This window comes from Colossoma macropomum, unplaced genomic scaffold, assembly GCF_904425465.1.
Source record: "Colossoma macropomum unplaced genomic scaffold, Colossoma_macropomum, whole genome shotgun sequence".
Lineage (NCBI taxonomy): Eukaryota > Metazoa > Chordata > Actinopteri > Characiformes > Serrasalmidae > Colossoma > Colossoma macropomum.
In genome coordinates this window covers 5,163,803-5,452,160 of record NW_023494794.1, presented here as the reverse complement: position 1 = coordinate 5,452,160, position 288,358 = coordinate 5,163,803, and the positions used below count along the sequence as shown (strand labels likewise).

Here is a 288,358-nt window from a genome sequence, read left to right as displayed (position 1 = left end):
TGGCACAGTGCAGCTTACTTGCTGTATAATGTCTTTCTATAATTGCACCATGTTGCCTCTAGGCAACATTTGCCCAAAAGGTCCCACATCTACATTATTTTTTTAGGTTTTTGGTTTTAATAATTAGTTTGTACAAGAAAAGTGAATAACGTTTTTAAACTTTGCTTTCAACATGTGTGTGATAGTGTTAAGACTGCAGTAGTTCTTGTAATGAATTTTTCAACAAGGAAGGTGGACTTTGTATTATTTCCTTAATAAAAAACAATCTTTTTAGGTGTTGTTTAAGGTAAATTGGATCGGTCAGCATCTCTAAAGTGAACTAGAAGACAAGGTTTGAATTTCCAAAAAATTAGTAGTGTAGTGTAGTAGTACTAAGAAGCTACATTTAAGCAAGCATTTAAGCAAGCGTTTACTTAAGCTGGACAGGACCACAGCAAGATCAGAATCAGTTTATTCAGCATACATTTTCACATAGAAACTGGGCAAAATAGCTATAACTGGTATTCTCCCCACATAAATCTAGCTTGTGCTTTAGTTACAAATCTGCTTTATTTTGTTAAAAATTAATTGGAGTATTCCAGAATGACTGACAAAGCCATATAGCACTGAGAACGGAGTTATAACAAAATGAATATCCAGAATTCATTATATTTCAGGCGTGGATATCAAATCACAAGGCAGATAACCTGTACATAGATTCTAATATAATATTATAATATAATTTTTGATTCACAGAGTTATTAAGCTATTGAATAAAACATCTAAAAATACTTTTTGGTGAATAGCTTGAAATATTTTAACTTAATTTATTCATGTATATATGTATATAGTCTGAAGCCTGGTAGCTCAGCAGACTATGCTGGTCAGTGCTTGCAACGGACCTCTAGATAAATCACTGAGACACAAACTAACAAGAGCCATAGCAACGTGGAGCACGAGGAGCACAGTTTCGGCACATTTGATACATACAGTACTATTCTTCAGGAGATATTTCTGAGGAGATCAGGTATAAAATAATCTACTTACATAATGAAGGGAAAACTCAAAGCAAGATAAGTGAAAAAAAGTTTCCAAAACTGCAGTTCAAAAATTATTAAAAGATATAGAGAAGCCACTGTGAGAAGGCAGTTCAATGCTATGGCTCTGAAAGGACGTATAGCTGTCAATTTGCATGTCAAACAAAGAAGCTGTTGGTTTTCTCAGAACAGTAGACTGGCCACTCCAGAGTGCAGACCTCAAAGTCACTCAGTGTATATCATTAGAATCAGAAAGTTTAACAAACTTCTGAGACTGAACTTTGGAAGGTGTGACGTACTAAATACTGAAAATATTCAATATTGTCTTTAGTAGTTGAGGTTTCTATGTTTTTTTTTTTTATAAAACAGAAAAAATAATAACTTATTCTTAATGGTTGTTTTGTCCTCTGACTGTTGCACAATACTATATATTCTCATTGGTAGAACCATTGCTCTCACTGGAGGTTGGTGATAAAAACTACAAACTGCATTCACTTTCTGGAAATCACAATATTGATGTTCATGTTTTTGTGTGAATGCTGTTCAGAAATGTATTCAATAATACATTCTGTTACAATAAATGTAAGTAATAGTAAAGTAAAAAGTAAAAGTAATGTATTCAGAATACATTTAGAAAACATCTTGGTTAGGCACATTGCAATCTCTCTCTCTCTCTTTTTTTACCTAATTTATACTGTTTCTCGCTGTTACTCATTGGCAGTTTTCCTCATGTAATTATACATTTCATGAAAAATTTGCATATCATTTAAATGAAGTTAAAAGAAAATTTTCTTTTAACATCCCAAATTCCCAACATCAGTGTTGTACTTATCACTAACAAACGTCCACTACTGAGACGAATATTGGTTTGATCACCGCTCAAAAGGGCTCAGTAATGCTGAGATGAGTAACTGATCATCACAGTGATTTATCAGTCTATTCAGGCTTTAGCAGAGCTCAGTAACACTGAGATTAATAACTGATCATCACATTGATTTATCAGTCTACTCAGGCTTTAGCAGAGCTCAGTAACACTGAGATTAATAACTGATCATCACACTGATTTATCAGTCTATTCAGGCTTTAGCAGAGCTCAGTAACACTGAGATTAATAACTGATCATCACATTGATTTATCAGTCTATTCAGGCTTTAGCAGAGCTCAGTAACACTGAGATTAATAAGTGATCATCACAGTGATTTATCAGTCTACTCAGGCTTTAGTAGGAACTACAGTATTTGTAAAGAAGCCGTTAGTTGAAATACTCTTTTGAATTCACCTAATGAGCATATGTGCCATAATTAATAGTTAGTAGTTAAACAAGCATGGATGGTATTTCTTTTGAATGTCATGTTCTTTGTTTTTATTTAGTGGGTAAGTATTCTAAAAGTATTCTCTGAAAAATATAAAAGGTAACTGTATTCTAAATACTGCCTTTTCTAAATGAAACTTGGACTGATACAAATTCCCAATACTTGTGTTCCCAACCCTGGTGATTAGCTACACAAAATATTGCAATTAATTGTGATTAATTATTTCAATTGTTTCACCACCTGAACCAAATCAGTATGAATCTTGCCATGACTATGTGCAGACATAAGTGTGTTGAAGAACTTAGACTTCTCTGATTAGGGTTTTTGAGGACTGCATCAGTCGCCTGGGCTTATTTCAGAAATTACACCTCATTACTCAGTGTGTGTGTGTGTGTGTGTGTGTGTGTGTGTGTGTTGATGCATTTCGAGGCTGAAGTTGTGTGAGGAATGATATATAGGCTTAATCAAATAGGAAAATATGAGTAAGCCATTCTGAGTAACCCAGGCCTAGTCTCAGTAGTGGTGTGTTTTATTATTGTAGCTTAAGGTGCAGCTCGGCCGAGCTTCCTTTGATCCTAAGTGTGTGTGCGCGCACGCTGGAGTGTCTCTGCGTGTGTGTCCGAGCGAAGTTTATTGTTTTAGGTGAGGGTGGTACTCAATACTATAGACTTTGATTACAAAAAGGTTAAACCTTCGGAGGATCAGAGGAAAGATATTTGGAATGTTTTTCTTGGGAAAATTAACCCCTTGCTTTTCCTCTCTCTCTCTCTCTCTCTCTCTCTCTCTCTCTCTCTCTCTCTCTCTCTCTCTCTCTCTCTCTCTAAATATGGAGATACTGACTTCATGTCCTGGATAGACAAGACATTGTGCTTTTCAGACAAATTGGATCAATATGTGGCAGATGTGATTCCGCTTTTGATTTATATAGCCTGAACAGTAGCATAACACTGATCGATTTACATGCAGTGTAGTTCTAGAAAGGAGCTGATTATAGTTTTTAAAAGTTCACTCAGCGAGTGTGGCATTGTTTATAAAATTGTACCAAATTCCTTTTCCATAATATATAATTAATTCAGTTTAGAAGACCACCTTCTAGAACATCTGCGTTCTTTGGCTATTAGACTGCAACAACAAAACAGATCATCTATAAAGCTTTCAGATGGAATCTCTCCGTCTGTCTTAGTCTCCTCACTCATGTGATCTGTTTTTGATTTCCCAGCACTCCATCATAACCTGACATTTTAAAGATCCAGAGATTTGTGTTGTGACACTACATCTACATGGAACATGTAATGAGAATCAAGTCTAGATTCAAATCCGAGATGCTGTGTTGAAAGGACCAATATAAGATGATGCAACCGGTCGAATTCATATTCCACACTCCGAAGAAATAGGGGGCAACATATCACCACAAGTTGTGGTGTCCACCCCTTTCATAACCCCAAGGAAATGCACAGTCCCTCCTCCTCCTTCTTCACTCCTCCACCTTCTTACCAGTCTAGAAGAAACGTTGCGAGTTCAGCATTAAACTTCATCCCTTTACACGCCAGAAATCTCAAGCAGTGAAAGCAACACAATGTTAACTCTTGTTTTGCTTCTGTTTATGTTACTTCTTTTCTTTGCTGCCAAACATAGTTTCTTGCTGGGAGCAGGTGGTGGTGGTGATAATGGTCCCTTGCCAAGAGCTTCAGCCATCCTTACGTTTACTGTTCCTTTCATTGACTACCTGTCCTTAAATTGTGTAACCGAGGGCAGTACAGTCAACATAACTGATAGGTTAGAATACACCTTTCGGCCTCTGATGTTGGACTGACGGCAGACTTGACGCTACATTGACTCACTAGGCCAGGGCTGGGGCTGGCTGGTTAGCATGCTAACTTCTGTAGATCTCTGCAACATGATATATAGATGTCTTTGACATATCATTAAAACGGTTATCTCTTCACATTCTGTTTTTAATTTTAGTTTATTTAAGTTATTTTTAGTTTTAGTTGTTCTTGGAATGTTTTAAACTAATAGGCTCCAGCACCCCATCGCGGCCCAGAAGGATAAGCGGTTTAGATGATGATGATGATGTGTGTGTGTGTGTGTGTGTGTGTGTGTGTGTGTGTGTGTGTGTGTGTTTTAAACTAAACATCTTACAAATTGCACCTTTAGAGGGAGGAAGTAAACAACTTGGTTAGTCTGTAGTTTGTATATGCTAGCTAACTAGCTTCATAGCTTAAAATTTTGTAAGTTTTAAAGAAAAGTGACCTGTAACTCACTAAAACTTTAGCCAGATTAGCTGACAACTTTAGCTAACATAGCTATTTTTCTAGCTAGCAAACCTGCTGTTCAAACTACATGCTAATCAATTGTTTCCAGTTTCTCTCTCTCCTTTAAATGCCACATTTATTGTGTGTAACTCTTTCCGTGCTGTGATGAAAATGTTATTTGAAGTCATATCGAATCTGATGCCGCTGCGACCTGCTGAAGAACGGTGTTGCAGTGATGACCGCACATGCTCTAAGCAAAATTGATGCACACTTAACATGAGAAAAAAAATCTTATTCAAGTGTTAATTTTACTCTTAATTTTCCTCCCACAGAAAAATTTAGAGTCTACTACGAGTCTTAGTTCTTGAGGTGCAAGTCAGTGAACAAGTGAATTAAGCATGACTACAGTTCAGTTATGACCATTTCATCAAAGAAAATGTTTTATTTCCAATTGCAGTAAGTTACATTTGGCAGTATGATGCTGTTCTGAGACCTCCCTGCCCTTCCATGTACAAGCCAAAGGCAGTGAGAGCAGCAGAAAGACTCCCCCTGTAGGGTACAGTACAGAGCATCAATGACAACAACATGACATTGAATAAGTCCAGTGTGCGAAATACCCCTTAGTATTTGGAGGAACCATGTTGGCTGGCTACTGTAACTTTTGCTGGCTGCTAACTCACTTGCCTTCAATGCCAACAAAATGTTTGGTTTAACAGTCCTCTTTTGGAAATGCTGTTCTCTAGTTTGTTAATGTGCTCTTCCAAACATTAACTGAGATCTTACACATCTCTTCTGTCTTTGGTTTGAGAAATAAGTAATAATTCCCCCCAAACTCTTTTTTAGATTTACAGATATGCTATGGCATAGTTTTTAGATTTACAGATATGCTGTGGCATATTGTAAAGTTTTTCAGAGGGATCCCAGACATAGTTACAGTTGCTAGGCTATGAAGGACCAACTGGGTGAGCCAGTTAGTTAGTTGAGAATACCAAAGACAGAAGCTCACTGATTGTGGGTGAAGCAGCTTAACAATGAGCTTTCCTTGAATTTGTATCTGGGTGTCAGTTTTTCCTTTACGGACAGCATAACATTGTAAAGTTTCAAGTTTCTTTTCAGGGACCCTGCAGAATTTTGATTTTGAAACGTTCAGGGGACCAAGAGGTTAATTAAATAATAACTGTATTTTGCACCTTGAGTAAGTCAGACATAATACCAAGGAGGAGTTGGGGTGGAGGTGGGTTTTAAAGTGGCTTACAGAGGAAGCACAAGAATGGGCAGGCTAAAGAAGCTTAAATAAGTGCCCTGATGAATTTAGCCAATCATAGCAGGTGATCAGCTGAGCCATCATGTGAGTAGATTATATATACAAGTTGGTTGAATGCTTTGGAAAGTATGTACGTGTGAATTCACGTGTGTGTGTGTGTGTGTGTGTGTGTATATATATATATATATATATATATATATATATATATATATATATATATATATATATATATAATATATTTTTGAGATTATTATTATGGATAGTATAAAGTATGCTTGCTTTCTCATGTAGGATCATGTGAAAGAAATCTCTTTGACCCCAGTGTTGTTTAATTTTCAAAGGGGAACATCCAGCAATCCTTAATGATTAATGTGTTGTTAAAGCTAAACTGTGTGTGTGGTTTGTAATGCTGCCTTCACCAGTTTTGCCTAAGCCCCCCCACTTTTTCCCCCCATTTGCTGCACATTCAACCCTCTGCAATAACATGATTACCGTGGCAGCGTGAAGCTGACCGCCATCATTCACACGGTCCAGGCTTTCTCAAGTTAGCAAATCACTGAGAAAATTGGCGAGGTCTGCAAAGTGTTCAGGACTTAAGACCCATTGCTACTCTCTTGAATGTGTGTGTGTGTTTGTGTGTGTGTGCGGTTGAGGAAATCGCCCACCAGAATGCGGTGTCAGTTCTCCGACCGTAACATAAACCAATTTTCAAGGGCAGCTTTACCCTTCATGGTATAACTAGGAACAATAATACACGTTTGAGAAACAAGACATTTATCAATCCCCCCATCAAATTAGCTGGATAAAAGGAGCTGAGAGATGGTTCTTAAAAAGAAAAACACAGCGCAGAAGGAGAGTGGCCGTGAAGATGAAGGCCTTGGGTGTGTGTGTGACTGTTTTCAAGCATTTGGAGAACATTTTGAAAGAGTTAAAAGCGTGTTTTTAGGATAATTTGATAAATACACTCAGAGCCTCTCCTGGGAACGCAGAGGCTTTTGAAGAGAGTAAAGGATAAACTATAAAAAAATTCCATGCCTGGTCCACTGCATTTTTGTGGTGTGTGTGCGTGTGTGTGTGTGTGTGTGTGTGTGCGCATGTATATGCAAGTGTGTGTGTGCACCTTTTTTCCTTCATTTTCATGACTGATTTGTAGGAAAAACAGGGTTAACTTACAAGACCTCTACAGTTGACCTCTGGAATTGTGTGTCATTGTGTTTTCAGCATCATGCTCATATTAGGAACTCCAGGCCTGAGCTGGTTTTCTACATGATTAAAAAAGTGGCATTTTTGGAAATTGCCGCCTTTGTGCCCTGTATTAAACAAAAATTTTCCAAAGCCGATACTTTTTGACATATGGACATTTTTCATCTAAACATCATGGGATCCTCTGAATTATTAGGTTGTTAAGGATTTGAAATACAAATATTGCTACATGTAAGCTAAAACTGCCAACCTCACCATAAATACTCAACACCTACCAATACGCTTTGTAAAGATGGTAGTTTGGTGTTGCTGAGTAAAAGTATTTAGTTCAGCAAAACATTTACATGATTTTCCACTTACCCCAAATACAGTCGACCAGCCAAGACATGTTTGGTGTCCAAACCATTTCCATTAATATAAAACCCATTTCTGCACAAGTTGGAACATTTTGTAAAATACAATAAAGACAAGAATCTGTGATTTGTTAAGTCTTGTGAATCTTTTTAACTGACAAAAGTTCAGAGAAATACTTTCAAAGTTTTGGCTGACCAACTTGATTGTATTTTATTATTGATTGTATTTAATTTGATGCCTGCAACACCCGCAAAAAAAAATTTGGCCTATTGAAAATGAATGGCGCATCATGAAAAGGAGAACCAGATAACTACAACCATGGACTGTTCAGCAGCTGAGGTCTTGTATCATGCAAGAATGGGCAAAAATTCCACTTGCAAAACTGCAGCAATTAGTATCCTCTGTCCTCAGTTCCCAAACGATTAAAAAGTATGATTAAAAGGAAACGTCATGTGACACAGTGGTGAAAATGCCTCTGAGTGTTTTACAGGCATCAAATTTGTATTTGATTTAAATTTTGTATTTATATATTTACAAAATACAGTGAAAACTTTGGAAATCTTTTCTTTGTACTTTTCCCAGTTAAAGGTATCAGCAAATCCCAGATTAGTGTTTTAATTGCATTTTGCAAAATGTCCCAACTTTTCAGAAATGGGTTTGTACATACCCAAAATATTCTCTCAACCTGCTTAAACCACATCTAGGTCTTAATTCAGGTTGTACAGAAAGGTTGATCTGGTTTAAAACACAGTATGAATTACTATGAACTAAAAAAATGACAGTAACTTCTCTGAGTAGCTCAATGAAGAGCAGCCATTTAGGATAAGCAGAACCATGTCTTTCCTGACCACAGTTTGGTATCATTCTATGCAAAATGTTCAGTGACAAGGGTAATGGAATTCAACACAGACATACTATAGGGTAAGATTGGTAGAGAATGTAAGCAAATGTACTCAACTACAATTTTTTTTTATGTTTGAACCTGAATATACACATGAAGAAATGAGTCAGTTTGATGCTGGACCCACCAGTGACTCTTCAGACCACCTCTTAGCTACATCTGGCATGACAGTAAATAAACACAACAAAGACGGAGAACAGCACTTACCTCGGATTCGCTTCCATAAAAGTGTACTTGGTACAGCAGTAGATTTTAAAATATCCCATTTGTAATCATCAGGTGAAACTGATCAACACATACAGAGATTTTGCACAGTAACTTTGCTAAATGCCTCTCTTGCTAGTTTGTCATTCATTGCCAGAAGGCATAGTATGCATGTAGTAGGAAATTGGTGGTAATGTACAGGACCACCTGTAGATTTCCTTGTTGTGTTTTTGCAAGATGAAACACCTCATTTTTGTAGGTTTATTGTTGTATATGCAACTTCTAACTCTCTTACAAGAAACAAGCCTCAGATATTGCTGTGCTTACATTACATACCAGTGATGTTTTAGTGATGTTTTATAACATGCCTCAATGCACTCCAGCCTCCCAGAGTTTGAAGGTGGAATAGTACCAGAAAGTGGGATGTTATGCGGGTGATAATGTAGTTCCAGTTTTAGCTTGAATGTCAAAATGAGGTCTACCCATCTTATTTTTCAGTCATTTTTTACACAAGTTAATGTAGTCAGTATCAGAAGCAAACTTTTGGAATGTAATTGTGAAAATGGTTTGGGTGACTATTGATTATTGTTATTGTAAGCACCATTAGCCTAGCAGGACCAGTTCTAAACTAAATAAGCAAAAATTCGACATCAAACATGTCTTGAGTGATTGTATTTAGGATAAGGAGAAAATAATGTAAATAAATTTCTTGCCAAACTATTCCTTTATTATTAATAGAATACTTTCATGTGATGTCATATCAGCGTGCAGGAGTGTTAGCTTGCTTGTGGCATGTCTATAGCATTGTTTATATTTTGACTGCTCAATAATCTCAGGGTGAAATCTAGACATGAAAAAAATGTAGCAGTTCTGGTACACTTTTGTATACCACAGGGTGCAACCGTGGATTTCTGAAAACAGCATTTATTTTTCCCATAGAGAAAACCGTTGAAGTTCAGAATATGGGTAAGACACCAACTACAGAATGATGCAGGGGCCTATGCTCCTACCACATGCTTCTGTTTCCTTTTTTGTTTTTGGAAGAAACGGAAAACGGTCCTTTCTTGTATAAATAGTTGTATTCTTGTGTGTGTATGTATATTCGTATTCTTGTATATAGAGGCTGTATATATAGTACTATGCAAAAATCTGTATCTCATCAGTAAGCATTGTTTGTTTGTTTGTTTATTTATTTATTTTAAACTCACCATATTATTACAAAACTATGTTTTAGCTTCATGTTAGCTGAACCATTTCCAAACCTGTCCTCGAGGAAGCCCAGAATTTAGTGATACCATCCAATACCTGCTTCAGCTAATCAGCCCTTCATTAAAATGAATCAGGTGTGCTGCTAATGCAATTTAAAGGTTGAGTTTGGCTAAAATGAAAAATGTAACCATCACTACCGCTGTTGTAAACATGCCTTTTCACCTCTTCCTCTGGGGACACAGGAGACTCTAAAGCCAGGTTTCCTGGTTGAATGACTAGGAAAACACATTTCTGAAGATGGATGAAAGTACATTTTGAAAGACTACACGCACTTTAGGGTGGATATTTAGGGACTGCTGTTTGATTTGTATTATTATTTTTTTTGGCTGTATTATTTCTTTAACAAAGGAAACTAGATAAGTGACTAGTTTTCAGAATTTGTTGAGCACATTGAGTTTTCCAATGTTGGTATGATGTGTTTATGTAGTGCATGCTGGGCTTTGTAGTGAGAGTATACTGATGAACTAAAATGAAAAAATCATCTAAATTGATAGTTTTAGGAATGCCATTTTAACAAATCCATGCAATGGCCGGAGTGCACTGAGAAATCGGGAAGCAAACCTGTGTTCTCCCGACTGTTCTAACCAACATATTAACAACTTTTCTGAAACAAGAAATTCTTGTTATTTTTTACTGTATGTATGTTTATTTGTATTTCTTATAATGTTATATTGTGTTTTTACTGGTGGTCAAAAACACAATAACTGCTAAGATACAATTTTTTTTTTATTTGGCACACACACACACACACACACACACACACACGCACACACACACACACTCACCAAGCATTCCATTAGGAACACCTCCTTGTTTCTACACTCATTGTCCATTTTATCAGTTCCACTAGCCATATAGGTACACTCTGTAGTTCTACAATTACAGACTGTAGTCCATCTGTTTCTCTGCATACTTTGTTTGCCCCCTTTTACCCTGTTCTTCAGTGGTCAGGACCCCACAGAGCAGGTATCATTTTGGGTGGTGGATCATTCTCAACACTGCAGTGTGAGGTACTCCTGTGCAGTGTGTCACCTGAGGAAACAAGAAAACAGGAAATGATGTCATAGAGAAGTAGGAAGTATAAATCTGTTTGTCTAAGAGGTCATCATAAACAGCTGTCTGCTGACAAACTGTTACATAAAAAAAATAAAATAAAACTGAGAGAGAGAGGGAGAGAGAGAGGGAGAGAGAGGGAGAGAGAGAAGGAGAGAGAGAGAGAGAGAGAAAGAGAGAGAGTGAGAGAGACATCTCAAACAGCCATAATGAGGTACAGACCTGTGTGAAGTCCAGACCTTCCTCCAGATGGAAGAATTATGTGTTTATGCCTGTCTATGTGTGTGTGTGTGTTTATAAGCACGTTCTCCTCCACTAACCTTCCTCAAAACTCTCCATGCAGCACTGAACCGAAATCAAAATGGAACTTTGTCTACAATGTGCCGGTGCACTGGATCACTTCCTATCAAAAAATGTCCAAAAGAGGTAAAAATATGTAGAGACAGAAGGACGTTATTGGTTGGGATGGAAGATTTTCATGGTCTAATACTCACAATTTTTTACTTTTCCAAAGTGGCAACTGGCAAAGGATTGATACTGACAGCACTGGGATGTAATGGAATACATGTATCAGAAATACATATTCAGAATAAAGAAAATTTACTATTTATTTCCATGTTTCACTGTGAAAAAAAAGAAGTATTCAGAATGCTGGCGTTGTAGCCAAGACCAACTCCTGGACACATTAAGTCAAGTCAAGACCTAACGTCAAAGTAATGCTTCTCTAAAACATATTCAGAATCACCCCCTAAAGTTAACTGGATATAAACCAAACATCATATAGCCATTTTTATTTTATTATCCATTTTTATTATTAAATGAAATCATAGTAATAATGACATTTTGATCTTCTCTCAGGGGATGTTTACATTTTGGAACCATTGAACATCAACAAACAAATAATACCCAGTTAAACCATCATGGAAAGTATCAATTATATTCTCAACTGGCAGTGAACAGATTGTTCTATTGTACTATTGATATTTAATAAAGTTTTGCTTTACAGTCACATCAGCTGGAGACAATGCAATTGGCTGGTCTCGAGAACAATTTCCAGGTCCACCCACCTACAAAACCAAGACAAGACCGAGTCAAAATAATATTGAGACTCAGACAAGACAGAGATCATTAAATTACAGTCTTGAGTACCTCAACACTAGAAAACAGTTGCTTTTTACAAGAATACTTTACGACTACTAAATAAAAACATACAGTCTATATAAGAAACCTTGTCAATTCTTGTTTATTATCTGTTTTAACAACAGTGCATGGCGTGTAGCAAACAGGCTCGCCAGATGGACTCTAAAGAGTCACTCAATGAACGGCGTCTTTACAAATACTGATGTTCCTGCTAGAGCCTGAGTAGACTGATAAAACAATATGAGGAGTTTTCCCCCAAGAGCCTCATTAAGATGCATCTTAAATTAATTCTAAATGTCTTCTGAATATATTTCTTTTTATGTACTGTAACTAAATATATTACTGAGTCTATTTAGGACAGCTTATTCAGTATTCAGCCATCACTTCTTTTTTTCAATATTCTGCCCAAGGTCTGTCATAATGAAGAAAATAACACATGTAGTTTACCTGACTCAAGTGTGTACATCATTTCCACATGAAAAAATATTGACAATGAATTTTATTACATCAACAGAAGTTGCTAAAGTAAGTAAACTGAAAATAAGCAGTGTCCAGTGTGCACTGTGCCTGTTCTTTTACAAACATGCAGAGGAACAAGCCTGTTCATTGATCATAGAATGAGTCAGTGAAGACAGTTTGCAGGAGAAACCTAATTTCTTTGTAATATGATTGACCTTCAGTGCAAAATAGCAAAAAATGCCTCTCTTCAGCTTCAACTACAGGTGTCGCTATTCTATATAAAGTGACTGAACATGTAGGAAATATCCAAAACCCCATCTGACTGAAAGTCTTGAAGCAATACAAAAATGTTTACCTCTTCATGACATTTTATACACACACAGACACAAACACACGCACAAACACACATACACACAGAATTTGTCATAACAGTTTTCTCATCGTCCCACAGTTGACTTATTCATGGCCAAACTATAATAAATTTGAACGCGGTGAGCCTCTTTGAACTGTATAGATCTGCAAAGGACTCATACAGTGCAGTGCCAACGTTAGTGACAGAATATTTGCTGTTTTGGCTCTCTACTGAGCTGAATTCAAAATGGAGCAATAGCCATGAGGTTACAATGTGAGATCTCGGCTTATTTATAGGATATGCACTGCGCTGTGCAAAAGTCAGAGATGCCCCTTTCATTTATTTCATTTCTAGTCAAAATAGCCATTGGGTATAAGTTATTTATTTTTCAGGAGATATTTCTGAGGAGTTTAGATATGACATGACATGCACCAGGAAGTCAATGGACAATAGGTGAAAAAAACCTGTTGGTGGAACCAAAATGGTTCTTTGAAGAACCATCCACTGAAAAGAAATCATGTCTACCCTAGGTTTTTTGTGAACTGGGCTAACTACTCTAGTTGATGTTAAGTACAGGTCTTCGAGTACAAGTTATTCAGGAGACATTTCAGGGGAGATTAGATATAATATTGAAAAATAAATTTAAAAGAAAGGAAAATGTAGTGAAAAAAAATTAACTGTACATTTTCTGTAAAGTTCACAGACAATTCCTTTATTACTTTAACAGAGAATTCTGTTCAATTCCAGTACATCAGTCATCACCAACCCTCCTCCCGGAGATCTACTTTCCTGCAGACTTAAGTTCCAACCTGAGTCTAACATGCCACTCCCTCCTAGCCCCACACAAAAGCTTCTGATCCAGCCAATCAAGGACTTCTGAAAGAGTTGATGAGCTGGAGCACGTGTCACAAACTGAGGTCCTAACTAACCTTTGCAAAAAGGTAGATCTCCAGGATCAGGGTTGGTGATCACTGCAGTACATGTTCTTTGTGTACAGGACTTTAGCTAATATTCAGTACTGTCTCAGTTGATACTATCATGAACATTATCATATAGTTGCAATATTACTAACAACACATTTGAATTTCTCTCATGATGAAGGTGCAATTTCTCTTCCAATCTGGTTTGACTGGCATCTGCTGCAGCTGTTAGCAGTGGGGTTACAGGTGAACTACCAAGCATGCAGTGCATGCTTGGAATTACGGAAAAGTTACAGTGAAATGCAGAAACAGAAAAATTCTGTTTAAATGATACGTAACCTGGAAGAAGATGAACCTATTTTACAGTCCATTTACACAACAGAGTTTAAGGAAAATAAGTGCAAAAAAGGCATTTGTGGATCCAAAATTAATCTTTAAAGAACCATCCACTGAAAAGAACCAAAAGTGGGTCTTGTTCTGCTGGTTAGTTAGTTTGTAGTTGTTTATGATGCAAGTGGTTCAATTCATGTAACATTATTGATTACCATGGGGGTCATTTCAGGACACAGGCTTGCTCACATTAATGACAAATTTGAGTGGCCTACTTAGACGAATATGAATCATCATGTTAGAAAGATCAAATCTGAGCACAAAATCAGAATTGAGCAATGAGGCTTGAAATGTGAACATAGTCTCTGATATTTTCAAAAGAACCCCTTTTGATGCCACATGTTTAGGAGTGTAGTAGTATGTCCTGCGGCAAGATGAAGCACTATGTGCTTCACATATTTATCCACAGTTTTCAGGCATTTTATTGGATTTGAAGATGCACATTTCAGAACTTGTACTGTAGATAACAGTAGATAACATAACGAGTTTCACTGGCTGTTGAATAAAGTAAAAGCTGGACTCAAACGGCTCGAGCTGAGGTGCTGCCTTCAAAACTGCATGAATTACAATAAAGCATAAAAGGGAACAACACTTGCTCATTATAAAAACTTACCAAGCTAAAATCAACTCAACATTTTGACTAGCACGACTATCATCAGAAGCGAAAAACCTGAAATTTTTGGTTGTTTTTTTGCATGGCAATTCACAAAAGAGATTATAACATTCAAGTCATGGCACCGTGTGTCATAGAGGATGTGGTGTGCTTTTTTATATTATTTTGAGGTAAGCATGACATGGCCTTTCTGTTCTTGAGGCTCACCAGTGGTCTGCCTCTTGTGGTAATCCCTCTGAGGCCTTGCTGGTGTGTGTTCTTGTCTTTAGTGAGGTATTTGACACATCTATGCCTTCATCCTGGATTGTGTTCTGGATCTGTGTATCTGTCGTCTTCTGTGGTCTGCCAAGTTGTTTGCTTTTTGTAAGCTCAATTTTGGTGGGTCTTTGTTTGTTTGCTTACATGTTTACTTATTTTTTAAGAAATATATGCTTTTAAACTAAGATGCACTGGAAAAAGTGTCTTTCTTAGGTGGTGCTGGGTATTGAAATTCAATGCTTTTGAGGTACTGAAGGAACATACTCACACAGAGAAGAAGAACTTGGCTGAGTTGACATCTGCCAAAATAAATGATTTCAGAATGAACGGGAGGAAAAAAATCTGTAAATAAAAGTATTACATAAAAAGTGGCATCCAGTCAGCTACTTGTTACTACGCAGTTTGTGCAGTTAGTAAACATTGTTGTTAACAGGCTCTCTGTAGTTTGTTTAAATTTTTTTCTTATTCATGCAGTTGTTCTGGAACTATTGGTGATGCCCATGATATCCTCAGAAAACCATACCATAATATCAATATCAGTATCACAATAACAAGTCATTGTATTGTCTACACCTTTTGTGGTATCAGTTAGAAGTTTAAAGTTTACTCAGATTTCTTTCTTTTTTTGTCAGTTCTCTTCAGATAAGATTGGTATAAGATCATGATGGGTTCATTCACACTATGATCATTCACACTACAAACAGAATGAGGTGAATTATTGGCAAATAATTGTGTGGCCAAAGCACTGTGTTCATAAAGAGTTCTGATTTGTGTAAGTGCTCATGTGCAAAATTAATTTCTCTCTTAGCTTATCAGAAGTCTGAGAGAAATCTTGCATGGCTCACCTGCACAGGGATAATTGGATGTGGTTCCATAAACTTCCCAATAGCATGTTATCAAACTAGTTGCACTGACAGGGATTTTTAAGATCTTTGCTGTGCCTTTGTAGCTCCTTAAAGTTCTCAAAAGTTCTCTTTAAGAAGCTCCTTCACCTTCACCATGGTTGGTGCATTGTTCCATGAAATCTTCCCAATCAGTGGCAATGTCTTTTATACACCAGGTACAATTTGTATGTGAACATTTTTTGTTTATATCCAGCATTAATATGTAGAATTTTATTTATTTTAATACAGTGTCTGAATACCTTTTCTCAATTTCCTTTTTTAACCATATCATATATTGTTTATGCTTATAAATACACTTTTGGTTCATATTTATAGGTACAAAGCCAGAACACCACATAAAAAGTGGATATATGCACTGGAATTAAATCCATAAATCTGAACACTGTAAATGCATAAGCTTATTGCGCATAGTTTATTAAGTTCTTCCTTTTGAGTCTTTAAAGTGGCCCACACACTCACTGCCTTCCATTTCTTTGTGTTTGTGTCCAGGGGTATGGGACGAGGGTGGGGGTCTGGAGAGGCAGAAAGAGAGAGAAAGAGCCATGCAGAAGAAAGCAGAGTTTGGTAAAGCGATTCAAAGGCTTTGCGTTTGATGTGTGTGTTGGGATTCCTCTATCAGTGTTTGTCTCAGTGGTTAAATGATGAATTTCCTCTTGCCCTGTGAAATATCTGCACTCCTTTAGTCCTGTGTAGAAAATACAGGCTCTCTGGCGCATCAACAATATCTCTCCTTCATTACTGGGCAGATTGATTACAGATTGCTGGAGCTTGTATCACGCTAGGTTTTGCGTGAGAAGAGAAGAGCCCTGGTGTTGTTGTTTATCTGGCTCTGTGCAGTGTGTGTGTGAGTGAGTGTGCAGCGATGTAAACACACACATGCACACGCGCACACACGCTTGCTATTTGACCACTACACCCAGGATGCTTTCCAGCCTCTCTATGGTAATTGCACTATAGTGGTCTTAAACTGACATTGGCCATGAACTAGATTTACTGTGACTGGTGGAGGTCTTTTATGCGCGATTAGGGCATTCTAGGACTTCACACACAGACACGAGACTCCGAGTGATTAATGATTTTCTTTTGATCATCCTAGAATAGAATAAGCTAGTCCTTAGGCTATATTGTTCAAGATTTCTTGCCATCTCCTTTGTGGCTGTCTTGTTGTGTGTTGAGTGGATTTTATGTGCGAGGGTGGGCAGAATGGGGTTTCACAGCTTGAAAACAGAAAAACATTTTTGCCCTGGAATAAAAATGCAACCAATTAAACTACAAAATTCTAAGCCAAGCAGCCTTTAATATCTCTGTATTTTTAATATGACTGACAATTACAAGTAGCACATGATTACATGTAGTGCTAAGGGTAAACGTACAAATTATTTAAAAAAAAAGATCCAGTAGGCCCCAGCCATTATGAATATTTAGTTACTGATACTGATTTTAAAGAACTTAAAATTGTGATTACTGGTAATGTCAGTATGAGTTTAAAGGGTCAAAGGATTTTATCCCCCCCAAAAAAGTTCATTCAAACACTGACTGAGATACCCTGTAAATTGATGCCAATTCACAGTATTTAATCTATTTTATTGTGATTTTTTTTTATTGTATATTGGTTTATTGGGAATTTTGGTCATGTTTGTGCAAATTTTAATGTGTATGTGCATGTACAAATGCCAGTGTAAGATATTCTGTGGAATACAGTGCAAAACATGGTAACATTTTCATTTTAATCTTTAATCATTTACTTTATTTTTTTATTAAATGTTATTGATCAAAATTGTAAGTAAAAATAAAGTCATATATTCTGTATGTAGATATTCAGTAAGTTACTGGCTTATTTACAGGCTGCATTATCTTTTACAGTTGTTATGTAAAAATACAGGAGTTTACTGTATTTTGATTACAGCTTATTACTGTCATACAGCAACATCACAGTAACAGTAATAGTTCACTGTGTTGCAGTATATGGTTGCCTTTCTAATGTTGTTTACTGCTAATATGATTCAGTAAATTGCAGTGCAAGTAATGGCACTAGTAGCCAGTCATTTACTGTAATTTTACAGTTACTTTTTAATGTCAGCTGTTCTTCTCAAAATGTGACTCTGTTCTTGATCATAACATTTCTCTGAAAGTCTTCATTATTTTTAATATTGCAGTGCTGGGGGCAGACCTTCCCCTTTTTTCAATGGTTTCTGTTAATTAGCCTTGATTATTATTCCTAAGTTTTTATGTTTATGCTTATGTCATTTTCCTTCTTTAGAAGTTTGGCTCACTGTAATGTAAGTGAGGGAACTGCAAAGCAATATTGGATGATTTTTGCCGGTACCAAAAAATACATGGAGCCTTAATATCTGCTGAGTATATTGGCTAATCAGTCAACCTTTATCGATGTTCATGGGGTGAGTTTCTTATAGCTATCAGCAGAAAATCCTTGATCAGATATCACAGGGGAAAAAAACGAATTCCATCCAGTCCTATAACAAATCCAACCTGAAATACTAAACACTGTGTTTAAAAGCTATTTTTTATGCCGTTTACAGTGTTAAGTGTTTTCTCAGCAGGTATTCTTGCCCTTTTCACCTCTCATTGCTCAATAACAGCTCAACACAACATTTCACACAGAGAGCCAACAGTGGCCTATTCATCTGATAACAAACTTATGGGGGAAAATATTTTCTTTGTTTTTTTTTCATTTTAAAAACTTGCCAACCACCTGTGGAATGGCCAATATGGGACTTGCAGAAAGAAGGTCTATGAAGTGCTTCACGTAACAGTAGTTAATTTAAAGCTTAATAGTATTTAAATGAAAAGATATTGGCTCAATATTGACCAATACAGAAGGTTTCGATATCAATGCTGTTATGGAAAAAGATAGCATGGCATTTCGCCATCTCTAGTGATGAGCACTTTTTAAGCTAACGTTCTAATAAAGAGGTGACCCAAGCAAAAACACTTTTGCGAATGCTATAGAAATCCAAAGTTCCGGTATGTATGCAGTTGTTTAAGGAACAGGTGTGGTCTAGTAGTCTATAGGGAAATCAAGACAGTAATGTAATACAGATGGAGTCATGACTGTTTACATATGACATCCACATCTCTCTCTCTCAGAGCCAGACACACCTGTCCTAGCAAACTATGTCAGCAGCTCACACAGTAACATGCAATGTATCTGACTATGGGTATAAAACAGTTATTGAAATGTGACCAACTTTTTTATGACCTAGTCTCATTTACTGCTACAATAATATTACAATAAAAAATCACGGCATGCAGCTACAATCTTGTCAGATTTGCTTACCACAGGTTCTTGTGAGACTATAGCGGAGAACTCTAAGCCCCAGAGCTGTGTGTAAGCCTTCTCTGGCAGCCTCAAGCATCCTCACCAAGTCTTGCCTGAAGTGTTTTGGATGAAGTCGCCTCAATGGAGCCAACAAAGCTCTGGGAGAGCGCCTGCTTGAGAATGGCCTCTCGAATCTGGGCCGTTTGAAAAAAGTTTTTTGCTGGAGTGGAAGGTTCCCCAGCCTTATTAAGGGTGGCCTAGGTGTTAATTGGCGATACGTTGCTCTGAAAGAGCGAGCATGTGAATATGAGCACTCATCTGAGAGGGCGAAGGCAGAGCCTGCGGTGGTGATCTGATGATAGTTGGCTAATCAAAGGCCCGAGGCAGGCTTTGGAGAGCGCAGGAGGTTAATTACGCGTGGAGAGAGAGAGGCTGACATCACCTCTTCCAAAGCCCATTCGCCAACAAGAAGTTCAAGTGGTCGCGTTTCCTTGCTCCGTGTGTTTCAGTTAGCCTCTCCAGAGGCAATAAATAATTTTAATGGATGAATTGTGCGTTGGAAGGGGCGTCTCAGAGAACATGAGTAAGGGCAAGTTGGTAGGTAGCAGTGTGCTTCAAGAGGGGACGAGACCAAGCAAATTGTAGATGGAGGTTACTTTAAATATGGAAGCTTGAGTTATCTGGGACTGAAATTGAAAGAACCAACCAAATTCAGTAGCTTCTTGGAATGATATTGACGTACCAGTGGGCCTCACACGGAAGAATTGGGCCTATAGCATTTTAAAAAGTTTCATAGTGATGGGTGGAACATTCTCAACAAGAGAAGTTCCTAAATGTTTAATGGCTTGGATGTACAGTTCTAGGAAAGATGTTTGATTGGTACAGATCCTTTACATTATGTGTAGTAAACTTGCATGCTTCAGTTACTGAAATGGATCCTTAAAGAACAATCCTTTGTAAGGTACATTAGGGAACCCCATGTGGTTCTTCTGGCATTGCTTTATTTGGTATTTGAAGAAAAAAAGGAAGGCAGGAATGCAGTGGCATAATTACCATTTTATGGGCCACATGGCAGGAAAAACAAAAAGCGAAAATAAATAAATAAATAAAAATAAAATAATAATGTGCCCCTCATATTACATTATATTTACCATGGATAAGATACATGATTAATAAGAGGGAGATAAATGGATTCCAGGGATGAATATGTAGTGTTGATGGAAGTGAAACTAGATCTTTCTGTGAGATATGGGTATACAGTTGTTTTAGTATCTGAGGGGTCCAGTTAAATTTGGGCCCCCCTGTGCCTAGGGGCCCAACCCCCGCTATAGTTAAACCTCTGAAAATAGTTTAGATGGCTCCCTTTCCACTGAAGGCAATTTTAATTTTCAACACCAACATCTGGATGTGCTGAGATTGGTAAAAACCATGATAAGATTGGGGGAGCAATCACACACCATGAATACCAATTAACAGATAGGTCTAATATTGAGGAGTTACAGAATTTTAAAAAGCTGGTCATGGGGGGCTGGGGTTTGTCAGTGGTAGCAGCAAACTAATCTAACTGCGTTTTGCGACCATTTATTTGGCACTCAGAGACGTTTGAAATGCGGAGGGGGATGTTTGGATTGGACCGTTTCCGTCGGAGTGATTTTTAAGGGGTGGGTTTGTTGAACAGCAACATCTCCATGTGCATGGTAATCGCGTTGAAAAATAAACCGGTCATCATTCAGAGCAGCACTGTGGGAATTGGCGCGCACATACTCGGGGTCTGAGCGCCTGCAAATCTGCAAGAAAAATATTATCATAACTCCATTGTGAGAAATATCGTTAAGGGGGACCTGGCCTTGAAGAATTTTCCGCTGGCAGGGTCGCCTGGCCTTTCGGGTCACACTCCTGAGCCTCGTCCTCCGTCTTCATCCGCGCTGCAGCGAGATGCGAGAACTGTGTTTGCTCACAAAACACGCTCTCGTAAAGCCGTGAAGGGGGGCTGCATGACATTTCTAAGAGTAACGATGCGGGGCTGCAGAGCCATCCAAATTCCTCTTCGGATCCGAGCAGAGGGTCGCGAACTGCGTTTATTTAAGAAACTGGAAACAAAGAGGCTTTTAGTCAAGACACCTCAGCCTCCATGTAAACTGTGTCAGAGGACTATGGTGGACGTGCTGAGGGTTTAATTAGGAGATAAAGTACTGCTGCAGGAGGGAATGATGGCCTGTACAGAGATGGAGGCAGAAGCTGCAGTTGCATTTTGGGTATTGTAGTCGATGTGTAATGAAATCGTGTTTTTTCAGAAGTGAAAGGGAGCGCTATACACTTATAATAATAATAATAATAATAATAATAATAATAATAATAATAATACACCTTTAAAAAGGAAGGCAGGGGTCTATAGGCCCTTTAATAAAGGCAACGCTTATATGCAGAACCATGCCAACTTAAAGAACCATTTGAATGTTTAAATGGTTCTTTACATGGTTAGTAGTAAATAAGTAAATAAACAAACAAACAAACAAATAAATAAATAAATACTACTGTATATGGTTGCTTAAAGAACCTTTTAACAGGTGGTTCTATATAGCACCAAATATGGTTCCACCGTTGCAAAGCACTGTCTTAGCAAAAGGGTTCTATTAACTACCAAAAAGATTCTTTGACTTTTAAAAGATTGTGTAAATAACCATGTACAGGCAGTTGTCTTTCATAGAGTAGAACCATGTAATTTTAAGCATCCAAATGGTTCTTTAAGTGATATCATAGTTCTATATGTAACCCTTACATTTACTAAAGAACAATTTAAGAACCATTTGTAAGGGGCTTTTTGCTATGAGCTTAGTTGTTGATTATTATTATTATTATTATTATTATTATTAGTAGTAGTAGTAGTAGTAGTAGTAGTAGTAATATTAGTAGTAGTAGGAGAAGGAGGAGGAGGAGGAGAAGTTGGAAGTACGTGAACAATAACGACAATAATAATCAATAAATGAGCACCTGAATAAATAATTATCAGAATAAAAATGCCATTAAATGAATTGCATTTGGTCATTAAAAATCACCAGGTCCGTTGCTCTGGTGCTGTGTTTTCAGGAACAGTAGGATGTGGGCTTTTGATTTATTTATTTATTTTGGACCACACATTCGGTTTAAAAGGATTTGTGCTCTTTTCATTTTCCCTCTAAAGCTCTGGGTCGCGCGGCTCTCTGTCATTTGGAGCCGCGCTGCCTTTTCCGCGCCAAACCTTTCAACGAGTGCGCGCTGCGAAATGCACTTCATACCCGATATGTTGCCATCTGCTATTAACATTATCTAGTTAGAGTTTACAACTGTAATTAGACGACCTGCGAGTTTATGGGGGTTATTTATGTCGTCGGATATAATTGGTTTCAGATACTTTATTTGCTGAACCATGTGCGGATCACATTCGCCCCGACACAGCTGCGCAACTGAAAGAGGGACGGGTTTTTGAGGGTTAATCAAACCTCTGAGAGCGGAGGAGCGCAGTCTGAGTCTCGGCGCACTGACACACACGGGCTCATTAATAGAGAGAGAGAGAGAGAGAGAGAAATTGGGAAAGTAATGAACCAGAGGGTTCTGTAGGGCCGAATTTGCGCCACTTTTAACACGCACGAGCTCCTCTGCTCTGATGAACTTTTTCTTTCTCTCTGTTCTCCAGTTACAGCTACAGGTGTCACATCAGCCCTAGAACAAAATACAGTTTGGAACACAATGAACTATTTAATCTCTCTTTAATCAGCTCCAGGTTCTCTGTGTGGGTTCAGTCACTCTTCAGTCGATGCTGTTAATCTCGCTCTGTGGCTCTTAGTAATATGATGGTTATTTTACCGCTATTGGCTTCAGAATCTATTAACGCAAATCCTACAAAGTGAAGAGGAAGATGAAGCCGAAGACTTTAGGCTTCCGATCAGGTTCTTTCTTAGATCCTGATGAATTAAGAAAATTATTATTATTATTATTATTATTAGTAGTAGTAGTAGTAGTAGTAGTATTGGTGGTGGTGGTAGTAGTAGTAGTGATCGTTTTTGTTGTCATTGTTTTTGTAAGTTACGTAAACTCTCGTTGTTGTTACAACATTATTGTTGCTTTTGTTTTTTGTCTTCATTATTAGTTATGTGATCATTATATTCATTATTATTATTGTTGTTGGTGTTCGTATGTAATTATCATTTTGTTGATAGTTTTTTTAGGTCACGTGGACTACTGTGAATTAGCTTTTTGAACAACAACAACAGTAATATTATTATTATTATTATTATTATTATTATTATGTTGCTTCTGTGTTTTTCATTGTTAGTTATTTCATCATAATCATCATTATTATCAGTAGTAGTAATAGTAGTACTGCTGTTGTTATTTTTGTTTGTTAGTTCGTATTTAATGATCATTTTTTTGTCAGGCTATGTAGATAATGAATCATGTTATTGTTGTTTTCCTCATTAGTGTGTATTGCCGTTATGGTTCCAGTCTTTTGTAATTAATACAGTCCTCTTCACAGACTTCTCATAAATATATCTCTGTCTGAGCCAATCAGAGCTCTTCCACAGTGAGGGCTTTTCACCTTCTGCTGTACCACATGTGCTTTATTCTGCTTTATTTTCTTTCTAAATGAAGCCAATAATAGCACCTTCCGTGTGGCGTCACCAATCACGTGATCTAATTGCGAGGACTAAAGGCGGAAGTGATGACCTAAGCGTCATTAGCGCGCGTGTGAGCTTAGCTTAATTCCACCTGTTTTTCAGGAACAGAAGGCTGTGAGTTTTATTCATTTATTTATTCACACTCAGTGAAGCCTTTGATTCTACTTATAACACCAGTCCTTTAGTGGCATTAGTAGGTATTCTCACAGTTTTCGCAGACGAATGAAGCGTTTTCAGTCCTGCCTCTTCTGTTTTTATGAAGCTTTTTAAAGCTCTCTGGACCTGTGAAGCCTGGTCGTTTAACTAAATGCTAATTTGTTGTTCTTGTCTGTTGTTTCTCTTACAAATCTCTTGTCACAAACAAGAAAACATCTTATTTTTATTGCCACTCCTTGAAATCTGTAATAATCTAACCGAATAATAGCCAAGTTACCATCATTCTTATTCAACAACTACACTTAGTATAAGAAAAATGCCCCAGACCTCGTTCTGATTGGTTTATAGTAGTGAAATTTTGTGTAGTTGTAGCTTAGACCAACACCTGAAAGTATTAATTTACGTTTTCTATTTTAAATAATATTCCATACTTTTATGAACAATTCAATTATGTATATATATATATATATATATATATATATATATATATATATATATATATATATATATATATACACATATACTTTATTGCCAAAATCGTTAGATTTGTTCTAGAGATTTGTGCTGATATTGACCAAAAATAAATAAATAAATAAAATATCATATATGGACATTAATGTGTAAAGAAATGTGTAGATGTGTAATTATGTAATTAATAGCATTGTTATGGCTTTGATTCGATTATTACATTTATTCACTAACTTGTACAATAAAAGCTTTTTCCGTGCTTTTAGTGAACTAAATTAAAGACCATCCGCTCCTCTGAATATACAGTGCAGTCTGCTCAGCATGACTCAGGCTGCTGCGCCTCAGCACAGACGTCTTATTGAGCAGAGTGAAGATCACGTTCAGCAGTATAAGCTGTGCGCGTTCATGTAGCATGTAGGTGAGTCATAAATCGACAGCGCTTATTTTGCTAGGAAATGTTTTTTTTTTCCTAGGACCGCCTGAAATCTTCAAACTTTTTCTCCAAAGAGGAGCTGAACTTTTCCCCCAGACGGCGCTGCTCGGAGCCAGATGTTACTCAGCACAGCTCCGCTGATAAGAGCCCGAAGTTGTGACGCTGACTTTTTTTCCTCTCGTCTTTAATCCTGTATAAGAAAGCGTTACAGTGATCTCACTCAGTGACGTCTGACAGGTATGGAGAACCATGTGTGCGCGCGCGCGCGTGGCCGTTTGAGTTCGTTGTTAGGATCAAATGTCTCCAAGATGATGGAAAGTATGAATATTATTATGTTGAGAAGACGTTTGGTTGGTTCCAAAACCTTTTAATCAATATTATTGTTATTATTTTTTTTTATTTCATTTTAACAAAAAATTTAAAGCTTTTTATGTTGCCAAAAATAATTTTGGTCACAAAGATTAAGGTCAGCTTTTGAATTTTCCTGATTCCTTGGATGGTCAGAAGTAGAAAATGCAACCAACTTCTAAGACTGAACATTGGAGGAGTAGAAAAATATTGCTGCAGATTTCTATGAAAAAAATTAAGGCATATGCGCGAGACAGAGAGAGAGACAGAGAGACAGAGAGAGAGAGAGAGAGAGAGGGGGGGCAGAGAGAGGTTTGCCTTCGTTTTCCAGGGTCAGAGGTCCATCTTGGAAGCCTATTCAGCAGCTGCTCGGTTTATGGCGGTCATCAGTGGCTAATCCTAAGTCTCGTCACAAGGCCTGTCGCCTCATCTCCTCTGTGGAGGAACATTGAGGAAGCTTAACAGTAATAATTAATGAGTTTGTTTTTAAAACTCAATTACAGCACCATTCAGACTCTTTCATTGCGCTGAACTGAGTCTCGGGACCAAGCAGCAGCCTGAGACACGTGAATTCCTGAACCTTTTAAACCCTAAAGACTCGTATGTCAACTTTACGCTACAACTCTCACAACTGTGTTAGTTTAATGGCAGTTAACTATATAACTACTGTATTCATAGTAGTTACTATGTAATAAGCGTTAAGATTACTAAGTGAAAAATAAGCCTAGGGTTTAACAGAAGTACATATTAGTTTCATGGTGGATTATAATACACCTATTATATAATCTATGACGTAGTTACTACGTAATAAGTGTTACGATTACTAAGTGAAAAATAAGCCTAGAGTTTAGGGTTTAACAGAAGTACATATTAGTTTCATGGTGGATTATAATACACCTATTATATAATTTATGACGTAGTTACTACGTAATAAGCGTTAAGATTACTAAGTGAAAAATAAACCTAGGGTTTAACAGAAGTACATATTAGTTTCATGGTGGATTATAATACACCTATTATATAATTTATGACCTAGTTACCACGTAATAAGCGTTACGATTACTAAGTGAAAAATAAGCCTAGAGTTTAGGGTTCAACAAAACCTACATATTTAGTTTCTTGGCTAATAACAATACATATTTTATATAATTTATAATTACTACCTTATTATTAATTATGCTATAGAATTTATAAGTATCACATAATAAGATCACCAAGTGAACAGTATAAGAGTTTAATCGTTTAACATAACTTACGTGCAAGTTTCAAAGTTGTTAATTACATATAACGTATGATGTAGTTACTACGTAATAAGCATTAGAAGATCTAAGTGAATAGTAAGTGTAGGGTTTAGGGTTTAACATGTGAATTTCGTATTGGTTCATTATACAACACCTACTATATAGTTTCTTAGGTAGTTACAATTTAATAAGCATTAAAATTTTTAACTGAATAATAACCGACATAGAGGAGAGAGTGTGTTCTAATGTGTTAGAAGTGTGTGTGTGTGTGTGTGTGTGTGTGTGGGTGTGTGTGAGGGAGATCATGTGCGGAACACAGAAAGTTTGTTAAAAAGAAACTGTTAAAGTCTTCAGGCCTATTATTTAGTTTGAGCGCTTATTAAGTAATAAGTACACAGTGATGTTATAAGTAACTACTATGACGTAATTATATTCAGTGCCCTTAAACCCTATTTCAGTAAACTATCTCCGGGCTTATTATTCAGTTAGCAATCTTAACGCTTATTACACAGTAACTACGTAATAATTTAGCTATATAAATTATCATAACCGTCTGAATTATTCAGTTGTTATACTAACAGAATAATAAGCCCAGAGTTTATGGCTTATTGATTAGTTTTACAGTAAACAGCTATGTTGCTAATATATTCAGAGTTTTATTCCATTTAATGCCACTTTTATGATTTTTTTTCCATCATATACATTAAGAGGGGATTTTACGCATACAAGGAATAGTCATTTTATATTAGGATTAAAATGATCTTTATTAGAGAAATAAAAACGTGTTTGTCAAAGTGAGTTATTCGTTTCAAACTTCTTCTTGTCATAGAATTTTGGTATGAAATTGTTCCTGTGATTCATATTCGTTTCATGGTACTTACTAAACCTTTCTAGTAGTTTGTAGATAAGTAAGTGGACAATACGCCTAAAGGTCAGGGGGTTCATTTACTGGTCCGTTTTTTTGAACCTTTACCTTAATTTACCTTTAAACGTCCACACAGGGCTGAACAAGCGAAGAGATGCAGCTGGCGCAAAACTGCCATGCGCAATCTACGCTTTGATCCTGAGCAAACGTGTGGAGACGCACATCCTGAAATGGCGTAAACGGCACTAGAGGCAAGTCTTTGAGACTTAAACGAAGAGTGGAGGGGTGTGTGTGTGTCTGTGTGTGTGTCTGTGCGTGTGTGTGTGTGTGTGTGTTTGTGTTGGGGTGGTTTTGGAAAACAGGAAGAATTTCCTCTGGCTGCAGGCGAAACAGCCGCGTCCGCTTTGCGTCCGCCTGCCACAACAAAGGCTGCGCTCTGCGCTCTCCAAACGCAGCTCTGCCCTATATATGGAGAAATAACGTTATTCTTGCTGCATTTACTCACTCATTCTCACAGCGGAGCAGTCCACTCCCGTCCTCACTGCACTGGTGGGCTTTTTATTGAACATGAAGATGAAACTTTTTATTGAACATGAAGATGAAACAGAGAATGAAATTTAAATCTGCATTGCTGTTGTGCCCCTCCTCTTTTAAGGAAACCACTGTCCAATGATCAAAACGAGGAATATGGGGACATCCTATCAGAGCAAAGTGGGAGGGAGGGGGGAGGGGCTTATGCTATGCCCACATCCACGGTCAAGTGACTGGGATTTCCTTCTGGAGTCACTTATCAAGTCTAGTGATTGTGATTTTTAAAACAAAACCAAATGAAATGAAACAAAACATCGACAGTTGAATCTTGACCTCAGAAAGGAAAATCGTATCGAACCTGAGAGTGTGTGTATCGTTACAGCTCTATCCGGCGCTCAGGCCAGCCTGCGTGTGTGTTAATGGTGAGCAGATGTGAGCAGGCAGTAAGTGATTTAGCGTCATTCAGCGGCTCTAATGCGCGCGCACGCTTAATTGTGTATTTACCCGTTTCTGCAGGCTGACACAACACTTATTTATTCAGTTTTGGGGCTGTATGACAACACAGTCGCGCTGCCCCCCTCCTCCCATCTCTCCATCTCTCTTCTCTCTCTCTCTCTCTCTCTCTCTCTCCCTCTCTCTCCCTCCCTCTCTCTCTATCTCTCTCTCTCAGTCTTAATATGTCGCTCTCTCTTTCTCAGTCCAACCTGTCGCCAACATCTGAGCGCCACATGCCCCTCTCTCTCTCTCTCTCTCTCTCTATCTCTCTCTCTCTCTCTCTCTCTCTCTCTCTCTCTCTCAGCAGATGCTTCATTCTGGTGATCCCACGTGCTTCCCTGTCTTTTCTTACGCCCCCCACTCCCGATTCAACCTCACCTCTAAGCGGACTCCCTCGTGTCCGATCTTCAGAGGAAATTCCAGTCGTGTCCGCAGGGACAGCGGCCTGCCGCGCGCTCGCAGCCATTCGCCCTTCGTTTACAGGAGGGAAAATTCCCAAGATTTTTATCGGCCAAATTGGGCGCTCAGTGCAGCTTTAGCTCACCCAGACGGCCATGAAGGCGTATCTTTACGCTCCGCCGGCAGATAAGGCTCAGCCGGGCGAAATGTTTGCTTCGATCTGAATGGCAGCATAAACTTATCGTGACACCCGTAATGAATGGCCATTATGGGCCACAGAGATTCGCACCGAAGCGCACAAGTTCAAGGGAATCGCAGCTCATGCCCGCACAAACCAGTTTTCTCAGTGTATCCCAAACATTTTCCCAAACTGCTACAGACTTCCACACCAATTACGGCCATTTGGCTTTGACTGGTGGAGGAAATGACCACAAAAACGCTGCGAAATGTCACCGAATCGCCTCCGGGACAGAGGTTGGAGGAGTTTGTGAGCAGGGTAGGCTAGATATCCCTTACAATGTCCAGCTCCATCAGATCCTCATATGTGTGTGTGTATATATATATATATATATATATATATATATATATATATATATATATATGTGTGTGTGTGGTGTGTGTGTGTGTGTGTGTGTGTGTAAGAAAAACGCGTTATAGATCACCAGATGTTGTTGAGAGTGAGTTTTACACATACAAGAAATTCCAATGCCATATTATGATTAATACCACTTTCATTAGAGAAATAAACATGTATCCATTTATATTGGATTATATTTTGTATTAATCTCTGTTTTGTTGTTTGTTTTTAATAATCGTTGTTTGTATAAATGTAAATATTTATTTGTTTTATCACACATCGTTCTCTGAATGTTAACCCACAGTCACTACTGTATAAATAAATTATTTAAAAATATATTATTTATTAATTAATTGTCTATTTAATTTTGTCTATTTAATTGCCATCTTGAGCATTTCTTTGTTTGCTATGTTTTTTGTGTTTGTTTTTTTATTCATTCCTTCACTTTATCTTGAACATATTTGACCTCTGTTTTCTTGGGCCAGCCATTACGTTATACATCCACTTTAGGAGCGCACGAGAGAGAGAGAGAGAGAGAGAGAGAGAGAGAGAGAGAGAGATTGAACATCTGGAGACATTCCTGGCAATTTAATGCAACTTCATGGTTTATTTACTTTGACGTTAATTTCTATTTGAGTTTGTTTATTTGCATGGATGTGTCTGCTTACGCGGCCCCTCATCCAGACCACTTAAAGGGGAGCTGTGGGCGAATCCGTGAGAAAAGGCAGGATGAAGGCGAGCGGCGGGTCCGCTACGTAATTTCATCGCTAATGTCCTCAAATCTCCACCGGTGCGTCAGCGCGGCGATCTAACGGAGCCCTTTAGAGCGAGGAAGAAAGAGTAACTCAGCTGAGCCGCGAACGGAGCTCTACAGCGCACGCGCACATATGAAGAGTGGCGTTTCCACTTCTTTAGTCAATCCTTCACGGAAAACAGTCAGAAAGAGTTTTCTTAGTCCCAGTTAAACAGAGGTGACTGAACTGGTCTCAAACCGCTGTCAAGTAAAAGTTCTGTTAATTCATTTAAACAACGTCTCAACTACTAAAGAGAGTAGCTACTAAAAAGTCAAAAGTATATAAACACAAATAAAAAGTTTCAGGCAAAAATAACTTAAGTACTCAACAACTTATAGAACTACAGTGGACCTTCTTAGTACATCCAGCTTAGCATAAGAACTGAAACCTCTTAGGCTTCAGTTCCTTTTTGGGATTTGGGATCCTGTTGGTTTCAAATAAGACAAAAACAGAGCAGAATAAACATTGAACACAAATAGAATTTTTGTACATATATTGTATAAATTTTGTATAATGTGTGTGTATATATATATATATATATATATATATATATATATATATATATATATATATATATATATATGACACATTTAGCTGAGTAAAAGGTTGAACTAGAGTTAAAGCACACACTTAAAAAAGATACTTCTTTAGTAAAGGCAACGGTTTTATTTAGGACCATGAGTTCTTTATAGAATCATTTCATGCTTAAATGGTTCAATAGATCTTTTTTTGGTGCTGTGTAGAACCACTTTCAAAAACGTTCTACATAGAATCATATACAACACATTCTCCCTCAATCTGAAGAACGATTTCACCAGTGTGTACATGTAAAACATTATCATTTGGGTAGTACAAATAATAATAGTACAAATCAATAAAAATAGTAGTAGTGTAACCAGTTTGTGTTCATGATGTGCAGCTAGATATTATCGCCTCCAGTTGAACATGAGGGTCATAGAGCTTTCTCCATGAATGGAGCAGTCTTCCAAATCACAGTCTTAATCCCTGAGCCTCTTCTTATGTTTTCTAGGAATTCTCCGTGAACAATCTAATCCCATGTAAATTAGTAATCTTACTGATGTTATTGTTCCCCTATCTATGTCATTGGAGTAATCTCTGCAGTGGTATCTGGATTATGTATCTACATTCTTACAAACTGCTGCTTCTTTCTGCTGTCCAGATGTCCTACAGTAGACTATGAAACAGTCCAAAGTTCTACATAAGGAGTAGATTTATTTTCCATGATATCACCCACAACATGAGGGGTTTTTGTTAGTTTTTAGTGAGCAAAATTTGAAAATTTCAACATCTGAATAAATAGTCATTAATGATATAAAGATCTAAAGCTTTATGCAATTCTAATTCTATTACGATCGCCGTATCAAAAGGAATTGTGGTAGATAAGTATAATCATTAAAAAAATGCTTTTACTTTGTTTACTTTATAATTTGTTATTTGTATTTACAAAAAAAGTTAACAGTAAGGGTCTGACTTTTAAGTATGTGATAACCAATGTTTTCTATGTGTTTATATAAATAAATAAATTATATATATATATATATATATATATATATATATATATATATATATATATAACGTATATGTTTGGCTGCCATACAATGGATTGGCAACCTGTCCAAGGTGTTTCCTGCCTTCCACCCAATGACTGCTGGTCAATAGTTAAATTAGCATTTGAGTTTAATTTTACTTTTTTGTCATACAAATTTAAATTTATTTACTTTATTCAGAAAACACTGTTTCACATTTTTATGTCCATAGGCAGAGGCTTACTTTAGCCACACCCCTGCATTTTAGAGCAGGAATGTGAGACTGCATCCCTGTCCCTCATGAACACACAGTGAAGTAAGTGTTAAGAATTGTCACTAATGAAACATATTTTGTGCAAGTAAAATCCAGTTCCCTCAGTTAAAAGTCAGAAAAAGTGTACATATATATAAATATATATATATATATATATATATATATATATATATATATATATATATATATATATATATATATACACAAACTCTTACTTTCCTGCTTTTCTGTAGATGTGACTGGATATCTTGCAGTGGTTGACCTCTTTTACCATCAATCCTCCATCAAGAGCCTGGACTAAGATTTAATTGAGACCCAAAGGTCCAGCTGTTAAGGTTTAAGTGAACTATTTGTGCTGCGCTTCCTTTGTGTTCTTGAAACAATTTCCCTCAGCTTTCCCTCGAACTCTGTCAGGGGCTTCTTGCCATTCTGTGCACTGTCATTTAGTTAATGAATGCTGCACTGGGTTTCTTGTTTGGTATCTTTTACGGGCACTTGCACACACATTCTGCTGGAATGTGTTGGAAATCCTTCAGGAGTTTCTGGCCAGGATGCCGGATGAGTGATGCCATCTCGTACGTGAAGACGCAGATCTTTTGCCAGAGATGGCACTTTCAAATGCAATCATGGCACAAAATGTTATCTCACTTCAGATGCTTTCGCCTAAACTATGAGTTAACAGATGGCTGTGTGCAGGCATGTGTGTGTATGTGTGTGTGTGTGTGTGGTTGTATGTATACTAAATGCAGTGCTTGTGAAGTAAAACAGTATAGATGGAATCAAATAGTGTGGCGTAGGCTAAACTCCTAAAAAATAAAGGTGCATTTGGGCAATGCAAAAGAAAAACCACTTCCTTTAAAGGACCATTTTTGCAAGTGAGATTCAGGAGGAGTGAGAATCTTTATCAAATTTTAAGGTCCTGCACATAATGCAGAGGTTCTATGCCAATTAAAGATTTTTCCTAGAACTGTATGTCAAAGTCAAGAAATATTGAGGAGCCTGAGGTAAATGAGATGAATGTGAAGAGTGTGGGACAGTATGTGTAATGCAAATAAAAACAGAAAACAGTGATTTGTAAGTCCATTTTGACCTGTATTTAAACTAAATCTTTACAAAGACAAGATATTTAAAGTCACCTGTTAATGATTTTATTACCTTTTTCTGCGCTTTGTAAATCCAAAAAAGTTGGGACTGTGGCAATTTAGGACTAGGAACATTGCGCCAGGCTTATTACATACTAAGATTTATTATTCAGTAACTACTGGGACTTCAGTGCACATTGGCTGAGCTATTCTTAGGTTATAGAAGTGTATAATAAAACTCTGGGCCTGCTGGTGGGCCCTGGCCATTTAAGGGGTTAAACAGGTGGTGCAGTCATGTTTGGCGATGAAAGGAATATCCAGGAAATGCCTAGGCCTTTTTGGGTCAAAGCTTCCCAGTTTGCCAAAAAATGAATCAGCAAATAATTCATGTTACTCAGTAAGCAATTGCAATTGCAATTTTATCTATTTAAAATACAGTGCATAATATCATTAAAAATATTCAGGGAATTCTGAGAAATGGCAGTGCATTAAAAAACATGCTTCCTTTATGGATAACACCATATAGACTTGGGAATACTTTAATGAGCCATTCTGAATAAACACTGTTTGTCAAGGTAATGCTGTACTATGCTCAGCGGAAACCGCATTTAAGTCGACAACATCCAGAAACAGCACTGATGTCTTTGGGCTCGAGCTCATCTAAAATGGACTGATGCAGAGTGAAAATGTGTGTTGTGGTCTGACAAGTCAACCTTTCACTTTGTTTTTTGGAAATAATAGACGTTGTTCTCCAGGCCAAAGAAGAAAAGAGTGTAAAGTTCAATGTAAAGATCCATACCGAATGTTACCAGTGCAAAGTTCAAAAGAAGAAAAGCACCATCCAGAATGTTACCAGTGTAAAGTTCAAAAGAAGACAAGACCCATCTACGTTGTCACCAAAGTAGAGTTCAAAAGCCAGGGTCTGTCATGGCATTGGGCTGTATTACTGCTCAATTAACATTGAAAGACACGTTTTGGAGCAACACATGCTGCCTTCTAGATGACATCTTTTTTTGGGGACATTCAGGCTTATTTCAACATGGCAACGCAAGCCACATTCTGCATGTGTCACAACAGAGTGCGGGAGCTAGACTGGCCTGTCTGAAGTCCATCTCCCATTGAAAACGAGTGGTGCATTACAAAGCGAAAAATATGGTGAAGATGTGTATAACGGAAGAAGGTAAAAATGCTGCCTCAGTTGGTGACTCTTTAGTCCCCAAGTATTATTATTAAGTATTATTAAAAGGACAGGTGATGTAACACAGTAATAAATATACTCCCTTTTTGGAACATGTTGCAAGTATCAGATTCAGAATGAGCATATATTGGCAAAAAAAGTTATTAAGATAAAATATTAAATATTATGTTTTCAGTTTAATACAAGAGGAACAGAATTTACTAATCACTGCTTGGAATTAAAGTTCATGGTGTGTGTGCAACAGTGCCTCCACCAGCCCTCTCTGCCACATTTGGCCACATACAGCTGTGTTGTGTGTGTATGTGTGTCCTTTAGCCCCCCACTGCTCAAAGCTTCAGTGCTCCTTAGAAAAGTCCATCAATATTTTGAGCGACCTCTGACCTGACCCCGGAGATTCAACAGTGGAATTCTGGGCACACTAAATAGGCATGTGGCTGGCCGGGCGGCGGGACTAATGAGCGACTGTCGTCTCGGGTTTACAGTTCAGGCCGCGAGCGCTGGAGCGTACCGACGGGCTTGGGCTGCCGTTAGGCCGCCTCACGCAAACTTTTCAAAGCACAGCACCAGCCCCACAGGCACTTTAGTCCTTCAGCCATTCACCTCTGAGCAGTCTGCTCAATGGAGTTTTCCTAGGCTCTCTTTCTCACGCCGCTTCTCTTTCAGCTTCTCTCTTTTGCTCCTTTTCTTATTCTCCCGCTGTCTGTCCGTGGTGTTCGTTTTCTGGTTTTGTGTCTCTGAATTTCTTTCACTCTCTGTCTTGCTTACTTTTCTCCCTCTTTGCTTATTTCTGTGTTCTGTTTCTTTCTATTCTGTTTCACTCTCTCTCTGTCTCTCTCAGCACGCATCTAATTCAATCAATGTACATGACTAATAATCAAACAATTTAACTATACCTACATTCCTTTTTTTACTTAAGTGTTTTTTACCTAAGTGTATGGTTCTAGAAAAAAATTATATAGAACCTTTATGTTATGTGGAAATCATAGGCTAAGAGAAAAAAAACATGCTAAAATATGTAGTTCATGCGCTGCTGCAGCTAAAGCCTGAAAAAAGTTAGAGTATCAGGTTGGATTTCAAGAGAGTTTTTTCAGACCATATCATACATCTTTATCTTAATTAATGTCACATGCATAGACTAAAAGAAGGTCTGGCATGACAATTAGGTCTCAAATGCAAAATCAACATAGTGATGAATAAATGATGACCGTAGTAGATCATTCACTTACATCCTAGGCAGACACGTCCTTGCAAATATACATTCCCACCAGAGAGTTCTCCAAATCCCCAAAATTTACATAGTGAAGCTTTAAAAAGATTCTCAATTTCTCAACATCTCAATTATTGAAATGTTTTGTTTTTTTTTTTGGATCCAAAGCATCTCATGGACCTGGCGTGTTACTCACTCAGTCGCTCACTCACTCACTCACTCACTCACTTTTGTTTACCAGGCTGAAGATTTTCCACTAGGGGTGCCATTAGCGCACAAGTTGCCAGGTTGATATGTTTAAAACCTATATAATGCGCTTAACAGCAGCCTGTTTCTTTTCCAACTGGATACTTCAACTTTCGGGATTTTAGAGGGTGGGTTTTATGCATACACTTTTTTGCTGGACCTGGCAGCCCTGGCACTCAAGTAGCTTGTGCTGCTTCATAAGAGTGGTGTTTGCATCAATGACACTTTGCGTCATTGTTTTACTAAAAGTGGCATCCATTGAAAAGTTTTTTAGGGAACCAAAAGTGGTTCTTATGTGGCACTGCTTCAAAGAATACATTTCAGAACCTTTATTTTTCAGAGTGAATAATTCTGGAGGGCACTGCCACTCAGCAGGATTCTCTTGCTTCTCCCACACTTTTTTAAAAAAAGGATTTCTTAATGGTTCTTGCATAGAACCTGTACATTATGTGGAAATTCTTCACATGTTAAATGTTATTCACATTTACACATGTGATTCTTCAGTGAACTATTTACTGTAAGGTTCTTTGGGATCCAGAAGTGGGTATAACTATTCTTACTAATCAGCAGTCTTTGTGCTTCATTGGACAACATATAACCCCTTAAACTCTACACTTAACAAAGATAGTTCTTTAAGGGTTCTTTAGTAAAGACAATAATTCTATATAGAACCATGAACACTCAGTGCTTTAGTTGAAGATAATAGTACACCTAAAAGTAAGCCTACACTCTTAGAAAATATGGCTCTTTAGAGGTTCTTTAGAGTTCTATATGGTTCCATGAGTCAGAACCATTTCATGCTTAAAAGGTTATTTGCCTGGTGTAATCGTTCTTCAGATTGATGGAGAATTTGTTGTATGTGTTGTATGAACCTTTTTGAAAATGGTTCTATATAGTAAAATGGGTTCTGCTATTGTTGCGATTTCAAGCTTGTAACAGAACCATTTTCAAAATAGTTCAGTGTAGAACCTCAATCTGAAGAACCATTTCACCATGCATATACCCTTTTGAGCATGAAATGGTTCTGTATATAACTCATGGAACCATATAGAACTCTAAAGAACCCTTAAAGAACCATCTTTATTAAGAGTGTAGGCTTAGTTTTGAGTAATTAATCAGAAGATAATAGTCAATAACTACTGAAATGTTCTGAGAGTAAGGGAGGGGTTTCTGGGAGCACCCATAGTTCCTCAGAGCTTACTTATGTGTTTTAATACTTTGATCTTGGAGATCATAGCCTGTATAATTTATTCAGTTAATGCTCATCTCTGCACCGCTGTTAGACCAAGACTCAAGTGCAAGCCTGTCAGACCCAGACATTTATCTGAACTGTACTGCAAGCTCTATTTGACTCATGCATACAAGCAACTTCTTTACACATTTGCACTAATAGCAGTCATGTTGGAAAGCAGTGGGAGATATTAGTTTGCTCAGGGATCTTAAGGGGTAAAGGGCCTTTATCTTTGCTTTGAAAGAAGTTGAAAGATGCAGAATTTCAAGTAGCCAGTTTATTACACTGAAGTATACATGATTAACAATGTGGAGAGATGTCATGTCACTTTTCTTTTCCAAAATCAATATCAAAACCATGCGCATCAGCTGAGACTGACACCAGTCTGAATTTTTTTTGTTAAAACTACTAAGTTTTGAAACGGCATTCCAGCCAAAAAATCATCCCTCAGCCTCATAAACCTAAGAGAATTTACAATTTTGTATCTTTTTTGTGTGTTTATCCATCAGTTTTTTCTCACTACAGTACCCAGCATGCATTGCGCAAAAACATAATCCCACCCCCATGGCGATATTAAAATTAAGATGGGCGGAAGATTGACGAACATTTAATTGCTCTTGAAACTAAAGCATTTCGACACACAGTGGTACTGATGCTCACACAGATATGGGTTATTCTACACAATTGGCTCAAAACACATTTCAGACCGTTAACTGACATGGAATAAAATTCTCTGTGTTTGACTGACCTAATGCCTTAATTATGTTTATTTTATTAAAATGAACCATTGATCATTCAATTTTGCTACTACCAAAACAGTCCAAACAACATTGCTGTCGTAAAACTCAAAAATGCAGTACACGACTATTAAACACAGCTTTGAGCAGTTGCACACGCATAAAATCATAATATTTTCATTAGAATGCAAAAACGGTTCACTTAAACACAGAATTTTGTGTTTCGGTGATAACTGCTCATCATGTGGCCACAAGGGACAGGGATGCAGTCTCACTTCCTGCTCTAAAATGCAGGGGTGTGGCCAAAATAAGGCTCCGCCTGTGGACTAAAGCTCTTTGCATTTCTGAAGTGATATAAAAACATGGGGCAGCATTTTTCTAATAAATAAAAAACTAAACTTATGGCAAATCAAAATATTTCAGCTTCACATGAAAAGAAATCAAAAAGTGAAAAAAGTGTTCTTCACAAGTTAAAATTTAGGGGTTATGGTTTGAGACAGACAACTTCTTTTTTTCCAATTTTAATTTATTTATTTATTCATGTATGTATTTATTTAAGCTAGGATTTGCAGTAGTGTGTTCTCTGTCGGGGGATGTCTTAACTTATCTTCACTTAGAAAGTCAACAAAACTTGTCATTTGACCAGGGGCGCCCCAAACTTTTGCATACAACTGTACAACTCTAATAAATGCTTTGTGCTGAAGACTGTAGGCTGGGGGTTGGAAATGATGAGGGAGGCCAATAAAATGAGGACAAATGATAATTCCACTAAGCAGTTTAACATGATGTTAGGAGAGATAAATTTGACCTGCAGTGCTGAGATCAAAAGCAGATGCTGTTTAAAATATGACGTAACACACAGAGTCTAATAGGAGCTGCTGAGAGGGGGATGAAGAAAAATGTTCTCAATTTGAGAGAGAGAGAGAGAGAGAGAGAGAGAGAGAGAGCAAGAGAGAGGTGCTCTAAAAACAGTGGCTGGTGTTTCCCTGTCGAGGAAAGCCTTCGGGGAAGAGACGGGATTCCTCTCGCTCCAATAAACCCTCACAATCACACGAGAGTTCAACTAGCCATAGAGCCGTGGAGTGTTGTGAGCCAATTACAAAGGAAAAACCATCTAAACTGTCCAGTAACCTACATGGCCGTCTTGTGTAATTTCTGTTTATGAGCATCTTTTTTTTTTTTTACTGATGGTCCTCAGCACTGTGGCTGTTCATGACTGGTGAACCTAAATAATATCACAGCAATGGTCTCAAACACAGCGGGCTTGTCACGCGAGGTTGTGGCTCATTGTGGCTCATTGTGGCTCATTGTGGCTCATTGTGTGTGTGTGTGTGTGTGTGTGTGTGTGTGTGTGTGTGTGTGTGTGTGTGTGTGTGTGTGTGTGAGTCATGAAAGTTTCTCAAAGTCTCTCTCACACCCCCAGTCTTAGTGTATGTTCAGTGTTTATTTTCATGCATTTTCAGGGCAAAAATGTAAAATTCTGATTTTGTAGAAAAACCTTCAGAAACCAAAAACGGTCATCTTTTTTTTAAGGACATTATTTCCAAAAGCTGCATATTTAATTTGACATATACATACTTACTTACTTATGTATTTACTTACTTACTTACTTACTTACTTACTTATTTATATATTTATTTATTTATTTGGGAAGGGGGCTGAGATTAAAGGGGATTTTCAGTGATTTCAAGCATTTCTGCATAACTCAGTACATGTAAACAAAGTCATTCAGAGTGGTTTGATGTGATACATTCTGTTCTAGAAAAACTTCTCAAGTCAGAATTATTCACAGTGGTGGAGATAGGGAACCAGATGTATGTGCAGTTTAACGCCTCTAAAAGCTCCCTCTCGGAAAGTTATTCTATGAAATGGTTTCAAATATGAGACATTGTTTGACAAAAGTTTTGAGGTACATTTTAGGCCTAAAATGTATTTTTTTAAATCCATTCATGGGGGTTAGGTATAGTCACATGCAAAATTCAGCATAGCGCTGGTGATAATTGTCAAATTACATGTTTACATTTTGTTGATTTTACAAGTGAAAATAAGTTAACATATCATCAGTAGGAAACAGACTGAAATATGGTATTTATTTGCACATTTCAAAGTGTGGTTTCTACTTATTTGTTGAAGTTGTATACATATTAGTGGAAAAAATAAAACAAAATATAAAATATTCTATAACTTTTACATCTGTACAACTGTACATACTGCACTTTGTTTTATTATTTTTTTCAATGTGTTCAATTTAGCAAATAAACAGTATATTAAAATGTGCAGAAGTGTGTTCTCTGTAGAAGATGTGTTAGAAAATCAGCAAAATGTTTCATTTGTCCAAGGTGCTCAAACTTTTGCATTTGATGTACTTGATAGGGTGCTTTAAGGCAAAATAGTCCCAAAGGAAAATGTAATGGTTTTGGGTGTACCACTGTTTTACCATCATTACATAATAAAATATATATAGATTCACTGGTCATTTTGAAAAGAAAAGAAAACGACATACATACACTCAAAGGTTCAAAGAGTTTTGGAATCAATATTTTCAATAATGTAAAATTGATTTGCTGATAAATGTATAAATGATAAATGTAATGTAAATTAAGTAAATAAGAAGTAAGAAAATGTTAGATGTACAGAATGATGAACTGAGCTGTCAAAATGTCTGAGCAGCTGTGTGATATTATGAATTACGTTGTACTACACTTAGTCTCCAGAATTCATCAGGTTTTAGTCATGGAGATCAAATCACAAAGCAGATGACTAACAAAAATGTATGTAAATAGATAATTCCACAAATTGAATAAAACATTTTTAAAAATGTCCTCACATGAATAGTTTGTAATGTTTAAAGTTAATATATATAAAATAACAAATTTGTATTTAGCATTTGGTGCTATATAGAACCATTTAACACACACATACATTCTCCATCAATCAGACAAACCATTTTACCGTGCAGATCCCTTTAAGTTTGCAAATGGTTCTTTGAGAGTTCATGTTTCTATATAGAAGCCTTGACTTTACTAAAGAACCCTTGAAGAACCATTTTTTAAAGAATGAGAGAATATGTTTGCAGGACTGTTCAAAAGTCAGAGATCACCCTTCAGTTCATTTCCAGTCAAAATGACCACCAAGTAGAACTTATTCATTTTTCAGCATCAGGAAAAAAACAGAAACACACGATGCAAATAAACACAAATACAGTTAAGCATACAAACTTTAAATAAGTAACTCTTGTTATCTTTTCAGTTTTGAAGAACAAAATGTTGTCCCCCAGTTATGATATAGATTTATTAAATTATATCACCATTTCATAAATGAAGTATTAATTAGCCAAACCAACTGTTGGATGGGCTGTCTTACGAAGAATTTTGGAAAGGGTTAAATAGAAACATTGACATATGCAAAATCTTTTTGTACTTATTGCATTAATGTTAGTTGCATTTAAGGTAATATTAGTGTTTTTCAGAGCAAATAAATACTCGCTGCCCAGATAAACAGCATTTTAGTATTTCACAGGTGCTTAAACCTTTTGACTGGGACTGTAATATTTAAGAGAAAATGGCTCAGAAGCCTTAACAGCTAATCACATTTTTCAGTATTTAGTGTGGCCACGTTTTGCATTGATTACAGCTTCCATTCTTTTCCGGAGACTTGCTTACAGTTTTTCAGAAATCTGCAGGGATGTTTTTCCACACATTCAAAGTTCAGTCTTAGAAGTTGGTTATGTTTTCTGCTCCTTATGATCCAAGTGGTCCCAGACTCATTCAGTGATGTCTGGACTCTGGGGTGGACAGTCCATTGTTCTGAGAACACCAGCAGATTCTATGCTTGATTTACAAATGTTGTTCTACTTTTTTGTCTATTTTCTTTTCTCAGTAACAGCTTATTGACAGCTACACATGCTTTCAGACTCATAGTGTTGAGTTGTTTTCTTACAGTGAAAATATGGATTTGCTAATTTATTTGAATTTGATTTGCAAATTTATTTGAACTCCAGTTTTGGAAAGCTCTGATAACTTTTCCCTTTCTTATGCAAGTGGATTATCTTATATCTACTATCTTATATAATTTGTACTTAATGGCCGTTTTGACTGGAAATAAGGGTGATCTCTGACTTTTGCATGTAACATTACATTGCTGTTGAAAAAAAAAACAGCTGTTTTTCTGAGTTTTATTTCTGTACATCATTTATACCCAGCAGATGTCCTTTACAATGTGTGAAAATTTCATGATGAATGGACCAACAAAACTGCTCCAAAATGACTTGAATTAAGATCTCTTCATATTAACTTCCATTCTAAGTTAACAATGCTTTTGCCTTCTCCCGTAAATTGACTCCTCCTTTTGGAGATTTTTTTTTTCTCCCTTTTGGAGACTTTTTTCCCCCTTTGGCCAGCAACAATACACATGACCCCCTGTCCTTACATTGTATGAAAACAAGTTTTTTGTGTGAGTGTGTTCTACACTCCACTAGGTCTCTGGGCTCTTCCCCAGATTCCGACTGAATTGGGGTGTGATCTCATTGCTAGCTGGCAATGACTCTAAAAGTCTAAAAGAGCCTCACTCGAACCCTCTGCTTTTCAAATACTGTATAAATAGCACATGAAAGTGTAGCAAGCCATACAATTTACCAGTGGCAGTATCCCATGGAATGGAGGAATGGAGAATATGTTCTTTTCATCAAGTTTTTTTGGCCAAACTCTTGGAAAATTTAACGAGGGGATTCATTCTTGATCCGTATGTAAATTATAATCCCAAACTGGATCTGTGAAAATCGCCTTTCATGATGGGGGGAAAATTTGGACTTTGTGGAATTCACCAGATCTATCTGCAAGCATACATTCTTCCACTGTTTCTTTTCCAAGGACAGAAAAATAATAAACGGCGAGTGAGATTTCCCACCATTTACTCGAAAAGTCTCAACCATGTTCTTATCTGTGCGTTCGCTCGAGTTAACTCTGACATCAAAGATGTCACGCGCACACATTAACTGACAGAGGACAGAAGATAAGGAGAGAGATTGTGCTGCTTGTCCTCCCGCCTGGTTAAATAGATGTGGAAAAGGATACAGGTCCAACAGACACATGCACACATATGTACACAGTCATCTGTCATTGGCTACAGTTCAGCCCCTAACCCTGCAGTGTGGTCTGCGAAAAAAAGGCGAATGTCTTGATTGATACCCACAACGTGCCAGCAAGGTATGTGAGTGAAATATATGAAAGCTGTACATGGGAGAAATTTTGTTTTCCCTGTCTTTCTAATCTTGGACAGCTCTGCAAGATAACTGGAAGCTACGTTGCTGTGGAAAAGTCAGAGACCACCCTGCTGTTTGTTTGATTTCCAGGGGAAATGGGAGTTTCCAAAACTGGAGTTCAATAAAATATTAAAAGATATAGAGAAAGTGAGACTCCTAACAACCATGCAAGACTTGGTAGACCACCAAAACTGTCACAATCAGATGAACAGTATTTAAAGCTTTCATCTTTGAGAGAGAGGAGAAAATCAAGCTCCACTCTTGATTCAGATCTGAAAAAATCCACCTGTATTTCTGTCTATCCTTCTACTGTGAGAAGACAACTCACCTCTATGAGTCTGAAAGGATGTGTAGCTGTCAAGAAGCTGATACTGAAAAAAAGAAAATAGACAAAAAAGTAGAATAACGTGTAAATCAAACAAAGAAGCTGCTAGTGTTCTCAGAACAGTGGATTGACCACCCCAGACAGCCAGAGTCCAGACATGAACATCACCCAATGTATCTGGGGTTACTCAGATCATGAGAAGCAGGAAATGCAACCAACTTCTAAGACTGAACTTTGGAGGAGTGAAAAAATACTTCTGCAGATTTCTTTAAAAAAAACTGAAAGCTGGTCTCCCAAAAAGAATGGAAGCTGTAATAAAGAGTGGATACACTAAATATAGAAAAAGTTTAAATTAAAATTAGTTTTTGAGGTTCTAATTTTCTGTTAAATATAGGTTTCAGTATTTTTTCCCTAATGCTGGAAAATGTATGACTTAATGGCGGTTTTGACTGAAAATTAAACATATGAAATGTAGACTAATCAAGGACTATTGAAGAACTTTTGTTTCAGTAGCCGACAAAGAAAACTCTCGTTTGTATTAAAACTTTTTCTAAAGCTAGGTGCTGCCATACTTTTAACAGTTTCTTCTTATGGGCTTACAGGCCATCTGGACTAAACAGAACAAATCTGATTTTCTTCTTCCCTCCATTTGAGTGCGAGAGGTGAGACTTCTCTAATTCTTCTCGCTCCTTCTTTTTCTCAATCTGTGTGTGTGTTTTGGGGGAGGTTGTTGCCTCAGGGGAGCACTGAGGTGTAACTCATTCAGATGTTTGTGGACGTTGGAGCGAGTTTAAGGAAGTCGTCCACCCTCTGAGCTCAACAGGTTAAATGTCAACGGACGCGCGGTGCTACCCCTGGAAAAACTGACCGTGCTCGCCCATCTGTGTTTGTGTGCACGGCGGTGATCAAATTCAATTCCTTCTGTTCCACTTTGTAAGCTTTATTGCACATTGGTTGACTCCGGAGCTTTCGTTGGATGAAGCTATGGTTGCACACAGTTTGCCCCACCGAAGTGGACTTGAACTCACTGTGTACACGCTAAGGTTTTACGCGACTTCGCACAAAGGAAACTCTGGATTCGTGGCCCTGTGCGGCGCTTGGGCCTCCACTGGAAAAGATGGAAGGTTTTGAGGGTCAGAGAAAGCTAGTGATCTGCTCCTGACTGTGGAGAATGTGCATGTAATCTGCCACTGTGGAAATCTCTCTCTCTCTTTCTCTCATTCCCTCCTTCTCTCTCTCTCGCTCTCTCTCAGCAGGTCCATAAAGCTGTGGTAGGTTGTAATTCGTCCCAGTGGAGAATGCCTTGGAAAAACAAAGCATGAATGGCCCACATTGATTTAGGTCAAGTGTGTCAATGTGTGTGTGTGTTGGTGTGTGTATTGGTGTGTGTCTTCTACTGAGTCTTTTTGCTCATGCTGAAAAACACATTATAAAGTCATTATAGAGTAAGAATGGACTCCACCATTGAATTGATTTGTTAATGCACTTAATACACTTCAGTGTCAGATTCAAATCTCAACACGTTAAAAATATATGCAATCCAATATAAATCGCTCAAGCTGTGATAAACAAAACTGCAATGTTCACATTTCATTAACATGACTGAGTTTGACAGGTATGATATGTTGCATAAAGCAATAAGCCACAGGAAGCGTTACAGTGATTTTACAATGGTTAAGGGATGTTGTTAGTTATTGCTTTTGGAAAATGAGGGCGAAATGACTTTACTGTTAGTTGCAAAAAATATTTTTTTGTCAAACAATATAGTTTGGTTGCCATACCACATACTAAACATGTTGTTTTTTGTTTTTGTCTTTTGGTTACCTATTTTTTTTCCCCCAGTTTAGCCAGTTCCACCCACTAGCTAGGTCTCCTCATCACATGATGTTACCAAGCTGGGAGGGTGAAGGTTACCATGTTTTTTCTCCAAGACATATGAAGCATCACTGCATCTTTTCAAACTGTCACTAACGCAACGTCATTGGACAGACCGACACACTTGGAGGAGAATGCTAACTGTCAGCTAGCAGATGCCCACAGTGGCTAATATAGTACTGAGTGATGGGAGAGGGAGGGAGAGGGAGGACAGTTTTGCTGTTGGACTCCCAGCCATGCATGGATGTAGCATTGCCCAGGATTGAATTTGATATTTAGCTTATAGGGCCAAAGCTTAGACAGTTGACCTATGCTCTGCCCACAAATGAATTCTGTTGACCTGTCCATGCTCCACTCAGAAATAAGTTCTGTAGCAACTGTTGTGTGGTTGGACAAGCTTGACATTTGAACGCTGGAAAAATCCCATTCAACCTAATGAGAACTTGAGTCACATGACTGATAACATATAGAAATTTAGATTGATAAGATGTTATTATTTAGCTCTATATTAGTGTCTTTGTGAAAGGTCACACTTAGGATAGATCAGGTGTAGGTTTTTTATGTGAGCATGGTGGCTAATTATTCTGCCTTGTTTTGATTAGCTATAGCATCACAGTCTAGATTTCTTTTTTCTAATGTAGGCATGTCCAGTTCTACTTTCTAGCTTGGTCTCACTTGGTGTTACCAAGCTGGGATGATGAAGGCTAGCACACGTACCCTTCAGGATGTGTGAACCAGTCACTGCATCTTTTCAAACTGCTACTAACCCAACATCACTGGACAGCTCAGAGCACTTAGAGGAGAATGCCAATTCTATGTTAGCTAGCAGCTGGCCATGTTAGCTAGCATCGAGTGATTAGGGGAGAGGGAGGGCCATCCCAGTTCTGCTGTCTTGGGCTCCCGGCCATGGGTGGCTGTGATTGAACTCACAATCTCCTGATGAAAGGGCCAACGCTTGTGCTACTTGGGATCAAAGTGGCATTTTAAACTGGAAACTCAATGATATATAATGAATCTAAGTTTATTAGTTTATGAATGTATTGGTTTGAATTAGTTTTGCCAACGTTTGTAAAACAACAGATCACTGCCTCTTGTACAAAACCTCGTATCTCCAGTTTTGATGTTTTTCAGTTTTTGACATGATTTGAAAATGTCTGTTGCCCTTTACATTGTGTGTAAATTTCATAATGAAGCGACCAAAAAGACGAAAATTGCTGGGAAAAACGTCTGTTTCCACTGAAATACATTGAAAGTAAAATATGTTTTTTTCCCTCTCCTGTTATCATTTTGGAGTTTGGTTCCGCCAAAAGCGCGATGCTGCCATTATATTCATTCGCAGGCAGAGCATGTATGGTGTGTTTTGTATTTTACAATAACATGAACATCAGATTTTAGACACGGAAATATCCATTTTATAAATAACACTAACAAAAAAAAGTAAGAATGAATGAAAGCAGGAATGTCATACAGGCAAATAGCAGTTTCTCTGTGATCTGTGTCAAGGTTAGTCACATGTTTGCATTGTGTGGATTTACAGCTGTATGACATTTCAATGCTCTGTGACATCTCAATGCTTGATTTCACCCCAGTTCCTCCATGTGTGTGTGGGTGTGAGAGAGCGAGAGAGAGCGGGAGAGAGCAAGAGAGAGCGAGAGACAGATTCTTCACTACACTTGGGAAACATGATCCCAAGACTTTATGGAGAGAACTGAAAGGAAAGAGGTTAATGTCTGTGGTAACATCTGTGCACCCTGCAGAGTCTGTGTATGCATATGTGTGTGTCTTAATAATAAGACTTTCAAAATGATGTTTAAAAAACTTTATAAAAATCAAGTAATATGCAATTTTGTATCTGCACAAATGTATTCAATGATTGTTCTTTATTCATTATTATGATTTTTTTCATAGCTTTTATTATAGTAAATTGCTGGATGATTAATTTTACTACGCAGAAATGTCTAGAGGTGCAGTCACAAATCCCTGTTGTCGGAACAAAACCTTGTATCTCCAAAATGGTAACTTTACAGGAGAAGGAAAAAACCTACTTTACTCTCAATGTAAGTCAATGGAAGCAAACTTTTTTATGTAGTTATTTTGGGCTGTTTCTGTCCATTCGTCATGAAATTAACATACAATGTAAACAGCAACAGGTATTTTCAAATTATGTCAAAAACTGAAAAACACCACATATGGAGATACAAGGTTTTATTTCGACAGCAGCAACATAATAAAAATATAAAAATATTTTAAGGTTAAAAAATAATTTTGATTATTTACAATTACTGAAAGCATGTCTAAACTAGTCTTTGTACTTGGACACTTGCATTAAACATTGCATTCAATTTCATAGATACACTTTAAAAATTAAACATTATCATAATAATAACAACCCATTTGCATGGTTTTGCCTCTGACTTGGTAAACTGATCCAGCCTAACCATGACTCAAAAACCTTGGCATTACACCATGAATCTGAGGTCTTCTTTAAGTTGCCCACTCTTTCTTATAAACATGAATAAAAGTCGGTTGTGCCGCTTGACATTTGAGAAAATCAGACGAGGTTTTTCAGTAAGTTGAATATTTTAATAGCTGCCCTATTTTGCAACATGATATGATTTTAAAGGTTTTAAACATAGAATAACGTCAAACTACTTCATTGAGAATTTTATATGATACTAAATCCAAATAATTTGTCCTCACATTTTGATAGGACAGTTGCACCACCTGGCCTTTTTAGACTAAAATGACTAAAATCAATTTTATTTAGAGGTACTCAAAATGTATTCATGCAAAGGATGAATTGTAGACTATTACGATGTAATTTATTAAGTTATTTAATAGGAATAAAATGGACTTGGACACCGTTGACCCAAGTAAGAGAGGGAAGGCGAGAATGAATCTTAGGACCACTTTCATAGGAATGTAGAAGACGCAGACTTTTTCTGAATTAAGCTGTCTCAGAGGCTCAGGAGGAAAATAATTCTCTGGCCTAAATAAATTTAAAGCCTTGCATCTGTGCATCACTCACACACACACTCAGTTAACACTTGTCATGTTCCATTGCGCCACTAAACGGAGGACTTTATGGACTCTGTATTTCCTGAAAATGGATGCTCCACCCTACACATACTGACAACTGTATTCATGAGCGAGTGTGGGTGAGAGAGAGAGAGAGAGAGAGAGAGAGTGAGAGAGACAGAGAGAGAGAGAGAGAGAGAGAGAGAGAGAGAGAGAGAGAGACGTGCTGAAGTTTTCATTACGTGCCTGTGTGCATGTTTGTGGTTGAATGAGAGTGTCATTTGATTTCAGCTCTCCAAGATAAATACGTTAAAAATAGATAAGTTAATTCATATATCAATAAAGCAGAAACTCGACTAAATGGAATTCCCCTGGAGTGCCATTTAATGGGCCCAAAATTGTTAGTCTACCGTGTTTGCTTTGGCTAAAGAGTGGAATATTTGTGTGTATGTGTGTGTTCGTGTTCTGCGTCGTGTCCAGTAAAGGATTTTGTTGCGTTTTCCCAGCCTAGCTGATTTCCCGGATAAAACAACAAACACTCGACTGAAACAAAGCTCCGAATGTTGTCTTGGGCTCGAGAATACAGCGTCATTAGAAGAGAACAAGCGTATATTTTGTCAAACCTGTCAGAAACACTGGACAAATATTATTTCGATTTGAAGATGAATAGAGGCATGTGTACAGGCTTCCAACGTGAATCCGCTAATGAGGAATTATACGTGAATTATTACAAAATATACTCTCAAAAATAAAGGGTCCAGCTTTAAACAGGGGTCTCTGCTCAACAACATAGAAGAACCACTTGTGGTTAGCTAAGAAAACTTTCAGTGGTGAATGTGAAGAGCGTTTTATAGTTTCAGGAGCCTCACATTAGGAACTCTTAAATTTAGAAGTTTTACATTAAGTGAAGGTTCTGTAAACCCCTAAAAGGTTCTTTACACTCAAATCTCTTCGTTCTTTAGAAATCCAATTGTGGTTCCTCGATGGAAGCGCTCAAAGAACTCTTTGGGGCACCACATTTTTAAGAAGAAAGATACAATGTACTGTGAAAAAGTTAGAGATCAACTTTCATGTATTTCATTTCCAGTCAAAATGGCCTTTAAGTGCAAGTTATTTATTTTTCTGGGGATATTTCTGAGTAGGTTATAGAATAGAAGATAATACACATGCATAAGGAAGGGCAAAGTCAAAGGAAAAAAGTGAAAAAGTATAGTATATAAAACTGGGAATAAAATCAACTTTATAGAGAAAATGGGATCATGCAAAAAAACCTAAAAGACCACCAAAACTGTCACCATCATAAATAGTAATTAAAGCTTTTATCTTTGAAGGGAGAAAATCAAGCTCCACTCTTGCTTGAGATCTGAAGAAAACACAGACGTTTCTGCGAGAAGACCACTCACCACTACGACTTTGAAAGGGTGTGTAGCTGTCAAGAAGAAGCTGATACTGAGAAAAGAAAATAGAGAAAAATAGACACATATTGCAAATCAAACAAAGAAGCTGCTGGTGTTTTCAGAACAATGGACTGACTACTCCAGAGTCCGGTACCTCAACAACACAATGTATTTGCGGTTATGTGAAAAGTAGGAAATACAACCAACTTCTAAGACTGAACTTTGGAGATATGAAAAATATCACTGCAGATTTCCTTGAAGAAATGAAATCAAATCTGCTGAAAAAGATGTAAATGAAAGACTTTATATTATATTTATATTTATTGGTAACATTTTATTTGAATAGTCCAGTTTTTTGTAGATTTTTGTAGATGCTTAATTTACTTTCAAGTTACATTCAACTAAATATCTACTAAATTGACCATAATTTTCTTTAACTCTAAACCTGGCTCTAATCCTAACCCTAACCATAACCTTAACCTCAACCATCACCCTGATCCTGGCCCTAACCCTAGTCCAAATCATAACCCTAACCCCACCACTGTTTAGAGTCAACTGAATTTCAACAGATAGTTTAACAATTTGAACATCTATAGATGATCTTTAGGGGACTATAGTGGACTATCCAAATAAAGTGAGACTTGTTTATTTGTTTCTTCTGTGTAATTTCCTGTTAAATATACATTTCTATCATTTTTCTGATGCTGAAAAATGAACAACTTGGCCATTTTGACTGGAAATCAAATTAATGGAGGGTGCACAGTGCTGTATACTCACAAACACACCCAAGAAATGATACAGTACAGCTGAAAGTAGTTGTTAAAAAGAGCATGGCCAAACTAGAGACACTTACATCAGTGTTTGTCATGTCTTTTTCATTTTGTTGTTTTAATTCACATGAAGCAATCTGACCATCATGCAGCTGGTGTATATCCAGCTGTTTTCCTGTGGACAAAGTGTTAGTTTAGCCTGTAAGTATGTATGCAGGAGTGGCACTTTACTCATCCAGAAGTTACTTATCATTACACTTGTAATGCATTACAGCCAGTTAAGCTAATGACTCTTTAAACTGGTTTGCATGTGAACCATCTCAGTTTCTTGTCCTCTAATGAAGTATGGCCAAATGTGGTGAATTTCCTTGTTACTTTGGTCCTTTTGCAGAGAAAATGTTTTCATTTTTTTGGTCAGCCAGTCCTGTGGTGTGCTTTGTATTTAGACAAGCTTGTTTTCATTTGGACCCGGCAACACTCTCGATGATGGTTTGATGTCAAGGAACCGGCTATGTTTCAAAATTGGTGATTTATGGATGAAGACGTGGCTGGCTAAATATTTGTGATTAGAATAGCTGGCCTAAATTCCTGTCCATTTTACTGGGATGCTTTTTTTTTCTTTTATGGACTGGAATGGAAATGTGAGCATGTGGGGGCTTTTCAAAGAGAACCGTTGGGTTAAAGAGCAGCACATTACACCGAACAGCTCCAGTAATTAGTGCTTAGTGCCCACCCTCACAGCCCCCAGCCGAAAACACTACAGAGCCTGGGCTAAATCGCAACCGTGTGTGTGAGAGAGCAGACTGAATTGCACTGAACGTGCAAGAGGGAGCTAGCCAGCCTGTGTGCTGCAGATAACATTCTGTTTACCCCAGTGCAAAATAAATAGATAAAAAATAAATAAATGAGCCCCACATTCGACAGTTACTTTCAACAAATAAAAAATAGCAATGTAATTTACTTATTATCTTGCTATTGTGTCTCAAACAAGCTTGATGCCCTAAAGTCATGACACTCCACCCACTAGCATCTAACATTAACCAAAATGTTTGTTACCTATTTGAAGCGGAATTCCTCTGATTACCAATTTCCTTATAATCCAAATGTTGAGATGTAAATAAAGTAATTCTGAATGGTTTGATGTGAAATGGTGCATTGTAGAGAAACTTACCAGTTTGTCCTACCCACTGAGGGGACTACTGCACATTACATATCATTAGGGGTTTACTCACAGGCCTACTTACTCAACTGGGGAAAGAATATTTATTACAGCAAATATTTTTAAGATAATTAGTGTGTCACTGTATTATGGCTAAGCCAAATCTCCATCAAGCGCCGCTTCCTTTTCTCAACCCTCTAGTCACTGCTTAGCAACTGTTGCTATCCACCATTGTCTCAAGCCTTCAGTTTGCTGTGTTTCAGCTTTTGAATTTAAAGCTCTGGTAGCAGTTATAAGATGTAACTAGAAGTGATTTAAAGTGAGATTATGTCCCATAGAGTCATTTTCTACTAATCCAAAGCCAAAACAAATCACCTTTTTGTAAATTTGGTGCGTACAATGCTCTTTTACTACGAAGGCTGACATGGGCTTTGTGAAAGTGTCAAAGCAAGCATCTAACATTCCTTCATCGCATAGAGTCATCAAAGGTATGAGACAGGTCATGAGACATCGATTCGTCCCTGGACATGATGAATATCATGTTGCAGGTTGTTGTGAAAACAGTTAACATGGATAAGATGAATAAGAGGGAGATAAATGGATGTCAAGGCTGAATATGTCGTATTGATGGAAGCTAACTGGTGAGGTATGCTATGTGAGGGCACCCGATAAAGATTTTAGCCATGCCATAGGCCCCAGTGCAATTGTACTAAAGGTGAATGGTTACACCACTGCGGGGAAAAGATTCTCACTTTTACTTTAAAGGCACGATTACTGGTCATTCTTTTTGAATATAAATTAACAACCTTGTATTTTTATGCACAGGCCCTGCCTTGCTGCATGAGACCTCCTTACACTCCAATAGCAAATCACTGCTGTCGGAACAAAATCTTGTTTTTCCAAAGTGATAACTTTACAGGAGAAGCAAAAATATATACTTCACTTTTAATGTGAGTCAATGTACCCAGACCTTTTTTCAAAGTAATTTTGGGCCACTTATTTTGGTCCATTCAACAAGAAATTTACATACAATGTAAAAAGCAACAGATACTTTCAAATTATGTTAAAAACTGAAAAACGTACAAAAACCAGATGTTTTCAGAATATAAAAAATTAAAAAATGAAATAGAATTAGTTGTAGTTTATAGTGCATTAATAATTTTATATTCTGTAATAGATTTTGTAAAACCTTAAACATTAAATAATACTGTAAACAGCCTAAAGTATTATTATTATTATATTTTAGCCTTAGTCAAACTTAAGATTGTAACTTTTTGAGAGCAAATGATGGTGAAGTTATTCTCAATTCTTCTCTAAAACTTCATCACCACCTAAAGTCTACTGAATATAACATCATACAGCCACTTTTAATATTAAATGAAAACATAGTAATATTAATATTCCAGTCTGCTCTCGGGAGATGTTTGAATTTTGGTACCAGTGAAAATCCACAAACAAATAATACCCTCTTAAACCATCATGGAAAAGATTGATAAGGCTCTCAACCGGCAGGAAACAGATTTTGTTAAACATGTGAATAAAGGACTGTTTTATTCTGTTTGAAGCCAAGAACCATTCAGGAACCTTCGTCTCTAAGACTGTAGGATAGCTGTTGAGAATAAATTCTTCTTTTACCAAAAACACAATGGTGGTCATGGACTAATCAACTGTATTGGTGTGCATTACTCTGTTCATATACGTGGTTCCATTTCATTAAATGGAACCACATGAAGCATCTCATGGGTTTGTTTTGTGTGCATTTTGAAAAACCTATTACTGTATTTGTCTATATTCCCTCTCTCTCTCTTGCTCTGACATACACGCCCTCTCTCTGTATGTGTTTGCAATATCTAAAAGCCTGCTTGGCAATCTGCCTAAAGACTACAATAAAAAGGGGTAGAGAGGCACTAAAAGCTCGCTTGAGTACGGCTCCTGCAGAGGAGGTACCCAAATGACAATGCCGGCTAGAGCAAAGGTGCTACTAAAGAGGTGGATTAATGACTGACAACATGTGTGAGAGCATACGCGTGTGTATGTATATACAGTGGGCTCCAAAAGGCTGAGACCACTTGTGGAAATGCTTCTATTTTGCATTCTTTTCCAATGTAATACATTTTTTTGCTACAAAATGTATTGTCAGCATAAGAAATTAAGTAAAAAAAGTGAAATGTTACATAAATTTCAGAATTTCTTGTTAGTTGGAATATCCACCATTTGCTTTAATAACAGCGTGTGCTCCAGCTGGACTCTACCGGTTTGTGCAAAAGGTTCTGATGAGTAGATCATATCCACCTGAGAATCAGGGGCTTAGCTAGAACGTTTACAAATGGGATGGCCAGGTTAAACCCAGTGTTTTTTTAGTGGGGTGGCAAACTAGTCAAAAAAATGAAAGTAAACAGCAGGTATAACAGCAGTTATATTATACCTACATTATTAAAATGACTTATTTTAAATTAACTGATTATTCACATTTGTAAAAAAACAGCCTGTTCCTGTTTTTAACAAGACTCTATGAAAAATATTGTTTGTTTATGTTACTTTTATCATTTCTACTGCTAAATACAGTGTCATTAGTTAAAATCATGAAGTCTACAGCAAGATATATGACAAAACAAAAATATTGTACTATACTGATATAGAACTTTTAGGTGCCTTTAGTTTCCCTAATATAGAAGTCTAATATTAGCTGCTTATTTAAGCAAAATGAACAAGGCTGACCATAAAGCTGCACTATGTAAGTTTGGGGGTTTGGAGACCTCTCTGGTGGAAATGTGTAATTGCGTGCAATGTGTGGAAGAACATTTTGCAGCATGGCTTGTGCTCTGAACTCCCACGAGTGGATGGATCTCCTAAAATCTCCTAAAAGAACGTAGCCTATTTTGAATTTAAGATTGGAAGATTGATTAGATAAACCTTTATAACGGTAACTATAAATACTGGAGTTCTCTCAAGGAGAGCTTTGGAAATGCTTAAACTAACACACTGACCCACATCCAATCTCAATATGTTGTTAATTTGCATTTATTTTAACAGTCTCTTTTTTGAACAAATAAATGCTTACAGCCCAGACAATTCTCCTTTTCTGTCTAAGAATATTTATTTTGAATAATTGATTGCAGTGATTCCAAACCTTTGAATGGTATCATGCATGTGTGAATAGCTTATTGTGCGGGTTTGATTCATTTCAGCACAGATAGCACAGCTAACTGTGGGGTTGTGTAAAAGGAACAGATTTACACAGCACCAACAGAGCAGCAGTAGAGAAACCCTACAGACCAATAACCACCCAGTTCCTCTCATATATATCTAGTTACTCTCCAGCCAAGTCCAGCCCAGCCTCCTGCTGCGATCTGTTCAAAATCTACACCCTTCACACACACACAGAGACACACACACTCGAACCGACCACCCCGAAGCACACCGACCTCCAGTCTCCTCGGAGACCCCGAACTGCCGGCCAAGTTCCAGCCATGTTGTGACAGGACACAGGAAGCGCTTGCTGTCTCGGGAGGAAGTATCAAATCAAACGCCATCTTTTTCTACTTTGGGGTGAGATTCCGCTCTGGTCAGAGGCGCTTTTTTTTTTTCTTTGCTCTTGACGTTTAAAACGATCCTGTCGGAAGGAGGGATAAGCAAGGGCCTCGGAAAACAAAAGGCCGCATTCATCTGGCCTACACGGGGAAACATAATGTTATTGCACTGGCTCACTTCTTCCCCCAGAGAGAGAGAGAGAGAGAAAGACGTAGAGAGACACAGGAGGGAAAGAGTGGTCTTAAAGAAGAGCAATGTCATCGTGTGAAGAACATTAACTAGACAACAAAATTCTTGGGCAACAGCAAGACCCGTTGCCTCTGGATCATCCTGCAGCTGTTTGCAGAGTTGGTTGTAAGATTTTAGAAGACCCATCCACTGAAGTTGTAAGTTCTTCTCTTCATGATGGTGATTCAGAGCACCTCTAAGCAGAAAAAGCTGTTAGAAGAATTATTTTGAACCAGTCACCTCAATAAGGCTTTATAACGATAATGTTACAATTTTACAGTGTAACTGTACTGTAATTGGGGAACCCTCAGCACTTTCTGGAACTTCAGAGAAGGCCTAATTTATTTAATATAATCAGCATGCTTATTGTATATTAAAACTCTGCAAGTATTGTATTAATACTCCAATTTAATTATTAAATTATTATTAACACCCACACATACACACACACACACACACACACACATACACATCTAAGCCGCTTATCCTTCCGGGTTGCAGGGGGAGCTGGAGCCTATCCCAGCTGTTATTGGGCGGAAGGCAGGACACACTTTGGACAGGTCACCAGTCCATCACAGGGCAGACAAACTCTTTAAACAGCCAATGGAAAATATCCTGTCAGACAATGTAGTATCTAGGTAGATACAGCCAAGCTAGCTCTCCCATTGGTTTGGCCATTAGGAGTGGAATTGCAGACGTAAGGTGTCAGATTAACCACTAACATACTTAGGAACTGACAGTGGAATCAATCAGGTTTTGATTTACACTGGGTGGAACCAATTTGTGAGAAAAAAAGAAGTCACTCTAGGCCTTCTGGAAGTCCTAAATGTGTCACTGACTGTGAGTTTGAGCAGGGCTGACCATTGCATTTGAGTCAGATGTTAGAAATGGAAAATAGCAGCAGCTCTATGCCAGGACTCTTTACTGAGTCGCTGTAATATCACAGTTTAATTTAGAAGAGTCAAACTACTACTAGAATCCCATAGATTTGACATTCATGGCCCAAACTGAAGGCCTAGCTCTAATAGTCATGGTTCAGCATTGTGTTATTGTAATGTTTACAATGTTAAATTGTTGTAATGTGTTTGAATTCATATGAAGTATTCTTGTAGTTTGCATTGGATGCTGCAGTATTGTGTTGTCCTTGCAGCTGTGTCTGTTGTTTCTGTTGAGTGCTTTAGTTGTTTGGGGGCCAATAGGAAAACTTCCATCTTTTTGATGGACAATAAAGTGGATCGGTATCAGGTATCATTAAGAAGAGTAGGGAGATTTCATTCCTGTTTGATTTCATTTTCATTCAGTGAAAAATCAGTGGGTCAAAAAGAGGATAAGAAGAAGCAAGAGGGAAGATTCTGGTTTCAGAAACTCTGGGAAAATAACAGGGCTACAGTAACGATTGGTTATTGCAGAAAGACGAGGAGGAGCGGTTTGCGACCGGATTGGATCAGCCGGTCACAAGGAGACACAGCCACACACGATGCACAGTGGAGCTGTCCCAACACACACACACAGGAAAACACAAAATTACAATGCTCTAGGCCAGTGAGTCAGCCCCTGACAATTCCACCTCGCTCGTTTTTTTTATTACTGTGAATGAATCAGACTTGGCTGAATGAATGTGCTCACAGATTGCAGCTGGATTCATCCCTCTTTTATTTTCACTCCTGACACAGTGGCCAAATTGGGTGGAACAATAAGAAATAAAGTCTAGTCCTAGACTAAACACAACTTGACAGGACAAGCGAGTCCAAAACAAACCTTGATTTGTGTTCCGAAAACCAGTCACAGGTCTTTTAAATCAGATATTATATCAATCCATGCTTTTTGGTTTTGCTTCTTCCTCCTTGCAAGCTGGCTGAAAAGCATTGATCAAAATGTTAGAAATCCCAGTGTGCCAATGTGGTTGATGACTGCAGATCTGGAATGTATTTTGCATGATGTTGGCCTCACCCAAAATTAGGTTCTGTTATACTCTTCCAGCATTAAATATTTGCCAGTAGAAATCTCCCACAAATTGATGTTACATATGAGCCTCCTAAGTGTGTGTAGGTTTAGGTATCATCCTGTACATGCTAAACTTAATGTACAGATATGGTTTAGCTTCACAGTAAATGAGTATTGTTCTTAAGGGGGACATTTGTCCTCATTTTCCCTTTATTATATATTCTCATTTTATAGTCATGGAGCTTATGGGCTAATGTAAATGAAAAATTGTATGGTAAAAAAGTAGCACATTAGTGGATTCTTTAATATAGTCAATGTTTTAATAGATCATGTGTGGTAATTCTGAAATACTTTTGAATTTTGAGTAATTTTAAACCAGCAGAGACTTTAATGACAGTGTCATTTTTTAATCTTTATAATAGCTATCAGTACTTAAATTAGCTTGGAATAAACCTGTAGTTAATATACAACCTTTACATAATGTGAAAGTTCTATATACTTTGAAAATGTTCTTCACATCTCATTTACCTAAAAAGGTTCTTTGATAAAAGTAGCATCCATTGAAAGGTTCTTTAGGGAACCAAAAGTTGTTTTTTTGAGAATGCAAAATTCTGGTGGACACTATAAACTCATTAGCACCTCCTTGTGGAAAACCAAGCAGCCTGCTAAACATGAGCGAGTGAGTGATTTACAAGCCAGGTTCATAAGGTGCTTTGCATCAAAAACAAACATTCCTTGATGGTTCTTGGCTTGATTTTAATTGGTGTAATACCTTTGGATTATGTGGAGATTTTTCCACTTTCCTACTACTATGCATCTCATTTACAGATGTTTTACAGGACCATCCAATGAAAGAGTCCTGAAGGAACCAAAAGTGGTTCTTTTATGGCATCACGTCAAAGAATATTTTATGGCACCTTAATTTTTAGAGTGTATCATATATAGACCATTTCAGCACGGCGCTCTGAATGCTCCCCCTCACCTCGAACCACGCAACACCCTAAGAGTTCCTCCTTCCCTCAGCCTTGGAGTCTCATGCGTACCCTGTGGCTTTTTATCACTTATCTTGCAGACTATCAAAGCCCTCAACTTCCAATGTGTTCCAGAGCCTGGTGGAGGTTTCCTTAGATGTGGCTGTCTTTCTGATGGGAGGGGGGGATGAGAAGAGCTGAATGGAGCAAAGTGTGGAGCAGATGGGGCTCATGAGAATGGCCGCTGGTCTGGGATGGCGTGAATAAGGGATGAGGTTTCCGGGACTATGAAAAGAAGGGGTGCGAGAGGAGGACTTGAGCTTCTGGTTACGCATCACCTTTCATGCCAAATGACTGTCAGGCTGAAATGAGTACGTCATGGCCATTCGGAGAGGCAAGGGGAGAAGGGGATTGGGGGAGAGAGAGAGTGCAGCAGAGACTGCCTCTGTTCTGTTTGGGTTGTGCTGAATGACTGACAGGGGCGTCATGCAAATGCAAAGTTCTGAGAGTATAGACAGGAACTCTAAATGGCTGCTTTCTGTGGCCACCCACACACATGCAGACCACCACCCCAATCCTCCTGCCAAAAATACACTTAGTCTTCTAGATCACTTTTAAATGGCCTGTATTTTATATTTTTTCCAAGATCTTTTTGTTGATGTTTATATTGTTTATATACCAAAAGCAGTTGTAGTTCAATTTTACATGAGGATTTTTCAACCTCTCTGTATCCATTAGATTAGATCAACAGACTGGCCCTTTAATTCTCATATATGTTCTAATTGGGTACCCTGTATTTTGCCTCATTCAACAAGCAGTCCAGACCGAAATACTCCTTATAACTTCAGTGTAAATGGGCAGAGCTAAACTGCTGTAGACTGAATAGGGGGTATGTATGTATGCATTGGTTTTTTGAGACATCATGAGGTTTGGTGTGTGAAGTTTGTTTAGTTTTGTAAGAGCTTCCAGGCTAACATAGCTAACAAGATAAGCCTAAATCATCAAAACCATGTTTCAAACTAAACTTCTTTCAAACTATGTTGAGTTGTTAAGTGAACTCAAATAGACTTGCTTATGTAGTTTCTAAAACTGCTTGATACATTGTTATCTACAAAAATGGACCAAAATATGTTGCCTAGCTAAAAACAGTAGTAACAGCCACCTTAAAGCCTGTATTTTGCTTTTTGTTTTTTGTTTTTTCAAAAAAATTAAAAGGCTTGCTAATTAATGAGTATAAGCCTCCAAAGTTCTGCAAACTTCAGATACTAAATATATTTTTGCAGATCAGCTGCATTTGCAGTAAGGAGAAAACTGTAAATTAGATTTTTTCACCAAACTATTCCTCTGAAACAGTTCAACACTGATGTGGTAATAAAAACACAGAGGGTTGCTTCTGCATGTATTTGGTTTTCATACAACTTTCACACATCATAAAGAGTGGACATCAGTGGCTGCACACTGGGTGTGCAGGTAAAGCTGCAGGGTATTGTGGGTCCACAGCTTTAGTGTCTGTTTAACGTCCTGCGCGGCCTGTGGTGTGGATTACCAGCAGTGTCAGCATGATGAACGGGCCGGCTGGCTGTGCTGAAATGTTTATGCGCCGGTGGCGTTATTGCGTGTAACTGGCGTCCACAATCAAAGCTGTTTGGAGAAACCAGACTAGGTCAGCTGAGTAGTGCACGACAACAAAAGGCAGGGCCTGGGCCCACTGCTCATTATCCACTCAAATGAGGAATTTCTTTTAAAGTGATAGGTCAACAAATTTACTTCTTACCCCAACTGTAGTCGATCAGCCAAGACGTTTGGTGTTTCTTTAGCTTTGCGCTGGAGCTACGAGGCTAATGTAGATAACAAAAAAGTGAGAAATGCAAGCTTATACCCACCTGTCGGAAGCAAACTTCAGACACTGAACATGACTTGACTGATCTAATATATTTAGGCTAAGTGGAACATTGTGAAAGTTTGTTTTTTCGCCGAACGATCACTTTAAGATCAGGTAGGATCAAGTTATCATTGTCTCACATGTCTTGTTTATCACTCACTTTGGTTTGGAACACAGCGATGGATACATTAACTGAACAAACGTGTTGTTGCCTTTGCGTGTGGTAGGACAAGATGACCTTCATCAGGCTAAGTAATATAGGGAAAGTATTATATGATAAAAGATTGAATCAGTTCATAAGTCATAAATGAGTTTTGCAAAGTGAATGCAGTGTATATAGTGCCTAATGTAAATGAGTGACGTAGGGCAACATGTTTGTAGAGCACCTTTTTTTGTTCTCATATTAAACAGTGTATGTATATTATAACAGCCAGAATGTGTAATGTTATTTTACCAATTTGTCTTTTATGATACCAATATAAAAAGCTTGATTATATTGACCAGTGCTGATGAAAACATACAAAGAAATATATAAATATATTTTTTTAATTTTAATTCAAGCATTTCACTTATGATGAATCATCAGAAAGTAGTGTGTCATGCCAAACTACCCAAACACCATGCTACCCCACAGGTTGAAATACTTAGCTAACCTGACATGACACAATGTAAGTGTGTGCTACAGGACTGGGTCTGATTCATTCTTTTTCCCTTCGATTTATGATCCAGCATTTTTTGCTGTTATCAGCACTAAACTAATATCCAATTTCCCTTCATTTATTTGATATCCAGTCAAAACAACCATTAAGTGCAAGTTCTTTTTTCAGGAGATATTTCTGAAAGGATTACAGGAGATAATGAAGTGGGCAGTGAAAGAAAAAGAAATGAAAAACAATCATTTTTCACTTTTGTCTTTGAGAGAGATTCAAAAAAATCCACAGGTGTTTCTGTCCATCCTTCCACTGTGAGAAGACAACTCAACACTATGAGTCTGAAGGGATGTGTAGCTGTCAAGAAGCTGCTAATGAAAAAAGGCAAAGAAGGAGAAAAGCCCACCCCAGAGCCCAGATTTTAACATCAGTGAATGTGGTTACTTGGATCATGAGAAGTGAAAATGCAACCAACTTTGAAAATACCCGTGTAGATTTCTTTGAAAACCTGAAAGCAAGTCTTGCTAAAAGAACAGAAACTGTAATGAAGGCAAAGGGTGGACACACAAAACACCTCATATCTCAGAATCTCATATCTCTATTTTTGTTGTTTTTTATTTTTTGACATAATTTGAACGGATCAACAGAAATGGTCCAAAATAACTTGGAAATAATTATTTCTCCATTTACTTCCATTAAAACTTAAGAACGTTTTTCCATGTCCTGTAAAGTTACCTTTTGGGAGATATAAGGTTTTGTTACAACAGCAGATGTGTGTGTGTGTGTATGTATATATATGAGGTCATACATTGACACCAATGATAATAACTACCCTAAGCCACTTAGTGGAAAATTACATTTCAGTTCTTTTGAGAAAAGAACAATTTCTATAATGTAAACAAGCTTTACTTATTTGTGAGGACCAAATGAATGGCTTTTAGTGTCTTTTTGGCCAGCCTTTATTAAGTTGTTCATTTTATAGGTATTGTTCTTTTCCCGAAAGTGCTAAAATCACTAAAGTCTGTCACACGGTTGTTGGTTTCCTCTTGCTGATAATACTTAACACATGTACATCAGTGACACTGAGTTAGTTGTGATGGTTCAAAGAAATGAAGTGAGTTGCCAGATTTACTTCATTACTGTTTGTTTGGTCAGTGTAATCTTGTTAAAACTCAGCTTCTTTCCCATTGGGTCCTGGCATCATCTATTTGCATATTATATTATTTGTCGCTCAGCTCACTCTCTTCATGTTGTCTTTCCCCTGGCCTACCTTCCGTTGTGTGTGCATCCCTCTTATACTCCATGGTTAACTGTCTAGCCACATTATTGTTGGCTGTAAGTGCAACTTACCATGTAACCTCTGCAGAAAGTAATTCTATAGCTCAGTAGTACAGTAATAACTTTGTAATAACTGAAATTTAACTTAAACCTACTAACTTTATGTTGTTTTTTCACCTGAATTAGTGGAATGAAATTGAATATTTTTATTAAAAAGTAATACATGAAAAAAGATCATCCTAGAAGGTACTTGTTACAGTTGCATGGAACAACGTGACTTATCATTTGTAAGTAACCTTTTCATAAGTGGCTTAGAGTCGATGTATAGCTTCACACAGTAATACACAATAGGTGTGTATGGGTGTATGTGTGTGATCAGGCTTTAACTAAGGACAGAAAAGCTCACACCACTGTATTGGCTGGGATTAAGTGTGTAAATATGTGCTTACACCCCATTACCGATGCTCTTTGGACATTTTCTGTGTAGTATCGACAGGCTTTGAAAATGAGCATCAAAAGGCCCAGTTTGTCATATTTTCATAACCTCTCCAGAGGAATCCCCTTGGTACGCCCACCCTCAGCCAAAGCACAGTCCTTTAGAGGGGACGCCATGATAAAAAGGCACAGCGTTTCAGCATGGGAGCGAAATGAAGAAAGCTGAAAAGAGACAGAAAAGGAGGCAAAGACACCACTGTCCGAGGAAAATAGAAAAGAGACAAGAAAAAAGAGAGACAGAGAGAGGATAAAAGAGTGAAAGAAAGCGAAAGAGAAAAGGAGCATGAAAGGAGAGAGAAGTAATTGACTGAAGTTGGGTGGTAGAGAGTGGTGTGCTAGTGGGCTCTCTAACTCTCTCTAATTGGTGCTGTATTCAGACCTGGCTTTAGTTCTGAAACTCGCTAATGGAGCGTAAAACACACACACACACACACACACACACACACACACACACACACACACACACACTAAATTCATCAGTATACAGCGAGCTGCAGAGGATAAGTGTTGCTGGGCTACAATGTGAATAGATCAGAAAAGGATTCAACACCCCCCACAGAGAGCATTCACTGCCTTTTTACTCTTCTTTTTCTTGTCGTTCCTCTGTCTTCCTCACAAACACCGTAACAGCTATCAAAGAATTCTGTGAACGTACACCAAATGCAGAATCTAATCAAAGTATTAGTGCATGTGTGTGTGTGTGTGTGTGTGTGTGTGTGTGTGTGTGTTCTACTGAATGTAATTAGCTACCTTTTTGTTTATATGTTGACAGTATCAGTATCAGCATAGTAATTATTGTCAGTGGCGCGTTCAATAACACCTGTTAGCTGAATGGTGTTTGGGATGGTTGAGTGGCAGGTTGTATACTGGTTAGCCTTCTTGTAATCCAATAAGTTCATTCTTTAAAATAATACTGCACATTTGAAGCTTAACAAATCTGTCCTTGCCACAATATGACAGGTTAAATTTTAATATATTTGAGACATTTCTTTTGTGTAATGACTTAAAATTGACAAAATATGTATTTACCACACAAATGTACTGCGACATGGTACAAATCATCACATCTTTTTTTTTTTTAACAGATTTATGATGCTAAAAAAACTACTGTGCAGGTTCTTTTTTATTCATCCAGGTGCAAACAGTGTTAATATGCTGTCAAAGGCACAACAGTGGTTTTAAGTTCTAACTGTGCACCTTAAATAAGTTTCTCAGTTAGGGTTCTCAGGATAGGGTATATATTTGTACATTTTCATGACCTAATGTTTCGAAACAGAACAATAAAATAAAAAGCCTGATGACAAGACAGGGTACATGGAATCAGTGCAACTTAAAATATACAATTGCAATGGATTATGGTACATTTATATTGCCTAACTAAAAGTACTGAGGATGTATGCTTGAGTGTACCACACCAGTGATGTTAAAGGTTCTGCCTCAGTGACAGTTTAGTATCATTTTTGTCTGAGTGTGCATAAAATTCCTGACTAGGTGCTGTTTTGCTGCCTTTGTGAGCAGTGTTTTAATTTGCTCTGTGTTTCGTACACCTGTGCAAAAGGGGAAAGTCGATAAATAGTAAGAAATATGCCAAAAACGTTAATAGCCAACACCCATAGGATCAGGTGTATAACATGCAGTGCAGTTAGCTTTGATGAATTAGCATTTTAGCATAAATTTAATATATCACCACTAGAGCTGGAGTCCACTGCAAAGAACCTGTTCTTCTATTTCAGATATTAGTACATTTTTAAATTTTTAAAAACATTAAAGATTAAAAAATGTTGTTAAATTGTACTATATTTATGCTTATTTGTTTTTTCTGTTTTATTGTTTTATTGTTTTTTTTAACTTACTACTACTGAGAAATACATATATATATTTATAGGTACATATGTTTATGTATCTATATCTTCATCTATCTCCATTTTTGTCACACACACACACACACATATATATATATATGAGAGGGGTGGCACGGTGGCGCAGTGGGTAGTGCTGTCGCCTCACAGCAAGAATGGCCTGGGTTCGATTCCCGGCCGGCTGACCAGGGTCATTTCTGTGTGGAGTTTGTCTGTTCTCCCCGTGTCTGCGTGGGTTTCCTCCCACAGTCCAAAAACATGCAGTCAGGCCAATTGGACATGCAAAAATTGCCCCTAGGTGTGAGTGAGTATGTGTGTGATTGTGTATGTCTGTCTGTCTGCCTTGCGATGGACTGGCGACCTGTCCAGGGTGTATCCTGCCTTCCGCCCAATGACAGCTAGGATAGGCTCCAGCACCCCACCGCGACCCAGAAGGATAAGTGGTTTAGATGATGTATGTATGTATGTATGTATGTATATATATATGAGAGAGAGTGGGAGAGATAGAGAGAATAATTTGTCACCATATGTCACTGTATATACATTATGTCATGACAACTGCATATTGTGTCCAAACAAATATGATATTCACCATTAACCATTACCATAGCTCATCCTTTTGCCCCTTTATTGGTAGGATCTGGGGTAGGTGGGCTGGGGTAGGATAAGTAAACTTCAGTACAAAGCTGGTCAGCTTTGTTTATTTCACATTTGAAGCTGTAAAATTTACTTTTAAAATTCTTTGCTTTGCTCATAATTTGTAGGAGAAACAAGTGTAACAAAATACTAGAAGTGGCTTTATTAGTTGATGTAGCCTTTATCAGAATTTGTATGTCATGAAGTTATTTTTTACCTTTACTGACGTACAATTTCAACTGAATTTTAATTGATTTATCAAAGTGTATCACCTACTAGTTGGAGCTCACCATACCTGCCTTAACTTCACGTCCCAGCTGGTGCACTTTGCAGTCAGTCTCCCAGAAGTTCTTTCAGATTTAGCTTGTGTTTGCTGATCAGTAAGTGAACTCCGGTCATGTTCATAAGCCAATCACTCCAGTGTAACACAAAAGTAGGCAAACTCTTATATGGAGATATATGCTGTCATTTTAGAAGAAATGGTGATGACTTGATTTGCTATGAAACTGAAGGTGTGTCGAGTCCTTCAAATCCATAAAGAGAGCTTTGTGTGCACATAGTCTAATAGGCAGTCAGTCAACCTGAAGAAAGTGTTTTTTTTTAAATGGCAACTGCTTGCTGTTAACAAGTAATTGATTTAGAAAAATTAAAAAAGCAAAATTTTGAATTTACAAATTCACTAAATGTACAAACTTCCATGAATTTTTAAATTAAATGTGCCAGTAATTATATATATATATATATATATATATATATATATATATATATATATATATATATAATATCAATATGTGGAATAGAATAGAATGAATTGTGCACTAAAATTCCCAGAAAAAAAGATACTTAAGTTTGTTCCCTTTGGAGGATTATTTTCACTTCTAAATCACAAAAAACATAACTTGACCAGGGGTGTGCAAACCTTTGTGTGTGTATGTGTGTGTGTGTGTGTGTTTGTGTGTGTGTGTTTGTGTGTGTGTGTGTTTGTTTGTATCTTTAAACAAATACACTGAAAAAAAATAGTTATATGGAAAAGAAATCATCTTTTACTTGAGCAGTTAACCAGAGTAGCATTGCCTTCGGAGTTTGCAGGCAGCCGCAGCTCATCTGCCTGAGTGTAGTTTTTCACTCCTCTCTCCACAACTTTTGTGATCTGTATTGCATAAAATCGTCTGGGAACTCTCCACCAATAGCTTCTGATTGCATTAGCTTATTTTGTCTAACATGGCCTTTAAAGACTGTGAGTGTTCTTGTGTTCTTATCTCACATGCCATAATTACCCCCTTTGACTTTTAGCATTTAGCCTTTAGCCACAATATTATGGATTTAGCCCTTATCCCGGTGAACTCTGACCCACAGCCTACTGGATAAACTAACTGGGGATCGTGGGTCACGCTGAGCCAGAAGGAGGTGAGGAACTTAAAGCAAAGGGAAAAAAAATATGTTTGACCACTTTTGGCCAACCCCCACCAGCCTGCCACTGAACTCTGTATTTAGACTGCTGCAGCATCATGAAAGTACCAACATGAGTTATGAGCCCCACTGTTTGGATGTTATTCTTTGGTGTGGAGTGTGGAGGCAGCTCGGTCCACTACTTCCTGAGCTGCACTGGGTGCATGGTGGGGACTGTGTGTGTATTTTCACTTGGGGTTTGCTGTGTGATATGTGGCCGCTCAGATGTGCAGTTAAACGCAGGGATGGAGTGTGTGGACTGCAGGATTATGCACACTCTAACCGTTACAGCTGAAAAACAGGTTTTTAAATAAACATTGACCTTCATTGCAAATTAAAAGTAGCTTGGGGTGCTGTACAGTGGTGCAACAACAACAACGGTAATAATAAATAATAATAATAATAATAATAATAAGTGATGTTATTATTAGCAGTAGTAAACGATCACCTTTCAGTGTAAATATGGTGAGACAAACATATTTAGCTTAGTACCAAAGCTATTCTGTCACAATGTGTAAAAATATGACTTCTAGCATAGATCATGCGTGAATGTTTCAGCCTGATTTTTTACATAAATATTAGCATTTTTTAGTATTTTATACTCTCCACTCATTCAGCCAGTGTGTTTATCGTTTGTTTTAATTCTCAGCCTTCTTTAAACACCTGAACGTTTTTCGATTTTCCCTCTGAGGGAAAACTGCATTATTTGATTCTTAAATTATTTATTATTTTGTCACAGAAATAGTGATAATTTTGCCTTTTTTGGCGGATTTATGTTTAATATATTTAAAAATATATTTAATCTATTTAGAATACATTTAATATATTTTTTTACATATTTAATATATTTATTTATTTTTATTTTATTTTTTAATTTATTTTCAATGTACATAAACTGTATTCCCGAGAATTTACAGTCTCTGCTGGAAAAATGAAAAAAAAAAAACAAAAACAAAACAAAACAAACAAACAAAAAAAACACACCTGACGTTCGTGCCATCCTTCAACAAAAAACCAGAGCTGTGAAAATAATTGAGATTATTTTATTAGTAAGTACGCAAGTAGGTAATATTTCTTTCCATAGCACCTTATTATTAAAGCTTCTAGTTCCTTTTCACTTTTTTTACTTATGACCTCGCAAACGCACCAGAAAAGCGTTCAGGGCTGTTTCTGAACAGCCTAGTTTTATGGCTAGAAAAGAATAAACTACATTTGCTCTAGTTTTAATTGAATGTAGACCCGCTTCATGTAGAAAAAAGTCTGTTTAATAAACGAGGCCAGTTTTGTGTCATATCTTTGCTCAGCTGTGGCTTATTAGACGCTGACGACCTCTTTAAATGACCGTGGAGCGATTCAGGCTGTGTGAGCGGAGCCCGGTCGCTCTGAGTGGATCGTCTTTCTATTAAAGTACTGGATCTAAAGCTGAGTTATTACAGTGAAGCGCGCTGTCAGACTTTAAGGGCCCAGATCAGAAACTGTACACGTGTCTGTAGATTTGTATCTGCTGACGGTCGGAGGGGAAAAAGGAACATGTAGAGTTGGGAGATTACATCTTGCGCCACGTCAACTCTGTGTGTGTGACCATTTTAATAAATCAGCCAGACTAATACCATTCAACAGGCTAAAACGCTAAATAAAATGTAAATAAACATTTGTGCATAGGCATTGACTCAAAAATGACCACAAGTCTCATCAATATATTCAACCCAACTGACCACGCTGTAAAAATTAATTAAATAAATAAATAAGTAGTTGATATTAGATGAGTTGTTTTCACCTCAAGGACCCACAGAAACCGCAAGTTTCAAAACACACTGTCCACTCCCCAGTCCGTTCAGTCCATAAACTGCAAAAGGCCTCTTTTTTTATTAATTGCTTTTGTGATGTTATGAAAACCTACACTTTTACATATATTCAGCCTAAAGCAGCTTGGCCCCGCCCACTCACACTGAAGTTATAAGGAGTGTTTCAGCCTGGACTGATATTTAAATGACACAACGTTACAATACAGAACAGCCATTCGAATGGCTTTGAATTCACAATATCCCAAATTCTAAGAGATAAAGAAAGGCTAGAACCACATAAATGTGAATTATGTTTATGATACATAAAAGGACGCTGGGAAACTGCATAACTTATAACACATTAGCTTCGTAGCAGTTACTGAATTATTGTGTAGTTACTAAATTAAATATAAATATAAGCTATATTAGTTACTAAGTAATGCTAGTGTCCGAATAAAATGGGTTAAGACAAAAAGCCAGATATAAACGGGTTAACTAATAGAAAGCTAACATAATAATAATAATAATAATAATAATAATAATAATAATGGCCTATTGCATTGTATTATGTTAGTTTTTTATTTGCAGTTCAGTCAGTTGGCTAGGTTACCTTCCTCCAAGTTAAAACGCTGAATAATGATCTCATGTCGTCTGGCTGGACGGTGCAGGGTTATATCTGGCTATAGCATCCATCTTTGCGCCATGTTGGCTCTGACTGGCTGGACGGAGGAAGGGTCAAAATGGAGAGTTATGTTAAATTAATGAGGGAGTGTAGAGGATTGGTGCTGGGTGACTACAGTATGACCCTATTCTCGTCCTCTCTATAGCAGCGCAGCGGTTACATCATCACTATTACAGTCGCCGTGTGTGCGTGCGCGTGTGTGCGCGCGCACTGGCCTACTGAACTGTCTCCACTACTCTCTGCATTCTCTCCGCATCCACAGAGGCACGCGAGGTGCGCATCACTGCGCCTGCGCGCACTTACACACACACACTTACACGCACGCACACACACATACACACACACACACACACAGAGAGAGAGAGAGAGAGAGAGAGAAAGATGCACACGCACAAAACTCGCAATTATCTTTTCGTCCTTCATAGTGCACGAGCCTTTTAGGCCGGTTTATTTTTTGCATCTACGCGCTAAAAATGGTGCGTTTATTAACGACACGCTTTTTGTGCTGACACTATATTCTACAGTTTTCTTCTATTTATGTTTTCTCCTAAAGATTTTTACCAAAACACTCTTAATTCCTTTTTACGTGACCATTTTCCAACCTCTGTTTTAGTCCCTAAGAAGAAGCCCGTCAGTGCAACACTCCTTATAACTTCAGTGTGAGCGGACGGGGCTAAACTGAATAGGCAGCTGTATGAAAGTGTGCTGGTTTTCGTGACGCCGTAAAAAGACTTAATTCAGAACTAACTGTTTGTGCAGCTGAGCTGGCGTTTGCAGATTATTTATTTATTTATTTATTTACTTATTTATTTGCTTGCTTTAATTTAATTTAAAGTGTGGAAAATTAGGGTTATCTGGAAACGGACAGATCTGTGTCCAGGCCAATCTCTGACAGGAGGCTGTGTGATTATATTTAGTGCTAAGAATCTGCCTGGGTTGAGTAAGACGGCGTTCTGGGTGTGTTCAACCGCGCTGTTTTCTTAACATTGATCTGTTTAAAAATGGCACAGCTACACAATGAACGTTCCCTAAATGGCTATTGTCTTGGATACACGCCTCTGTGAACAACCTGTTTTGGTATAGAACTTTTACGTGGAGGTTCTCTAAATTTTAAAAAGGTTCTTCACACAAGAACACGTCTTTAGGAACTGAAGGTGGTTTCGCTCCAAAGAGCCCTTTTGGGCGTCTTTTATTTTTAAGGACGCAGATGTTGTTTTTTTTTGCACATCTGTTTTGAGTGCGCGCGTTTTGTATGGATATTTTCTATATTTCTATGTCTATGGCTTTTAGAAGAATGCGTTTGTGGGTCGAGTAGTGTGTCTGCATTTTCCACCACGAGTCCCAAAGAAGTCGTTCACCCACAGACACCTGGAGACATGGCACGATGGTTATCCCTCCGCCCAGCAGAGCAGCTGTTGGCTCTTTCCATCTACACAAAAGCAAAGATGCCAAAAAGGGCTCTTTGGAGCGATGCCGTAACCACTTTTGGTTCCTTGAAGAACCTCTCAGTGCGAAGTGCAGTGAGACATGCGCGTGTGAGGAACACTTTTAGAGTTTGAGGAACCCCCACATAATGAAGAGATTCTATAGAAATCAAATCTTTCGTAGAAGCCGAGATCAATGGCGGAAGGTTTCATTTTGCAGAGTTTCCATTGCAATTAACGATAGTGGAGTCTGAGTTGAGACCTTGAGGAAGCTCAGTTGGATCTCTATCAGCAGTTTGTTGGGGGTGTAAGAGGGGGGTCTCTCACCCCATCCTGTCTCAGGGCTATGGGGATGGATGTGGGAAAGGCCACAGCAGTGTGCAGGACACGACGAGATGGTGACCGAGCTGATCTCTTTATCTGGCGGGCTATAGGGTCAGCATAGATCTTCTCGGAAAGCGAAAGTGCTTTAGCTCAGGTCAGCTCAGTGTTGATAAAAGCATTTTCTGTGCCTTATTCTGTTGGAAAAAAGTAATGCATGGATTTACTTGATTCAAAGCTAAACTTTAGCACATTTGTTTCTCCCAGTTACCTTCCCTTTACAGCAATGATTGTTTTGAAGTGATGCGTTTTAGTTACATGCAAAATAAGTACATATTCCATTCATGCAAATTCAACGTGTCGCTTTTTTCAGTGTAATCGTCGCTGATCTTACTGGGCTGGTTTTGCTAGTTTAGGCCTTTTGCTGAAAAGCTTTTGCTGTCTTTTTTTTAACGTAGTGAAATAGCAGTTGTAGTTTTAGAAAAGCCAGCAGAACTTTAACACGAGGTTTGTAGAGTCAATACGAATCAATTACGAAGTATATTAAGGTAATAAGGTGTAGCTTATCGCCTGGTTTTAGCTAACAGTCTGATGAGGTGGTAGAATTTGTAATTATGTTACGTTTTCTGTTAGATCTCGACGTCATTTGTATTACCAGCATGTTGTAATAATTGCTTTGTAGTTGTGCGCCCATTATGACGTCTACAACGTTCGATCATTTGTAAACATTTGTTTATCTTAAGTTTTCAGCCCTTTACGTGTCAACAGCGTGCATCGCGTAAGCGTCCTTTCGGAAAAAAAGATTTTAAAAAAACTTGGTCATCCTGATGGGTTTAAGACCCCGGATGTCTCTTCTAGGCCTTTGACAAAATGACTAATACAGAACTATAAAGCCATCCTGTTAAGTTCTAACGTACTTAAGCTTCGTTCTGTTCTATCACACGCACGAGGCTCAGAAAGGCCCGAAAAGCACAAATACACACTCGGACTCGTATAATGTCCTTGGAAAAACAAGCCAGATGTCGTGAAATACTACTTGACCTCCTTCAGTCAGAAAAAAAAGAAACTGATACTGCCACGGCAAAGTAGGCCTACATCATAGAGCATTATCTCACAACAGCATTAGAGTTCAACTGATGGTCCAGCAGAGCTTCTCCTCCTCACATACACACATACTAACACTCTCATACACATCCACGCACTCTCTCTCTCTTCCCTCAAGCGATGCGTGACGCTGTGTGCCCTCACCAAATGCTACTGAAGCAAAAAGCGCAAACATCCACAGGCACAAACAGTAAAGCATTATCCAGCCTATTTATGAGTGCATGACAAACCACACTATTATTATTATTATTATTAATATTATTATTATTATTATTATTATTATTATTATTATTATCATTATTATTATTAACAGACACGGTGCGTGCATAGGCTTATGTAAAGAAAGCATACACACACGGCTCAGTCTGTTGTTGTTGTTGTTGCGGTTCTTTAAGAATTCTTTAGTGAAAGCGACGGTTACATATAGAGCCGTGGCAACTCAAATAACCACCCGAATGGTTTAAATAGTTCTTCTCTGTAATGGAAAACCTGAAAAGAATATTTTAACGGTCCTGTGATGCACCAAAAGGGTTCTGCTGTTGTTACAGGCCCTAGAACATTTTTGGTACTCTATAGAACTCTTACGTAGTATGATTTGAGAAAGATTAGGATGGTTATTTATTTATTGCTAAAAGTAAACCAGTGCTCTGTTTGCTATGTAGCTAGTAGAGAACTACAATTGTAAAACTGCAAGAATTGACGTTTTGCAATTGAATCCAAGCAATTTAGCGCCGCTATTAATGAGTCGATTTCCACGCCACTTCTTTTTTTCTGTAAAACAATATTTATTCTTATTGTAAAACAAACCGTGTAAAAATATCACACTCCGAGTATACAACGTACCAAATAATGTACATTTTTATTACTGATATAAGCACACATTGCATCAAAATTCTCGATGAAATGTTCTTTGTGAATTATCATTACAAAGCACAAATTAAAACAGAGAGAAAGAGAGAGGAGGGGGGAGACTTTAACTTCACCAAGAGCAAAAAACAGCCGAGCCTCCTGCACACAAATCAGAGACTTCTTAAGAGAATTTGGACAGTTTTATCTTCTATTTTGTTCGAGAAACAGAGAGAGAGAGAGAGAGAGAGAGAGAGAGAGAGAGAGAGAACCCTCGCAGTTATCCTGAGATGCCCTGCACTTTATTAGAATCAAACTGGGGATGAAAAGTAGCTCGAACTAAAATGTTAAAAACATAAATATATATCTTATATTTTCACAGCTTGAATATAGGCACGAGGCTTGTTAATGTCCATGATTCAGCTGCGTTTAACAAAACAAAACAATAAAAAAAACAATAAAGAAAAGAAAACAATCAAAAACGATACAAAAATAATCCTACCTTAAACACAGGGAGCGTTTGTGTGTGTCTCTGTCTCTGTTTGTCTCGTCTTTTTTGTTTTTTTTTAAAAAAGAGTTTGCAATTTTAACAGCCGCTCGTGCCGCTGATCATCCGGCCCGCGAAGGCGTCCAGCACGGCCGCAGCACGGCTCGCGCCTCCGGGAGAATGCTGCGGAATAAGCGGCACGGGCGGTGCCGTGACCCCGGGGGAAGTCCGTTGTTGTTGCGGCTGCAAGCTGCTCCCTATCAGGCTCTCGATGGAGAACGGGGAAGACTTGGGGGCGGTGTGCACCGGCGGAGGGGGCGACGAGAGACCCGGGCTCAAAGGCGGGTAGAAGCGGGAGCGCGCGAGCTCGGCCGTGGCGGGCATGAGGGAAGGCGCGGGGATGAGGGTGCCTCCGTGGCGGGTGGGCGCGGGATGCGGCGGGGGAGGAGGCGGCGGCGGCTGTTGTTGCTGTTGTTGCTGCTGCTGCTGTTGGAAGGCGAAGAGCGCGGAGTGCGCGTGGTAGGGCGGCAGTGCGAGGCCGTAGCCGCCGCAAGCGCCGTAAGGTCCGTAGGCATAGGGCCCGTGCGCGTGGCCCGGGAGGAAGGCGGCGGCAGCGGCGGCAGCTGCGGCGGCGGCGGCGGCGGCGTGCTCGCGCAGCAGCTCGGGCGGGTGCTGCCGTTTGAAGCGCTTGCGTCGCCGCAGGAAGCTGCCGTTGTCGAACATGTCGGCCGATTCAGGGTCCAGCGTCCAGTAGTTGCCCTTGCCCGGGTTGCCCGGCTCGCGCGGGATCTTCACGAAGCAGTCGTTAAGCGACAGGTTGTGGCGGATGGAGTTCTGCCACGCGGGGAACTTCTCGCGGTAGTACGGGAAGCGGCCGCTGATGAAGTCGCAGATCTCGCTGAGCGTGAGCCTCTTCTTGGGGCTCTGCAGGATGGCCATGGTGATGAGCGCGATGTATGAGTAGGGCGGCTTGACCAGCGCGCTCTTGCCCGCCGGCCGGCACGCCGACGAGGCCGACGCCACGGACGCCACCGAGATGTCCGCGCACGGCGGCGAGCCGGTGAGCAGCGCGTGCTCGTCGTCGTCGTCCCCGCCGCTGCCGGCGCGCATGCGCGCCACCTCGCTGGCGTAGGCGCGCGCGCGCCCCTCGCATTCGTCGCCCTCGCCCACCACGTCGATGTCCGTGTCCTCCGAGAGCGCGGACGCCTCCGACATGCCGGAGCTCAGAGTCATGGCCCCGGGACTGCGGGGCTGCGGGCGGGCGCGCGCTCCCGGCCCGCGACGATCACGGCTCACCTGCGGGGGGAGGAGCGCTCATACGACGAGGATGATGAAGAGAAGGAGGAGGAGGAAGAGGAGGAGGAGGAGGAGGAAGAGGAAGAGGCGACGGGGCGCTCCCACGGGTCACCGCAGCCATAGACTTCAAATGGAGCGCCGAACGGCAGAACGGACGGCGCCGCGTCCACGCGCCGATCTCAGAGCACAGAGAGCCTCCGACAGGTCCGAGCGGGAGTCCAAAGAGGGCGGACCTCACCGGGGGCTTTATACGAGGCCGCTCGTCACGTGACGCCCAAGCGTCACCATCGCGCTGAAGAGGGGGAGAAAAATAACACCGGGGAGAAAAACCGCTCTGTAGGAAATAACTAAGAACCGGCGATTGACTGAAGTGACTCTGTCCATATGGTGGTCATTCATTCGGCCGCGGAAAACGGTCCACGTCCATTTGAGTCGATTAGAAAGCACTGCTCGCTGCCTGACCCTCCTGAGTGGAAGAGTGAAGAAGCCCGAGCACATGGTGACCGGTAGGACCCTCCCTCCCGCGCTCTCACTCTGTTTACACCACAACGCAGCCTACAGCCTCTATAGCGCGACTCAGGAGCCGCGTTAGATCTGCGATAAAGCGGGCGTTAGAGAGGGTGATGGTCTTTTTGGACCGGAGCGCCTCACTGAAGGGGTCGCGCTTTTACACGCGAGCTATGCGTGACACGGAGGAGGAGATCGAGCTGCTCCGCGAGCCAAGCGGGCCGGAAACAGCTCAACTGTTCAGTAGCATCAGTCACGCGGAGGAGCGCGCGCGAGAAAGAGAGGACCAGGATAACAAGCCTATTTATCTTCAGCAGTATTTATAGGACATAACTGTGCACCATCAGGTTATATTCATAGTTATATATCAAAATAGATGAATATGTAATGTATAATACATTTATAATGTATATATTAATGATATAAATATTGTTTATGTAATTAAATGTAGACTTATGTTGAAGGTAATGAAACAAATTTTATTATAAATATAAATCTTTTAAAAAAAAACTTCTAACGTTATATGAACTTTTAATACACACACACACACACACAGACAGACACACACACACACAGACAGACACACACACACACACAAACACACACACACACAGACAGACACACACATATATATATATATATATATATATATATATATATATATATATATATGTATGTGTGTGTGTGTAATTATTTATTAATTAAATTGTAAAAATATTGAATGAGATTATCATCTTACTATTATTATTATTATTATTATTATTATTATGCAATAGTTACTTGCAAATATATAATATATAAATATATATTATATTATAACATCCAAGACACTGAATGTGACAAAGTCAAAACTTTTTTTACTAATTTTTTACTAATAATTTAATAATTACTTTCTTTAATATTTAAATCAGAATGTTCGTAGTGGTTTTTGTTCGTTTATAAAAAAAACACTTTTGCTACCATCATCCTTGAAAACGGGTATAAAGATCCTCCTTATTTAATAGCTCGAAAAACCCGGATAAGATTATTATCCTAATAGACTAGTTTAATGTATAGACTGTTAGCATCTGGACTCGCAACTGCGGCACGATCTATATTCTTTCTTTCTTTCTTTCTTTCTTTCTTTTGTCCTGGCTATATTTACAATATGTATATATACACACACATATATATATATATATATATATATATATGTATGTGTGTGTGTGTGTGTGTGTGTGTGTGTGTGTGTGTGTGGAGAGAGAGAGAGAGACTACAGTACACTATACATGCTACATATATTTACATATATTCATAAATTGACTGACATAAATTGAATCAACATAATGTTTATTCAGGCCTTAAATATAGAGGGCTCTCTCTCTGTCTTTCTCTCTCTGTCTCTCTTTCTCTCTCTGTCTCTCTCTCTCTCTCTCTCTCTCTAATATATATTCCCGTTTGTCGGAGAGCGCAGAATTAAACTGTGTTTGCGCGTTTATTTGAGCTGTTAAAGCTCCTCACCGTCACACTCAGATCATGTGCGGCTCCTGCTGCTGGTGTAAGAAGCGCTCAGGAGGCAGTGAAGAGATGAAGAGCCGCTCCAGTAAAGCAGGTTATTAAGGACAGTTTGCGGCCGAAGTGATGAGCGGACAGTGAGCCGGCAGACACACAGCGCAGCTCCGCACAGCCGAACTGAGGGCGGACGGAGGGCAGAGACGGAGAGAGCCGCTCAGAGATGAGTATAATTAGGCCTTTTTACTGCGGCGCTGTGTTAGTTCTGGAGGGAGCAGCAGGGATGAGAGGGCATTTCTGCAGGATGGAAAAAACATCTGGACGGTTTTATGGCACCTCGTGCGGTCAGACTTGTGTGTTTAGGCTCGGCTCGTTTTATTCCGTGTTTGTTTCTCTGCTGCGTCTCTGAGGCTCACATCGCCATCTAGCGGCCGGACTCCTGCACCTGCACCCTCACTGCGCTCCTCTTCATCACCAGAGAGAGAGAGCGCTGAGCTCAGCTCATTCACTTAGCTATGTTTGTTTATTTGTTTTATTATGTATGTGTTTATTATGTTTTAACATTTAACGTTTGTTTTTTTGCATATTTCATATTTCTTTATTTTTTCATTAGTCTTTAATGTATTTTAGCCATAATAATAATAATAGTAATTAACTTTAATTTGCTTGCTAATATATTATTTTCTTTGTTTATATATTTAACATTTCCTTACGTTTATATTTATATGTTCTTATTTATTTCTTATTTATTTGCTTATTTTGTTGTTTATTTATTCATATTTACTTGTATATTTATCTATTTCCGTTTTTCTTTAATGCTTATTTATTTATTTGTCTATTTTTAATTTGCTTATTATATTACTGCTTATTTATATATTTGTTTTTCTGCCTCCTTATTTGTTCATAGCCTATTTTTTCTATTTATTTGCTTATTTGTCTGCTTATTTATGTGCTTCTCTTTTTGCTTGTTCATTTGCTTATTTAATTGGAATATTTTATTTTTATTTATTTATTGAATATATCTTCCCTTTTATACTTTAGTAAGGCTGTGTGTGAGTTTATGTACGAAATGAAGGATACACACACACACACACACACACACACACACACACACGCACACACACACACACACACACACACACACCGTAAAAACGGGTTAAACTTTAGGTTAGAACGATTTAGATCGTTGATCAGTTCATTTGCGTTCAACGTTTTAACTCAACTCAACATTTTAAGCTCAGCAGTTTCGCTGCTTCCTATTTCAGTTAAAATCAGGCGGTTCTGTTTGATCTGCTCCTCAGCTCACAGCACTGTCTAATTACAGTGTTGCTCCACTATTGATTCACATACTTTGAGCTTTTCATGCACTCAAAAAAACTTGTATGAACTTAAATCAGTTATACAACACATTTCCATTTGATCAGATAGAGCAGAGTCAGCATACAACGACTTTATTACCTCAACATAATATTCAACTGTTGATGAGACAAAATTTAAACATTTCATTCACTTTATTTCAGTTACACTGGAGTGGAATTCTCTTTGGCTCAACATGAACAATATTCATTTACTGAAATGAACTTTCATTCGTTTTTATGTAAAAAAAAGAAGACTTAATTAATACATTACATGATGACATATTTTCAGTGTGTAAGTCCAGCAACACTGCTGGCTTTTTAATTAAAGAAACTTAATCATGAATGGCAAATCTTTTGAATATCCACAGAAAAAAAATGATCCAATTACAGAAAAATAAGTGAACATTTTTAATCAGAAGGTTTCACAGCTGTGGTGTGTACTTAAAACTAAGACGAAAAGAAAGAAAACAGCTGTTTTTCTGTGCGCCACAAAACGGATCTACGTACGCGCGTTAGAATAAATAACAGTCTAAGAAAATAACTTCAGCAATTAAATGATCTTCGAAATGATCTCCTAAATAACCTCTTTAATCTTCAAATCCATTAGATCATTGAAAGGGAAGCAGACGGCGCTGTGTGTCAGGTTCCCTCTGAATCGGTCTGTGGAGGAAGTGTTAGAAGTTTGGAGAAAGCGAGACTTTCAGCTGAAGTTAATGATTAAACCGAGCCAAACCAGCTCGAGGAGCTCATTACACTTCATCTGCTTTTTGCTTTGTTTTGTAGCATTTAAGTTTTGTGTTTCGTTCTCAGTGACTGGTGAGCTCGCTGTGGCCTCGCTGCTGTGTGTGAGGAGTGTGCGAGGAGTGTGTGTGTCCGGCAGAGCTGAGTAACTCAGACCCATGAAAGGAGAGAGCTGAATATTCCTGGCGGGCAGTGTGTGATAGTGTAGTCTGGTATCTGTGTCTGAATGATTCTCTATGCGTGTAGAAACCATTGCTTTGTAAAATACGTAGTGTATAAGGAGAGCTTGAGAATTTCAGAGCTGCAGCTTGAAGGAGAAGTCCACCAACATTTTTTTAAAATCTGCATAGTTCAGCCTTTGAGATGTAAACAAAGTCGTTCAGAGTGGTTTGATGCGAAATGCTTCGTTCTACATAGACTTACTAAGTCAGAATTGTGGTGGTGGTAGGAACCGAATATAGCCATTTTATTTACCATCCAAGACAATCAGTGAATCTGCACTCTTAAAAAGTTGGTTCTTCAACGGTTCTTAAGTGAGATAAAAACGTTGTTATCTTGAGATCACAAGATAATCAATTCGTTATCTCAAGATAACAATGCAGAAAATTATAGCAACAGCTCCTGGCCTCTCCAGACTTCCGTACCTGTGTGTGTAGATTCTGTTCTTACCTAAGAACATATCCCAAATAAGAACACATTGGTGAATGTTAACTGCATAAGTAGGTTTTAAGTAGAAATTTCCACTTAAGAATGGTTGGTGAATGAGGCTCAGTGCTTCTATATAGAACCATGAACACTCAAAGAAGCTTTTGCATGCTTACATGGTTTTTTGCATGGTGAAATGGTTCTTCAGATAGATGGAGAACGTGTTATACTGTGTATGGTTTTATATAGCACCAAAAAGGGCTCTGCTGTTGTTACAGTATCAAGCTTGTAACAGTGGGAGAACTCTTTTTGGTGCTACATAGAACCATCTTTCAATTCTCCATGAATTTAAAGAACTATTTCTCCATGCAACGAACCACTTAAGCATGAAATGGTTCTATATAGAACCAAATAGAACCATTCATTTTACTAAAGAACCCATGAAGAACCATCCTTTTTAAGAAGGATAACATCATAAAAACACATTGGTGCTATATACAGCCATTTTCAAAAATGTTCTTTAAAGAAGCGCATACTTTCTTTTTCAGTCTGAAAAAACATTTCACCATGCAAAGAAACATGCAGATGGTTCTTTGAGTTTTTATGGTTCTATATCGAACCATTGTCTGTACTATACCCCGTGACCCAGGAGGATAAGTGGCTTAGAAGGTGTGTGCGTGTGGTGTGTGTGTGTGTGTGTGCGTGTGTGTGTATGTGTCTGTATGTGTCTTCTATAGAACCCTTGGAGGGGCATCTTGTTTAAGAGTGTACATGTCTTGTGTATTTTTATTTGTAATGTTCATGATGGAAACATTGTGGCAAATCTTTTTCTTTGAGGACTGTTTCGCCTCTGCATCATAAATGGACCAATCACACAGAAATTTAGAAAAGTCGGTGGAATTCCCCTTTAATCTGGGTCTCCGCAGCCTGTGTGGGAGGAAACCACATCCAGGAGGTGAGCTGGAGCTTTCTGTGCCACATGGTACCAAGAAAGCATTTATTACTGCTCAGCACACTGGCACTGACTGAGAAAGAGGCCACAAGTCAAAGAGTCTCAACGGCAGAAGGCTTACAGGCGGGCCAAGTAACGCGTTATGGGCGTGGCCAATGGTGCGTTGTGCACGGACGTGAAGAGTTGAGCAGAATTTAAATGGAAATTCCACCAATTATTCAACATTTCTACATCATTCAAACATTTAGATGTAAACTAAGTCATTCAGAGTGGTTTGATGTGAAATGGTTCACTGTAAAGAAACTAACTAACTCTTTACAGTGGCAGTGAGGAACCAGAGGTGCAAACATAGCCAATTATTTACTATCCAAATAGACCAGTTAACCTACATGTGTCATCTGAGTTTTATAGACAATGCTAATGATGGTAAAACCGTCGTCTTTGGGTGCTATTTTGCTGTAAGTACCACTTCAGCATTAATGACTTTATAACACATTTTAAGCCAAATTCTCTTAGAACTATAAAAAAAAGATGTTTCAGATAGCAGGCAGGATATTCATAACCATTTTGTGCAATGTCATCCTGTGAGGTAGCTCTCAGAGTTTTTAGAGGCACGTCTGGTTCTAATCACCACTGCTGTGAACAATTCTGACTCATAAGTGTTCTGGATTGGATGGTGGATTGGAGCGTTTCACATCAAACCGCACTGAATGAATAGATAAACTATTAAATTATGAAGAATAGATATACTAATAATTATGAAAAATCACAAGTACTAAAAATTCCTTAATGCTCTGCAAATCGTAAGCAATATGACTACAAGTTGGGATGAACATTGTGTTCCACATTCATAAGACAAAACTAGCTATTAATGCATATTTATGAGGGCTTTGAGCCTCCCTACAGAAAAGGTCCACCAATATGGCCATAACGTCCAAAATCATTCAGTTAGTTTTGGACAAAGTGCAACCTTCAAGTCTTCTTTAATACTACTTTTTATTATTATTATTATTATGATTATTATTACAGTTTTTTATTCTGCACACAATTTTCATTAACATTGCATATGAGCCAAAACATTCTGAACATCTGCCTAATATGTTGTTGGTCCTTTGTATGCCACTAAAACAGTAAACCACCGAGGCCTGGACTCTACAAGACCTATGAGGGCACCTGTGGTATCTGACACCAGCAGATCCCCGCAAGTTGTGAGGTAGGGCCACTGCGGATCGGACTTGTTGTTCCAGCACATCCTACAGATGCTGAATCAGATTGCGATTTGGAGGCCAGAGCAACATCTTGAACTCTTCGTCATGTTCTTCAAACCATTCCTGAACAATGTGTGCAGTGTGGCAGGGCACATTATCCTGCTGAAAGAGCCCACTGCCATCAGGGAATACAATTGCCATGAATCGCCCTCCCACAGTGCATCTGGGTGCCATCACCTTCCCAGGCAAACAGAGCACATGTACACAACCATCAACATGATGTAAATATTTCTATGACTTGAGCCACAGTAGCCTTTCTTTTGCCAATCAGCTTTCATTGCCCTTGCACATTGATGAGCCTTGGGCGCCCTGTTGCCGGTTCGTGCTTTGTCCCTCCTCGAACCACTGTTGGTAGGTATTCACTGTTCCTGAGTGGGAGCGTCCCACAAGCCTTGCTGTACCGGAGATGCTCTGACCCAGTCGTCTGGCCATAACAAATTGGCATTTATCAAAGTAGCTCAGGTCTTCATGGCTGCCCATCTCTCCCACATCCAACCTATCGACTGCAAGAACTGACTGTTCACTCACCGTCTAATACAGTTCTCTCCACTCCTGGTCCTGCAGAGTTTAGTTCCAACCTCTATCCATTAAGCTGCCCTGCCCCTTATTTAATTCTAATACATCTGATCCAGCCAATCAGGGACTTGGCTACTGAAATGACTTCATTAACCCTGCTAGCTTGCTAGTTAGCATGCTAAAGGCTACACAGCTAACAATAATAAAGGCACTTCACAGTTCTACACCAAGTCTACAGCCAGACAAAGTCATAATTTTATATACATTATGTAAAAACTTTTTTTTTACAAACAGTTTTGTTTTGCAATGTTTGCGTGGTAGCTGATTAGCACACTATGGCTAACTTGCTGAGGCTGTGCATGTTCTACCTCAACAATCTGCTCCTCTCCTCTTCTGCCGCAAATGGCTACTTGTGTGACCTGGATATGACAAACACCCGAGGGGTGAGTCAAATTGGCTGATGGCTTAAAAGTTAAAAATATTGAAACAGGGCTCTTTACTTAGGTTGGAGAAAAGAGGCCTACAGCAAACAGCCCATAGCAGGTTAACCCTGCCCATTCATGCTGAAGTTGTAAAGAGTGTTTCACTCTAGGCTGCTTTTGGGGTAAGGAACAATACAGGTTAGCCAATAAGAACAGAAGTCATTTACATATGTCAGTTTCAAAGGCAGAGTAACAAAAACAGCCTGTTTAATCCTAAGGTATAAAGACAGGCTGGAAAATGATCATGTAGAAGTGAATTATGACTTCTTTTGATGCAAAAAAACACACAAATATCATGAGTGGATCTCAAGAGAAAAAAAAATAAATCTGAGAAAAATGTAGGATATGAGACCTTTTAAGCATGGAATGTGTTGTCTGTTAATCCAGGGTGTGTTGTACTGACATGTTAGTTTAGGCTAAGCATTCAGTATCACTGGTAGGCTAGCTGGCTTTAACCCCCACCGGTTTCCCCTACTTACCCAGTTCTCTGGCTAACCACCAAGCACTCAGTTTTATACTTTTTTGCCAATAAAGGATAAATCACATGGTTTAATGATGCTAACCTCTTCTTCATTGATGCCACAGTATGACATTCTTTGCCAAAGCCTTTATTTTTGACTGACTGAAAAAGGCAGGTGTGCTGGGTCTGTACATCATCACGTGAATGCCAGTGTGCTTGTTAATGTCAATTGTACCAAACATGTAATGCTTTAACAGCTAATGCTTGTTTGTTGTTTCTCATTTTTTCATTTTCTCTGCAATTTTACTCATTTTCAATTCTACTAGCATGGTCTCCCTCAGTAACACAATGCTACCAACGCTAGGAGGATGAAAGCTAGCACAAGCTTTTTCTAAGTTACATAAAGCATAACTGCATTTTTTCAAACTGCCACTAACACAGTTTCACTGGACAGGTCAGTGCGATTGGAGGAAAACACTAACTTCCAATTTTGTTAAATCAGCTAATAGACACCTGAGTTTGCTAGCATTATGCTGAATGATGGAGACAAAGGAGGGCCAATTACGTTCTCTTCCAGCAACAAATGGCAGTGATTTTAGTGATGATAGTGCCAACACAAAGATATAACAATATAACATAAATTTTATGTATGTGCATTTAGCTTGCACTTTTTTCGTGCAGCACTGCTGACATGCTGTTGTGTGATGTAGCGTGTTTGGCATAGCAGCCTCACTGATCACATCATGCCACATTAAATTAGATTGTTATCCTCTTATTTTTCTCACACATGGACCAACCCATATGCTGATACTCCAGGCTCACTCATCACATTATCTTTTACAAGCTTATATTTAACTCATTTGTGGCTAGCAGTGGCGAAACATTAGGGTCTTCTAGGCCTTCTCTGAATGATTAAACTAAACTAAAAATACATGCCATGTCATTTTTAGTTTGTTGTTATTTAATAGAATCATTTAGCTTGTTGCAAAAGAAATTTCATTGTAGTGATACTCTCATTTCATTTTTAGGTTTTGATTGCAAATAAAAGGGATCAAATCTTGAAACGCCCAAAGGAAAACAGTCCAGTCAGAATTGTTTTTTTGTCTGAGGTATCTAGGCAGATACAGCCAATCAATTTCTTCCATTGGTTAGGAGCTGAACTGAAGGCCTTGTGCTTTAAATCAACTGCCAACGAAGTTAGGAAGTGACAGGAATCAACTAATAACATTTTAGATTCTGATGGGTGGGACCACTTTTTTGAGAAAACATTTCAAAGATTTTGGGTAAGAGGTCGCTGCTAAGTCCATGTCAATGCAGTCCTTGCTCAAGTCTGCAATATTGTCATATAAAGGGCACTTTGTGAGCTTGTTTATGAGCTTCAAATGTCTGTGTTTAATCTAGAACAGCCAAAAAAAATTCTTGTGTGTCAGCATTAGCTTAGCGATAACATACTGTTAGAATGCTAGTAGAAATTAGCATTATGGTGAAGGTATTTTTTTTTGTTTGTTTGTTTTAACAGAGTTTTGACATTTACCACCCAAACTGAAGCCCTATCTCTAAGTGTAACTTATAGTTTATGTTCAACTTGCAGGCCACATGGTAAAACACCTGCTGTTTAATTAAAAGAGAATTGACTGAATTGACTGAAATTCACTGAATTTTTCTAGGATTCTACATAATTAAGTTAAAGTCATTCAGAGTGGTGAAATGATGTGAATTCCCCTTTAACTCTCATCCCGGTTGGACTTTTATGAAGACTGTTGGTGTTGTAGGTTTTAATTTAACAGTATTGATCGTCTGTTTTTCACCACATTCTTTTCTCTTTCCCCAAAGGTCATTTGTTCACACAGGTACTCAGACAGAATTGGACACAGTCGGAGTTCTAAACATTTGTTGTCTCTTTCTGATGATTCAGTGGAGTGAATTCATGTGGAGTGATTACTTTTAGTCCTGGACACAATCAAGCCATTAACGGTGATCCTCCTTTGGAAAGTTATGCTGCATACAACTGGAACAAAGTCCCAGACCTTCAAGGTGCCCCGAATGTAGTGAATTTTAAATCCAGGTTAAATACATTTCTCTTTTCATGTGCCTTTTATGTTTTATTAATTTGCTTTTATGCACTTTGCACTTCATTTTAATTATTTTGTTTTATTTCCTTAAACTATTGTACTTTGTATCTTCTTAGCATTTCATTATTCCATTTCTTTTACTTTGCATTTATATTGTATTCACTCTTAAGCACTTTGTCTTTATTTTTCTTTTTATTGTTCTTTTTGCTTTATTTATATAAGGCAGATTGAAATGCCTTTGTATATGAAATGTGCTACATAAATAAACTCACAATGCCTTGCCTTAGTAATTGCTCCCTTAGTTACTCAATCAACCAGTTAACCAAACTGGTTGATTGGTGCCAGCCCTGTTGAATCTAAACATAACAAAACCTTTCCAGCCATGTGAAGTAAACTAGCAGGTCTCAATAAACAGCACACTATAATGCAATCACAAGAAAATCCAGAAGAGATGAGATAGAGAGTTAAATTAAAATATATCAATCTGGAAAGGATTACAAAGTAACCACAGTTAGAGACATCATCCCCAAAATGGAGATAACTTGGAACAGAGGTGAATCTTCCCAGAAGTTGCTGGCCTACCAAAATTCCTCTAAGAGCACAGCAATGACTCATTAGGGAAGTCAGCGATTTTATACTTAAAGGAATCAATATTTTCTTGATGTAAAAACAGAACATCATACACCAGCACTCTAAACACTACATAAAAGCAACTATTCTGTCTGTTCTTGGGTTTATACTTGTATTTATTTCTTATTGTGGCTCAGTGCAGACATCTTTCACTGGCAGGTGAAATCCTGAAGTTCATAATTGAAGGTCTTAATCAGAGATAAGCAACAATGTCAATGTTTCAATCAAAGATAATCAATAGGTATTTTTTATAGAAAGTAAAGTAAAAGAAACTCATCTCAAGAAGTACTTCAAAAAATTTACCCAATGCTTATATTCAGAAATTTCATGTTAACAACACAATGCACCCTTTGAAACTCAGATCTTTATAAAACATTGATTGACAAGACCCTTAGTCAGTCATGGCCAACTCTGAGCACAATCTAATGAACTGAATTTTAATGGAGCCAAGCAGGTTCAAATAGAACATGAGTTGGTCACTTTCTTATAATCTTCTAGCACTGTGGTCTGAAAATGTTGACCGTTTAGGATGATACAGATAATGTTTGACGGATATAGCAGGCAGGACTTTGCTTGTGTTTATTTAGCAGACTTTTGGAATGAGATGTCATTACTGATGTTTTCATTTTTCATAAGCTCCAAACTGATGAGACAACCGTGATGTTTCTTGTGGTTAATTCATGTTTTTCTTTTGTTGATGATGATATGAGGCCTGTAGCCCTGCTGGGCAAATTGCACTTGTGTATAATTCTCTATAACAAAAACAGCTGTCAAGGCATTCTTTCTTCTTGATAAATATATATTTTTAAAGGGATCAAATCATGGAAAACTGAACTTCTCTTGCTTTTTTTAAATAATTGAGTTTAAGTAATATGTAAACATTTTTCTCATCAGCCCATAAGGCCATATATCTGCAAAAACAGCCTGTTTTGAATTTATTGTTTCTGTGAAGTCATGAGAATATTTTGCATATGTCCACCTATTAAGGCCACAGCAGTTTAGCCCCGCCCATTCATACTGAAGTTATAAGGAGTGTTTCAGCTTGGGCTGCTTTTTGAAGCGGCACCTTACAGGACAACCAATCAGAACAGAGATTTCTCTTACCAGTCTTAAAGGCACAGAAATAAACAAAATATCTATGTGATTTTAAGGGATAGAGTAAAAATAAATTATGATCGATTTGGTTCACAAATGTGTAAGTGGACCTCAGAAAAATAATAATAAAACACAAGAGTAATGTAGGGAACCAGCCCTTTAAATGTATGTCTGTGTGTCCTTTTTTAAAGTTTTTCATACACTGCCTTCTCTCCATACTGTTTTTATATTTACTGTGTCAATTGTGCTTTTTTTTATTAATTTCGAAAACTAATAATAAAAAAGTTTATTTTTTTATTGCAACCGGCTGCGTCGCATTTCAACCCTCGCGTCACTTCCGTCCCCCTCTCTCGCGTCCATCTTGCTCTCCGCGTGTGTTCGCTGCTAGCGTGCAGGTCAGTGAGGAACCTCTAAAACACTCTTTTTCCTGCACAGACACTCCCAGCTTTGCGGCTCAAGGTAAATTAAGTGACCGGTGTGCTGGACCGGTGGTTATTTCTTACGGATCGTCCGCGGAAAGCTCGCTGAGTTGAGTAGAGAGCCCGGGTCGCGGGCCTGGCGGAGCGAGCGGCCCGAACCAGCTAACCGAGCGCAGCAGGCTAACGGTTAGCGTGCCGCCGCTGGATGAGGCTGGAGCCAGGCTCGTCACTGTTGGTTAATTCACCTTCTTTTACGGACATTAAAGTCGCATAAGTAACATTAACCGCTGTCGTTACGGCTAATGTGCGAGTGTTTTACTCATAACTGTGGTGTCTTCGTTTGTGTTCTCTGTGAGTCTGTTCGCCTAGACGAGCCTCAGGTAACGTTAGCATTAGCGCAGCGCTGCCTCTCAGGCCAAGTTCACGCCGTGTCTGTCTCTTGTGGACGGAACAGTTACAGGTTCCGTCCCGCTAATTGTAGCCTTACCTACTTTACTAACCAGATATGATATTCTGACAGCGGTCTCGATGTTGTCCTGCAGAAATGCTAACTAGATAACTTGTAATTCTCGGCAGAGGTAGCGTTAGCCGGCGCCTCGGCCTGTAACATGAGTGCAATCTCTCTGTTCAGTTAGATAAACATCAGTTACAGCTAGATTTGGTGCTCAGAACGTTTTATATCTACCGTTGTTGGTTAAGAAGTCTCTCTATTTCAAACATAAGACATATATTAAGAGACACTAGCTGGTGAAGTCACTTCAGACCGCACCCCTGCGAGCTATCAAACCTGCAGCTAAGTGTTAGTTAGCTGTCCTGCTGACTGACTTGCTCTGCGCTCACTCACATGTGCTGTTTCCTACAGATGAAAGAAACAGTAATGAACCAGGAGAAATTAGCCAAGCTGCAGGCGCAAGTCCGCATCGGTGGAAAGGTAAGAACGGAAAGAATATTTTTAGACCACATATGTAACCTGCTAACTTTATTTCTGATTTCTGATCATTTTGTATGTCTGTCGAACAGGGAACCGCACGCAGAAAGAAGAAGGTTGTACACAGAACCGCCACCGCCGATGACAAGAAACTTCAGTTCTCCCTGAAAAAGTTAGGCGTCAATAACATCTCCGGGATCGAGGAGGTGATGTCTCATTTCGCTTGACTGTTTTGTTAGATGTGTTTAGGAGGGATTACGTCCATTTTGCGTGGAACGTGTTTAGACAGTTATTCAGTGTGTCTGGGCTGATACATGTAGGGTCAACCATGTGGAAGGTGTGACGGTGTACATTCAGTTCTGTCCTGTGTTTGGTTTTGGATAATCAGTCACTTGTCTCTGTGTTTGGATAACATAATACTCATTTAACTGGGTTTTTTTCAAGTGTGTAACAAAGATTGTGACCAAAAACAGCCTGCGAATTCTGGCAGTGTCAGAAATTGAGGTCTAAAATATCAGTTTATCTGCTGCTGTATCAAAAAAGCAATTAACACGTGTCAAATCTTTTTTTTAATGGGGAATGGAATGACTTTTTGTGTGGAAGAGACAAGAAATTAAAGTTAACTTTATTATGCATTTTATGTTTTAGCTCAAATGTTAGTTCGGCCCTTCCTTTAGTTTACCAGTGCCAGCATCGCTAACTGCCACATAATGGACAGAAAAAGGCCCAAGGACCAAGTTCACATGTTCAACGGTTCATGGCAGTTTAATGTTTTGTTTACAGACAGAATTGAGTGTCATATGGTGAGGCCTTTTTATTGGTCTGCCGACCTAATTTTTGGCACAATGTTACTTTCTTGCATTATTAGCTTGTTACCCCAAAATCTTTAACATATAATCTGACTTGGCACACATGGGCTTAAATGATGCAGCACAGCCTGCCACAGAAGATTGGCCAAGATCGCATTTGTATATAAGATGTGTAACACCACTGTCACACAGTTTACAAGGCACTTTATGAAGGGGCCATCACATTTTCACAGACAAACATATGTAATGCCCATGAGTCGAAACAATGTATTGCACACAAACAAGCTGTTACTGTGCGAATATATAAAGATTCTTAAAAGTTAGCCTGAGCGTCAAATCAGGTTGGAGTGATTGATTTATTTTGCCAAAGTGGTTTGAACAAATTGGTGTTAGCATTACTAGTAAACAGCCTAAAATTACTTTTACCCTTTTAAATGGGGGGGGTGGGTGGGGGATCATCTGATTCAGACCAGTCTAACCAGAAGCTGTGTCACTGCAGTCTGTTAACCCCTTAAGTCTTTTGTGTCACTCTGCAGGTGAACATGTTCACAAACCAGGGAACAGTGATCCACTTCAACAACCCCAAAGTGCAGGCTTCGCTGGCAGCCAACACCTTCACCATCACAGGCCATGCCGAGACCAAGCAGCTTACAGAGATGCTGCCCTCCATTCTCAACCAGCTCGGCGCGGACAGCTTGACCAGTCTGCGAAAACTCGCTGAGGCCCTGCCCAAACAAGGTATGATTGAGTTATTAGCTGTTGTGTTTTGCCCTCCATTTCATTCAGTTTGTTACACTGAAACAAGGAAAAGAACTGATCAAATGTAAAAAATACCCAGTGGTTGAACAGTAGTCATTTAGTTTTCTAATCTATTTTGAATGACAATTCCATATGCGGAGATGCTTGGGGAGTGGGGGGTGAAATGTTTTTTGGCTGAGTGTATTTTCCCTTGACAATTAAAAGTAGATATAGCTGCATTTGTAATTTCAGGTGATGCACTTGTTTAAAAAGCATTGCAGGGATTCTCATTTTCTGCATGGTATTTGACATACTGATTTGAGTGAGTGTGCTGTCTGTAGAGGGAATTGTGAACAGGTGTGTGTAAGGGGGTGGGGGTAGGGTATGACATTTGGCAGGGTGCAGCTGATTCTTCAATAGAAGGTCCTGTAACTTCTCTTCCAAATACTATTGTAGACTGAAGAAGGGGGTTTAGATTCCCTGTTTTTTCCTTCTTCTTTTCTCTGCATATTCTACATGTAAACATTTTTTACTTCAGGAGTATGCTTAATGTACTCTTTTAATCTAGGGGTCTAAAGTGCATTGTGAAGCATTGTTTTGAGGGTGGTGATTCGTATATCCATTACAATGTAAGCATGCATTAAAATAACATTTTACAAAATATGCAACAATTTTCAGCCAAAATAAAGTTTAATTAGGCCTGAGCAACAAGATGATGTGATTGGATATCGGCGATGATTGATGAGTAAGCAGATGACTATGCTATGGGAACAAGAATTGACAGAGTTAGAGAGGACAGTTTAAAGGCTGCTAAATAATATTGAACATGTCGTCCAAATGTAAAAATGCAAATAAGCTTGGTGTTGTTTAAGTAGACCCGAAGATGTGTGTCATTCTGTAATCGTTTTCATTCCCATGTTAGCAACTCCATGTTTTAAGCATATTTCTCTGAGGGGAAAAAAAATTATCGCAGTTTTTCAAAAAAACGCTTCTAACACGTCCTGTGGTCGAAATATGAATATTGCTACATACTTGCTACAAGCAAGCTCGCTCTTCCGCTTGTAGAAATGACATCCCATGTGAGTAATACTGTTAAACTTCAAGGGTGTTATAGCACAGTCTGTAGGCTACTACTGCTAAGGAAATTTTACTACCACACTGGACAAAGCTTGATTATTTTTGTGGGATTTTTGGGTAATGTTGCCAATCTTATGTCAACTCAGTGCACAGCAGTGTTAACTTTCATGTTATAATATTCATATTTTGACTTAACAACTCGAAATTTAAGGGATCCAGCAACATTTGGAGGACTAATGTACATACAGCGACACATACTGACTTTGCAGCATTTTACTTTGCCACAATGCATGAAAACGGCATTCATTTGTCTCGGAGAAAACCAGCACAGAAGCAGGCTTTCTAATATGGGCATAATGCTGATTTGGCCAGCTACAGAATAGATACAGCTTTAGAGGTATATAGCTTCTCTACTTACAGTTCATAACAGTTGTATATTTAAAAGTAATTGTACCAGTACATCTGGTTACAATACATACGTTTTCATGATACATATCACTGTTTTGACACATACAATGCTCTTGTCATTTAAACACTATCAAAAAGAATGAATATAATAATTCAGCGTTGCATGCAGTGCTACACTAAATCCAATTAAACAGGACTATTTATGCTCTATGCAATAAAACATGACCATATCTGCAGTATGCCCAGAAATGCAAATTGTTTTATCACAAAATCTGTCATTATTACGATAAAATGTAGTCATATTGCCCACCTCTGGTCTTTGAATAGTCTCTTTAAAAAAAATAATAAATAAATAAAAACACTGCTTGGCTGAGAATGGAAGTGATGTCAGGAAGCTGAGCTTTCTCTGTAGTTAAAAGTAGACAGTACTGTCAGATGGTAATTGTACATCAGAACAAAAACAAGTGTGGTGCGTCATCCTTTGTTTGGAATCTGAAGACTAGGCTTATGCTGTTTTCGTTTGTGAGTGGATGACTTGTTTTCCAATTGGTACTAAGCAGATATGTCAAGTATCATAACTGCTGCTAACTCTGTTCTGTTATTTATTGCAGCAGGAGATGGAAAGGCACCAGTGGCAGCAGGAGAGGAAGATGATGATGAAGTTCCAGGTTAGTAGGCCCTTTTCACTTTTTTTCTTTTGAGCTTTATTACCCATCTAAAATCATTTGTAATTGCTCTCAAAGTCTGTACTCATGAGCTTCTCCCCCACACAACTATCCATCCACCTGTCTGTTTACCCACCCACTAACTCATAGTATATACTGTGTACATTTTATATTATTCCCTGTAGGTTGCATAGCTACAGAATGATTGCCATATGTGGTTTTCATGTAGTAACATAAGCGCAGCACAGCTTGCTTTCTTCAGCACAGTCAGTTGGGTCATGACATCAAAACAGTTTCAGGAGGCCGGTTTAAGGTTTAAGATTCATCTGTCAGAATGGAGTTTAAAACTGTATGGTTTATGAGCCCTGAAAGCAGGCTTTGCTTTTCTTTTTGAAGAAAATGAAGCCAACGCACAAGGTTGCCATTATGATTACCCTCTTGCTCTCACCTAGCCAGCTCCTTCCAGCAACCCAAATTCAGTCAACGTAACAAACGATTACATCTCCTGCTCTACCAAATGAACTTGCCGCACATGATGACAAGGGGTTAACGGCTCTTGCCGTCTCGCCGTTACTAAGCTTCGTCCTTTTATTTTTTTTTCCAGTCCCTTCTGAAAACAATCAGATCAGGGGGCCCCTTCTGTAAGTGATTTGAGTCTGACACCCTGGAGCAGAACAGTGGAAGTCTCATTTATCAGATTTCATCTCATAAAAGGCAACCTGCTTTTGATCCACCGCACTTCCATTTTTACAGCTGCGGACTTTCCAGTCCCCCAGCGCTCGTTTTTTGGTCGCCCGGGAACACACACATTTGTGTGTGCGTGCAAGCTTGAGACAGTTGACGTCCTCAAGCAGACGGGGCAAAATAACCCGAATCATGTTTCATATAAACACTAGCAGTTCCAGCATAGATTAGATGTAATTCCTGGCACTCTTGATTGGATGGTCATGTAATGCTTCAAAGCGTGTCCGTAGCCCCACAGTTCGCACCTTCTTTCGTCTTTCATTCAGATCTGTTAACCCAGCCAAGCTGAGTGTAACAAATGTTATTTGTAGTTCGTAAATTAGGGCTGTAGCTATACAGAAATTATATGTATGCCAAGATGTTTACGCAAGATGTTTCATACAGAAGTTTTAGAGAGCAAGTGTTCTTTTTGTATTTATATATTTGGACCAAAGTCCAATTTACAAACCGTGACTGCTCGGTAAAAGCATAAAAGCAAGTAATTTTAAATTTAGAAACAAAGTGTCACATTTAATGAATGAACCAGCGTAAGTGACCATTGCTTCCACAGCTTGTCAATGGAACTGTTCCTATGTGTTTTTATTAAAGGGTCAGTGAAATGATGTGCATTTTTTCTTTATGGTGTCCAAGTCCATTAGTTTCCCTATAGAATAATTTGGCAACATAAATCAGGGTATTGCATCATGAGGATCCCAAGTGACCCTTTGTGGTACATTGCCAAGGTCAGCAGACCTTTCAAGAATGTTAACAAGAATGGGTCATTTTTAAGTCATGGTTAGGCTGGTTCGGTTTACCAGATCGGGTTGTATGATTCCATGTTTTATTGTTTGATTATTTTGGTTGGGGTGGGGGGTATAAATGGGAGTTCTAGGACAAAGGTTTATATAGGTGTCCGAGTACAAAGACTTTCAGATAAAACCGATTATCTTGTTTAGAAATAAGTTTACACCATTGTACAGGCTATAAAACAAGCATGGAATAGATTCTTGCCGATATAAAAATGGAGATCCTTTAGTAGTTTAATTTGTTTTGTAATTTGGTTTCCAAAATAGTTTTGCAGTCCGCCCTGACGATAAAACAAATTAAAAAGAAACCATTCCCCAGTGTCTGTCATTTTAGTAGTGTAAAAACAGTTTGGCTCACAGCGTATTGTCTCTAAATCTCCCATTAACTACATTATAACATCCCTGTTGTAAATTCTATCCTTTGCAGATCTTGTGGAGAATTTCGATGAGGCTTCAAAGGATGAGGCTAACTAACTTGAAGGGAGGGTCAGACGTTTGGAAGCTCCTGTCTCAGCTGGGTCATGTGGGACTCTCCCCCCCCACCACTCCCCCAAACCCCTTTTTGGGCAATTGTTTTTTTTTTTTTCTTTTATAAATATATTTCAACCCCACTCGTCCTGTTTGTCCTCTTGTGCACTGCTGTGTCCCCCTTGTGTCCAGGCTGAGGGTGTGAGATTGTGTTTACCGTGCAAAGCTTCACACAGTGAGGTGTGAGTGTGTGCGGTCTGTGGGGCGTCCTGCCCGTCTATCTCCCTGTTACTGAGGCTCACTCCTTTGTGGCCTAGCTCAAGCCAACATCTGGAAATAAACATTTGCTATTAAATGCTTATTAAATACATCACTGCCTTCTCTGCACATTTTTCATTTGACTTATTTTTACTTCTTACAACCAGCTGGTATGTAGCGCTTTCATCTCACTGGAAAAAGAGGTTTAGTCACTTATGTTTCTGTTTTAATGCTTCAAAAAGATTGTTGTGTGTAGACTATGGAAACTGATGGTAATGTTCTCTAAATGTCTACGAAACTTGGTCTTTTGGAGGAGAAAAAGGTTAAATGTGTAGCCTTATTTTTGGTAGTTTGTCAAAACAGTTTGCATAAGACATTGCTTAGTTTAGGAAAAAACATTTTATTGCAATAATACTGATCTGTTGACTCGGTTTAACAGGCACCTTGTTTTGTATCATTTATTCTAAATTGAGCATACACTGCATCTCAAACAACTGAAGACTTCATGCTTTTAAAGTGAAGTTTAAAACCAGCTAGAATGTATGCATTTGTTACTTTCTAGTGAATTAGGGTTGGGTTAATACATTTTATAGCATCTCTTAAATCAAATCAAGCATTGCTTAAATCAAAAACCTTATTAGTTGGTCTGTTTAGGATCAGTGAGCGAGTAAGCATGCTTGTTCCAAACTTAAGCCTCCTGATTGGTTGTCTAGATAGCATTCCATAAGTGTGTTAAAGTCAATGCTTCTTGATTAGTTTCTTTTTTTTGTTTGAACTATATCAAATTGTTTTTAATGTATGACTGAGAATGAACACCAGTGAATCAGGCTTTTGTCATTTGGACTAAATGTTTAACTATTTTAAATTGGGTACCCAATGCTTGATCATTTTCTCATGGTTGCTTAATTGGTTTGTAATGTGGTGTAGATTAATGTATACAGATTTATTCTAATTTATTGCCCAACAGCAAATCATTTTATGCACTAGTTCAGTTACATTCCAGTCATTTGAATATTCCACCAATAGAACAGTGGACTGGCCAAGTAGGAAAAGAAGCTGAGCTGAGTTCATCAGGGCATTCATTTTGATCTTTCATTTTTCACAAACTGTTACTGTCAGTATTACATAAATGAAACCTACCAATTTACCCTATTTGTCTTATAAAAATATTTGCAGGATAATAAAAAAAAGACATAATTGAAATGAAAAAAAGTACTTTCTGCTTTTGCCTGTCATTTTATTGTAAAATTTAGTTGGCAGGTTCAAGTACATAATGCAAACAGTTGGTTTTTGTATTATTTCATTAAAAAAAACCTACACTGAGTTCACACAGAACAGCTTCACACATAGTCCACGCATCTAAATAAATATACACAATACATAAAAGTTAAGGGATGCCTACACATTTTTTTGCACACTGTCATAATAAAAATGACCAAAAAAATTAAAACAACATAACGGACGAAGAAACCACAGCGAAAGTGGTTTCTACACGAGTAATGTAAACATGCAAAGTGATGAATTGTCCAGTTCATCTGTTTTGTCTAACAGACCTCCTCAGTGATGTTCAGTTATATTCAGTTCCTTTCTCTCCTTCCTCAGTAACAGTTACTCTTTGATTCCTTGTAGCAGCTTCAGTAGATGTGCTTCCATGACCTGTTGAACTGGAAGGGAACATGTTGAGATAGGACGCTCTGCAATTGTGTTTTTGAGGGTTACAAAATAAACAAGCGTTTGCTGCACTGGTGGGATATTTAATGCATTTGTCCAAACTGGTAAAATAAGTGAAAGTGTAGTTACCATGTCTATGGCCCATTGCCACAGCCATGTCCATAGCATTGAAGCCTGAGTCAGACTCCATGGTTGGGTCAGCTCCATTCTCTGTTCAAAGAGTTCAATGTTACTTACTGTACAGAAAATTTTAGTATACTGCACAAGTCATTGTACAACTTTGTCAAGCTTCAATTTAGCACTCTTACCCAAGAGGATTTCCACACAACGGACATGATTACCATGGACAGCATAAAGTATAGGGGCTCCTCCGTTCTGTAAGCGCAAAAACATGCCTGTAGGTACGACTCTTCACAAAACAGAGCTATCTCTAAATTTACGATATCTCAGCTGTCTGCTGGATACTTTACTGAAATAAGTTACAGAGCATTGAAAATTGGACTAAAATTATACTTTTACTAACAATAACTTACAATAATAACACAAGCATATCGGTATCGGCAGGTGACTGCTTTAAAAATGATCATCGGACAGATGTTTAGATTTGGCCAATATTTTAAACTGATATTTGATCATATATTTACTGCATGCTGGAAGAACATAACATTTAATTATTTTACTGAATTTGTTACCCTACAGAAATCATAGGGCTGTAAGGCTTAGTCTGGTAAATTTAGTCCCCATTTCTACATTTATTTAAATGTTTGTGCATCAGCATCAGCAAATATATACATGAAAAATATTGTCATCGGCCTACAATTCCCATATTAGCCCGTATACGTGCTTATTTTGTTTATAATTAGTTTCATTCCATCAGTTTAATGTAAAACATTTAAAATCCTTTTGACAAGACTTGAAAACAGTTATTATTTTTTTTTTTTTAATATCTTGAACTGACGTCTATATATATTCTTGGTTCTCTGAGGTATTTCAGTTTAGTTCCCCCTTCTATTTATCAGGAATTAACTAGGCTACATTCCAAACATGTTCACGAAACATAGCCAAGACGACTAGCAGTTGCATACTTCTTTAATTTTAATTGTTAAAACAAAGTGTAAATGCTACCACAGCATCTGAGAAAAGCCACTGCAAAATTAGGCATTTTAGTCAGAAAAATGGCCAAGCGATCCTGCTGGGACTGAAAAAGCACATTCCTACATTGTTGTACATGTGATTCTCAAAAAGTGTTTCTTACCCAGTCATACTCGTTGACGTCCACACCACAATCAATGAGCATTCTGACTATGTCTGTATAGCCTTTACTGCAGGCTAACGACAATGCACTTTCTCTTCCTTTTGCCAAGATGTGGGGGTCCGCACCCTACAAAAAAAAAGTGAGTGCATGTTGGGTGTTGTATGTACACTAATTTGTACTATATGGTCTATTTTGTATTTCAATGCCTGTTATGACTTGGCAACTGCACTTGACGGAAATCAGTGTACTTACTAAATACTTCTATAGTATCAACCTAAGAAAACTCACATTATAGTTTTCTTGTTCAGATTAAGGTTTTTGATGACTGTAGATTATGTGTGTTGTACTCACGCTCTGTAACAGGAATTCAACCACAGCGATCTGACCATGAGCTGCCGCCCACATGAGTGGAGTGAAGCCCTCTTCGTCCTGCAGGTTTATGACTGACTCTGATTGGTGGGAAACAAACAGGTGTCATTACAGGATTATGAAGAGGTAACTGTCAATGAAAACACATCTTAGTATATATAATTACATAAGCTTTACCTTGTTCTATTCGACTGGCTAGGAACACCATTTCACCTTGTGCTGCAAGTTGGTGAATAGACAGAGCTGCAAAAAATCACAAGTTGAAAGAATTATGAGAAATGTGTAGTATGTACGGTATGTACAGAAAAGACTACAGTGGTGAGAAAAAACAACTTCACCAGCTATATTTTGTGTTTGAATTACAGAACTAGAGTCTCCTGCTTATCATAGCATTTGTAGTATATGGATGGTAACATAGCAGACAAAATGAAAGGTGTTTGGCTTACAGTGAACAAGCAGTGGAGTTGAGGAGACCTCGTTGCCGCGGTGTTTGTTGGTTAGCGTTGTCGACTGTTTTATTGGAGAGAAGTGCTTGGTGGTGGACGGTGTGTAAACATGCCTAACTTGAATTCCGGGAGAAGGAGAAGTCTGGATATTGCATTCCGCTGGAGATTGGAAAAAAAGGAAAGAAAGATTCAACCTGTAAACAAAACAAATTATTATTTCCCAAACTGCTGCAATTAGCAGTTTTTTTTTTTGCCTTACCTTTAGACAAGACTGAGGCCACCTCCAAGTCAGAGTTCACTTGGTCTTGGATGTTCTTGCTGTCTTCTTCATTCAGTGACTTCACGAAGCGGGAGCACACGTTCATGTCAAAGCGGTTAGGCAAGATGAATTTTATGCCCATGGCCACATTCTGCGAGCCGGCATCCTCTGTCGTGCCAATGCTTACAGAGGGCTCCACCTTGATGTTGGTCATCTCGGGCAGAGGACACATGCCTTCCATTTCTTCTGATGCCATTGGATTTCGAAAACTCGGAACGGCCACAGATAAGGGGGCTTATAGCTGAGGTGGATCAGTCCTTCACAAAAGCACTTATAATGTTTAACCCCCCATGAATACTACAGATGTGCACCCTGAAAAATAGAAGAGAGATGACTGGGACTACATAGGAGACATCATGTATTAGTGCAGCTGACTGGTGTAATTGTGTCAGATCGACAAATCAGTTCACTTATGAGAAGTAAGCCAAGTGCTACAGGTGTAAACAGAAGACAGATAGCTGCTCTTACACGATGAGATGTGCAGTCATTCAATATATCGGCCATATAAAGATTTTCATGTTCTGGGAAATGGAGACGTATGTAATATGATCTTGAGGAGCAGCAGAATGAACCCCGTAAGAACATTTTAGCATATAGGCTAAACTTGTAGCTAGCTTTAAGAAGCTAAGAAGGATTTGGTGTTTCAAACATCCTAGTTAACTACTCTGAAACCAAACAGTTCAACATAAAAACGTGAAAATATCGAGCATATAGCGAGCTAGCTAGCTCTGTAGTAAATGTTTTCCCTACATAGCTGTGAAGAGGCTGAATTTGGCCTCTGAAGCGCTCTTTTTTCCCGTGCCACCTTAAATGATGCAGCAATTTCATTCTGGTGCACCATTTAAGGTGGTAACTTTACAGGAAAATTCAAATAAGCAGCTGAATTCAGCTTCGTATATCTGTGAATGTCTGGTTAGCTTGTTAACTAAGTTAGCAAAGCAGCTAGCTAGCTTAGATGCACATCAAAGTCTGTGTCAGTTAAAGTGGGTGTCTAAAATAATGAAAACCGTTCGCCAAGACAATCGACTGGTTCATATCTAAACCACTACCACTCAAATTTCCAGGCATACTGTACTTTTGTTTGCAACGTTAAGCTTACTACACCAAGAAAGCAGGCTAGCTAGCTAGCTGGCTAGCTAACTTGACAGGTATCTGTGGTGGATCATTCTTGGCCGAAAAACACCATATTAAAGTTGCTTGCGCATTGTATACTATGCTATAGGTACGTCAATTAATATGTACTAAGAATACCCGAATTTTAGTCCTATAATAGCAGATAATAATATGACAATAAAATAATACTGTACCCGGTTAACGGGCAGCGGTCAGTGAGCAGAGTCGGTGGTGTTGTTTTGAAAGGACGGGTTGTTCCCTGAATTCAGACGGAATAAAGTTTTTCAAATGGTCTTTAGCACAGGCCCGTTTTGACCGTAGTACAGTCAAAGAATTTGTCTGTTTATCCGTCTATTTGATATTTTACTTAAATAAAAAGAAATTAAATAAGTACATTAAGAGATTTGCACTCAGTGGCATGTATTCAGAATAGGATACATTTAACTGGAAGCGAAAAAATGCTTTTAGTACTAGTATAAAATACTATTTGTACTAATATCACTACTTCTGCAAAGGATACAATGTTTACTCAAATCAAAGTTTAACAATTAAGCGATAATAAAAACAAGTAAATAAGTATATAGCCTATTATTATTATTATTATTATTATTATTAATAATAATAATAATAATAATAATAGTGCACATTTTACGCTATTTCCTCTTTGTCTCTCTATCATTCACTCTTCTGCTCATATATTCTGGAATGCTAGAAGTTTGATTGCCTTTTTTTGCTGCTGCAGACCAGAATAAATCATTATGGAAGCTGAATGACATCTCTGAGAAATCTGAAAACGAAGGTATAAAGGTACAGGTTACTGTCAAGTAATATCATTGGAACTTGCACCTATTAAAAAAATAAAATAAAATAAATACATAAATGATAATAATAATAATAATAATACATTAAAATAAATCTTGATGTTATTACAGGTTTGAATTGATTTCTTTCACTAAGGTGAAAGTGTAGACTCTTTCGCCTCAAAAAGAGGTACAAAAGTATCCAGACACCCTTTTCCAGTCAGTAAACTGAACCACTTTAAGGTCCACCCTTTGCTGACACAGGCATTCACAGTAGAACCAATAGTATGGGACGCTGCAGCGTCCATACATACAACGCCCAGCATCAGCTATAGGGGTATAAATCCCCCCACCATTGGGATGATACATTTGGGATTAGTTGGAGTGCGGGTTATGATCCAAAACTAGTCATCCAACATCACGACCTGACCTCTCTAGTGCTTTTGTAGCTAAATGCAATCAAACCCCAACATCAATGTTCCAACATCTAGTCTAAAGCCTTCCAGGCAGAGCAGAGAAAGAAATATGCGAAGAAATATTGGTCAGGCAGGTGTCCACAAAGCTTTTAGACATAATTCTGTATAATTACGCAAATGAATTTTATCCATTCCTTCATATCAAGAATAGATTCTTCTTTTTAAGCCCTGCTTTATTCTTGAGTAAAGGATGAAATGGGCAACACTTAGTTCTGTAATTATACAGATTTCATTGTCTTATTACCAACAATGTCACCCTCACAAAACAAAGGATTATCGGTTCGAAGGGTCGCTAAAATATCCTGCAAACTGAAGTCGTAGGGACGCTTGCCAGTCTTTAACTCAGAGAAAGGGCTTATGGTATTTTTCCAGCTGCATGACCATTCCATGGCTGCTTCTTCTGCTTGACTGAATGTGTAATCATGAATCCATCCAGTTTGCAGTTTTACCCCTTCATGGTCAAAGTTGCACCATGCTAATCTGATTAGCAGGGATATGCCAAATATTTCTACATAAGTCTTGCTTTGTGGTCTAAGTGCCTCCATTCACTTTTGTGTTCTCCGCCTGCTTCCTTGTGAACTGTTTTCACAGACCCCTGTCTAGATTAGGAATTTGTGGCAGTGGTTGGAACAGCCACTCTGCCCTGCTGAATCCTGTTACTGTCACGGCTTCCAACCCCCCAGTCCCACCCCTTCCAGTGAAAAGAACTTTTTCGGTCACGAAACAGTGTCAGTGGATGTCAAAATCTCCAATATGACAAAGTAATTTAATACAGATATAGTGCGTATATGTTAGTTTGTTTGGGGTTGTGTAATAGGTGTTATGTTTTATTTGTTATATCAGTACTTTGCTAATAAACCCCTTCAACTCTAGACTTATTATTCAATTACTCTTAAGTGTTCATTAAGAACTGTGAGTTCTTCAGTAACCTTAATGACACTGATATGTATGTAGTTGTCTGTGCGAGGAATCAAATAGTGAGTCTGTTTGTGGATCCATGCTGTTTAAACTGTACGATTATAAATCAGTTATTAATCTAGTTTCCCTTTTTTTACTGTGTCCACTCTTTGCCTTTATTACAGCTATTTGGGAGGCTTGCTTGAAATTTTTCAAAGAAATCCACAGAAATATTTTTCCACACCTCCAAAGTTCAGTCTTAGAAGTTGCTTGCATCTTCTGCTTGTCAAAGTCAAAGTGATCACAATTGCAAATTTAATTTAAATTGAACTCATCTGTCCATATAACCTCCACATCTGATATGTCGGTTTCTGTGTTTTACTGCAAACTCTCTTCTATTTTTTCTATTTTCTCAGTAATAGCTTCTTGACAGCTACACCTCCTTTCTGAACTGAGTTTCTTTCTTATCAGAGGTGAAAAATAATGAATTACATTTAATCTTGTTACAGTAATTGAATGCATTTATCCCTGTAATTGTACTTTTTTGAGTAGAATTAAATCCTAGGAGTTTCACTTTTACTTGAGTTATTTTGTAATAATGTACTTTTACTTCAGTACTATAATTTTTAATAAGCCTTACACAGTAAAAATAAGTGTGTGTTGTGGCTCATAAGCCAATTAGAAGAAAACCCAGGTAATTTTGAAGGATTCAGTTCTGAAAGCCAGTCAAAACAGAACGTCTCCCAAAAACACGTCAGCTGATAAATTGAGAGATGGCAAGTTTGGAGGAAAAAAAAATCAAGAACCAAGACATTAGAGGGTCGCTCGCCAGAATTGAGAGAAAAAAAAATAATAATCAGATCATCGTTTGGTCTGATTATAGTCCAGAAAAAAGGCAACTTCACTTAAAAATGCATTAACAAAGATTTAATCCGCAGTCTCACCTTACAGAAAGTACTACATCATCAGACTTTTTGTTTTGTCAGTTCATCATAAAGCACAGCCTGATTCTTCTTCTCACTCACTCACTCACTCACTCACTCACTCTCTCTCTCCCTCTCAGTCTTTATGGTTTTATATGTCTTTAACTGTATATCTATCTATCTATCTATCTATCTATCTCTCTCTCTCTCTCTCTCTCTCTATATATATATATATATATATATATATATATATATATATATATATATCCATAAGGGAGGAGAAAGTCAAATGAAATGAAGTGGGGGGAAATTGTCTGTTAAATATATACCCTGTTTTTTCTGACTTTGTTGAATTACTTGTGGTAGTTTTGGCTAAAAATTAATAAATGTATGTTCTATGGTTGATTACCTCAAACAGTAATTCTCTGTATTTTAAGAACATAAAACTTATTGACTCAAAACCCACTTATTATGAAAAAAAACAAAACAATGAGCAATATTCTTTCTCAATTAATGATTTTTGGGTTTTCTGTTCTTTTACAAAGTACAGAAAAAAGAACTATCTTTTCCCCACAGAACCATCCATTGACAGGTTCCTTAAATAAGCAATGGTGACATTTTTTAAAGAAAAGTGGGGTCCAAAAGGATTTTTTTTTCATCTAAACCTGGAAATAAACAACAGAAAGTTTAGAATTTTTGAAAAAAAGATCAAAATAAAGAGAAGTTATGATAAGTAGAAAAGAAGAAGAAATATTCAAGATTTTGCACTTACAGGCTACTTTTCAATGTTAAGCAAATTCATGCCATTGACATTGTTGTTCGGATGACTCTCAGGTTGATTTGATCTTCTCAATATAGGATTTTGCGTAAACTTGTGGAGTCAAACTCGAGCGCACGCTGTCCTTAAAGCACAAGAGTTCATCAAGATTCTCATTTTCAGTCAAGCTGTTATGCTCACAGTATATTTCATAATGAAAAAGAATATAAAATGGAAGCACCAGTCATCTCAGACCTTTGGTCCCCACTATAATATGTAATAACTAGATGTAGTTAAGTTTGAAAAAGGTTTGAAGTAGTTAGAACTCTTGAGTGAGCAGCGACTCTCTATGGTCAGAAATAGCATTACACTGCTTAGCAGCACTCTTTCCTCTTTCTCTCTAGAGAATTACCACTGTTGAGGTCTGCACATCTAAATCACTCTATTCAAACAAATATTCTATCAGATTAGAGTAATGGGAAGAGTTTTTTAAACAGACATTTGAAAACTGGACAATTGATTTCTAGAGCAAGGATCTGTGTGAGCAACTGTTTTGGTCAGCTGCCTCTGGCCACTTGTGTTCCTTGGCTTTACGTGTTTGTTTGTTTAGAGGTGACTGTGCGAGGCTAATCAACACACATGCTTCCAAAAGCTGCAAAGTGGAGATTTCCTAACCCTCCGCTTATGGACTTTGCAGGATGAGAAAGTGTTTCAAGCCTTTGTTTGGTATTTAGCCAGCTCATAAATCCTATAATCTCTGTCTTTGGCAGCAAGAGGACTGCCTTGGCTAAAAGGACCTTTCCCTCCCCTCCATGCTTGAACCAACACATGAACATCAAAATGAATCACATCATCTTTCAAATTAAAGTGCAACTTTGTAACACTGCTGTAGGAGCCAAACCATAAAGACCATCGTTTGCATTGTGTGTAAATATAAATAGTTAATTAACTTTTTATGAAGAAGTGCATATTTGTATATACTGCTGCTTAATGTAGTATTAAGATGCTAGAAGTGATATTTGTACTGATTATGTAGATACAAATGTCTTCAGGCACCATTTGTTTATGTGCAGAAAATAGGTGCACTGTCACTTTAAGAGCTAACAGCCTAAAACATGTCTTAAAGACATGTTTTAGGCTGTGGGGCGTGAGCTGCAGAGGATACTGGTAGCAGCACAGTTTTCTTACCGTGTTTAGCGTTACGGTTTGTGTTGCATCTTATATTTGGAACAACCTAACCATGGTTTGAAAGTTTTGTTTTAATTTTATTTCATCACGTGTACAGTCTGGAATAAACAACCGTTTTGTTCATTCGTACACGGAGCCCTGTGGAAGTTTCCTTTTCTTCTCTGAAGAACGCAGACACGAGTAAAGAAGTTGCTTCAGCCAACCCAGAACTATGTTCAGCTCATACAACTGCATTAAGTTGACATGGTAAATACACTCGGCGATCTCTAACTTGAAGTTGCCTCTTTCCATTTGAGTTTATAATAACTAAACTCAGTCAGTCAGTCATTTAATCTACCAACCCCAATACAAACCCAAAGGTTATGAATTTGCAGATATGCAGGGAGTGAGCTTGCACTGCTTGAGAATAGTCAGGGCCAGGAGGAATTAGTGGAGATTCGAGGAACTGGATTTACCCAAGTAAAAATAACAGCTAATAATCTGCTCCAGTCAGACTTGAATTCAGTGTTTTATTCTAGATATTTTATGGGTTTTTTTTTCCAATAATTTGTCTTTAAAGAAAAAATAAAAACAGCAAACCTCAATACCAAAAAGTTATGATAGTATGTCAAATACTAAATAAAAAAATCAATCAATCAATAAATAAATAAATCAGTGATTTGTTACTCCAGTACAGAATCCAAGCCAAATTTGCAACTTTTGTTTATCACTACATAAAGTAATCTACATGTAATTTTAATATTTGCAGAATTTTGTCAAGTATTTTTCCAGCTGATATTGCCCATTTTTTCTATATCTATATATGAATTTAGGGTTCTTTACTATATATTTGAGTGTTTTATCTGTTGTGTGTATGCTAAGCCAATGGAAATGATTGTTAAGTAGCTATTATGGTTAGTTCATTGTGGACTGTCTCTCTGTTTCTTGTTCTGTAGTACTTCTAAACAGCTGTTGGCATTAGCTGGCTTGTTAGCACAGCTGGTTACAGAAACATTACCTTTGAGAAACTCACATTTGTTGTCATGACTCAGGAAGCTGATGAAATGGGGGCAGGGGGGTTGTTGGGCATGGGCCAGGCTATGTATTATTATGTTATTATTATTAACCCCAAAATATTAACCGTGGCAAGTGCAAACTGAGGACTCCTTACTAAGTCTATTTAGTAACACACTTTTTTGCAGATACCACAGCTTGCAAACAAATATTCTAGCCAGCTAAGAGTCTTCGTATTCTTTTTTTAAAGAATTTTCACATGGTGGATTTTGAGGTGTGTTTTGGATCAGAAGCCAGCCTCTTTTCAGCTTGTTTCCAACTTGTTGAGCTTGGTTGCTTTTGGTATTTGCTGATATATAGTGGAATCAATTTTTCCACCTACTTTGTATTGTTTCTTGTACCACTGGCTGCCACACAAAAGCATACTCAAAGCATAATAGATCTACCCCCATTAACAGTTGGCAAGGTGTTCTGTTCATCAAATGCTGCTCCTTTTATGCTTCACACATGCTTTTGGAGATTGTGGCAAAGAGTTCTATCTTTACTCCATCAGTCCACTGCACATAAAAAAAGCCTCTGGTTTAACTAAATGCTATGCATCAGACACTGACTTTTGTGTTGAGGTCACAGGTAGGGTTTCCTGCTAATGACTCTTCCATGAAGATCATGTTTTGCAAGCAACTCTGCAGTGAAACGTTGCACTACTATTCCTGTGTCAGCTATACCTTTGCTGTCGTACGCTGGTTTTGCTTTGCGTTTCTGGCCAGCATACAAGCAGTTCTATCTAAGAGTTTTATCTGAGAGTTGACTTCCACAGCTCCCCTTAACTGACATTTCTTAATACAATTTTCTATTATTAATAATAATATATTTATAATATATATAAATACAAAGTTCTTTTGGTTGATAACAAATATTGTAAAACTGGCTTGTTGGTATCTTTCTTCTGGAGAAGCTCATCCATTTTACTTTGTACTGGAGAGTGGATCTCATATACTTTCATTTCATATCTCATATTCTTTGTTTAATTTGCATGTAACCCATCATCCTTTACCAGACTGCCAGACGAAAAAGCAACATTATATACTTTCTGTATATAGTTTGTATGTTTGTATAGTCTATAATTAAGTGTGATCTTTTCTATTGTATACATTTTATATATATATATATATATATATTCTCCCATCTATATATATATATATATATATATATATATATTCTCCCATCCTATATATATATTATATATATATATATATATATATAGGATGGGAGAAGAAAATAAGAATATATAAATAGGAGAAGAATCATTGCACATTCTGTCTGACTGACGTATTGGCTGAAATGGTCATAAGACTGTCATGCAAACTTACTTTTTTCAGTCACATGTTTTTCATTGTGAACGGTAATGGCTACTATTTAGTCATCATTCCACATTAACAATGTTGTCTTGACAAGCAGTACCATGGCAACTCTCCTATTTGAAAACTGGGAGCATACACGTTGTGGCTGTCCTGCCAATGCAGCTCTGTAGGAAGTTGCACCCTTGGGAGGCAGAGACATACTGACTCACCTCTTTTCAATAATGAAATTGCACCAGATTCAGATGTCAGTTCATGTAGATCTCACTACTGCCAGGACTTGTTGAATAGCTGCTGCATTAGCATCATATATTGCATCAGAGCAGACATTGTGTGGTTTGATGTCTGTGTCAACAGCCTGTACTGTTGTTTGTTCTTGAAGAAACCAGTGTTACAGATTCAGTACATAAGGAGTGATACTCCACATTTGGAGAATATTGTAAGTTTATAAACAGTTAGCAGTTTATGGATACTTTACAGATGATAGCAAAAGAAGCTAGATAGATAGCATAGCAGGTCATAGCAGCTAAGTGGCGTCTGATGTAAGTAGGAGGCTTATCATATGTGTGGTGCCACAATACCATAGTGCAAAGTGACCAAGAACCATGGAACGGAAATCCCAGTAACTTACACTGTGCAGGAAGAAATCAACAAAATGAAATTTCAGCTGGAAATATGCTCACGTTTGGTTTTCCCAGAATGTTCGTGAAAAGGTTTGAGACTATATTAGTGTCATAAAATGAGCACTAAAATAAATATGAACTCACATCTTTTGCACAAATTGTACATTGTTACTGTACTGTTGGGAAGATTCATACTTTCCTCCAGTATTACTGAAACTTAATACGTGTACGCTTACTCAATTATATTTCAAAAAGGAAAAATATATACTTTTCACTCCTCATTTTCATTTAGACCCTTCAGATCATTTGTTACAAATTGTTCGATCATCATTGTTGGCTTCCTAAAAGCTTTAAAATTGTTGCTGCCATAAAAACACTTGAAAAAGACTTTAGAGATGAAGGAAAGCTGTTCTTACCTTTAATGTAAGTTAATGTAACAAGATTTTATTCCAAGTAATTTTATCATTTCTATTGGTCAGTTTGTCAATATTCCCACAATGTAAAGGACAGCTGGTGATTTCAAATGATCTCAAAAAATAATCATTGTTTAGATATGACAGTGTAACTGTTTTAAACACAGCAGGCTGTTGTGGAATAATGGAATAATGCACTGTGTATTACTGATTACTTTTGTAATTGCTGATTCTGCACCGCTGAGCCAAAACATTATGATATTCATCTTCCTAGTGCTGCCAAAAAGCTCCGACCCACCGAGATATGGACTCTACAAGATCTACAAGTTAAGTCCAGTAAAGTCTGGTAAACTGCAAGGTGAAGCCGCTAAGATCAACCTTGCTGTTCCAGGACATCCCACAGATGCTCGATCGGATTGAGATATGGACAATTTGGAGGCCAGAGCAACACTTTTCACTCTTCATCATGTTCCTCAAACCATTCCCTAACAATGCATGCAGTTTAGCAGAATGCATTATCCTGCTAAAAGAGGCCATTACATGAAGGGGTGTACTTCGTCTGCGAAAATGTTTAGGTGACGTGTCAAATTGACACCAGCCTGAATGCCCAGAACCAAGGTTTCTCTGCAGAACATTGCCCAGAGCATCACATCTCCCCCACCGGCTTGGCGCGAGTGAAGCACTGAAGACATCGGATAAATGCGTGATAGAAAAAAAAGATGGGACTCCTCAGACCAGGTAACCTTCTTCCATAGCTCCAAGGACCAGTTCTGATGCTTGTGTGCCTATTGTAGGCACTTTCAATGTTGGACCGGGGTTAGCATGGGCACTATGACCAGTCTGCAGCTACGTAGCCCGAAGCAGCAGGTGCTCTGACACAAAGGATAGTCTTTGTCGCGCATTGATGAGCCTTGGGGACCTGACATCCATGTGGTTCATGGTTTGTCCCTCCTCAGACCAGTTTCAGTTGGTACTGAGCATGCTAATGGGAGCTTGACATTTCAGGGATGCTCCAACCCAGTTGTCTGGCCGTGACATTTTAGCCCTTGACAGTGTTGCTCAGGTCTTAATGCCTGCCTATTTCCCCCACATCCAACACATCAACTATGAGAATCAACTGTTCACTTACAGTCTAATATTTCCCAGACTTTGACGTGTGTTGTTACAAGATAATCAATGTTATTCACTTTATCTGTGAGTGGTCGTAATGTTTTGGCTCTTTGGTGTAAGATATCCATCACAAAATTCCTTAAATTATTAATTAAATTTGTCATACAAATAAGCAATAGGCTAATATAAGTTTCAGGAACTGTTAATCAGGTCAGTGAAAGAGGGGGACTGACTAGCCCAGGCTGCACAGGCCAATGTTTGGCGGTCAGGGCTGAAGGTTGGTGGGCATAACGTGAGACTCCACTGGATGCAGCTACCAGTTCTTCCGGTCGATGAGATCTCCTCAAGAGCAGACCGACCGTTCGTGTCGGAGCTTTTGTGCTGAGTACGTGTCTGCTTGGCCTCCCCGCTGTTCCACCCCACAGAGACCCTGAACCATGACGTGATTTCATCTCACAAGCATAAACTCTCACTGAGAGACAGAAAGACATTGTAGTAGTAGGAGAGAGGAAAGAAAAAAGATAAAGGAAATGGGAAGATGGGAATTTGATGCATGGGAATATGTGAATGGATGAAGTTGGCAGGGAAGAAAATAGGTGAGAGCAAGCAGGGAGGTGGAATTAGTATTTGCACTGAAAGGGAGGGGCAGGCTTTCACTCAGTGCCTGCTTTGTTATTCTCTTGTTTTTGTTTGTTTGTTAATTTTGCTTGTTTGATTGTTGGGCTTAATGAGAGCGGTCAGAGGGTCACAGACAACTCCCACTTCATTACAAGAGCTCAAGTTAACTCAGGGAGCGAGTCCCTTCCACCCACCGCACGCAAAACATCACCCGTATTAGTGATAATAAATGAGTTTCTGTATAGATTTCTGTATATTAGATACGTCCACCATCATTTGCCTTTCTCCAAAGATTTACACTCTTTATTTTCGTTTTTCCTGTCTGTCCTTGTCTGAAAAAAAAATCGTAGTAGAGCTCTGAGTTGTCATTTTGTAGTGCGTCATTAGCATCCTGACAAGCCCTGGCTCTAAGCCATTTCTGTCTATGGGAAAAATGAATGGCATTTTTGAAAATTCTCCCATATGGCAGGCATACATAAAAAGCATATGTTTTGTCCTACATATGTCTACCCCAAGAATATCACTGTCATTTGAATTATGAGGTCATTGAGTACTCGAAAATAGGGACTTTTGTTACATGCAAACTGTTATTATTATATGTTATTGACATTGTAAGACTTGAAAACTTACTGAAAGACTGCACAAACCAGCAAGCTTTGTCAAAAGTGATATCAAGTCACTATGGCAGTAGAACGTCCAATTTGAGTCCCTAGTATTGTTATGTAAGTAGTATGTAGTTTTAGAAGTAATGTTATTTTAACATAGTGTTGATGATATATATGTTAAATGTGCAGAAGTGTTAACTTGCAAATTGTGTGTATGTAGCAATATTTTAAATTTATCCCATTTGTACAATAGCTCAGTCTAAACAGCTGTGTGGAATTCAAAAATTCTTGCACTTCATGAATTGCACTGTGTCTGTATGATGTAAGTATTCAGTGGACAGTGCAAGCTCTCGCTCGCAGCCTTGGTCCACTGTGACCACACAGTGCCAGAACACAGTGCTGTCTCGCGGATCTCTTTTGAATGGTTTCACTCATATCTATCAATGCAAAACATGATCTCTATTGGTAAACAGGTCATCCAATACTCTGGTTATTCTGGGGGTGCCCCAGGGATCTGTCCTGGGTCCCCTTCTATTCATAATATATAATTTACCCCTGAATCAGATAATTTCTTAACATTGTGTAAATTTCCACTGTTATTCCAGTACATACAGATTCCTCTATGGTTTCATTAGATATGAAATATAAACATTGCCCTTAAAATCTTCGCTACTGGTAGTGATAGTGAATTATGATGTTGTGTTTGTGACATGTATTGCATAATTAAACTTAATGTATGGTGATAAGTTTTGTGAGAACCTTAGGGAAAAAAAACATTCACATATTTGAATGATTGACCAGGTCATACATTGAAGGCCTGAGGTCAGTAACATCTGTGGAAGGATAAAGAATGGACACATTGATGTATGATGTACAGGCTACATTCACATTACCAGGTTTCAGAGGTACAAATTTGATTTAGATAGTAGAAGACACTGATCTGATTTTTTCATTGCTGTGTGAATGCAAAAATCTGATTTTATTAAATTACAACATGCGTGGTCATAGATTGATATATAATTATAATGATGATGTTACACTATATGTCCAAGACTTTGTAGACACTTGCTCATCCAATGTTTCCTCTGAAATCAAGCATATTAATAGGTAGTTTGTCCTGTCTTTGCTGCAGTAACAGCTTCTAATCTTCTGAGAAAGCTTTATACTAGCTGGTGGAACATTGCTGTGAGGATTTGACTAAATGCAGCCACAAGTGCACTAGTGAGGTCAGGTAGTGATGAAGCATGGTAAGTTTGGCCACTCTAACTCATCCCAATGGTACAGGATGGAGCTCCATCACCCCAGGAAACCCAGTTCCACTGCTGAATAAATCATCATTTATAGCATACTTTCTTAATGGGAGGTGTCTGTCCCAAACCCCTAACTTTTCAATGTTGTTTTAAAAGAACCTTTTGATTTCTTATAAAGTGAAGGTAAAAGATTTAGGTATTAGTATTTTTTAGATTTTAGAGGAGGAAGTGAGGCTGCAACCCTCTCCCTTATGGCCACATGGTGAGCAGTTACATCCAATTGTTTTGAAGTAAATGTCCCAAAGCCTGAAAAATAAGTGTGTAACATTAAGAATGGTCATATTTTGTGCAAGTAAGTAAACTTTATTGTGTTTTAATAAATATTTCATGATTTCATTTGTGTCCAACTGTTCAAGGCTGTGTTTGCTAGTCATGTACTGGCCAGCGTTTTTGAGTTGTGCTCAAAATTAGGTAAAATTGACACAACCAAAACAGTCACTACTGAAGCATTTGGTAAAATTTCAGGAGTGTAACTAGTTTTTTGGTAGGGACAAAATGGAATGTTCAAGGATTATAGTCTAAAATCCAAGGTAGTAAAAGTCCAAATTGTGTTTTCATCTCTGACTATGAAACAATTCAGCAGAATGATCCATATAGTTAATAGTACTCAGTACACTCAAAAAGATATTTAAGCCCAAAAGTTAAAACTTACGTATTTTAATTACTCGTCAATTTTCCATTCAATTTAAATACATAAATCCAATGTAAAAATCCAATGTAAGAATTTATGTTTCTCCATCATGTTCAATAATCCTGAATGAGTTAAATAATGTTTAAATTAGAAGTACTTGTAGGATTTATGCAATTCTTTTACATAACATTTACGTATTTAGTTAATGATTTATGAGTTAATAGTACCTTCTGTGTTCAAAGCACAATTACTTAGACTGTGTAAATGTATTAAATGACAATACATGTTAAATTCACAAAGATTTATTGTAGTCCAAATTGTGTTAAACAGTATTTCCTGAGGAACATTACAGGACACGTGTAAACTTTAAAGTCTAACATGAAAGAAATAAACATAACTTATATATTTCAGCTGTGATCAAATTCCCTGGTTTAGAATTTCTATTCACTCACAACTCAACTACTAATTAAAGCAAATGTTTATGTGCACACACATTCCTATTGAGGTGCAACTCTCATGCTAACCATCATTCAAGTTAGCTAGCTAACACTATCAGTCACTTCATGCCATGCTAATGTGTCGAGGTCACCTACACTTAGAAAAACCATGAACTGTTGATTTGGATATTAATGGAATACATCTTTATATACTACGCTTTGCTTGTAAAAATAAAAAGAGCCATTTCATGTCCACCATGCCAGCTGAAGCAATTTCCTGGTTGATGATGCGTTTCCTGTTACTACTGCATATGCGCACTGCCTCCTAATAAGATTTAGTGGAAAAATCTAACAGGTCTTATACAATTCAATTAAATCAGTTTTGGATTTATCCAAATTGGGTTGCTTCTAATGAACATAAATAAGTAAGGTGTATTTCTATGTTTTTTAAATAAGTTTTATGTAAAATATTTGCTTAATGTTTATGATGGTCGTAAATCATTTTTTTGAGTGTAGTTACCTTGTTTTTAGCACATGCAATTGCTTTCTGCAGGACATGAAACCAATCCCACAAACAATCCCCAGGCTATATCTAATCTGGACATTAGATTAGCTAGTTCAGTGTTGTCTTCAGTAGTGTACATAGTGAGAAAGCAGTGTAGTTTGTTCTGCAAGCTGCATAAGCTTGTCTGATTCATGTTCCTCCCAATGACATGGAAACTTTTGACTCTAGGCTGCAGGAAAAAAGATGTTCTCTGGTTAGGACAGGACAGACATAATAGGGCAGGGGCTGTTATAGGCTGTTACCGAGACTCGTGGGCTGTTGGAGTGTCAGGAGAATGAGAAAACACTGCAATATGAGCAGTTAAATTTTAAGGTTACTAATCTGGTGAGGGACATATTCAGGTTTGTTTATTTTCAGCTTGCAGAACGTTGCTCTGAGGAGCTTTTCATTCAGGGGTGGGGTCGGGGGGGCAAAGTTGGGTGGGGTCCTTAATATTTCTCACTTTTTAAAATCAAAAATAAATAAATTAAAAAAAAGTTTCGTTTAGAGAAGCAGATGGACTGCAATCTGTAATTGTGCACCTATTTATCAGGCACACTTTTATTTTGTACTACTTTATCAGGTACATTGGTCCTATTGTAAGTTGGACAATGTAAATAGACAATGAGTTGTAAGATGGACAATGAGTGTAGATACAAAGGAGGTGTATTACACTCATTCAGCAAATAAGATGCTTAAACATGATTAGCTATTACTTTATGTCAATTGATGCTTCATTTTTCAAACAAAAATGACACTGATCAGAGTCTTGAATGGGGAAGCTGTGATGAGTTCTTTATCTGTTATAAATTATGTTGAGATGTACTTAGAAATGTTGCGTGCCTTTGTTTTATTACTATTGAATGATGTTTCTTAGGGAAAATGAACTGTATGAAGGGGTTTCACATTAATGAAAAGCCATTGCTTCCTTGTGTACTCTCCAGCATTTGTGAAGTTGGAGTGCCATGATTAATCACCACCACTAGGGGGATGTAGCACGCTGTGAGAAATTAGGAATCAATACTCAATCTCTGCTTTATTCTAAATCTTCTTGGTCAGTTATTGTCTAGACCTCCCATTCTTTAGAAGCCATGTATTTATCCTGAATTGGGAAGTGTCCAGTCATGCCAAGTCTAGACAAGACTTGATCAATTGTTCGACCCTCTGGTCACCATCCTGGTCCTGGAGATCTACCTTTCTGCAGTGTGTAGTTCCAACCACCATGTGTCACACCTGCTTTTTATGGCCATGTTCATAATGCCTTAGAAATGCATTATAACAGGATATGAATGTGTTTATAGATGCTTATTAACATGGTATTCAGAGAAAGTGTTACCAAAATTATATTTAGTTGTTGAAGTGCTTGTGTAATTTTCTGTCGAGTATTTGTCTGATTTCTGCTTTTCTCTGGCACTGAAAAACTGTAACATTTATTTACTTACTATGTAATGAATGGAAATTAAATAAAGAAAAGAGCAGTCTCTGACTTTTGCACAGTATTATAAATCAAATATACAATGGTTCCAAACCTCAATGACTATAGTTTCTCACAATTTCCTGGAAATAACATCTACCAAATGTGTCTTCACTGAATTTACTTGATTCAAATGTGAATGTCAGTTCCCCCTGATTAACAATATTACATAAGCATAGTTCTTGCCAAAATTAAGTAAACCGAAAGTCACAACACATAAATGGATTCATGTAATACGTTTTATCCATGTTGAACTGACGGCACACATTTGATTCAGGTAAATTTAATGTATCACTCTTTTCAGTATATTCCTTCTCTTCTCTTTAGTGTTGTGGCATCCTAACACAAAGCCGTATGGCCAACAGAGGGAGACTGTGCACCTTTCTCTTGTTGTGAACATGAAGAACTGGAGCTGTCTACTGTAGAAAATAAAAGGTAGGCTCTATAATGTCACTTATATAACAGTACAGTAAACACTTAAGAATTATGGTTCTTCAAGGGTTTTAGTAAAGAAAATAGTTCTGTATAGAACCATAAACACTCAAAGAACTCTTTGCATGATTAAAGGGTTCTTTGCCTCATGAAAGGGTTCTTCAGAAACCCTCCAGAGTTTTTCAACAAAAAGCATTCTTCCATTATTACAAGCTTGACATTGTAACAATAAAAGAACCCTTTTGGTGCCATGTAGAAGCCTTTTCAAAAAGGTTCTGTATAAAACCATCTACAGCACATTCTCTATCAATCTGAAGGCCACCTTCACAATGCAAATAGCCATTAATCATGTAAAGGTTTTTTTTAGTGTTCATGGTTCTATATAGAACCATTTTCTTTACAAAAAAACCCTTGAAGAACCATAATTTTAAGAGTGTAGTTTAGTAGTTGGTACTTACATGCATTTGTTCAGAGAATGTCCAGTGTGAATTTATTTTTGTCTTATGTTCAACACATTCTTTCTAGTCTTCTGGGGAAGTGTTGAAATAAGGATCCATTAATTTTTTAAAGGGCCAAAAGTATGTGGACACTATGTGCTTGATTTTATAAACCTGTTAGCTATGTGTATGGCTGAAACACCGGAACTCAATAATTAGAAGAGTATATGTCCACACACTTTTGGCCATATAGTGAATAAAAGAAATATTCTAAGCTTTCAAACAGTATACAAAAAAATCTGATAAATTTAAATTATAAGGTAACCAGCTGCATAATTTTACCTAGTTTAGTGAAAAGGTACCCCCCGTCCTGCACGTTTTAGTGTTTTCCCTTCTCCCAGCACACCTGATCCTACCAATCAGTTAATTAGCAAGCCATTTCGGAGCTGAAGTGGGTGATTTAAGGCTGGACAACACAAAAAAAAACTGTACTCCAGGACCAGGGCTGGGAACCTGTGACCTAGAGATCATGAGGTTAAATCCCAGTGATACCACATCCCTCTGTGGTTGGGAGTCTTAGAGGAGGAAACACTGAGTCATCTCTGGCACAAGGGGCACCATGTGATAGCAGGAGTTCTGGCCTATGGGAAAGAATTGCATATGACCAAATTGAGGGGAGGGAATGAAAATCTAACAAAGATTTTGACAATTTGTAAAGAGCAAACTACATTCATTGTGTATTTTCTGAGAAAAATCAACTTGAACTATAATTAAGAAATTGGAGCTTTTGAGCACAGTCTTTAAAAAAAGTACCACAAATGTTTCCTTGAGCATTTGCATTTCCAAGAACCACTTTTGGTTTCCTACAGAACCATTTCTGTAAATGAGAAGCGTGAGTGTAAGGAACCTTTTAAAGTTTTAAAGAACTTTTATATAATATAAATTATGTTTACCAATGTAAGGGTGCTTCCTAGAACCTTTACATTCTGTGGTGATTCTTTAAACTTTAAAAGGTTCTTCATACACAATTATTTACAAAGAATTGTTCTCTAGAGAACCATCCACTGAAAAAATCTTTAAGGGATCAAAAGTTGGCACCTTTATTTTTACGGTCTTCACACATATCTGGATATTTTTAAAAATATTTTTTTTCTCGGTTTTCAAAAAAAGCTTCAACCACACCAACAACATTTTAAAAAATCTCTCAGTCCAAACAATAAACCAAAAATGACTCGAAAGTGCTCACATTAGCATTTTAGCCCAGTGGATGTGATAACACCTCATAAAAGTTGATGCTGTACAGCGACCCTCCATTCTCAGTGGCTGAAAACATCGTTTTCATGTGGACAGGAGGCCAAAATGCAGAGAAAAAATTACCTGGATATGTGCACAGGACCTAAGAGTGAAATTATTGAGTCAAGTTGAGATTGCTTAACACTCTAATGTCTAATCCAAATAGCCTGTCTTATGTATGTAGAGTGCCATTTCAACTTTGGCCTTTAATGAAGATCTTAAAACTTGTGTTACAATGCTCGACAAGAATCAGATACCAGGGTCAAGACTATAAACATCATTTCAAAAAGTTTCAGTGTGTTTTGAAGTCCAGCAACAATGTCTATTCCTGTCTTCCCTCACTTCAGTGGCATTGTAACACATACCTCTTCACCATTAGGTGGAGACTGTGCACCTTTCTCAGTGTTGTCAACATGAAAAACAGTTACTGATACATCGCCAACAAACCCAATGAGAATTCCACAGCAATCATCTGGCCTCACTAGAGGTTAAATGGTCTTTAGTGAATGTGACTTTTGGTGAAATAGCCTGTAGTCTGTGTGCTTCAACAAATCTCAGACTAAGTTTCATGTTTTGTACATGGTATTGCTTAGATCTAGACTGACCTATTTCTTGACACTGTTTAGTGCACTCCGCCCACTGTAACCTGCACTCAGTAAGAGACACTACCACTCAAGATAGGGAAGGAATTGTTTATTTAATACTGCACACTATGAAGGTAAAAGGTAGGAAACAACATTGATTTCTAAATATATGATTGTGTTAAGGTTCACTATATTTGTGCTCAGTCATATAATTTTGTTAAAGTGTCTGTTTTGGTTTGCCACAGCTGAGATAGGTGAAACTGAAACAACATAGTCAGCTTTGTTAGGAAACCCTACCCATGTGAACAAGGAAGATTTGTTGGGTTTTTTACTGTGTTATAAAATGTCCCTGTCTCTCATTATGAGTTATTATGAGAACACTTTTATATGAATGATTTCTTTGAAAGCCAGTCGTCACTTTCATGATGCCATCGTTCGCTGGTTTTCTGTTTCTGGGCATGATAGAATTCAAATAGGGCAAATAGCAAATGCAGTGAAATACAACCAGTATTTTTCAGCATATGATTCAAACACAAGCTCTGAATAGACCTGTGGTGTTACTGGATACCACAACCTCTCCAAAAGCATTGAGGATCTTCTTAGAAAGTCTGAACAACAGCAATTTTGTGAACAATGTCCATGCTCCTTGACCATCAAAAACTTTAGGATTCTTCTTTCACTGCCTGCTGTTTACTTTGACTGCAGTTTTTTCAGTTCAGTAGGAAATATTCAGTGGGCTCAAAAAGAACTTTTGTGAAAAAATGGCATTTGTGCCATTCTTAAATTGTATTAAGAAAGAAAATGTCAAACCAAGTGGCATTTATTTTTAACAGACCATTCCAACATTGTAATTTTCCATAACTCCATTGTTTGTACACTTCTGAGTTCATGAGCTCATCAGTAAACACAAGCTCCCTACACCACTGTACACCATTTTATAAAGTAACCTGAAGAACTTTATTTCAAGTTGACACAGTGGTTAAATTGTTAATGTGTCCAAATACCTTCTGGGGCCAGTGTAGCTAGTAATGGGGAACATAAAGCAGAATTAACTTGTGATCTTTTGAATTTTTAGTATTTATTAGGTAATTCTGATTGGGAGCTAATGTAGTTCTAAATATAAGCATTAACTCAGATTGATAGCTGGTATATCTAATGTTAGGCACTTTTCTAGCAAATCTGCTTGTCAAAATTGCTTTCCACTAACAGGGATTGTCTATGGTTTGTTAGTACCAATCTAACAGTGGGATTCATTCACTTTCCAAATATTGTTTGACCCCCTAAAATCTCAGGCTTATTACGTCTTACATCTTGAAATTTAGTAACTATATGGAAATCAATCCAAACTGGCTGAGTTATTCTTAAATTATAGAAATATATAGTAGAAATGTAGTTGGAATTGTGGACCTGCTGCTGGGTACTGGCCATTTAAGGGGTTCATGCTACTTATAGCTTGAAAGCCGATATTTAAAGCTTGTAAGGCTTGCAGCCTGTTTTTTGCTTTGTATGTTTGTAAAACTACTTAACTTAAATCCTTAAATTACTATAGCAGTATGTTGATTGGCTAATTTGACCCAAAATCCACTCTCTTTAGTTGCATTCCCTCATTTCAGTGGCATCCTAACACATACGTCTTCACCATTAGGTGGAGACTGTGCACCTTTCTCTGTCTTGTCAACATGAAAAACAGGTACACCTCCAACAAACCCGTTGAGGATTCCACAGCAATCACCTGGCCTCACTAGAGGTTAAATGGTCTTTAGCGAATGTGATTGTTGGTGAAATAGCCTGTAGTCTCTGTCCTTTAACGAATCTGTGACTCCATTTCATGTTTTGTACACAGTATTGCTTAGATCTAGACTGACCTGTTTTATTGACACTGTTTAGTGCACTCCACCCACTGTAATCTGATTGTGCACTCAGTATTGCTCTTGGTCACTGAAAAGACGCTACCACTCAAGATAGGGAAGGAATTGTTTATTTAATACTGCCCACTATGAAGATATAAAGGTAGGAAACATCCATTTCTAAATATATGATTGTGTTAAGGTTCACTATATTTGTGCTCAGTCATATAATTTTGTTAAAGTGTCTGTTTTGGTTTGCCACAGCTGAGATAGGTGAAGCTGAAAACAGCATAGTCAGCTTTGTTAGGAAGCCCTACCCATGTGAACAAGGAAGATTTGTGTGTTTTTTGCAGTTGGGCTAGAAATGTAGTTGGGATTTTGGACCTTCTGCTGGGTACTGGCCATTTAAGGGGTTCATGCTATTTATAAATTGAAAACTGACATTTGAAGCTTGTAAGGTGAGCATGCCTGTAAAACTATGTATCTTAAAGCTTTATATTATTAGAGATGTATCTTGATTGGCTAGTCTGACCCAAAATCCACTCAGTGTTCAAATTGCTGTTTTTAGGCTTCACTACTCAAGAACCGTTTATCATACAGAGAGAGTCTGCACATACAAAAATGACAAAAAATAATAATAATAATTAAATTTTTTTTTAAAGTGTCAAGTTGAGATAGCTTTACGCTCATGTTAATGTTAATGTGTGTGTGTGTGTGTGTGTGTGTATTTTTTCGTATTATTTCTGTTGTGTGATAAATTGTGTGTGTCGTATAACAAATATTGTGTACTCTCAACCATCAATCATTATCAAACGTCTGTTCACATTTTTAGCTGTGTTGGTCATCCTGGACCACAAGATGGACCTGGCTGAGCATGCACTCTTATCACCTATAAAGAAAACTCCTTATCTTTATATCTTTTCTATATACTTTCCAAAACCCTGTATTAAGCCATTTGTCATTTTTCTTCAATTTCAGTAACACAATATGGGAAACATAAAAGATGAGTTGCAGAACACTCTTGAAAACTTGGAGCTCAAACGGTTCCAGTGGTATCTAATCAATGGTGTAGAAGGTTTCCCTCAGATTCCAAAGGCTCACCTCCAGAATGCAGATGTACTCGAGACCGTGGATAGGATAGTGGGGACGTTTTGTGACAGTGGAGCTATGGAGGTCACACTAGCTGTCCTGAAGAAGATGAACGAGAACCAACTGGCTGAGGAACTCAGGACCAAATACAGAGGGGGTAATGCTGCTGATGTCATAGTCATTGTTAAAACTCATAACTAGTAAGAAGTATATATATATATATACACATACATATACATATATACACACACACACACACACATATATATATATATATATATATATATATATATATTATATATTTATATATATATATATATATATATATATAGACACACATCATTCTCTTACATCAGTGACACTGATGTAATATATCTGAATATTTTTGGTTGGTGGACTATTCTCAGTCCAGCAGTGTCACTGCAGTGCTGAGAATGATCCACCAAAAAGACAATGAGTGAAGAAAGAAGTCAGTGGTTTTAATGTTTTTGCTTTTTAGTGTATGTACACACAGCTCAACAGCTCTCCTTACTGTAATCTTTAAACATTGTGTCTCACAAGTACAATGCAATTAGTAGGCAATCATAAGGTGGATTAGCTGTAGGTACATTTGCTACAACTGCCTCAAGGCATTGTGCCTCCTTGAACAACTGGCCCTGATTTTGATCTCTTTTGTTCTTTACAGATAATGTAAGTCATGCTAGTCAAAAGAATTCTGCATCATGTGATTTATTTATTTTTTTGTCTTGTTTTTTTTTCTAACAGCTAATATCAAAAGGGATAAACTAAAGGAAAGGGAAAACGTGAGAAGATATTTTCTGGAAAAATTTGGAAGACTATATGACAGGATTTCACTAGAAGATGACAATTTGCTCTTGAAAAACATCTATACTGAACTTCATGTGACTGAAGGCTGCACAGGAGGAGTCAAGAGTGAGCACGAACTAGGACAAATAGAGGCCTTTTATCCTAAATCAAAAGAAACACCAGTCAAATTCAGTGACCTTTTCAAAGTACAGTCTAATGTTCATGGTATTAAAGTACTTACATTGGGAATAGCTGGAGTTGGAAAAACAGCCGCTATACAGAAGTTTATTCTTGACTGGGCTGAGAACAAATCCAACCAGGATTTAGATTTCATTCTGTTTCTTCCCTTTCGAGAGCTCAATGTGATCAAAAATGAAGAGCACAGCCTTTTGGATCTTCTGCATTACTTCCATCATGAAATCTGTGGTGAAAACAGTGAGGAGATGTTTAAAGATAATGGTAATATGATAATTATATTGGATGGATTGGATGAAAGTAAAATTCAACTAGATTTTAATCAGAAGAAAGTATCTAGTGTAACAGAAAAGACCACTCTTGATAAACTAATAACAAACCTCATCAAAGGAGAGCTGCTTCCCTCTGCTCTTATCTGGATAACCTCTCGACCAGCAGCAGCCAGTCAGTACATCGATCATTTTTGCAAGTACTTTGACCATGTTACTGAAATATGTGGATTCAATGACTCGCAGAAGGAGGAGTACTTCATAAAGAGAATCGGAGATTCAGATCAAGCCAACAGAATCATTTCATACATTAAGTCAGTAAGAAGTCTTCACATCTTGTGTCACATACCCGTCTTCTGTAAAATCGCAGCCACTGTGCTTTGGGAAAACAACAAAGCCATGGTCAGTGCTCCTACAACTCTGACAGAAATGTACATTCATTTTCTCCTGTTTCAGATGAAGGAAAATAGTGAGAAATACAACACAAAAGAAAACAAGGAGAGTACAGCTCCAGCAGTTGAGTGTAAGAGCGGAAGAGTGCTGAATATACTGAAGCTTGGAGAGTTAGCCTTTCTGCAGCTACAAAAGGGACAACTCTTATTTGATGAGAACGACCTGAAAGAATGTGGCATTGATGTCAATGAAGCTACAGTGTACTCTGGAGTTTGTACAGAAATCTTCAAAAGGCTTAAACATGAGAGGTTCTTCAGCTTTGTGCATTTGAGTTTTCAGGAGTTTCTTGCAGCCGTATATGTATTCCTCATGTTCAGTGATGGACGCAACCCATTACTTCAAACCCAGGCAGAGAAAATAACTTGGAAGCTTAAACATACACTGAATGATGCCCTCAAGATAGCAGTAGAAAGAGCCATAGAGAGTAAAAATGGGCACCTGGACCTTTTTATTCGCTTTCTTCTTGGCCTCTCACTGCAGTCAAATAAGAGGCTCCTCAAGGCTTTACAGCCAAAACTGGAAATCAAAGAAGAGAATCTGAAGGACACCATAGATTACATTAAGAGAAAGATCAAGATAACAGCATCTGAAAAGAGCATCAATCTGTTCCACTGCCTCAGTGAACTGAAAGACAGCTCCCTGACAAGTGAAATCCAGAATTGCCTGAATTCTGGAGAGATCACAGCACAGAAACTCTCACCTACAGAGTGGTCAGCTCTAGTGTTTGAGTTGCTGATGTCAGAGGACACTCGAGAGACATTTGAATTGAGGAAATACAGACCATCAGATGAAGGACTGAGGAGACTACTGCCAGTGGTGAAAAACACGAGACAAGCGCTGCAAGTATCATTTTCATTAATATTTTAACTTTTTGTAAAAAGAGGTTGGTATGTTGTAAGTTTAGAGACAAATTCCTTTTGAACTTTTGAAAGAAGACTTACAAAAGTTTTAATATTTATTGTCAAGGTTGGATCATTGTAACCTCAATGAGGACAGCTGTAAAGCTCTGGCATCAGTTTTCAGTTCAACACTGAAAGAGTTGGACCTGAGTAACAACAGCCTGCAGGATTCAGGAGTGAAAGAGCTCTGCGATGGACTGAAGGGATCAGACTGTAAACTGCAGAAGCTCAGGTCAGTATGTGTGATTGACCACAATGTTTCTAAATGGAACACTGATACAAGTAGTTGGTGCTACTAGCAGTTATGCCCCCCAAAACATGGTTTTGCTTGCAGTTTTATGTTGTGGTTTGAGTTTTGAGTTGTTGTACTTTTGCATATATTCTAATAAATATGAGTCTTGCTTCTGATCTACTTTCCTAGTTTTCCCTATTTTCCCTTGTTGTTGTTTTTGATGATTTTGCCTTGTATCGGATTAGCCTGACTAACTGTTTAATCCATTATTATATTAATTATCATAGTATAACTCTTTAGTAAATGAAAAGTTGCACACATATAGCCTGTGTACTTCTTGTTGTTCTCCCTGTTTTGCTTTTCAAATGATCTAGATGATTGTTATATATGTTTAGGGCCAAACAGATATGATTTTAAGGGCTTAAAATTTCCAATAACCCATAATATTGGTTAATATTCTTTTATAATTGCAATTTAGATTTTAATTTTATACTCCAAAAGTTTTAGTTGATCAGTGCTTTACTGACATATGATCATATGATGTCAATCATCTATTTTATACATCTCAAAAAACAATAGAAGAAGCTGACATAAGTAACATAAATATTGTAGCACTGTGGAGTGAAGGTACCCATAACTTTTTGGGGAAGTCATTAAACTCATTAACTCACTAACTCAGCTTTGGGCCTTCCACTGTCCGCTTTGGCCACAGTTAAATGTATCAAGGTGTGGAAGTGGAGATTTCTATGTATTAGCATGTTTTCTGTTATTGTATGAAAGAAGCATAATGCTGCCTTTATTGTCTGATGCACTGTGATAGATTCTTAGTAAGCATGCATACACATTCAGAACAGAGTTAAGATATGGGTATATTATTGATTTGTTTCAAATCATGTCCTTTACATTTTAAAACATATGAAAAAATAGCATTGAAAAGTCACATTATTAAAGGAGAAGCATAGATTAAGATGTAGAAATAGCCTCTCTTAATGGTTGTCGCTACAGGATTAATGTCAATAATAGCTCCCTTGCTTCCAGAAATGGCAAATGGTGGTAAATATAAAATTGGATCAAAGCTCATGACAAATAAATCCATTCTACAGTTCTTAGACAGGCCATGTGAGCAGGCACATGATTCATTAAGCCTATTTCATTCTATATAGAAATAGAGTAGACCAGCATAGATGATAAAGATGTGCATTGTTGTGTAAATCTCTGTATTCCAATGTGAGCATTTCCATTTACCCAGTGGAAGATGATGGAAGATGATCTACAGAGAGAACCAAAGTAAACTACTTACTTGCATACTCACTGACTTCTAATCTGGACCCTCTTTACTAGCCTACATTTTGCCTTTAGCAAAAGGCCTACAGCCTCCAGAATAAAGCAGACACTAATCAGATGCCTTCTGTGATTTGGGTTTGATAACTTTGAAAACTTGCTGCAGACCAGGAATAAATCTGGATTACTACATATATGTAAGGAGTTTTGATTAAGGCCAACTAGTAATAGCAATGGCAATACATTATGGTGGGGACAGATGAAAGGGATAAATAGTACCTATGTATTTTAGTATGCAACTCAAGATTGCTTTGTGGAGTGCTTATGTCTGAGTGCTTTCTATTAAGGAAAAACTTGTAATGGATTATCATGCATTATGTGAGTTCCAGGCCATAAATACAATCACTTTTTCCTTCACTCACTCTTTTCAGCTCTCCTTTTTTGCTCCCTCTGTGCAGATTGTCTGGCTGTTTGATAAAAGAAAAAGGCTGTTGTTTCCTTGCTTCAGTAATGGCATCAGTTTTCAGTTCAACACTGAAAGAGTTGGACCTCAGTAACAATGACCTGAAAGATTCAGGAGTGCAAGAGCTCTGTGCTGGATTGGATAATTCCAACTGTAAACTGGAGATACTCAGGTCAGTATTTCTTTGTGACTCAATATGTCCACAGTTTTGACACAGTGCTACTAGTCTTTACTTGTTATAGTGTTTAAGTCTTTCTTATCTGGGTGTGTTACCCTAGAGTAGTTCTAATAAATCTAATATTCTAATAATAAGTCTAGATCTCTCCTAGGTTTCCCTGTTTTGCTTTTCACATGTTTCTTTTGTTTTGCGTTTAGCTAGAGTACCTATGTGTTTGACCCCTGCCTGTCCTAATGTTAATGACTCTAGTAAGAGTCCTATTAATACAGGTGTGCATGTGCAGGAGTGAAATGGTGGAAAAGGCCAGGTTTTATTGGGGGAATGCTGCTCTTTTGATCATAAAATAATATTTCTTATGATGGCTAGGTGAAAATACAAAGGAAACCTTTGCTCAAGTCTCCTGCTGTTCAGATATTTCTCCTGAGAAAAAAGCCTAGTAATCTCACATCCCCTCTTGCTCAAATATGCCAAGGTATAAACACTCATCTCTCAGCTCTGTCATGTCTCTTTTTGTCTAATGACATTTCTCCTAAGAAATGTATGAGAATCACCATTATTTCTTCTGAGCCATCAAATAACAATACCTCAGCAATACAGTTTTCCTCTGGGACATCACATAAGATGGCTACAGTTATGTTGAAATTGTGTGAAATTATGTGTGATTATGTTAGCTGATGCCTGAGACATTTTTAAAATACATTCATGCTGGAAATGTACACTATGTGGACAAAAGTATTGGGACATCTACACATTACACTCACAGGAGTTTTCATGACATCCCATTCTAAATCCATAAATATTAATATGGAGTTGGTTCCCCCTTTGCTGTTATAACAGCTTTCACTCTTCTGGGGAGGCTTTCTACGAGAATTTGGAGTGTGTCTGTGGGAATTTTTGCCCATTTATCCATAAGAGTATTTGTGAGGTCAGACACTGATGTTGGACGAGAGGGCCTGGCTTGTGATCTCTGTTCTAGCTCATCCCAAAGGTATCAGTGAGGTGGAGGTCAGGGCTCTGTGTGGGCCAGTCAAGTTCTTCCACACCAAACTCACCCAGCCATGTCTTTATGGACCTTGCTTTGTGCACTTGGGCACAGTCATGCTGGAACAGAAAAGGGCCTTCCCCAAATTGTTCCCACAAAGTTGAAAGCATTCAATTGTCCAAAATGTCTTAGTATGCTGAAGCATTTTTTCCTTTGACTAACTTTTGGCACAATGCAGTCAGGCAGGTAACATTCTCCTGGCATTCACCAAACCCAGACTCATCCATCAGACTGCCAGGTAGAGAAGCGTGATTTGTAACTGCCCAGAATGTGTTTCCACTGCTCCAGAGTCCAGATTCGGGGTGCTTTACACCACTTCTCCCCCCATTTGGCATTGTGCATTTTGATCTTAGGCTTGTGTGTAGCTGCACAGCCATGGAAACCCGTTTCATGAAGCTCCTGATGCACAGTTCTTTTGCTGATGTTGCTTCCAGAGGCAATTTGGAACTCTTCAGTGAATGATCAACAGAGGATAGGCACTGTGCACTTCAGAAATCGCCAGCCCTACCCAGTGAGTTTGCATGGTCTCAAGATACTTCTAGGTGCTCTTATTTCATAACAATAGCATTTACAGTTGACAGGGGCAGATCTAGCAAGATATACATTTCAGAAACTGACTTGTGGCAGAGCTGGTATCCTATGATAATGCCATGTTTAAAGTCACTGAGCTCATCAGTACGACACATTCTACTGCCAGTGTTTGTCTATCAAGACTGCAAGGCTATGTGCCTAATTTTATCCACTGTTAGCAATGGGTGTGGCTGAAACACCTGAACTCAATAATTAGGAGGTGTGTCCCAATACTTTTGTCCATATAGTGTATGTGTCAAGCCTGTTTGATACATGGTGAGAGCAGCACATAACATGCTGCTTATCATTTTGCTATTTAGATTAAATCATTTGGGCAGCCTGTGTTAAATTTGTGCCTGCTTAAATTTATTCAGTTAATCATTTAACTATCATTTACATGATTATTTTCAGCTAAAAATACATGTTGAACCCTATACTAAATCAGGTGATTGTTTCATATCTATTTGTTTTAATTTACACCTCTCTCCCTCTGATTACTGAAAAAGAGACAGATGTTATAAAAGTCTGTCTCAAATCCCATCTAGGGGAGGGACTCATACAGTTAATGAGATATAATGCAGCCTTATTGATATCTTGATTATATTACATAACACTTTGCCATCAGTATGACAGTTAGCAGTGAACTTTCTCATGCTTGTTGTAGTATGAGTAGGTAACAATACACTTTTCATAACTTAGCTAATTTTTGCTAACTACTAACTAAGGAGCTTGCAGCCAAAATTGAGCAGCTATGGAAACTAGACTAAAGCTGATCTAAACAACATCTCAGCTCTCCTTTTGTTCTCCCTCTCTGCAGATTGTCTGGCTGTATGATCACAGAAAAAGGCTGTACTTATTTGGCTTCAGCTCTGAGTTCAAACCCCTCACACCTGAAAGTACTAGATCTGACCTACAATCACCCAGGAGACTCAGGAATTGAGCTGCTCTCTGCAACAGTGCAGGATCCATTGTGAGTATAAGTCTGTCTGTATGAATTTGTGTCACTGAACTTCTTTAGTGTTATGGTAGAGCTCCATCTGTACTTCAGACAAGGCTCTCAGGCCAACTTACTTTATTTAGGACTTTATTTGTGCTTAAAATCATTTTAAAAGAATAAAGACTGTTTTTTGCAATTTACTATGGTCATTATGTCAGTGTTGCGGTTGTTACTCAAAAGCCAGCATAAATATGTACTAACTGGAAAGCACACATCAAAAGCCACTTTTCAGTTCTTGATTTAGAAGAAAATAGCCAATCACTAAACATTTAGGTATGTCAGTGTCCCTGCTTTAGAACAAGACACAGTCAGTTATGCCCGATTAAAATCATGACTGCCAAATGCCATTTGAAAACTTAGTAACTAGCCAGTAGAAACAGCGGCATCCAAATAAAATCCTTGTGAAGCTTATAGCTTATAGAGCTGTTTCTGAAACTCTAATCTGGCCCTTTTAGGTGAGGTTGACACTCTCTCTTTCTCTGCACAAGGGTCTTCCCTCCTGCGTTCTTGCCTTGTTTGTCATATTCACAAAGTCTTGCAGCTTAAATGCTTATGGAGGAAGTAAAGGGTGTGCATTTTATTTTTCATCTTTATGTTGAGTCTTTCTTCATCTTAATGTTATAAACATACAATGCAATAAGCAACCAGTAGGATTTCAGAAGTTGGACTGCATGTTTTGGGATCAAAAATGGGTTGTGCCAACACAAGCTTAAAAACATTTTTTACAAAATGATGACAATTTCTCCGAAAAGCATCCTGGATGGTTACAGTCACTCATCTAATTATAGGAATCAGGAACTGTTTCTAGGGTTGCAGAAACAGAGCTGGCTTTTTTTTCTCTCTTGGTCTCTATCTCTTCCCTCTCTGCTCCTTTTAAAGATGCCTGTGCTGCTGACTCTAAGCTAGCTAGTGACAGAACAAGCACACGAGAGGAGAGGGGAGTTGTTGCTCCTTATCACCAGTATGTGGTGCTTTTGGGTGCGGCCACACGCCGCCTCTTGCGGCTCTCTTCAGCGCTCTTGTTTCTGGCACTGGCCTCACGCCGCCTCTCTTGGTTCTCAGCAGTGCTTGGGGCTCAGGCACCTGGCACAAATACACCAAAACATAAAGTATCACCAGATTTATAGTAAAAGTAGGCAACAAAAGTACTTTTCTTATGCAGGAAAGGGACCATTTTCTTCACTGCATTTTATTTTTCAGTTTTCGTTATTTAAAAGAGCTAGCCAAGCTACTTTATTATCTGTGAACCAGTGTAAACACAACATGTTCATACTTAACTAGTTATTATTAGCAACCTAGTTAGCTAACAGTGGCGAATTGTCTAAAAGCATGCTAGATTACCTAACACAACCTGTACCAACATAAAGTAATGGGACATTCAAGTGAGTTGATGCACCGAAGCTAATGGTAGTGTACATTAATTTTCCCACATTGCGTTTAACACTATGCCGCTCTAACTTAAACACCGATTTTTGGAGCTTGTAAGACATGCATGTAACATTTTTACTTTGTATATTGCAGTTTTTCAGTGAATTGTTCAGCAAATACTTCAGCTTAAAGCCTAACTGAATATTATTAGATGAGACTGTTAGTCTTTTAGCTTTTGAAAGAGTGTTTAAAATCAAACAATTGATTTTTTTCTTAGGACTGTTGACTCTTTAATAAAAAGTATTTAAGATGAAGTTTAATGGCAATTTAAAAACACTGTTGTACAGTGTGCACTAATTTTCATTTCAATTAATTATTATTGCATGTGTGTGTTTGTGTCTATTTTGTTTAGGGTGGAACATGCTGGGGAGAACAGAATTAAACCAGGCCTAAGAAAGTGTAAGTTCACTGGGTTCAGTGTAATGTTCTCACAAATGTTCTCCAATATACATTTTGCAGGCATGCCCCCCCAAAAACCATTACCCACCACCCCAAATAATATTTAAAAGAATTTAACTTCATATGAAAGTGGACTTGGTCAGCTTAATAACTTATCAGTCATGAAAACTGTTGAAACTGTTATGGGTCACGGAGCTGGTCAGAAGTGTGGTGTCCATTCCAGTTACATCAAAGTCAACATGTTGGGTATTGGCCCAATGCAGTGTTCACTTACTCATACTTGTAAAAAATGCACTGATACCAACGTACAATATCACCTGATACCATGAGGCTAAAGAACTACATTGATGAACAAACAACTCAAGCTGGGAGCGAATGAGGGTCTACTTGCATAGCACAGTATTGCTGACACTGTGGCAGTTGGATGCAAACTCGTTGGTCGCTTTAAACATTCTGCCTTGGCATATTCTTACCAAACATACACCCTGCGATTATATAAATATCTATTTATGGTTTGATTATGTTTGACTCAATAGGATTGTGAGGTATAACTGTTAATACATTGATTTTTTAAATTGTCTTTGTAAAATAGGCTGTAGGGAGACCATTGTCCTACTCATGTACATCAGCGCCCAGTTTTAGTTTGGCACAAGTTAGTTGTAGCTCAGTTTATTGTTTTTGCTCAGTACTGGGACACGCAGTATGTTGTTTTGAATAAAAAGGGGGCCCTAGGCAAAAAACTGGTATGGGGCCCCCGGATGCACATTTTAAAATGAGTTGAGGCTCTGAGCTCCTGAGTGTCATATCTGCAAAAATATTATGTCTTGGAAAGTGAACTCATCTACTTGATAAAATCTAATATTTCTCATTTTGAGATTGATGTAAGAGTTCTATAGGATTATTTAACTATCACTATAATGGCTGGTAAGTTTGCTCGTTTTAAGAAATATTGATGAACTACCTTCCAATAAGGTGAAATAATTTGAAATAACCCCAGCATATTTTGAGAGAATTAATTAGTAACTTGTAATGGAGTAATTACCCAATACTGGAGCTATCTATTCCAACGTTAACACTAGAATTATGTACTGCTGAGTCTGTGCAGTAGTCTGTTCAGACTGAAAAAAACAATGTGAACTTTGGTAGTGCATCAACAAACTTTTTGCTTTCCTCCATCTTTCACTAGTCAATGAAAGATGCAATGCCACTGAGAGACAGCAACACAACCAAAACGCTCACATTATAGCTGAACAATGAAGCTGTATACCAGCTGTGAGCAGCATAACAAAATTACTGAATATAATCACTAGTCAGAAATAACACTTAATTTTATCATTTATATATATTTTAGAATATATTATTGAACATCAGCACATGCATTACATCAAATATGTATTTTCAGGGTACCCTTAGCACATGGGGGTTCTAGGTGGCTGCCTACCTTTGCCTAGTGCAAAGACCACCCCTGACAGTTTAAGCATACAATTCTTATGCCTTGTATGCTATACTCGATCTATGCAAACATACAGTGTGTCACCAAAGAACAAGATTTGTAAAATCACACTGTGTATGCCAGGCTTTAGAGGATATTAAACTGCAACATAACTAGCCACACAAAAGACACCAAAAAGATGTAAAACTGTAAAACCAATTGAACTGTTCGGATGCTTTAGCCTCAGATGTGATTCCTGCCATCACTGTGCTACAGAGACTGTTATTGAAAGAGACAAATAAGAAGCAGGGATCAAAACTATGAGATGTACTTTGCTTAAAGCTGTACAGAAGCTCTTTTCTGATGTGAAACAAAACCTGATCTTCTCCACTGCAACGCTACTCAACCCAAGGTAACTAACATAGTGTAGCTAGCTAATGCATATCAGCTGGATTTAAATGATGTAACTGTTAATGTACAACAAGTACCAACTACTTAATTCTAAGTAGGTTTCTCAGTATGGTATTGATGCATTCCTAGTGTGCACAACACAGGTGCAGATCAGAAAAGAAAGAACAGGGAAATGAGATTAACATGCAATGATCAAATAATAAATATTATTGGTAATTATTTGGTCATCTGAAATTTCTGAAAAATACAGTGAGGGAAAATAAGTGTTCAGACATTTTTGTTTTTGTTATTTAATATAATTTCACAGCATATATCCACATAAAATACACACACTTGTATGCAACAAAGAGTAAAACGGTGAATACAAAAACTGTTTTGAGAATTATAGATCTGAATAACAAAACATACAATACATACAAAACATATTACCTCTCAAAAATGGATGCAGACTTTTCTGGGGCATTATAAGGATTATTTTGGAAATTCAGTGCTTTTCTATTTGCAGTTTTACTGTTTCATTTTTATTGTGCTTCTGTAAAAATGATTAAATAATGAACATATCTGTCTTTTTTTTTATTTGTTAATCAGACATAACTGTCCTGGAAAATGCTGGAAAAAGTTTGAAGTACATAAGATTAGTCCCTTTTGAGAACATAGAGGGTCAAAACGATCTTCAAAATTGATTTTAATTGTAAGGCTATTTTAATGTAGGTTTAAATATTACGTGCCGAAATTAATCATTCAAAAGTTTGATAGAATTTTGGTGGAGCTTCATCAGAACTAGCTGGCTAACTGACAGCAAATCTGACAGAATGCTTGGTTGGTGTAAATGTTAAGCAAAATAAAATCATTCAAAATAAGCTCTCTATTTAATAATTTACTTTATCAGCTTTAAGATCACCCCCCAAAATAGTACTAATCCAGGCCATGACACCACAGTGAGACAATAACACTCATTAAGTGTTGTCCCCTGCCATAATGTTTCTTCTTGTGTGCAGATGCCTGCAAGATCACACTGGACCCGAACACAGCACACACACAGCTCTCTCTGTATGAGGGGAACAGAAAGGTGGTGTGTGTGAGAGAGCATCAGTCGTATCCTGATCATCCAGACAGATTTGATGACTATGAGCAGGTGCTGTCTAAAGAGAGTCTGAATGGACAGTGTTACTGGGAGGCAGAGTGGAGTAATGAGGCTGAAATGGCAGTGACGTATAAAGGAATTCACAGGAAAGGCAGTAGTGACGACTGCATGTTTGGACTGAATGAACAGTCCTGGAGTCTGATCTTCTCTAATAACAGTTACTCTGTCTGGCACAATCAGAAAAGAACGATCATACCTAACCCCTCCTTCCCCTCCAACAGAGCAGGAGTGTATCTGGACTGGCTGGCCGGCACTCTGTCCTTCTATAGTGTCTCCTCTGACACACAGGCACTGACCCACTTATACACATTCCACTCCAAGTTCATTGAACCCCTCTATGCAGGGTTCAGAGTTGGTCCTGACTCCCCAGTACGCATATGTGAAATATAAGTGCCTTCTGTGTCCTATAGGAAAGCCTGAATCACTCACTGTCTCACACACAACTAAAGGTGGGCAATGTGTGAAAAAAAATAAGATATAGTACAGTGCAAAAGTTAGGGACCACCCTTTGTTTATTTCATTTCCTGTCAAAATAGCCAATAAGTATACAAGCTATTCTCTTTTCTGCCTCCTTAAGCAGGAAACAGAATGTTACACAGTCGTCTCAACAATTAGGTATAATATCAAATTTTTTTTCAGTATGCAGTGTGACTACTCTCATTATTACAGCTCCCATTCTTTCATTCTTTTCAAGAGACTTGCTTTCAGTTTTTCAAAGAAATCTGCAGGGGTATTTTTCCACACACCAAGTTTAGTCTTAGAAGTTGGTTGCATTTCCTGCTTCTCACAATCGAAGCAATCTCAAACACATGATGGCCAGTTCATTGTTTTGTTTTCCACCTTCAGTGGGACACCCAAATGCCATTCCTCCACCCACCCTCCAATCCCACCAGCGTGCATTACCATTTTTTTAAATGCTGCTTTCAAACCATTTGTCCTGGTTCTATAGAATTGCAATGGTATTCTCACAACATATATTCATAATTATAGATTGAGATAATACTCATAAAAGTAATAATCAATTTGACATTGTATGTGGAAACACATACATAAAGGTGGAAGGGCTTCCAAGATAAAATTAAAAAAAAACACAGAAAAGTAAATGAAACAAAATTATTGAACAAAACTGTGCATTTGCAATACTGATTTGATTGAGTCAAATGTTTAAATGACCAAACATTGTAAACATTCCAGAAACATGGAAACAATCAGTGTAACACTGTAATCAGTGAATATATATATTAGAATATATAGCTTATATAAAAGATAGAAATATAAAATATAAAAGTTCTCTGGAGCAGTTTGTTCAGCTTTTCTCTTTCTCAATGGAGCACTTTACTCTGTAGTCAGTCAGCTAGTCAGGTGTGTATGGATTATTGAATAGAAAACGGTGAACGCTATTATTTTTATGAATTAACATCAGTTAATAATATTCAGGAAAGCCTTCATAATTCAATCAAATATCTAATTAGAATATCATAAAACATAAAACATTACTTAAACAACAACAATATACCATACCTGCCTCAGCAGAAGTCTGGGGTAAAAAGAACTGAGTGAATCCACTCTGCACTGTAAACAATTTCACTGTAAAAAAACAGTAAAGAACTGGCAGCAGCGTTGCCAGGAACTTACCATTAAATTAATGGTATCCTACTGTTCTAAAAATGTGCGGTTTAATACTGTTTTTTTACAAATACAGGATACAACCATAATTTAGTACTTTTACAGTATAATACTGCTAGAGGTTAACAGTTCATTACCTTTTTTGATGAGGGTGCACTAACGTTCCTGACAGGTATAGCTACAGATTTTTTCTGTACTGCTTGTTATTCTTGCCAGAAATGTAACATGCATGAAAGGGTTCATTATTTCAGTGAACAGTTAACATGGTAATTTAAATCATGTGACTTAAAAATGAGACAAAAGCAGAGTATATCTTGCAAAATGTGTTGCTTTATTGTAAATAAAGACTTGATGATTCCACCTGCAAGCCCTTTGCACATTTTTCACATCAGAAAATGTCAACAAAGGAAAGCATTTAGGCATGAAAATTAACAGCAAATTAACTTAGACATTACCCATATAAAATATGTACTGTTTAAGCTTGTTCTCTTTGGATGTCATGTCAGCAAAAACATAAACTAATATTCTTTATACAACAGTCTACAGCTGTATAATCCTGTCTTGTCCTGCTTTGTCTTTCCTTGTTTCTGTTTGTGTCTGCCTTTATCTTCCCGTCTGCGTCTTGTTCCATGTGGTTTTGTTTATGTCTGTCATGTGCTTTTGTCATTTTGGTCTGTCTCCTCCCCAGTCATCTGTCTCACCTGTGTGTAGTCTGTAGCCCTGCCCTATTGTGGTATGTTTGTAGGGTGTTTTGCTGATTCTTAGTTTGAGTAGTTATTCCTATGTATTTTGTTCTCTGTTTTTTTGCTTCTCATCTCCCAACACGGTACAACAGCTATGACTACTTTTACTTTTTAAGCATCTCCAGCTGGCTTTGTCAAGTCAACACAAAATTTGACCACAAATTTCCCTCTTCTAGTTGTACTTATTATTAAACGTAGACTAAATGCTATTACTAGTAGACTACCATTGGAGTGCAGTTTGGGAGATTGATGTCACGTGGTTGCACTGGACTCAGCACTTGGCTTCCTTCATTGATTGAGGAATGGCAAGCTAAACACCTGGAAACAACTAAGAAGGTTGATTGGAAGAGCTGTTTCTCCTTCAATAGACAAGAACCAAGTGCAAGCTCCAGTGCAACCATATGAAATCACACTGCAATAATGGTGACTCACTATTAGAGGCATATCAGCAGTGGTGGACGAAGTACACAAATCATGTACTTAAGTTAGAGATACCCAAGGCAAAATATCACTCCCTTTAGACCTCCACTTGAGTAAAAGTACAAAAGTATTTGCCTTCAAATGTACTTAAGTACAGTGACGAATTACATTTACTTCGTTACTGTCCACCACTGCATATCGGAGACACAGAAGCAAGCCTGGTTAAGACAGTTGGCTGTATGCCCTTACAGATGATGTGTCCCTCACGACTGATCTTACAGCATTCAATACAGATTGCTGTTTTCTCACCTGGAAAAAAAAAAACAAAAACAAATGAAGAGTTATCCCCTTGCAGCAAGGATAGGGCCATTTTGCTGAAATACAGAGTTGTTGTTGTTGGCAATTCTTTATAAACTTAGCAGCGGTTTATAAACTTAATAAGCAACAGCAGCTGAGGAGTTGCCAGTAGGGTCCCCTTCATGTCGGCTGCAGTGGCAAATAATTAGAACACACGACAATTTAATTGTTTAGTTTAGGCAGAATAACAACAGCATGCACCACACACATATATCTCTCCCTCACTGAAGAGCAGTATCACCACTGAATGGATTCCTGAATTCCCCCTCTTCAGAGCTAGTTATATGAAATAGTCTAATATCAACCAAAGGCTAGCATGCTGCAAATGCTTTCAGATACCAACTAGCTAAACTACATTAGTGTGGTATTTTGTGCAGAGAGATGTTACTCAGGCCAAACACTGCATACATAACACATTTTCTCTGACAAAATTGTAATTTCTCTTTTAAAAAACGACAGACATGACCACAGAATTCAACTGTTAGCTAATTTAGTTAGCTAGGTATTAAATGCTCCCTCTCTCTCTCTGAATTCTCCTCTCCAGGAGGGAAAGGCAAGCTTAAGGGAAAATGCACTGCTGAGACGGTATTCAGTCTTGTCAGCATTCGATGGCTCGTTGTTGAAGGTGATCCAGACAGCTGGAAATGTTATAGATGAGTTTTGCATTTCATCACAAGCAAAATGAAATGCCATGCTATAATGTAAAACATGAAGGTGGATGAAAATCACAAGGAATTGCCACAAGCTACTGCTACGCTAGCTCCATATCACACAACTCCTATAATGCAATAGTTTTACAAGAAATAGCTGTTTTTAGAGATAACATGATAATACCGTAAAAAACAGCTGTAAATTTACAATTTGTTTTTTTTGTGTATACTAGTATAATACAGTTATAAAACAGTTGAAATTGAAAGCTGTTAATTTACAGCAAGTTTTTACAGTGTGTGTCTTCTTTTTTTTTTAGCAGCTCCGACATTGTTATCACCAGCCGCATACTGTTTTAACCCAGGCAGTCCACCATGAGCAACCCAAACAAACTCTATGACAAATTGTACAGTTTGATCTGTACTGTTACCAGGGACAAGACAGACCCACAGGTGTCCCGCCTCCCTTTCAGATCTGTACTTCCATAGCCTTTTGCATTTTGCAGGTGGACTTTTAAAAACCAAGAAAAAAAAGTGGTCTCCGTAATTAGGACAATGATGACACTGATGTGCAATTGCCTTAAGAGCTAGCCTGTCTCTGCCTACTGATTTTGAGCTTCTTCACTTATTTCTTGTGAAACTAGTTGTGATTTTATTCACTGTTATGCATCAATTTGATGACCTAGCATATGCATGAAACGACGTGTACGTAAATGTAACTAATCATGTCCCATATTGATTCAATAAGGGATGCAGTATTTTATTTTTAAGGAACTGGTGACAACCCTACTCTGGGAACACTGTCAGCTTCTTTGAAACAAGAGTGGAGTTTGATCTTCTCCTATCCATAAATGGTTTTAAAGGGGTGGCAGTGTGGCCAGTGTCCTCCCTGATTGGCCACCCCAGATGCCACGTCATAAGCTTCCTCCTCGTTATGGGGCAGGTGTTCAGACCTTTAAGAGGAGAGTTGTTTTGCTGATAGCAAAACAACTGTCCAACCTAAGAAATTAAGTAAATGAAGGGTGGTCTGACTTTTGCATGGTACAGTATAATACACAATATGTTGCATAGTATGTAGATTTTTAAGACATAAACATGATAAAACGAACAATGCATCAGCGCAAAAGTGTTTTTTTTTATTCTGTGACTTCAAAAATATACTATAAGAATAAACATAAGGTCAAATCAAACAATTGTTCAAAAATGTTTATAGCATAATGAAGTAACATCCAATCCGCTACTGATTGTCACTGTTTACAGGCTCTATCATTTTTTTGTAATAGACCAAATCAGAATATTTGTATATTTATATTTGCATATTATTTGTAAACAACAGATTGACTTTACATCTTGCACCCAGTCAGTGTGGAAGCAGCTCAGTGTAATTATTAATACAAACCGTATGCACAAAATATTGGCAATAATGGTCAAATCTTGTTTGTGGCTGTAATGTCAAATGTATCCAAGGTGATAATGTTTTGTATTTTTTTAGTTTTTCCTATTTTCTGTCTTTCAAATGCAGGCAGATCTATCTATCTATCTATCTATCTATCTATCTATCTATCTATCTATCTATCTATCTATCTATCTATCCATCCATCCATCCATCCATCCATCCATCCATCCATCCATCCATCCATCCATCATCCATCCATCCATCTTTTTCCTGGAAAGGTTGTGTTGTCATCTTCAACACCTGCAAATAAAATCTAATAATGTGTGTTATTATAATGCCTAGTTAGATATTTTAAAAAAATTGTTTTTGTAGTGCTAAAATTGTATCTTAGTGGGAGAGCTAATAATATTAAAAAATGGTTCAAAAACTGTTGCTGTGTTTTACTTCACTCAAAATTAAAATGATATTAAAATGACATACCTAACATTCTAGGTATGTTATATTATAATAAGCACATGCCAACTCAGGTTTAAACAAAAATCAGATGCACATTTGCACTGTTACTGAATACAAACACAACAGAAATAATGAGTTCCCTGCAGACTTTGCAGCAAAGGTTTTCTTTCTTGCGCAGGGTGGGTTTGGTGTCTTACACAGTGAAACCCAGAGGACCAAGCAACTCCCGAGACAGAGCGCACAGAGCTAGAATGTGTGTGAGTTTAAATGCAGACGTTAAGTGCTTCACAGATCATCTAGTTTATCTACAAACTGATATGTTGTATCATTTCTCTGTTGGTGCAATTTGCATTTGTGCATTTTTTTGCATGCAGCATTTTTGTAGCATTATTGCACATGTTTAGCATTGCATCCCTGCATTTCTGAAATGCAACATAATTGTTATTAATGTTAGCATTTCTAACATGCTATTTAATGTTAGTGTAATTTCAACATTGCAGTTGTTAAAAAAATCCCCTCCTGAGGGGAGCCCCTCCCCCGTGGCAAAAATGATGGCACACCTAGAATAGGTACTCAATTCAGATGATGTAAAAAATTGAATAGACAGGAGTAGAAGGAACAATTGGCACTGTAAAGTTTACAGGACACAATAAGCATTAGGCCTGTGTGATAGGGTGATTTAGCCGGATATCCGCATTGATTATCAAGTAAGTCAATGATGAAGTGTTTAGACCATGGACTATTCTCAGCATTTACTGTATAGATTGTGGCCCAAAGGTTCAGATGGCCTAATAAATATACAGCCTTAACTGCCCTCCCAAAAACTTTAAGATGTTTTGTTGAGTGGAGCCGAGCAAGAAAGCGATGGCTGCATTTCAGAAAGTCATAGTGGTAAACCAAAAAACCACTAGTCAGTTAAGTGAAGAAGTCAGTGGAGATATTTTCTCTGTACAAGACCTCAGTAGTTGCACCCTACTGCACACTGCTAGGCAACTGAGAATCAGAATTAACTCAGAAGAGACATTGAGCAAAGGGATGGGCCTCTTAGGATTTGCTCATGTGGTTAAAGACCAATCTCCTGTGGGTCTAGAAATGCATTCCCCTCCCTAGAACAGAGGGTGCTCTAGAAGCTGTGGGGCCGGATAAATGCTTGTCCACCATTGACCTCACTCACTTGTAGTTATTAGTGAGGTGAGATACCAAGTATAATAAACAAAGGCTTGTTTTCAGCAATCCTAAGGGGTTGTACGAGGCAAACCACTTGCTTTTCAGACTGCAGAATACACCATCAGTCTTTTAAAGGTTGATGATGCTGTTTTGGGGATCTAAACTTTGTGATCTTGCTCATCTGTCTAGGTTTGCAAGTAGTCTTTAATGGACTGTGAGATCATGGCCGAAGTCAAGGCCACAGAAATGTCAGTTGCAGAGGAAAGAGATGCAGTACCTCCTGAACTTTCCTGTGTTTCTTCTATGGGCATTCTCACTCGTTCATAGATGGATATGCCTCCACTGCAGCACCCCTGTACCATTTTACAGCTGGAGGAATAAGGAGGAAAAAAAACAAGTAGATCATCTTAAGGTTGTAGTGCTTGTCCAGCATACTAATAACTGTCAAACTGCTTTCCAAACCCGGAATGTCAAACTCATCACAGCTCCTGTACTAGGATAGCCTGATTACAATTTATCTTTCTTTCTGCAGGTTGATGCCTCAGGAGGAAGACTGTGTCGGTCAAGTCATATCTTATATGAAGGGGGACTTGCCTCAGCTGAACCATGCTATCCAACCCACAAATTAGAGTTCTAGTGCTGAAATGGACAGTCATGGTTGAGCTATATGTGCACACATACAGCAATAAGTATGTAGTACTTACCATCAGGGTTGGGATGTAATGGAATACAAGTATTGGGAATACATATTCAGGGTACAGAAATAAACTATATGTATTCAGTCCAAGTTACATTTTGTAAAAGCCATATTCAGAATACATTTGCTTTTTATATTTAAAAAAGAAATTTTAGAATACTCACCCACTACATAAAAAAAGCAATTTTCAGAGGAAACATCATCAATCCTTGTTTATTGACTATTTAAGAATCAGTTCATGGCATGTAGCACACACACTCGTCAGATCAATTCTAAAGAGGACCTCAATTAATGGTTTCTTTACACCGAAGTTAGTACTAAAGCTTCAGTACACTGATAAATTACTGTGATGAGCCAGTTTTTAATCTCAGTGTTACTGAGCTCTGCTAAAGCCTGAGTAGACTGATAAATCAATGTGATGATCAGTTATTAATCTCAGCATTAATGAGCTCTGCTAATGGCTGAGTAGGCTGATAAATCAAGGTAATGAGACAGTTAATAATCTCAGTGTTACCAAACTCTTTTCAGAGATGATCAAACTAGTAACTTCCTCAGTAGTGGACATGTGAGTGATAAGTTTAGCACTGGTGTCGAAAGGTTGTGGGAAGAGGACTGGAGCAGGCAATGAGAGAGGAAAAAAAGTTAAGAATCTCCTTCATTTATATGATACATTTTGCATGAAATGTATTAACAGAATGATTACATGAAGAAAACTGCCAACTAGTGACAGTGAGGAACAGTACGAATTAAGTAAAAAAAGTCATATGCCTTAATAAGATGTATTGTACACGCATTCTAAGCGTATTCCGAATGTGTGACTTTTTAATATTCTAATGGAACGCTTTACTGAATACTTTTAGAGTAATGTATTCAGTATTCAGACATCTACTAAAGTATTCTATCCAACCCTGCCAACCATCAATAATACATGGAAGTATCCAGCTAAGCTTAAAACCACCAAGCACAGTTGGCCATGATTAATTTTGACATTCGCTAATTCTAATGCATTATCAAGACTGCCACATGCAGAAGTATGGGCAGCGCTGGACATGTGCTCACAGTGAATATTGCCCATGCCTGACACAAAGACTCCAACAAGGAATGAAAAGGATACAAATGTCACACTAGGTGAGGTGGAAATCACTGTAGCTGAGCTGAGCTGTTTTCAACAAGACAGGCACAGACAGCTTTCCACCACTGACAAACAAGAAGTCAAGGTGAGCCAAAAGCTGATCCAGTGATTGCTACTATTTTACATTTCATGGTGTGTGGTGCCAGGCCTGTAGGGGATGAGTTCTTAGAATGAGGACTGCAGAAGCAGCTTCTTTTTAAGCAGTGGAGGTTAGTAACATAATTAGTAACATGGTTCTCTAAAATGTACTATAATGTGTATGTTTCTATTTGGAGCTGAACTATTATACACATTCAAAGGCATATTTAATAGAAAACAATACTGCACTGTTTCTTAATGTGAAAATTAGTGCCATTTGCCCCTCACCCCCAGCTCTCTTTAGTAGATTTATGTATGTTGTGGAAAATTAAATGATCTTTTCTGGGTGCAATTTACAGCACTGCCCACAAAGGGGCAGCATAGGCTTTTAGTTTAGTTTTAGTTTAATTTGAGCACTAACCTATAAGAAATCAGAAATACAAATGACCGGATTTTAAAATTGTCTCATTTATATGACATGCAGCTGTGTGCCTCTGGAATGATGCTGCCCTTGCATTGCCAGCGTCACCCTAAAAGAGTTCTGTATCATGTGAGATCTCAACGCAGTTTGCATGATTTACAACACACAGACAGCTATTTATAATCCTGTGGTTGTTTTATATGTTCGTTGTTGTGCAAAAAATATTTATGGACTTTTGTAAAATAATTATGCATTAGGACAAGTAAAGCTTGCTCAGTCATGATGTCATTCAAACAACTATTATAATGTCATTTAAACCATAATTTTGAAAAAGACACCACTAGGTCTGTAACTATTGATTATATTAATAATTGAATAATCATATTGATTAATAGAGCAAACTTTTATTTTTAAGGACAAACAGTAGAAAGACTTTTCAGAGCATTTAAAAGATATTAAAATAATTTACTAAAAAAAAAATATATGAAGGAAGGCTTTGTTATAAAGAACATATATTAACAACATCCAGAAACACTGCCGATTTCTCTGGGTTAAAGCTCATCTGAAATGGACTGACATGGAATGGAAACGTTCTGTGCCCCATTTTTCAAATTGTTTTAGGATATAATGGACGCTGTTCTCTACACCGAAAAGGAAAAGGATCATCCCAATTGTTACCAATGTATGTTAGGGCCATTGGCACAGGTAACTTGCACATCTGTGAAGACACCATTAATGCTGAGGGGTGCATGTGCATTTTGGAGCAACATATGCTGCCATCTAGACAATGTCTTTTTTCAAGGACGTCCCTGCTTATTTCCAATGCTAATGAGATATCAGCTGAGTTATGAACACATAACTGAAAAAAATCTCTCTAAATACTGCTGTTGTGTTTTCTTGTGAAGTTAACATTTTGACGATCCCTGTTTTTCTATGGACAGTAACGATATAAACAAATCATTAAATAGCTTTACAAATGAACTGTAGTCTATAAAGGGCTTTACATAAGGACACACAAAAAATGTTTGGGCTGTTGTGAAATTATCAACACCCAGATGGTATTAGGGTGGCATTATGAAAAATGTTGGGTATTTCTTTAAAAAAAATCATTGTTTGAACATCTAGTAAAGGGGGAACCTTTACTAAGATCAGAAAAAATGTTTTTTTTAATACCAAATATTATGGACCTGTCACTGTGCAAAGCAGTTACAATGTGACAGTCAGAACATACACTTTTATGGTCTTTCCCAGAATGACCTACATCATTAGTGATCTAACATATCATTCTTAATCAGGCCTCTTCTTCACTAGCTGGGCTTCCAGTAGATTCCTGCTTGTGATCCAGACTCTTTGGAATTGGCCCAGGCCTCTCAGGAGCAGACAGGAAGGGTGTGCACTCTGATTGCCTTCTCTACAGTTTCCTGTTCATTTAACCAGGGCTGTTTCAGCAGCCTGACCATGGGTGACTTCAGGTGTGCTTCTGCTTTGTAAAAATGTAAACCAGCCACCACAGACAACATTGAGCCGAATTGATTTGTAGCGACTGAAGGAGATTTCAGTTCATTTTTAGATTTGGTGGAATAATTGGAACAGAGAGGACTCATACATGACTTATATTTCACTTTCAACCAAAAGCCGTGACAAGTGCTGCTTTGTGGGACAATAGTGCTCTATATCATGTTGTCATGTAGACACATAGATCTTTTCTTGCTGCAAGTTAATTCGTTTTCAGGGTCAATATCTGAGCTGCTGATTGTTTATAGTGTTTATAATGGTTGAACTGTGGCTGAGATGCAGCTATTGTGTTTGGTGATATGACTGGTATGGAATTAAGTAGAATTGTGGTGTAACTGCTGTCCTATAGATTGTTTTTGGGGGAGGGGGGTGGGAGTGCACATGACGTTGCAGTGCATGTTGGGGATTGTAGTGAAGTGCATTGTGAAACAGGCTACATTCATAGAAAATCAAAATTCTTTTTGCAGTCTGGGTAGGATTGTGCCCGTGAGCCTCGTGTTTGACATAGAGGATCTAGAATATCTTTTGAGCAATACGTTGGTTCATACAGTAGCCTAAAATGACCGAACTGCAAAAACAGCAAAGCCACACATTGAATTGATCATTATGACATGTAAACAGTAAAACACACCAAAACAGACAGACAAACAAACAAACAAACAAACAAAAAACCCACTGAAAATCCAGAAAATTCACAAATCAGGTTCAAAAAGCATATTTGAATTGTCAAATATGTAAAAATTGGGTTTTTTTTTGCTTTTTTGGTCACTATTTGACAACCCAATCTAATGGCTTGTACTAAAGGTCACACTTGCGTTTTTGTGTTTTTGTTTCTAAAACATGCAGAGAAACTCTGGGGACAACCATGACATTTTGGACTGAATGTGGGTGGAAATGTAGACTTATTAGCATGTGAACAAACTGAGAGTGAAATTTTTAAACCAATGGTGGTGCTCAAAATTGAGTAAAGAATAAATGAATGTGGTGCTCAAAATAGGAGGCGATATTTTGCTGATCAAAATTATCCAATGGATAACAAGTTAGTGTATTGATGTAGCACAAGCTAGCATGGCTAACTCCAAATAAGAGCATAGACGTGTATTGCAAAACATTACCTCTTGCAAGGAAAAACTGTTCTGTAAGCTAAAGATTGCATTTCTCTAGCTAGCTCCTTTTGCTTGTGGTATTGATTGTTCTCTGGATGGTAAAAGAGGACAGACTAGAGGGCTGAGTTTTAAAGGGGTGTACCAATGTTCACCCTGGTAGTGTGAACTTGGGACAGGTTCTAAATCTCTGGCCTTCTTCAGACTTGCAGACATACAGACTTAATGTGCTGCATTACCAAGAAAGTCCACAGGGCTGGAGGGGGCTAATTTTTACAAACTTTTAGAGGGTCTGCTTGGGATGCAGACTTCAGTAGGAATTGCGTTTGTAAGTTACCCAACATTCATAATGAAATGAATGTGACAACAAACGAAAGCAAAACATTAAAAAATAAACATATTTAAAAATGCAGATTTGAATGCAACTTTTGTAACTGCCAATAATTTAAATTTAGGGTCTAAAACAGTTTTTTTACTTTTCATTTAGAGGGGAATTCAACCAATTCAGAATAAAATTGGTTGAATTTCTCTTTAAACATTTCGGTTAAGAGATTCTACGCAGCTCATTTAGGGTGAAATGGGAAACTTCAGTCTAACAATCGTGAAGGTGTTTTAGACAAGCGGCTGCAGGTCTTTAATCACGTGACTCGGTGTTCTTGTTTGTTGTTGGTCTCCGCTCTCCGCAGCGCGGCCGTTGCTGGGGGGCGGGGCCATCACACCCGGCGTCGCCGAAACGGAGACGCTGGCTGGCTACGTCTGACTCGTAAACCTTTCATTTGAACCGATTCTTTTCAATAACTCAATCGAAATGATTCCAGGTTGATACAGATCAAAACCTCCTAGCTAATCTACATGATCTTTCACAATTTAACCTCGAGTATATCATACAACCACAGACTGCAACACATGAAAACATATTATCATTAATTTTCTCTCCATAGAGCGGAGCTGGTTCCTTTATCAGTGGTGCATTACGACCCCGTTCGTGAGTGGACATCGTGGACATCAGACTCGATCGTTAAAAATCCATCGTTATTCAATGGAAAAGATGAGATAATGACTTGTGAATCAATGAACCGTTGTTCGATTCACTGAATCAGTCAGTCTGGAAGAATCGGTTCTGTGAACCGAATCGAACGTCTCATCATTAGACGCTGCTAGTCGCCCGCAGTTTCACATCCACGACGCAGGGCTGAGAACGCCGGCCGGCTGGTTGTGAGAGCAGAAGCTGTGGCGGACAGTACAGACCGCTGTTCTTAACGTTGTTCAACCACAGCCGGGCCGACTCTCTTTTACTGAAGTTGGATTTTCCACAACGGCTAATTTTACTGGTGCAGGTTTGAAAACTTTCCCGGCGTGTGTCTGGAGGTGAGTGACTTCTCTGTCTGTCCTCCTTCTCTGACGAACTGCTCAGGTGCTCTCACGGTAGGCTAACTCCGTGAAGTAGCATCTTCTCATATTACTGATAAAGTGTCCTAAAACTTTTCGAGGCTGATATTTTATGCCGAGTGTTGAATGTGGTCGGCTAACGTGATGAAGAAGCGTGGTTGTAGGTAATGACATGAAGCCGTTTACACAAACGCTACTGAAAGCTGTGTGGTGGCTGACAAGTGGCAGCCATGGGAACTGTGGTACTCGTGTTTACCTTTCTCTGTGTTTGTGTTTTTGCCTTTCATGCATGTCCAATAAGTTGTTACAGAATAATTGAAACATTTGTTCTGTTATTGTAACTTTACAAGCCTATTTTTGCTCGTTTGTTCAGCTGAGTTGAATTGCAAACTGCCACTAATGTTGGAAGATGAGAGCGGTTGGCTAACGTTACCATAACCCGTTAACGTCTGTATCTGAAATGTTAAAGGGTCAATATCTTACATTTTTTCTTGTATTTTATTTTCTTCCCCTTTAGATCCACTTCTAACGTTATTGGTATTTTTATGTACCAAAACCGGTCACAGTTAATTTTTTACATGACCATTCCCACCTCTCTTTATGTCTTTATCTCTAAACAGGCTGGTTTTGTTACTGTAGCTTTAAGGCTGCTGTATATAAATGATCTGTTCTGATTGGCTTCTGTCTCATTCAAACAGCAGTCAGGGCTGAAACACTCCTTATAACTTCAGTGTGAGTGGGTGGGGCTTAGCTGCTGGCCCTTAGCTGCTGGCCCTTTAAATTTCCTTTGGTCCATAGGCCTATGTTCTCAACAATTATCTGAGCACAAATCAGACACTTTAAAGGGTGGGCAAGATTACAGTATTGATAAATTACAACACTATGCTTTCCTGAGGATACCATGGACATCGTCAGTAAAGAATGCTGACCAAATACATGTTTCATTGCTCAGTATGTAAAACACTGAATAAGAATCATTGTACTTGTAGTTTTTGCCAGTATATTTTAAATGAGGCACAGCTTGTGAATTCTGTCTGTTTCAACGTATCAAACCTCAGAAATAATTTCTTCAAGTATTGCGATACTGTATTTTTTTCCACAACCTTTCAAATGGATCAAAGCATATCCTATGGCTAAAAATATGATTGAAATATGAAATGATTGGAAAAATATGATTTTATTCACCTCTCATATTAAATTTGTTTTCTTTTCATTACATAGGACTACTGATTTTAAAGGGCCTGTATTCTCCATTTTTATTATTTTCTGCCCTCCCCCTCACACCGAGGTCAGCTTATATATAATGTTTGGGTTTATGTACCAAAAACAGTCATAGTTAATTTATACATGACCATTTCTCCAACACTCAATTTCTCCTTTATATCACTGTACCTTTAAGACTGATGTATGTAAATGCTCTGTTCTGATTGGCTGTCCTTTTCAAAAAGCAGTCCAGGCAGAAACACTCCTTATAACCTCAGTGTCTATGGGTGGGGCTTAACAGCTGTAGACTGAATAGGAATATATATGTTAATGAGTTTGTTTTCATAACATCACAAAAAGACTGAATTCAAACTATCAGCCATCAAATGTCCAGATTTAAAGACCTTTGATATAAAATTGCGTCACTTTAGACCCATCAGAACAAGTTGAGTGACATTTTTTTTTTTACATACTAAATTTAAATGTTAGCCAAGAATGGGCTTAATGCCAGTACCAGCCAGTGCCACTGTTATATGGTCAGCAGGGTCATACGTTTTAAAACCTTACATTTTCTTAACACCTCTCAGTGGCTTCAATGGGAATTTCGGCTAGGCAGTGACATTATTCTAGGGACCCCACAGGGAATTGTTATGGAGGCTGATATTCATTCCATACCAGCTAATAGAGATGTAGCGCCTGGTGATATTCTTTTGATGAGTTTAAGAGGATTTTCTCTGAAGCTCAGCTCACTTGGACTCCCTGTTCATCTGGCAAATCTCACTTTGATGTGAGTGATATTAAGAAAAAGGATTATATCAGATGCCATGGATTGCAGAATTAGATCATTGCCTGGTTACTCTAGTTTGCAAAAGGCCATGCATGACGCACCTTTCAGAGTCTTTGAATTATATTTTAAGCTAGAGCTCTTAGGGGCAAATTTACTAAGAGAGGCGATATTTACTGACCTTCTACCAACACTTTGCTTTGGTGCAGGTGGCCAGTTTAGTGCGGTATCTACTAAGAATGTCCATGCAAACAAACACAGGTGCAACTTCATTATTAACATATGACCAGTGCAATACAACCATGTGTTTAACTCGCATGCTTTTTATGTGAAAGCCTGTTTCTACTATATATGAGGGGAAAAGAAGTTTCACGTTCAAACTTTGACTCATTCGGTCAAAATAATGACTTATTTCCTCAATATTTTGACTTAGTACGTCAAAGAATAATGACCAACTTTGAACTATTGTTTATTACTTTCTGTTATGGAAGAACCTTTTTGTTTTTGGCAGGTGGGAAGAGCTAAACTTGTTCTGTTTGGAAACTGTGTGAAATTGTAAAATCCCTCTTTAGTTTCACTGAGCACACTCAGGTCTTTTTGGAATTGTATAGTTTTAATGTAACCTCTTGGCTTTGTGCAGTACCTAAAACATAGTACATATGCACAAAATATTAGGAAATAGCCTTTTAAAACATCATTTTTTTAAAAACCATTTGGCTTGTTTTTTATTTCCTTCATCAAATTGAGAATATTGTGGCATGCATGGCAGGCGTTTACAAGTTTTTTTCCTTCAAAAATAAGTAAATGTTTTAGAAGAAGTCTCTGTTTTCTCTCTGAAAGCAAACAATTGCAGCCATGTTAGTGGAAAAAGTAACACAAGCTTTTCTCAGACGTCAAGCAGTGCCCGTTCAGTATCTACTACCAGTCTTGATAAATTGGCGTACGTCCTGTATTATAATAAACTCCTCCCAATATTCTGCGCTTTGAGAGGGAAACACCTACAAATACATATGTAGTGAGACAAAAGACCAGTGACCACCCCTTAGTCTTATTAGAAGTGCTAAAGTGCCATAAGCAAGGAATAGTATGTAAAAATCTCAATCGGAATGAATTTGCATTTGAATCGGGTCACTTTCTGTATTGCTGACTAACTGGAGCATGCCAGAGAAGGAGACGAGGGCAAAACACAGGGCACTGTGTCTTGATTATCAGGAGAGATTTCACTTCCTCCTTCCTTGTGGCTGTGGCTGTGGCTGTATCCCGTACGGCCTGTGTGGCCTGAGGAAAGGTCTAGAAGCTTAGGAGTGTGCCGTTTTCTCTCTTCCTTACTAAGTTTAGCGAAGAGATAGACTGAAGTTAGGTCTGTGGCCAGTGACAGCTTCTGAAGGAACAGCCTCCAGTGACCGTAAAAGCTCATTTACATAGCAAGACACTACTATTGTCTCACATGAACATAGTTATTTTAAAATATAGTTACTTTTAAACATGTAAGGTGAATTGATGTCCTATATAATAGCATATTCGTTGTACCTAACGTATAGTCATATGCAAAAATTTGGTTGATGTTCTGCTGATTTTCTTGGTGAAAACAGGTGCACATCTTCTACAGAGAGCATACTTCTGCACATTTTAATGCACAATTGCTGTTATAGTTTTTTTTGCTGAATTTAACACACTAGAAAAAAGCAAACCTAATATGCAGCCTGTGCAAAACTTTGGCACACTTTATATTGTATGTTTTTATTTCACAATGATTAAGCTTTAACTTGCATATGATCACTTTTCTCATATGTCTGTTTCAGTGTTAGGGGCAGTCTCAAAATTACCAGCTGAAAAAGTGTTGCTGTTACTTATGTCATAATTATTTATTTTGATGTTGTTCTTATTATTGCTTTGCGTGTAATATAATATTGTAGAAATTAAGAAAAAGATAAGCAATACAATACAATACAATACAATTCTGTTGCAGATTTTAAAGACTTATGATTTACTGCAGTATGTCAGACACTTAGCATGTCACAGTTAATTACTTTTGAAGTTTTTATCTAATGTAGCTTTTACTTGTTCATCCGATTATAATTACTGTGCACAAGTCTTACATGTGGAAGTTTGTCCATTTAAAATGACCGCTCAAGTTTGGCAATGTTCCTGTTGAAATCTTGTTGTTTTATAATGTAATTTTAAATAGAAATGAACAACCAAATAATATCAGTATTACTGATAGCTGTATTACTGATAATGATGGAGTGCTTTAGTCGGTATCAGTACATGCCCTCACAGTAATAAGTGACTAAAGGGAAAAAGGTTAGGTCTGTAATGCATCTTCCTTGTTTGCATTGTATCGTTTATCAGCAAAACTGTAACTGTAAACCGTCTAGACTTTGTCTTCTTAAGTCATCTGAGGAAATTTGGTACATACCTTGTTAGTTGGATGAGGAGGAAGTGCTGTTAGTACTTAGCAAGTCAAATTCAAAGTGACTGCTAGGTATTTCAAAGTCGGGTTGGAATGGCTTTGTGTGTGCTTGTGCTGTACCGATTTGACGTTTTCTTGGCAAGTGTGTAGCTTTTTTATTTTCTCTATTACATCACATGGACATACTCACACACTCCTCACACACTCACTCACACACTCACTTACACACACACACACACACAAATGGCCTTGTAGGTGTAGGTGAAAGCCAGACATGTGGAGAAAACACCCACTGAGGAAGACTGGATAAGGATATAATTAAGGATATAATTGTCAAGTGTATTTTGCAACCTCAAATGCAAAATAAACTAATTATAATTTGAGACGGCACGATACTACCGCTGAAATATTAATTGTTTCTATCTTAAAATCACAATTTGAAAGAGTGCATTATCAAATCACAAGAGCTGCAATTTTAATTAAAGCCTATGTTATCAGCAATGTTGTCATCGTTCATAATTGAAAATTGAACCTAATTAAATAGCTTGTGAACTGCCTGTAGATGAGTTAGACCAATCAAAACCAACCAAATTCCCACATGATGTATACAGAACAACACACACACAACTAACAGGCAGTCTGACTGACAATATCTGATTAAGCTTTATACCCGCAGAAAGCAATATGCCATCTCTAGTCTAATAATTACATTATGTTTTACATAATGTGAAAGATATAGTCACAATATCAATGCATTATGTCTTCATTTATTCTGGTATGCATCTTAATGCCAAACTTGCAATTTTGAGTATCCTTGTTTTGTCTTGTAATAATAGTCATTATTGCAATAAGAAGTTGCTATGATTGACCCACTTTCCTTCCTTCTATTCATTACTTTCTACATTTCCTTTTACTTGTACAGTGGTGTGATCTTTAGCTGATTTCTTTGCAGTGTTAGTGATAGGAATCAGGGGTCACGTTGTGTATAACACAAATATATCCATTTTTCTTACTATCCAAAACCACCAGTGAACCTCCCCTTCCCCTTCTGAGTTTGTTCATGCATTCATTCATTCATTCATCATCTATCATCTTAAACCGCTTATCCTCCTGGGTCGTGGGGGTGCTGGGGCCTATCCCAGCAGTCACTGGCTGGAAGGCAGGAAACACCCTGGACAGGTCGCCAGTCCATCAGGCACTTTATACATACATATATATATGTATGTGTTTGTGTGTGTGTATATATATATATATATATATATATATATATATATATATATATATATATATGTAATTTCATGTAATAACTTTATGTGAAGGAGCTTTCAGAGGCACTACACTCCTCACATGTCTGGCTCCTCTCACCACCACAGTGAACAATTCTAACTCGGCAGTTTTCTCTAGAACGGAGCATTTCACACCAAACCACCCTGAATGACTCTGTTTACATCTCAACCGTTTAATTATTTAGAATTTTTTTTTTTTTATGAAAATCTGTGTTTTCCCCCTTAAAGTTCCCTTTTAAGGTAGGGGGTGTCCAGTTCAAGTGTTTATGAAGGCCTTCATTACCTTGATTAGGTGTGTTAGATTAGGGTTGGACCTCTGCAGGGTGGTAGAAATAAGCACTCAAATGAGCAATCAAAATGGTCTTTTTCTGCTTTGTTAGTTCTTGTCCTTAAACACAGTCGATTTTGTCCCATTATTCAAAAGACAAAATTCTTATTTCTCTTGTTTCCCTTGTTTTTGTTAACACAAGTGAGGTAGTTCAAATATCTGACATTTATTTGTGTTGATAATGGAGCGATATGCACAGACACACACACACACACACAGTCCATCCTGGTCTCATGTAGTTACGCTCATGTAGTTACACTCGTTCACAGGTTTAATTTAATGATAACCTGATTTTTAATTCCTGAAGTCTTTTTCTCTTGCTTTTGCTGTGAAAATGTTGGAAGATGTTTTGTGGATGTTTCAGGTACTACAGATACAGATCAAATTGTGCTTAATTTTTGACAAAATCTCTTTTTATTATTATTTTTTTTCCTGCTGACCTTCAGAGTGCTTTTCACAAGTCAAATCCTAAAGAATAAAATCTTGTCCTCACATGAAATACGTTACGTTAAAGAAGAATGATGTGTTCGGATTTCCAATTCATTCTGACTTCAAGGTTAAGACTTAACTGTAGTCATACTGCATTATATATGACATAACATGAAACTATGGTATAAGAGTTTGGTCAGTTTCTCTGTCTTCTTATAATGTACCCGATGTCCGTGTGCCATTATGTTTTAATAGCATGTGGAATTTGAGAGTCTCGCCAAAGTCAGGTCAGTTTCCCTAAGAGAAATTGAAGTCAGCATGGATTGCTCAGTTTGCCCCTCTCTTCGCATCAGCTTTTTGCCATTTCTTGTTCTCTCTCTCTCTTACTCACACACAGACACACACACACACACACACATTGTACCTACACCAATTTTGAACAGGGTACCTAAAGAAATACATCTACATCTGTTAACACATGACTGAGTGCCAAGGACAGTAGTTTTGTTGTGGTTAGCAGAGAACAGAAAACCTGTAGACCTAAAACACACAGTAGAAGCCAATGGGCATGTGCTATGACAGGTTTTCTGTTCTTTTTGTAAGTATAGGGAAATGTGTTGAGACTGTCTGTGATAATTTGTTGTAAACTAAAGAGGCAACAGCTACAGATTAAGTTAAAAAATACTGAAGTATCTGGGCTGCCGGGATGGTGAAAATTCCAGGACCTGGCCTATTTTCATTTTGAAACAGAAGTGTAGCATTGGCTTTATGGCAGGTACATCATAAAAGCTCTGATAACAACCCCTAAATCATTCTAAGACCATCCAGGTGAGACAGAATCTGTGTGCAGATTATGTTTGCGTGCCATATAATGTTGTATTGACCCTCAGAACTGTGAGAAAGACTGACAAAGCCCCAGCAATTCCCCTGGATGGATTCTCTTCTCACATACTCCAAGAGCAGTTCTTGGAATATCAGTGTAGGTTATCCTCTAGATCCTTGAGCTGAAAGCACAGCATATTTTTTTTCAGATGATTTGAAGTGGTTTTCATTTCATTGTTTTGCCTCTGTAACAGTGTTTAACCATCTAATCTGAAGATTAGAAGTGATTTTTCTCTAAGCTTTAGCCTAAATGTTGTACTAAAGAGGGACAGGTGCTTTCTTTCACTGTCTTGTGACCCCCACATTCGTGTCAATGTGTTAGATTTCTCCACCTGTGGTGTTGATATCTGTCTCAGTTGACATCACCATGCAGTAATAATGAGATGGTTGGATGGTGGCATGTGTGTTAGTATGTGAGTGTGGATGGTCACATGACTGGTCAAGTTACAGGTGTCAAGAGAATATGACAAAGTAACAATGCAACTTAAAATAAAAGGAAATTGCATTGTTGGGTGATTCCATAACTGGTTGCAAGTTATCCCTAAACTCTTAAACCTAAAGTTACACTCTTAAAAATGAGACTTCATTTTTCGTCATTTCACTTAGATCATTAACTTAATGATGCACCGATCTGACACTACCAATACTGACTGGAACAGGTATCAGCCAGACTTAATCGACCCGCTATCACTGTTTTTTTTTTTAAACACAATTGCTCTAATGTGTCGTTGTGTTTTTATGAAAGGAACTGAATGCACAACATACAGTTGTATGCAATGTTTGGGCACCGTGGCCATATTACGTATTTTGTTGATTTTTAAAGAAAAAAAGTAAGCACAACCTTTGCAGCAAACTGTTAAAATTTTCAAAAATCTTTTAACAAATAACATTTGTTCGCAAATGTGAATGCACAGTTATTTTAGATTTGCTAGGGTTAGCGATTGTCTCATTTGTATTAGTGGTGCTGAGGTAAATCACCCAACATAACTTAAAAAGTAGAAAAAGAATAAATTAGAAATTGTGGCATGTGCAGAAGTTTGTCAGAGCATAATAACCCAGTCAATTCTCTAACTCCGCAAACCTTGTGCTAACCCTCAGCAACTATGGGTTCATCTAAGTAGCTGGCTGATGGTCTCAAAATGAAACTAATTGATGCCTACAGAGCAGGGGAAGGCTATAAAAAGTTAACGTGCTTTCAGCTTTTCCTCTGTCTGAAATGTCATTAAGAAATTTCAGTTAAAGGGAAAAGTAAATGTTAAGGCAAGATCTGTAAGACCAAAAAAACTCTCCAATAGAACTTTTGTGAACTGGCCGGAAAGGCAAAGCAAAACCCCCATATGACAGCAAAGGACCTGCAGGAAGGTTTAGTCGACACAAGTTATGGTGCACTGTTCTAGTATGCTGTGTTTCTTGAACAAACCTGATCTCCGTTGAAGAGCGATCAGAAGGAAACTTTACCTGCAACCTCATAACAAAAATCAATGTCTGAAGTGTGCAAAGCAACATGTAGATAAGCCAGAGGCATTTTGGAAACACATGCTGTGGACTGGCGAGGCAAAATTGGAATTCTTTAGCTACAATCACCAAAGTCATATTTGGAGAAAAAAGCTGAATTTGAAGAACACCTTGGCAAATGTTAAGCAATAGCATGGATCTGCTATGTTTTGGGGTTTTTTTCTTCTGGTGGAAATCCAGAAAATCAGTATTGTCTCACATGATGGGTAAAATTAATCCTGTGTAAGTACAACAAAGATCAGTCGCATACATGTGATAGATGTGTGCATGTGTGTACGTCATTCAGATATATTGTGAAGCTGCTTCTGTTTTTTTTCCTCCACAGTTAAAATAACAATTTTTGTTACACTTATTGAGATTAATACTTTTAGAAGCGTTTTATGTTGTTTTTAATCTTGGTGCTAAGAAAATGCAATTTGTGCCACAACAGCATCAGTACTGCATGTTAAGTTTATGTACAGCCATGAATGTACACTATATGGACAAAAGTATTGGGACACACTTCTAATTATTGAATTCAGGTGTTTCATTCAGTCCCATTGCCACAGGTGAATTAAATCAAGCACCTAGCCATCCAGTCTGCCTTTAGAAACATTTGTGAATAGGTCGTTCTAAAGAGCTCACTGAATTCGAGCGTGGTACTGTAATAGGGACGCCACTGTTGCAACAAGATAGTTCGTGAAATTTCTTCCCTCCTAGATATTCCACGATTAACTGTGAGTGGTATTATTGAAAAGTGGAAGCGTTTAAGGAACCATAGCAACTGAGCTGTGGTAAAGCAAGGTCCATAAAGACTTGGTTGGGTGTCCATTTCCTGATTTGTGCAGGTCTACAGCCTTTTGTCACACATCATTGCTGTATTATCTAGTCTTTCTCATTGTGATGGTTGACTAAGGGAATTTGACCTGTGTGTCACCTCATATTTCTACCTCAGTGAAACAGGAAGTCATGGCTGATCATTTGTTCCTAGTCACTCAAGTGAACTATATAAAATATGATCAGGAATATACTTTAGTTAGATTTCACTCAATAGCATTTCCAGGGGTGTCAATGATTTTGGCACACAGATTTGAGAAAAATATTTATTTCATTTAGTTTTTTTTTCATTTAAAAGGTTAGATTTTTGTTAGTATTTTGAATTAAAGATAAAAAGGATGAGTTATAAAGGCAAATGTTTTTACAGCCCAGTTGGCTCATGTTTACCAGGGGTGCCAATGTAGGCAAAGTTTGCCTGCAACCATAAAAAGAAATTGGACGGATATTGGATTGGATTGCATTAAATCATAAATATGCTGTCAGTTCGATTCAGGTAACAATATGGGTGGTGTTTCTCCAGAATATCTTGTCTTATGTTTGGATCGTCAGGCTGAATGGCTTGTTCATGATTCCTGTAATTGCATTCATCCATTTTCAAAACATGTCCAAAATAAGATTCAGTTTGATTATCTCGTCCTTGAGTGAGTTGCTAGGCTTGATTTTTGCGAGGATCCATTCATATGTTTTCTTTGCTGCTCATGTTGTTCTTAAAAGTCTTCACCCACCTCCAAAGACATCAACATTTTTTTCCATCTTGCTTGTTTATTGTCCAACTTTCACTTCTTTAAAGAGTCACAGAGAAGACCATTGCATGGACCAATCTTCAAGTTCCAATCTTCGCTTGTAGAGCCCTTCGTCTTTGTTCTGCCGAGTGCCAGTCTGTGTCGTATTTCTTGAGTGCTGTGTCCCGAACTTTTTGCATTTATTCTTTAGGCCATATATAAATACAGCTTTTTTTCCTGTTTATTACATTCATTATTTAAAAATATGTCTGCCTGTATTTTATTTATTAATTTGTTTGCTTATTCAGCTGGTACAGAACTCAATAATAATCTCAAATGATCAGAAATCTGTGTGTGTGTATTAATTTGTCCTGAATGCTGCACATAGTTGTTTGAGCTTGCAGTTTGCATTGATGCATTTTGTAATGTCAAACACCCACGAGTCCTGCAACACTTTACAAAATGCATTGTTCCTCTGGATTTGTATTAGGCTTAATGCTGCATTCAGGTTAGTTTTTATTGAATATGTTTTAGATGCTGGATGATTTTGCTTAGCATCCATTTTGATAGGCTGTTTAAATATCAAAATTAGAACTGTAGTGTAATGTAAGTTGGCTGTATTGGTCAATAATGCTGGACGGTGTAATGCAACAAAAAAGGGATGAGTCTTGTTTGCAATGACTCTGGGTAGCGCACTATGCAAATACATTTTTTTATGCAAATGAAGTTATTTTAAGAATGTGAAAACTTGTGCGATTTACATCCATGGTTGCGAGACTGTAACATTGGCAAAAAATGTCTTGTGGGTAAACCTTGACCCTTACAAGTAGTTAGAAAACATTGGACCAACTTAGCTATGCTCTGCTTGAAATGAGAGCACTGATTGGACAAAAATAAGATGAACAAAATAAACCATGACGTTACATTTTGCTATCAGGAGACTTTATCAGATGGTCAGCGATTATGGCTAGCCCACTCAATTATGTGACGCAAATAATATTAGTTTTCGTTCTACCACCGGCAAGATTAAAACTAATTCTCCTAACTGCATTTTTGTTTGTTTTGGCAACCGTTTTAGTTGCAGCCTGCTTCGCTGTCTGACTGAATCCGCAGTGGGGATTTGACCTAATTAAAGGGAATGCCAGATGACCCTATGAGTCAGCAAATAATATTGAAAGAGAGCAAAGTTGTAGTGTTGTATTAGATTCTTAATTGCAAATGCCGTTTTGTCTGGAACTGGGCTTAAAGTAGACAAAACGTGTTTTGTGAGTCTTTCCAGTGCGCCTATGACAAATTAAAGGCCTGCTCTCTGCTGTGGCCTTTTTGTTCTTTTGTGTACTATTTGCATTCTCTGTCTCTCTCTCTCTCTCTCTCTCTCTCTCTCTCTCTCTCTCTCTCTCTCTCTCTCTCTCTCCAGTTGAATGTCACGTTTTGTTTTAAGTGAATAGACATTTGTCCTCACAGTGTTTTCCTAACCGGCCTCCATCTTTGGTGCATGTGGCTAAGCTTTGTGTATGTGGCGTAGGCCGAGTTTAACTAACACTGTTTTTCTGCAAATGCATCTGGTTGAGCAGGTATGTGTGTGTGTGTGCACAAATGATGGTGATCGCACTGTATTACTCAGTTTTAAAGTATTGATTCAAATCTATTGTCCTGCTGAATCAGCAGGGATTAGTTGGCAGTTTTCTTGATGATGATGCATATTTTCAATTCTCTGACTGCTCTCTTTTACAGGGAGAAACAGAGCCTGATGGACACACCCACTTATATACAGTGTCTCCCACACTTTTCTATTCATTTAATGTTACTTCATTAGAAAAATCTTTTAAATATAACATAAAAAAAACGTATAACACCCACCCCCCCCCACACCACTTGTGGCCTACACTGAGCTGAGTGTGTTGTCTTCGCAGATGACGGTATGATGATCTGATGGAGCTGATCAGAGAAGAGGTGCCTCTTTATGTGAGTATCAGGAACTTCTTTACTTTTCTTCAATTCCATTTTAAGCCTAGGGCCTGATGGAAGGGTAATGTGAAAAGGTGGAAATAATTAAGAACAGAGGATTTGCTTGAATATATAAATGTAAACAGTGAAAGTGAGTAAATAAATTTGCTTGACTTCATCAATTTCTCAATTCATGGATTTGTACAACTGTTTACTTGTATGTTTTCTAGATGTTTATTCTCTCATGCTCGCTCGCTCGCTCTCTCTCTCTCTCTCTCTCTCACTCTCGCTCACTCCGCTCTCTCTCTCTCTCTCTCGCTCGCTCTCTCTCTCTCTCTCTCTCTCTCTCTCTCTCTCTCCCTCTCTCTCTCTCTCTCTCTCTCTCGCTCTCTCTCTCTCTCTCTCTCTCTCTCTCTCTCTCTCTCTCTCTCTCTGTCTCTCGCTCGCTCGCTCGCTCCCTCTCTCTCTCTCGCTCGCTCCCTCTCTCTCTCTCTCTCGCTCGCTCCCTCTCTCTCTCTCTCGCTCGCTCTCTCGCTCGCTCCCTCTCTCGCTCGCTCCCTCTCTCTCTCTCTCTCTCGCTCGCTCCCTCTCTCTCTCTCTCGCTCGCTCCCTCTCTCTCTCTCTCTCTCGCTTGCTCCCCCTCTCTCTCTCTCGCTCGCTCACTCGCTCTCTCGCTCTCCTCGCTCGCTCGCTCTCTCATGTGAAATTCTACCCTTTTCAGTCTTTTGTTTCTTTGTTCTCCCGGGATCTGTCCTTTCATTCCGTCTGCTTGCCAAATGACAGCACTCATTTATTTGAGGGTTTTACCTGTGTGTGTGTGTGTGTGTGTGTGTGTGTGTGTGTGTGTGTGTGTGTTATAAGGACAGAAAGGCAAATTCTCATGAATAATATAATTGTTGTTTCATACATTAATGAAGTAATAGAAAAGTGATTGATGTATGCTGACAGTACACCCTTTAAATTGCACTGGGACAGGCTAAGATTGTCACAATACCAGATCTTTGACTTTGAAATAGTGCTGGGCGATACATTGTTTATACCAGTAGCCTGTGATCTTGCTTTTCAGTTTTGTTTTGCAATATATTGCAGATAATGAGCATTACATCAATGATATACTGCCCATTATAAGTGGCATTCCTGTTGCTAAGCAGTTTATTTTTAATTTTTACATTTTATTTTGTGAAATACGCTCATGATATCCATGATCTCACTGCAGATTTTCAGTGTTTCAGATTGGTTTGAAAGAACAAAATCTAAGGCTGGCCTAAGTAATATGAGTAATCTAAGTAACTTGAAAACTCGAGTATCCATTTGTTACATTGGGGTTTGTTGCCTTGTTTAGAGTTTGGAGCTTTCTCTTTAACATTCGAATTCTAGAACACTGTGAGTTCCTGACAATTCAGAGTTAGAGGCTTCAGCAGTGTAGACATATTTATCACTGTGTTGAACAAAACATTTTATGATAAACCAGGAGAAAATGGCACTTGCTTACATAGTCACTCATATACTAGGCTATAAAAGTCATGTCATACCCAGCTACAGCTTAGCCACAGCCACAGCCACAGCCACAGCCACACTCCCCCTACAGTTTTATAGTGTCACCCCGCTTCTTACTGGCAATGTTTAACCAGTGAGAAGTAGCCAAATACATGTAAATTTTATAAAGCTTGGCTATAGTATTGACTGTTGAATGACATTCAACTGAAGAAGCATTCTCAGTGACCAGCTTATCCATTGTGAAGCTGAGAGCCAGAGGCCAGCTAATCAGTTTAGGTGATTGATATGAGATACAGACAGTTTTAAATCTAAATTTAGTATAAAACACTGAGAACTTGGTGAGTTATCTCATTTCTGAATGAGATTTATTTCCGTCTGTCAATGTTGTTTCACTTGCGAGTGAACTAGCCTTGCACCACTAAGTTAGCAGTCGAATATGAATTCAGTAAATCAGCTAAAATAACTATGAAAATGTGTCACTAAACAAAGATTTTATAAGATTTACGTCTTGAACTTCGGCATCATCGCTACTGTCAAGGTAAGGGAAAATCCAGTCAGCACCTCTGTCTCTTAGCCTCTTTGGGATGTCCATCACAAAAAGGGATGTAGAAATGTGTTACTGTTTGTTAAAAATTGAAAACTGGAATATTTTCATAACAAAAAACTATGAACATGCTTCAAATTATGGTTAATTATTAAATAGAAATATTGGTTTAATGGTAGTACTCAGGTCCTCCAGTAGTACTCCAACGAGTATTTAAAGCCTGTGAAATGCTGTTCAGGCCAGCCCTAACCAAATACATTAAACAGTAAGCTTCCTTTCTGGAAATGTGCTTTCAGCCTGGTTATCATTTACAGTACTCTGTGAGTTTCCCTTTGCTGTAATTTTAAGAGAAGAAAATGGGACAAAATGGTCCATTTCAGTTTCTTTTAGCATAGAGTAGCAGCACTCAGGAAGCACTCCTTTATCCCGTATCACCCAGCTGTAGTAGTAAAGTTCTTTATACCAAAATAATACTATGGCACAGAAAAATATTTTTTAGCTAACTAACTCAGCTAAAAGATGATAGTTGACTTTTCAGCTCTTTGTAGAACGGAAAACTTAATTTGAAGATAATGTCAGCAAAGTTGGAGTTGCCTGCTTTGTAGTTGTGGGACTTATAAAACTTTTTACATGCTGCTTTTATTGTGTCAGTTGGCTGCCATGTCATTTCATCTGGATATGTTCATCAGTGATGCCCAGACCTTTAGGCTTGGACTAAAAGTTCTACATCAAACCTTTGCATGGTGTAGAGGATCTTTTTAATGTGTTCATCACCCTTGCACATCTTCTTTTATCTAAATGGGTCTTTTTAAAGCACCATCAATTGGAAGACTGTTTACGGGAACTAAAAATGCTTCTTCTTTGGCCTCAAGGACCCCTTTTTGGTACTTTTACTTTGAAGAGTGCAGAGTCATATCAGGACTTAGTCAGTTAAATACTGTAAATGATAAATGTTCATATATCTACATTTATAATAGTGATGAATATAGACATTGCAGACCCTTTCCATTGTGTTCTTTATACTAACTTAACAGGAGGCTTTCTTAACTGATTAAATTGATTGTTTCCATCCTTGAAAGCTCCCATCTGTAATCAGCCGATAGCTGAACAAGAGAAAGCTTCAGTCCAGCTCCGTGGCCTCGGTGCAGAAGAACAGCAGTGTGCAAGGTGTCTGGTGGGTCTATTAGTCTGTGTGGAAGAAAGTGTTATTGCAACTGGATATGTTCAGGGTTTATGGCAGACTCACATAATGTCAACTCACAACTCATGTCTCAATAGACAAATAACCTCATTCACTGGAGCACTTTGTGTGTGTGAGTGTATGTGTGTGCATGTCAGTGTGAAAAATGGTCAGTCTATGCTGTGTTAAATGCTTTCAGGTGTCTTTGAGTTTTCAGTAGGTCAAGTGTTTCCTTCTTTTTCCCCCTTATGCTTTAGGCCTGTGTGGTAAGGTTGAGCTGTTCTGTGTTCACTGAAGTGAAGGACTTGTTCTTTAGTTGGAATATTTTTTTTTTTTAATATACCTGTTAAATTTGCATAGTTTAATGCGTGCTGGATGGCTTACCTCATACATATTGTGGGCCAACCGGTCTACATCCTTATGTGACTTAATTTTTGGCTGGGTATCATAATTAAAAGTTTATTTTTGGTGGAAGGCTCAACCTTTTGACCCCCCCGTGTAGGGCTGGATGATTTGAGGAAAATATCTAATTGCGATTTTGTCTGCGATTTAAATTGCAATTATTTTTATTGTTATTTTGGCCAAGAACACCAGCACAAGGTTACAAGGACAATAAGGAGAGATAGGAGGTAGTCTAAAAATAACATCCAGAGATCTACAAGCCTCCGTAGCTGTACCTAGAGTGGTGTTGCTTAGATCAACAATAAGAACCCTGATGAAACCCATGCAAGAGTCACCAGGAAGAGAAAAGTACAAAACTGCCTGTCTGAGGTTTGCCAGAAACTTACTGGACAAGCCTGAAGAGTTCTGCATGTCTTCTGGTTGGATGAGTCCAAAAACGCTTTGGGCACAACAAGAGGACCCATGTTTGGTGAAAAGCTAACACAGCTACCACCAACAAAGCCTAATTCTTGCTGTAAAGCATGGTGGTGGCAGTGTCCTTGAATGGGGCTGTTGTTCTTACCCTGGTCCTGGACAACAAGACATCACTGAAGGTATCATGACTTCTGAGTGATTGAAGAATGTCAGGTCATCAGTTTGGAAACTCAGGATGGGCAGAGAGTGGGTGTTTCAACAGGACAGTGATCCTAACTCCATTAGAGAATGGCTTTGGAAGGTTCTATGTAATGGATTGTCAAGCCAGAGCCATGACCTGAATCCCATTGAGATTCTATGGCAAGAACTGAAGAGGGCTGTTTATGCAAATCACCCTTCAATCCTTACAGAGCTAGTGGATTTTTGTAAAGAAGAGTGGGAGAAAATCCCTCCAGAAAGACGTCATACTGATTTGGATTACTGAATATAGGAGGAAATGTGTGAAGTTATTGCTGCTGGAAGTGATAATCATGCATTACTGAATGTAAAGGGTTCAAGTATTTTGCACAGAAGAATATCTGGTTAAATATCACAGTCTAAAAACCTATGAGTTCAAATCACTTTTTATGTATCGGGACATCTTTATTTAGGATATTCCTTCTATCAATAAGAATTCAAGTTCACATTGAAGACTTCAAACCCTCCACAAATCAGGAGGCTGAACATTGGGCCATCCCATCTGTATAGGCTGGGCTGATGTCAAGAATAATGACCACATTGAAGTGTAATGATAACAGTATATGGAACAATACATGGCTATGACAAAAATCACCTATACATGAGGCGTTTGCATTCTAACTAATTTTGTTATTTGTGTATACCTAAGTCAATTATTGTATTTTTAGTTACTGCAGGGAAGAAATAAACAGTGCCAAAAAACTGATCTTTTGTTCTCTGTAGATGATGTGCCAACATGATAGTTTGGCAAAGAAATAACAAAACAAAAGTGAACAAAAATAAAAATGCAGTACTTGAGCAGTTTGTTTAAAAAAATACAGGATGTAATGAAAATCCTGGTTGGACAAGCTTTACAAGATGTTTTTTGAAAATTGTAAATTGTAGCACCTGATTTTAGCGTTTTTGTCAAAATACTTATATTTTTATGGATGTAATTTTTTTGTAAAATTTAAATGTAGGCATTCTGTGCTCCAATTTCTTTTTGTGTTTAACAGGATTTTTGCCAATGCTTAGTAAAGCTTACAGAACCTAGCAACAGTTGCTGCAAAAGGACACAGGCTGTGGACAGGTCAGTTAAGGTTCACTGTGCAACAAAAAGAAGAATAGATTTATATAGAGAGAGCCATAAGGCTAAGAAATGGCAAGCATTTGTCCACACAACATAAAAACAAACAATAAAAAAAATCCAACAATCTGTTGTTCTTTTTGTGGTGCAGTGAACCTTAATTGTTGTCATGCAGTTGCATGCGTTTCATTAGGGTTCTTCTTATTGTTGATCTATGCAGCACTACTCTAGATAGAGCTACAGAGGCTTGTAGATCTCTTTGTAGATCAGAGGCTTGTAGATCTGTTATTTTTGGACTACCTCTTATCTCTTTATTATTCTTCTTGTGACCCTATGCTGGTGTTCTTGGCCAAAAAAAACATTAAAAATAATCGGAATTTATATCATAGACTAAACCTCAGTGAAATATTTTCCTCAAATCATTCAGGAGTCTGAGCTGTCCAACAAAAATAAACTTTTAATTATGATACTCAGCCAAAAATTGAGTCACATAAGGGTGTAGACCGGTTGGCCCATAACTGTATGAGGTAAGCCATCCAGCACTCATTAAACTATGCAAATTTAACAGGTAGATAAAAATAGAGACATTCCAACTAAAAAAGTCCCTCACTTCAGTGAATACAGAGAACAGCTCAACCTTACCACACAGGCCTAAAGCATAAGGGGAAAAAAAGAAGGAAACACTTGACCTACTGAAAACTCAAGGACACCTGAAAGCGTTTAACGGAGCACAGACTGACCATTGGCTTTGCCTATATGACTCTGAACTAGTAATTTGTAACTAACAAACAACCTAGGATAATGTTATGATATTATTATATGTTGATCATTTCTTTGCAATTGGAATTCACATTATATACATTATACATTATATACCTATACACAATATATACATATATGCAATGTACCAGAGTAGTGGGAGAAAATATTAGGGTTGGACTGGCTTGAAGATGCGACTAAGCATACGAAAGCGTAGAGTTTGTTTGTCATAAAAGAAATAGAGTTGAGGAACTGCTGTAATCTGCATTTAGCAATCCACTAATGCACTGTGTAAATGTCTCTTTGTTTGACTGTACGCAGGAAGTGTTAAACAGTAGTCATGATAAGGGCAAATGGACTTTGCATGTAAGCATTTGGAGATTTGGACAGATAAGAAATTTCCAGTGCTTTTAAGCGTTTGAGATGGCTGATACAGAAGTCTAACATCTTTGGAGGTTTTTATTTCATTGAACTATCCATTATTTGCCTGGAGCTAGATCACAAACTGGTACAGTGTCTTTCCTTTTCTTAATGTTAGATAAATATCACTTATGCCAGCAATCAGTCACTGTAGTTACTCATACTTGCTCTGAGAAAAAGTTGTTTATAAATGCAATACTTAATGTACTTCAGAACAGGGTTTCTCAACCGCTTGGCCACGGACCACAGGTGGTACTTGGGCCAAACATGTATGTGTGTGAGGGGTGAGGTGTAGTGGTCCTTAGAGGGCTGGCAATGGTGCTTTGTAATAAAAATCATAAAAACAAATGAATTGACTTAACATTTTATATATTTGTATTGTTTTCACATGTCAAACAATATTGTTATAAGCCCTGCAACAGCCGTACACAGCTTTGTCACTTTTCTGCCCTTTTCCTTCCCCCGATGTTTGTTGTCCAATTGTAAGTGGCTGATGGGAAAAAAAAAATGTTGTAAGAACATTCCACGTAATTATCCACCGTTCTGCCCGATTTCTGGTATAAACCAAGCTTATGCTAGCTGAATCAGTTGTTATTTTTGTGTTCACTGATACAGGTCACTTATTGTAGGAACCCAACCATACCTGTGTTGAAAATTTCCCAAAAATGAAACTTGGAAAAGGATCGTTTTTGCTTAAAAAATTATTTATGGGAAATTAGTGCCCACCCTGGAATATGCGAGTGGAGAAATCCTGCTTAAGGAACCACAGAAATGCTGTGATATCCTTTGCAATATACACTCATAACTCAATATTACAAGACCAGAGTTATTTACACATAAGTAATACGAGGTATATGGATGTCCAACCAAGCACAGTCGTATGCAGAAGTCAAGTTATATGTTGTATTGATCAAAACATGTTAACACTACAGCTTAACTTAAACTGAATGATTGCCATTTTTCTGCTAATTTTAGAGCACAGTTTCTTTGCTTAACATATTGGAACATATTGGACCAAGACATAAAATGTGCCATAACTTTTGTACAGGCTGCTTTTTATGTTTTATGTTAAATCCAACAAATGAACAGAAATTGTGCTTTAAAATGTCTCTGTAAAAATCTGTTTTTTGTAGAAAGTCAACAAAACAAGTTATGTATTAGATTTTTTTGTTTCAGACCATCACAGGAAGTCTGACATAGGATATATATCTATTCAAGAAGAACGATCTAACTGTACTTAACACCGTGACTGTAAATTTAGTCTTGTTTCACAGATAGTATTTTTTTAAATGCCAGCCAGTCTGTGTGATTCATAGAAACAGTCTGTCCTGAAGTGCACTGTGATCAAAGAAATTTAATGAGCCATTTTCTCTAATAAGGGACATTGATGACAGCTCTGTTTCAGATTCTTAAGAAGATTATGCCTCAGTCCTACAATCTCAAAGATTTAATTTGGCTCTTGAAGGCAGCAGTTGCTCTTTTTCCGCTCTCACTTTACCTTGCGATCATGCTGCTTAGTCATGTGGCTTGTTCTTTGAACGACATGAAATCCACACGTGAAAATCAATTCATTTGTAAAAGTAGTTCTCAAAATAAAACAGTGAACAACAAATCCTAAAGTATAGATAACTAATAAATTAGCTTGAACCTCTTGATTAAGTTAATGAGATTTGGTTTGTATGCTTTTGTATGGAGCTCTGTGGTAGATCTGCCCAAAACTGATGCCCAGAGACCAAGGTTGTCCAGCACTGGATGACTTAGGAATAGAGATGGCACAGATCTACTGCCAGGAATTGTATTGGGCTGATATCAGCAGAAAATTCTGAATCTGATATTGGAGTCTGATACAATCTAGCCTGAAATAGCACTGACTCACATTGTGTGATGTGATGTTAGTTGTGTTTTTCTTGTGTGGGGTAGTGAAGTATTTGAGCGTACTTTGAAATGCTCCTAAGTGAAGTGCTTCAATTAAAACAGTGCATTTTAAAGCTTAATAGCTTAGTAATTTCCATTAGCTTGTAAATAGGAATTCCTATGTAGTATAATATAACATAGAGCTGACTTCATCGTGTTCTACCTTAAACCTTTAGAAACCTAAAATTTTGGGGAACTTTTTGGTATTTTTGGGTTCAATTACAATTACAGTTGCAATTATAAAGTATTTACATGTGACAGTGACACGTGCCATATGTTATTTTCAGTAGACCCTGGGGTACTCAGATATGCCATTGTTTGACATGTAAATGCTAACAGAAATTTGACATCTTTATGAATTTGGGTCATTTCTGATCTAAAATTTTACCTTACCTGGAGTGTCTGTGAGCTGAAAGTGCAATAATTTTGATGGTGATTCATTCTATTGGTTATTATGAGTAAAAACTAAACAAGCATAAGGTGGATATATATATATATATATATATATATATATATAATTTTCTTTCCCTTTTATTTACTTTCTGTCCTCTTGGATTCATGCTCAATGCTAAAACTCACAGCAAGACAGGCTTTATTTGTAATTACAAATTGAGTTGCACATTTAATATCAGATATTTTTAATACTCAATCAATATAAACTGAAAGCCCTTTGTTCATAATATGAAGACTAAAAGCAGAGATGTAATATAACAGTATCAAATGGGTTTTGGGTGATTTTGGACCTGGATTGCTGGCTGATGGATGGAAGGTGGATGAAATCACTCTGGATGGTGAGTCTGCTGAGTGATCTGTCACACAGTGATGTCACTGTTTTTACCTTTTGTTGGAATATAAAGGCCAAACAGCAGAGCAATAATATCAGGATTTTAGGTGATTTTCCGAGCCAAATTACTCCCTGATGCTGACCCTGATGCTGACATCACAGCACGGCGTCATGCTTGCTAGTTAGGGGCGGGTCTGCTGAATGTCCTGATATGTGGATCATGTTTGTATCTTAAACCGCTCTGAAGTTATGAAGGCTAAAAGTGACTTACCGTTTCGCCCGCAAATTGTCTCTGGGTCCTAAGGGTTAAACATGGACAATTTATTTTTTTTCTTGTGCTTGTATATTTTTTCCAGTGCTTGCCGTATATAGTGACTAGCCAATAATCTCAGATAGCGCCCAAACATTTAACCCTAAGCCCAAGCCCAAGTTATATTCTAGGGCACAAAAATATGATCACAAAAATATTTATTGTTAATATTTATTGTTACTAGCTACTAGCTGAACACAAGATAAATTTGCAGTGATTAGTTTTGCATTTCAGGAATCTCCAAATATGTAAACATTACATATTTAACCTCAGGGCTTTTGATGCACATCCTCTCATACATATATGCACATAAATTGCAATCCAAATTCAAAGGAGAAATGTAGTGTAAACAAAATGGTTCTATGTATTGTTCGGTCAGTTTTCACTTTGGGATGGCTGAGGCAATTTTTTTTGGGGATGATTCTAAAAGTGCTTCACGTTTTCCTTTAATACACTCTCATAGTAAAAGAAGTGGCATTTGTGTGAGAGAATGCCACTGTATGTTGACAAGTGGTGTGATCACTGTGTGAATACTTCTGAAAGTTTTGCTTGAGTGCACTACCAGGGTTATCTCTTGATTCATATTCCCTCATCTCCCTGTTACGTATAGAAATGTTTGGAATAAATTTACCTGTCAGTGAGTCTTGGCTAACCAGAAAACTAAAGCAAGTAGAGCATTTGTCACTGGTGATGAATTAAAGGAATAGTTTGATGGGGAAAAAAATGTAGGCAGTCAAGACATGTTAGGTGTTTGAAGCGTGCTTTTTTTAGATTTGCACTTGAGCTACAAGGCTAACGAGTAAGTAGCTAACAAGTAAGCTTTTGACTGCCAATTAGCATTGTTTCAGCAGCAAACTGCATAAATTATAAGGCTGTTTAAGGTAAATGTGGTGTTGTTAAGAAATTTCAGATAGACCAACTAATGTGGTTTCCGGCACTGACTTCTTTAGCTAAGGAGCTATGAGGCGAAAGAAACAAACTATCAATGTTTAGATAGGCGGATGGATGGATGGATGGATGGATGGATGGATGGGTGGATGGATGGATGGATGGATGGATGGATGGATGGATGGATGGGTTAGGTGGGTTGGGTGGATATATAGACAATAACAAAGTGTCAACTTCTAAGACTTTACAAATCATTCTAATGGTAATGAAAAGGAGAAACAAGAGATTGACAGTGAAGTACAAGGAATATTAGACAAGCTAGTTATAATCTCTGTTGATCTGTTCCGTAATGTCTGTTGTCAAGATGGGATACAACATGCAAGAACATCTCAAGTTTGATACCACTTGAAAACACTACATTCCTCTCAGTACTCGATAATGCAGCAAAACGACAGAAGCAGAAAATCAGAAAGTCCCTGCTAGCACACTTTTATAGCCTCAAAAAAGAAATCACGGCAAAGCCAATGTGCCTTGGTTGACCAACTGTTCTCTGTTGTTGAGAATGTTGGTTTTCATGATGCATACTGCATACTGTAATAATTTTAGGAAGCTTATTTTATGTAAACATACATAAAACATACACAAAACATAAATTAACTGTGGTTTATCACATCTTTGGAAAGCTGAATTCAATTTCCCTAGCCACACCCAGGCCTGATTTCTGCCACACCTGTTCTCAATCAAGAAATCAATTAAATAGGACCTGCCTGGCAAAATGAAGTAGACTAAAAGATCCTCAAAAGCTAGACATCATGCTGCGATCCAAAGAAATTCAGGAACAAATGAGAAACAAAGTAATTGAGATCTATCAGTCTGGAAAAGGTTATAAAGCCATTTCTAAAGCTTTGGCTCTCCAGCGAACCACAGTGAGAGCCATTATCCACAAATGGCGAAAACATGGAACAGTGGTGAACCTTCCCAGGAGTGGCCGGCCGACCAAAATTACCCCAAGAGCGCAGCGACGACTCATCCAAGAGGTCACAAAAGACCCCACAACAACATCCAAAGAACTTCAGGCCTCACTTGCCTCAGTTAACATCAGTGTTCATGACTCCACCCTAAGAAAGAGACTGGGCCAAAAATGGCCTGCATGGCAGAGTTCCCAGACGAAAACCACTGTTGAGCAAAAAGAACATAAAGGCTCGTCTCAGTTTTGCCAGAAAACATCTTGATGATTGCCAAGACTTTTGGGAGAATACTCTGTGGACTGACCAGACAAAAGTTTTTGGAAGGTGTATGTCCCATTACATCTGGCGTAGAAGTAACACAGCATTTCAGTAAAGGAACATCATACCAACAGTAAAATATGGTGGTGGTAGTGTGATGGTCTGGGGCTGTTTTGCTGCTTCAGGACCTGGAAGTCTTGCTGTGGTAAATGGAACTATGAATTCTGCTGTCTACCAAAAAATCCTGAAGGAGAATGTCCGGCCATCTGTTCGTGACCTCAAGCTGAAGCGCACTTGGGTTCTGCAGCAGGGCAATGATCCAAAACACACCAGCAAGTCCACCTCTGAATGGCCTAAGAAAAACAAAATTAAGACTTTGGAGTGGCCTAGTCAATGTCTTGACCTGAATCCAATTGAGATGCTGTGGCATGACCTTAAAAAGGCGGTTCATGCTCGGAAACCCTCCAATGTGGCTGAATTACAACAATTCTGCAAAGGATGAGTGGGCCAGAATTCCTCCACAGCGCTGTAAAAGAGTCATTGCCAGTTATTGCAAATTCTTGATTGCAGTTGTTGCTGCTAAGGGTGGCCCAATGAATTATTAGGTTTGTGGGGTACTGTTAATAAGGCCACGTGACACCTACATAAGCTTGTCATGACAACTGACATAACCCTCTATATATGTTTATAAATGCCTATTCCAATAGGTGTCATCTGTCATAAGGCCACTTTAGCTAACTTTGATCAAAATTGGCAAATGGAAACTTTATAGCGAATGACGCCTATTGGAATGAGTACTTATGCTATAGCATATCATACAATGTCAGAAACCACATAAGCATGTCTGAGCTTTCTTAACAGTTTGACCTGGTTTGAGGCAAGTGTGTAATGATTTAGGCTAATTAATAGGATATCATTTGCTATTACTTGTTGGCTACATTAGCCTTGTAGCTGCTCAGGCTGTGCACAGTTCTTGACACTAATGAAACTCCATGAATTGCATATATCATTTTTTCTTAATCTTTTTCCAGTGGTTTACCCTCTGCTATCCAAACATTTAATTCATTTTCTCCTTTTCTATTTTATTTTGAGGTAAAATAATACAACATTTATTACACACTTCCATAACCTGACTGAACATAGCAGTCCATGCCAGTTAACGAATAATAAGCTTTATAGTGTAATAAACTTGGAAGTTTAAAATTTTAAACTTCAAAAATGTTCTTTACACTCCTAGATTTATAACACTGTTTATTTAAAGAACTATCTCCTGGAAAGTTCTGTTGAGATCCAAAAGTGGTTCTACTATGACATTGTTCCAGAGAACACTTTTTGGCACCTTTGCTTTTAAATTTTGGAGGCATGTTTAACCAATATGTCTGGAAAAGAAAGCATTGGTATTTTGAGGACTGACTGGCTGCAAATGTGTGGAAAATGTTACAGAGGCATAAGGTGACAGCAGGAGAAAAAGCAGGAAACTTGAGGAACGTTATGAATGAAGTGGGTGAAAAACGACAGCAGTGAGAAGCAGTGACCGAAGGAGAATCCCAGGCTTGTCATTCGTCTCCATGTGAAGCACTGAGCTGCAGAAAGAGGAGAGTCCTCACTTTTCATCCATTCCCATACCTAACAAGATTCTTTACCCTTTTTACCCACCATTCACCATTATAACACAAGGGCCCCTTCAACAGGAAGTGAGGGAGACGGCTGGAGAAGTAGTTAAAAAAAATCAAAAGAGGGTTTTATGTAGGACCTGGGGAAAGTGAAAAGAACCTTGTCTTGCAGAAGCCCCTCCTAGACTGCAGTAATGTTCACCTCCCTCTTTTACAAGGTGTGTCTTTTGATCCAGGCACTAATAAATGAAATCAGAGGTCTGCATTATGTGTTATTTTCCACTTTATGCGCGTTTAGAATGCCTGCATTGATGAGAGCGGAGCTCTCTTACTTGGTTTGTACGTGGACAAGGTATTTCTGTTCTGTCACTGTTCTGTGTGTTAAGCCTACCCACCAGCCTGTGTTTATCATATAAGTGTGTTCATTGAACCTACAATGCAAGCTTTGGGTAAAGAGCAAAGAAGCAATGGTATTTTTTTAGTGCGTGGCTGGTTTAAGCAAACATTGGCCAAAAGAACCATTTATTGTCCAATTTGGTTGTAAAGAAATCTGTGTCAGAATCGGCCATAAAAAAGTACGGATGGACCGAATTTCAAACATTTCTGCTGAAAATAGTAAAAACAAACAAAAAAAAAACCAAACAAACAAAAAAAAGGCCACTGTAAGTTTTCGTCCCACGAAGAAAACAGCCCAAAAATCTTTGGCTGGAAAAAAACCTGAAAAGATTAAAAAATTAAAAGATTGAAATAAAATAAAATCACAAATGACACTGTCATTTATAAGTAAAAAATTAATAAATGTCCAGTTGTTCTCTGTTATAGAGGGTGTTGGATTTTGTGACCATACTGTAGCTTATATTTATATAAATTAAAATAAACTGTTTTTCAGTTCTGTTTTGGCCTATTGAATTAATCTATCAACAATAAAAATGTATTGTCTTAGTTAGTTTTTGTGTTTAGTATGTTTATTCAAAAGCCAGAAAAACAAAGTCTTTTTATGTGTCTTGAATTTTGTTTTTGGCCAGGAATATTAATTTCAGTGGTAATAATTTAAAAAGCAAAACCCCTTGGATTTGAATCCATAGCCTTCTGGTTGCTGGTTCACTTGTCCAACCAAACATCCTGATGTGATCTGGATATAAAACACGTTAATGCAAGGTGTAAAAAGCCTCATAGATAGAGATCACAGATCTCTTTCTCTTATAAGACGGATGCACTCCTTTCTGTCAGCTGTTTCAGAAGTCCAACATTTATTGCATCATTCGTACTGTATGTGGTCCTGGTGGGTGTTTTCATATTTTTTAAAACTGCTGGAATTCTAGAAAGTGAACAGTTTCCTCATTGGCCCTGGGATTGGCCTGAATTGTAGTTTTTACTCCTAACATAACCAGTCCAACTGATGAAGACCGTCAACCTGACATTAAAACTGATAATTTTTCACTGTTATTTCAAGTCCCTGGTCATTATATGTACTGTTCATCAAATACCATATAGGTTCTTTCTGTGGTTCTTCAGCAAGTGGACTGGAAATTTTTAATTGGACTTGGATACTTTTAATTAATATTATCCAAAAAAATGTATTTGTCCCTGTGACTCTGCTATCAGATTATCCAGAAGAGTACAGAGAACACTGTTGGCTTTCTGTATGTGAAATGTTTGACTCTGTGTTGGGCTGCTAGTGAGCAATAAGGGGTGAATTGGGAGGGGTGTGAATCCCCTGCTTTGGAAACAATTGACACCTCCCCACAAAGTCGGCTGTGCTAAGATCATGGAGAGTGCGACAGCAGCATTCTTCATATTAAACTATGTGCAAGTGCTACAATAAAAAATAGAATTAAACACAATAAAAATATTTTTATAAATGGTCACTTTCTTGCTCATCTACAAAGATGAAAATCCAATTTGCTTTTGTATATCATACATGTTTACATGTGTTACATCAGTGTTATTGAGGAAAGAAGTGGGCCTGAGGGCCTCCAAAACAGCTGGCAGTTGCATTTTATGGTTACTGTTGGAAGAAAAGGTAAAAAGTCATGATACTTTTGATTATATCGTTGTGTACCAGCAGGTGGTTGGTTGGTTAAAAATAGTATTGACCAATAATATCTTATTTCACCTCCCCTTCCCACCACCACCATCTAGCATTGAGGGGAAAAAAATGCTCAGCAGCTCTGAGATCTCCCTGTTATTGAATTTCGCTTGTAAATACGTCATGGTATGAAGGAATTTATGCTGACTTTTATTGACTGCTGATTTATATCTGGTCTGTTAGAGTTGGCAAACACTGACATTCTAAATGCTTTATAAGAAAGAGACATAAAGTGAAAACCAATGAAAGGGAAAGAAAGTGACAGAAAAATAGAGGACTGGATTAATCAATAACGTTTATTGCTAACATACACTTTGTCTAAAATATGTAGACACCTGACTTTCACACCTAAATGAGCTTGTTGGACATCTCATTACACATCCAGGGACATTAAAATGGAAATGTTGCTACAAAGTTAGAAGCATATAATTGTCCAAAATGTCTTTTGTATGGTGTAGAATTAACATTACCCATCATTGGAACTAAGGGCCTGAGCCCAAACCTTGAAAAACAGCCTCAGACCATTATCCCTCCTCCACCAAAGTTTACCGTTGCATTCCAGTAGGTAGTGTTCTCCTGGAATTCCCCAAACCATGAATCCCCAAGACTCATCCATCAGACTGCCAGTAGTGAAGTCTAAATTCGCCACTCCAGAGAACATGTTTCCATTACTGTAGAGTCTATTGGTGCTATGCTTTACTCCAGCCAAAGCTTGCCGTTGCACATGGTAACCTTAGGTTTATGTGCAGCTGCCTGGCCATGCAACCCTATTGCATGAAGCTCCAGATCTAGCAGGGCAGACATTTCACAAACTGACTTGTGGGGCAAAGGTGGCATCCTTTGACACGCTACATTTAAAGACATTGAGCTCTTCAGTAAGAGCCATTCTACTGCAAATGTTTGGCTATGTGCTTGATTTTATACAGCTGTTAGCAATGAGTGTGGCTGAGACACTTGAACTCAGTAATTAGGAGGGACATATACTGTATTTACTGGCTTCATTGCTTTCCTTTATGTGATCAGCTGAAATCCTCTATTTTCAACATCTCATAAATTTTTCCTCCCTCTCTCTCACTCTTAGGGTCAGGTTGAAGCCTGTGTGATACTGCAGGTTTCTCAGTCTGCTCAGGAGAACGCTGAATACTATGTGTTGTTAGAAGGTTCATCTTTCCACCATGTCACCACAGCTCAGAAGAAGGAAAAGGGCCGTTTACTGAGCTTTACTGTACCTGGTGAGTCTTACAGATCAATCAGATGTAAGCATGCCTTATAGACAGTCCATATCTCATTATGTCTGCATCCAAAAAAGGATTCTTGTTGACATTTTATTGAGTGACCTGTACATTTACTTGTACCCTTTGAGACTCAGAATGTAGGGCACAATGAGTTAGGAAGAGTTCCAAGAAGCGAAAAATAATAATAATACATTTCAGCTACTTTTCGTGGCTGCTACGTGAATTATATTAAAAGCATAATGAAGAATTGTAAGCAAAATTATTTGTGCTGAATACTCAACCTTTTTAGATATTAAAATGAATCAAACGCACATGATTGTCATTTTTTCTTGACTTGTGTCATCCTTACTTGCCTTAGTAGTCCCTCTACCAGTTTTGCGTGCCATTTTATTTTGCACAAATCATTTTATAGTAAACAGGCATATGGTACGGCTCTTCTGAAATAATTACGTCTTCTTTGTCTTGCTTTTATGGCTCAAGTCATAATAAGTCATTTACAAAGGCTTCCCTGCAATTCCAGCATGATGCTGCCTCCACCAGTACAGTGTTTGGTAGATGAGGTAGTATGCTTTTTCTGTAAAACTGGTGCTTTATCATGATATAATTTATATAATGAATTTTTTTTTCTTTTCAAACAGAGAATGAAATAAATTACTTTTCAGATTTTCTATTTTCTATTTTTACAAAATTGTTGCAAAAAAAGTGCAAAAACAAGTAAAATAATGTAAACAGCAAGTAGAACGAAACATCAACTGAAATAAAACGAGGTAAAGCAATGACGCCAATCAGCGAGTGTAAAAACTGTAAAAAGTGAGCAAATTAAATGTAAGCATCAGATGAAATAAATCTAACCACCACTCTGTTTTCAAGCGCTCATTTAATCAAGAGAGTAGCTAATTTAATGGCTTAAGATGTCCAGCTATCTGTCATAATTGCAATGAAGTGTGCCTTAACCAGCTCTTCACACATTTTTTTCTGCATGCATCTTTGGCAACACTTGTGTGCTGAAAAGTTCTTGCTTGGAATTTCATATCAGGACTCGAGCACATTTAACAGTGATCAGAATCCCTCTTCTCCTAATTTCAAAAAAGGAGTGTATAGTCTCCTCAATCTCCTGAATTAGTTCAAAGTATTCACACTTTAGAAATGTACAAGTTATGATCTGTTTAATCCCAAATCATTAATTGAAATAGTAATAAGCTAAATATATAGAACTTATAGGGTACTTTGTGTTGAGAGGCATCTGTCCTGTAGTTCCCAAATCCTGTTTTATCTTTGATTTCCTATAGAGTGTGGTTAAAAGTTACATTTTTGGGAAAAAAAAATACATAAATACATGCATTTTAATGTCACTGCTGAAACAGTTTTGGTCCATAGGAGGAGCCTTATTTTAGCCACACCCTTGCATTTTAGAGCAAGAAGTGAGACTGCATGCCTGTCCCTCATGGCCACATGGTGAGCAGTTAAATTTCATTGTTTTGAAGTAAATGTGTCCCAAAGTCTGAAAACCAGAGTGTAACATTTAAGAGTGGTCACTACTGAAACATATTGTCTGCATTTAAGTGAACTTTTTTTTGTTTTATTGAAAAATGTTTTGACTATATGTATGTACAATGTTCAAAACTTTGTTTGCCACTTCTGTGTCAGCTAAATCTTCCTGCAGGTCCTTTGTCATCATATAAAGTACATTTTAATCATTAATCAAAATTAATTGGGTATTGTCATGGTCCAGTTCTGTACAAAAATGTAACATTTAAAAGGATGACATGAAAAAGACATGCACAGTTGTTTAACTTTTATGAACAATTTCATATTGTAGGTTGATCTTGCCTTCTTTTTTTTTTTATCTCCAAGGTCACAATGTCCCAGAGAAGGTCTCGCTGCAGGTGTATCGCTGGGAGGACAGCAGCAACCAGGTGACCCCTCTGTCCGAGTCACAGGAGCTCTCTCTGGATTACAAACGAGACAATGTACAGGAGGTGGCTGATCTGCTCATTTCCAATCCTGACCACCTGACCTCCATCAATTACCAGGATATCCAGAGGAAATTTTGCCTTGGAGAGAATTTCCGATTTGGGCAGAATAGTTCAGATATGACTATTCAGCCTGGGTCGTCCAGCCAAGAGCAACTGGAGGAAACTTTAGGATTTGACAAAAGCCTAGATGAGCCCAAAGAAGGGCTACCTGGTGAGGAGAAGGACCACAGCCCAAGTGACAGCTCTGCATGCTGGGAACTTGGTCCAGAGCATGGATGCACACCTAAGCCATGCAGTACTGTCGATGTGAAAATCACACAGGCACTTGCAAACTGTCAGTCTTATTTAGAGTGGACAGGCCAAAAGACACAAGAGTCTCAAGGTAAGAACATAACACTAGGCTTGGCTTTATTTATTGTTTATTATGTAAACATTATATAACATTTATATTATGTAATTTTTACTTTATGTAGTTTTAAAATTCTATTTGTGCTACAACACTTGCAACTTTTAAGGCACCAGCGCTACATGCTCAAAAAAATTACATACAGCCCTGTTTTGTGTTCTATATCTTTGCATGCATTTTGTTATCTGTGTGCACAGCCTGACACTTTTTGAAATGGCTGGCATAGAATGTAATGGATCAGTGGCAACTAGATGCTGATAGGAAATTCCATACGCAGGGCTGGCCTTGCAGTTTATTGTGTAAATATTAAGCTGCATAGCTTAGTAGAGTTTCCCTTTAAAAGTAATTAGGCAAGGCGCTTAATGCTGCAGAGCAGGTCTGAGGGTGAGTAATAGACAAGCAACTTGCAAAAGCATGATAAGGTTTACTTCCTGTTTAACTTGGTTTGATTAGAGATTTCAGTACTATACTGAATAGCTTACTTAAAATTAAGTAGTTCTTAGTAAATGAGTGCAATGTACATAACAGTAAAATTATTACAATATAGCTGATTTTAAATGTAACTAATTACATTAATTACCTTGGATTGAGTAGCATTGCAATGGAAAAGGGTGGATTTTGTTCCACATCAGTAAAGTGCTTCTACGCAGTTATAAGTAAAGTATGTTTCATAGTTTTGATCCCTGCTCCTGATCTCTATTAGCAACAGTCTCTGTAGCACAGTGAGAGCAGGAATCTCAGGCTAATCTGAGGAGCTCACTTGTCGAGTTTTGTTTTGTTGGAGTCTTTTGTTTGGCCGGTTAAGATATAGTGGAATGTCCTCTAAAGCTTGGCATACACTGTGTTTTTAGAAATCTTGTTCTTTGGTGAATCACGCTGTACATTTGAATAGACCAGCGTGTACGGACAGAGCCTATGATTTAAGTACTCTACATGAAACGCAGCTCCTACAGACAGCCTTGTCTACGGACAGTTATCAATAAAGCTGTTTTGTACTGGACTAACAAGCTGAGAAACAGCAGCTTTTAGCTTTCAGTTTCTCTATAGCATATTTTGCAAAGACAATTTTTAAAAATCAGTGTACTAATGTTTATACCTCATAATTCAATTCAGTCAAATAAATTCAAGTCGGCATAGACAGACTTTGGTCACAAATGTCAACTTTTTGCCTCCATTTTTCTAGGCTACGCGTCTCCACCCGTATTGGGGAAGTGGTTGTGATTGTGTTTGTGTGTTTAAAAGCAGGCTAAAATCGCATTGTATTCCTCGCGGAAATATACCAAAACATTCGACTGCTGCAAATTCAGTAACGCATTGCTAGCAGACCCTTGTTCACTGGCAGCTTGAGTCGTTTGTTTGTTAGCATGGCAGCATCAATTAAGTTTACCTCACATGGTATCAGGTGCTATCAGATATTGGTATCGGTGCCTCTTATGAGGTCAAGTACGAGTAAATGGTATTGGGCTGATGCAATATACCAGTATGCTTACTATTTTTAGTCATTTTATTATTCAGTGAAAGTAATTTCTGTATGGGGTGGGCAAATTTATGTTTTGCACTAGGGCCCTACAGGTTCTAGTCATTCCACTGTATCTCCTGTTTAACAGTTAATTCATTATGTAAATAAACTTATCGTTTGCAGTTAAGCTTAAAATGTAGCAGAAATCTTTTAATATGATGTTTTAAGAAGGTTTTCCATGAATTTGCAGTTAACTGCTGAACTAATGTTAATTGTAATCTTTCAGTTGCAAGCGTACTTGAAATGCCTTCATATAATATGTTAATCAGTGAACAGGTAATAATTAATGGACTTCACAATGACCAAATATGTTAAATGTTCACATATATATTAAATCACAAGTCTTATGAATGTGTTTGTATCTCTCTTTAATCAGTACTCATAACCATCTAATAACTAATTTTACTAAAATTAGAATACCACTGCATTTGATAGGGTAATTATGATTATAGATTCTTGTATACTGTAATTTTAACGTAATTTCTGATAACAATCATATCATAATATGTAAAGGTTCCTCTGTTTCCTGCATGGGACAGTAGTGGATGTTTAAAGAGTGATCTGAGGGAAAGGATTTAAAGAATGTCTCTAGTCGTGGCTGTGGAGTTCACATGGGACCTCTTACATAATGCCAGCGATTGTTAGCGCTAAATTGTGTGACAGAATTAGTGCTCGTCTCTTTAATTTGTCTGTGCAACGGAGCGTCAGCTTGGATTAATGGCTAGACTTTTCACAGAATTCTCACTTCTGAGAGGGGAGAGAAAAACATTCTCGCTGAATAACTACCGCTGTTTTTTGTAACACACACTATGCTGCGGCTACTGTGGAACGGGCTCACCCAGGGAAACTGCCACTTTACCTCAGTTTGACCCTGGAAATCGAAGACTATCAGTCTTTCTAATATTGTTTTAAGTGATCCTACTCCACGGTCAAGGGTAGATGCCTGACCATTTGCAGGGTACATATTTGTCTGTGTTTTACCTGTAATAAATATACTATGGTTCATATTTTTGTTTTCTTTTATTGTCTCTTTTGACAGTGAAGTTGCAAGACACGTCAGACTTTAGACTGTTACACACTGAACATGGTATAAATAGAGTTTATGCTAGGAATGTGCATAGTCAAACTTTTGAGGTGGCAGTACTTGAATACTGCAGTCAGTATTTGGGTACTCATTTTCATTTCGTCACAGCAGGACGGAGAAAATATACAGATTAACAACTCGGTGAAATGCCTTTTAATTTCTTTATTTATTTTTAATAACCAAGCTGTAAAATGTGGCGAGTTTACTCAACTCTGCGAATAATTTAGTATGTTTGTTTACGCTTTGCTACTACCAAACAGGAAGGACTTAACATGAGCACCTTGCCAAGGACGTGAAAGAGAGGTCTGAGAGAGCGCAGGTTTTCTCTAACTAGGCCAGGGGTCGGCAACCCAAATGTGAGGCGGAGCCATTTTGTCTTTCCAACAAAAAATTAAACCACCTTGGGAGCCCCAGTGTTTTATGTCCATCTTAACATCTTGCCTGTAAATATGACTCAGTATGTGCTAATGTGCTAGTATAGGCTAAATAATATAGTATAAACAAAAATGCAGACTTACTTTTCTCTGCTTTAAGCTTTTCTTCCATCTCAGGCAGGAAACTTTTCCCTAAAATTAGAATAGTTTCTTATTTCGTAAAATGTCTTTCACAAGGCTGAAGTCAGCTTCTTGTTCACCAGCTTCTTGTTCGAATTTTCCCATTCCACCTCTAATGGTGCCTGGCGCACCAGAATGTAACTGCTTTGCAACTTTTTATTGTTTGGCAGTTTCTTGCTGCAGATTAAACGTATCCGGAAACCAGCTGGAGTGCTTATAAATGCAGATAAATCCATTAATCTCCAAATTATCAATGTTCGTCTTAAATCTTTGCCTTTTTGTTATTTATTAGCTAGGCTAGCGTTGCTGTGTGGCCCACAGTCTGTGCGCCAACCTTCAGGGTTAAAGGTTGGTGAATTAGCAGTTTTAGGCTACACTAACTCCAGCGTTAAGACCATTTATTGTTAAAACTGTGTTAGAACTGGGTATGTAACGATCAGCAGAATAAAATATTAGGAGGATTAATTCATTTTTACCTAAAAATCTAATTCTGCTGCAGCTTCAGAACTGCATGTTGCCGACCCCTGAACTAGGCCAACTATAGCTGGTGTCGGCTAGGTCCAGAAACAGTGAAAATATATATTCCTCTAAAATGACCATGTTTTCACATCATCCACTGAATAGAAAACACCTATAAGAAGACAACGAGTCTCCATCAGAATCGAGCATTGTTCTGCTTGGCACTATTGTGTTTTGAGTAATAAAATGTTTTTTAAATATTTTTGTGTATATATTGCTAAATTTTTAAGAACACCAGTGCTGTCACCTAAAAAAGCCTACAGCCCTACTTTATAGTCGGCGGAGGTCCTTTTTTTCAGTCCGTTCATGAACACTTATTCATGCTTGAATATCAAAATTAGCTCAAACCTTCGTTGCTGGTGTGCACCAAATAAGTAAACTGAGTCCCCTGAACAGGTCCATCTTGGTTCGCTTCATAACAAACTGAAGTATGAACAATACAGACCAAAGATGTCTAACCTAATCAAAGACTGAACAAACTGTTGCGTCTTCTCTGCAGAACTTCTTTAGCTCATGGAAAAGATGAGTTGCTGTCGCTGTTTTGACACATACATGTTTTATCATCTCTTCATCAGCTCTGAATCTGAATTATTTAAATTTTAAAAGAAGGCAGATTTGAAGTCTTTCTAAAATACTCAATATACACATTTTGACAGCACACAAATGATCTTATGCATTACTGTGCCAAAGTTTCTCTGTTTCGTAAAAACAACAAACCCCTCAAGGCTGTTACAGGGATTTCACTCTGCGTTGCATCGTACAAAACCACGGTAACGCAGGGAGTCTTGTGACCTATTGCTCTATCACACAACACATAAAAAAGATAATAGTATGATTTTAGAAAGTTCTGTGGACGTCATTATATTGTTTGCCTTAAAATCTGCTCAGTTCTCAGTTCTGATCTTTTACTCATATGACTTTTGTTTAAATGCAACAATATCATGTTCTGCTTTGGTCCAAACCAAACCAAATGTATAAACATGGCCTAGGAAAACAGAGGATAACAAGCCTAAGGGGATTCGAGTGTGTTGACTGACAGTGTAATAATAAAGTAAAGCTGAATAAAGTAATATGTTAGTAATATGTTATCCAAACCGATGTTTTCCACCACACAGAAATAACTCACTATTCAACTATGTCAGATACGCATCATGAGGCCTTACACGTGTTGAAACAGCAGACTGATGTAATTTTAGAAATTCTCAGTTTGCTTAACAGTGACTAAAAATGCCATTGTGGTCTGGACAGGAGGTCAAAATACAGAGAAAAAGCGACCTTTCCAGAAATATCTGTGTACGTGTGGATTGGGCCTTAGAGAATATATACTACAAAGACCTGTGGGATGTTGCTGTGGTAACACTGTCTTTCCTGTACCTTTTATAACAGTCTAACCTTTTTCAAAACAAATAACACTGTGCAGCCTTTGCCACAGGGGACAATATGAGCAGCATCAACACTACACCTACTCACTCTATGTGGGTGTGTGTTTGTGTTCAGTTTACAAAGTCACTAAGCCGGTTTTCAAATGTGCTCTGTGTTCTTTGTACAGGTGTCATTGTTAATACCCCGCGAATGATTAATGGTCTTTGAATATTTGCGAATCAATTGATTTCCGGTATTATTTTTGCCATGGTAGCAATAACTCGTTTCAGTTATTGTTTTTTTTTATTTTATTTTATTTATTTTTTTAAAAAATTCCTTAGACCACTTCGACTCACCATTTGGATGTGCGTTGCGTAGCCAGCCTTTAGCATGCTAATGAGCCAGCAAGCAGTTAGAGTAGTTTGTATCTTAAAGCCCAGCAATTTGAGAGAGAGAGAGAGAGAGAGATACTTTATTGATCCCGAAGAAAATGCAGCAGCCAGTATCACTCACACAACACAGGACAGTTATAATAATAAGGGTGATACAATATTAAAAACAAGGATATATACAAAAAAACCTATCTACAGGCATATATACAAAAATATGCAGTAAGATCTTTAACCTGAGATAAACAAGGCAGTACAATAATGAATGTACAAGGAAGCGCAGGTAACATCATGTGATGGCAGTACTGAATAAATATGTGCATATATTGGTACTGAAATAAAGTGACTAGGTGTGGAGGGTCCAGATGTGCAAGGTGTGCAGAAAATGCAATATGTACAGTAAGGTGTCCATATGTGCCGATAGATAAAATAAAACTGTAATTCAGCGTGAGAGATTCAGTCCTTATCTATCCTCTTCCCTCTTCTCTGTTCTCTTCTGGCCCCACTGGGAAGAGTTGAAGAGCCTAATGGCTCTAGGGACAAAAGATATCAGTTGAGTCTGTCAGTTGAGCAGCTCTGTGACAGCAACCTGCCACTAAACATGCTCCTCTTGTCCATGATGATGGTGTGCAGCGGGTGGCCATCATCCTCCATAATGGAGAGCAGTTTGTGCAGTGTTAAATTAAAGTTTGTTGCTATATCTTGTAAACAGCTTTGTCGGACATTATTTAGGGATTTGAAAAGAGAAATGCGTCAGGTCAAAATGCGTCAGGTCACAGTGATTTCTGGGCAAGTTTTGCTGCTGAAGTTGACAGTTGTGTTCACTCAATCCTTCACCCCTCCAAGGTTTCTACTAAAACCCTTTACTTGATATAATAAAGTAATGGAATGGATCCTAAGATGGCTATAAAGTTGGTGTAAAGTCATGGTGTTGGGCATTTTTTTGTTGTTCTTTTTAGCCATCTAACCTTTAGCATGCTAACTAGCCACTAGTGGTCATGTATGAGATGGAGTACTTTGCATTCAAGGCCTAACAGATCAAATGTTATGGTTTGGAAATGTTTAGCATCAATCATCATCAACCATTAGAACTAAACATCTAGGCACTTTCTATCAGAGTAAAGTGGTTGGGGAGGAGGAGGGGCTTATGTTACACACATCTATGCTCAAATGATTGGGCTTCTTATACATTTATTCTAAAGTCTAGGGGTTGTGATTTTTGAGGTATATTTTGTTAGATGGTGGTGCAGCAGACGTTTAAAACAAGTTCTGTTTGAGAACTTTTATTTATCTAAGCCAAGCCAATCTCTGTAGTATGTAATTAGAGCTCTGTAGAATCTTTAGATTTTTGATATTTAAAATATTGAAAATCTAATTGAATCTTGACCTCATAATTGTGCATTGTTATGCCCCTAGGGGGTCTATTAAAACAAGCTAACTGTTCCTCAGTATCCATACATGTGATCAAGCAAAATTTTGGCATACTGCATCTTTTGGACTTACTTGTAAGAGGGTTTTTAAGGATGACCTGGTTATTGGAGAAGTGTGGCCGCCATCAGCCAATCAGCTTTTAGCAGGCATTTAACAGACTTTGACTAATTATCATGAAACTTGAATGGTATGTTTGTGTGGAGACTCTCGATTGCCTATGATGTTTCACAAGGATTGACCACCGTGGGGCGTTACTCTATATTTTATATCTCATACTTGATTTCAGCTGAGGACAAGACACAAGATTAAAATAATGCAATTTAATGAGCCTAATAACTTTGCAGTTACAGGTGTTTTCAGGAAATGTATTGTATTCCTTTTATCATCATTTGTTTGAAAACAGCACTTTTTGAACTTGTCTTAGGATTTTAATCCAGTCATTTCAAAATTGGTCTTGAAATTATCTGTGGCATCTGGAGGTAAATAATAATAAAAAAATGTTGACCTTAAAATGTCAGAAGGTCAAGGTCTGTACAGAAATTGAAGTATTTATACTGAAGTCCCGTGATCTGTCATCATGACAAATGAATGCCATTTGATTAACTTTGTCTCCCTATTATTTATCTTATGTCTGTGAAAAACCTGAGCCCTGAAACCTAATCCGTTCTTGGACCTAGTGTATTGCCGCTTGTGGCTATGTTTTGGTTTGTAACTATTATATCATTTGAAAACACCAGCTGCTGTTTACATCATGTGAACATTTTATTATAAATGGCTCAATAGAAATGGTCCAAAATTACTTAATGAAATGTTTTGTCTTTCTCCTATAAAGTTAGAAGGTTTTGTTACAACAACAATGATGTGTGGAATGTATAGATGCCTACCAAAAATATTGTTGATGCCATTTTGGGCCAACTTATTTTGATTCTCTTTCAGGTCACCATAGGGAAACACTTCTCCAAATAGCCGTGAATTTGGGTCTATGTCACGTCACCCTCTTCTACCTTCAAAAGTCTGAAGATCAGAAGATGACAGTATTGCCCAATGGGGAAGGCCACGGTCCTGTTGAACTGACCCAAAGCAGAGATGACGTAGCAACAAGTTCATCAACCAAGTGAGTTACTTAACTGATATTTGTCTGCACTTTAGGTTAACTTTTTTAGGAAATTTTTTTAGGAAATATCTATTTGGGTTTGTTGAAGTTACCTAGAAAAATAAAATTTAATTCCCCCATTAAAATCTGCACCGTGCTAGAATTTTTTGGCTAACATAAAGCTTGACAGCAGTATAGCTTCATCATTATTATTTATTAAGTCTTAAATAATATAAACATTGTATGTCCAAGGGCAGAGATTCCAGGATTTAGAGTAGCAGTTCTGTTGGTTTCTGTTAATTCGCTCTTATGTTTATACATTTTCATCAGTTCTCTTCATTGAAGGTTTAAAATATCTTATTGGAATGAAAACAGAAGAGTTTCCTTTTCTCTAATCAGTTTATGCTTTGTTCAGGCCTTCAGCTTGTAGAGAATCTAGACCATTGTGGATGTCTGAAGTGTGGACTGATGACTCTCACCTGCTCCGATTCTGCCCCCTAACAAGCTCCCTCGTCCTGACAGTCAAACACAGTGCACACGTTGACGCACAGCATAGCATACAGCTCTATCGAGAAAAAATGAAGGATTTAAAAATGCATACGCAGGTGAGTGTATAATGGGATAAAAGTTACACACACCAAACGGAAATTCAAGTGAAGATGAGCAGAATATTACTCTGGGCATACATGCTGTGTAGAGTGCAGCTTTTTTTCTGCACTCTGTTCTATTTAAATAAATTAATTTTAGGGGCTTGCTTCTAAGACCATACTTGATTTCAGTTATACATACAATTGCTGTTAATATACTATTGTGCAGGTACAACCTGATATTTCATGTTGGAGCTTGTTTACAAATATAAACATCTGTAAATTATAAATATTCACAAAAGAACTGGTAATGCTATTTTTTGCTTTTATGTTGTAATGTCATATGCGTAAGCACTAAGTTAAAATATAAAACAACTCAAAATACTGGGTGGTTGTATTGCAGTAAAAAGGTGATCCAAAAACGTATGTCATAACGTGAACACTGCACCCGTACTCTGGTGCATACCAAACAAATGAACTGAAGTCCATCAAAAATCACGGTGTCTCAGTGCAGTTAATTAATAGCAAAGCAATGCAATTAAGTTTGGCTCTTGGATCGTGGAATGTATTGCATCAGTGACTTGGTTGGTTACATTCAAATTGAAAAAAACATATATAGATATATAACAAGTAAGGTTTTGTATAATTGCTTTGACTGTGATACACAGATGTTAAACATCTCTGTTTTCAAGCAAAGTTGCAGTTTTTTGGCTCAATTTCATGCAAAATTTCTGGCCAATAAACAAGCACTCGCATGTAATGCACTGTAGCCATTGCAATGTGAAACCAACTGCACCAAATGAAGAAGATACAGTGTCACAAAATCTCAAGCTCTGGTTTGAACTTTAGCAAACAAACTTGGTGTAGGGCTGTCTAGCTAAGCTACAACCTTGCAACTCTAAGTATTCCTAAAAGTATTCTATATTCTACAGAAAAATGGATTAGATACTTTTAGGGGTACTTTAAGAGTTATAAGGTACATGCTGTGCTTTTTAGTGTGGCTTAATTTTACAGTGCAGTCTTTTCTTTCCTTTCTTTACTTTAGTCTCCACAATTCCAAAAAACAAAACTGATCCAGGGGCAGCCTTTTAGTTTATGATATTCATGTTGTGTTCTAGGTAACAGAGCTCAGTGAGTCCACTGAGAAGAACAGAAAGAGCTTGACAGATGACACAAGTGATGGAGGTAAGTTATCAGAGTCGAAATCCATGATGTCATCACACCTAGTATATTGAGATTTGCCTTTAAAGTCTGAAGTGGCTTAATTGCAATCCTGTAAGACCCATAATACACATAAAATTAAAACCAAAATTGAATAGAAAGTGCCGCAGACTGTATCACTTTTGATTTTTATTTTCCTATCCGAATAGCAATATTCATTTTTTATGACTATTGAGCAACTTTTCTTCATCTCTTAGAATAAACACTCTGTTACTGTATTTAAGACTGATGTACACTATATAGCAAAATAAAAGTATGTGGACATCTGACCATCACACCTATATGAGCTTGTTGGACCTCCCATTCCAAAAACATGGGCATTAATATGGAGTTTGCCCCCTCTTTGCGGCTACAACGGCATCTGGTCGTCTGGGAAGGCTTTCCACAAGATTTTGGAGTGTGAGCATTTCAGAGCATTTGTGAGGTCAGGCGCTGATATTGAATGAGAGGGCCTGGCTCGCAATCAGTGTTCCAGTTCATCCCAAAGATGTTCAGTGGGGATGAGGTCAGGGCTTTGTATATGTCACTGGATTACCTCCACACCAAATTCATCAGACTTTGTCTTTTTCAATCTCTTTATGTGCATATGGTCGCAGTCATGCTGGAAGTGGAAAGGGTCTTCCCCAAACTGAGGGGCTGAGCCAAAACACTGAAAAACAGCCCCAGACCATTATCCCTCCTCCACCAAATTTTACTGTCAGCACTGTGCATTTCAGGAGGTAGCATTCTCTTAACATTCGCCAAATTCAGATTCGACTGATGACTGCGCCATGCTCAAAGTCACTGAGCTCTTCAGTATTATCCGTTCTCCTGACAGTGTTTGTCTGTGGAGATTGCATGGCTATGTGCTTGATTTTATACACCTGTCAGCAATGGGTGTGGCTGAAACACCTGAACTCGGTAATTAGGTGGGGTGTACACATACCTTTGGCCGTATATTGTATGTAAATGATCTCTGCTCTGACTGTTTGGTTCCAAAAGTCTTCTGATTGGCTCAGAAAAACTTAAGCCACTAGCTTTGGATGTGTAGATACTGCAGTGATGCATTTAATTTCTGTCAACCAGAAACAGCACAGTGTTCTTCTACATCTTTCACTCCGGATCACCTGCAGTAACAACACTTATCAATTCAGTGTGAATAGGCAGGCTAAACTGCTGTAGGCTGAATGGCAGTCATATGTAAATGTGTTCATGGTTGATTATGATGACTTTTGAACGGGCTGTTTTTGCAGCAGGGCTGTGTGTAATGTGGAGTGAACAGTATGTTTTGAAACCTGAATTATGTTTACATAATACTTCAAACTCCAAGGAGAAATTTAAAGTTCAATTTTTACATAAATGGACCCTCAAAAATAAGAATCCTTTTTAATTAATGAAGCATTTTTTTTGTGGTAACATCAGTCATGACAGCAGAAAAAAGCGTTAGAATTGTGGTTCCTGGCTGTAATAAGGAATGTACCAAAAACAAACATAATTATAAGATTAGGGCAGAACAGGATTTTTGTGAGGGCACTCCAGCCGCATGCTCTGCAGTGACCTGCAGTACTCTTTATCTGTAGATATCTGAGGCTTCATTAAAATTGTTCTGTTCTGAGTTGAAACTAAGGACACAGGACAAGGGGAAGCAAACATTAAATCCAAAACAAATGAAATCTGGCTAGGACACAGCGTTCGCTAACACAGAGTGTGAAGTTTTTGGGGTGGGGAGAGGGAGTTGTGCTCAAAATTAGCTAAAAAAATATCCCTACCGAAACAATGACTACCAAATGATTTGGTAAAGTTTCAGAGTCATTATTATTGTATTGGTTATGACAAAAAAGAATTGTACTCTAAAGTTTAAGTCAGTTAAAAGTTCGAAATGTGTTTTCAACTCTTTAAATGACTTTAAATGAGTTCAGTGGAATAAACTGTATATACACCCAGAGTACTGGGCAAAATTTGTAGCCACCTGAAAAATATTTTAAAAGCTATGTAAATGGACAATGAGCATTCATTTGCTCAGAAAATTCACTCATGTCTTTTATACTGTTTCTCATTTAAATACAGGACAAAATTAATAAAAAAATCATTGCTTTCTTTTTGATTTGCTTTTTTCCGCTACTGTCCCAACTTTTTTGGAGTTGGATTTGTATTTATTTTCAGCAGAATTTAACTTCAAAAGGTTTCCTCGTGTATCTTTTTTTCTTTTAAGTCTTTTGTAATATTTGAAAGACTGTGCACAGTTTATTATTGTTCAGTTATAATTTTTATAGCTTGGCCTGTTTTAAAACAGACCTAATATTCACACTTTCTGTCTGTTTTCCTTTGCTTTCTTTTCCAGTTTGTGTCCCTGTTTTACTTTCTCTGTCTCTTTTTGTTTTATCCTTCTGCTCTTCCTCACTGTTTCTCTTGCTGCACCCCTCTTGACCCCTTTACTTCTCTCTCTTGTTCTCGTACACTCGCCCCCTTTTCTCTGTCACTGTGAGTTAAGTCTGGCAGGATTGTTAGAGTACATTGGGTGAATTTGGCTCACTCAAGAGGACAGTGTAGTTGGCTGGGGATGGTGATTTTTACACACACGCGCACACACACACACACACAGAAAAGCCTTTGTAAAAGTCTGAAGCTGGGCTTCCCAAACATGTCCAGTATGAGGGCAGAAGCATTCTTTCTGGGCGGGCTGAGCAAGAGAGAGACTGTACATTGTTAATGATGAAAAACAAGGGAAATCTCTGGGTGGATTCCTTGTCTTTGCAGGCTAGTCACTGAATGCACTGATCCAGAATGCATCAATGCATGTGGAAATACAGATTCAAAAGTTTGGACACCCCTAGTCAAATGACATTTTGTTGATTAATAACAAGTAAGTAATGAGTAATAACAAGTTAAGACATCTTCTATAGGAAGCTTAAATATGGAATTTTTCTCCAAAATTTTAATGCACATTTTCTGTTTATTTGTTGGGTTTAACATTTTGCGGATAAAATAAGTATATAAGTATAAAATGTGCCATAACTTTTGCACAGGCCACATTTTATGTTTTGATCCCGCCCTAGTATTTTAAATTCAGCAAATAAACATTAGGATGTGCATAACTGTGTTCTCTATAGAGGATGTGTTCTTATTTACAAAAGCAGAGAGACATGTCATTTGACCAGGGGTGCCGGACCTTTTTTTTACGTTGACCTTAGGCTTATGTGCTGCTGCTTCAGAGCATCCTCATTATAGCTCAGTGTACACCTGTGTCAGCAATAGGCGTACCCTGAAGCTGAATTCATGTCAGCTTCATGTGAATATGTAATGCACATTATAAGCCACATATTTTTGGTTTGTTGACTAGACAATCGCTAGTGATGTTATGATGACTTGAGTTGTAACATTTAACTAGAAATGTATTATTTTCACCTTTAAATGAAAAAGGATTGAGAGTGAGAGAGAATATTAGAAAGACATCCACAGTAGAGCTTGGTATATTTGTCAGAACCTGACAGGATCCGAGTGCACATCAGGGTTGGTCGGGTTTGGATGTAATTTCTCAAATGTGTGCCTGCCTCGAGTCAAGTTCGAATTTCACGTTCGGGTTCTCACAGCCTGCCTTTCACTTTTCTTTTTTTCTTTTTTTTTCTATTTTTACCCGATTTTCTCTCCAATTTTGTCGTCTCCAATTCCACCTGCTAGTTAGGACTCCCCCAATCACATGATACTATCAGCGCTAGGAGGATGAAGGCAAACACAGGCTTCCTCCGAGATCTGTGAAGCCAACCACTGCTTCTTTTCAAACTGCCGCTCACGCATCGTCACTGGACAGCCGAACTCGCTCGGAGGAAAGCGCCAACCGCCAGATCTGTTATGTCAGCTAACAGACACCTGCGCTGACTAGCATCGTGCTGAGTGATGGAGGGAGAAGGGCAGCCATCCTACCCACCCAAAGAAAGCGAGGCCAATTGTGCTCTCTCAGACTCCCGGCTACGGATGGCTGTAGCATCACCAGGGATCGAACTCGCGATCTCCTTATGATAGGGCCAACGCTTAGACGGTTGCACCACTCGGGAGCACTGCCTTTCACTTTTAACAGATGTTACCCAGCATTTCCCCTTGCTTTTGTTTTCAGCATACTTTATTCTTCACTACTTTCACTAAAAATCTTGTCTTTTAAAATCTGGTACACTGGAGTCACCCGCTCAGCACAGAGCTGTTTTCATGAGATAACAGATACAGTAAATTGATTCACAAAAGTACTTTTCAGTGCAGTGTGTTCTATGTAATGTGTTCTACGTGCAGAAATAGTTTTAAAGAGGTGAAAGCTATAGCTGTGCAGTGTTGCTATAGCTAGCTATTGCAACACTGCACAGCATGAGAACAGTGCAGTTCAAAAGTATTATTTAATTATTTAAAAAAATATTTTCTTTAAAGCTACATTTTGGACAGCTGATGATTATAGCATATTATAAAATTGTTCTGGTCCAAAAATCCGATTGGCTGAGCTGCGTTTGAAGCTGTTGTAAAATCCACAATATACCCACACCTATGAGTGCCTCACAGCAACTGAACTCTGTGTTACTGTGCCACAGCGCTAAAAACCCTTGTGCTGTTAATTGAATAATCTTTAATTCTCATGCTGCTCACTTGGACCACCGAGTGTATTGATGAAGTAAGAACCTGTTTTTTGTTTACACTCAGCGGCTGGCAATGTAAGTTCTTAACTAGAACTAGGCTGGACAGCTAGCTAACAGGCTAAAGAACTCCATCATTAATATCACACTTGCAGAGAGCCATTTAAGATTTAGCCCCAGCACGAGAAGAGTGTGCCACTGGGTTGGTGCTAAATAAGACTCGCTGTGGTAATTTGGTGACCAAAAGTACTTATAAAGTGAAAGTTTTTGTATTGAACAGTGTTGTGTTGTCATATGTTCATTGTTATATGACAAAAAGCTTAAACATTCATGAACTGACCGCCATATACAGAGATGGGCGACCGAACATTCTCCTCATTCAGCAGTCCATGGTTGCTTGGCCACCGTTTTATAAAAGCAATAAGCCACTTAAGACCACTATTCCTATACTCAGGTCAGTTTTGGATTCAAAACATGATGTGGTTTAAATCAGTTTCGGTCGGAATTTTGTTGTATTCACGTCGCTTTTGGAAACAAAACATGACGTGGATCGGGTCAGTTTTGGACAGAATTTTCCAATACTCAGGTCAGTTTTGGAATCAAAACATGATGATGTTGTTCAGGTCATATTCAGACAGAATTTTGTTGGGCTCAGCTCGGGTTCAGACTCAAAACTATGTATCAGTTTGGGCTCGGTCAGAAAATGTTCGGGTTGTGTTTGGGTTTAGACCAAAATTTCAGGCCCAATTAAAGCTCCACTCCACAGGTGGTGTTAAAGGTACTGAAAATAGGATGAGTGAAAAACAGCAGTGGACAAAGGAGAGCGAGCTGTGTTGCCAGCTAAAGCAGATTTAGCCCCCGAGACCTCCAGCACTTAATGCACACAAGCTTCCTGTCATTGGTAACCATAGTGATTGCTGCTTTACTGCTCTGGCTTCGATCCAGAAGGTGTTTGTGTGTGTTTGTGTGACTTTACTGCCTGTCTGGATCAGTATCCTTTCTATTCTCAACTGATGCACAGGGATATAGTCTTCAATACCTGTTCATAGAGAATGAACACAGATATTTTTTGTGTTAGCTGTAGGATGTAAACGACATGATGAGGTATCACGTGTATAAATGTCTGTTTTTGTTTATGTTCATTTTGTAAAGCTTATTGATTGAGTTGTTTTCTTGTGAATGTCTGCAGATTTAACCAATCAGATGAGCACAGAGGATTCTGCTCTGGTGGACAGCGTAAGTGTCTTTGTACGTCTGTGTGACTGAACATGTGTGTGAAAGTTAATTTCATCGGTTAGGATTAAAATTGTGACAGGTGTGTAATAGGGCTGTCACAATTACTCAGGTTTTAAAAGTTGACTGGTGATTGATTTGTCAGTGTGCATGATTGTCATGTAGGTTTTAATATCTCCAGCTGCATTTACATATTTACAGCTGTGTTTGTATATTATTTTTCCAGGTTTTTGAAGAACAGCTTGTTCTTTCTCTGGATGAAGACGAAGAGACTCCTGCCTCATGTAACTCAGGTATCCATTTATGTATTCAACTGCATTCATCTTTACACAAAATTGAAAACAAACCCATTAAGTGATCACTGCTCTTTATCATTCATTGCATTACTTTCATTATATTGTAGTCCATGTGAAGAAGCGCTCAAGGTCTTTTCCAGATCCCTCTAGTTTCTTTTTACCTGTCAGCATTCATTACGGCATGGCAAGTTATCTGTTGGAAGTCAAGAGTTATTAATTTGCTCTAATATTTCAATCTAATTATGTAGTTTATTATTCTACTTACCAACGTAAATGTAGTGTTGATTGAAAGGTGCTTTTCTCAGTGCTTTTGTTATTGCCATTGAACTGTGACATGTAAAGTGTTCACTCAGGTAACTCTATGATCAGAATGCATATTTGTTAAGAAGAAAATGCTTAAAATCTGATATGTCACTTTCTTTGACAGCACAGCCCTAATTCTTACTGTCATTTAAAAAGCTTGGTAAAAAAGAAGTTTGTCCTGGGTCTCAAATATGTCATTTAATACTGATAATTAATGATGTGCTATACTGACCAATATGCTGCATAGGACACCGTTACTGACCTTATTAAATGGCTCAGATCTAAACCTGACCAGTCCACATTTGAGACCTTTGTTTCATCATGACCATTAGAAAATTGTTGCAGTATCTTTTTTTTTTTTTAACCTCTAAATAAATTTAATTTGCAGATATTGGTGTATGATTGTCCCCACTATGGTACATTACCTTCAGCTGTATATTTGTTTGCTGCTAATATGAAACATGATTTTGGCTATGAGATCAGTACTCTGCATGTTGGAATTGGTATTAGGGGAAAAAACATCTATCCCTATTTATAATATTGGCCAGTGTTATTGTCTGACTAATTTCAGTATGGGCAAAAATGCCCATTCATTCATAATTGACTAGTTTTTTATTGTAATAAACATGCTCATGTAAAATGAAGAGAATAGCTCATTTGTAAAGACTTGAATGAATTCAGTCCCTCATCCTAGTTAAAACACAGAGTGCTATGCTGTCAATAACCAAATGCTAACCTTTATCACAGTAATGCAGGCAAAAAAGCAAAAAGTATCCAAGTGCACTCAAACCTAAACTTTAGCATGTATAGAAGCATATCAGCAGCCAAATTCAAATGCAAATATATTTAAATTGAAACTTGCATGCATGCAAATTTAGTATACTGGTATAGACCAGCTGAGAAGGCTTAATCTGAAACATGGCTGCTACTCTTATTTTAGCAGCTCAGGTGAAATAAGCAATGGTATTGTGCAAATTTCCCATCAAAACGAACCATAAGTGCAAAGCATTAATTTTTCGGTTTCTAATGTGCCTTTTAAAAAAAGACTAAAGGAGATATTTCTGAGGAGATTGGATAGGAGATAATCCACTTGCATAAGGAAGGGGGAATAGGTTAAAAACAGACGTTCGCAAAACTGCAATACAAAAGATGATTAAAAGTTGCAGAGAAAATGGGCCTCCTATAAGCTGTGCAAGACCAGGTAGACCACCAAAACTGTCACTACAATAAACAGTGCCTAAAGTTTCATCTTTGAAAGAGAAGAGAAAATCAGGCTCCTTTCTGTTCAATCCATCCTTCCACTGCGAAAGGACAGCTTTCTTGGATCGTAAAAAGCAGAACATGCAACCAACTTCTAAGACTGAACAAAAATATTGTTGCAGATTGCTTTGGAAAATCAAAAGCAAGTCTCCTGGAAAGAATGAAAACAGTTGCAAAGGGGTAGGCCCATTAAAAAAATTTCTGTTTAGTTGTTGAGGGTTCTGTGTAACTGTATATCCACTTATGACAATATTTTTGTATCGGTCAAGCCCTAGTGTGGTGAACATCCAAATTCTAATTTGAAGAGTTTTAGATTTTAAGGTGCGCAGTGGACATCACCTATTCGAAGCACTTCATGTCAGCTTTTCAGGAAAGTTCCTGGAATTCCTAGAACTTCATGCATGTTGATTAGATCCATAAATGCTACAACTTAATGACACTAACTGAGAAGTGGAAAGATTAAGACGATTCTGTAGATTTCTGTAGCTCTTTGATCCATTGTGGTCCTTTGACTCATTAGAGAGAGAGAGAGAGAGAGAGAGAGAGAGAGAGAGAGAGAAAATTTGGTGGAGAATAACACATACTCACATATGCCAAACTGCCTGTAACTGCAGAGTAGACAGAAATGCTAGCAAGCTCTAATGGTTAGATATGCACAAAAGCTGATAATCTACTCTGTTAAATAGGGATGCAGCATTAGCATTTCAGACAGAGTATGAATACATGTTTTTTAGTACTTGCCGATACCGAGTCCGATATCATAATAAGTACTTAGAATTGAATAGCTGTTAGTGTAAATGAGTGCAGTGTACCTTAAAATTGATCCTCGTCTGTCTCTTTTAACGACAGTCTCTGTAGCACAGTGACAGCAGGAATCACATTCAAGGCTAATGCAGCTGAGGAGTTTACATTTCATTGTCTTTTGTTTGGCTGTATTTGAATGTCCTCTAAAGCCTGTTCTTTGGAGACTCACACTTTATATAGACCATTGTGTATGGACAAAGCCTATGATTCGTATGAACGCTGTATGGAAGCGCCTGATCCATGCTACGTGAAACCCTGCAGACAGCTCTGTCTATGAACAATTTCACATAAAACTGTTTCATTAAAAATAACAAGCTCGTCCGGGTACTGAGCAAACATGCTGAGAAACTGAGCTACAGCATCTATGCTAACTTGTATGACACTGTGCACTGACACTAAATGCAGACAGTGATGTACATGGTAGGACGATACGGTATCTCTACAGCCTATTTTAAAAAGTCTCTTTTTTTAAATAATTTTTTTTAATGAGCATATTAGTGATTATAGTGCTGTGAAAAAGTATTTGCCCCTTCTCAATTACTTCTATTTTTGCGTATTTGTCACTTGAGTGTTTCAGATTATCAAACTACTTTTAATTAGACAGAACAAAAGTAAAACTCAAAATAATGTTTTTTAATGATGACTTAATTTATTGAAGAAAAAATGCTGCTCAGCCCTACATGGTCCTATGTGAGTTGCTTCCTTAGCTACTAAATCAACCAGTTAACCAAATTCATTTGACTGCTGGGTTCAATTTCACTAGCCACACCCAGGCATGATTACTGCCAGACCTGCTGAATCTAAACATCACGTAAATAGAACCTGGCAATGTGAAGCAGACTAGACAGTCTCAAAAAGCAGCACATGATGCCACATTCTAAAGAGATTCAAATACAAATGCAAAACAAACTCAAGAAAATCTACTTATCTGGAAAGGCTCTGGGACTCTACTAGCAAGACCACCTCTGAATGTCTCAAGAGAAACAAAATTAAGGTTTTGGAGCGGCTGAGTCAAAGTCCTGACTTAAATTCCTTTGAGATGCTGTGGCAAGACCTTAAAAGGGTAGTTAATGCGCGAAAACTCTCCAATGTCGCCACTTATAGCAATTCTTAAAACAAAGAAGAGTGGGCCAGAATTCCTCCACAGTTATGTTGAAACTCATCACAAGCAAATATTTGATTGCAGTTATTATTGCCAAGGGTGGCACAACCAGCTATTAGGTTTAGGGGTCAATTACTTTTTCACACAGGCGATATAGGTTTTAAATAAACGTTTATCTTTAATAAATGGAATGATCATTTGAAACCTACATTTTGTGTTTACCCATATTGTTTTTATCATGTGTTAAATTAGTTGGATGATCTGAAACATTTAAATGTGACAAATTAGCAAAAAAAGAAGAAATTGGATGGGTGCAAATACTTTTTCACAGCACTGTACTTCGTAGTTCTGTTCATTCAAACAAAGTAAAGGCAGCACATACGGACTTTGTTTCAGTAAATGTCGACCTTTTTGCCTCCCTTTTGCTAGCCTACATCTCTCCATCAATATTGAAGTCGTGTGTGTTTGCGTTTAAAAACTGGCTAAAAGTGCACAGTGAATTCTTGGTGGGTGGAATGTTTAAAGTGACCAGCGACTTTGTGTCCAACCTCAGCACCTCTATGTGAGAGTGGACCCTTGTTCAGTGCCAGCTTGAGTCATTTGTTCATTAGCGCGGCAGTGTACGCTCTGCTTACGTCACGTGGTAGCAGCTGTTATCGAATGTTTGTATCGGTGCCTTTTTATAAGGTTAAGTTTGAGCAAATGAGCACAGTTTCATTACAATACCCGACACCAGTATCGGTATCATTGCATCCCTTCTGTAAAGTGTGTCAGAATATGCTGAGTTAAATATTTAAATGTAAATGTTTACAATAACAGTCGTCAGATATAGTGTGGTGTAAAATGACAGCTATCTTTTTAACTTAATTTTATTTATCTTATATTCACTGTGCTTCATATATGGATTGTAGTGCAAAGTCTTGGAATAGAAAAAAGTTGAAATTTTGGGACCTGTATCAGCCACAGTAAAAGCCCAGTCACACTAGCTTATGTTAGCGAAATTTCATAGGACGAGTTATGCTGCTGACTTTAAAAGCAAATAAATTTTCTGTTCAAAACTTTGTGTCAGGTTCAACTTCTGTGAAATTTGACACACGGATGTGCATCTTCGACCACTAGTGCTACTGATTTGACTGTGCTGGCCTCTGAAGCAGCAGCCGTTCATATAGCACCAAAATGTAGGGAACACAAGTTTTAACAGTGTCTAAGCATTTAACGTCCTACCCTCTAGCTATAAAAGCACATAGAAGATGAACTGTGTTACACGCAGTCGGTTGGGACACTGTGTTAGATGGTAAATCTGTCTTTACTTTGTGATTTTACTGGTAATAGGAGGCAAGTTAGCTAGCTTGCTGACTGCTGGTTAGTTCCTGGGCTAAATGAAGCTACAAATACCAGTCACAACACTGCGGCCAACCTGTCTAGTTTTGATAAACTCAGTGTACAGGATTATGCTATTCCACAGTTGTTTTTACTTTTTATGTTTAGCAAGTTAGCTAGCTTTCTAAGTGCGCCAAAACGGACAATGTTTTTCACTGCCAATCTTCAAGTTAAAGCTTGGTCATGCACACTTCCCAAGGCGAACTACACACGTAGTGTGACTGCAGTTTAGAGTGTTAATTTTCAGTTATGGTTATTGGCACATGAATTACACATTCGTGCATCCATAATAAATATTTCATAGAAGTTACTGAATAAAAAACCTGTAGTTTAAGGGGTTAAACATGTGGGTGGGCTTCTTCCTTGCATGAACTCTGCAGGAGCACAGACAGTGAGTTTACTTAACCACAAGCATAAGGGCGCACACACATGCACTCAGCCCCAGTCTCACACACAAGGCACAGAAGAGAGGGGAAGGATGCTGAGTTGGAGAGGGTTAGTTGCTGTGGCGATGTAGAATGCTAATTTCCCTCAAGTTGTCGGGGGTGACGGCTGTAAGAATAGAAGTTCTGTTGTTAAAAGAAAAAAAAAGGCTGCTAGAGTGTTGTTACTGAGAGCAGAAGCTGTAATTTTGCCAGTTTTCCATACACACACACACACACACACACACCCACACACACACACACACACACACACACACACACCACATATTAACCACAGACGCCAACTTTTTATTATTGTAACTCCCCCACTTATTCATTCATTTACTCATGCTCATAGGCACATGCATTCCATAGACTTCTGTATTACTGTAGACAAAGACTGCTGTGGCTACAACTAAACCCAGCCTTACTGTAACCTCAGTAAAGCGCTTTGTGTTTTTCCTTAAAAACTGATTTATAAAACAGCTCCATTTCTAAAATCTGGTTGGCTAAGCCATGTTTGGATCTATTCTAAAATACTCAGTAAACATGATCACATAATAATGCAATACATTTTTAACAAACAGATACATAAAGAATTATGTTGCGTGGCAACCAAAGCTTCCTGCTAACAAAGTACATTGTTTGGTGGAAGAACTGTTATGTTTCTTGGCAACCACGGCATCTTATTAACAATTTACATTGTTGGGTTGAAGGGTTATGTTGCATGGCAACCATAGCCTACAGTTAACAAATTACATTATATAGTCGAAGAATCATTACGTTACTTGGTAACCATAACTAACTGTTAACAAACTACATTGTCAAACTGAATTGTCACGTTGCTTGATAACCATAATCTACTGTTAACAAACCATGTTGTTTGGTTGAATAATTGTTAGATTTTCTGGCAGCCTTGGCCTTGTGTTCATACTTTTTGTTTGGCTAAGAAATTATGTTACTTGGCAACCTAGCCTACTGTTTAAAAACTACATTGTTTGGTGAAAGCATCAGTATGTTGCTTGGCAACCATAGCACTAAAAACCTACACTGTTCAGTGGACAAATCGCGACGTTACCTGGCAACCGTAGCCTATTGTTAACAGCCTACATTGTTTAATAAAAGAATATTTATGTTACTTGACAATCATAGCGTATTGTTAACAAACTACATTGTTTGGCAGAAGAAGTGTTTGTTGCGGTTAGTATTATTAATAATTCAGTTACCTATAAAATGATGACATATTACCTTTTACAGTTTTGCATTGTGAGTAACTTAATTGTAGTAAAATCACTGTAACGCATGGCCTCCATTAAGTACATGTCCTAGGGACCAGCAAAATGTTCCTATAGTGCCAAATCTTCCTATTCTTCCCATTATTTTTATAAAGATAGTAATACCAGCACACACACACACACACACACACACACACACACACACACACGGCGTGAGAGAGGGAGAGAGAGCTAGAAGACAGTTTGGAAGGAGATGGCTGAGGGAGGAGATAGTTGGGGCTGGAGGCCAGTTTGTGAAAGCGATTAAAACAGTCGTGACTTCAGCCAAGCAGCAAACGTGGACTGAAGGCGAGCTCCACTGGAGGTTTTCAGTGTTAAATGTGTCTTCTTAGGTTCTCTCTATATAAGTACTAAAAGTTTACGACTACATTTCACTGAAGATCCCCACTCTGCTTAGCGGAACAAGAGGACGTGTACCAAAGAGAAGATGGAATAAAGATCCCGGAGCGACAGAAGCGTAAGAAAGAAGGCTGGAAATGAAGTTGTAAACTTGGGACTCAGCCGGGGAGCCTGGAACCTTTCTCTTTTTTCGTCTGGTTCCAGGAGAAAATTGGTCTCGTGGAGGATTTTGCCAGCACACACATCCAGACACTCTTAGCACAATTGCTAACATTTCCGACACTCAGGGTCTGTCTTTTCTCAAGAGAAGTTTTCGATCTCTCTGGTGGGCTGAGGCAGCGCTGGGCTGCTGAATTGATTTGGTTTGCTGTTGTGTTACGTAGACTACCATTCAGAAGTTTGGAATCACCTGTCATGTTGATGTGTTTGGCTTAATAGATATAGTTCTTGTTTAATTATACTTGATACATAATATCTTATTACAAAGTAGATTTTATAATATTTTCAGATTTTCAAAGATTTTCAGGTGTTTTATTCGATGTTTCTTGTACAAGAAGAAGAATGTTATTCAATCAATTTATAGTCATTCCTTGTCATGTTATCTACCTCAATTTGATCACCATTTTTCAAAAATGAGAGTCATTCTGGGTGAACATTATTCTCAGTGTTGTATGGCTGTCTCAGTTGTCATAGAATAATCTATTGCTCTGTCCATGATTCTGGACATCTTATTAGAGTCACATTAGAATCATTGTATACATGTATCTGCAAGAACATTGTTCATGTTATTGAGAATAGTGATTCTAAACATTTGAATGATGATTCCAAACTTTTGAACGGTCACATTTAACCACATTTAACTGCTGGGCGGTCAGCTCACACAAGTGTCCACTACATGGACGGCACGTCCAGGTTCAGAGCCTGGGTAAACTCATGCATATGAATGGTGGAGCGTGTGGCTTTCCAGAAAAGACAGGAAGTCCACCACATGCAGAGAAGCATTTAGACAAACACACGGCTGTAATCTACTTTCAGCATGGTCGACCCTGGCGAATGGAGACTGGGTCTGCTTGAGTTATCAGCGTGTTGACTTTGGGCCATCAGGAGGCCTCTTATAGGGCTTAGTTTGTGGAGAGCATACCGACACACACAGACGTTGAGGCATATTAAGTTACTATATAATCACTAGGGCTGTCACTATTGATTATATTCTTAATCAGGCAATTGAGTAATTATTTCAGCAGTTGATGGAGTCATCGAGGTTTTTCATATAAAAACAAAGTTTTAAATCTATCAGGCTCTGTTTTTACCATAGAAGGATGAAAAATTTAAAATATGCATTTTCATTCAAATAGCAAATAATTATTGCTGATTCCTTTATAGAGTACATATTAACCAGGCTCAAAACATAAAGAACTGTTCCTTTAAATCTGCCACCAGAGGAGTTACGCCGTGTGCATGTCCCCACAGTGCGGGGGATATTCATTTTTATGAGTTTCAGCGTGTGGAACTTAGGCTACCGTGTTTTCGTTTACTGTATAAAAGATGCACAAGGCTACCTTTATATTGTTTTTCTTTGTTTTTGTGACACAAACTGAATACAAACCTCGGAATTTTAAACTTTTGTAATTTGATCATGTTCTTTACATATTAAAATAAATGCAACAGAATTCAGAAATTGTTATTAATGGAAAAGAGTAGATACATCAGCAGAAATAGATACTTTTTGGCGTCAATCATGAAGGATTGATCCATTTTGTATCCGTTTAATTGAATAATTGTGTTACCTCTGTAATCCAAGACTTTTCAGGATTCTCAGACTTTACCTGTGCAAAGATTAATGAGCTGGAATTTGACTCTGCTTTTGGTCTCCATGGAGATGTTTGTGAACTTGTTATTTTAGCAAACCAGTTTGGATCGCTGTAGTTGTTATAGTGGTCTGAATGCTTAGAGTAGTGGTCTGAATGGGTCAGGTCATCCATGGCGATGGATGTTTTCGGTGTTGTGTCTTTTTAGGTCATTTTTAAATAACTTATAAAAGTATGTAATTATAAATTTCATTATTCTTCCTAAAGGGGATGACGTTTCTTCCCACTGCTGTATATCTAATAGAGCGGCACGGTGACCTGTGTTGTGTTGTTTGCATATGAGATATGTGTTAGGTATGTGTGTTGGTATGTGAGTCCTCTTGCCCCCCAGCATGTCCAGGGACCCTCCTGGGGCTTCATTAGCATTGGCCAGTTAATGATTCCTAAACCTTGGCTGACCTTCCTGGATTCTTCCAGACACCTTGTGTAAAAAACTCCTCTTTCTCTGCTGTGCCAGGACAAGGGGATTTGAGGTCTTAACTTTACCCAGTATCAAAAAAGAGGGAGTATAGTGTGTCGAAAGAATCTACCTTCAAACACGCACACAGTCATCAGTGACTACCTCTTCCTATCACCTCAGTCTTGCACTCAGGAATCATTTTCATAGGTTGATTATTACATTTTTTACATTTTTTTTTACATTTTTGTGGCATTGGGATTACTTTTTACCTGTTTTCCTAAAAGAAAGATCACTTTTACCTGTTTTTTCTGAACAAAAAGTTTCAACAACAAACAAACACAAAAGAACAAAAGAAAAAAAAAACATGGACTCAGACTCAGATTCTCCGTTTAATTACTCCTGGCCCTCCTTTCCCAGGATGAGGATTCGGAAACGGACGCCAAAACCAGGTAATGAGGGAGGGGGACGTAAAAAAGAATGAGAGAGAGGGAGGGTGAGACTAAGTGACAATTACGGGGTTGGTGGAGGAGCATATATGCAAAGTTTCAATATTAATTGAAGGATATTAACAGTTGCTAATACCAATTGGTGAGGAGGTGGGGTTTAGTTTTGTACTGGAGCTGTGTTACAGCTGTATTAGGTTATGTAACGTATGTTTGTCCGTGTTTTGTTGGTAACAATATTAGAATGTGTACAGGTACCCGTGTACTCAGAGCTGCCATTGTTCAAATACTGAAATTACTATTCAGGTATTTGTTTTATCATGGCAACATCTACAGGTCACCAATTCAGGGAAATGTTGACTTGGTTTTGGCTGGACTGTAAAACATGTCAGTGTTCCGAGTGTATTATTCATTGCTACTTTTGTACACCACGATTGTAGTGTTTGTGATCCTGATTGCGAGCGCATTGCCAAGAACATTGTTAAGGACATGACTGAGAAGGCTTTTCCATGTGCAAGGCTCTAGCTATTGTTTGCCGAGTGTAGAAACAGTGGAAATATAAACCCACTAGTCACTTCATCAAGGGCACTTTCTTGTATCTACACTTTGAAGTTCTATAATTACAGACTGGAGTCCATCTGTTACTCTGCATGCTTTGTTAGCCCCATTTCACCCGGTTCTTCAGTGGTCAGGACCCCCACAGGACCACCACAGAGAAGGTATTATTTGGGTTGTGGATCATTCTCAGCACTGCAGTAACACTAACATGGTGGTGGCGTGTTAGTGTGTGTTGTGCTGGTACGAGTGGATCAGACACAGCAGTCCTGCTGGGATTTTTAAACAGTGTGTCCACTCACTGTCCACTTTATTAGACCCACCTACCTTGTTGCTCCACCTTGGTGATAGTTAGCGATAACAGCTCATCTGTAGCTGTGAGTCATGATCTAGTCCAGTGGTCACAGGATGCTGTTGGCTGAATATTTCTGGTTGGTGGACTATCCTCAGTCCAGCAGTGACGTTGAAGTGTTTAAAAACTCCGACACTGCTGTGTCTGATCCACTCCTACCAGCACAACACACTACTAACACACCACCACCAGGTCAGTGTCACTGCAGTGCTGTGAATGATCCACCACCCCAATAATACCTGCTCTATTGTGGTCCTGTGGAGGTCCTCACTATTTAAGAACAGGCTAAAAGTGGGCTAACAAAGTATGCAGAGAAACAGATGGACTACAGTCTGTAATTGTAGAACTACAGAGTGCACCAATTAGTGAGTGGAGTTGATAAACTGGAAAAAGAGTGCAGAAAAGAAGGAAGTGTCCTCAAGTGACTGGTCAATGTATTTCTCTGACAAAGCAACATGGCAAGTCATCTACTGAAGGCAAAATACCTTGTGCAGAAGAAGAGCCCATCACCCATCCAGCACTATACCAATAAGTGTTGGCTCATTAGTTTGTCTAAAGAGGCAGCTTCTGTTACTCATCCAGCTTGAAAACCTGCCAGTTCCCTCCAATATCAGAATAATAAATTACATTTTCAGATTGTAACCTCCAGTGCTATAAAGTAAGCCTTATGTTTATTGTTCCATTTTGTTGATGCTTTTTCCTTGCGTGTGATTACCCAGATGTCTGTTAATTACTTAGTCTTGCAGATTCTCAATTAAAATTAGTCAGAATGCACATCCATAAACATTGTTATACAGTGTAAGAAACCACTTGCACAAGTCTAAAGATATGTTCACATTGTCACAGTGAAAATTATTTGGATCTCGTCTATTCACTTTTAATGGAGTCGTTTTTGACTCCCAACATGGAGCTACCTAGATACATGCAGCCAATGATTGTAGGCTCTATCTTGTCATCCTGACACTGTAGATTTAAAAAAAAAAAAGAAATGTAGCATGTATTTCAAATAATCTGTAAAAGAACATGCTTTTGAGAAGGTGGTTTCCCCATCTTGAGTGACGTCAGTTCTTGCCACTGTACAGGGAGGTGGGCAGTGCATATTTGTCAATGTACATTTATTGAGATTACTTGTTGGCGAGCCTAAGCATCTGCCTTTTAGCTCTAGTAATAAACATAAGAATTATTTGCTTTTATTTTGGGTAACGGGGGAATATTTTGTAAATTTAGTTTTTTGGTGGACTGTTAATTGTATGTAGTTGTATTTGTATGTATGTTTTGACTACAGTGTGATTAAAATATCAGTTTAATCTAACACTTTTGTTCAGTCAGAGTACTAATTTAAGTTTACTTAAACAAGTATATTTACTTGTTACAACATTTTTTTAGTTTTTTTTTTTATACGGTGTATATTTAGAATAGCTCAGTGCACGTTGGGCTGTGTCTGTAGTGAAGGGATTTGATATACTAGCGAAATCTTCAGTTTTGAGTGGTGTGTGTGTGTGTGTGTGTAGTGGGGGATCAATTTCACTGACGTCAAGATCAGATTGTTCCGTTCTTGGAAGGACCTCACACCCATTCATCATACACACAAACAAGAGCTTTCAAATCGTCTGCAAACACACATTCACTCATCAGCTGCCTGTCTTTTCTAAAGCCCAGCCAATAAATCTGTTCTGGACATTACATTTGTTTCGCTTGATGCTATGCATTTGCAGTAACTGTTGCATATTTAAAGCATAAATAATATAACATGGCTGATTAAAGATTGGGGTGGGGCATTAACCCCAGAGATTAAAGACCCATTGGGCTGCTATAAAATAAAATATACAACATAAAATAACATGCAAAATAAAAAAAAAGAATTAATTCAAGAACAAGTTAGAAATTATAAAAATATAAAATAAATTTAGAAGTAAAATGTCTAATACAGTCTTGCAAAGACCTAAGCACACCGTCTCTTCTTTTTTTTAAGCCTTTATTTATTTAAAGGGAACACTGAGACCTGAGACATCATTTTCAGGGGTTCACTAGTACAAAATTGAAACTGCACATGATGCACTAAAGAGGAGAGTGGGGACCAAAAAAAAAACTACTGAACAAATAAAAATGGTTTATAATGGATTATAAGGAAAATGTGCTTGTTTTCGAGTGGTTTTCATTGTTTGTATGTGCATTTGTATATTTTCCAAACCTGTGGTAGCCGTGCACTGTTTAACAGTGCATTTTCATTACAGCGAGCCAAATCACTTCCCTCGACAACTGCAGGTAGCTTTTGGGGGGTCACTAAAACACAAGCAAGTTGAGGTGCAAAGAGGCAACGTCTATGAGTCATAGACCAGTTCTGAGCTCCAAAGGAGCCTAATATTATTTTTAAAAGAAAAATAAAGACATCTAATGTAATAATGACATTATTATAAACCGTTGTGTCTCCTGCTCGATGTGCCTTCCAGCGTTGAATCTCACCATGTGACTGTGGGCATGACAAACGGCTACCGCGCCACCTATCAACAACATGACTGGTTGCCGCTCAGATCATTTGCATAAAGTTCATCCAGAACAAGAGAGCAGAGAGGATGTGCATCAGCAGTTTAATGTGTCACTCACGTGTGTGTGTGTGTGTGTGTGTGTGTGTGTGTGTGTATATTGTCATATTATAGCACATTGTGATACATTCTGTTAGATGTAAATTATGGGGAAAAAAAATCTAATAATAAAAAAGGCAAATCATTCTGCTTGGCTTCATCGTTCATGCCACGAATGTGCTGCTTAAAATTAATTTAGCAACCCCAACTTAAAACACCCTCCCGTGTCCCTGGCAGCTAGTGTATAAATATTGTGTTAGCACAAGTGTCCTTGCTGTGTTATCTTGGAAATTTCCCTCTTACGGACAGGATTTCCTTTACATTAGCTCTCCAGAGAACTGCCCAGACATCAAACAGTGTTTGGTGTATGAGTGTGTCACTTGTAACTTCACTGTGTTAATATCAGGATGCACATGTTGACTGTTTATCCTGGCCGTAATGCTTCAGCTCTTTAGTAATTACTGTATTTCCGTAGTCACAGTGATAATTTGCACATGGAAGTGCATTCTTCCTTTATGAGGTTTTATTATTTATGGTACTTTTTATGGAACGTTTTCCACAAATCTGGTTGGGCTGTCTGTCAGCCTTATTTATACTGTTTGAAAACAACATTTACACCAGTGTTTATTGTTACTTCAGTAAAAACGTAGTACCAGTAGTACAGTTTGGAATGAGGGTCTAACTGAAATATCGGTTATATCAGCAATAAAGCACTGATATTGTAGTAACACTTTGCTTGAACCCTGCTAGCATTGACATAACCATGGAATGAACATGAGTTGTCATGATAGATTTTGTCCAGTTATATAACAGCACCATGTCCCTATTAGCAACAATTGTCTGTTTCAGTCCTGTTACAATCATAATTTCCATTTCAACTTCCAACTTCAGCATGAATTGAGACTTTTGTGCATGTATGTTTTGTTTTGACAGAGAAGCCATGCTCCTCTCCTGGCTCCTGCTCTCCATTCCAGCCTCACTCCACACACACTGCTGCTGCCAGACTCGCTGCCATGCTCAGCCGCTCCGGAAAGGTCCCACAGCTGCCTCTCTGCGTATGTGTCTGTGTGTTAGGGCTGCATGATATGGACAAAATACCAGTATCGTGATATGTCTACATATTGTGATTGTGATATGCTTTGCAGTATATCAAAAATACATTGGTCAGTCAATAATGTGACATGGTTAACCTTTTAAGGACTAAGCCTAGAAGTGGCTACCTAGTCTTATCTTGTTATTTTCAATTGTAATGATAAAACACACTGTCTACAAGTATTTTATATCACCAGTACAAGCTGTTCAGTAATACCATTTTTTGATTGCAAATATTAAATCTTAAAGAAAAAAAATACTATTCTGAAGCAAAGAAAAAAAATACAGAGCTGGAAATATGCTCATTTTCACATTTCACAAAACAATTTGAATGAATAATCTGAACCGTGAGCCCATTCATGACCTTATAACGGTCACTTGAAGTCTCTAGTGTGAATATATGCAGATCTGTGAAGATTTTTCTCAGCATGACAGTAGATATTTTAAGTTTATGCTTTTATTGGTGATTGGCATTGTAGGGTATTATAGGTTTTAAATTTTTCATTAGTTTTTATTTTTAGTAAGTTTTTCAATTTTGTTTTTGATTTCGGTTTAGTTTCAGTTAGCCTTATAGGCGCTTTAGTAATTTTAATTTTGTTTCTATTTTCTGAAAAGTAGTAGTTTTAGCTTAGTTTTTATTTAGTCTTAGTTGTAGTTTTTTAGTATTTTGATGAACGCTGACTGGTAGTAGTTATTTAATAGAATAAAGTGTATACAACAGAAGACGGAGCACAGCTCCGTTAACAGGCATTTTTTCACTACTAGTTTTAATTTCAGCTCCATGGTGCATTGTTATATAGCTGTATAGAGCCATATCACATGACTGACATTTTCTTAGCTGTCTCCAGGCTCTTCATTGCTTTCCTCAAAAACATTTGTAGTTTTTCAGATACTAAAGAAAACCTTGTTTTTGGGAAGTCTGAAGTCAAATGTCTAAAGTTGCACCTGCTAGCACATGGCAGCATGCTAATAACATATCACCAGTCATGTTCTGAAATGCATTTGACCTGATTGCATTTTCAATTTCACAGACTTCCCAACCTGTCAGTCATCCCATCAGGGCGGCTGAAGAGTTTATAGCTACTCTTATGTGCGCAGATGAGGTGAAGAGAAATATAGCCACTTGTGATGATATCTTTACTCATGACCCCGTAAGAAAGCGTTTAATCAAACGTGTGGCCAAGGTTTCTGATTTATCAATCTGATTGATAAAAATTAGACTAAACTGGGCTTTGTTCTCGTCAACTTCTTTTTCAAATTTTTTGCATTACTCTGAACAGTGCAGCAGTTATATTCTGGTGCCTCAATGTACCCAAATGTTACAGCAGCACTATTTAAGGTGGACTGGAAAATTAAAAAAAAAAAAAGCTAACTTGAGCCTTAGTTCAAAAGCTGAGAACAGTGGCTGAAAGCGAGATAGGACTTCCAGGTTAGGCCATGTCGGGATATCTTCTACAAAGTGAGCATCAGAGGTGGATATATTGCTCTGCCATTACCTTGCCTGCTAACATGCTACTTGAATTATGGAGGGCTGCAGAATTTTGCTAGCTAGCTAACACTACATTCCGAAACAAGGCCCCCATCTGCTGTTTTTACCAGCTGGCTAACATGATCCGGTTAGATTTCTACAATTCAAAATAATTGCTGTCACCAAGTTAAATAATAAATAGGTTAAATGTTAACATTTATTACTGCATATGTAACTATTACCTAACAACCATTAACAGACTATTAGTTGCTAGATAGAAGTGTTACAGATAGTTGTTGATATTTCAATTGGTTGTGAAATTATTTAAGTTTAAACAGTGCATACCAAGAATGCCTCACCAGTGTGACGTTCGTCCTTAATAGGTTAAAGATTGACCCTTGTTATTTTAACAGAAATAATCTGCATTTTTTGTGGTTTACATGAATACTTTGATTGATCAAAACCCACAGAAAACACATCTAGAGCTTCGAACCATCCACAATGTAAAAGCGTGATAGGTTGGAAGGAAAATTTACATTGCAGCAGTATCAACATTGCAAAGACCACATTTAAGAAATGATATCCTAGTTTGTACCTGTCAACATACATATAAACAGTCTAGTGAAAACAGCACAGGTTTGTTGTTTCACTTGCTTTATTTGCTAAGACATTCCCAGCATGTTTTTCCAATAAAGTCATTCAGTTTAGGTTGCTGGACAGTGTTAGAAAGGCCAAAGAATTTTTTGGTAGTTTATATAATATGGCTGTTTGTTTTTTCCATGTGTATCAATGTGCATTCTTTCTTTGTCTGGCTTTCCTTGCCACAGGATGATGACCTCAACAAGAAGTACAACGTCGCTGGAGTGACAGGAGACAGTTCAGGGACAGACAGTGGGGTATGGCTCGGGTCAGGGACAGAAACCTCTTCACCAGGCACAATGGACACACCCCTGCCTGTTAAAGAGGAGGAGGGGCCCAAGGAAAAGCCCCCCTTCTCTCGCCCTTTCTCTCCATCGTTCGCTCATTTCTCCCCCACTTCCCCAGCAGGACTGGTGCTAGACAGATTTCTTCGCGGCACACGTCCCACTGAACTGACCTACAACAGCGCAGTTTCACCTCCAGAGTCATATGAACTTAGGTAACTCTGGCCCTTGAATTGGTGCCCATGTGTGTCAGTTAAATGATGATTCAAAAAAGCAAGATAAAGAATGAGTCACAAAATGAATCATATAAACGAAAATAGCACTTTTTTTTGGTAAAATTGGAAGAAGTGGTATTACTGAGTCAGGAGAATAAAAAAACGGCTAAAATATGGTCTGCGCTGCAGTGAGTCATGCTGTGGAGCCTAATTTAAAAGTCAGAGGCATCAGGTCAGATTTCACTGGAGTTTTTGGACCATGTCATTAGGCTTTGTGTATTAATGTGATGGACAGACTTAAAAAGAAGGTCAGATTCAGTGTTTAGGTCTTAAATCCAAAGTCAACATTATATTGATGAACATATGATGATATATCCTCAGATGATATGTCCTTCTCTAAGTTTTGACTGAGAGCACTTTGAATACTCTTTCAATGCTCACACTGAATGCGCACAGTGAATGTTACAAAATATTTTCCACGCGTTATGTTCAATTACACATTTCCACCATAGAGGGCTCCAGATCCCCAAAACTTACATAGTGCAGCTTTAAAGCAATAGTTCTGAAATAAATCATCAGTTTTTCGCTATTTCACCTTCACCTCCAGTGTGCACATTTGGTGTCCCAAGTTTTTCATCTTTAGTTTTGTGCTGGAGCTATGAGGCCAGTGTAGCTGACAATTAACGGAAGCTTAAATCCCACCAATTAGCATTGTGCAAGCTGTGTCCCTATACTGTTACACACTTGCCTCAGACTGCGTTGAGTGGTAAAGTAATCTCAAAAAGACTTGGTTATGAGAGCAGAGTTTTTCTGCCAGTTCTTTTGTTTCTTTGTTTTTGTTGATATTATTAAAGTAAATTCATGGACTTACCTTCATACTTAGTTCAGAAATGTTACTTAGGTAATGTTTCTTATAGATGGATATTTCTTATTATCATATATTTTCTGCTTTTACAAGCCCGAGTCTTGTGGCCTTGGAAATGGACAGTGAAGAGGAAGATGATGATTTCCTTATGAAGAAGCCCCTTCCCCAGATATCCTCTGACCATAAGACCAATGGAGAGGAGCGGGACAGCTTTAATCCTGCCCCTGACCTCACATGCATCCGCTCTCACTCCGCTTCCTCAGCCTGTAACCCTGCATCTTCAAAGGTATCAACGCGCCCTCTCCTAATTTATGAAAAACGTGGAAATATTGAGTCACAGCACTAATTAGAGATTTCCTGATGTGAAAGATTGATATTTGGAGCTAATCACACCCTGTTTTAATGATTATTATGGCGAAGTTGCATACTTAAAATGGTTATTTCACAGAAAAAGTCCCCAAAAAATCCCAGATATACCAGTTTAGCATGTTTCACATTATGGAAGAACTATTTTTTTTTTTGTAGGAAACCAATATCATCTTTTGACAAAAAATGTCTCTTCAAATTGTGTTTATTTTTAGTCATGCAATGATTGATTTTCAGTCTTTAAGATTTAGTCAGCAAAGATAATTGAAAAAATGTGAAAATTGTAACTGTAACAGAACAATTTCAACCCAACAGTTTCAAATTTTCGAGGACCCGCCAATGATGTCCGTTAACAAACTAATTGTAGAAAGCTTGCTAGGCAGTTTTAGTTAGCCTAACAGTGCTTTATCAGTTACACTAAGGCAGCAGCTACTCCTACATAGTATGATCTGTCTAACACTTTTTTTGGACAAGTTAGCATTTGAGTCAGCCGGCTAACAGACTAACAGGTTCAGGTTTGCAATTCTGTGTTTTGCTGAAGGCATCATTGTAAAATTGCAACATACAGAATGTTAATTGAATGGCTATTACGAGCTTAAAATGTCTTTTAAATTGTATATGGCATACGTAGCACTTAACCCAGTGTGGCAGTGTGATCATACAACCCTAGAATGATGATAACATAACATTACAAACTGCATAAGGGCTCTAATACTAAATTAACATCATCAGCATATCATTCCTTCAATGAGCTTTCTGGCAGGTGCTGCTCTTGACACCGTGTATGTCCATAATTAGATCCTTCGAATAAAGCAGAAATGAGAAAAATCCTATAATAGTTATATAGTGGTGTTTTGTTTAGTCATATTTTCATCATCAAAATGGTTTAAAAAATACTTTTTTAATATAAACAAGCCTGTATTTTTCTTCTTCTCATTATCATTGATGAGATTAACACTGACGGGTCATTTTAAAATCTATTGGAACTCAGTGTCAGCAGCTACTCAATATTAAAGGACTCTGAATGGGTTCAGGTGCTAAAAACTTTAATCAAGACATCTTGTCCCTAATTCTTCATACTATAATTAATTCTGAATAGTAATGGAAAAACTTTCAACTGCTCACTCAGATCTTTGCAGATGTTTTTTATTTTTTTTTGTCTTTTGTGTTTTGAGGCAGTAACAATTCCTTTTGTTTTGTTTTTTTTCAGGAGTCTGTTGATCAAGGAGGTCGTCTTCGTTCATATTCTTACTCATCCCCCAAAATCAGCCTGCTGCCCCCTCGCTTTAGCCGTGATGCCCAGCCCCCATCTGCTGACCTCAGCCAAGGTTAGAGTTCACTTTCTCTTTTAAATCTGTGTGCTTTCAACTGGAAACAAAAATGACACTACAGCCCACTAGACACCTTTCCTTGTCTTCTTTTTGCAATCACATTTTCTCAACAAAATGTAAGCAATTATCAGTTAATGCTCAATTTAAGTGTGTGTGTGTGTGTGTGTGTGTGTGTGTATATATATATATAAATATTAGTATATAAATAGTATATATATATATATATATATATATATATATATTATATATATATATATATATATATATATATTATTTACATTATTTTTCATTATTACAATGAAATACACAAAATCAGCCCAGATTTGGAAGCACATTTGACCCATCTGGAGTAGTTATTACAAGCCATTGTGCATCTGTCTTCCTGTAGCTCTGTAAATGAAAACACAATCTAGGGGAAATGGAAGATAGCATCAGTTACATTTCCTGTCTAGTCTGTCCCAGGACAAGATGATAGCAAGAGTCTTTCAAAGATTAGTAAAAGCGTACATTTCCACGTCAGTCTAAATATTGCCACTATACCTGCTGTGCATGTCTAAGAAAACATCCGCACTTTCATTGATCCTTTGTTCCTTGCTGGTGATAAGAAATATAGTTATTATTCTTTGATGTTGCTGTATGCTGTTAGGTATTTTTCACTTAACTTTAGGTGAATTTTGAGCCACATTTTTTAAATTTTTATTTTAGGGCTGTCGCAATTAATAAATTTAAAAAAAAAGGATTGATTTGAAATTTTCATTTTTGATGAATCTGCAGTAGTTAGTTGGCAGTTTGCGTGGCAATCATGCATATTTAAAATTCTTTGTCTGCTCTTTTTTACAGTAAGAAGCAGAGTAAGATTGGCAGTCCTGGTTATGTGAATTGTTTGCAACATTTTCTGGTTTCCTAGTTTATCTTTTTTCCAAATAAAGTATTTTAGACTCTTGGAAACACTCTATCAGTGGTCACCAACCCTCATCCTGGAGATCTACTTTCCGGTAGTTCCTGTAGTTTAGTTCTAACCTACAGCTAGCATGCTGCACCCCTTTACCTAACACTAATGCATCTGATCCAGCCAATCAAGATTATTGAAGAGTTTATTAGTTGGAGCAGGTGGGGCGGATTGGGCTTGGAACCAGACTCTACAGGAAGGCCAATCTTCAGGGCCAGGTTTGGTCACCACTGCTCTATATGGTTTGATAATGGGTGCGTTACTTGTTTACTAATATTATAATTTACTATTGTGAATATTCGGCAATTTTTGACCTATAAATCCATACAGTGGACTGATTTGATGAATAGAAAAAATAGGATGTACTGTAAGTTCCCTGGACAAAAAAAAATAGTTGCATACATCACTACTTTTCTAATACTTGATTAAGCATATAATTGCCTTAATGACAGCACCAGTTCTGTCAGGTGAGTCAAGGCAAGGCAAGTTTATTTGTGTAGCATTTTTCTTACACAGCGGCAATTCAAAGTGCTTCACACAAAAGCAGAGAAATAAAAGCATTAAATATTATTAAATAATAAAGCTGTGTAGTGCAGTGACTTGAAGATTGGAGTAATGTGCTTAGATCTCTTAATTCTCATAAGCATTCTAACAGTGTTTTGAATAAGCCGTAGCAGTCTGATAGTGGTCTTGGGAAGGCTAGTGAAAAGACCATTGCAGTAGACCAGCCTGCGGGAAGGCAAGAATTAGTTTTTCTAGGTCTTGTTGTGACATAAAATTTTTAAACTTTGATATGGTCTTGAGATAATACAAGGCTGCTTTTGTTATTGCTTTAATAAGGCTGTTGAAATACAGATCTGAATCAGTTGGTATGCCAAGATTTCTGAATCTTTAGCCCTCAGAGCACTGATGTCAGGATGAGCACTAACCTCAAGTATTTGCTCTTTACTACCAAATACAGTTACCCCTGTCTTTTCTTTATTTAGTTAAAGAAAACTTTCTTTCATCAAGTTATTCATTGACTCTAGGCACTGACATAAAATGTCAGTGGGACTAGACATAAGGCGAGAGAAATAAGTACAACTAGGTGTCGTCAGCATAGATTTGGCAAGATATTTTATTATTTTATAAGGATTTGGCCCAGTATTAGCATATCAAGATGGAACAGTAAGGGCCTGAGAAAGGATCCTTGTGGAACACCACACGTCAGCATTTCCCATTTAGATTTGTGGTTGTTGATAATAATGGCAATAAAGTAGCTCCTCCCTTCCAAATATGATTGCTTGATTCTAGTTGTATGATCAACACAATCAAATGCAGTGCTAAGATGAAGAAGCACTAACATAAATATTTTGCCAGCATATGTTTTCATTTGAATGTCTTTCAGGATAAGGGCCGTCTCTGTACTGTGATGTGAACGGAAATCTGAATAGACGTTGTCATAACAATAGTTATTTAAGAATTTGCTGAGCTGAGTGAAAGCAACTTTCTCAATAATTTTACCTATGAATGGAAGATTAGAAACAGGTCTATATTACACCAGCCTGTCTGTTTTAGTCCACTCTTTGACTTTGTGCTTTATGTCTGAGCAGAACACAACATTGACACTCCCGTATTCCGGGATGAGAACTGTAGGTTGTCATTATGTGAGTTGTTTAACAGTGATGATGGAACACTGGGACAGTGAGTGCGTTTACATGCACTTAATAATTCGGTAACTGCAGAAGATCAGATTTTTTCAGTAATCCGATCAACACGTTTATATGCACATAATGGGAAAACTCTGGGTCTGCATGAGTCAGACTGTAATCAGATTTCTGCTTTGCAACTGGCCAGTAAACTCACAGAAGAAGACGTGACGTAAACATAATGTAAAACTCAAACTTCATGCCGTGGCTTTTAAAAAAAAAAACAACCACTTTACCTGAAAATATGAACATACGTCATCTAGAAGATGAAGAATATTTAAATCCTTCATTTTATCAAGAATGTAGTTGGTTTCAGTGTTGCTCCAAAAGTGTTTTACTGCCATCTCGCGGCAACGCCACTTGCTTATATCTGGTAAAGCAGTCTGTTCATGCCCAGACTGAGAAATCCGAAAGAAATCAGAGTAAGAGTTTACATGTGCTGAGAAATCTGATTTACTGAGCTAAAATCCAGCTCTCTTTATCGGATTTCTTTATCGGATTTCTAGATCAGAGTATGGTGTTTACAAGACCATTGGAATAATCAGATTTCTGCAGTTATCCGATTATCATCAGATTATTGAGTGCATGTTAACGGACTCAGTGTATGGTGCTGAAAGAGGCATACACAAACTCTGGCTGAAATGTGCAGCCAGTTTGTGGGGGAGTGGACTAAGATGGACAGGAATAGACACTGAATATCAAGAGACGGTTGTAACCTTTACCTGACAGAATTGACAGGACTGGTGCGGTTCTTAAGGCAAGGGGACACGTAACCAAGTATTTATTAAAAAAAATAAATAAATAAAATTAAAAAGCTGGTCTTGCTGAGGAACAGTAATAAACTGGGTGTATTTGTGAGATTACTTGTAGTCACTTTGTTAATCATCTCTGAAAGCTATGACATCTTTTAAGGTCACTAAAAGCTGTGACAAAAATATTATATTGCGATAAAAGAACAGACACAATGCACTGGTAGTGCCACATTTTTAAGAAATATTACTCAATTGGTCAGCGTGTTGAATGTACTGAAAATTGCATTTGCTCAGAAAAATGGATCACATAATTTGTCGTGATGATAATGTCCTCATCATACCACCTACCTTTACTCTGGATGTTTAGAGTAGTGCTGGGCTGTACTGTAGTGTAATATCCACTGTGTCCTGTAGATGGAGCCCTCTCCGGCAGCAGTGGCAGCAGATCTCTCCTACAGGCTCTGTCTCTGTCTAAATCTCTGTCTCTGCTCAATCCTGTTAGTAAGTACTGCCAAACCACGCCCGTGAGCCAGCTCTGCTGCACGCAGCCAATAACACGCATGATGCTTCTGGGGGTGCTTACTCTGAGCAGGGGTGTTTGTGTGTGTTGTGTGGTACATGTGGTTGTGGGGTGTTTTATGGTAGCTTTTGGGGGTGTAAAAAGGAATAGATGTAAGAGTTAATGAGTTATTTGTGCAACATTGCGGCTAATTTGGGTGTTTGAGTGATGTGTTGATTCTAATGATCAGATGTGTGCGTGAGTCTCTGTATTTGTCTGAATGGGTGCTGACCCCTCGTGACTTGCTGAGCTTGCACTTATGCTAGTGATGGCACCAACTTCTGCTACTGATGTACCTCTGCTGTCATTATGTTATAATTCTCATGTTCTGTTTCACTACAGTGTTTCATGTTTCGTGCTTATGTAAAAGGGCCTGACCGATATGAAAAGTTTGTCACTGATACCAACTTTAAAGAGCTAAAAATTATACACGACACTTTACTGGAACACTGCTATATAACCTTGACATACCCATGCCATAAACATGTCGTGGCAGATATCACATGCTGTCATGACAGATTATGTCCAGCAGTATAACAGTGTTGTTGAGTTTACTGTTCATTGTCATGCCATATGCCACAGTGTTTGATGTTATGACAGCCAACAGCTCAGCAAAAGTGTGACAGGCTGTCATGACTTTATGGCATCTGTCTTTGCAATTACTGGTAGTGGTAACATGACATTGTGTTAATGACACAACAAAAACTGCCATGACAAAATCTGCCATGACCATTTCAGACAGTATGTGACATGGTTATGTCAGTGTTATGTAGCAGGGTTTAAGTGAAGTGTTACCAAATTCCAATAACCAATATATTTCCTACATGGTCTAATTAAGCAGGTCTAATATAAACTATATAGATTTTGATGCGACTTGATAACTGTTATTGTTATTATGCATTTTGCTGTTTGTGTAAAATAAATACTTTACTGAAAGGCAGCTACATGATACCCATATAAGCCTTACAGCTGACATAAACCTACATAGACATTTTTTGTTGTTTGTTGAAATTAGCCTTTATAAATGTCTGTATAGTTTTACAATAGGCCTATTTCAGTTCTCATGATAGTTCTGGTGCCTTGTGAATGCTGCCCTGCAGAGTGGTACTAAAGTGTTACCAAAAGTTGTGAACTTAGCCTACTTGCGTTAATACAGCTGCTGTCTTGATGGTGTGATGGTCAGGCAGGGTCCTTTATGGTCAGGCAAGGCACCTGGCTTTACTGGTTTCACTATCCTGAATGTGGTTTTGTCACATAATATTATCAGTCATTTCATAATTATGACCCTGCATAAAACATTATCAGTGCTTTATCAATGGGATTTTCACCAGTGCTGATAAATCCATTGAATCTTAAGTGCGGCCAAACGATATATCGGTCAAGCCCAGAGTGTAATTTGCTTTCCAGCGTTTTCCTTGAGTAACTTTTATTTAAGCCAAAGAAAAACACTTTAAAGGACCTATATCCTACAATTCTCTTTCCACTTATGTATTTTCTGCGGTTTTATATGATAAAAATATCATTCATTTTTGCAGAATTATTTTCCAGCCTTTCTTCATGTCTTAGAATTAACCAGTCTCTTTTTCTTACTTTGCCTTTAAAACTAATATATGTAAATAATCTCTGTTTTAATTGGCTGCCCTGTATCATGCCTCTTTCAAAAAGCAGTCCAGAGTGAAACATTCCTCATAACTTCAGCATGAATGGACAGGGCCTAACTGCTGTAAGCTGAATAGGCAGATAAATGTAAATACACTAGTTTTCGAGAGTTCGGAAAACTAATGAATCCAAAACGGACTGTTTTTGAAGTTTAATAGTTGGACTGAAAGAAATGACATGGGCCCTTTAAAGGTTGTTTTAAGTTTAAGCGCTATGACAAAATCTACATGGTTGTGGAATACGCGTTGACTGCAAGTTATGTTGCCAAAGGACTTCTACAAATGTGTAGAAGGAAGTTGCTGGTCGCTCAGATGACCCTAAATCTGGAAACATTTTTTTTAGATTGTTTTCTTAATTCTGAAAAGGTTTAGCTGCTTCAACAGGTGACTTTTTGAGGATGAAGCCCTAGTACTTTGATTTATTTTTTGTTTTGTATTAATACATCCTTTCTTTTTTTCAACAGAACAGCGGGCATTCAGCTTAACAGAACAGCCACAAGAAAAGAGGTAATGCTCTAGACCCAGTGTGTCTTGTCTTCTCACTTTCTGTTTGTGGTATCGAGCGGGATTATAGGATTCTCAGATGTCAGAGTGACGACACTGTTGCCTGGAGACAGAGTGCTTCCTGTTGTAGTTTCGAAGGTCATGGCTTTTTCCTTTTTTTTGAAAACGGCCTTGACCTTTTCAAATGGGATAGGAGCAGTGAGCAAGTGTGAGTGCATGTGTTGATGGAAGCCACAAGACCTGGTGTTTTGTTTTTAGTTGCCAGTTTATTAGGTTTATTGTGCACACAAAGTTGCATACACATGCATTCAAACATTCAAAACTCAAAACATTTTATGTGATCATTCAGCTTCTCTTAGGATATGTGCTTTATTTCCATATCATTTCAAAATCACAGCTTTCAAGCTGGACTTTGTCAGTACTTGGTAGCATTGCTTTTGAATTACTTAAACTGATTCAAACATTTGGAGTAGCTTTCCACAAGCTTCTAACAACACTTCACTGAATTTCTGAACTTCAAAGGAATTTTTCCTCATTCCTGTTGACAGAACTGGTGTAACTCAGTCAGGTTTTTGAGCCCCCTTACTCTGACATATTTTTCAGTTCAGTACACAAATTCTCTATAGGATTCCGGACAGGGCTTTGTGATGGCCTCTCCAGCACTTTTATTTTCTCATGTTTAAGCCAGAGGTAGCGAACTGCGGTCCCAGAGGACTGGCACAGATTAGTGATTTTCCTGCTCAAACACCTGGTATAACTTATCAGCTAATTACCAGGTTAGGTTGGTGTGTCAAGACCAGGAAATTCACCAAACTGTGCAGGACAGCAGCCCTCCAGGACCACAGTTCGCCACCCCTGCTTTAAGCTATTTTGTCACAGCTTTGGAATAATGCTTAGGATGCTTACATTGTCCTGCTGGAAAACCTAGTTGTTACCTTGGTATTGCTGTAGTATTTCTAGATCAGGGGTTCTTAACCTTTTTCACATTGCAGTCCTTCTTTGGAGTTAAAAGTATGTTGCCCCCCCCACCCCGCCCTTTTTATATTAGCATGCAATTGTTTGATGCTCGTTTTACAGTACAGTTTGGACATTGCTCCTAAGAAGGTCTTGGCTGAGATACTTGAATTTTGCAAGGTTTCAAGGGCAAAAAGTTCTGGAAGTAATGGTAGGCCCTTAATTACAGCCATATGTGCATATGTGCCTAATTGTTCCTAATTGACCAATCAGATACTTCTAACCATCATTACGTCAATTTCTGGAATCTTTCAGACTATTTAAAGAGACAGTCAACTTGGTGGTGTGTGTAAACACTTGATCCACTGGAAATTTAATATAGTGAACTAAAGCTGGAAAAAAATCTGTTTCTGATTAATTGTTTTAAAATGAAAGTAAACAAAGTATATACCCTAATTGACTTGCCAAAAAGAAATGCATAGCAACATGAAATTGAGAAAAATTTAGTTTGAAAGTCTCTAACCTATGTATATGCAAAGTTTGGTCTCAACTATACACCTTCATTGTACAGTTTATCGTCCACCCAGTGGAAACGGATCACCATAGGACCACCACTGACCAGATTTACATTTACATTTACATTTACGGCATTTGGCAGATGCTCTTACCCAGAGTGACTTACAGTTTGATCATTTTATACAGGTAGGTGAAGGTAGTATTAGGAGTCTCTTATTGGTATAGTGTAGGGTGCTTACCCAGGCAGGGATTGAACCCCAGTATGTATCAGGCTCAGCTGTGTTGCTAGGGTTGTGTTTTTTTAGTTTTTTTTTAAAACATAGAGTACTTTGTCACTGCTGGATATAGAATAGTACCCAACCCAAAATATCCAGCCAGCAGTGGTCCTGTGCATGGAAAACGATGTGAGGTAAACCAGTATACCAGTTGAAATGCTTCCTCAGGTAAGTGTTTTATCAAAGCCGTTATACCGTTATGCCACAAAAAGCACAGGTAACAGGACATACCAGCAGTTCAAACCATGCTAACGTTACTCCGTGTACCACAGTGGCTGAGGCAGGGATGTGTTAATGAAAACAAAAACACAGCAGACTTGGTCACCTCACGTTGTCTATTCCATTTTATCTGAAATAGCTGAAGTGGTTCACTTTGTTTTCAAGGCAGCGGGCGTCTTTTGGGGTCGGCCCTAGACTAACATGAACACCAGACCGATTGCCATAGTTTCTGTCGTAAAACCTGAGAAGGCGCCTAATTTAGTTATCTAAGCTGTAGACCAGCTGGTACTGAAGTGTGCATGACTGTAATATTTTCCAATTTCCAGCAGGTGTGACGTTCAGAGGCGCAAGTGTATGGTACACACATACGAGACGAATGACTTGTGAAATTTAACAAAGCTGAAGTTGTTTTCTTATTCAGATTTCCCACTCCACCTCAAATGGAGCAGCAGTTACATTTATAGTTGGTAGAATGTAACTGCTGTTTTAATTAAAGTGGAACAGAAAATTCAGACAAAAAGCTGTTGAAAAAGAAGCCAACTTCAGCCTTCAGCCTTGAAACAACATTTAGCTCTGTTTTTGCCAGGCCCATGGGGCTGCTGTTAGAAAAACAGTATAGACATAGGTTTGTCTATATTTTATTCTTTTTTTGGGGGGGGGGCACAATAAGCATTTCAGATATACTTTAGTATGCCAAGTTTAATATCTCAGCTCAATGTCAAATGGGCCTTGGGCACAATATTAAAAACATGCATCACTAAATGTTTACTGAACTGAACTCAGGAAAAAGATTAAAATGTTAATGAAAACTTAATCAACATGTCTGGTTTCTGATTTCCATATATATTTTTATCAATAAAAAGCTCTCTAAATGTTTAATAAATCAAATAAATAGCTAAATATTTTAAACAGGAGCCCATCCACCGTGTGCAGAAGGAAAGATTAACAGCTATGTTGAAGATATACTATGAAGTTAAACGTTCACCACAACATGTTCAAAACGAGCAAAGAGTGAGTTATACCTTACGTTGCTTGAAAAAAAACATAAGTGACTGAATACAATTGTTCTGTGTGTGATAGTTAGGCTAATGGAAGCATCTCCAAATCATATTGCAAAGCACAGTTTGATTTACTAGACCCTTTATTGCTCGACTAAAATCAAGATTCCTAAATGTACAGTTCCAAGAAAGAAACTTTAATTGGCATAGAACCAATATATGTGGAGGTTCTTTAAACTTTTTAAACATTCTTTTTAAACGTTTTTCTTAAAAAGCATAAGTAGTTCTTCTGTGGCATCACTTTGAAGAACGCTTTTTGTCATGTCTATAAAAATACATTGTATTTTGTTGAATTGTCTTTTTCTGTTGAAAAAGAATTAAACCCTCTGTGCATTGTATCTCGTCACTGGCCCATATTATTAACATTCTCAAAGTATGAATACTGATCTGGGCAGTTTATGCCTTTTACAATGCGCTGACTTGAGATGACGATGAGACCTGACTTTAGATCAGTATTTTTACTCGGAAATGCTTGAGTATAGTCAGTGGTGGTCTTAAGGAAGTCTTTTCATGTATGGTTGGGGTAGAGGGGGGCTGATAAATTAGCTTAACAGTGTAGGTACAAGTATATATCTAATAAACTGGCATCTCAGTGTAAAACATCATTTAGAGTGGACTATCTCTGGGGGCTTCCATTCTAAGTGCAACTTAGCCTGTGTGCTCAATTGTCTTTCTGTGGCTCTCCCTCCCTGTTCACTCTCTCTTCCTTGCACAATAGCTCCATCTGGTGGAAGGTTTGAATTGTGTTAGTGTGTTTGTTCTGTGTAAGAGAGAAAGCCCTCTCAGCTCTGTATTTTAAACCTCTGTAGGGAGTTAAAGTTCCGTAGACGTGCTCAGTCAGCTGACGATGAGTCCAGCGTCGAGCTGGACGACTCCCTCCAGCACCTCACGCTCTCCGAATTCCTCAAAGAGTACGTCATATCGTTCTTAGCTTCAGTCCGTCACCAGCTTGACCCGCTTACGCTTCTAACCTTTGTTGTTTGAACCGCAACGTCTGACTACAATACCCAGAATGCACCCTCTGGCATGAAGTCATATATCTTATATATCTGACCTTTAATTGTCTTAACCGTACTAAATTGTCTTAATACATGTGTGTAACTCTGTTTACAAGCAGTATGAACTAACTACACTACTGTTCAAAAGTTTGGAATCACTAGCCATGTTGATAATTTTTCTTTATTTATTTACAGTAACAGAGATGATGTACATTTAATTAGCAAGGCATCACTATAACATCACTATAGCATCACTACCTTTGAAATCTGAGGAATTTTGGATGTTCATTTTATTATAATGTTCTCAGTTTTTACAGATTATTTTAGAATCCTTAGCTCTATCATAATTTTTTTTTATTCTGCTCATTATTTGAAAGCAGTCATAAGCAAAGGTTTGTGCACCCCTGGTCAAATGACATACTTTGTTGGTTTTCTAAGTGAAGGTCAGTTAACACATCCTGTACAGAGAACACACTTCTGCACAGCTTAATGCACAGTTACCGTTTATTTACAAATTTAACATATTGAAAATAACTAAATGAGATATGGCCTGTGCAGAAGTAATATATTTATAACTCAGCAGATAAATAGAAACCATGCACTAAACTTTGCAGAAAAAAAATTCTATTTAAGTGTGTTCTTTGTAGAGGATGTGTTAACTTATTCTCACTTAGAAAATCTGCAAAACATGTTATTTGACGAGGCATGTTTCAAAGTTTGCATGCAATTATGCATCACAATATTTAAGATGGAATAAGATGGAACAGACAGAATGCACCAACAGTGCCAAAATGCTATTAAAACTCTTAAGTACGATGATTTTTATTCAAAGTTTCACATTTTGCACTGAATCCAATTAAACAAAACTAATTATGCTTCTTTTTAGTGAAACATGCAGTTGGTCAGAGTTTTTAAAGACTGCTGATTTCCATACTCAGAAAAGCATATTGTGACTAAATGTATCATGGTACGATAACATATTGTCAAATTGACCACCACTAAATATTGTTACCAGTAATTTATATACGTACCTACAAAAAAAAGTTTTAAGAACATACAAAACATTGATTCCAAACTTTTGAACAATAGTATAAATTACTTTTGACTTGAACTATTATGAAACATCCTTTGTAGTGAATGCTGAGAATGTTCCCACAGCCAAAGCGGAATGCTTTTGTTATTACACTGAAAGAGCAATGACTAATTTTTAATTGAACGCATAGCCAGGAAATGAATGCATGATTTACCCCGGGATGCTTTCGCTGACGAAACCGAACTAACCTGTGCATTACAAACTGCTGAGGAATGTGTTCTTTAAACCACAACAACATGAGTGTTTTTGTGATTAAGATGAGCAGATGAGGAAGTGGAAAAGTGAAGGAGAATGTATGGGTTAGGGAGCTAACCTTGAGTTCTTAAAGGTACCAGCTTAACAGTGAGCTGGATCAGGTAAGTTGGGAGGAGAGAACTCAAAGGTAGGGCTGTCACCATCAAATAGATTATCAAACAATCTAGCAAATATTTTAAAAATGAATTGAATAAATGACAGAGTTTTTATAAATGGCCAAACAATACTTGACAAATTATCATTTCAGGGATTCCAAAATATTTCAATATTTTTAAAAGACTGTAGAACAATCATGGCATGGATCATTCTACCAAATTGGTTTAACGTCAGAGTTAAAAATACATTTCAGACTTTCTAACTGACTCTGACTTTAAGACTAAAATCCTTTTGCTTTGAATGACTCTATACCTTAATTATGTTTATTTATTAATACAAATGATTGAACATTCTATTTTGTCACCACTAAAACAATCATATCTACTGAAATTTTACCAAATGTGTCAGTAGTGACTAATTTTAGATAATTATTTTAATAAACTTGAGTAGAACTGAAAAACGCCGGCCAGTACATGACTAGCAAATTTGAACAGTTATACACACATAAAATCATAATATTTTCATTAAAACACACAAAGCATACTTTTGCAGAAAATATGTGTTTTGGTAGTCAAAATTGTTAATGTTACGCACAGATTTTTAGCCTTTTGGGACACAATGCCTTCTAAACAATGGGATCTAGCTGCTGACCATGTGGCCATGAGGGACAGGAATGCAGTCTCGCTTCCTGCTGTACAGTGCAGGGATGCAGCTAAAATAAGGCTCCGCCTATGGACTAAAACTCTTCGTGTTTCGGTAGTGACATGAAAACATGGGACAACATTTATTGAATAAAGTTTTCCCCCCAGAATAAATCTAAATCTTTGAACTTCACTTTAAAAGAAACAAAAAAAAACTTTGGAAGTTGAAATTTAGAGGTTAGGGCCTGGGACAGACATCTCCCATATTTCTATTATATATATATATATTATATATATATATATATATATATATATATATATATATAATGGTGTCTCTTGATTTGCTGTAGGCCAGGAGTTGCAGTTTTGGGGGCCCACTTTCCTGCACATAACATCACTTTTCTTTTTCAAGTTGGCCTTAAGTTGAGTCTGTTAACTTGCTAACCAATAAACCCAACTTAACAGTATAACCCCAGGTATATAAAGACCGCTTGTTCTTGTTAACTCATGTGTTTGAATAATGAAATTGTGATTTCAGAATCGAAGAGGAAGAATGGGATCGGTACATTATCCCTTCTAAGACAGAGTCTGAGAAATATAAAGTCAGCCGCACCTTCAGTTTCATCAAGAGCCGAATGTATAGCACACGCAAGAATAAGGTAATCACACATCACCCACATCTGTTTTACAGCTGGCTGAACAATTTCAGCCCAGTCTTCCCTCACCTTACCTTTCCAAACCTGTCGTTTCGGAACCAAAAAAGGCAATGACTGATCGTAGGCCAAGCAGCTATCCCAAAAACAAACATGTAGTCCCAAGTCCTAGCTGTTGCAGCCTCTTCTGATTTAATCATTAATCCCTGTGCACGCCTAACCAGTTCCTGAACCCAAAACTGCCAAAATTTGCCGTCACAACAGCTTTGGTTTCTCTGCCGCATGGCAGAGCGAAAGGAACAGATGGAAGTGGTGGACAGTTATGGCCGTTGCTGTATGTGCCACTAATGCTGTCATGGCTCTTTCTTGGTTTTCAAAGGGGAAAGCAAAGGAGAGGGAAGCCAAAGAAAAGCAGGGGAATGGCCACCAGTTTACAGCAGGACCTGGCCAGGGGTCTTCAGTGTGTGAGGTGTGCGACAAGCCTGCTGCTGGGAAAGAAACCCTACACTGCACTAGTAAGTGAGATTTCTGTGTATGTGTCCTTACAATCAGCCGCATTAGACACACTGTATGATGTAGGTTTCTTTATTAGTTTAAGCATAAAATATTAAGCTGCCTATAGCGAATAGAAAGTCGGCAGTTTCGCTGGACATTGACTTTTAGCTTTCATTGTTGATATTTGTTAATCAGGGTCCAAGCAGTGAAGCTGCTGCAATCCTCTTGTGTTTGTGCTGATTATTGTTCCTATTTTCCGCTTTGTCTGGGTGTCAGAAACCATAAGGTGCACATACACCAAACTTGGTAGATAGGTTCCAGATCCCACTATGGCCCCCTCTATTGCAAAGGCTTTACTCTAGATTTTGGAACATTGCTGTGAGGATTTGATTGCATCCAACCATTAATAGCATCAGAGTTCACAATTCCACTGTTCCGTATACCAGTGCTGGAGTGCTTTATAACCATCTAGCTGACGCTTGGCACTGGGCATAGTGACCTTGAGCTCATGTGCGTCCCATTCTATTGGCAGTACTTTTCTGTGGAGATTATACGTGCTGTGTGAGTGCAAAAACACTTGTGTCAGCAATGGGTGCACATTAAACTAGCTGAATTCATTTATTAGAAGAGTTGTCTGGATATTTTTTGGACAGATAGTGTTAGGCCTGGATGATATCTTAGCAATGAAATTTCAAAATGACTATTTTTAAGAACATTATGATTATGATTATCCATTATGCTCACCCCCGATTAAATGAAAATAACGTAGTATATTATTGAGTAACTCAACATCTTTTGCTAATTTTGTCATGTTTGTTTGGGAGCTCCTGCAAGAGCTCATGACTGTTTTTTCTCTTTAAATGATACAACTTGCAACTTACGTTCTAATAGCTCCCCCACCTGGAGACTTTAGACTGCTAAACTTTTGGATGTGGGACTTATGGTCTCATGTTTTAAAGTGTTTTCAGTTGTTACAGTGGAAATTCAGCTATAGCTTCCTTAGGGGAAACTACGAAATATCATATTTTCACAGTTTGACAACTCATCTGAGCTATCGATACACCGAAGCTGTATGGAAAATGCATAGAAAGTTCTTCAGACAGTGTGTCTGAGGACAGTTTGTCATAATCTAAGGAAATCCACAGTTTTAACAGTAAAAATGAATAAAACATTACATGTACATGTTATTTCATATTATTTAAAGTTTCCCAACATGCCAGTTATCGCCTGTAAAGCATCATGATCAGGGTACTTGGTAATCATCACTGATATCCAGTTACATTGCCCTGACGCTGAGGCCTGCACTACAAAGTGTATCTCAACAACCCTATGGGCTAGAGTCCAAACGGGCTTCATATTTCAATTCTATTTCAATTTCTTCGCAAAAGTTTATACCAATTTCAACTGAATCTTCTTAGAGACTGTCTGATTTTGGACTTATGAAATTTGGTGTGCTGTTTCTTGGATGCATGTTTCACAGGCACAAAACATGGTAGATATGTCCCATATCTCACCCACTACTTATGAAACTGCACTGGCTCCTGTGAGCTGCTTGTTTCCTTGAAATTAATCTGTGTTTTGTTTGTGTTTTCATGTATTGATATGTGGTTTGGTTTGTCCATGTGATTTTAGACTGTGCTGTGAGCATCCACAAAGGCTGTAAAGACTCCGCAGCACAGTGTCTTAAGGTACGCCGCCATGTCTATTTGTGTACTTGAGCTGAACCCAGATCTCACAGCCTAAGTTTAATGGTTAAGCTCAAAGCAGTAACACATTTGCCCATTCTTGGACATGAGTGCAGGGGGTCTGTGTGTGTTTCACTTGTACTGTAAGTAATGTCCTTACATTGTACACTATGGGAAAAGGGGGGAAAGGCTTCACACATCTCATTTGCCTTCACAGAAAGTTCATGATAAATATGCTGTTTCCATGGTGAAGACCAGAGCGGCCACCCTCCCTCAGAGTGAGTGCATCCACTGTACAACCCAAATTTTCCAAGGAAGGGGTTACATTGGGGTTGAATCATTTCTAATACAATCTTAATGAAATCTGCTTCCAAATGAACCCTGGTTCAGTTTGCTGCTTGTGGGAATACATTTTTATGATGGTCCACACCAAACAAGGGAAAGCAACCTCAAATCATGCTTTTCTCTTCTTCCAGCAGTGTTGTGCACTGTCCAGCAGTGCCGTACTGTCTGCAAAATCTGCCTGTTTTGAAATTTCTCTTGTGACAACTGCTAATATCATTCTTGCTAATAATTCCAGATAAGCAATAAAATAATACCAAAGCACTGCATTTGATTTTGACCACAGAAAATATTTTTGGTAGGCGGTTCCAGGCATCACCGACCTGATAGGTTAAATTAAAATTGAAGCCTAATTAAATCAATCATAAAGCAGAGTTTTTTTTGTTTGTTTGTTTTTTTTATGTTGTTTCAAAATGTGATGCATTTGGACGTTCTATTTTCTTGCAGTATAACAGGAAGGATAATATATTTAAATTAAAAGTATACAGCGATTGGCCACTACATTAAGTACACCTCCTACCTGTAACTATATCTACATTTTATCAGCTCCACTTACCATATAGGTGCACTTTGTGGTTCTACAATCACAGACTGCAGTTAATCTGTTTCATACTTTTCATACTACTATTAGCCCCCTTTTCCTTTTATCCTGTTCTTCAGTGGTCGGGTGCAATGGTGGTATACCTAATGAAATGGCCAGTCAAGACAGATCTGAGTTTTGTAGCGATGGATCTTACACATATACGATACAGATCTGCGAGGGCCAGTACAAGTAAACTTACTGAGCTATGACATTCATGGCCCGAGCTGAAGGCCTATCTCTAATACTCACAGTCCGCTATTACTAAATACCAATTTAACCTCTGGTCAGGAATTGTTATCTGTGAAATGGAACAGATTAGACATTTTTCCATTTGAGATTTACCCTCTGATTCACCCTATATTTATTTTTCCTCCTCCACCCTCTCTCTCTCTCTCTCTCACTCACACATAGACTACACAGTGCGTGAAACTGCCTCATCTTCACCAATGGCCACTTCAGCCTCCCTCCCAGTGATGACACTGCGGGACAGGAAAGACACGACCCCTCTGCCCTGCCCTCTCTCCAGAAGTGTTCCTTTAGTCCCGGAGAGGTTAGAAAACCTCACTCTAATCTCAGATTATAGAAATTTGGCCTCTGGGTCATTCTGCGATTACAGTGGTAGTACACATTTGAAGCCATAAAAAGGAGCTCAAAGTAAGAGCTCTGTTCCTAAATTAACAAACAAAAACCTTTGACAATTATTTTTGATTTTTTTATTTTGGTGATTTTAAGGCATGTTGTACATGAAAAACAGCAGTGACTTCACAGATGCTGAAATATTATTTTTTCTGTGAAACAACAATTTGATGCTTGTTTTTAAGTTTAAATAGTGAAAATGCACTAAATGTACTGCCTTTCCTAAGTAAAAATGGTTTTAAATATGTAGGTAAAGTTTTATTAAGATAATAAATCAGGGGATGTTACAGAATGTTTCTGTACACAAAAAACAAAAACAAGCAAAAGAAAACAGCAAAAAAGTTTTTTTTTATATATATATATATATTATATATAAATATCTCAAAGAAGAAAAGAACTTTGATTTCTAATTAATCTCTCTCTCTCTCTCTCTCTACATATATATATATATATATATATATATATATATATATATATATATATATATATATATATATATAATATAATATATACTGATCAGGCATAACATTATGACCACCTCCTTGTTTCTATACTCATTGTCTATTTCAGCTTCACTTACTATAAGTGAACTTTATAGTTCTACAATTACAGACTGTAGTCCATCTGTTTCTCTGCATACTTTGTTAGCCCCCTTTTACCCTGTTCTTCAGTGGTCAGGACCCCCATGGACCCTCACAGAGCAGGTACTATTTGGGTGGTGGATCATTCTCAGCACTGCAGTAACACTGACGTGGTGGTGGTGTGTTAGTGTGTGTTGTGCTGGTCTGAGTGGATCAGACACAGCAGTGCTGCTGGAGTTTTAAACACTGTGTTCACTCACTGTCCACTCTATTAGACACTCCTACCTTGTCAGTCCACCTTGTAGATGTGAAGTCAGAGACAGTAGCTCATCTTCTGCTGCACAGTTTGTGTTGGTCATCCTCTAGTCCTTCATCAGTGGTCACAGGACACTGTTGGCTGGATATTTCTGGTTGGTGGATTGTTCTCAGTCCAGCAGTGACACTGAGGTGTTTAAAAACTCAAGCAGCACTGTGTGTGTATATATATATATTTTTTTTATTATTTATTTTCTCTCCCCAGTTTAGATACTAGTTAGGACTCCCCCAGTCAGCCAATGCCACCAGCGCTAGGCAGGCAAAAGCTAGCATAGGCTTTCCCCCGAGACCTGTAAAGCAAGCAACCACAATTTTTCGAACTGCTGCTAACACAGCGTCACTGGATAGCTGAACGCGCTCGGAGAAAAGTGCCAACCGCCCGTTCTGTTACATCAGTTAACAAATGCCTGTGCTAACTAGCATTCCACTGACGTTTCTGATGAATTTGACAGCTTCATGTATTGCAAAAAGACTGTGTCAGTGGTATTAGTCATGGCACATGATTTTGAAAATAAACAACATAAATGCATTATTTATAGTTTTCTACATGCAATGTGACTATAAAACTAAAGTGGCAGTTCAATATATTTTAGAAATTGTGTCAATGATGCTACGGTCAGTGTTACAATTTTTTACACTTGAATCAACTTACGCACCCTGTTTGCTACCACAATGGTAGAATGACCTTTCTTTAGCGTGGGGCTATGGGGTTAATGTAGCTAACAGGTAATGCAAGCTAATGCTCTGTCAATTAGAACTATGTACTGTGCCTAAATCACCTCTGAACTGTGCCTTAATCACCACACACTTCTGACATTATCTGTGGTTTGAACAGTGCTGAGTGGTGGAGCATACACTTCCATTTCTTGTTAGTTACATTAGCCTCTTAGCTGTAATGCAAATCTAAAGAATCGAACTTTGAACACCAGACACTTTTTGCTGACTGACTACATTTATGTATGGGACATTTCTGTTCAGGCTTGCTGAGAGTCCAGAGGGAGACAACGACTCCTCGTCATGGAGGACTCCTCTCCAATCAGAAGAGCTGCTGCAGACTGTGGAATCCTCCACGTCCACTGAGTCCTCGCTTGTGGAGGGTAAAGACAGTGGCACTCTTTCTACTGACAGTGAATGTAGAACATTGATTAAGAATCTTCTCCGTTTGTCACTTCACTCTTCCCACAGACACAGTGGACGCTCCTCTACAGAACGAGTTGGAGGCGGACGCTCAGGATTTGGAGGCGGAGTCTTGGAGTCTGGCAATGGAGCCTCAGTTCTGTCAGAAGCAGGAAAAACACACTATTAAGAGACAGGACGTAATTTATGGTTAGTAGACGAGAGCAGCTTGCTGACACGACACTGAGTTGATTATTACATCAAATGAGAAAGCAGAGCAGCTAAAATGCAGCTGTTTTTGTTAAGTATCCACACAAAGTGCACATACCAAGTTAGTACATACCTCTGTAACAAGACATGTAGCTGCATCTGAGAGATAAAAATGCTGTGCTTTAAAACTTTTTTCAGATGACAGGTCAGCAAAAAATAAAAAATTAGCCCTGTCACATTCATTACCTACTCACTATTGTTTGAGCTGATCGCAGTTATTTATGTTAACTGCAGTTATTCTCAAAGTTGTTAGCTTTCAGGTTAACATACAATGTAAAGGTAACAAACAGAACATGAATTACTGTGTTTTCATCAGCTGGTATGAGGCAAATGCATGGAAAAACGCCATAGATCTTAAGAAAATAGTTCTGACTGGTGCTGTAACACCTTCAGGGGGCAGTGGTGAGTAACGTTTGTTTACCTCAAGCAACTCCTGTCCTCGTTTGGAAGCTACTGATTATCAATAGCTAGGAATGTGGCCACTTCAGGCTTGTACTTTTAATAGTTCCGTACCATGAATACAAAAATACAATTAAATTGCTCATCGTAATTATTCACTTCGCAATTAATCGTCACCTAAAATTTCATGATTTCATGAAGGACAGACCGTCCCCAAATGTAGTTAATCAGTCAATACGCGTTTGGTTAGTTTTGCACTGAAGCTACAACCTTGGTGTAATTAACAGATCATTTCTAGGAATGCATGACTATGATAATGTATGATTGATTGATATTGATCTTTAAAATTGAACAAAAGTTTAGTGCATAGTTGAAAACAGTAGTGGCAGCTTGAATTTTGTCCATACTGTTTCGTTCGGTAAAAATTCTAATTTATAAAGTATAATGAACAGCAAAAATATTTACGGTCTGGAGTTTGATTCTTTATATTTAGCATGAAGATACAGTTAATGATTTATAGAAGTTTATACTCCAGCAGCTGCTATCGCCCAAACTTCATGCCTAAATCATCTTGACCCATTCTTGTCAGTGTCATACAGTATTACACCACATAAGCAAATCTGTTTCAGATGACTTAAAGGGATACTCTAGGCAGAATAAAAAATGTAACCAATGCTACCTCTGTTATAAACATGCCTACTCACCTTCTGCAGCAGTGCTTCAATAATCTCTACAGTGAGATTTTTGAGTTTAAAAGCTGGGAAAGTCCCTTTCTGAATATGTATGTTGAAGATGTAAGGAACGTTTGATAAACTGCTTTGGGTGTTTGGGTGTGGGTGTAATTAGCCATTAAATGCCGAAAGAAGCCAGATAGCTAATGCTGCTGCAAGGAGTATCTTATTGCAGCCGTGTCACTGTACTTACTGACTTCAAACCATCATTACAATAGAACGAATGGATGTTTCTCAAACAAAAGCAATGAATCGTCAGATGAGGAGGACAAGCTGAAAACTAGTTAGCAAGGTAGCTCCCAGGCTATCTACATACCTTAGCTCAGCTTGACTTCCTTTGTGTGTAAAGTGTGACAAGTGTAAAAACCTGTCTCTGGAGTCCGGTTTATGCTGAATAAAGACAGAAATGCTGTTTTCTTTATGATTTTATTTCCAGACTGAGGTAAGAGTTACACTATTGCTAGCTTGGTTGTACCAATAGATCAGTGGCTAGGCTGGCACGGATTGATACCACGTGGATTCTCAATGTTTGCCTGACGAATTTGCATAGCGCATGTTGGGTATTGTGATGAGACAACATTGATGAATGAAAACGTGAAAACAAGTTGTAAATACTGTCAAACCATTGAGACTCAGGGATGCCGTGCTGCAGTGACATAACATTTTTTTATTTTTGTATTTTTAATTAGCTTAAATTGGAATCTGGCTCCTACAGATATTTAATCTTGTTTGTATTCATTCTCATTTAGAGCTCATGCAGACAGAGTTACACCACCTACAGACGCTGACTGTCATGGCGGAGGTGTTTAGGCGGGGCATGCGGGATGAAGTAGGGCTGGATGCGGACACCATTGGTCGGATATTTCCCTGCTTGGATGAACTTCTCCTCCTGCACAGAGACTTCCTGTCTGCTATGAGGGAACGACGGTATGGCTCTGCTCAGCCTGACAGTGACAGGAACTACCTCATCCACCGTGTGGGTGACATCCTGTTGCAACAGGTGGGCAATTTTGCACTAAAAACAACAGACAGTTCTCAACGCCATCCTAGGGCTTCATGTTAATGTTTAATGACTATTGAGATATCAGCCTTTTATTGATATCATAGACGTGTGAGTTGTTTTTTACGTATGTTCTGTTTAGATGAATAATGCCGCTCACAGGAAACAACTAACAATAAATCACTGTAGACCAGTCTTCAACTGCGTCAGATTCAGGGTTCATTAATGTGTTTTAATATACTGTTAAGCAAATTGAAACAGGTAGCAATTACTGCGTGGTATTTTGTCCATATTTTTCTGCCCTAACTAAATGTGTTGAACTATTACTGCCTATATTCCCTCTTTAAGTGCATCCTTTCAAATATTAGAGTAATAAAGAGCTCCAGGGTTTATTTGAATACATTTTTGTTTCTAAAATATTGCAATATTTAATGCACAAATGTAAAATGTCGCAGATGAGTCATTCCATGAGCTTGGTGTCAAGTGAACATGCAAATATTTTTTTTCCAGTGAGATTGTGATGGAGGGGAATGTGAAGGGGGGGAATGTTTCATGCAAAGCTAGCTAACACGCTGCCTGTTATAACGCTTCGACTTTTAGGACCATTTACAGTGAATTGTTTTTCTTTCTTTATTCATTTATTTTTTCAGTTAATGACTTTTATGCATGTTGCAAAAGAATCATTCACAAAACTGTTTACTGCCTGTTTTTGTAACTCGGGAAAACATGGAGAAAACAACAATTTATCAATGTTAAGTAAAACTTTGCAGCTTTTGATCTCAGCTCCTCTGAAGACTTCAGTGATGCACTTCCTCTTCATCATGTATCTTATATGTGGAATAAATTTAAAATATCAAACAATGAACCTTTTTAATTCATATATTTAAGCTTGAAAACCACTTTTAGCAGATTTCTGTTTGTAATACAAGGCATAAAATATTGTGGAGTAATTGAGTAATTAGTTGCAATAAAAAGCAGTTTGTGGACTTTTATAGATTATGGTCATCTGTGTATCCACTTGGGTGCTTGCACTGCACAAAGAAGATATGTCTTGGTGTTGTCATTATTTTGAATGGTCTGTGTGCATGTGCAGTTCTCTCAGGAGAATGCTGAGACCGTGAAGCAAGTGTACGGGGAGTTCTGCAGCCACCACACTGATGCCGTCAGCTTCTTCAAAGAGCTCCAGCAGCAGAATAAGAGATTTCAGCTCTTTATTAAAGTAAGAGATTTATTAAAGCTGTCTGTCAGAGCCAAAGACTGTTTTTAATATCAACTCAGCAGAAGTCCTTCATGCTGTCCAGTTCTACAGAACAGCTTGTGATATGGCTGTTGTAATATCAAGTTATAGCTGAGCATGTGTAGATGACCACTGCAATTATAATAGTTTCCATCTGTTCATGTGGCAATGTATGTGTATGAAAAAATATTAAAAATAGGAACTGTCCCTGTTGTCTTCAAAGCAACAGAGCAGCAACTCACTGGTGAAGAGGCGGGAAATCCCAGAGTGCATTTTGTTAGTGACACAGCGAATCACAAAATACCCTGTGCTTATAGAGAGGATACTACAGTACACTGAAGGTGGGTCTCTCTACACAACGATTTTTACACGCTCTCTCTGACACACAAGTGGTCAGAACATTCTCTAAACGAACTAAATGAAGTAAAGTGTGTTGTCTTTGGCTTCATCAAAATTACACGACAGAAGATCACTTTTTTTTTAAACCGTGCTCGGTAATCTATCAGTGGAGTAAAGTGATTTAATACTCAAATTGTACTTGAAATTTTTATCTAAACCTGAATTGCTTGAGCACATTTAGCCTGACTAAAACAAAAAGAACAAAATATCCCAACAAAAATCTGTCTGAACTAAACTGAAGCCCAAAGTTCTGTCTGAACCCAATGTAACCCAACAAAATTCTGTCTGAACCTCACTGTAGCCTGATGAAATTCAATCTGAACTCAACTGTAGCCCAACAAAATTCTGTCTTAACTTGACCGTAGCTTGACGAAATTCTGTCTGAACCAGACACTAGTCTGATGAAATTCTGTCTGAACTCAACTGTAGCTTGACGTAATTCAGTCTGAACTTGTCTGTAGCTGGATGAAATTCTGTCTGAACCCGACTGTAGCCCAACACAATTCTGAACCCGACCCCCACCAACTAAACAAAATGGAATAGAGACTGAACAAAGCCAAACTTTTCTATTCATGACACCTGCTAAGTTGCCATGTAACAATGACAGCCATCACAAATTACCTAGCTTTAAACTAACCTGCAAGATCCTTCAAAATAAAAATCATAGAAGTCAAAAAGCAATTTGTATTCATATTTCTCTCTCTCTCTCTCACACTCTCTCTCTCTCTCTCTCTCTCTCTCTCTCTCACTCTCTCTCTCACACTCTCTCTCTCTCTCTTCTCTCTCTCTCTCTCTCTCACTCTCTCTCTCTCTCTCACTCTCTCTCTCTCTCTCTCTCTCACTCTCTCTCTCACTCTCTCTCACTCTCTCTCTCTCTCACTCTCACTCACTCACTCTCAGAGGGCACAGAGGAGCACGCTGACCTGTCTGCTGCTCTGGCTCATATCCGTGATTTGATCTCGGCGGTGGATTTGCGAGTGAGCCAGCATGAGCAGAGCCAGTGGTTGAGTGAAGTTCTGAGCCGGATGGAGAACAAAAGTTCAGCTAAGCTGAAGGACGGCCACACCTTCCGTAAGCAGGACATGGCCAGTGGCAGAGCACTCCTGCATCACGGCCCACTGCTCTGGAAGACTGCCACAGGGAGACTGAAAGGTGAAAGAAACAGACGTAGAGAGAAGGAGAGCACTTCACTTCAGTAGAATTCCACTGATATTCAGAGTTTCATCTAGGCCTGCTGCAGTCATGACATTTTATCCACAAATAATTGGCCTATAAATAATTGTGAATAACAATTAATTGACTCCTAAATGATATTTAAAAGAGTAATTTACTAAAATGCAGTGATCTTGTTGCATTGCAGCAAGAAGTCTCTTCTCTGATACAGCAGTAAAAACTTGAGGCACTTTCTGTTTTTGGCCAAAAGAGAAATGAATAATAATAATAATAATAATAATAATAGAGTCAAATTTGACCGGAACATGGCTTCTGAGTGGCGCAACCGTCTAAGCGTTGGCCCTATCATCAGGAGATTGCGAGTTCGATCCCTGGTGATGCTACAGCCATCCGTAGTCGGGAGTCCAAGAGAGCACAATTGGCCTCGCTCTCTTTGGGTGGGTAGGATGGCCCCTCCCTCTCCCCCCATCACTCAATGCAATGCTAGTCAGCTCAGGCATCTGTTAGCTAACGTAACAGATCTGGCGGTTGGCGCTTTCCTCTGAGTGCGTTCAACTGTCCAATAATGTTGCATGAGCGGCAGTTCGAAAAGAAGCGGTGGCTGGTTTCACAAGTCTCGGGGGAAGCCTGTGTTAGCCTTCACCCTCCTAGCATTGGTAGTATCGTGTGATTGGGTGAGTCCTAACTAGCGGGTCAAATTGGAAACGACTAAATTGGGGAGAAAATTGGGTAAAAATCCAAAAAAAATTAATAAAAAAAAAATTAAAATTGACCGGAACAACCAGAGGGCTAACAGAAGTACCTTGTGTTCTTCTCAGTACTGTAATAAGGCATTTCATATAGTCAACCTAAAAAAGGAAATGAATTCACATTAATGTGATTAGCTTTTACGTTATGAGTAAAAATTGTATTACATTGTCAGTCATAATGTTGTATTACATTATTGGGCAAGTTGTTACATTATTGGGTTTTATTGCTTTATTGGGCCCTAGATGGAGGAGAATGTTTCAATCTACATAGACTCTGCTAAATGCATCCATCTAAATCAATCAGAATGCAATCTTTCATCTTGCTGCTGTTTTCAAGCCTTGAGTCTGTGTTTTTTTACCGTCACATAATCTGCACCAAGAATCTAATCTTTTTGGCCATTTTGATCTGAGTTTTTAAGTATAACTGAAGGTTGTCAGATGTCTCAACACTATTATTACATGTTTGTTCCCTGTGTTTATGCTCACTCGTAGATGTGCTGGCGCTTCTGCTGACTGATCTGCTGGTATTCCTCCAGGAGAAGGACCAGAAGTACATCTTTGCTACTGTTGTATGTCTTCATTGTCTTGCTTAATAAAACATCTACTGTAGAAACCCTCTGTCTAGAAAGATGTAATCCATAAGGATTAGAGTTAGAGTTGTTTTTATGAACCAATAACTTTTTTCTGTCTCTGTCAGTGTTTGTGTTCAATTACTGAGCTGCTCAGATTTGCTCACTCTAAGCTACTTACAGCAAAGTTGAGTGAGATCAGGGCTTGTTGGCAAGTGGAGATTCATGGCTTCATTTTCTTTAAAGCTCCTGCTAAGCACTCTGACTCTAATCGTTCTCAATCCCTCTCTTTCTCGCAGGACCAGAAACCCCCAGTGATTTCCCTGCAGAAGCTGATAGTGAGGGAAGTGGCTAATGAGGAGAGAGGAATGTTCCTCATCAGTGCCTCCTCAGTCGGCCCCGAGATGTATGAGGTGCACACGGCCTCGAAAGACGAGCGCAACGCCTGGATGAGGCTCATCCGAGAAGCTGTGGTAATGTGGGTAGCAACTTTTGACAAATTTACATGCATGTAAATGTATTTCTATTAGGGTAATTTTGTGATTTAAAATAATTAGTCACGATTAATCACATTAGTTTGTGTAGTAAATCACAGTTAATCATTTTGGAATCATTTGCAGTAATTTGACCCTACTAAAAAACCTTATCAGAATGTATTTATTACTTGCAATTTCAGTAATTCAGCTTGAACTTGAATGTAAAAAAGAAACATTTTCTTTCATAGTCACCTGAGCTCTTGGTATTATCCTGGTATGTGTGAGTTTAAACTCCAAAGCACTAGATAATTATTTTGGAAAATGATTACCAAGTACCAAGGCAGTGTGAATTGACTAACTTGTTTCAGAGATTAAACTGATAAAGGACATAGTAACATCTCATAATTATTTGGAGTAACAAGGTTGTGAATACAAACTATTTTTCAATGTAATGTTACATGTTTAAGCAAGAAAGTAAATCCAAAACACCTACAAGTACTGGGTAGGTATATACTGTAAAATGACACCACAAAATACGAAGAAAGATTTCTTAAGTAAAGACCCATATCCAATACAACCACTGTAAGAATCATTGCTTTCTTTTACAGCCCACAGTCTGCTTCGTTTATGGGTAAAAGACACCTACATACTATATGAAACGTGTGCAGTATTCGTGGGCATTCTTTTTTTTCTTTAGTAGCTACTCAGGATTTTTGCCCAAAATAATTACACAGTGCTGTGGAGTTTGTACAACATACTTACCCAGTTAACGCATAGAACCTGTTGGGCATTGCAGTGAAAATCATAAAGACTGTCTAGGATCTCTCATGTTACTCAAAATAATTATCTAGTATCTTGAAGTTTGTGCCTCACACTCACCTGGTTAATACCTTAACTTATGGGAGTGTAATAGAAAGTGTTACTCATAAAATCACATGAATTCCGGGTGAACATAAAAATAAGGTGAACACAGATTCCAGTTTTAATTACTGACATCCAGTGAGAGCAACAGTGGCTGCATGTTCCCCCTCTTAGGCAATTGTAGCCTTTGCTCTCATAACACTCTCATAACACAGTATGTCTTGTTTAGAAGAGAACTGGAGCTTTCCACTTTGCTATTGTTTTTATTAGTTTGCTGTTCTTTGATTTGTTCATGGTTCTACTGTGAGAACTATCCAAATAGTGTGCTAAAATCATACTCCAGAGCTAACATTACTGATATTAACGATATTGCAGAAACTGTATTGTGTCCTCTTGTAAATGGTACTTCAGATGCAGTGTGCTTCAGTGATAAATTAACGGCATAGCAGTAGCTGAAATTAACTTTTATCAAGCAAGCCACCAGTGGACTATAAAAGCCCTGTCTAAATGAAATGGTTCTAGCCAAAGAGTCATAGCAGCAGTGCGTAGGCAGATGGGCTACAAGGTGGAACTATGGATAGTTTGAACGTTCACACTAGGAAAATTTGTTAATGGTGTCCAGATTTCCTTACAAGTACAAGAAACGACAGGGGGGAAAAAAGTTATAAATAAATTCTAAAAATAAGATTGAAAGAAGTTGACTTGCTTAGTCCACTTAGAAATATGTTTTGTTTCCCACAGATTTATTGAATACCATATGATATCAGCTTAACATTTCCTTGTTAGAACATCCCACTGTTTCTTCCCAGCTCAATACCCAACTGTATCAGATGTACTAAGCTCAGATTGGACATATTCTGCTTGCTTGTTACGTATGAAACTGCCACACAAGCCTAAATACACAGTTTATGTGCTGTATGCATGGAAAAAACACCGAATGAATTTCTCTCCCTCAAGCATTAACATTTGAGGGAGGGTTTCGTAAAACGTGGCAGGAATGCATGGAAAATGAGTGAAGATATAGTCTGATTACATATTCCACTCAATTTCTTAACATTGGAGTATCTAACATCAGCTGATTTTGTAAGGATTTTTATCTGCTCTTTAAAACTAGGTGTATGTTTGTGGTGGTGACTCAAAGGCATGTTGTTAAAAGACCTCTTTAGTAACGTCAGCAGACACAGTGGCAAAACACAGCCATGCTGAAAGAATATTTGCAGCGGATAACACTATTTCAGCTCTCAGGATCAGATGTGTATGAGTAAGAAGATGGAGCGCAAAATATGTAGCCTTGTAGGGCAGTGAACCCATCAAGCACATTTTGGGCAATGCTTTTGCTTCTACATACATCTGGCTTACTGTGTGTGGAGTACCAAAACTTTATCGGTCCAACTTTATATTAAGTGTCTGTAATAACAATGTAGTTACACATTAACAATACATGCAACTACATTACTGATGGATTATAGATGGATTATAGTAGGACAGCTTATGTGAATACACGTGTATCAACTTTTTGCTCATGCACTTATATAAGTGTATCTTCATAGTTGTAACAGCAAATTTTCTCTTATGTAATTACACGTGTAATGAAATGAGAGTCATTACTTTTGTATTTTTACAATGTATTGTACATAATTGTACATACGCCACACGTGCACAGGAAATGGCAACTTTCCAAGCATTTAGCTCGCTGTGGTAAGATGCTTGTCTTGTGACATGGTAAGCAAAGTTCTGGCTTTAAACCATTCTACAAGGAGATTCACTCGAAAGAGGCCCCGAATATTCTGTTGTAACTCCCGTTAGGATGAAGCAATCTGAACCAAAAAAATACACAACATACCTTGACGTATGTGTAATCAATTGCATTACATGTGATGCTGGAAGTGATCTACGTTTTATGCCAGACACATGAGTGGGTACGGGGGTATGCACCCGGAAGTTGCAAACGGAGGATAAACGTTGTGACGGCTGTCCGGCGCCTACCTCATCGCTCTGACGCAGGGGCATCCCAGCTTGTTCGAGGCTCCATGTACTGAGAAGCACGTTGCACATTGTTTCGTTCAGATTGCTTCATCCTAGCGAGAGTTATTACAGAATATTCGGGGCCTCTTTCGAATGAATCTCCCTGTATAATGTGACAGTATTTACACAATAACAGAAAATGTCTATTTATCTTTAAAAGATATATCTTCATATAGGTACTGTGAAATTACAGGTTGGTATTAGTCCATCATGATTTGATGCACTGTGTGTACTCTCATAATGTAGGTAATTAACTAACTGTACTAACTGTGATGTATTCCATCTGTAACAGTGAATGTTACACCAGTAGTTACATTTCTTGTTGCATGTATTGTTGATGTGTAACTGCCCAGTTGTTAGAAACAATTAGTATAAAGTTTGATCGCCTTAACAGAGTCTCCAGCTAGCAGAAAAAACATTATTTCATTATGGTGCTTCAGTTTTGATCCATAGAACACCAACTTCTGGCACTGGCATAGATTACTCCCCCCTCCAGTTCAAATACTGATATTTTGACCACTGAACAGATACAGTTATACTGCCTTCTCTTTATCAGTTGCCATGAAAAGGAAGATGATACTGCATGCGAATCAGAAGAAGAGAGAAAAGTGGCGGAAGCAAAGGTCCAGAGAATTCACAAACTACAAGGTGAACTGCTCCACATCTCACCACTCAGAGCCTGATTTACTGTCAGATGACTGTACTTTTTTACTGGAGTGATGTTTTGTTGAGATGTTCCATTTGACAATCATTGTGCCATGTACAAAAATCTGCAAATAAATAGTTGTTTTTGAGTGTAAAAATGTAATTGGGGCACAATCACTGTTCACATCAATTAAATTCTCACTTTTTTGGAACTTTTAAGGGCCTTTGCCGTTATTTTGCTGATGCAATTCATTAAGTGTGTCACAATTACTTGATTCAAAATTGTTTGATTAATCTCGATTAATTTGCTTAATGATCAAGTTGCACATTGAACAGTATATCTGCAGGTCATTATAAAGGTGTATTTAGCAGAATCACCACAAGGGAGTGCTATAAGCACTGAAATCATTTTTGTGAGCATCACTGAAAGAGAAGAAACCCACCACCACCAGGATCTAATGAATGCACATACAATAGTAGTAATATATTGCATGTACAGGAAGTAAAAGGTTTGCTGTTAATTGCATGTATATGAAGTGAAAGGTTTTGTTTAATTAGATGTAAGCTGCACAACTTGATAGTCAGCTAACTAGCTAACAGACTGCTCCAGTAATATTCAGAGTTAGGCTTTACTGTAAACCTACAACATACTAAATAAAGAATATTCCACTGAATGGTCTGTTACAAGCTTCAAATGTCCATGTTTAAGGAGGGCTGGTTTCAGTGGTGTTAAATGACATAAGGGGACGTGAATGCTTGCTCAATAAATTGTCAAGATAATCACTAAATTACTCAATTACACATATAGTTAATTGTGATAGTGCTATAGTCTTTTCACAGCCAGATCCAGTAATATTTTTTCTTAATAATCCCTCAGCTTTTAAGTTGCCAATTTGCATGCATGTATATTTACCATGTGCTGGTCTCCGTCTGTTTGACAGAGTCTCTGTGTGGTCAGGATCAGCTGATCTGCTCCAGTCTGGAAGAGAAGCTGCAGATCTACGCAGAGCTCTCAGCTATGGCGGGCCACAGAGACGTGGGGCCCGAGCCCAGGCTGCTGGTACGACCAGGAACTGACGAGCTTCCGCATGCTGCTGTTCTGCTTAACGCTGCACTCAAAGAGGGTGAGACACATACATTTTTTGCTGTAGTGCAGTGTGGTCAGAGTTTGGTCCTGAGGGTCACAGCTCTATAGGGTTTACTGTTTCCCTGCTCTAAAGCCAAGGTTACATTATGAATTTCAGGCACATGCACAGGTAGAACTTGAGAGGGCATGAGCCCCTGACCACAGATGGTATAAGTGCCGTCTTTGTTGATGTGGATAATAAATGTATATTATATTTCCTCCCCCTTTCTTCAAGATCCATTTCAGCTTAGCTCAACTCAACAGTTAAGCTTGTAGGTTGGCTTTGGTTGTATGAGGTTCATCGCTCTTGGGCACCCTATCTGGTGCAGTACTGACCATCTACAACCTGTTACACATCAGCTCAGCTTTGGGAATCTCACCATTAAAACACTCATAATATCTTTAAGAAATTGCCACATTCCATAATGTGGTTATTTTGAATGATACTTGGCCTGGAGGTACAATTCTAGGAAAAAAGGCCCATATTCACATTTTTCCTGGATTTTATGTTTTTGTTTTCCCTTTTGTCCACTTATGATGTTGGTGTAAGTTTATATACAGAGAGGGACTTCTGTTCTCACTGAGAGCTTTGTGGTGAGAACAGAGGCAGTTGAGTCTAAAACAAGCCTTCTAACTTTCGTTGGAATGAGTGGGGCTAAACTGCTATAGGCTAATTAGGTTGATATGTTAGGGATGTTCACAGGTACCCAGTTAACCACTTGAGGTGCCAGTATTGCAGTACTGACACTGTTTTTCAGTGAATTCGTTCTTATTAATCGCTGGAAAATGGAGAGAATATACAGGTTAGCAATTCAGTGAAAACATTGATTTTATTTCATTTAACAGGACTGCAAGTTTTGTAAGTATACATAAAATATAAGTGTAAGACACGGGTGCCTGAACGTGAGCACTTTGCCAAGGACGTGTTAAGTTGTGACTTAGAAGGCAGAGATGGCATCTGGCTCTGGTGTGGCTTTTTTGATAACTAGGCTAGCTGATATTAGCAGAAGCAGTGTAAATAAATTGGCTCAGCATAGTAACAAGTTGGCATATCATCCACTGAGGAGAAAAGACATCAGAGAAATATGTTTGAAATAAATGTTACCACCTGTTCGTAAAGCACTTTGAGCCACCACTGGTATAAAAAGTGCTCTATAAAAAAAGATGTTGTTGTTGTTGTTGTTGTTATTATTATTATTATTATTATTATTATTATTATTATTATTATTATTATTATTATTATTATTATTAACTGCTTCTGGATCTAGCTAATATCAGCTAGAGTGGTTAGCAAAAAATCTATACCATGCTACCTTCTGAATCGCATCCTTAACAGCGCATCCTTGGCAACTCACTCACATTTTAGACACTCATATTTTTTAGTAGCAAAGTATAATATACTTACTGGAAAATTTTTACAGTAAAACCTAAATAGTTAACCTGTTTGTTTTTACCATCTTCCTGTGATGAAACATAACAAGTACCCAAATAGTGATTTTAGTATTTGAATACTGCCATCTCAAATGGTTAACAGAGTATCCGTGTACATCTCTAATCTGAGGAGCACGGTCTCTAATTTTAGTATATGACTTTTTAGTATATGTTTAAAATTTCCTACTGCATACTGTTCATGTATAGACTGTGCCCAGTAGTAGCAAGTAGCATGAAGAGTGTGTTCAACATTAAATTCTCCAGTACATTAAATATACTTGGATAACCTACTGGCTAATTATTCCACCATGCAAACAGAACTGTGTTCTCAGAACTACACTCAGTACTAGTACTATACTGTTTGCTACAGTATATACTGGTACTGTATGCAGTACACACTGCACAATATTGTGTTTTCAACACAGCATATCAATAAATACTTCTTTTGTTTGTTAGATTTTCATTTTTCTACATCATTTGAGCACAGAGGCTGCCCCTATAGGTTGTGTGAAAATTTCATGATGGATGGACCGACAGAGAGAGAATTTTGGTGATACTTGTTTTTTTTGGACTGCAATGATATCAGTTTGTTTTTTCTGTATTTTTTTTTTGTTTAAATCTGTAGTAGTAGTCATAGTTCAGTAGTGAATTAGTAGTAGTTTAGTAGTAGAATTTGTAATCTAGTAGTAAATTGATAGTATGAAAAAAGAAGCCATTTTACATCAATGCTTCTTATACTGTCAGCGTCCCATTCTGGACAGGGTTCCCACAGGTCCTTAAGAAGTTGTGTAAAGTCTTGGAATAGATATGAAATTTGTCATAAAATGTCTAAAAATGTCTTTTATTGTACTATTAGAAATGTTAAATTTAGGGAAGTCTGATCCTGCCGTATTTTAATGGATCAGGTATTAAATACAAATAAGCTTGATCCATTTTCGGTCCTTTGTATTGTTTTTGCGCTCTGTTTACTCCGCTGTCATAAAACTGTCGCAGAGGTGCCATAAACAAGCATTATCCACAGTCTACAGCAGTGAGAAACATTTTCAGAACATAACAAAGCAATTTAATTGTCTGCAGTCTGGAACTGCTTTAAAGTGGAAAATGAGTGCCTGTGTTTCTACTGTGTTTATGCCCATGTTTCTGCTTTATTTTTGCTGTCTTTAATTAGATTTAAAGGCATATAAAAGTATTCTAGTCATTTGTCACAAGTGTCATGCTGCCAAACCTTGTACAAAAAAGGAGTGGCTACTGCATGAGTATTAAAGCAATATGAAATCATAGTGAATTCAGGATGTTATGAAATGGTAATTGCACATGAATAGTCCACAAAAAACAATATTTATAATTTGAGTGTCCCACCATGCACATCTCAAAGATTTCACTGCATTTTAAAGTAACCAGTGAATTGGCCAATCAGGTCAATGAACTGGATCATTTTAAACAATGAGCCAAAAGGCTATAAAGTAAGCCAAAACATTTAAATATATCACTCTTGCATATCACATTATGCATATACTAAAAATGAAGAAATATGTGCTGTTGGCAGCTTAACATATCTACCTACCTAATCTGTGCAGCTGTATTATCTGTGAAAACTGGTACTCCATGTTAAAGGGTACATGGACAAAGGGCAAATTTGGGATATCCCTAATTTAATGCTAAGATGATTCCTAAAGAATGTCATTTTATAAATTAAACTAATTCAGAATAGTCAGTGAACTAAAATGATATAGCTGACAACATTCCTATCATCAGAAACTGACCACCAAAGATTGATGGGCAGCTAAACTGATAAATTTAAACACTCTCAGAAGTACAAAGAACATGCAATCTCAATGCATATGTCTGTATATTTACAATCAGTTGACTTGAATAAAAGAGACATTGATACATGCCATATTCGCATGTAATATATGCACAGTCATGCAGTGGGATATTTATTTATTTTATTTTATTTTATTTTGCTATGTTGAAGTCTTAAAAAGGTCTTCAAGATCTTGAAAACTTGTGCAGCAACCCTTTTATACGCAAAGGGCTGGTGTGGTTGGAATGAAACCCTACTGCCACACCAGCGTTTACTTTATGGCCTTCCGAGGTTGTCCTGGTTTTTACCATGGCTCGCAGTAAAATGTAAAAGTGTAAAATATGAATCTGATGATAGCAATCTTTAATCTCTCTCTCTCTCTCTTTTTTTCTGTTTTCCAGCGGAGAGTCTGAGAGCAGCTCTGTCATCTCGCTGTGGCTCTCCCTCCTCTTCAGCTGTCCTCCCCACACTCCTGGAGCAGACAGCACCTGACACCTCCGGCAAGGAGTCACTTCCTGCTGCTCTTTCTCCTCCTCCTTCCCCTGCCGAAGGAGAATCCCCATTAGTGGACACACCACGGGGTGAAGAGGAGGAGGTGGGTGGAGAGGAAGGGCTGGACCTCCAGCTTCAGAATCATAGCACAGCGACTGACAATCATAATATGCATATTCAGGTAAGGAAACAGTTCCTGTTTATGCATTTTTCAGTTCAGTTAGAATTAGAATTGCATTATAGTGCTTCTTACAACAGATTTTGTCTCAAGGCAAAAACTAATGAGCAGGCAAAAACTTTAAAGATCATAAGGAACAAACACTGAGAGGAATCAAGACTCAGTAAGAGAAGTCCTACTCTGGTTGACCCTGGACAGCAAAATTATATTAACAAATGGGAGTTAAAAAAACTATGATTACAGAAATGAGATTAAACAGACATTCAGAATAGACAGTAGAGAGATTCATATGATAATATTAGAAATCTGTGAAAGACTGTCAGAAGTAGAACTGGTGGACTAGCAATTGGGTTAAATAGATAAAGCGCCAATTGCCCAGACAGGGATTTAGTCTGAATCCTGATTTTCCACTGAAATGAAAATAAAATACATGACTAGACTTAAGGCCTGTCCAGTAAACCGGCCTTAAGAGGAAATCATTACTGATGTGAGGAAATCATTACTGATGAGGACCCGCAAAACAGGCAAGTTTACTTATTTTGAGGATGTTTCGTTCTCAGAAGAAATACATGACTCATAGACACGGCCTTAGAAATACATGAACTCTCAGACATTGCCCTAGAAGTACATGGACCCACAGACTTTGCCTTTGAAAGACATAGACTCTCAGACATTGTCATAGAAATAAATGAACTCACGTTGCCATAGAAAAACATGGAATATTGCCATATAAAAAATGTATTCATAGACGTTACTAGAGAAACATATGGAAACACATACATTGCACACATTGGCTCATAAACACTGTCATATAAACACATGGGCACAGAGACATTGCCATAGAGACACAAGGACTCACAGACATTGCCAGGGAAACACGTGCTCATAAGTATTGCCATAGGAACACATGTAGTCACCTACATTGCCATAGAAACACAAGGACTCATAGACATTGCCATATCCTGATTGTATATTTAACCTTTCTCTTCCTATTCAGATGAAATTACAGTTGCGAGTTATTAAAACAAAATTTCAGTAGCATTAGAAAGTATTATAAATAAGAAACAGAAAATTAGTCATATTTAGTCCGCACATACTAGCTTGTTGTAAGCAACAGTGTTGTTAATAGTGCATAAGCATGTAGCAAATGGTAGTAGAAGGTTGAAAGTAGATGTTTTAAGTAGTACACCTATACAAATAGCCCCCTTCACTGCTAGAAATATGGTTATTAGTCCCACACAGTAGCATTAATAATTTAGAGTCTTCTACTAAAATCACATCCCAGTCTTAATATTATGAAACATTAATGAGCTCAAAATAAGGAGAGAGTCCATTTCACTGCCTCTAGGGCACCATTTCATTAAAAATGAACAGTGATAATTAGACCTTCATTTCCTTCAGCTCCTTCCTTTTCTGCTTCTGTTGGCGCCTTGGATGATGCAGTGCCGTATATTACACTGATAAGGCACAGTGCTGACCCAGGCATAAGCTAAAAGACTGCTTATTCTTACATTTAGGGAAATAATTCTCCCTTTTTCTGCCCTTTTGCAAAAAAAATATAATGAAAACATGTGGAGGTAGCATTATTGGGCATTTTCTACTACCATAATTGGAGAATATTGAACTAAACTACCACAGATTCAGTTGCTAGGTAACTGTATGTGTTCTGTATCTTCCGGTTTCAGACATCACATGAAGTTGCAAAAACAAGTTTCAGATGACCTAATGAAGTTACAGGCTCTCAGTAATTTAATTAAGTTGTCAAATTAGTCCAAAATAGCACACTCGGGCATAGTAATGTGGCCTGTTTGTGTAATGCAACATTCTGATCGACCACAATACAGCTCACCTTTTAGTTTCCTCTCTTGGAGGTTGTAATTGGTCCTAATTGACTTTTAAATGTCTCTGTTTAATTTCATGCACAGCAGCTGAGGGTCTATCAACACGTCTTCATAGATGTGAACTTGTGAACATCTAAAAAGTGATAGAATGTGTGTGCAGAAAATAAATGTTCTGTAAAGATAAATTTGTTACTCACAATGTGTTTTATTACCAATCATGCAAGGTTAGGTTTTGCCAGTGGAGGACCTGGACATGAACAGAGTCTTTAGTATTAGTGGTTGTTCATGTCAATGGTGTTCGCTCAGTGGTCCATGTATTCCTGGAAGCACGTCTTGGATGCTGCCATCTTTTGAAGTAACCATTTTCAAAATACAGGAAATTGACATTAAGAATGGGTGACAGTGTGTAGCCTATGTGTGGGAAACACAATGATGCAAATTTTTGGTGTACAGTATCCTCCTGTGTCACGGGGAGAGCTGCAGCCTATGCCAGTGGTCACTGGGCAGAAGGCATAAAACAATACAGAAAAAACAATATATAATTTTATTATTTCTATTCTTAATGCATTCCTAATAATGAATAATTCTCCTCATTTTAACATAATGCACATGATGCTCGAAATGCTTCACTGGGGGTTAAATGGCAAATTACAGAAATATACAATCACCAAAAGAATAAATGTAAGAAGAATTTAATAATAAATGTTTACTATTTTATTAAACAACAAATTAGGGTATAAAACCTAATTCATTAAATAATAAATGATTGTTGTTAAATGATGAATAAATTACTAAAATAATATAAAAATAACAAATACATAAAAACTGAGTTCAAGAATTCTTGATTAAAATGATAAATTGTAGTTTTCATGCATAAAACAACGTATCAAACATCATATTTTGACATTGTTGTTGTTATTATTATTATTATTATTATTATTATTATTATTATGCAGCAGATCCACTCCACTCTTCATATTATTGAGGTGCTTCTACTTCAAATATTACAGTTCAGTCTATTGAGTCACATCATTTTCTGTACTGTTGTAGATAAATGTATATATTGAAGATATAAAGTGATTGTTAGAACTGTGGATCAAATGAAAGGAAGACATATTATAGGAGACAACAGGGGTCATATGGTAGTCTACAAGAGCTCAGAGGTCCGTATATATTTACATTGAAGAGCGCCTGAAATGAATGGAAGTAAATGATAGCTTCTCTAATGCTTCAGCAGCTCATTTCCGGTGGCACACTTTGGAAGGCAAATGCTGACCTGTTTAACCTCACATTACATGGTGGATCACATGACATTTATAAGGCAGCAAAATAGGACACAACTTAAAAATGAGAACAGAAGAGACTTATATTACTGCTTATTAGCAAAGTTTTAAACTATTTCGCTGTGAATAAAGTCAATGTGGCCATTCAACAGCAATCGAATACATTTACTTTTAATTTATAGTTCTTATTCTCTGCTGGGTCACTGTTGCCAGTTATATCAGCCAAACAAGAACCACCAGATGGCACTGTATACTAGAAATAGACAAGCTGCCAGTGTGCATATATCCTCAAGGGGGCAATCTGTTTTCACCTTGGATTGTAAACAAAGAATATTCATTGTCGGTCTCTTTCCCCAATACGCTCTGTTCTATAGGCCTGGATGAGGTTAGTCTTATATGGGTGATTTTTTTAAGGGTGAAGTTTAATCTGTCTTTAAAAAATATGACCACTATATGGAAGGAAGATAGAATAGATTTATTAGTAGAGGGCTACATAAAAATACCTAATCTCTTAGTAATTCCCATTTCAAACATATAAATCATTATTTGGACCTAATTTAATTGTGCCATACATTTTTATTTAGTTAAACTGAGTCTTTATATATGACCCTTGTTACTATAACATAAAATGCAATTGCAGTTCATATCGATATGTTTTCAGTTCAAGTCAAATTGGTTCCCTTGGTTCTTCACTGAGTTATAATAGTGGTAGATAGAGGTAATAATGGTAATACTTTAAAATTAAGTATTTATTTTTAAAACTTAAAGTGCAAGGCCGTGGAGTCCTGCTCAGACACTTTAATCGGTACAAAATGACCCTTATTCCTTAAAGTTACATTCAGTCAAATCCCATCCGAATAAAATGAAGGCACACAAATTTCACCGACAGTTTTGTTATTCATCAGTTCCATCTTTAGTGTATCTGTACAATCAAACTCATGTCTGGTAGGAGTGTGGGTGAATTTGAGTGTAATTTAACAGCCTGAAAAAATGCTTGATTTAGTGGTGAACTAAACAAGCCTATTTTCAATATCATCTATTATACTAGATATATTATATATATTATAATAGAAAATAACAATACTGCTCATTGTGGTACATGGCAGTCCAGTATGAAAGTGGAGGTACTTATTTTACATGCACACTGGTACACTGGCACACTGATAAACTAGTACTGCAACTATTCATGTTCCATTTAAGAACAAATTACACTGTACTTTTATTTTATACAACTGACACAGCACACAAAGTAAACAATACAAAACACAGCTAGTGCAGTAGCATTTCAATAATACTGTGTTTAAATCTGTTATTTCAGGAAAATAAGCACACTACACAATCACATCATTTTACAGTCATTGTATTCTTTCCATTCGTTAAGTAGGGGGAGCAGTGCACTCACTGCTCGGCCTCAAACTCCCACCTACAAGCGCAGCCATTGGATAATGAGCCGCTGAATGGTGTCATTTCATCGGCTCCCCATCAAAACAACTGCATGAATTAGGGTGTGCTTCATGTAACGGTTATGTAAATGAGGTTCTGAGGGCTGGTGCTTGATTTCACGCACTGAAGTTGATTCACTATTTACGCTCAAATCTCTGCTTGTTTCCACATTGTAAGTTTCATGTGCCCTGATGAGTACATGGACAGCAGTCATTACCACTGTGGACAGGTGGTCTGTTTTCTTCCTTACCCATTGTCCACTGTCTAGTCTCTCCTGTCTCGTGCTTAATGGTTGCATTGTTATTATATATTGTATATTATTGTTTAGTGTCATTTAGCTCATTGTACTGTTGTATCATGTAGCATTGTGTCCTGGAGATACTATATTGCTTTTCTGACTCAACACATCTGTGGTGAAAAGGACAATGATGCTAATTTTGACTTTATCAAATGTAAACATGCTCTAAGATTCTATTATAAAAGTTGTTTATAACACAGTAAACTGTATTATTATAAATAGCCCACATTCATCAAAATAAATGTGGTCATCAGAATAAATTAGGTCATCATGGATGTATGTCACCCTGCTCTTGGGTGTGGCTGGTTTCTGTTTAGTCATTGTTTTTGTTTGTGTGTTTATGTCCAGGTGTGCCAGAGTGTCCAGAGTTTGACCCAGTTGCTTTACAGTCTGCAGGTGATCTCATTTTACTGTCTCATTCACACATACACAAACACAGAGTAATTACAGTGAATCATAGTTTGTCTCTCTTGTTTATCTCTTTAAAACAGATATACCCCTCTCTGTCTCTTTCTTTTTGTCTCTCTCTCTCTCTCTCTCTCTCTCTCTCACACTCACTCACACACACACACACACACACACACGCACACGCACACACACACGCACACACTTTAAACCCTCAGAGGACATACACACTGCATGACTCACTTTGCATGTATGAGAACCATTTTGTGAAGTCATTGCCTTTCAGTAAAATTCAGTTTGAGTTCAGTTTCAAATATGACGTTCACATGAATCGTGTAGATCTGACAGAATGGGAGGGGGCAAAAAATAAATGTCAGGACATCCCTAATTAAATTTTAAGATGATGCCTAAAGACCGTTTGGAAAACTGTATCATCATATTAACCTAATCCAGAATAGTTCGCCAGTGGTCTCAACTGACAGCGGTTGTGTATGTTGTATATGGTTCTATATAGAACCTTTCTGAAAAGGGTTCTGTATAGCACCAAAAAGGGTTCTTCTATTTTTACAATGTCAAGCTTGCTACAATAGAAGAACCATTTTTGGTGCTATACTGAACCTTTTTCAAAAAGGCTCTATATATAACCATCTATAGCATGTTCTCCATTAATTGGAAGAACGCTTTTACAATGCAAAGAACCCTTTAATCATGCAAAGGGTTCTTTCAGTGTTTATGGTTCTATATGGACCCATTTCCTTACTACAGAACGAGGAACCATCTTTTTTTTTGTGTACCATTAATTCACTCTCAGTGAAGCTCGTATATGAAAGGTCTGAATGCGCATCCCTTCTGCAGATACGCCAGATGGAGATCTGGGGCTGTATTACAGAAACTTGCTATCTTTAGTCCTAAATTAAGACAAGATCAAGATTAGATTTTTCAAAAATTGGTATTTCAGAAGCAAATCTTATCTTAATTTGGGAATCTTGTCTTATTTTACATCATCTTATCTCAAGTCAGGAAATCCTAAACTACTCAATCATAGTCGGTATTTGATTATGTCTGTTAACCAAGCAAACAGCGATAAGTGCATAGGTGAAACATAATCAAAATAATGTTAATAGTAATAGTAATTAGCTTGACATCTATCCATGTACAGAAACAAGACAAAGCTAAAGTGTAATAAACTGAAAGATAAGAATGTTTTCACAGTCCCCTGCTGTTTAACGGGGCGTCACCATTCCAAGGTTTCCGTTTCCATTTCCCAAAGCTTGAACCTTCCATGCTAATATTATTCCTCCTAAATAACAGCCACATGTTCAGCTCTGCCTGATCACTATTGAACACCATTGCTGCAATATTTTATTAACATTAACACACAGAGTTGTAATATACCGTCATTGTGCTAGTTGTGAACTTGTTTTGCTGCCTAAAAACTAACATTCTCTTTTTTGACAAAGCGGCTAAGCGGGAAGGTTAAATCAGAAGTTAGGATGCCAAAGTGGTTTATCTTAAAGTTAAGACAGTATTTAGGAAATTTTGTCAAGTTAGGATGCTTCTGTAATAATGTTTTCTTATCTGGAGTTAACATAAGGTCATGAATTTTAGGAACTGTTATTCTGTAATAACTACTGTCCTAAATTCAGTCCTAACTAAAGTTGTCTTGATAACTAAATAGATAATAAAAGATTTCGGAGTTATTATGTTTGTGTAGTGCAGACTTAGGCTTGAAAAACACTGGAGGACTCCTTTAAGGACAGTCTGCAGACACTGTATTTATTTGGTATTCCTATTTGGAGGCTAAGATCTAAAATTCCTTTTGAAGTTAACCTTTATAGAGTCACCGAGGAGCCAAAAAAAAGTTTCAGAAGAGAGTTTTAGAAACAAATGGCACATCCACTGAAAGGCTGATGAGTAAGTTTTCCAGTGCCCCTCTGACACTTGGCAAATAAAGCCACTTAAATCTTTTAATCTGTGCTGCCTGACGGTTGCTTGAGTGAAGAGGCGTGAAGTGATCATTGAAGAGTACTAATTTAGGGATGAGCAATCCAGTTAAATTTGCATGAGTCTATTGCACTCGTCCTCAAGTAGTGAGTCAGCCAGCACGTTATTTCACAGATGTTTTTCAGTGGAAGAAGTAACACTTTATTTGGATGGTCCACTGTAGATGTTTTGTATATGCTCACCTTGTCCTTAAGCGACATTCAGACATCAATTAAATTTAGCTTTGGCACCGACACACCCCTCCCCCTTTACATTTAAGTGATTTTAAAGGGCCTCAGTCATAGAAAAACAAAATTTACTCACAAGTTTGATGTACTATCTACACGCTATTGAAAACATCAGTCTTATTGACCAAAAGAGCTCATTTTAATTCATTGTTGATGTCATGAAAATGACATTTACATATGTCTGACAGCAGTTTAGCTCCGCCCAGTCACAGTGAAGTTATAAGGAGTGTTTTTTGAATGAGGCACAGTATAGGACAGCCAATTAGAATTCATTTACGTATGTCAGTCTTAAAGGCACAGTTACAAAAATAACCTAACAATTCTAAGAGATAAAGAGAGGTTGGAAAATGTAATGTGTGCTTTTTGGTCACTTCTGAATTATACTTCATGAATAAAATATCTTACATTTAGCTTTGTGTTGATGGGTCTTTCAGCTAGAATACTTCAGTGCAGTCAGGGCCAAGAAAGCAATGTACATTACTTATTATTACTTATGACACATAGTCTTAACTGAAGTGTTATTTATAAGTGCTGTTTACTGTAGATAGTATAAATATTTCTGTTTTTTTTTCCCTTAAATGTTACTGAGATGGTTTTTGCTCTTCAAACTCTGAACCTATTACTAACTTTAAGTCTAACCTAAACCCAAAATCTAAATCTTTCATCCACATTTTAACCCTAATGCGTTAGATAAACAAAGTTTCTCCAGATAGTTTAACAATTCAAACATTCGTAGACGAGTTGTTGTATACCATTGGAAAGTCTCATGAGTGAAAAATCAAATTTTCCCAGTTTTCTTCATATCCAAGTGTAGTCGATCAGCCAAGATAAGTCTGCTTCCTAGATTTTGCAAGGCTAATGTAAAAAGTGATAAAAGCTAATAGCCGTTCGTTAGCATTGTGCAAACAAAGTACCTAAGGTTGCATTAACAAGACATTTTGGAGCCTGTCGAAAAAAACCCATTGATAGACATTGCTGGTTTGTATGTGGGCGGAAATCAAAATAACCAGGAAACTCAACAAGAAAAAAACTGGCCAATCCTGTTCTTTTTCATAAAATGAAGCAAAACAGATGTGTTAGAACAGTCGCTGTCCTAGTGTATCTTTAGAGGTGGATTGACGACTCTGAATATGAGCTGACTACAGCATTACTTTCTCCACAATTTTCTTCAAAATCAACATGACCAACTGAAGCCCTCAATCAAGTTTCAGCCTTTCAATAATTTAATTAGTCAGATTACTCCAAATTAGCACTCAGTCATTAGCACATTTAGTAATGTGCCCTGCTGAGGTCATGCATCATGTTTTTTCCTTTCCAGGCGGCCGTCACTATCCAGGATAGCTGCTACGAAGTCCAGCGGCTCCTCCTCCTTCTCTTGTCAAACCACGCCCCCCACAACACTCAGCCCCGCCCCTCAGTCGGTCTGCAGGAGCAGGAACGACAGCGGGAGGCGGAGCGTCGCCGGGAGGAGGCGGCGGGCGTGGCACGCCTTCGCAGCACCCTGGCCCGGGAACGGCAGCAGTGGGAGCGCGAGTGCCATGCCCAGCAGCTTCGGCACAGCCAGCAGGAGGGCGTGCTGGAGCAGAGGGAGCAACAGTGCCACCTGGAGACGCAGAGGCTGCAGCAGGAGCGTGAGGAGCTGCAGGAGCAACTGCAGGACTACCAGCAGAGCCTGGAGAGGCTGCGCGAGGGCCAGCGCAGTGTGGAGAGAGAGAGGGAGCGGCTGGAGACCCAACGTAGACTGCTGGACAGCTGGAGACACGGACGGCAACGAAGTCTGCCTGCCATGGTCATACCACTGGACGGTCAGCAGGTGGGTGACATTGTAGTTCGTGTGTTTGAGTGTGTTTGTGTTGGGACCCAACTGACATGTAACATTTTGTCACCAAGTTTGAAATAGTTAAAAAATTCTGCTAACTGATAATATTGGTTAAAATACTATTATACAGTCAAATGCAGAATTCCCCAGTCAAATTACGTTTTGTTGATTTTCTAAGTGAAGCTAATTTAACACATCCTCTTTAGAGAACACACTTAAATATATCATTTTTCTGCCAATTTTTATGCACAATTTCTATTTATGTATAAATAGAGATCTTTATATTGTGCGCAATATTTATTTATTTGCAGAGTTTGGAAAATAAAACATAAAATATTAAATGTATGGTAGCTTTTGCACAGGCCACATTTTATTTATTTATTTACAGATGTGTTAAATTCAAAAAATAAAAATTGTGTATTAAAATGTACAGTGTGTTCTCTGTAGAGAATGTGTGGAACTTTCACTTAGAAAATCAACATAACGTCATTTGACCAGGGCACCCAAACACTTGCAATTGACTGTATAGTCAAAAATTTACTGACTCCAGTAGTTTGTTAAACAGTGCTGTACAGCATTTTTAAAATTAAACTTTAAAGAAACTTACAGTTAAATAGAATGAACTTTCACACAATAGCAAAATTTAAAGCAATTTCTACTTTCAATTTAAAATACTCTACTACACAGAAACAGAAATTAACTGTGTTCACACTTAGAAAATCACAAGTTTCATGTGGTATAATACAGTATTTACAGGCTGACATTATGCTTGATTAATGTTCAATTAAGCACCACATTCCCAAATGTGATTTTCTTATATAAATATTAAGGATCAGTCCACTGCTGGTGGGGTTGATTTTATTGCCTAGTTGGTTGGGGGCCTAGTTTGACATGTCTACGACAGGTCCTGTTTTTAAGCAGCAGTAATGCCTAGTCTCTTGGGACCAGGCATGATCTTATAACGAGAACATCTGGGGGCAACCATGAGAAATTTTGGGATAAATGTGGGAGCAAATGTCGACTTAATAGGTTGGGTGTGCAATTTCCAAGCTAGCCCAACATCTTGTGAAGACGGGGTTCAAAGTAGGAGGTAATGGTACTCTCATCAACATTGTTTAAAGGACAAAAAGCCTGTCATTAGTAGGGAGGTGCACAGGTACTCGAGAACTCTGTTAACCATTCAAGACACCAGTATTCAGATACTGAAATCACAGTTCAGAAACCCATTCCATTTTATCACAGGGAAACGAAGAAAATATAAAGACTGCAGTGCAATGAAATGCTGCTTTTATGTTTTAACAGAATCTGGCCAAACAGGCTGAGATCCAATATTATCTTGTAGAATGTATCTGTTGTCTGTTTTTGAATGTGCTAAAGCAGAAAGCTATTTACTTAGCAGCTGTTTTTTAAAAAAGGGTCTCAACCAATCAGAATATGCCATCAGAACTTACTGTCATGTGATCCCTTATAATTCAGTAGAGTAAGAGTACTCTGCAAACTAAGTCTTTGCTTAAATTAGATGTCTGTAAACATGTTTTGTTGGTTGTTGGCACACTGGCTCAACTTGAATCACTGCTTTCTTCCATACTTCTAGTGTACGTGACCCTCTTTCTAGTACCAGGCTTTTCTCTGTGTGCTGTTGGCCTGTGTTGCGCGTGTGGACGAGACCCTTTTCTGTCTGTTTGTGTATGTTTAAAGTAGTTCTGTTGCCTGTAGCTAGAAGCTTCAAGTCATAAAAGGTTTTGCACTCAGCGTGAGACTTGAGATGCAGCTGTCTTCTAAAAGATGAAATTCCTTCTTTCCTCCCTTTCTTTCCTCATTCCCTCCTTTCTTGTTGCCAAAACACCCAACTGGTGATGTCAGACGAAATCTCTCCCAAACCTTCTCTCATCTCACTTTGAAGATGGTATAAAACTGTCGCTCAAATATTCAGCACAGAGGAGCTCTCACTGTTTCTGCTTCACACAGTCTTTTCTGACTTATGTTTTAAGTATTGCTAGTGGGGTTCACAGTATATTGTTTGTTGATTTTTGTGACATTAGCCTGTGCAATACTGATAACACAGAAGGCTGCAGTATACACTGGCAGTCTAAAAGAACTGCTTATACGCATCTGTTATGCAGTGCGCAAGAGTAGTCCTGGGACACAAACTGATGTCTTGTTTATTTTATTACTTCCCAAGCTAAAATTAGCATCTATTCAAATCCCTCAGAAGAGTTATAACAACTAGAGACACTCAAAAAAAAAAAATCCCAGTAGTTATTTGAGAACTTAAATAAGGTAAGCAAAAGTGCTCAAACTACTTATGTATGTTAGTATGTAGTATTTTATTTGGGCTAGTATTTTATTTAGGTTGGTTTTTAGCATTCTGTTGTGGACAGAGGATAGTACTCTAAAAGTTTGCAACTAACGTTCAGCCAGGCTTGTTGGAGGTTTTCTTCTGCACGGCTCCCTTATAATTTGATTTATTCAACTCAGTATTCTCAGTATAAGTTTTTTTAAGCAATATTTTTCAGTATATTAATGAAAATGGAAGATAATTAATGAAAGGAGAATTAATGACAATTTTGCAACAGCTGGGTTCAGTGGTGGCTTTCCAGGATTAGTGATGGAGATCTTTGGTTACAGCATATTTGTCCCACTTTCCTAATTTGCTATTGTGCAGTTGGTTTATAATATTATGTACTTCTGAATATAGTAAACCACAATACATGAACAAATTGAATCATTCCAAAAGAAATGACTGACCCCATAAGATGCCACACTGTTCATTAAGTGAAATTCAGGCGCAATTATTAACTCCTATCTTTCATAGAAGAAAGATTTAGGAACTGTTTATCTGATTGTGACTGTTTTGGTGGCCTTACAGGTCTTGCACAGGTGTTAGGGGATCTTTCTCTATATCTTTCTTTTTTTTGAAACACCATTTTCTCCCTTTGATTTTTTCCTTATGCAAGTGGATTATCTTATATCTAATGTCCTCAGAAATATTTCCTGAAAAATGAATAACTTGGACTTAATGGAGGTTTTGTAAATTAAATAAATAAAGGGTGGATTTGCACAGTACAGTACAAGCATGTGAGCAGTTCTTTTTGTCTAACAGTGTATCTATCTATATGTTCATCAATCCACTGCATGTGACTAATCTTCTGTGTCCTTCTTGCTCTTGTGGAATGGCTTTAGGTCTTTTTTAGTTGTTTTTTTTTTTTCTTCCTTTGACTGGACCATGTCCAGCAAGGCCTTCTAACACGCACCTTAACAAACCTGTCGAAACGGATGATAAAACCAGCAGCCTGAACGCAGAAGCGCTCATTACTTCCAGTCCCATTGCGTTTCCTTTCGAGTTCAGTCAAATCAGGTGTGCAAGAGCCGCTGGGCAGGAAATCATTTCTTTCCTCAGCCTAAAGTACACAGAAGAGGCTAGACTGAAGTCAAACATCTGGCTTTCGCTCTGTCTGTCTCGATCTTCTCTCACACATAACACACACGTGCATAGAGTGCAGTCTCGGATTCATTATCTGGGGTAATGAGAGCAATTCGAGGCTCATCGGTCTTGGCGTCTGCCTCTTGACTGTGCACTAATAAACAAGTTAATGATTGATGATAATGAAAGTGCCCTAAATAAAAGGCTAGACAAAATAATTAAAACCAGCTCTGTGTACATTGCCATCTCTGGCCAATCAATGTAAATGGAGGCAGTTCAATAATTCATTTGGACACTTGGGTTGAAAAGGTAGGCTTAAGGCTAGCCAGAGGCTGGAGAGGAGTGATGGGTGGATGTAGGGTAAATGCATGAGTGTGACTGTTAACTTCTTAAGTTGTTGTTTTGTGTAAACACTTTGATTAGATATCTTTGAGTCCATTGACAAAATAGCAATCCTGCGTTATATAGAACCTGAGTGCTGAGCATTGTGGCTAAAACAATTATTCAACATTATTGAGAATGCCAACAAAAGAAAGTTGACAAATGTTTCTATTGTAGTTGGGCAAGTAGAAGTTCTTTGCTTTGAGTAAAATCTCTTTACATACGTTTACATTGAAAGAAAAGAATGTTTTCCCCTCTCCTGTAAAGTTATCGTTTTGGAGATACTTGTTTGTCTTTGAACAGCGACAATATGCAAGTCTGATGTATCTTTCCTCGGAAGCACAATGTTACCTTTGACCACAGGAAATGCCAGTGAGCCACCATTACCCTAAGGCCAGAAACATACTCAAAGCAACTATGTGAACACAAATTTTGCATACTTGCATGAAATATGCAAACTATTAATAAGCTATTAGTAAACTATTGAACATTCTGCAGTTTGTCCTGCCACAGCTTAACATACATTTACCTAGCCTAGCTATGTAAAACTGTGTTTACATACATTTACGTAGCCTAGCTATGTAAAAACTATATATATATATATATATATATATATATATATATATATATATATATGTGTGTAGTATTAGCTTACTGTAGCTCAAAATTGTGGGCAGGCTTAAACAAAGCAGCACGTTATTTTTTATTTATTTTTTTCTGTGTTGGTAATTTAGCTCTTGGTCTCAGAACATTGCCAAACATTTTATTGTTACTGGTCTGCAGGCCACATTTAAGCCAATTAATTGATTATTAGTCGATTTATTCACATGGATAATCGACTATCAGAGTATTTTTTTTTCAGCCTTACTTTTGATATTAAACCTTAAAATTTAAAAGCATAATTTTCAAACTAATCTTTGTCAGAACTGCGTCGTATGGTCAAATATCAAAAACAACAATTGCAAAAATCAATGCGTTTTTCTGTACTTAGAAAGAACAAATAAGACTTGATTCAAAACACATTTAAAATAGCAAACAATTAACATTTTATGTCTTAGGGCATTAAAATATACCTCGAATTTTGTTCTGATGGTGTTTGTAAGTGTAAGAGGAGATATTTTATTATGATTTGAATTTTAAAATTTGTTGTTGAATTTAAAAAGTTGTTTGACGTCCAAACAGATAGAAAAAAGTTGCAGATCTCAACTTTTCGTGCAGAATGTAAATATATTTATATATACATTAATACATAAAAACATAATTACATTCAAATGAAATAGCAAAACAATTTATACCACTAGAAATTTATGGCTGAGAATTGTTAAAAAAAATGGCAAATCAGTTATGACAGTCAAAACAGGCAAAAGTTTTGACTGAAAAAATCTAAGGCTTTACCATTTTTAATTGAGAAATAGTGACCAGCCAAAGTGCAATGTATAACGAAAAAATGATGGAATTCATTGCTTTGGATGACCAATCGTTTTCTGTTTTCGAGTATATTGGATTTCGTGGCACATACTATTGCCTGCATACTGTAATAATTTGTTTTTAGTTTATTTTCTGTTTTTATTTGTCAGCTTTTTTAGGTTTTCATCCCAGGTTTTCAATCCTGGATTTCTGTTTCACCCAAGAATTTTCATTTCAGTGCGTCACTAAAAACATTAGTAATAACTCTGGCCTTCTAAGGGTTAAATGTTCCTCCAAACATTATAATTGCATTTGTGATGATATGAAAAGGGCATGATGTGACAGAGCCGAAAATTCTTGTCACACGCTGGCACGGCATGAGGAAACAAACTAATTCATAGGCATAGACTTCATGCTTCGGTTGTCTTATTGTTATTCTGATGCGACTGTATAGCCTGAACAGATAGCGACGTTTCAGTGGATTCTGGAGAAGGGAGACATGTTTCAAATGCCTTTTCCTCCAGCGATTCACTCAGACATGACGAAGGATTCACCGTCTTGTTTTACGTGCGGCCTTTTTAGGCCAAGATCGGATTTGATTAGCATCTTGGACACTAGCCCAAGACGTTGAGCGATGCTGAAATTTGTGATATTCTGAGATGTTTCTGTCACGGTGAGGTGCAATCTTCTCAGAATGGAGTGTGGTGTTAAATGTGTGCGCACACACACACACACACACACACACACGCACACACACAGTTGTTTTAATACAGTGTCAGGACATGGCATCATTCTTTCTATCTATCTATCTATCTATCTATCTACCTACCTAGCTACCTACCTACCTACCTTCCTTTCTTCCTTCCTTCCTTCCTATCTTTCTACATGCTTACCTACCTACCTACCTACCTATCTATCTTCATTTTGTGACCAATAGAATAAATACAATCCTGTTTATTTTAATGTACACTAAGGTTCAGAATTTTTTTCCCCATATCCTATAAAGTTATCATTTGGAAACACAAGGTTATAACAGGGACAACATACAATACTGTTATAGGAAAAAAAACTACTGAATATAATTTCAAACATTTCAATATTTAATGCGTCTTACCTTTACTTTTATTAGAGCTTCCATTCTTTTTGTGAGTTTTGCTGTCAGTTTTCCAATGAAATCTGCAGGAATATTTTTCCACATCTCCAAAGTTCAGTCTTAGAAGTTGGTTGCATTTTCCGCTTCTCACAATCCAAGTAATCCAAACACATTCAATGATGTTAGGGTCTGGACTCTGAGCTCTGAGCTCTGAGTCCATTTGAGAACACCAGCAGCTTCTTTTTTTCAATGTGCAAATCTTTTTATCTTTCGTAATTTAATTAATGCTGTCACAAATGCTGTTGTTGTCTTCTCACAGTGGAAGGATGGACAGAAACACCTGTGAATGTCTTTCAGATCAGAAGCAAGAGTGGAGGTTGATCTTCTCCTCTCTCTCAAAGATTAAAGATTTAAGTATTTTACTTTGTGTGCGTATGTGTACATATATATACATACAATGGTGTGAAAAAATGTTTGCCCCCTTCCTGATTTCTTATTCTTTTGTATGTTTGTCACACTTAAATGTTTCAGGTCACCAAACAAATTTAAATATTAGACAAAGATAACACAAGTAAACACAAAATACAGTTTATAAATGAAGGTCTTTATTATTAAGGAAAAAAGAAATCCAAACCTACAGGGCCCTGTGTGAAAAAGTGATTGCCCCCTAAACCTAATAATTCATTGGGCCACCCTTAGCAGCAACAACTGCAATCAAGCGTTTGTGATAACTGGCAATGAGTCTTTTACAGCGCTGTGAAGGAATTCTGGCCCACTCATCTTTGCAGAATTGTTGTAATTCAGCCACATTGGAGGGTTTCCGAGCATGAACCGCCTTTTTAAGGTCATGCCACAGCATCTCAATCGGATTCAGGTCAGGACTTTGACTAGGCCACTCCAAAGTCTTAATTTTGTTTTTCTTAAGCCTTTCAGAGGTGGACTTGCTGGTGTGTTTTGGATTGTTGTCCTGCTGCAGAACCCAAGTGCGCTTCAGCTTGAGGTCATGAACAGATGGCCGGACATTCTCCTTCCAGGATTTTTTGGTAGACAGCAGAATTCATGGTTCCATTTACCATAGCAAGACTTCCAAGTCCTGAAGCAGCAAAACAGCCCCAGACCATCACACTACCACCACCATATTTTACTGTTGGTATGATGTTCCTTTACTGAAATGCTGTGTTACTTCTACACCAGATGTAATGGGACATGCACCTTCCAAAAAGTTTAACTTTTGTCTCATCCATCCACAGAGTATTCTGCCAAAAGTCTTGGGGATCATCAAAATGTTTTCTGGCAAAACTGAGACGAGCCTTTATGTTCTTTTTGCTCAGCAGTGGTTTTCATCTTGGAACTCTGCCATGCAGGCCATTTTTGCCCAGTCTCTTTCTTATGGTGGAGTCATGAACACTGATGTTAACTGAGGCAAGTGAGGCCTGAAGTTCTTTGGATGTTGTTGTGGGGTCTTTTGTGACCTCTTGGATGAGTCGTCGCTGCGCTCTTGGGGTAATTTTGGTCGGCCGGCCACCCCTGGGAAGGTTCACCACTGTTCCATGTTTTCACCATTTGTGGATAATGGCTCTCACTGTGGTTCGCTGGAGAGCCAAAGCTTTAGAAATGGCTTTATAACCTTTTCCAGACTGATAGATCTCAATTACTTTGTTTCTCATTTGTTCCTGAATTTCTTTGGATCGCAGCACAATGTCTAGCTTTTGAGGATCTTTTGGTCTACTTCACTTTGTCAGGCAGGTCCTATTTAAGTGATTTCTTGATTGAGAACAGGTGTGGCAGTAATCAGACCTGGGTGTGGCTAAGGAAATTGAACTCAGCTTTCCAAAGATGTGATAAACCACAGTTAATTTATGGGGGGTAATCACTTTTTCACACAGGGCCCCGTAGGTTTGGATTTCTTTTTCCCTTAATAAAAAAGACCTTCATTTATAAACTGCATTTTGTGTTTACTTGTGTTATCTTTGTCTAATATTTAAATTTGTTTGTGATCTGAAACATTTAAGTGTGACAAACATGCAAAAGAATAAGAAATCAGGAAGGGGGCAAACACTTTTTCACACCACTGTGTGTGTGTGTGTGTATATATATATATTATATATATATATATATATATATATATATATATATATATATATATATTAGGGGTGGAAATCTTTAGGCACCTCACGATTCAATTCGATTACGATTCAGAGGGCTGCGATGCGATTATAAAACGATTATTGATGCATCTCGATACATCTTTTTTCTCTATAAAGGATTTCTATCTTCCTACTGTCTGAGGACTTGGTAGTTTTAAAGCAAAGTATTTGTAATGATCCATAATGTAAATGCATGTTTTCGAAACTGAACGCTGAATCTCGGCTCCAAAGTGTGCAGCATAGCGCAAAAGCCCTGGTTCTCAGCAACCGAGAGCAGACAGCAGGTCACATAGCACCGAGGTCTGGCCTCGAAAAAACAGAGATTAAGACAAACATTTGGAGGACTATTCGCATTTATAAGCAGCGCGGTTGGTTAAATCTGCAATGAGAGACTGTCTTTCTCTAAAAAGTTGCGAAAATGAAGTCGCTTCTCTTTCGAATTTTCCCGTTCCACCTTAAATGGTGCAGCAGTTACATTACATTCGCCTATATATATATATATATATATATATATATATATATATATATATATATATACACACATAGTGTGTGTGTGTGTGTGTGTGTGTGTGTGTGTGTGTGTGCGTGTGTGTGTGTATACACACATGCGATCATATATAATGCGTTACATATTACACATATGTAAATATCTACATGCAGTGTATAAGCCTATAATTAAGTAAAAGTTGTGTGATTTTGGTGAGATAATGTGATTTCTCAAATAAAAGTAGAGGTATATTTCCAAAGAACTACTTAAGTAGAATTACAAATGTCGCATGCTGGTAAAAGCTACTTAAGTGCAGAGTAACTTACAGAGTTGTTCTTCTCTTTTTGAATATCTTTGGTCAAAAATAAAATACACTTCCAGTCAGTGGTTTGACCATTAAAAAGGCCTGTACAAATACTTACACCAGAAAATCAGAATGAAGTTAAACCCAAAAAGCATTTAATGACTAAATGTTAATGACAGAAATGTAACTGAGTAAAAGTAAATGTTGCAGGGTAGAAATGAAAAGCGTTATCATTTGAAAGTACTTGAAGTCCAAATACATTAAAATGTTACTTGAATTCAAGTAACTGAGTAAATGTATGTAGTTACTACCCACCTCTGCCTGTATGTAATAAGAATTTCCTTAACCTTAACCTCTGTAATCAAAATGAAATGGTTTTGCTTGGTCACTTTAAAAAAAAATGCTACATATAAAACACTTTACAGTCAGGTGCATTTTGTTGTTCCCAACACTGTAGGTCTACCCCTATTTTTCTCTGTTTTCCTTTGCTGGGTTTCAAACGGTCATTAGTCATTAGCAGTGTTTTTGTGAGATAGAGTGCAGCATTTGTTGCAGCTCATGTGAAAGAGCTCACTTCTTTGAGTCAGTTTGACCTTTAGCAAACAGTCAAGACACTGAAGGAGCAGTTTGCCAAGTTTAGGACATGCAAGTAAGATGAGAGGAAGGAGGACAGATGGAGAGACGGAATGAGAACAAAACCACTGTAATCAGATCAGATAGCTGTTATATTGTGGGCCTGAGATTTCAGCATGAATTTGGTTTGTTCTGCTGTTTCGTGTGCTTGAGCGTGTTAGGGAATGTTATCTTATTTAATGTCTGGTCAGCGAAACATTCAGAGACTTTGGCTTCATCTCCTTTAACTCATTGAAATCTGCCTCTGCAGTAGATGGCCCGCATGCATGTGAAACTGGAGCTTTCTATGTGCTAGCATGTTTTCTGTCACTATGTAAAAGAAGCATGATGCTGCCTTCATTGCCTTGGGATCTGAGTGACCGTGTGCACACATTCAGAACAGATCTCAATTCAAAAATAATGCATTTGAGCTCTTTTATGTTCTTTTCCCCGATCTAATGTTAACAGTAAAGACTTTGAACTACTTCTGCGTGTTTTCACCTGGTGGAGATGTGCATCAGTTACTTACTAGTTGGGGAGAGAGAAGTCTAGCCATTCGCCCACAACAGCACAAACCAGCGAGATAGTTAGCAGTTACATAGCTAGTTACACTATATGTCCAAAAGTATCCACACACCCCTTCTAATTAGTGAATTCAGCTACTTTAAGGTACAGCATTGCTGACAGTTGTGCACAAAGCTTGTATAATCTCCTTAGAAAAGCATTGCCAATAGAACGGGATGCTCTGGAGCAGCCACACCACTCAGCCTAAGCCTAAGGAGCCTAAGAGTACCATGCCGAATGCCAAGCATTGGTGAGTGAGTTATAAAGCCTTCTAGCATTGAGCTTTGCAGCAGTGGAACTGCACTCTCTGGAGTGATAGAGCTCCACTGAATACCTTTGGGATGAGTTGGAGTGCAGTTTGTGATCCATGACCTGACCTCAGCTAATGGTCTTGTGACTGAATGCAAATCCTCAGCAGTGTTCCAATATCTAGTGTAAAGCCTTTTCAAAAGACTAGAGGCTGTTACTGCAGCAAAGGGCAGCCACATTAATACCTTTGATTTCTGCGGGTTTAAGGACTAATTCAGACCTCAGACCACTAAGAGCTTAAAATAATTTTATCAAAATAGTGAATTTGATAGTGAAAGTTATGGCAAATTTGAATAAATACTCTTTTAATCGGTAATCAATAGATTATGTGCTGACTAAAAAGAGAATATTGATTTCTCTTAAAGAGGTAATATAGGACAAAGAATAGGCTTTAGGCTGTGTACATGGAAAACTATAGCTATAGTGAACTTTTAAACTCACGTGGAAAGTTATATAAGATGTCCTTGTAGGGACAGGACAACTGGGTAGGATGAGACTGTTTTATTTATTTATTTATTTTTTTAAAAAAAGGATATTATATACATTTTGATTTAAGGGTGACCAAGAAAGGTAGAAAAATTGCTGGGAGGGTGGGATGATCGTCTTATCACCCCAAGGATTGTACAATAAGGGTTGTTCTGAAGCTGTCTGTGCACTTGGTTTCTGGAAATGTTTGCCACTTGATGCTCAAATAAAGCAGGGACCTTTTTTTTCTTTTTTCCAAATGTACAGTAAGAATTAGAGATCAAACTATATGTTCAGGCCTTGAGCTGTAGGGACAGCTCTGGGTTGTGACAATAGCAATGTATATTCCTATTCATATGTTTGTTTAAACGTGGTACTTTGGGATACTAAATACAGATTCTGAGCTTTACTACATCCTTGTCTTTACAGTAAAATATCAATGAGGAATTAAAGAAGAGGAGCAGATTAATACACAGAAATTGTCACTTTTTAGTTCAGCATTAAAGGGTTAACTGATCTTTTTGTCCTGTGTTTGTATTGAAATATGAGGTTTTCTTGTGGTTTGACCTGAGATGTGCTTTGTAATTTTGGGGCAAAGGCTTTGTAAACCGGCGTTCATTGTTTTGATAAAGTTGCATTTACATGCTTTCTCTTTCTTACAGGGCATCCATCATGGCAGCCAGGATGAGGACACTTCCATATTTGTGAACGAGGCAGCGTTCCTGACTCCCTCCATGAATAACAGACACCTTCATGATCACCAGCATCAGTACCATCACAACCCCGACCTGCGTCCTGGACTGCTGGGATATACAGACTCCCCCAGTGCTCAGAATAGTCTGAACTCTCTGCTGGCCTGGTCCAATCATAGCCATCCCACCATTGGCATGCCAAACCCTTCCACAACACAAGAGGAATGGGTGGGAAGCCAAGGTACAGAGAACACAAATAATGGTAAAAACTGGATTATTGATCATGACATCTTATTTGACTGTTGATATCTCATTACATGGAAAATATTATATAAATGTAATAAATAATACCTCTTCCACTGGCCGCTATTTGACAAACATAGTCGTGCAAAAGTCTGAACACCCCAGTCAAAAACCTTAACACATCCTTTACAGGGGACAAATTAAATATGGCATTTATTCCGCATATTTAATGCACAATTTCTATTTTGTTCTGTACAGGATGTGTTGACTTATTTTCCCTTAGAAAATCAACAAAACATATAATTTGTCCAGGGACATTCAAACTTTTTCATATGACTGTAGGTTTTGTGCAGACCAGTGTAAATACCTACTGTCTGTGGGTGAGAGAGGGACAAAGGGAGAGCGAGAAAGAAAGCAAATGTTTTGAAATCATCTGAGGCATTTGTAAACAGTGTAGGCTCACCTTTGCCAAAACTTCTCTCTGCCCCCCTTTAACAGAGGCCAAGTCTCAAGTGTCCTCTTTTTGCTATTAATCCGTCTGCTAACAAAAAAACACCCTCCCATCCCTCTTCACACACACACGCACACACATATTCACTTACAGAGACACACATCCGTCACGGAAATCAATCGGCCCTCCATCTATCGATCGGCCATGGCGGACGGTGGCATGTGAATCAAGGCGAGTGGGCGATGGAAGACTGATTGGAACATTGATCTAAAAAATCTTTACCAAACTCATTACAGGGCAACCTGTCATCTCTCTCTCTCTCTCTCTCTCTCTCTCTCTCTCTCTCTCTCTCTCTCTCTCCCTCTCTCTCTCTCACACACACACACACAAAGGGAAAAACGGCGACAGAGAGAGATAGGTGCACAAACATATTCATCTAATATTTCCTTGCCACATGTCAGGGATGTCTATTTAGCACCAGGTTGTAATTTACACACACAAATCCGCATTCTTAGCTTTACAAGCATATTTGGCAAAGGCCATGGTGAAATGTACTCAGTGGTGAAATACACACTCATACTGTAGTTTATACAGGTTCTCTAGTGATGCAGACGCCAGTTCTTTTGAAGAGTCTTTAAAGAAAATGTTCAGAAAAAGTGGGGGGGGGGAGCTAAATTACACAGTTTTCAACTTATCCCAGATCGATCTGCCAAGACATGTAGAGCCAGATTCATAAAACGCAGTGCCAGATTTATCACAATGAGCGCAAATAGCATGGCAGTAACAAGTTTGCTCATTCATAAATGAGGATTACCCGCATGTTTTAACACTTGTGTGATGAGATGTTTCCACATGTTTCTTTCATTTAAAAATGGTGGGAGCGATTTATACGACGCAGTCCTGCAAAAATTAACGCCTGAACACTCTGACTGTAATTTCCCCTGTAAGAAGCTGATGTAGATTTAAACAGTTTCTTCAATGTTTCCAAACATGTTTGGTCACATATGCAACGCATCACGCACACACACTCAGCTGATTATCCAATATATTTAAAAGACACGTCTTGATCTGTTTGGACGGAGCTGCATGACGAATCTTCTAACTGCTGCTGTGGGAGAATAGAGCAGAAAATACTTAAAACAGCCTCCTCTTTCTGCATCAAGCTCCATGATTGGCAAATCCCCCTCCTGTGTTGGGAATACAGGTTTAGATCATAATCTAAATAAGTGAAAAGTAATTGAGGTGTCCCAGTTTTGGAGGTACAAGGCTAATGTAACTTCACCCTGTAGCTGAACGCTGTGGGCACCTCTTTAGACAACAGTTGTTGTCAGAAATTTCGGGGATGTATTTACAAAAGAAAGAAATTGGGTGACTACTGACTTCTAGTGTTTGTTAGCAATGTTAGCCTCATAGCTCCAGCACTAAACTAAAGAAGCAGAATTTTGATGCCGAACGTTTTGGCTCATTAGCTATATATGTGGTAAGTAGAAAGTTGTGTAAATCTGATTTTTCACCAAACCATTCCTTTAAATTCTTAACCTGCACACTCACTGGTTAAAATAATGCATGAAGTTTCTGAAGAAAGTAGGGATAATGCTACCACAAGCTTGCTGTCAATCATTGTGCAGTAGTTTCTAAAGATGCACTAAAGTTCATTCAGACCAGAATTTAAAACCATTAACAGCTTTTAAGATGTCAGAGACGTTTGTTCAATTAGAGTAATGATGAATTGTCACTGGAGTCTGAAATATGTTCCGGCGAATAACTTTGCTTTCTCACAATATTAAGTTAATGACAAAGATCAACAAATTTTCCGTTTGATAGAATTCACCATTTTATGTTGTTTTCATGATGTAGATCATCAGTTTTCTCTCACTAAAATACCCAGCAGGCATTACACAAATGTGTTGGCTGCTGATGGAGAGATTAATACACACAGACATGATATTTGACTTCTTAGCAGAAACGTTGGCTTTCTGGATTCCTTCTGCAACAGCCCACTCTTAAATGTCCGCCCCACAACCCTTGTAGTTTTTCAGTTCTTCCCACTTTCAAAATACATCAGAAGGAGGTTTTTTCCTAGTCTTTAAACTGCATAATCACATTTTGGAGACTATTGTCCCACCACTGTAGAAAGTGAGTATGTTTACAGTAGATGTAGCGATGATCGCTTTTTAAATTTTTGGTAGGAGTGTCCCTTTAATAAGAACAAATTAAAAGTCAAAATGAACCATTCTTTCCACAGTCACAAGCTGTGTAAAGTGATTATTGCAGGCTATACAGTAAGTCTTGCTTTCCGTAAACATTACCTGTCAGTGTTAAGTCACTCTCAGCAATGCCTCCAAATATTGATCGCCTGATTACTCGTCACTACTTATTGACAGGCTGTCATGGCTTAGTACACTCAAGTCTATGTTTTAACAAGACCAGAGCCACTGAACGTGCCGCTCCACTTCTGTTCCATATGTACCATGATATCTAGCCATAATGTACTGCCACAACTCATTACAATCTACATTTATTTTTAGGTTTATTCAAAAAATACTGTATAATGAACTTTTATTCCAGTTGTGTTTCATAGTTCTTGAGGATCCTTGATTTAAAGTGATAGTTTTGGACTTTTATTTACTTTTTCCCTCCCCTGTAAAAAGTCAGACAAGACATATTTGGTGTCTGAAGTTTGCTTCTTTGGTTCTGCACTGGCGCTCTGGGGCTATTGTAGCTAACAAGTAGTGGAAGCACATAGATAGCACATACATTAGCATTGTGCAAACTGCATGCCTGTGCCAACAACTCGCTACACACTCAAACTGCTTGTTAAATAATCTTAAATAGACTTTAAAGCTATAGACTATAGCTATATAGACTTAAATGGACAAAATTCAGGCTTCAACAGAAGTCTGTGAGATTACTTATTCCTGCCTAAAACTAGTAGTATTCTGTAGTGCTGCATTGTAGCCTTCAGCCTTGTTGAATTGACAGATTTTTTTTTTCCCATGTTTTCCTTAAGCAGTGTTCAATGTTCACAACCACGACAATACCCAACATGCAATATACAAACACTTCATGGAAACATTGACAAATGAGAATGCCTGTGGAGTCAACCTGTCATGACTGCTAACCACTGAGCTATAGGCAAATAAATACAACCAAGCTAAAATTACTGTCACTTTTACCTCAGTCATTCTATCCTGAGGTAAGGTATCTAAATAGGTAGCTGACTTGTTCTCCTCATCTGATGAGTCGTGTGTCATCTGAGTAATCCATTGTGATGATATTTTGAAGTTGCTACATTTATACAGGTGCAATAAGCTATTCCACTTTCTATCAGAAACATTAGGTATCTGGCTTTCTTCCACGTTTACCAACTAACAAATCTAAAATGTTTTAAACAGGTTCATTCCAAAGCAGCTTTAGTTTTCCAGACGTTTCTCCCACCTTTGAGATACGTCATCTGAAGGAGGTTTTCTTAAACTTTAAACCAGAAATCTCACTCTAGAGACAGCACTGCTGTAGGACACTATTATGTGTACAACAGATGAAGCTATGGTTAAATTTGTCATTTTGGCCAAAGTGTCGCTTCAACAACACGATGCGATTTGAGGCAAGAGTAATGATTTGAGGCAGTTTGCATAATGCTAATTAATAAGCTTCTGTTACAACATTAGCATACAAAAGAAGAAAACTTAGAATACCAAAGATGTCTTGGTTGATCGCCTGCATTTGGAGTAAAATTGTGTAGTTTGTCACTATACTTAATATTGCTGTAAGGAATTGTGGGAATAAGTGTGTAAACTTGAATGTGCACACTGAATAGGCGCAATGACTCACACTTAGATCCTGCTTATACTGATTTAAAAGATAAAATCTGCTCCTCTTAAGCAACTAAGGATGGAGTCTCAGAGACCAAAGTAAAAGGGCCCCTTCCCATGCCTTGAACATAACGAACATTCTGCAACATCACTGAAGGATGCAGTTGAAACACATGCAAAGGCTTTAGCAGCTCATTAACGAAATACTTTGGTCATTTATCTGTAGTTCTTAGGTTACTGCTCAGGGGTCAAAGCCACTGACACATTTTTCCTGACAAAAGGCACTGAGCTTTCATAGAGGCAATAAAGTGTTAACTGTTACTGGTTTTTTTTTTCTTACAACAATAAATAAGTCCATTAGATCAAATGTATTTGAAATCCATAAATCTCACTTAGCCCCCCAATATTTGTATAAATAAAATCGGTTTGAAACACCATCTGTCAGTAAAACACATAGTACATAACTGTAGACCAGTTCTATCTGTTATGAAATGTTTCCTTTAATCTTAAGTGTTGACATTCTGAATCGAAGGCTGTGCCTTACTGAAGATGAAAATTGGGGCTTTGCAAATTTGAGCCAATATGAAAATTGCTTACCTATACTGGTTTTAATGAAATAAAAATGTGTGAATTGACAAAAAAGTTCTTCATTTTAAAACAACTGTAACTCAGTCTTACTTTAGCATTATTTAATGCTTTAAATAATATAAACTTGTAGCCCTTATATATTCTGTTAGTCTGTCAGCTTTTATTTTTCTTCCAATAATTTTTGATTATTTATTTATTATTATGTTTTAAATAAATTGTTATCTTTATGAAAAGGGTTATGTTTGGATGCTATTTACATTTTTACCATGATTGTGTTGCATGTGCAAGTTTATTAGCTCAGCCTAGGCAAGCAGTTACTGATCCCCAACTTGTCAGCTGATGTAGAGAGCTGAAAAAATGAGACTTCTCAAATATTTTGGATTTTTTTCAAAATTCGGGGTCTGTGCTAGCTCTGAAACAAAAAAAATCCATGTTAATATTTTTATCAGTTGCTTTTTTGCCAGTACTGTTAAATTTCTGGAACCCATCGGCCAGTTTTCTCAGACAGCTGATGTATTGATTAGACTTTATTGATAGTGAAATTGTGAGTACTGACAACTAAAACTGGTTATCTTTTTCGCAGACACGGGTCCTCCAAGCCATGCTGGAGTGGCTTGGACAGCAGGGGTAGCAGGGGTTGGACTTTACCAAGGTGACGCCCTCTCCGTGCCTCCGGCTTATGTTTCCATGGAAACGGAGAACCGGGATGCGGAGGCAGAGGAGAACATTGTGTATCTTTGAACTGACATCTGTTTAGACTTGGTCTGAAGTGAAACTGTTGAAGAACAAACACAAACAGAACTCTAGTTATGGTCAGGAAATTGCAGTGACTCAAATAATCAGTAGAGGCTGAACTTCTCACACATCAGAGCTAGATCCATGTTTATCGTCGGGGGTGTGGGTTTTCAGACCACGTGTCTTTCGTATCCTGATCTAGAGGAAACTGGAGCTCTTAGTCTGATCTACAGTCACAAGCAAACATTAAACAAACTCTAACCTGGTTTTATTATTAACTAGTTCCATTTTTCACCACTGCTACCAAACCATTGCTAATCTTTAACCCTTTTACAAGTATGGTCTCAATGGTGAGATTTGCAGTGGCTGGTCCCTAGAGAGTACGATCCCACCGGTGTGATTCAAACACAGCGGTTACAATGTTCAGCTTCAAATACTGACAAAATAGCTTTAGTTCTATTCCTTCATCAGATCGGTCTGCTGATTTGTCTTTGCACAACATACAGAGTATCCCAAAAATGCAGCCAAAACAGGGTGACATTTTCAACACACATCTTTGTTAAACGTGTTAAACTTGTCCTTTTATGCTCAGCAGCATCATACCAAATTTTCCCTCAGGCCTCCCTTAATCTGAGATAAAAATCCATTGTAAAAGCAAGTCTGTGTCCAAAGAAAATCCGCATGGAGCCATAACATATAACGGTAGAAAACATAGACAGCTTGTACAATTGGGTGCTTTTGTATTATTTATCAGCAAAGCCATTAGTTTTTAGTATTAAGAAGTAGCCCAAAGACTAGCGGAGAGCTGTCAGCACAGGCTGTTAACACAAAAACAGCAAAGTAGCATACGGTTAGCTGTGGAAAATATGGCAGAATTATTATATCACAAGTTGGAATAGACAAAATAGAACCTGTAGTGCCACAATACTATAATAATAATAACCACACTGTACTAAATGTAATTAAACAGGCATAATTATGCGTACTTCTTAAAAAAAGCGGTTATTCACTGTTCTTTTTACGTACTGACGATACCCATGATACACTAAGAAAAGCAGGCTGTGACGTAGTTTATCACGATAACCATAAAATTGTCATATTGCCCACCTCTACATGCAATATAAAATAAATTAAACCTTATAGCAACCTCATAACTTCACTGAAGCTATGAAATTGCCTGCTTTTACTAATAAACTGTTAAGAAGCAGATCTTAAAATAGTATTACCCACTTTGTTAGTTCCAATGAATAGAAACATAGGAAGTCATTAAGTGTCACCAATTAATTAAAATAACAACAGCAAAAAAACAGCTTATAAAAGAATTACCACAGGATCCACAATCTGATCATGTTGCATGTAGCCTGATGTTTCCGCCTACCGTTCTGTAGATGACGTGGAGACGATTCTGCAGAACAATCACATTCTAGAACTGCAGCTACATTTGAGCTAAAAGAATTCACTCTGGAGAGAACTCCATTGGAGACAGAGTTTACTTGTGAAAGGGTTAACAATCACGTTACACACATATAGCTTTAAATCTGTAGTCTGTATTCCTGCCACATTGTGAGCTTGGTGATGGACTGAAATCTGGTACCTTTTACTTGCGCTTTTTCCAGCATTTTTCATGTTTCTAATTTCACCATATTTCTCGAACTTTTCATAGCCGTGTGTGTGATCTAAGGATGTTCTGTGGGGTCAGTGTTATGTCGCCTTGCCTGGAGCCTGCAGAGACAGAATTAGGTTACTCAGTTTCAACTTGCTTACCAACCCATGCGTGCAGACAGACACACACACACACACACACACACACACACACACACACACACACACACATTTCTTTTGGCCTGCACCACATTCCGTTCCAAACTAGACGCTTATTAATGACCTCTTTTTTTGCACTGGATGGGAAATGAAGTACTTAACATTATCTGTAGGCGTTGAATTACCCAATTTATGAAAGCGTGCACTGCCTGGGTCTCTGCATGCAAGTTGAAATATGGCATTAGATTAACACTGGTTTCTTCTCTCTCACACAGATGCCACTCATCCATATGGGAGAGAATGATTATTTATATCATTTCGAGCTCATCACAACCCTCCCAAATACTTAACAGAAGTAAAGACTATGCTGGCATATACAGGCCTTTAGTCATGCTTACCAGTAGGGCTGCACGATATGGACAAAGTCTCAGTACTGTGATTATATTGCCACATATTGTGATTAGGAATGGGCATTTCATTCAAATTTGGTATTTGAATTTGTAAGGCAGTATTTAAATATGTCGCTGTTGCAGTATAACCTTGTACATTACATGGCCAAAAGTAAGTGGATACCCTTCCTTATTATTGGCAAACATAGACACTGGCACTTCTCATCCAGGGTGCGTTAGTCTTTTGCCAGCTGCAGTAGAAATTCTATGCTTACTTCTTTGAACTAAACGGACAAGAAACTCTGACCAGAACATCAGACACAGATTCTACACTGCCCTTTAGTAAAGAGTTTAGGCATCTCATGGTTCTTAAATATGACAATGGTTTGCTTTGGAGAGGAGCTGATTTGTATATCAGAAATAAAAAAAATCTAATTACTATTCAAATATTACAAAAGAATTATGACTCCTCTTTAAGTGCGATATGCCTTGCAATATATTAAAATGCATTGGTGAATCAATAGTATGATATGTTTAAAGACTGAACTGTCTTATTTTGATAAATATGATTCACTTTCAACAATCCACAATCTTTGTTGGATTATGTGAATACCGTAATTCATCAAAACCCTCATATATGATTGGTGTGTTGAGGTAAAAAACACTATGATTGGTCAGAGGGGCTCATTTGCATATTGGAGCCTTTTATGGTGTCAGTATTCCAAAGACCAATATTGTACAGCCCTAGTATATGTTAAAATGACCAGCATCACACTTGCTTTGCAAATTTCCATGCATCCAGGTTAGGTTTGACACTGCGGCTTCTACAAAACTCAAGTACTGTGAGTGGGAGGAAGGCTGGTGTGTAACAGTCAATACAGGTAAAAGGAAAGCTAGTGGAAGTATCACATTACACTAAAATACAATATCACATAACCACTGTTAAGTAAGAATTACAGAAACCTTCCATAACTGGAGCTGCTTTAAATATACAAGAATGTTCCAGCATTTTCAATCTAATATCCATCTGCTGAATCTTTACAGTACTGTCAATTACAGACAGTAAGTTGATACATGTCCTTGTACTTGGAAAAAAGAATTGAAAACCCTTTGACTCCAAAGTTGCTTAGAATAGAAACCAGTTGCTGAATTTTGTGATAAATGGTTGAAATGTCACTATATTATATTGCAGCTTAATTTACAAACATTTTTGAAGAATTCATGAACATGTACACAGTTGTGTTATTCATAGAGTTTAGAAACTGCCTGTTGACTTCTGTTATAAGTACTTTTTGAGATTAGGTTGTAAAAACTAAAATATTACAGTCAAAAAGCTCTCACGTTAAATGTATTCAATCTGATTTAGAAAATCAAGTACGATTAGCTTTCTTTTACTGAAATTAATACACAAGAACAGGAAATCTCATCTTAGAAGAACCACTGTCCTCAGTGTCCGTCTGTATCGTCTGAGTACAGTTTTGGTGTATTTGTTTAAAAAAAAAAAAAACACAGATATACTAGTTTGTTTCTGTTGTCTATTACGCATATGCTTTATTTATTGTCAGTGCATACTGTGTAGTACTCTTTGATGTACATATGAACTGTTTTGTACAGTTGTTGTATTTACACATTGCGCTGTGTAAATTTCTTTGCATTGTCATATGCTGTATGTATTTAACATATTGAAACTTGCTTCTTATAGTCCAGCATGGTTTTGTCTTTTTGAAGCTTATTTCAGGTGATCCATTCAAATTGTTGTAAAATAGGTCACTACAGTCCATTAAAGGCCATGTTGCGTACATGAATTTGCAAATGATCTGAGGAAGTGGATGAGGAAATGCAACGTAATTAGGTCACTTTTCACATGATGATTCTTTACAGCAATACCACAATATTTGCATCAACTTTCAATTCTTTTTGTTTGAGTGGGCCTTTCTTTTCCTTACACAAACTCCACAAAAGTTAGGACAGCTGGTAAAATGCAAATAAAAACAGAAAGAAGTGATTTGTAAACTGTCTTTCACAAGTGTTTAATTGAAAACAGCACAAAGAAGAGATATAGAATATTATACCTTATTAACTTTACTGATTTTTGGAAAGAATTCAAACTTAGACGCTTGCAACACTTCAACAACATTGGGTCAGCAATGTAAGACCGGAAATGATGGATCAAAAATGTTTTGCAACTTTCCACAGGTAAACAGGTGAATAGGTAAGAGATGATGCCATCATGTTTGAGTATAAAAAAGGCCGTCACATGAGGCTCATTCGCCAGTTTATGAAAAACTGCAAATAGTCCAGCAGTTTGAGAACAATGTTTCTCAATGCATGATTGTAAAGAATTTTGGGATTTCACCATCTACAGTCCATAACTTTATAAAAATGTGCATGAAGTGCAAAGCCGAGAACCAATATTGAATGCCAGTAACCTTCGATCCCTCAGACAGCATTGCATTAAAAAGCAACATGCTTCTGGAAAATACAGCCACATAGGCTCAAAAATATATTACCCATTGTCAGTGTAAAAAAGTTTGTCGCTGCATCTGCAAATGCAAGTTAAGACTCTTCTGCACAAAGTGGAAGCCATATATCAACAATATCCAGAAATGCTGCCGACTTCTCTGGGCTAAAGCTCATCAGAGATTGATGCAAAGTGGAAACGTGTGCTGTGACCCGCCGAGTCCACCTTTTAAATTGTTTTTAGAAATAATGGATGTTCTCTGGGCCAAAGATGAAAAGGACCACCCCAGTTGTTAGCACCGTAAAGTTCAAAAGCCATCGTCTGTCATGGTATGGGGGTTGCGTTAATGCCAGTGGTGTGGGTGACTTGCTCATCTGTGACTTGCTCATCTGTGAAGCATTAATGCTGAGGGGTACAAACTCATTTTGGAGCATCATATGCTGTCATCTAGAAGACATGTCTTGCAGAGATGTCCCTGTTTGTTTCAACAAGACAATGCTAAGCCACATTCTGCACGTTACAACCGTGTGGCTTCGTAGTAAGAGAGTGCAGGTGCTAGACTGCCCTGCCTGCAGTCCAGACCTGTCTCCCACTGCAAACATATAGCGCATTATACAACACCAGAGACTTGGGACTGTTGACGTGTTATATCAAGCAAGAAAGGGGAAGAAATTCTACTTTCACAACTACAACAAATGGTGTCCTCAGTTCCCAAACGATTAGTAAGCAGTGATTAAATGAAAGGTGATGTAACACAGTGGTAAACATGCTCCTTTCCCAACTTTTTGTGTATGTGTGTGTTTGTCTGTTTGTGTGTTTTCCCCCAGCTATTTTATTCCAAACAATGGAAAGGAAAACATCTCTCCTTTGCCGCAGGCAATGCTGATTGCTCCGCAGTTAGTGTAACCATGTCATCAGCACTGCATGGTGATAATGATAGTCAAGGCCTGTATGCTGAACCTTCATTTTATCAGGTATAATATTTAGCCATTATATGTGGATAAAGTGAATGTGTATGCGAAGAATGCATTTTTTTTCTGAATTAGCAACATTAAGAAAGGACAACAAACACAAATTGTGAATATGATTTAGAAACAAGGGAACCTTTGTTTTTGTGGACCCCGATAGAGTTTCCAGTGCTTCCAAGACTTCAACTGCATTGAGGTCAAAGGCATTCAAAGACAGATTATGTTTGAAATGCTTGTTTCTGTTGTATATATACATTGAAATATACAGTTGTATACAAAGCAAATAGTTGTTAAACCATCAATCTGGACAATGAGTGTTTATGCTTCTAAAACTAATAAATGCAAACAAACAATGCAGTAAAAAGTAACAGGAAATTCTTATTTAGTATTTGTAATTTTCTTTTAGTTTGAAGAGCACACATCTGGTTCTGGATTTCTCCTCAGTGCCCTCAACTGTCGCAAAAAGTTGTTAAATTCACCCCTGATTTATTGAAGGATGGATTAGATAAACCAGGCATTGAATACAAACTAAAAATATTACAGGAGTGCCACAAGAAGAGGTTTGGTAAGGGCTAAACAAAAATATTGTACATAAAATCAATATGTTTTGTATTAATGTGATGAAATGTGTTGTACATTCACATCTACATTAACATTGAACAAAATACACTTGCTGCCCAGATAAACAGCTTTTACATCTAATGTTTTTGGCTGCCTAGGACTTTGTCAGTGTTGTACATTTAACAGGTTCAAAGGTTTTCTGACTAAGATTCAGTTTCACAAAACTTAGCAGCAAGGTTACCTCTTAACTAAGCTTAGAGTTAGCTGAGTAAGCAAGAAGTACTGCGTCTGGAGACTGCAATTATGCTGAGGAAGTAAATATGTAAATTAAAACTTAACTGATTAGAACCCCAAACAAGCATCCATCATGTGCATTGCACAATTGCGTAGTTATACACTGGCTAGAAAGATGGATGGCCCCCAACAAGTCATGTTTAGGACCTCCATAAGGCTAAAGCTGGCCCTTTGAATTAATAACTAAATAATAATCTTTAGTTTAATGAGTATCTCAGCATTTTCAACTAAACCTAATTTGTAACACACTATAACTGAACACATGCATTTATAATTGACCAATTTTTAAGTGTTTTGAATCAGCGGGTTTTCTGTTTTTATCTGTGGTATTTGACTGTACAGGACAGGCGCAGCACATCAGAGATCAGGTTGAAACATGCTTTAGTATTCCTTTAACACTTGTTTTCTCCTGATTTTGTTTCCAGTATATTAGGTCTCCTTCCTGTCGCACATCATTCAGGGAGAGTGAAGGCTCGCACCTGCTCCCTGCGAAGCATGCTGCCATAGCTTTTTATGCTAATGCCCGTGTAGCATTGCCAAACGCCTTGAGGCATTCAGGAGAGAACGCCAACAGCTTGACACTGCCACCTGACCACACAGGTGCTTGGCTAGTGTGCTGTGTAGCGACAGTGGAGAAACACACTTACGGCCCATTCTGAATGCAGCCAAATGTGTCCTTAGGGACCCCTGGATGCTCATTTTAATGAGGGCACATCGCGAGTGAGTATTGCATAACAGAACAATGGCATCTAAAATATACCTGTGTACGAACTGTGGGTGATACTGCGAAAAAATAACATTGCGATACTGTACAAAACAGTATTTATATAATGCCATGATACTCTACAACAGAATGTTCATTCTGTTTTGTTGTTGGAGGTTTGTGAACAAGTTGGAATGCACAACATGCACCAGCAAACCAGTGTACAAAAAAAAGGCAGTAAAATGAGTGGGGAGTGCACAGTCTAACCCAGGGTAATTTTTTTCTTATTTGCAATTGCTTAGTTTAGTGTGAATAAGTCCAGACCTACGGTCTGTCTGACTGACTACAGTTTAAATGGCATGTATTGTTGATACATATTAAAAATAATAATAGATCTCCGTCCTCTAGAGAGAACAAACTTGAACATGGCATTTTCTGCAAATTTACTGCACAATATGCTTTAAACAAATAAAATATAAAATGTGCCATAACTTTTTTCCTCAATGTTAAATTCAACAAACAGTAATTGCGTATTAAAATGTGCAGAATTGTGTTCTTTGTAAAGGATATGTACTTATTTTCACTTTAAAAACAAACAAAATGTTTGTTTTTGTTTGACCAGGGGTACCCAGACTTTTGCATACAACTGCATATTATTTTAATCACTCTTTTACTGGCACCATTTGTAATGTAGCACCATTTTGAAGCATAAACAAATCATAGGAAGAGCTAGCCAGGCTAAAATGCAGCCTCCACATGGTGGGGTTTGTTTTTTGTACATCAGAATGCCTTAGTGCAGTTAGTTAGCTGGAGCTACTTTAGAATTGAGGGCCAGTTTGTCTTTATTTAGAGCTAAAAGGTGATTCATTATTGCGGTATTGATATGAATCAAAAGAAAATAAGCACTTTAAAAACTGTCTTGGTAAGACTTAGTAAAGGCATAGTGATGAGCACCTAAAATGTTGTGCAAGAAGTTTTGTATATCAAATAAATGCTCTGAAAATACTTAATTCTTGCCTAATATAGAAGATAAGTTTTTCAAAATTCCGTAGTTAAGATGTAAGCAAAGGCAGTGAGAGTGTTTTAATGTGAAGTGTGTCATTCTAGAGAAACTCATCAAGCCAGAAATTTCACAGTGGTGGCGCTAGGAACCCAATGTCCAAAGACTTTTAAAGCCTTTAAAAGCCGCCCGACAGAAAAGTATTACACAACTGAGTAAGAATATGCTGTGTGATGCCTGAAATGTTGTTTTATGATTGTTTTGAGACAAGAGTTTAGCCTAAAACGTAGATTTTTTTTTTTAAAACCATGAATGGCTGAGGTGTACATTTACTACTATTTATCACTATTTTACTATTATCAACATTGCATGTAAAAGCTCAAAACATACATGTAGGTTCACTGGTCATTTTGGATAGTAAATAAAACTATATTTGCATTGTCGATGCTTCAACCCCTGGTTACTATCACCACCTTTGTGAAGAAATCAATAAGTTACTACAGTGCAGTTTCACATCAAAGCACTCTGAATGACTTTGGCTTTGTCCAAAAACCACATACTACTATATTATGCATACTAATTAGGCATGCTGTTTAGTATCATAGTGTGCAGTTTTGGATGCAGCCAATGTTTACTCCAGGAATGTCTCAAGGAATATAATATGCAGGCATTCTGAATTCCCCTTTAAGTACACAATACTGTCTTGATAAGGCCTAATAAGAGTATTACAAGGGCATTATGATGTCCCACCTTACTGAAGTGTTACCATATACTCATAATCTCCTCACAAAAAGTATAATGATGTCATTTTGCATGATAATGATAGCACATCGTCATATTGCCTGTCCCTGCTCACACAATACACTGTGCATGCCTTCACTACAAAGAAAGGGCGTGTCCCTGTTTACCAAATACGTTGTAATTACATAAACAGGTTAGCGCTCTTTGATGTAGGGAAAGGCCTTGCTGTAATCACACGCAAGCAGGTACTTACCGCTCATACACTCTTTCATTTCTGACATATCCCTTCCATCCCTCTCGTCTTCCATTAATTAGATGTCATCCTTTTCTCATGCCCTCATTCACTTGACAGAATAGAATAATCCTCGGCTTGTCATACTGTAAATGCTTACGCACACACGCCTACACCCCCACACTTTGTACTTCTTTACACTCTGCCAGCTTCAGTAATTAGGGGATTTGGTTGTGACTGAAGGGCAGGAATGTTTGTCTTTGTGCAGTTGTTACAAGTCATAAGACAAAGCTATGTCACTTTGAAGCCTTTCCCTTGAACCATGCAAAGTCAAACAATCACAGCACTCATTTCAAAACTGCAGTGGTGAAGTTGTGGAGGAAAAAAAGAAGAAAAAGATGACAAAACACACACGTTTTTAACCCTATCAAACCTATTTTCTGGTCGGTGGTGCATTCAGAAGCCTTGGCCTTTACTGGAAAATAAATCTGAAATCATCTTAAGTCTAGTCAAAATATTTACAAACTTCATGTGCAAAAATGTCAGGATAGTATGCTCACCACATAGTATCCAGTGCCACCTGTCAGTATCTGGTGCGCACCTAATAGTATCTGTTGCTCACTTCATTGTATCTTTTGTGCATTTTTGCCTGGGGAAAAAAAAAAAGTTTCTTCAGTGGCTCTCCAGTTATGATTCTGAAGATATCATATATTTTCAATGGTTCCTGGTCATCTGTGATTTTAGCCCCTCATTCATACAGATTTTTTGTTACAGTGTCTCTACAGTTCTTATTGTCTTATGAAATAAGCAAGGCCTTCATATGTTGACCCAAAACCTGTATATATCATTCAGTATTAATACATTTTCATTCGTTGGACCACAGGACACTTTTCCCTCTTCACCTCAGTCCATCTAAAATCTCCGGCTCAGAGAAGGCGGCGGCGTTTCTGTTTAGTATATATGGTTTCCTCTTTGCATGGTAGAGTTTTACCTTACATTTGTGGATGCAGCTGCAAACTGCGTTCATAGACAGCAGTTTTCAGAAGTGTGTCTGAGCCCATGCAGTCATTTCCACTACAGAATCATGTCTGTGCCACCTCAGGGCTCCAAGATCACGGCCAGCCCATGCTGGTTTTTGGCCTTATCCCTAGTATACAGAGATCTCTCTGGATTCTTAGAATCTTTTAATATTATGTACTGTAGATGATGTTTTTTGCTGTTTAAGTTGTGAGATGTTCCACTAGGTGTTTTTAGCATTACACAACTTTACCAGTCTTTCATTGCCCTGTCTGACAGATATTTTTCAAAAAACAATAAAAATTTCTGTCAACATTGGATGTATTGTCTATGTACTATTTTCAATTAAATATGGGGTTTATATTTATATATATATATATATATATATATATATATGGCACATCTTTGCATTCTGTTTGTATTTACATTTTGCAGTCTCCCAACTCTTTTGGAAATGGGGTTGTAGTTCTCCAATGAGCACTGTCCAGCGCAGTCTGCCGAATTACCTGTCTTGTTCGTAGCTGTGTGTTTTGCTTGTAAATGATGCTTCATACTCGGTATACTTCAGTACCGAATACATTCACCATTGCAGTAGCTGAAAATAAGGGAGCCATCAATGAAACTTGCCATTGCAAAGCTTTATTTGAACAAGAGGGCTACATTTGCAAAGTCATAGGAGCAGCACATGAGCAGCTGAACTACAGATAGTTTAAAGGGTCAAAATAGGAAAGAAATGTACACTTTTGCAGTACGATATTATGGTAACATTGACAGCACTTGTAAAAAACCCTTTATAGCTGGAGAATCTACAAGACTGTAGATGGATATTAAAGGATGTCTCTGAGTTGCACCTTACTCACACACTTGTGCTCTCTTTCAGAAACGACACACTTCTTGGGAATGTTATCTCAGCCTGAGCTTCGTACAGCCACAAACAGCCCATGCACTTAAGTTGTTATGAGTTAACCTTAGTGAAAGAGAGAGAATAAGAGGGGGAGTGTCCACATGCTTGATTAAAGGACTTAAGGAGTCTTAAGTATGGATGGGTCTGTGTGCTACTAAGCTTTGAAGTCTGTCCAGGTTCACGTCTTGTGGGCATCTCTTTTGCATAACACAACTCTCCTCAAATATCTTACAGAACAACAAACAGAAATGTCCATTTATATCATGTTATGGTATGTTGCCAGCAGGTGAGGCTGCGCTCAGTCCAGAAATATAGCCGTAAAGAAAGCTGACGTTCAGTCAATGTTTAAACATATTCCAGATCAAATTAAAAATACAGCCTTTACATATGTTAAGATAATAATCACACTACACAATCACATCATCCTACCGTCTTATAACAACACTAATGTTGGATGGTTGCAAAAATAAATGCTCGCACTGCATGACACATGAGTGTGGCAGTGTGACCACTGCAGCCCACATGTGTTGGCCATTCACTCATACAGCATTTGCAAAGCAGTACAGCGAGATTATACCTGTTTATACCTGCTATAATGTTTAAACATTCCTTACACTGAGAACAGTTTTCATTACAGAGAAATCTATTCAATCATATCCAATTTGGATACATTCAATATGAATGCTTTATTCAAACTTGGGATACATACCTGTCAGGTGAGGCATTCGTTGAGATAGTCATTAGCTAAATATATACATAATCTTCACTTATAGGGTGGCTGTCCCAAACTCTAACCCCTAAATTTCATCCTATGAAAATAATATTTACTTTTTAAAAAGATCTTTTTCATTTCTTTTTCAATTAAAATTGTGTCCCACGTTTTCATGTCACTACCGAAACACAGTTTTAGTCTGTAGACAGAGCCTTATTTTAGCCACACCCCTGCATTTTAGAGCAGGAAGTGAGACTGCATCCCTGTTCCTCATGACCACATAGTGAGCAGTTAGATCCCATTGGAGTAAATGTGTCCCAAAATCAGTGTGTAACATTAAGAATTGTCACACATTTTCAGCATTTAAGTAAACTTTTTTGTTTTAATGAAAAAATCATGATTTTTTCTGCTAATTTTAATTACAGAGCTTAACATATTGGAAAAAAACAAGGGCCATTTGTGCAGGCCACATTTCATGTTTAATTTTTTCCCAATATGTTAATGTGTGTACTTGATTTCATTTCAAAATCAACAGCACAGATAATTTTTACACTGGAGTGCCCAAAGTTTTGCATACAACTGTGTGTTATTGTAATCACTCTTTTGCTGGCTGTAATATAGCACTGTTTTGAAGCATATAAACAACTCACAATGAGAGCTAGCCAAAAAAGAGGGCTAAAGTACAGCCCCTGCATGGTGGGGTTAGTTTTAACACAGTGTTACAGTTAAACTTCTCAACATAAACAATGAGAGAACAGTGATATTGCTCCATGTAAGTGCCCAAACATTTTCAAACTATGGGGAAAAAAGGAATTACATGGTTTTGCTATGACAGCAATGTTATATACTTGTGCTTAGTTCAGGCTTGGTTTGTGGAAAATGTCAGTCTGCAGTAAAGAGGACATTTGACTGGGTCTCTCTGCTGAAAGACTGATGCAGTGAGTGACCACACAGCAGCTGTAAATGTGTAAGCTCCTTAATAAAGCTTCTTTCATAACATGCTGATTAGCCTCACACACGAGGCTCAGTGTTTCTGCCTGTAATTCAACACATCTGACCTCTGGCCTCTGACAGCATGTGTGTGTACACACAGACACACACACCTGTCACCATCAATGTGTGAGTAGATCATAGCTCACTGTAGCTCAGAAGCAGCTGTTCGTGAGGGGGGCGACTGGTAACAGTGCCATTATCATTAGGCACACAGTCATTCTGAGACCATGCAGACTTCAGAGCTGATTCTCAGCTATGAATTCGCAGTTTTTCTGTTTCAACTCTTACACTGAAACCTTTACTACTCATTCTGATCTTTTTCTTTAATAACTATTGACCTTTAAAAATTAGCTGTTTTTATTGAAGTACATCACTTAATATGGCCATCTAAAATGACTAGGCCAAAACTGCCCAAACATTCTACTACCCCACAGGACGAAACACACAGCTAACATTACTTAATCCACTGATTTTTTTTCATTCAGCTACAGTTGTATGCAAAAGTCTGATCACTCCTGGCCAAATTATACAAATGTGTTGATTCTCTAAGCTGAAACAAGTTACCACCAACTCTGCATGGAACAAACTTATATACAACAGAGAATCACACATCTACAACCTTTTGTTTTGTTGAAAACAGTGATTGCAAACTTTTGATTGCTAGTATGTATGGATCATTCTACCAAGCTGGTTCAAAGTTGGAGTTGAAAACACAGTTCAGACTTTTAACTGACCACTGACCATTAACAGGAACAACTGTATCCACCCACTTCTCAAAAAATATATATTTTGTCCTTCTCCACTTTTATTGATTCTATCTGTTGCTTGTTGGAAGAAATAAATAAATGTATTTTTTTTAAACAAACAACTGACAATGCATTTTGTCATGTCCAAAACTTTTTTAGCTTATTTTGAGTATAACTCAAAATGCTAGTCAGTACATGACTAGCAAACACAGCTTTGAACAGTTGTACACATAAAATCATAATATTTTTCATTAAAACACAAAAAGAGTGACCAATCCTAATGTTACACACTGATTTTCAGACTTTGGGACATGTTTACTTCAAAACAGGGATGCAGTCTCACTTCCTGTTCTAAAATGCAGGGATGTGGCTAAAATAAGGCTCCGCATATAGACTAAAACTCTGTATTTCAGGAGTGACATGAAACTTCACTTTAAAGGAAGCCAAAAAGATCTATTTAGAACATAAAAAAGGCAAAAATGTAACTATTATTTTTCCAAGTTGTAATTTAGGGGTTAAGCTTGGACAACGACACCTCCCAATAAAAAGTACCATATGAAGAATGATCCACCAACCAATCAATAACTGCTCTATGGTGGTCCTATGAGGACCACTGAAGAGGAGGGTGAAAGGGGGCTAACTAATTATGCAGAGAAACAGATGGACTGCAGTCTGTAATTGAACTACAAAGTGCACCTATATGGTAAGTGTAGCTGATAAAATGGACAAAGAGTGTAGAAACAAGGAGGTGTGCTTAATAAAGTGGCCAATTGGTATATATTTATAGTTATTTATTTGATAAGCCTATTATACATTTCTAAAGCGAGCAGTGTACCACAACAGGCCTAATGGGCCTCTATTTTATGATTTCTAATCTGAGCAGTTATCATTTAATTACTTCACATACTTTGAGTATCCATGTACAGTAATAGTAACTAGTAATTTTCTACAGGCCTCCAAAGTACAGTGATCATTTTCTTAATGAATTTACAGACATTTTATCTTTTATTTCAACTATTTTCTATCATTTTGTTACTGCTGGTGATTTTAGCATACATATGGACAATCGCAAGGACATTTTCTCCTCGGGACCGTGTGCCATATTGGACTATTTTAGATTCTCTCAGCATGTGACTGGGAACACACACTGTCATGGTCACACTCTGGATGTGGTTATCTCAAAGGGTCTCAACACATCAGCCACTGTTAAGGATGTCGCTTTTTTTAGATCACTACTGTGTTTTCTTAGAAATGTGGACCTCACTGGATATCAAGACCAGACACATTTGCTTTAAGAAAAGGTTTGTAAATGACAACACAGCTACAGTTTTCATTTGCAAAATTTGCTCTGCACCATGCAAACCATCTGATTCTGTTGGTGCTCTGCTGGATAGCTTCAACTCAAACATTGTCAGTGTTATGGATGAGATGGCACCAGTTAAAGGTAAAACCATGACACACAAACAGAAAGCACCATGGAGGAATGCTACTGGAGGTTCAACTCCAAAAGAGGAATGTGGGAATGCTGTAAAACTAAGCTTCAGATCAATCTTCAAACCTTCAAAGGTTGTGTGTTTACAATACAATAATGTGCAAAGCTAGACAACCCTTGTTCTCCAGCAGTATCAACAATAACATTAACAACTGCAAAATACTCTCCTCCATGTTTAATGAACTTACAAAGTCACCAACATACTTTACATACTTGTCTTTTCTATCACCACAAAAAGATGTTGTGGTTGAAATGTCCCAGTTTAGTGCTATTGGCAGTTGCATTTTAATCAATACAATAAGTCATCTCAATTCATCCACTAGCAATCTTGACATGTTACCAAGGTTTTATGCAAGTTTTAATATCTGTGAACATACTTCAATAATAGCAAATAGCAAATAACTCACTCATGCCTCTCTTAAAATAGGAAAATCTAGTAATGACAGACTGATGTC

At 37.9% G+C, this 288,358-nt stretch overlaps 5 protein-coding genes across 12 annotated transcripts; 3 read left to right on the top strand and 2 right to left on the bottom strand.

Moving 5' to 3' along the window:
• Positions 1–72,769: 72,769 nt before the first annotated feature.
• foxd1 (forkhead box D1) lies at positions 72,770–74,241 on the bottom strand. Its single transcript, XM_036580918.1, has one exon. It carries the CDS (start codon positions 74,239–74,241, stop codon positions 73,108–73,110), a length of 1,134 nt encoding a protein of 377 aa, XP_036436811.1. The 3' UTR covers positions 72,770–73,107.
• A 12,594-nt stretch (positions 74,242–86,835) lies between these two features.
• On the top strand, positions 86,836–93,941 carry btf3 (basic transcription factor 3). The gene is made up of 6 exons (XM_036579954.1): positions 86,836–86,916; positions 87,803–87,871; positions 87,961–88,074; positions 89,214–89,415; positions 91,512–91,568; positions 93,522–93,941. The coding sequence occupies exons 2-6, from the start codon at positions 87,803–87,805 to the stop codon at positions 93,566–93,568; spliced, it is 489 nt and encodes a 162-aa protein (XP_036435847.1). The 5' UTR covers positions 86,836–86,916; the 3' UTR covers positions 93,569–93,941.
• ankra2 (ankyrin repeat, family A (RFXANK-like), 2) lies at positions 93,653–99,283 on the bottom strand. Its single transcript, XM_036579953.1, has 9 exons — positions 99,188–99,283; positions 97,821–98,192; positions 97,562–97,720; positions 97,293–97,358; positions 97,098–97,195; positions 96,747–96,872; positions 95,800–95,866; positions 95,621–95,701; positions 93,653–95,484 (listed from the first exon to the last, which is right to left on the bottom strand). Exons 2-9 carry the CDS (start codon positions 98,074–98,076, stop codon positions 95,429–95,431), a joined length of 909 nt encoding a protein of 302 aa, XP_036435846.1. The 5' UTR covers positions 98,077–98,192; positions 99,188–99,283; the 3' UTR covers positions 93,653–95,428.
• A 4,709-nt stretch (positions 99,284–103,992) lies between these two features.
• On the top strand, positions 103,993–135,167 carry LOC118814370 (NACHT, LRR and PYD domains-containing protein 12-like). Of its 5 annotated transcripts, XM_036579951.1 has the most exons (11): positions 103,993–104,280; positions 107,696–108,159; positions 114,478–114,585; positions 116,939–117,037; positions 119,722–119,989; positions 120,598–122,395; positions 122,523–122,687; positions 124,427–124,603; positions 127,039–127,191; positions 128,999–129,045; positions 131,887–135,167. In XM_036579951.1, the coding sequence occupies exons 5-11, from the start codon at positions 119,731–119,733 to the stop codon at positions 132,420–132,422; spliced, it is 3,135 nt and encodes a 1,044-aa protein (XP_036435844.1). In that variant the 5' UTR covers positions 103,993–104,280; positions 107,696–108,159; positions 114,478–114,585; positions 116,939–117,037; positions 119,722–119,730; the 3' UTR covers positions 132,423–135,167. The 5 variants fall into 5 exon arrangements, with proteins under 5 accessions (XP_036435844.1, XP_036435842.1, XP_036435845.1 ...); XM_036579949.1 differs by lacking the exon at positions 107,696–108,159; XM_036579952.1 differs by lacking the exons at positions 107,696–108,159; positions 116,939–117,037.
• Positions 135,168–144,968: 9,801 nt separating this feature from the next.
• On the top strand, positions 144,969–274,522 carry arhgef28a (Rho guanine nucleotide exchange factor (GEF) 28a). Of its 4 annotated transcripts, XM_036579943.1 has the most exons (36): positions 144,969–145,158; positions 157,471–157,522; positions 173,929–174,079; positions 175,937–176,440; positions 184,259–184,436; positions 184,831–185,020; positions 186,121–186,187; positions 192,005–192,051; positions 192,275–192,341; positions 206,383–206,504; positions 208,837–209,147; positions 210,106–210,298; positions 211,589–211,706; positions 215,513–215,599; positions 217,780–217,822; positions 221,651–221,752; positions 224,463–224,583; positions 224,957–225,092; positions 226,705–226,760; positions 226,975–227,035; positions 228,094–228,232; positions 230,193–230,311; positions 230,400–230,540; positions 232,480–232,730; positions 233,824–233,949; positions 234,191–234,308; positions 235,267–235,518; positions 236,781–236,857; positions 237,157–237,335; positions 240,776–240,867; positions 241,806–241,988; positions 245,627–245,898; positions 251,109–251,156; positions 254,715–255,209; positions 267,071–267,341; positions 272,778–274,522. In XM_036579943.1, exons 2-36 carry the CDS (start codon positions 157,490–157,492, stop codon positions 272,933–272,935), a joined length of 5,508 nt encoding a protein of 1,835 aa, XP_036435836.1. In that variant the 5' UTR covers positions 144,969–145,158; positions 157,471–157,489; the 3' UTR covers positions 272,936–274,522. The 4 variants fall into 4 exon arrangements, with proteins under 4 accessions (XP_036435836.1, XP_036435838.1, XP_036435839.1 ...); XM_036579945.1 differs by lacking the exon at positions 221,651–221,752 and having other exon boundaries at positions 267,071–267,362; XM_036579946.1 differs by lacking the exons at positions 215,513–215,599; positions 221,651–221,752 and having other exon boundaries at positions 267,071–267,362.
• Positions 274,523–288,358: the final 13,836 nt, after the last annotated feature.

Coding starts and splice junctions, on each gene's coding strand:
- foxd1 (XM_036580918.1), bottom strand. CDS start 74,241: ATGACTCTGAGCTCCGGCATGTCGGAGGCGTCCGCGCTCTCGGAGGAC.
- btf3 (XM_036579954.1), top strand. CDS start 87,803: ATGAAAGAAACAGTAATGAACCAGGAGAAATTAGCCAAGCTGCAGGCG. Junction 87,872..87,960: donor AAGTCCGCATCGGTGGAAAG/GTAAGAACGGAA, acceptor TCTGTCGAACAG/GGAACCGCACGCAGAAAGAA. Junction 91,569..93,521: donor AGATGATGATGAAGTTCCAG/GTTAGTAGGCCC, acceptor TATCCTTTGCAG/ATCTTGTGGAGAATTTCGAT.
- ankra2 (XM_036579953.1), bottom strand. CDS start 98,076: ATGGCATCAGAAGAAATGGAAGGCATGTGTCCTCTGCCCGAGATGACC. Junction 97,721..97,820: donor GGCCTCAGTCTTGTCTAAAG/GTAAGGCAAAAA, acceptor TCCAATCTCCAG/CGGAATGCAATATCCAGACT. Junction 96,873..97,097: donor TTGAATTCCTGTTACAGAGC/GTGAGTACAACA, acceptor TTTTTTTTGTAG/GGTGCGGACCCCCACATCTT.
- LOC118814370 (XM_036579952.1), top strand. CDS start 119,731: ATGGGAAACATAAAAGATGAGTTGCAGAACACTCTTGAAAACTTGGAG. Junction 122,688..124,426: donor TGTAAACTGCAGAAGCTCAG/GTCAGTATGTGT, acceptor CCCTCTGTGCAG/ATTGTCTGGCTGTTTGATAA. Junction 129,046..131,886: donor TAAACCAGGCCTAAGAAAGT/GTAAGTTCACTG, acceptor TCTTGTGTGCAG/ATGCCTGCAAGATCACACTG.
- arhgef28a (XM_036579943.1), top strand. CDS start 157,490: ATGGAGCTGATCAGAGAAGAGGTGCCTCTTTAT. Junction 215,600..217,779: donor GTCTCTGCTCAATCCTGTTA/GTAAGTACTGCC, acceptor TTTTTTCAACAG/AACAGCGGGCATTCAGCTTA. Junction 232,731..233,823: donor GTGACATCCTGTTGCAACAG/GTGGGCAATTTT, acceptor GTGCATGTGCAG/TTCTCTCAGGAGAATGCTGA.